At 38.5% G+C, this 272,417-nt stretch overlaps 9 protein-coding genes across 14 annotated transcripts in view; 3 read left to right on the top strand and 6 right to left on the bottom strand.

The window, feature by feature from the left end:
- The first annotated feature begins 1,495 nt into the window (after window positions 1–1,495).
- On the top strand, window positions 1,496–10,641 carry LOC311093888 (serine/threonine-protein kinase Sgk1). Of its 2 annotated transcripts, none has more exons than XR_014608500.1 (12): window positions 1,496–1,727; window positions 2,379–2,454; window positions 3,487–3,594; window positions 3,710–3,767; window positions 3,858–3,941; window positions 4,029–4,160; window positions 4,258–4,370; window positions 4,478–4,601; window positions 5,152–5,247; window positions 5,527–5,682; window positions 5,765–6,127; window positions 8,609–10,641. XR_014608500.1 is itself a non-coding variant. In XM_084131512.1 (12 exons), the coding sequence occupies exons 1-12, from the start codon at window positions 1,658–1,660 to the stop codon at window positions 9,086–9,088; spliced, it is 1,275 nt and encodes a 424-aa protein (XP_083987638.1). In that variant the 5' UTR covers window positions 1,496–1,657; the 3' UTR covers window positions 9,089–10,641. The 2 variants fall into 2 exon arrangements, 1 of the variants encoding a protein (XP_083987638.1); XM_084131512.1 differs by having other exon boundaries at window positions 5,765–5,854; window positions 8,921–10,641.
- A 4,514-nt stretch (window positions 10,642–15,155) lies between these two features.
- On the top strand, window positions 15,156–41,230 carry eya3 (EYA transcriptional coactivator and phosphatase 3). 3 transcript variants are annotated; one of them, XM_084130434.1, is made up of 19 exons: window positions 15,156–15,281; window positions 25,064–25,187; window positions 25,794–25,843; window positions 26,884–26,987; window positions 27,789–27,875; window positions 27,989–28,058; window positions 29,244–29,353; window positions 29,592–29,729; window positions 29,969–30,048; window positions 30,613–30,793; window positions 31,560–31,729; window positions 32,664–32,747; window positions 32,861–32,950; window positions 33,031–33,089; window positions 33,283–33,443; window positions 34,839–34,953; window positions 36,356–36,477; window positions 37,774–37,874; window positions 38,709–41,230. In XM_084130434.1, exons 2-19 carry the CDS (start codon window positions 25,155–25,157, stop codon window positions 38,787–38,789), a joined length of 1,836 nt encoding a protein of 611 aa, XP_083986560.1. In that variant the 5' UTR covers window positions 15,156–15,281; window positions 25,064–25,154; the 3' UTR covers window positions 38,790–41,230. The 3 variants fall into 3 exon arrangements, with proteins under 3 accessions (XP_083986560.1, XP_083986561.1, XP_083986562.1); XM_084130435.1 differs by having other exon boundaries at window positions 27,792–27,875; XM_084130436.1 differs by lacking the exon at window positions 29,592–29,729.
- Window positions 41,231–43,420: 2,190 nt separating this feature from the next.
- Window positions 43,421–55,383, bottom strand: LOC311093791 (XK-related protein 8-like; the record flags this gene model as incomplete). The annotated part of the gene is made up of 3 exons (XM_084131384.1): window positions 43,421–44,148; window positions 44,734–44,927; window positions 55,076–55,383. 3 exons carry the CDS (start codon window positions 55,381–55,383, stop codon window positions 43,421–43,423), a joined length of 1,230 nt encoding a protein of 409 aa, XP_083987510.1.
- A 2,437-nt stretch (window positions 55,384–57,820) lies between these two features.
- On the top strand, window positions 57,821–61,995 carry LOC311093219 (XK-related protein 8-like). The gene is made up of 3 exons (XM_084130442.1): window positions 57,821–58,335; window positions 59,473–59,666; window positions 60,890–61,995. Exons 1-3 carry the CDS (start codon window positions 57,920–57,922, stop codon window positions 61,615–61,617), a joined length of 1,338 nt encoding a protein of 445 aa, XP_083986568.1. The 5' UTR covers window positions 57,821–57,919; the 3' UTR covers window positions 61,618–61,995.
- A 52,016-nt stretch (window positions 61,996–114,011) lies between these two features.
- LOC311093218 (XK-related protein 8-like) lies at window positions 114,012–120,023 on the bottom strand. The gene is made up of 3 exons (XM_084130441.1): window positions 119,568–120,023; window positions 117,656–117,849; window positions 114,012–114,910 (listed from the first exon to the last, which is right to left on the bottom strand). Exons 1-3 carry the CDS (start codon window positions 119,891–119,893, stop codon window positions 114,180–114,182), a joined length of 1,251 nt encoding a protein of 416 aa, XP_083986567.1. The 5' UTR covers window positions 119,894–120,023; the 3' UTR covers window positions 114,012–114,179.
- A 6,331-nt stretch (window positions 120,024–126,354) lies between these two features.
- Window positions 126,355–134,397, bottom strand: xkr8.3 (XK related 8, tandem duplicate 3). The gene is made up of 3 exons (XM_084130221.1): window positions 131,740–134,397; window positions 130,223–130,410; window positions 126,355–129,442 (listed from the first exon to the last, which is right to left on the bottom strand). Exons 1-3 carry the CDS (start codon window positions 132,075–132,077, stop codon window positions 128,568–128,570), a joined length of 1,401 nt encoding a protein of 466 aa, XP_083986347.1. The 5' UTR covers window positions 132,078–134,397; the 3' UTR covers window positions 126,355–128,567.
- Window positions 134,398–134,893: 496 nt separating this feature from the next.
- On the bottom strand, window positions 134,894–166,100 carry ptp4a3a (protein tyrosine phosphatase 4A3a). 3 transcript variants are annotated; one of them, XM_084130222.1, is made up of 6 exons: window positions 166,001–166,100; window positions 144,335–144,805; window positions 143,777–143,869; window positions 138,695–138,825; window positions 136,310–136,384; window positions 134,894–135,937 (listed from the first exon to the last, which is right to left on the bottom strand). In XM_084130222.1, exons 2-6 carry the CDS (start codon window positions 144,437–144,439, stop codon window positions 135,820–135,822), a joined length of 522 nt encoding a protein of 173 aa, XP_083986348.1. In that variant the 5' UTR covers window positions 144,440–144,805; window positions 166,001–166,100; the 3' UTR covers window positions 134,894–135,819. The 3 variants fall into 3 exon arrangements, with proteins under 3 accessions (XP_083986348.1, XP_083986350.1, XP_083986349.1); XM_084130224.1 differs by lacking the exon at window positions 166,001–166,100 and adding an exon at window positions 150,007–150,245; XM_084130223.1 differs by lacking the exon at window positions 166,001–166,100 and adding an exon at window positions 145,365–145,545.
- Window positions 166,101–173,285: 7,185 nt separating this feature from the next.
- On the bottom strand, window positions 173,286–243,280 carry rims3 (regulating synaptic membrane exocytosis 3). Its single transcript, XM_084132079.1, has 7 exons — window positions 243,075–243,280; window positions 226,923–227,212; window positions 178,916–179,057; window positions 178,169–178,281; window positions 177,438–177,539; window positions 177,191–177,330; window positions 173,286–176,003 (listed from the first exon to the last, which is right to left on the bottom strand). Exons 2-7 carry the CDS (start codon window positions 227,170–227,172, stop codon window positions 175,791–175,793), a joined length of 960 nt encoding a protein of 319 aa, XP_083988205.1. The 5' UTR covers window positions 227,173–227,212; window positions 243,075–243,280; the 3' UTR covers window positions 173,286–175,790.
- Window positions 243,281–252,527: 9,247 nt separating this feature from the next.
- Window positions 252,528–272,417, bottom strand: part of glcci1a (glucocorticoid induced 1a) — a 35,364-nt gene continuing 15,474 nt past the window's right edge. Inside the window, exons 2-8 of the mRNA XM_084130063.1 lie at window positions 270,085–270,236; window positions 261,720–261,809; window positions 255,938–256,078; window positions 255,689–255,838; window positions 254,862–255,072; window positions 254,578–254,698; window positions 252,528–253,212 (exon numbers count right to left, since the gene is read on the bottom strand). Of these exons, the coding sequence (XP_083986189.1) occupies window positions 252,882–253,212; window positions 254,578–254,698; window positions 254,862–255,072; window positions 255,689–255,838; window positions 255,938–256,078; window positions 261,720–261,809; window positions 270,085–270,236 (1,196 nt within the window). The 3' untranslated portion in view covers window positions 252,528–252,881. The remainder of the gene's footprint in view (window positions 253,213–254,577; window positions 254,699–254,861; window positions 255,073–255,688; window positions 255,839–255,937; window positions 256,079–261,719; window positions 261,810–270,084; window positions 270,237–272,417) is intronic.

The raw sequence follows: 272,417 nt of genomic DNA on the forward strand, positions 1-272,417 counted from the left end.
AGAACTTGGCAAGGCTCCTCATCTACAGGTGATTTTAAAGCTCTCAAAAAGGACTTAACCTCTTTGTGTAAAATGAAAGGATACCAGAGGCATTATGTGTAGACTGGATTTACAGATAGAACAGGTTATACATTCCAGAAGAATGTCCCAAATGGTTCTATGGAAGTGGAAATGCAAATCATGTGCACCAGGGTTTATGTTTGTTAAAGCAACATTTCTCTTTTTTATTTAGTTTAACTTGATGTAGGCTTCTAAAATGACAAACAAATATTAAAAATTTATGAAAACTTTAGCCTATAGATACATATAAAAAAGACTGATAAAAATGACAGAATCTCACAACAAAATTATTCAACTTTAAAAAGAAAAAGAAAATGGAAAATATAAAAATAAACACAGAGATTTTAAACTGGGGTCCCAAGGGGCCGCGAGAGTATAAGGTGGTCTGCAGAAAAATGTATGTTTAAAGTGAAAATATCAATATATGTATAAATCTAACTGTATATAATACAAAAATAATATTTATTTAGTAATAATATATATTTATATAAATACACATACATACAGTTACATTATATTCACTGTAAACATGTATATAATACAAAAATAATATTTATTTAGTAATATATATTTATATACACATACATACACACACAGTTACATTATATATATATATATATATATATACACATATTCACTGTAAACATACACTTTTCTGCAGACCCCTTTATACTCTCTTGCGGCCCCCTGGGGCCCCTGCGACCCCAATTCGAAATCCCTGGGTTATACCTACTTGTCCTCGATGTCTAACCGGACAAATACTGTATTATAAGATCGAGGATGGCATCACTTATATAACTTACAGGGTCAGTGGACCACATGGAGAACGGGCTGAAAAATAAATGATGTGGCTCAGAGTATCGGTTTACGTAACCCTTGATAGCGCAGCCTCCTCACACCCTTGACCTGGTCGGATTGCTTGAACATGGTGGCTTGTTCACACAGATGAGAATCTGTTAAAACACAGGCTTTAACAGATTAACCTTGTGCGTCATTCTCAGTAATGTGGAGAATATTCTTTAGCACATCTGTTCAGCACAGGAATGTCTTCCATTAACAGAGAGAAACCATAATCTCATGTAGCCTAATGTGCATGATCCTACAGCCCTAATTTCACTGAATGCATTTCATTTCTCATTTTTTTACTGCGTCAATATTACTGATAAGGATTAGGAGTTAATATGTGAGTCACACTATGATGAGATGGTGAGCCAGCTGTGTAGCAATTTCAATTGTCGGAGCGTGTAATGTCGTTCACTTGAATGGAAGCGCTTCCGCCCCCCCTCCCCTTGCATCGCCCCCTACCGGTGAAACAGAGATTCGTGGGATCCCGTGACGTCACATTCCGCAAGTCTCCTCGGTTACTCAAGTGATGTCAGAGCCTCGCCTCCACAACCACGTGTTCCGTATAAAAATACGAGTCCAGCTCTGGCGGGGAAAGACAGTAGCGCTGTCCTTCCAACAGCCTGGCATCAAAACCCTGTAGTGCGCTTCGTCAAACTCAAACGGTCCGCTGCTGGAAGATCAGTGAGTTGCAATAAAAGGCTTCTAAAGGAATACATTCCTCCTGTGGATTTACTCTTACAAAATAATAGTGATGGCAGTTACTCAGGCTGGATGCGACTTGACATACTGCAAGATGAGGGGGATCGTGTCAGTTCTCACCGGTACGTCTCTCTCAACAGATTTGAGTTATTCGAGTTATTTTATTTTAGTTATGTCTATAAAAGACTTTGCTTATTTGATTATGCTTTAGAAAAAAAGAAAAGAAAAAAGGATGCAATATGTCAAAAATGCAATTAAACAACTGTAATGGGAGGAAAATGTCTTTATAGGTGATAGCCGTTTTTGTGTTTGTACAGTCTATTTTAATTAACGGTCTATAATTTATTATTATTTTTTGGTTAGTCGCATTTTTTCCCATAATTAAATCATAATTAAAATATATATTGCATTGCATTTTTCTTCGGGTTTAATTGTTTTTACATTGGTTAATTAAATTATGTGGTAGGTGTTTCATGAGGATGGGAAATGATGAGTATCGTTCGTGATGTTTACAGTTGATGCGGTCTGTTGTGTAACACTGATACGTTCTTGACATTAAACCACATTCACACGGATTCTGAATCACATCATGTAGGCTATAAAACATGATTTCTGGCATAGACCTGACGTGCAAATGATTACCGATAACCGTTAAGATTTGTTAAGGGTTTCCCTTCTCAAATGGTTGTCACTTCATTCAGTTCAAATGCAAGGTTTTAATGACGTCAGCTGTGGATTTCCTTCTGACGTAAATGGTTATTTTTCCATTTCAGCTTTTATTAAAGAAAGGAAGATGGGCTTAAACGACTTCATCCAGAAGCTTGTTTCCAACCCTCCCATTTGTCAACAGTAAGTATCCCAATATTTAATTATATGATGAATAAAATAAGAAAAATGCATGATGCTGCTTTTACAGTTAGCCTACATGTAGATTTGACGATGAACAAATAAGATCATAGATGATTTCTGTGTTTCAAAATCAGCAAGAAAGTGGTTCAGGAAATTTCCAGCATTCATTCGCCAAGGCAACACTGTAACCTCTGGTGTAACCTGTAATCCCATCATCGGACTTTAGATGTTCATTCTGCTAATTGTGTAGGTTAATCTGTACCGGCAGGATAAAGCCAAGCACAAGAATAGTGCTCTGTGAAAAGCAGCTGTCCAGGCCGCTGCTTGGCTGCAGTAAGCACCTTTGAGAAAATCCCTAATGTCCCCTAGACGAGGATAAGGGCCTAATTCAATTAAGTGCGGCCCATTTGGTCTTAGAGCCATTCAGGTCGGACCAGTGGAAAATTTCTCACCCCATCTCTACCCTCCATATGCTCCACATTCATGCTGGAAGATGCTGGGGGGTGTCCCTCAATTGACTAAAAGTCATCATTTTGGGCAGGAGGACTGATTTTATGAAGGCAAATGGTTTCAACGAAATATTATTTGATCTATTAATTGTAGATTTATGAATGTTCCAATACCAGATATAGCCCCACATAAACTTTAACAACACTGCCATCTATCGGTGTGCAAAGGCATTACAAGAAATAATTCATTTAAAGCAGTGGTTCTCAACCTTTTTGACTCACTGCCTAACACAATATTTTAAGGCCCTCTATATAATATAGTACTGTAACTATAATATAATATAACATATTATTAACAGAAACTGGGAGTGCCAATATAGGTAAAATTAATCACAAGTTTTAAATACGTGCTTTAATAAAAAACATTATTAAGGGAAGAAACATTTACATTTGGCCCCGTAGATTTCCATTGTAACTATCAAGTTACTATCAGTTTGTTTGTCTTTTGTGTTTACAAACCGTGGGTTTTGAACAAAGTTGATTATCTGAAGTAAACATTTTTAAATGTTTCTCTTTTCTCTAGTGATGAGGTTGGTTCATTCTTAAAAATCGATGAAAACCAGAATGAGGAGCTGGAAGAGAATCACCTGTGTTTGACCAATCCCAGGAGCTCTTTGGCTGAAGAAACTCAGTACGTAGTTACTCTTCCCATCTTCTGTTCTCAATCTTTTGTTTGGTTAATTGGATTTCAGTCAGTCAGGCCATTTGCTGTTTGCATTACTGATGTTATTTAATTTCCTTAACAGGATCAAACCTTCAGATTTTGACTACTTAAAGATCATTGGGAAGGGGAGCTTTGGAAAGGTGGGTAACATTTAATTTTTTATACAGTCAAGATGTAAACATTTATGTCATATTCTAAACTGAGAATGCTAACGGCGTCTTATTCCACAGGTTCTGCTCGCGCGGCACAAGGAAAGCGAACAATACTATGCTGTGAAGGTGCTACAGAAGAAAATCATTCTGAAAAAGAAAGAGGTAAGACCTAATGCATTATAATGTTCTCATTTAGATGTGAAAGCACTTCGCCACAATCATAACAATGACACTTCAAATGTTTTTCAGCAAAAGCATATAATGGCGGAAAGGAGTGTATTAATGAAAAATATCAAACATCCATTCCTGGTTGGGCTGCACTTCTCTTTCCAAACCACAGACAAACTGTACTTCGTGCTAGACTACGTCAATGGAGGCGAGGTTAGTAAACAATGCATTCATAGCCTGAAAGAGGCCACACCTCAGCTCATAATAGATGACTGAATTCATGAACTCTTGGTATGTTTTTCTCCTGCAGCTGTTCTACCACCTCCAGCGTGAGAGGGTGTTTCTGGAGCCCAGGGCTAGGTTTTATGCTGCTGAGATAGCTAGTGCTCTCGGTTATCTCCACTCACTGCACATAGTTTACAGGTATGTGAATGCATGCAGTGCCTTCTAGTGGAGAAGCAGTTGAACTGAGTTCTCGATTCTGTTCATTATGACCATGGGGTCTTACCTTTACCTGTCAATTTTCACAGAGACTTAAAGCCAGAGAACATCCTCTTGGACTGTCAGGGCCACATTGTGCTGACAGATTTCGGTCTGTGCAAAGAGGGACTGGAATCAAATGGCACAACCACAACGTTCTGTGGAACTCCTGAGGTGAGTCATTCATAAAATACTATCTTGTGAAAAAGAAGTGTGCCTAATTGTATTGAATGTGCACTTGCAGTGTACTTCAAACTTAAAAGTATATTTTAAAACAAAAACTGTTTTTGCAGATGATATTATAATAATGAAATAAAGGGCCACTTAAGTGTACTTAAAGAGAGTACACTTTCTTGACTGTTTAACACACCTAAGTACACTTTTAAAATGTCAAACTAAATGTTAAATGTTAAACAAATAAGTTTCAATAGAAATGAAATTAAAGTATATTTTAGTATGACCATAAATGTTTCAGTACATTCAGCAGTACAGATAACCATACTGTATTTACATTTTCATTTATTCCCGTGTCTGAAAACATTGTATTCAGTTCACACTTAAGTGTATTATTTTAAAGTATATTATTTCTGTAATAAGTGCTCTTTTTTAAAGGATCTTAAAGTGTACTTCTTTTCACAGGGGAATATAAGATAGTTTGTATTTAACAAGAAATTTGGATTTAAACAGTGTTTTGATTTCTTTCTTTCTTTTTTTCCCCCCACAGTACTTGGCACCTGAGGTCCTCCAGAAACAGGCCTATGATCGTACAGTAGACTGGTGGTGCCTGGGATCAGTACTGTTTGAGATGCTGTATGGACTGGTGAGAAGACCTTTTGCATGGAAAATGACTAGATCAGTTGTACACTGTAAAAAAAAAAAAAGTTATTTCAACTTAAGAAAGTAAGTGTTCATGCTGCCTTAAAATTGTAAGTTTAGTCAACTTGAACTAAGAGATAACTTGGATATTTAAGTTGACTAAACTTAACATTTTAAGGCAGCACGAACACTTACTTTTTTAAATTGAAACAACAATTTTTTTTACAGGGTAGCAAAGGATACATTTAGCAAACAATTAATCTCTCGCTCTTTGTTTTTCTAGCCTCCATTCTACAGTCGCAACACTGCCGAGATGTACAACAACATCCTTCACAAGCCTCTAGTCCTGAAGCCTAATGTGTCCAATTCTGGCCGTGACCTGCTGGAGGGTTTGCTGCACAAGGACCGTACCAAGAGACTGGGGTCCAAAGATGATTTTGTAAGTGGAAAAACACACCAGTGCTACTCACATATGGTTTATTTTCATGAGATTTGCGATTCTAATTTAAATTTATTTATAGCTGGAACTGAAGTTCCACAGCTTCTTCTCTCCCATCAACTGGGACGACCTCATGGCTAAAAAGATCATCCCTCCTTTCATTCCTTCAGTGGTAAGTTAATAATTTACCTGCATAGTAATCATTTGTAATAATTTTAGTACATTTTATATCAGTATGTTTTAATAATCTTTTGTTGAGCTTTAAAGAAGCACACTTATTTTGAAGTGTTGATGTGCATACTAAAGCACTTGTAAAGTACTGTGGTGTGTTATTCAATATTACATTTAAAGTTAATATATTTTTAAATAAACTTCATCATTACAAATGTGTAATTACAAAAATATTTTAAATACATGACATATAAGCAATGACATTAAAGGCAGGGTAGGTAGGACTATAAAAAAAAAAAAAGATCCAAATTTGTTAAAACTTTCTATATATATCAATACATAATTAAAATGTAAGTACTCTGAAAAAAAGAGTATAAAAATCAAGTGACTCTAGACCGTTTAATCTGTATTAAACACAGCTCATTATTTCGATTCGGGACGAATCAAAGGATTGGCTTAGGCGACTGTCACTCTCTCTCGCAACCATGGCAACAACCCTTTTGCCACGGGATCTGCCCACTTGCGCGCGGCCGCGCGCACGTTTGATTTGAGGAATTCGAGAGGCACTGAACCTAGGAATAGCAAAACAATGGCAGAGAAAGAGCAATCAAAATTCACATTACCGGCATGCAGTTAGTGAAGGCAAACAAGGCAAAAAAAAGAAGACAGTACAAGAAAAGGTAATGAACAAAAAGTCTTTGGATAAACAAAGAAATAAAACGCGTGTCAATATCAGCGTAGCTTTCCACCCCGTCCTCAGCCTCTACTTCCTCGGACCCTAGTTGCACGCCACGGCTTCTTGCACGACCTCCTCTGCTTCGCCCTAAAATTATTTTTATTTTACAAAAGGACATTTTACAAACCTACATTTTGCGCATGTGCTCCTGCATGCACTTTTCCAGTCACAACACAGCAATCAAAGGAGGACGCGCTGAAAACTGTAATGCTGTTCTCTTCCTTCGAATGTTTGAGTTGCAGAGGAATTTGTGACTGTTTCAGCTGTTCAACCACATCAAAGTTTCGTAATTAGTAAGTCCGTGCTTTTTCTCTTTTTGTTCTTATGTGCTGAAGGGCTGCTGTGCCTTGGTGAAACGGTGTTTGTACGTGAAGAGCTCTTTTCCAAAACGCCATAAACCTAAAAAGCTGCCTCAAAGAACCAGCAAAAGTAATGATTATGAATGTGTAAAATATTGCAATAAGACATTTTAATTGTTTATTAATTTCTGTGTCGGCTGCAAAGATGAAGTTGACGATATTTGACTCGCGATCTTCGCAGTAGGCTAGTGAACGCATGCACCGGAGAAATGCACATTTAGGCTACATAGTTTTATTTTGTTTTGGATGGTTTTGTTTAGAACCAGATTTCTGTAAATATATTCCACATTTTTTAGGCCTGTGAGGCGAGGCTACGGTTCGGTTCACGATGATATAATCTCCAGTTCAAGCACCTTATGTTGTGATTGATAGCCTATATTTACTTTATGTATTTAATGCAGGAATGAAAATATTAATGAATTAATGAAAAAAAAAAATATTAAAATTAAGATACAATTAATACAAAACGAAATTCGTTTTAAAGAAAGGCTTTGTGCTTTCTGTTTTGAGGTCTCTGTTAAAGTTTGAAAGTCTCAGTGCAGCTTTCAGAGCGCTCGCGTCCATAATGGAGAACTGTCAAGTAATATTGTTTTTTCCTCATAAATGCAAACACGAAAAATAAAAGACAAAAACTTTTTTAAAAAGACAAACCATAAATTTAGAAAAAAAAAAAAAAAAGATGGATTTATAGCGTTTTGGGGGAAAAATGAATGGATTTATACCGTTTTGAAAATGTTAATTTTTTTTTACTTTGAATTGATCATCAACAATATTGTTGTTTGATTTAATAATCACTGTTGCAAGAAGTGCCTAGTTAAGTTTTTTTTTTTTTTTTTTTTTTTTGTAAGTGGAAAAAGTAGGGGGTGCCACAGATTCTGTTTAGTTAGCTCCTTTATTGTTTTTTCTATAGCCTAGAATAATATAGGTCAAATGCAGCAAGTCAAAAGACCAACTGGACCTTCTTTGCCAGTTTGCTCACATTTCTTTGAAGGATGGCAAAAATATCGCCTGAATATCTATATCTAGATATTGGAAAAAAATATCGAGATATTCATTTTTGTCAATATCTCCCACCCCTACATGCAGAACACCATATATGTTATGAATCTTACACGAAATTCATCTTCATCACAATATAACTGATGGTAATGTAAAAAAGTGTATCAATGCAACCTGTTTTTAGCTTATATAACTAGCTCGTTAGCGAATCAAAAAATATATATTTTAAATTTACCAATATCAATATGCTAGCTTGATAGTGAGTACTAAAATACATCTTATTTGTTTATATTCATAAGCAATTAGCGTTAGATTTTTTTATTACATGTGATTCTGACATGATGTCACTACATGCACTGTGCTCCTTCCTCTCTGCTTGTCTCAGGTAAATAATGCGTCTTCAGCTCAGCGGTTGGAGTCGCGCGTTCATGTGTTTTGGGGGCGTGGCTTTGGAAGGAGCCCAGAAGGGAGGGGGTGGAGTGAATGGAAATAATGAACTGTCTTTAAAACAGTCCTGAGAGGTCTACAGACACTCGATTTTTATACTTTCTTTTTCAGAGTACTTACATTTTAATTATGTATTGATATGAACATAAAGTTTAAACAAATTTGAAAAAGAAGTTTTTTAGACCATTCCTACCTACCCTGCCTTTAAGGCAAGACACCACAGGTAAATAGAGTATGTTTGGTGTATGCAAGCCACTTAAGTTTTAGATTTTCTTTTATTAATTTTGAGAAATAGGCCTTTAAAGGTATGTATTATTTGAAATCTACAGATGCAAATACATAAAGAATAATAATAAACACCTTTCTTTCCAGTAGTCTACGTGTTATGGAAGCAAAATTGTAAAATTGACCAGTGCATGAAAAAATGGTTTTGCTTGTAGTGTCTTGCCTTAAAGTATATTTTAGTTTACCATAAATCCTTGTCTTTGCATAGAGATGTAATAAATTGTCTCTTTTAAATCTACAGAGTGGTCCCACTGACCTTCGGCACTTTGACCCAGAGTTCACACACTTACCTGTGTCGTCCTCCCTATGCAACACTGATAACCTGCACATGACCAGCAGCGTACGGGAGGCAGCTGGAGCATTCCCAGGTTTTTCTTATGGTCCACCGGCTGATCATGCCTTCCAGTAACAGCCTCCGTGACACCATCCAGTGTCCATTCCAGCATCGGGACAGAAGAAGGACCACAGGGTGGGACACTTAGCTCTTCCAATTTATTTGCAAGTACGACCTGGCAGCACAAAGGGACACTGATACAACCCGGATACTCGTGCATGCCCAGGAGGAACATGGGACGTTATAGGACTACAGTAACAACTTCCAGAAAAGATGAAATGTGTGCCAATGGTTGCAAAGAGGACCTGAGCTCCTAGAGAGAGAGAGCTTAGAAGTGCCTGAGAGTTTAACGTATGATCTGTGAGGGGAGGGAAACGGGCAAATTGACTTTGGCTTACCAGAGATGATGGCACCAGCTACTGGGCGAAACGCCTTCTGTGATCTTTTACATTTGATCAAAATGTCTTTGGATGATGTTTTATTTAATTGGATTTTTCATGCATCGTTGCACAGTGTGGAGGTAAAGGATCAAGAAATGTACAAAATATATGGATGGTATACATCAACCCCTACCAGTACAAGAGGATACACAGGCTGTACGACTCAAATATCAATAAATTTTTAATGAGTACATTTATTATATTCTTCCTATTGACAAATGTTAATTTAATAACTGCAATATTTATCATACTGCATTATTTTAGAGTGGTTTGGCTTAACTCTTTGGTCCTACTCAGATTTATATTAGAAGGGAAATTAGTTTAGATTACGAAGCCACAAGGCTTTTAGCTGTGATTATTTGTCTGATTGAGTAGAAGACATCCCGTGTTCCTCCAAAAATGAATATTTTGTCTTACAAGCACTTTCTTTCCTTTTTACTCCAATGCCAGCACTTTTACACAATATGCCAGACACTGTTTCTTGGGAAGGCAATTTTACTAGTCATACATCACATTCTTTTATCATACATTTAGTGAGATGGATGTATGTTTTAAACATCCATTTGTCATCACTATCTGAAGCGATCGATGTTTACCGAAAACACAGCATGTCGATTAGATTGCATTGAAACCACCTGCATCATGTATAGAAGTCATATGTACTAGCCCAAAAGGAACTGTGTCTTTTTTTGTTCAAATTGTGCCTGTTCAGCTAATTTATGTATGTTGTGATGCATTTCCACGTGTGTCTATCATTCCTGTCTGCATCGTTCTGGGTTGGACAGGGACATGGAATGCTGTGCAATAGAAATGGTGACTTGAAAGAGATGTGAACAATTTGTCATGCAAGACGTTGTTGAGACGATTGAGTGGCATCGACTTAATGAAGAAGAGGGGTTTGGATGCCCTCATGAAATGCATCCCTATTTTAATTGTAATATATTTCATATCATTGGACCAGTTATGTGCTATACGTTGTTTTTTAGATAACTACAAACATGGCAATATTGATAATGTTTATTTTCTTCCATTTTTGGAAGTTATTCATATATTGTTTTATATTTTTCCATGTATATTTATTTACATGTCACATATTTTACCTCTAATGATCAGAGTATTAAATTCTTAGATTGATGAAATGTTGGAGAATGATCTATTTGAATGCAAAATAAATATTTGAAAAATTGATCCATACATGTCTACTTATTCTTCACTTTTGTTTTGATGTTTAATTTGTTCACTTACATTTTTTTTTAATTGTTCAGTTTTGGGTTATGAATATTCTCATGTCATCCATCAAGGGTATTTCATTGCCCACGGCCTGAGATGATGGGATCACGGCATCTCCACAACCATAAGTGACATGGGAAATGGTTGAATAGTCATAAAAAAAAAAAACAAGTCTCTTGTGCTCACCAAGGCTGCATTTATTTGATCAAAATACAGTACAAACAGTAATATTGTGAAATATTATTAAGATTTGAAACAAGTTTTCTATTTGAATATATTTAAAAATAAAATGTATACCTGTGATGGATGGCAAAGCTGAATTTTCAGCAGCCATTACCGGATGAGACCGTCCGTCCTTCGGATGAGACGTAAAACCGAGGTCCTGACTCTTTGTGGTCATTAAAAATCCCATGGCACTTCTCGAGCGCAGTGGCGGCCTTGTACTGTGGCTGCCGTCGCATCATCCAAGTGGATGCTGCACACTGGTGGTGGTTGAGGAGAGATTCCCTGATATGAATGTAATACGATTTATAATAGTCCTTTACGATTGTTGCTTGTCAGACTGTACAAACATGAATCCAGCTGTAAGCCATGTCACACTGTGGGATATCAGTTGACTTTATGTCAGACTGTACAACAGTTAAGTGCTCTTTCTGACGTCCATTTAGTCTCACTATGGGAACGCCTCAGGCATGACCAACTGCGGAAGCACCAATTACACCGTCTGTCAGACTTACAGACCAATCGCCACAGCAATAAAGAAGCCCTGCCTCCCTTTCTTCCCCATGAAGATTGTGGAAGCTGTACTCATTGACACATTATTGTATTTCCTGCTGAACAGTTTACGGACAAAGATGGCTGATGACATCGCAAACACTGTAAATCTTATACTGTTTTTAGCTGGGTGCATTTTGCTAAAGTGGGAAAACGTCCACGTCAAGGTGAGTTTTTCCATTCCAAAGAGAATAAACAGCCTTATTTCCCGATCGAATACGATTTAGTTCATATTGAATACAGGGATATAAGAGTTTATTTTCAGAAATAATTCTGTATAGCACTGCTCCGGGGTAGTAAACCTACACGTCACGGTGAGAGTTTACTGAACAAAGAGAGTGAATAGAGTTATGGCCACTTCTAGAAGGGCAGAGCGTGGATGATGCTCCCTGCCACATGTGCTTGTGCGGTCGGGCTGCCACCTGGAAGCAGGCTCTCCTAACCAAGCTCTTTGGGTGGAGATTTGTGTGATAGCAGATCTGAATTTCCGGATGTCACATAGGGTGGTCAAGAGCTGCAGTAGGAGTATGGGGCTAACAGTGGTGGGAGAAAGAGCGCTATGGCTCAGACTCTCAGGCCTTTCTGAAAAAGTGGAGTTTCTTGATGACCCCATGGATCCCAAGGCACTGTTTGGCTTTACGGTCATGGCCATACACCAACAGTGTATTGGGGATGAATCAGGCTCGTTGGGTTTTCTACTCAACCGCCCTTGGAGTTCAACACTTTTCTTCCTTCCCCTGGCAAATGTTAATTGTAGATGGTCCCATTTCAAAAATTTGAAGGGCCAGTTCAGCAGGTTCACTTACCAATATAGGAGGGACAGTGGCACAAGTTCCCATGGTCCCCCTGCGACTATTCCCCTAACGCAATTGATCACACCTGAGGCATTCCCATAGTGAGATATCTCACTTCTGTTATCAGAGAACAGAGGCTATGCAAGTAATCTAATGTTTATTTAAAAACGGATGCACGTAAGAAGATTCGTCCAGAGTTTTAATCATCAATCCGTGACACGTTCGGTGACAGTGAGCTGCATTTAGATGCAGGATAGAAATGGTGGCTAGCAAACAAAAACAATCTCAAGCGTTAATTTTGATAATGGCTTGTCTTGAAAAGAAAATGGAACAAAACAAAGACGATGTGTGTGGAGCAGGTGGTTGGTTATTTTTGTCACACTTATTGCGTAACCAGATTCTGTGATCCTATTGGTTTTTGATTTGACAGTCGTCGTAGGAGAAGTCTAGCCTGGAAATCCATACCTAAATCTAAAAGATTAATGGTCTGGCGTTGACTAATGAAAATTGGCAAGCTCGAAGGGCGGCACCAAGCATGCATTTGAAAATCTCACTGCACGCAATTGGATAACGACCAATCACAACAAGTTATCGCTTAGCTAATAGCTACCAGCGGCGCTAACTGGTAGATTAGACTCTTACCGTATCCGGTCGGCAAAACAGCAAAAACGCCCTTCTTGCAAAGGAACGATTTGAGCGCCGTCTTCTGTTCCTCTTTTAGATAAAAAGTCTAAATCTTTCATTGTAGCGGCCAAAGCCGTTTCAAACAAATGGTGTTCATCCATAGCCATCTTGCAATGTTTACTAATGACTTCGACGTCGCAGCAGCGCTGTCGTCATCTCGCCTCTGGCCCGCCTATATCAGATAACCCGATGTGATTGGTGCAGCTCAGATAGAGGGGCATATTTAATGAGCATCATTACTCGACACCAGAGTAACTCGCTGAGCAAATTCAACTTGTGCTCTCGCGAGAACTCTGGATTACCAAGGTAGGAGAAGTCACACTGCAGGACTGTGCTGCGTCAGGACTGACACTGGCAGAATTTCATCAGAGGTCAAATTTGATCGCAATGGTCATTAATCGGCTATCGGCGAACATGTCAAACTAGCAATCAAAGACTACAGATTCTCCATTGTCTGTTCTCCATCATTGATTCTCCATTGTCAATTCTCCAATGTTTCTCCCCTGTGAATGAACCTGTACTGAATGTCAATTTACACAAATTTCCATGATCGATCGTCATTTAAATTAATGATCAATTAATCGATTAATCGTTAGTTAGCCTTAATATATATAGCCAACAGCATGACAAGTCTGCAATGCTGCTCAAAACGTTGTTCTTCACCAAATGAATGTGAAGGGTTTTTAGTCTAAATAAAGGGCTAGAAGGATTGTAAAATTAGTCGATGTGATTGATCCTTTAATTAAAATACTAATTTAATAATCAAATGACGACTAATACAACTGTCACCAACGCCACCTCAGATGCCTGCTAGTCAGAATGTGTAACTCCTGTTGTGGACGCGCTCCACGGCAACTAAACCCAATGAATTCACAACGATTTATTAAAACAGTGTTCTCATTATAATATAATGTAACATGATAGTCCCAATCATAGTTATTATAAGTCGTGCATTGCTGTTTGAGCTGTGCACGCTGAAACTGAAGTGGTAAATAAACACCGGTAAACTGAAGCCCTTTGCTAGTGGGTTATTTAAACGAAAACACGTCCTATATTTGATTAATCAGATATATACAAAATAAACACAATATTATAACTTTCATTTGCACAAAACAACAAGGCTGCGAATGCACAAGCAAACTTGTAGTCATGAAGTTGTAAAGGTGTATAGCCTTTTAAAGTAAAATGATCCCAAACATAACTCCAGCGAGTGTGTCGCGGTTGACCTTAATCGATGATCGATAAGTTTTATCGGTTAAATTATTATCGACAATTAATCGATCGTCGATTAATCGTTAGCACCCTAATTTCTACCACTCACCAACTTTTCAAAAAATCCTGCACATGAGTTCTTCTTCCGTCTTCCCGTGACAATAATATACATTTTAATAAAAAGTAGGCTACTGTCAATGGTTTTTAAGGGCTTACATGGACTCACACTAGACATGGACTTGCACTAGAGTATATTTCTGGCCTTTTACATCATTATCAAACTACTATCTGCTCAGAGTTTCCTTTTAATTGTCCTCAAGAAACATCTGAAATCCAAAGGAGATTGTGCCTTCGCTGTTGCAGCTCTGTGCCTCTAAAACAGCCTCCCTCTCCACATTAGATCTTGACACTTGTGCTTAACTTCTCATTTGAAGACTTTTCTCTACTCTGTTGCTTATAACTGTCATTGGACTTATATTGTATAATGTTATATTGTACTGTACATGTGTTATATTGTGTGTTTAAATGTGTCTGTATGGTAATTTTGGTAGTGTAAGGCTGATTAATATAAATAATTTATTATAACATTATAAATGTAATTACTGTCACTTTTACACTTTTACTGAATGAAAGTGTTTTTTGTTTTTTCAAAAAAATCTTACTGACCCCAAATGTTAGTAAGTTTGTTATATGCCAAGTTTGTTATTTGTACACACACGTACACACGTACACACACACACACACAAATAACAAACTTAGCTTGGCTTTCAGGATCTTTCTGTCATTTCCGTTCTCTCTTTTTTTTTACTATAACAAAAATACTTCTTTAATTAAACTGCATTTTAAATATATGATGTTCTGGGGGAGCTTACAAAGGTCTAACCCCCATCTCTATGGTAGTTTACGAATCAGTAGTAACAGAAATGCTTACCTCAGCACTCAGCAGTCATCACATTTTGCAAGGGTTTACCGTTTTGTGATTCGAAGGAGCGCTTGTCGTTTCTGCGCATGCGCGACGGGAATTTTAGCGACTTCCTGCCAAATAGTTGTCCCTAACACTACACGGCGCCCCACCGAGGGAATTTCAGTTCAAGGAAACATAAAGTTTCCTCGAAAGTAGCACTTGGTGAGATGGTAAGAGTTTCTTTCCCATTTGTGTGTCATGCACTGTGAATTTGAGTGCTTTAATGAGCGGTTTAGAGTGAAATGGTAAGGTCAGTGAGCCGCGAGCTAAATAACACACGTTGGCTAACTGCTCAAACTGTGCTTAACGCTAACGTTCCATGAACACAGCGACCACTGGAAAACAGTTTATATTTCTCCTCCTATAGTATGTGCACCAGCAGTGATAACGTTATGCGTGTTTCCGAACATGGTCACATTTAATGTGTGTGGTATGTGGACATCTCCGGTGAAATAGCCACCGTTTTGGAGAGAAACACTGGCTGTGTCTCAGATCCTTTTGATCTTCCTAGCGTTACCTAGGCAGCACTTTTCGGCGTCATGGGAGCAAAACGTTGTTTTTGTAACGAAATACTAAGTAAGATGTGAGATCCTCACATTCACTGATCAGCCGTACTTGAGTCAGTCCTGTTTAGTGTATGTTGAGGATGTCTTTAAACTTACATTACTTAAGCCTCCTGCCATTGTGATCCTTCTGCTATTGTTTTGTTTGATAGGTTTATGCTGTACTGTCAGCACACTTTTATGCCTACTGATCTACAGCTCATGCAGTCTAATACTTCTATCTGAACTGATCTAACGTTATATATTTATATCTGACATAGGTGTTTTTCAAACTAAAACTATATATAAAAGTAAAATAGGCCTACATAAAAACAAGATTCAAAAATACAAATTGCTTTTTGTCATAATTTCTATATGCAGGTGGAGTTTTAACATTTATTTATTTTTAATTTTTAAATTTAAGGTCAGTAAGATTTTTTTTAATTATTACTTTTGTTCCGCAAGGATGAAAAGAAACCGTAAAACCATTTATAATGTTACAAAAAATATATATATTTCAAATAAATACTTTTATTCACCAAAGAATCCTAAAATAAATGCGTCACGGTTCCCACAAAAATACTAAACAGCACAGCTGTTTTCAACATTGACAATTATAAGAAATGGGGCTGGGTGTCAAATCAGATGTCCCAATTCGATTTCGATTCCCTATTCGATTCTCAATTCGAATCAATGAATATAGATTTAATACAAATCTTATATTTATAAAAAAGAAGAGTGAACACAAGTTTACAAGTGGTTAATTAATAAAAAGAAATTAAGAGCCACAAACCTGTCTATTAAACTTTTTATTTTAGGTACACTTGGGTACATTAAAACTGAACCCAACTCAATATTTCAAATGCATACAATGAATCGACAGGATTTTGATGCAAGATGAAAATTTGATGCTGAAAATTGGACAAGTCAGAACAGTCGCATGCTTTGATCAAACAGGATCAGGTTATTTTATGTTTAAGATAACACAAACATAAATTCTCACAGCATTAGCTGTAACATGGAGGCTGCAAGCCTATGAACAGTGTAGGAAAACTAATACTGGCTTTTGGGTGATAGATAAATAAATGTGGAAAAAAATCGATTCACGGCCTTTGAGAATCGATTTTGAATCGACCACATTTTTTAAAAACGATTAATCGAAAAAGCGTTTTTTTTTTTTTTTGGCCCAGCCCTAATAAAAAATGTTTCTTGAGCAGCAAATCAGCATATTACAATGATTTCTGAAGGATCATGTGACACTAAAGACTAGAATAATGACTGCTAAAAATTTAGGAATAACTAATCACAGGAATATATTACTTTAAAAAATAAAATAAAATAGAAAATAAAAATTATATATATTTTTTTAATCAGATTTTTTCAGATTCTTGATCAAATAAATAACACATGACACACAAATGTTACTGATCTCAAAAGGTAGTGTAATGGACTACCTGCACAACTACTTTCGTGTTCTACTTATTAGGCCCTACCGGGAGTTTCCGGTTATGCTGGGTACACACCAAAAGATAATCGGGGCTGATTCTGGGCCGATTTCCCCCCTTCCGACAATCCTAGCTATGTCCCGATTATCTTGATGGTTCTACAGATTATTTTATCAGATTTTCCCTTGGTGTGAGGTGTGTTAAGAGTGTCCGAACCTGATCGGAAGAACGGCGGAGCCGCCCCGATCGCGAATCGTAAATAGTAGGGGTGTAACAATATATCGTGTGACAATATATCGCAATACAAAAATGCAACAATATGTATCGTGGATAGTGACAATATGTATCGTGGATTAGTTCACCCAAAATTAAAATTACCCTGTGAGAAAAACGTTTTCAGAGTCAGTACTACATTAAACTACAATATATTATGTTGAATATAATGTATAATAATGGGGGAATATTAGTGGGTCCTGATAATGCTTATGTTATAAATCTTATGTTACCAGTAAAAAGTGTCCTACATTATTTTAAATATATCTAGCCAGTGACAGAGTTCAAGCATATTTGTCTAAAATAATTCTGTATTTTACATTTTATTCAAAAATAAAAAAAATTCTTAACCTTTTATTATATGTCTTTGAGTATTGCAATAATATTGTATCGTGAGTTCAGTATCGTGATATGTATCGAATCGTGAAATTAGGGTATCGTTACACCCCTAGTAAATATTCAACATGTTTAATATTTACGATCAGAAATCCTGATGTGTGGGGGGAACCCCGAGGATAAACGCGTGCACGCTCTGGAGATTATCACGTGAAACGAAACAATATCCAATCAGAAAGCGAGATGATGGAAGACGGAAGCATAACAAACGCAGTCATGGCGCAACACAAAGTGAAATTGATGTGGACAGCAGAGATGGAGGATCAGCTTGTTGATTTGTGGCAACGGCACAAATGTTTATACAACGTGTCGTGTAAAACCTTTCCAAACACTATCATCGCAATTTCTCATAGACAGTGTATAAACTGGACACAGCGACCCCATTGGATTCAACGGAGACAAGTGAAGTCAATTAGAAGCACTCACTTCCTGATGGCTGACCATACTGCGCAGACTCAAACTGAGCTTGACGACGTAGATGTGACGTGAGCAACCCGTCTGTCTTCTAGTAGCTGTGCCAAGAGAAATCTGAATCATTCCCTTCCGAAACTTGCAGAGGCGGAGAGCGTGAGTAGGAGGTGTCCATGAGCTAGGAGCAGGAGAAACTTTTGCTAAGTATTCTGATTAATTATTTTGTAATTTTGCCTCCACGTCCCCTCGATTGCCCGCGAGCTTCTCCTCCTGTCCATACGGTAATCTCTACTGTGCGACAGAGAGTTGCGTGGTTATGACGCAATCGTTAGCCTATTTTTACAAAAACTGCTTCTACGGGGCCATAACGTAAGATACAAGGTAATGGAGCCTTTTATACATTTTCGTGTTTCTTTAGAAATGATGGACAAATGGAGTCTTTAAACGGCTCAGATGTAAAGTTATTCGCTGTCAAAGTGACGCCAAAATGAATGGGAGTCAATGGAATGCTAACAGCAGGTGATGGTCCGCTAATCAATGGCGGCGCCCGGGGAAGCTTCAATATTTTATGAAACACTGCCCCCCTGCAATTTCTTCCTGCATATCGTCCGCCATGCTTATTCTGAGGTCTCGCGAGATTTTGCGAGATTTCCTGTGTTCACAGTCGATACTCTGGTTGAAAATCTGTTAGTGTGTGGTGTGCTGTCTTTGTCACATCATGGCACACCACACACTATAGGAGCAAAACGGTTAAATCTAGGATTTTTTTGTCCTCATGTTTGTGGTCTATCACATTTTGAAAATCTTATAAGATGTAAAAAATCTTTTGGTGTGTACCCAGCATTAGCATTCAGCGCACATACATACATGAGAATGCAGATTATCACTACGTTTTATGGATGCCAATTGATTAAAACAATGAATAATGATCTCTGTATTAATTAAATCTTGAGCCTGCTGTAATGTTCCTATAAATATATTTTCTTTCCAACTGTGCATTCTGAATAATAAATAGGCTAAATATATTTATCCACTAACCTGCAGCCTATATGCTCGTCTTCTCATTAACAGTGTTTTTCTCTTACTGATATTTCATACCTGTTGAGTTTACATTTTTAAATGAATTTGACTAATATAAAGGATTGCTTGTGTGCGTTGGTGCTTTATTCCAGTCTTTTAAAATAGTTGAATGAATGAATGTTCGTGAGGTGCCTGTAAGTAACGATGTTAAATAGGCTATAGGCTATTTAATTAATCTTAAACAGTAACACACACAGCATAGAGGATAATGACAGTCAACTACTTTGAATGTTAATTAAGCATTTTGGGCATAAACATGTAAATAGTAAAAAGATTGACATTGAAAAATGACACAGAATGATAAAATGTTCGTGGTTCGTACTGATCTCGCACTTCAGCGGTCGCGGTCACTAGTTTAGATGAACACTGACTCCCTGTGGTGAAATAATGGCGTATTTTTAACAGCCGCAGATTTCTCAGATCGGCTTGGTTTGGATTAAAACTTTGGATTAATAATTCTGCACACAGTAAACATCAGAATATCCATTCTCCTGTTAATAAAAATGTCCAAATTTTTAAATCTTATTGCGGGCACTCGTTTGTTCAACTCATTTGACCACAGTACATTGAAAGTAAACATAACCGGAAATAAGTGAGATGTACTATTTCCAAACGGAAGTGCATTACGAAGTGGTCCATTATTTTCTATTTTAATTAAGTCATATTATGCCTTTGAAATAGGGTGGTGCAGGTGTGACATCACTTTGTAGGCCAAAACGCATTTAGCACTTCAGGACGGGTTCCATCGTCCCAAAGTCAATGGGTTTTTTGAATGGGGTTTTGGTTAAATGGCTGAAATAGTAAAGGTAAATGACAGAAATGTAAACTCAGTCCACTTTTACAGCATCGTTATGGTTATATTTGTGCTCTAGCAAACTATTCTAACTCAAACGTTCTGGGAAAATGTTTTTAGATAAAAACTGAAAGAGTTGTCTGAAGCTTCGTGATGGTTATGACGTTGAATTCATGGGACCATTGTGTAGTTCGTTTATAGCCTACCTTTAGCTTTTTACTTCTGGCGACTGCATTTAGGCTTCAAAATTCATAAAAGCTGTGTTCATCTGTGATAATTATCTTGATGGACAAAAACTTTTGTGATCACAGAGCTTGTTTTTTTTGATAATCCAAAAGCCTATAAGACAATCCTGTTTGGTTTTTGTCGAGGGGTCCAGGCTAGGGATGGACGATATGGCCAAAATGTATATCACGATATGTTTCTTAATTTCGGTCGATACGATATAATTCCGATATCGATATGAACAATATAAAAGCCTCAGAAAAACTGATGAACACAACGGATGTCTGTATCTACAAACTTCTGAAAAATTAATTTGCCAAGTCTATGAAACCTCCTCCAATAAAACTATATAATATTTTAGAAATAAACAGTACAAAATAAATGAATGTTCACCTTTTATTTGTATTTAGCCTTCATACAAACAAGAAATGTAAAATCATTGTCAAATAAACACAAGTCTCTCAACTTATTAATATCTTTAACTTTAAACTATAAAATAGGCTGATTATATTATTCTTATAGATTGAAACAAAAGTGCTTCAGCCAGGATAAAGATTATGAAAAGTGCTCAGAGTTGCATAAAAAAGAGTGATCAACAAAAGAACACATGTTGCTGGGGTAGGGACATAAGTTTACATGCACAACTTTTGTTTCAATCGGACTGAATTCATTCCAATTGATGAATCTGAATGTAGTGTTTATATGAACGCTAAACATGTGATCGGGTTGATGTGAAAAGCCTGACAATATCACTGTTAATACCTTAAGTATTGTGGTATTCCGCCATGTTTCTCAGTGAGACGCCCACAACTCGTAAAGATCGGAGCTCCCCACTGGTATTTACGATATTGTGGTGGCGTTCAAGTGCGTTCAACTCGTAAATACGATCTATACGAGATGACTTGAATGCACCAAAATTGAACTTGTTCAATGAATTAGTTATTTACTGAATTAATTGTAGATGGCAAACTATTTAAATTAAGGGGACTCCTGCGTCTGCATACATACATACATACATGCATACATAAGTAAGTAAATGTTTATGTGAACATTGACTTTGCTTGCAGATGTATTAAAAACTTTAACAATTTTAAAGGGTAACTTCATCCAAAATGTAAAATTCACAATGAAGATATTTTTAATGAAATCTGAGAGCTTTTTGTCCTTCTATTGACAGCCTATGAAACTACCACTTTCAAGCCCCAGAATAGTGGTAAAAAGACATTGATGTTAGAAGTAATAAAAAGACATTGACATTGATGAGAGCACCATGACACATGCGTGTTACTTCATAAAACTGAGGTTAAATAATCCAAGTGGTTTAACCTCAATTTTCTGAAGTGACACGAGTGCTTTGTTTGCAAAAAAAACCCACATAATTTGCCACTATTTACAAAATAATAATCTCCAACGCGCGTTCACACAACATCTGCTCATGACATGCATGTGCATGTGTTGTGCTCTCGTGAACGCGTCAACAATATTCTTTGTGTTTAATGATAATTATATAGAACATTTTTTATTTTACTAAACTGGAATTATTGCCAATTAAATTCAGAATGCTTAATACAAGTATTATAGAGTAAAATGTTGGTAAAAAATAAGCGTTTTCATACTTTTCACAAAATTAACACAAGGAAGGATTTAATCATGAAAAAACTGAATAAAATTTTAGTCAATTAATTGAAACCAATTCCCCCCTTATGCCATAAACATATAATGAAATATTTTGAAAAATGTATGTTTGTTTGTTTGTCTGTCACTGGTCCACTGTTGTTTTGGACATTGACTTTCATTGTATGAGTAATAACAGAATATTTTGGTCATAAGCAGGTTTGGAGTGACACTGGGTTGAGAAAATGATGACAGAATTTTCACTTTTGGGTAAACTATCACTTTATAGACCCCTTTTCAGTTAGTAAACATGGTGACATTTTTTGTGGGCGGAGCTTAGGTGGAGGCAGAACGATTCCTCTGAGTCTGGCCGCTTCACTTGCTAGTTAGCAAGTTTTGTTAGCTTGTTTTTTAACAATGACTAGAGAAAATCCGATTTTATCTTAATGTGTAAGGTAGAGCTGGGCGATTTTTTTCCCCTAAAAAAATCTGTGATTTTTTTTATTATAAAAAACTCGATTTACGATTCGATTCGATTTTCCCCCCCATTTAAAACAAAATAACTGTGAACTGTAAATATATTTTAAAAATATATATTTATTGTATTTAATTAAAGTGCATCAAGATAAACAAAATTGCAAAGGCAAACCCTTTTTCTAACTGAAAAGTCACTGTGCAGTGTGCAACAAAGATTGTTAAACATCCAAATTATTTATACTGTATTTGGATTGAGCTAATAAAACAACAAAAAATCCTGAGGTAACTCTTATGCCTGGTTCAGATTACACGATTTTTTTGTCTGTTACGATAGTCACTGTGTCAGATTACACGATTTTGACTCATAAAAATCTTGTCATGTCGTGGACAAGAAAACATTGTTGACAACGTTGTTTTCCGACCAGTCATCGCGAGCCGTCTCACACACTCACTCACTCGCACATATAAGCTCACTCACATAGCCTACACACACGCACACACACTCGCACATGCACATACAAACACACACACACACACATACACACTCACTCACATACACGCACTCTCGCTCACTCACTCTCCCTCACTCGTGCGCCGTCGTCGTGAGGGACCGTTAAAAAATTAAACATGCTAGCAGAGCCCGTCTACGGAGAGCCTGCCCACTCCCTATTAAGTCCTATTGTACCGAATTTTGGTTGTAGTTCCACCAGAGATCCACTGGGGGCGATCGCCCATGAGTGCAAAATGAATGGGAGTCTATGGGGCTAGACGGCTAAATGTGTCTCTTTCATCCGATTGCCCTTGAGAAATCTCAGATTTGATTCTAGGTTTTGCAAGTTCAACATGGGTTATAGGTCGAAAGTTGAATGAACGAGTACTTATGTCCTTTCGATTTCTTACAAGTTGAGTTGTTGTTGCCCATAACACGCTAGCATTCTGCTAATGAACGCTGATTGGTCAGTGAAGGACTGATTACGACCAGAGATGCCGCTTGATGGCATCGTGGCATCCGAAGCGGGACCAGAAACAAACAAAACAAAAACTCTTCTAGCACGTGTATTTACCTGTGTCAGCTGTGTTGTCGATGCCTCGAGTGAAAAGAAAGTGCAGAGCGCGAACGCACCAGAGTGACTGAAGGATTGCCGTAAAGCAGTATCTCTGGTCGTACGATGTGTATGACGTCATTGATACTTTAAAAGACTTTTTAAAGCAAATAAGTGACTCTAAAAAATCTAACACCCCGCAATGTGTAATTTCTTTGCATCTCCTTTCGAATACAACATTCAAATTACTAGACAAAAAATTATATCCTGAGAAAAGTGAATTTTGATGTGTGTAGCGCCATAGACCTTTATTCATTCTGCACTCGTCCTGTGAGCGCCCTCATATGGAATCAGAGTGGAACTGCAACCAGTTCAGAAGCCGGAAGTGTACTGAGAGTGAAACTTCTCGCCTTATTAGACATTCTCTGATGCTAGTCTTTTTGTCGTGAAGAAGCATCGAGGGCTGCGCCGCAGGGAGCGTGAATTTTTGAATTTTTGAAAATATGAATCGATTTGACCTACCAACTCGATTTTTAAATCAAATCGATTTTTTTCCCAGCCCTAGTGTAAGGTCACTCACTGTCCATTACAGTGCAATTTTAATGATGTGAATATTTTCTAGAAATAAAAATTCCAGATACAGCAAATTCATTTTTTAACTTTATGTATTTGATTATTCTTTCTTAACAGGTTCTTCAAAAAGTCTAGTCACAATCAATCACAACAAGGGAAAACAATCATAGATGATTCACAAATAATCAAAATAGTTTAGAAAACATTATGCAATAAAATTTCAAATTGGAGCCTTTACACCGTCGATTCATGCACCTAACAACACACGATTGTGACATTTTAAGCTCCTTATATAACTGAATCTGTGCTGGTTTGTATTGGCTGCCTCCAGTTTTCCCTTTGTTTTTGCCTCTGCCATGACGTAATTGTGACATCGGCGCAAAAAGGGTCTATAGATTGTCTGTGTAACTTTCTAAATATATTTTAAAGTTTTTTCCATTTCCATATCACTTTCCTGTGACATTGGGCTGTACGTTGCAAAAACATTGCTCAGGGCTTCACGTGTTTTACTAAACATCGTAGTCCCATATTTACATGAATGACGCTTTGGTAAGCATCTGCTAAACTGGCTCAAGTGTAAGTGAGCGTCTGACCTGCTTTTCCCTTTCCTGCTTCATATACCAATTAAATAAATGTAGTTTAAAGAAGGCATGAGGTGAATAAAATTAGGTTAGATCTTATCCTCGCCCACCCTTTGAATGTGACAGCTTGCGCAGAAACACCTAATGCCTTTTTGATATAATCAGGAAAGAATACAAGCTTCCTAGTTTTCACCAAATGTAGGTTAGTAAACATGTAAGGAGAGGCGGACATCTAACCCAGGCATGTGTGCTGAAGAGTGGGAGGGTACGGGGGAAACATCTGGTGCTTTTGTGGGGCACCTCACGTGCCGGTGCCGAGCTCACCTGCCACGAGGGTGAGAGTGGGATTAGGCCCCGCAAGCCCCACTTGTTCCCCTGACTTTCCCATGATACTCAGCACCGTGACCGCGCACACAGACAAATGACAAGGATCAACCCCAGTGAGGTGGAGGGCATATATAAAGATGTCTCACAGTGTTGGCTTATGTCTTTCACGCAGGGCCTTGGCCAAAGCAGAAGCAGCGGCAACTGCAGAGACTGACGGTACGGATTTACTTTGGCCGACGGTGAAGACGTCATCTTTCGCAGCCATGAACGAGTCGCAAGAGGTGCCTGAGCTACCTGTGAGTACACTGCACTGATATCTTTCATATTTGTCCATATGACTGAATTTGTTCAAAACACAAATTTCATCATTCATTTGAAAATCAATTTTTTCAAGCATGAAAGTTTTTAGAAAAAAAAATACATGTAAATATAGCTGTTTATTAATATGCATTGTTATATTGTTTCACTTAATCACACCAGTACAGGAATGAAGAAAGATTCATAAGTAGCTGACAAATAGAATGAATTTCTTCTTGTTCGGCATCAAGACATTTATTTTAGGTGCATTTTAATCGCCTTTTAGCTTTTGTATTTCATTCAAAAATAGCCCTGCTGTCTGACAAATGGGAAATTGATGAGGACTTTTCTTGAGTGAACTGCTAAAAAGACTTGACTAGTTGATTGCAAAATTTCTGTTTAACGTTAATGAAATCAGTCGTTGTGCACAACCCTAATTAGTAGTTTTAGATTATGTAAAGCATGTCACACTACCGGATGCTTCTGTCACTGCATGAAATGCTTCACATTATTATGTCAAATGCCATCAGCCACTGTAAATAAACGCGCTGAGAGACGTAATATATAAATGTATGCTCTTTTTCTCTGTTGTTTTGATTGAATAGACAAAGAAAGCTCGGCATGATCCAGAAGTGAATCAGGAGGGTGATTCACGGTAAGTTCATATGCATTTTCATTACAGTGTAAGGTTCATTACATATTTTCATATGCATTTTCATTATAGGGTGTGGTGTATTTCATATTTTTATGTGTAGCCTGCATATAGGCTATAGCATACTAGTTAAAGGGATAGTTAACCCAAAAATGAAAATTTGCTGTTAATTTACTCACCCTCAGGCCATCCAAGATGTAGGGGACTTTTTTTTTTTTCTTTCAGTAGAACAGTAAATAACATTTTTAGCTGAAACCATGGTCCTGCCCAATATTTAATGTTATGAGACAGCATTTTTTTATCAGGACAAACTTTAAAGGACTTATTTATGGATGCAGATTTTGCACAACTACATTTAAAGAATATTTTATAGAATTGTACTCATTTTGTACATGTACTTATTTTTGTGTTTTTGTTTTTTGTCTAAGTTTGTTTTCATTATTGTACTTATAATATTATGTTTAATATGTATCTGCCATGTAATAGCCGGTGATGCTGATATGGCAATAAACTCAAATATTATTACAACTATTGAAACCGTGGTCCTCTGTGATTCATATAATGCAAGTCAATAGGTGCCATCACTTTGAGATTCAAAAAAAACATATGCAGACAAAACAAAATTAATACCTGCGGTTCCTGACAATACAGTGAGGTCTTAAGAAGCGAAACAGTTGGTCTATGCAAGAAACTGAACATTATTTACAGCATTATTTTTTAAGGATTAGACTGCTTGGATGTGAACATGCTTTTCTAAGCAGTACAGATACCAGGAACTGGATATACGATCATAATCTTGCTCTATTACTGTTGTGCCCTTGAGCAATTAAGGGGAAAGAGAAAGAACAAAGAGTGTCTTGTCAGATTAAAGCATGATGTCATTTAGTATCAGAACAGCTAGCTACTCTTTTGGCCATTCATGCGAAATCTGGAAGCTGACAATTTTCAAACCAAAACTCAGAGGCTCATTTCATGTTTCATTGTTGTGTTGTTATACATTAAGAGAACAACAGGATACATTTCTAAAAATCATTCTTTTGCAGTGTGGTTGCTAATGACAGCAGTGACTCCCCAAACCGGGACAAATCAACAGCACAGTCAGAAGTCAATTCATATCCACCATCATCTGTTGCTCACTTGCACTTAAGTAAGTAGGTTTCTGCTTTAATTTTCATCATCTGAAATACTTGGTTTATTTTAGGGTGGTAAAAGGTGCATACGTGTTGAATTGGGCAGGGCAATTATATCAAATATATTTTGTTGACTGTTTATAGGGCTGTCTTGATAACCGCAATATTGTAATACTGCAATACTGACAAGCCAATAGCAGAGGAATGCAAGCAACCGCTGCAACCGTGATGTTCACGTTTTTTCATAATGCTATACCCTTCTTGTTTTACACTTCATGCGTGTGTATTGAATGTTAAATAAGTTAATAACAAGAGTGAAGAATGTAATTTTTTTTCTCCATCAACTGACCCTGTGTTTCAGTTGTTTTAGGTCGGTTCTTGTTTATGCATTTTGTGGTTTGCGTTATTCTCCTGTCTTTTCATTCAATGTTTGGATTTTTAATAAAGCCGGTTTTGTTTTTGAATCTGTCTTTGTGTCTGCTGACCACATCGTTGCACTTATTTATATAGCAAAAAAAGAAAAATAATCTTTAAATATGACGATAATATCATATATCACATATTATATACCTAATCATAAATAAAAACAGTGTTAAAACGTTTTTAAATTAAAACAGTTTAATTTTTACTGTTTTGCTTATATTACACATTTTAATATATTTTGTTGTTATAATTGCTTTATTGAATTGATGGTTCATCTGATTGAAACACTTAAGTTATTTTAGATAGATACTGAATATTGTTAAAAGACTGTAGTGCCCCACATGTATTTGTGTAAAAATATGTGTAAATATTATCCACCCCCTCAATGTCTCCAGCAGTGCCTGGGGGTCCAGAACAGTCAAATCAAGAGACAATATCAAGATCCCAGGGCTGTGTCACAGAAAATGCATATACTCACAATGGTAAGGCCCATTTACTATATCAGGACAAGAGATGTTGCTCAGACATTGATTTAAAGCATAATACCTAAAGCATAAATAAAGCATATTGTTCCAAAACTCCCTGTTTTTAACAGCAGTGACGTGCAAAGACCTCACCACAACCACAGCCACTGAATATACCTCACAGATCTACCAAGGAAGCAAGTAAGTACTGAAAGTTATCTTAAAACGGGTTAGTATTATTATTTTTTTTTAATACAATCAGTCATCTGTTTAATAAAACCTGAACTGAATAGTCTAGCATGTCATTTGGAATCAATATGGAATCATAATCGACCCTATTTGCTTGCTTAAGAAATTGACTTATTGTGCATGTACATAATACATCAATAAATGTTGTTGTATACAACACACACACACACACACACACACACACACACACACACACACACACATATATATATATATATATATATATATATATATATATATATATATATACACACATACATATAAGCAAAAAAAGGCCAGCTTATGAAAATTAGGTGAAAGTTATGACTAGGGGTGAAACGATACCTTCATTCACGATTCGCTACATATCCCGATACTGAACTAATGAAATGATATTATTGTGATAATCCAAGACATATGGTAAAAGGTTAACTTTTTTTTTTACTGTTGATTAAAGTGCTAAATTTGGTATTACATTGGGGGTGGAAATAAATAGGCTTGGACTTGGTGCTGGTAGCCCAATGCATAGGACAATGGTGACACCAGAATAAAAATATTCTTGATTCTGAAACTGAAAATACAGAATTATTTGAGAAGTATGTGCTTGCACTCTGTTGCTGACTAGATATATTTAAAATAATGTATGACACTTTTTACTGGTAACATAAGACATTTGGCACTATCAGGATCCACAAATATTCCCCCATTGTGCATTACTGTACAATATATTCAACATTATATATTGTAGTTTGTAGTACTGACACTAAAACTCTGTAAACTTAAAAAAATAATAATAATCTCACACAGTAATTTTTATTTTGGGTGAAGTATGCAGAAGACAGATTGTCACTTCCAATGACACATTTACATTTTTGTATTGCAATATATTGTTACACCCCTAGTTATGACGTTTTAATGAAAGTTTTTTCTTTGAAATAACATGCACAGATGAATTGTTCATAAGACCAGTAACATTATTAAGAAAGTAAATGGTGTCAGTTTTGAATACATGTTAACTAAGATCATACCACATATTGAACGGTTGGTTTAAGTCAAATTAAATATGTTGTCTACCCTGATTAAAGTCTATAGCAGCCTCCCTAAGTACTGTGGTGTTTTTGAATGTTCAGCTATTAACTCTCCTCCATTATTCTTCAGCACGGCTGTCACTGCATATGCCAGTCAAGTGGCTTTCCCCTCCCTGGGCCAGTCGACCGTATACAGCGGCTTTCCTCAGTCCGGCCAGACGTACGGACTGCCACCATTTGGTCTGTGCTTCACCCAGTTGCTGTCTGTGCTTTAATTCATCTGAACACTCATTCCACTTAAACTCACACCCACTTGCACCTCCACTTGCATTCACACTGTACGCTGGCAGTCAGATCAGTTCACGTCTACGTTACATCCAGTTCTTAACCTCCCTCTAATCACCACTTTCATCTCTGCATCCCTTTTCTCCTCCACTCTTTGCCCTCTCTTGCGCCATCTATCCATGCACGGCCTCAGGCTCCATGTGGCCGGGCTTAAAGACAGAGTCGCGGCTGCCCGAGGCGCCCTCTGTTGGCCAGACGGGGTTTCTCAGCTTCAGCTCAGCCTATACCTCAACCCAACCCAACCAGATCCACTACTCCTACCCCAGCCAAGGCAAGCCTGCTACTGCTCTCTGTGTGTCTCTACACGCTCTATGCACCTCACAGCCTTATCAATACAGGACCGCTGAGGACAAAGATCTGTCCAGTTCCATCCGCCAAAACCTTTTCATTAACACTCATACAGCATTTCATTCAGAAATATTTGTCATGATCGCCAATAATTTTTAGTACTGAGCTGTTCACTGCATGTATTTTTGGCATCCTTTATAATAATTATTCTTCCCCATTCAGGTTCCTGTTTCACTACATCCAGTGTGTACACTAATATCCCCCCAGGAACTGCCGTGACCACAGCCCCTGGCACACATCAGGTGAGTGTGGAGGAAGGAACTCAGTACTGGAAAGGACAGAGTAACTCATTTGAGGATGCTGTTGATGCTTCTTGGATTAGATGAACACTTTATTTGGCCTAATTTGAAGTTATATTTTGTTAAACAGGTTGTCTCACTTTAACTACAATTTCTGTAAGTCTGTAGATGCAATGCTCTGCTCGTATGTGGAGATGTCATGACTAAGACATTATACAGTGTAATACAAAGTTAAAAATGCAAAAACGTCATGTTCTTGATCATGATATGTTACAATATACATTTTTTTATGAAGTGATTCAAAAAATAGAAAAAGAAAAAATAGATTATTTTTCTGAGAATAGATTCAAACAGTTAATTATCATTTCAACCAGTAGATTTTGACAGACTTATTAGACTTAAGAAAAGTAGGTTGTTTAACATATGGAAATGAAAGCTTTAAACAATCAGTTTGCTTTGGTTACTTTTTGTTGAACAAACAATGAACAAGATTTTAATTTATATGAATGCTGCATATTGTTTCTTAAGAGTGGTCACATTTCTTATGTCCCCTTTTTATTTTTTTAGGAGTTTTCAAATTACAACTCTCTTGGCCAGAGTCAGTTCTCCCAGTACTACGTTCCTCCTCCCAGTTACCTGTCCGCTGGGCTGCCCAGCAATGATAGAGATGGAGCAGGTGTAGTGGCACCTGGATATCCAGCCATTAAGACAGAAGGCAGTGCCTCTGCAAACCTGCCCAACACAACAGGTGTGTTATAATCTTCTCTCTGTAATTTGCAGTAAACCTTTTCAATTATTTAAAACTTTCTATATACGAGTACTAGACTTTTTATTTTTTTATTTTTTATATAATTTATAATGGTGTCAGTATTTTTTTTTATTAAGAAAATATTTTTATTCAACATTGGCAGATTAAATTGATCATAAGTAAATAAACTTATAATGTTACAAAAGCTTTCTAATTCAAATAAATGCTGTTATTTTTTACTTTCTCATCATCAAAGAGTCTTGAAATAAAGATTTTCCACAAAAATATTAAGTAGCTGTAAACTTATAATTGTAAGAAATGTTTTTTGAACAGCAAATCAGCATATTAGAATGATTTCTGAAGGATCATGTGACACTGAAGATTTGTCACTACAGGATTAAACTAGATTTTAAAATTGTATTAAAATAGAAAACAGTTATTTAAATTCTAATATTTCACAATGTTATTGTTTGTACTATCTTTGATCAAGTAAATGCAGCCCTAGTGAGCTACAAAAGACGAGATGTTTAAAATAAAACATAAACTCCCAAACTTTAGTCAAAATGAATATTTTAAAAAAAATTAATAAATATATGAAGTCATTCATATAATAATTTTAATGTAAAAAATAAAAATAATTTCAATAGTAAATGCAAGCAAAAATGTTGCTCTGTACAGGTCCTGGTCTAGATCATGTTGTCATTGTGAATGCTCCTCATTCTTCTTTGGCTCTCACTGCAGTTCATATTTTTGCTTATTCCTCCAGATGCATCCCCAGGTGTGACGCTCCCAACTGGTGTGGCTCTGCCTGCTGGGATGGCCCTTCCCACAGGAGCACAAGACCAGGACGAGCCCAACCGCAAAAACCCTCCTAGCAAAGCTAAAGGCAAAGCAAAGAAACCAGATGGTTCCCAGTCCACAGACAATGACCTTGAGGTAATGCAGCAGCTTGCATAGTTTTAGAGACACATTCTAACCTCTAAAAAGCTATGCCCATGTGGAAACTAAATAGAAACCCCTTGCAACAGCACCAAAAAATTCACTTGTACTTGCATTGCATTCTGACACAGTAAAGGTATAGTTCACCCAAAAATTCTGTCATTTACTCACCCTCAGGTTTTTCCAAACCTGTATGAATTTCTTTCTTCTGCTGAACACTAAAGAATATATTTTGAAGAATATGGGAGTTATGACCTCTTGTGGTCTAGGGTTAAAAGAAGTAACATTGAGATTATGATTTGGAGTGATGGTGGTGGCAAGAGACAACACGAAACAAAGTAATGCAAAAGAAAAGTAATTTATTATACATAAGTGAAAAAAAAGTTAACTACAAAAAAAGTATAACTACAAAAAAAATTGGATAATAGTAATAATAACGAAAATGAAAATAAGCAAACTATTTACAGATCAAAGAAATATCAGATAAATAAGTAAACCCAAAAGAAACAGGGATGCAATTAGTGACACCAAAGAAAAGAACAATTTTTTTTTAAATAACTCAGTCTAACTTGTAATTTAACCTCTAACCAATCAATAGATGGGCCTCATTGACTAGCATAGTGTGGGGAAAAACAATCAATGTGTTCCATCAATTATTTGGTTACCGCCATTCTTCAAAATATATTCTTTCGTGTTCAGCAGAATAAATAAATTCATACAGGTTTGGAACAACATGAGGGTAAGTAAATGATGACAGATTTTTCATTTTTGGGTGAACCATCCCTTTAAATTGAGCTTGCTTAGCCAAACAGGATCAGCTTTACAATTTATTTATATTTGCTAAATGTACAAAATAAAGTGATTAATCATGAGATGAACATAGTATGTGTATTGTGCAGCAAACATGACACAAGTCTTTTTCTTTTATCAGCGTATCTTCTTGTGGGATCTGGATGAAACCATTATCATTTTCCACTCTCTTCTTACTGGTTCATTTGCACAGAAGTTTGGCAAGGTACAGCAAATTGCTTTTTTTGTAATCTGAAAGGTATTTTCAGTTGATTTGTTGATCTGTTATTTTCTCTTTTCACATTCTTGTTGTTTTCTGGGATGGTTTTATTTATTCAGGACCCAGCAACAGTTCTCAATCTGGGTCTTCAGATGGAGGAGTTGATCTTTGAGCTTGCAGACACGCATCTCTTTTTCAATGATCTGGAGGTAAGTGTAGTGGAACACAAGGGTCAGTTTACTGTCTGTTAGGTTCATGAAAATAGCATTTACCTCTGCTGTCAAAACAGGAATGTGATCAAGTCCATGTTGATGACGTTGCCTCAGATGACAATGGGCAGGATTTGAGGTAATGAAACTTGAGGTTGCTTTCCGGCAACTTATTACACCAGCAAATTGCTTTTCAATTGTGCTTTGCTTATATCCTCAAAACACACATATTGCTGTTATATTTATGGCAAAGGCTACGTGTGAAAGCTCTTTTTTTGTAATCGTTTTTTGATTAGTCTATATTGTATCTAATATTGATCATTCTGGCTTAGCAACTACAACTTCTCTAGCGATGGCTTTAGCGGGCCCAGTGCGGGCGGTGGTCCGGGTTCCACTGCAGCGGTACAGGGAGGAGTAGAGTGGATGCGTAAGCTGGCTTTCAGATATCGCCGTCTCAAAGAGATCTACAATGGATTCCAGGGGAATGTGGGAGGTGAGAGTGTGTCCCGTATCTCTATTTCAAACCCCGCTACACATTCACACAGGCAGGGTCCTCGCAGGTACTTAAAACATCTTAAATTAGGTTTTATCATTATCTTAAATATCTCTAAAGGGTATAATAAAAGTCTTAATTATCATTTCAAGAGGTCTTAAAGGTCCCCTATTATGCAAAATTCACTTTTGCATGCTGTTTGGACATAAATGTGTGTTGGCAGTGTGTGTACACAACCAGCCAATAGTGATAAAAATCCACTCACTCCTTTTTTATTAATCCCCATAAATCATCAGCAGTGTCTCCCAACAACCTGTTTTCAGAATGCTGTTTTAGTGACGTCACTAAGCACAGGCCCCGCCCACGAGTGTTGACAGACACTGCCGTTTCAACATAGACCCGCCCTGATCGAGTTCACAGCTGCTGCACTGACGAGAATGTCTCCCAAGAGTTGTAGGTGTTGTGTGGCTGGATGTATTAATCCACATAGCACTCTCTATTTACTCCCGAAATCTGAGGCAGCCGCTGAAGACGAGGTGGAATTATTTTGTTTTTAAAGAAAATGCTTCCTCAACTCTACCGAAATTCGTTTATGTACTTGCGCACTTCTTATAACTTACTGTGTTTACTCAGCTCTTATGGTGATTTTCTGAAGTAAAACTTGCGCTTCATCTTTTGTGTTATGTACAATAAACTTTATTAAACTCATCAGTATATGTTTGATCATCATTCGGACCTGGTCCGAAACAGCAGACTTGTAGGCTATTAATAATGGATACATACAAGCAGATGACAAATACGTTATAACCGTAATTAAACTAAACTATACCTGTTCCATCTCCATACAGCACTCTGACTCTGTAGGCATTATTGTCCGACTCGAAATGAACACCGTTACTGAGAGTTTCTGATATTATCATCATTCCGTGAGATGAAATTGTCCTGAGAAACTGAGCGTGAGCTCATGAAGCTCCGCCCCCTGTGCCATCCAGCAGCAGCTCATTTGCATTTAAAGGGCACACACTAAAACAGCGTGTTTTTCTGAGCCCCAAAAAATGACAATTTAAACATGCTGTAAAAAAATGATCTGTTGGGTATTTTGAACTGAAACTTCACATACACACTCTGGGGACATCAGAGACTTATTTTACATCTTGTGAAAAGGGGCATAATACGGGACCTTTAAACTTAAATCTAGTTGGCACTATCAACTTTTAGGACTAAGGAGTATACTAATCTAATTTTGATTTCTTATATTAGTTTTTTTTATTTCTCGACATGTGATATCATATTATTTTTCAAGACGTGATATATATTATACAAAGTCGTATCTTTACTGCATATTATATATATTATAATATAATTTGTTTTAATGTCAACATTGCTGTTTTTTAGGTCTGCTGAGCCCAATGAAGAGAGACCTACTGCTCAGGCTTCGCTCAGAGATTGAGACCGTTACAGATGCCTGGCGGAGCACTGCCCTCAAATCTCTCTTGCTCGTACAGTCAAGGTACGACTTACTAAACTGCATCTAGGGCTGGGCAAAAAAATTGATTTTTCAATTACCGTTTGTTCAGAATATACATTTTTCTTTTCTTAGAAATGCATCTGAAAAAATAGGGTTGTCTTATATTCAGGGTCTAGACTTTTACATGTCAATAATAGGGAGCGCAAGAAGTCAGGCAGGGGAACCAGCAACTAAGGAGAGGTTATGATGCAAACTTTAAAGGGGTGGTTGATTATGATTTTACTTTTTACTAGTTCCAATGCTCAGTTCAAAGCAAAGGAAGATATTTGCTTTTAAAGAAATTGCTTTTTTAAGGACTACAACAAACGGCTGGTAGGGACTACATGACATTCCCCCTGGGTTAGTGACATCACTAACCCTAAAATTGACATAAACCACGCCCCCGGGAACGTGATTTATAGATTATCATGACAGAATATGTTAATCAATGACTAGAAGATAAGTCCACATCAGCTGCATAAATTCTTCAACGAACTATTCAGAAATGTCCTGTTGCTTTCTACATGTTGTCACTTCTTCTTGAGTGTCTCCATCATTGTCTGACTCCGGTTTGAACATAAAAGGCTAAACGTTTTGAATTATCTTATATTTGGAACAATACGGTATTTTTTTTTTTAAATGGTTGATTCTATATCGATTCTCAAAAGCCATGAAATTGATCTTTTTCCATATTTATTTATGCAAACATTGAACATAAGATCTGCCTGACGTGAATTCTCCATTTTTTTATTTACCTTGTGAGATTTTACAATGTAAAGCCTGTCATTCATTTAGTGCTTAACATGGCTGATGCAAGTGTGCCTTTCAGCATTAAAGATGCTCAAACAAGACAGAAAAAATCACTCACTGCTCTTGACTAAATATAACATTTGTAACTTTAATAATAATAATAATTTGTTACATTTATATAGCGCTTTTCTGGGTACTCAAAGAGCTTTACATAGAAGGGGGGGGATCTCCTCAACCACCACCAATAAGGATTAATCTATATTTAATTTATACAGTAAAGACTATGCAGTGTTATTTTACATTTGATTACTTTATTCAATTTATGTAGGCCTACCTGAGTATTATTAGTATTTGTATTAAATCTATATTCATTGAATCTAATCGAGAACCACATCAATATTCGAAGACAAATAGAATTTAATTGATTGAACTTGAATTAAATTGAATCAGAACATATGTACCTATTACCCATCCCTACTGCATCTGTCTCTGTTCTCAGAGCATGCATGATTTACAGGAAATCATCAGATCTGCCTCTGGGCATTAAACACTGTGTGTGAAGTGCTAGAGCAACATGCTAAACAGGTTTCTCAGTGCGGATCCATCGGCTTAAATGTAGTGTACACGCTAACATTGGCTATTTGTTTGTTCACAGGGGCAGATGTATGAATATTCTGGTTACCACCACTCAGCTAGTTCCTGCTTTAGCTAAAGTGCTTCTCTATGGCCTGGGTGACGTCTTTCCCATTGAGAACATCTACAGTGCTACTAAAATAGGTAACAGTTTTGGCTTACCAAAAATTAAAAGGGGGGGGGGAGGTCGAGGTCGAGGTCAAGGTCAGCATTTATCCCCTATAAAGTTACCATAAACTTCGCAGCTTTAAAAAACAATCATCATTCCTAATGCCGAAACATGACAGCCAATACGAGTCAGAGTAACGTTAGGGCAGAAATGTTTTCAAAGTCTTTTACACCGTGAGTCTGACAACTGGACACACTGCCGAACAAAGTACCGCACGTCGGAAAGCAAGCCTGAGGTAAGTTAGCTTACAATGTTAACTGTCCTGTCAGATACAGACAGCGATGTTGCCAATGTCATTATTTTTAATTTTGACATAGAAGTGGGCGAGATAATATCACCTCATGTGGCTCGCCAAGCTTTAATTTGTGGCTCGCATGGCGATAAATAATACGGTGATATGATGCATTCACTAGAGATATTTCATAAAAACATTAATAACAAGTAGGGCTTTAACATAACACGTTAAAAACTCAAAGTGTCAGCTCTATTACAAATAATTTCGATCGGATTGAAAGGGGTGGTTTATCAAGAGAACGTGAAAAAACTTAAAGGACGACGTATGACGCGCTGAACGAGCTGTTCTCCTGATGAATAAAGTGTCATATAAATGAGTATCCTTTCATTCTATAATTCTCCTTTCACTCAGCATCTGTGAAGTGAAGCAGGACAACGGCCCACCAGTCCTTGTTTCAGATTATCATACAGACGACTGGTTTGGGGCATTTTTAATGCGTGATAAATAGTAGTAGTAAATAGTTTTTTTTCCTCTGACACCCGATGAAACACGTAGATCAGCGGCCCATTGGTTCTTTTCTTGATTGACACTGGGCTAGCCCAATCAAATCTTTAATGTGAAGTATAGAAATATACTCTTTCAAGTATAGAAATTAGTACAAAACTAATTATGAAAGTTTCCTTTATTTTTCAGTGCATTTGCCGCATCCTTCTCACCTTTTTTACCCCTGACCTGTTTTCATGCCTGAGACTTGGAATGAAGGCTTAGCTCATTTTAGCGCTTTCATCCACTTACATCATTATATAGAAGAGTAGTCACAATATTCTTTGAAAATTCACCTTTTGTTTCAGGGTATTAAAAGTTAAATGGTTTTGAACAACCATGAGGGTTAATACATGATTTCAGTATGTTCATTTTAAACATCCTCTCCTTTTAAATGCATTGGTATCAAACTGAAACTGAGCACAAGGGTGCATTTACACATGGTATAGCTAACATTTGTTAGAGTAACGCTGAATGACTCGTCTGTTAACAGGAAAAGAGAGTTGCTTTGAACGCATCATCGCTCGCTTTGGGAAGAAAGTGACCTATGTTGTTATAGGGGACGGCCGTGATGAAGAGTTTGCTGCAAAGCAGGTACAATACCAGCATTTGGACATACAGTATTACATAATCCTGTCAACTTTATCACATCACAATACAATACCTCATATTATGCAATTGCAAGAGATTTCTAATGATACTGCTATTCAGGGGTTTCCAAACTTTTTTTTTTTTCTTTCAAACTCTGATCTAATTATTTACTTAAAGTATACCCTGAGGTACACTACCGTTCAAATGTTTGGAGTCAGTAAGATGTTTTTGAAAAGTCCATTATGTTCACTGAAGCAGCATTTATTTGATTACAAAAAATCAGTAATAACAGTTGTATTGTGAAATATTATTACAATTTTAAAATAACTTTTTTCTCTTTTTATATATATTTTAAAATGTAATTTATTCGTGTGATGCCAAAGCTTAATTTTCAGCATCATTACTCCAGTCGTCAGTGTCACATGACCCTTCAGAAATTGTTCCAATATGCTAATTTGCTGCTCAAGAAACATTTCTTACTGTCATGGTTGAAACTCTTGTGCTGCTTCATATGTTTTTTGGAAACCGTGATACTTTTTTTTTTCCAGGATTCTGTTCAAAAGAACAGCATTTATTTGGAATAAAAAACTTTTGTAACATTATGAATGTCTTTAATGCCGTTTGATGCATCTGTGCTAAATGAAAGTATTATTTTTTTTCCCAAAAAAATCTTTCTGACCCCAAACTTTTGAATGCTAGTGAATTGGCCTGACACAAAGTTGACACAAAGTGTTGCTTTGTTGTATTGATTTTACATTTAATACATTTTATTGGGCAATTCTCTCAAATTTATTCTATGTATTTGTAATCTAACAAGTTTGCCCTATCACTGTTTAGCACAACATGCCATTTTGGCGAATCTCTTCTCATGGAGACCTGATTTCCCTTCACCAAGCTCTGGAACTGGACTTCTTATAGATTGAGTTGGAGCTAAGACAAGGATCTCTCCGTTTGCACCCATCAGCAATCCCATCCACCCATCCTTACCCGTCGAATCAGTGGAGCAGCTGAAGTAGAGTCTGGAATATTAGCGTTCATAGACAAGAACTCAAGAAGATCTGTGACACGACACGATCTCAAAAGCCCTCCACTCCCTCAATGGCAGCTATCCTCCCCCTAGGTTGAACCTTGCACTGGGACAACACCACCATACGTGCAGAAAAGAGGAAAACACTGTCTCCCATTCTCACTGCATCTTTCTCTTGGAAAAAGGATGTAGCTTTACCATCTTCAACGGAACTGGATTCACCAAAGGAAAAACCCATGACCAAAAGTCTGCACTGACACAGAAACTTAGGAGTGAACTTAGTTCTCTTTTCTTTTTTTCAAACTTTTTAAAGGGCTGAAAAGTAAGTTGGAGTCATTTTGATTTGCGCTCATTCCAAAGGTCAGGATATTGGTTCTTATGAGATGGCAGGTTACATGCTTTAGACGCCTCCAAGAAATGATGCATTTATTTCAGTTCTTAAAGCGGATCACAGACGTGTCCCGTTTAATATCTGTCTTCAGATGGTACCTACAGGGTTTAGCATAGATCATATTTCATTTTTACTGTATCTATATGAATTTTCCTCAGTTCCAGGGGTCTGCATGCATTTTTACCCTTTATACACACTTAATTTCTGCTTTAAATTTGGCAATATTACAAATTAGAGAGTGACAAAGGGAAACCTTATTTCTTTCAGTACATTTTGTCTTCTTTCTTGAAAGAATTAATAACACAAAAATGAGAATTGTCATCTTTTGCATTACTTTTGTTCCAAACCTGTTTGATTGACTTTCTTTCGTGAAGCACAGAAGGAGAATGTTTACGCTGCTCTTTTCTATACAATGAAATTTGAATGGAAATGGGGGCTTTCGAACTCCAAAAATCACCATAAAATAATTTTATTTTATTTTATGAATGACTTAAGTTATTCACAAACAGCCTTCCCCTTTGCTGTAGCTCTTAAGTCTATTTCAGTTATGAGACTGAATCAACTGACTGAACACAAATTCTTTTGAGAATTCAGAGCTATGACAGAGGGGAGGATTTTCAATGAATGGATTACTAAATTTGAGGCTGTTTTGATGACTTTTGGATTGCAGTAGACTCACTTTCTTAAATGGAAAAGAGCAGCTTAACACCTCCTGATTTGCGTTCCACAGAAGAAAGTTATATAGGTTTGAATCGACATGAGGGTAAGTAAATGATGAGAATTTTGTAAATGATGAGAGTTATTTCTTTAAAATCCATATAAAGGTGTTGTTTTGAGGGAAACTTAAGCTCCTGGAATTAAACGTCCCATTAGAAATTTATCTGTTAAATGTGTCTAATGCAATTAAGAGCCACATGAACTAACTGCATTATTGTCCCCTGAGGCAAGTCGTGTGGCTGAGTGGGATTTTGTAATATTACCTCTTGCATAAAGCCAAAATTACCCATGGATTTGAAGCTACGTGGCCCCAGCCTGTGACCTTTTTCTTTCGTTCATATGTGTTTGGAAGAAAAACTGTGTGATAGTGTGCAATACATTTCTGATCAGTGATAAATGATTGTTTCAATTATGGTTGAAGGTGGTTTTTACGAGCAGCTTGGGTCTAATATTCCCGGCTGCTGTGAGATGACTGAACATTACTGAGCCTGAAGAAAAAGCATTTTTACTCAAGCAGCTTTGACAATTAAGAATGTGTACTCTTCATTTGTTTGCGTAGATGTGCGTGTCTGTGTGTTTCTTTTCCTGTACATATTTATATTGTGCCTTTTAAATATAATCACCATTCAGTAAATGTATTATCTTAAAGGGAATTACTGAGATATGACAAACATATGCAATATGACAAACATATGTTTGTATTGTTTGTTTTGGTGAAGTGTTAACTTTGACTCAAAGGCCTATGCTGGTATCCGTCATTTTCTTTAAGTTTGGTACTTTTGATGTGCGCCGACTTCATCTCTGCATAAATAATTTTCCTCCATAACCCAGCCAATCAGATGCTGTTATTCTTTCACTTGAATCTCAAAAAAATGCTCTTCTGGTGCTTTTTTCTTCTATGTCCTACTTTGTTTCCTGCATTTTTCAGGAAAAACAAAACAATGATCTAGTCCCTGTATACTGTCTATTATCTACACCTAATTGAAGATGCATGACTGTATCATGAGATTTAGGGATTTGTTACTAATGCATAGACAATCAAGGGATGTAGTAGCTCTAGAGAAAAAGTGCTCGATCTAGCCCTGGAATTACGCTTGAGCTCTTAGGTTAGTTGGAGAACCTCTGGCATATTCAAACTGAAACTGGCTGGAGAATTAAATATCTGTACCTACACTGTTTCTGGTTTTGTGTAAGTGAAGTTCATTAAATACTTTGTGGCTGGCCTATACTCGCTTGGCTTGTTTATCTCTGACTCATAATTGTCTGACTCAAAATGTCTTTAGCATAGAGTACTTATTACAGAAATAATTTACTTTAAAGGGCACCTATTATTGCCCCTTTTCACAAGATGTAAAATAAGTCTCTGATGACCCCAAAGTGTGTATGTGAAGTTTTAGCTCAAAATACCCAACAGATAATTTTTTACAGCATGTTTAAATTGTCATTTTTTGGGGCTCAGAAAAACGCACCGTTTTAGTGTGTATCCCTTTAAATGCAAATGAGCTGCTGTTGCCGGGCAAAGGGCGTAGCCTCACGAGCTCGCGCTCAGAGCTAGGACAATCTCATCTGATAATATCAAAACAGAAACTCTCAGTAGTGGTGTTCATAGTTTAGTTTAATTACGGTTATAACTTATTTGTCATCTGCTTTTATTCACTATTAATACAAGCCTGCTGTAGCAAACCCCATTCGAATGATGACCAAAATATACTGAGGAGTTCAATGAAGTTTAATGTAGGCCTACATCACACAAAAGATGAAGTGTTAGTTTTACTCCAGAAAATCACTGTAAGAGCTGAATAAACACAGTATAAGAAGTGTGCATTAAAGTCTTATCCATAAACTCTCTCTCTCTCCCTTTCATTATAATGGAACATACGCAGCGAAGTACACAAAACACTCGTTACAACTAACAGTAAACAAATATACACACCTTTTCAGTGGGCGCTTAATAAACTGGTAAACTTTATATCCGTAAAACGACTCGATAAAGTGCGCGCTCTCACTTAAATATCTGCAGTGGTCAGTCACGTTAGGCCTGTCGCTCTGAAACTGTAAGCTTCACGAACAGTTGGTGCTGATCCATCCTCGAGTAACAATGAGAGTAAATGAAGACTGCTATGTTCATTCTTACATGCAACAACAAAACACCTCAATCGCTTAGGAGACATTCTTGTCTACAGCTGCTCCGGCGTCGAAACACTGGTGGACTGTGCCCAGCTCACTCAGGGCGTGTCTATGCTCAAACTGCAGTGTCAATCAACAGTCGTGGGCGGGGCCTGTGCAAAGTGACGTCACATTGCCCAGAATCTGAGAACGGCTTGTTCTGAGACAGTGCTTATGATTTATGGGGATTTAAAAAAAAGCATTGTGTGGATTTTCATCATTGTGAACACACACTGCCAACACACATTTATGTTCAAACACCATGTAAAAGTGAATTTTGCATAATAGGTGCCCTTTAAAAGAACAATAATGTTTTTGGATGCTTAATTGCATGTTAGTTGCAATTAAATGTAAATGTGTTATTGTTTAAATGTATATTAAATGCAGTTATCTGAACTTTAGGGTGCTTTTTGACCCACTTACTAAAGTACATGTAAATTCTTAATTACTGTTTTTGAAATAAGGATGAAAAGCACTATCAAATGTACATTTAAAATATATTACCTTTAAATGTAATAATGTGTAACACTAAAAATTATAATTTAGTTTACATGTTCTTTAGTATGTTAGTCAACACCTAAAAATAAGTACTTTAAAGCATGACAAAAAAATGTTAAAGCACTTTTGAAAAGTAAATGTGTATAAGTCTAGTCATGCAAGTGTAATAAAGTGGACTTTTATTTTTTCAATATCTGTATGTACAACGTTTTTTAAAATATACTTCTAGGATTTAAAGTACTCTAGAAGTGCACATTCAGTACAATTAACTGCACTTCTTTTTCACCAGGGATATTTCAAGAATGATTTAGTTTACATCCACAGTATCTGCGAAAAGAAAAGGTTAATAGTACATTTCTTTAATTAGCAGAGTTGGATTGAACAGAGCTAATAGAATACTTTATTCCAAGGTAGAAATAGTGTAACACTTTATTTTACAGTGTCCTTGTTACACATGTACTTACCATAGTAATAACAGTAAATTTTGCATAATTACATGCAACTAACCCTCAACCAAAACCTAATCCTACCCTAACCCTACACACCTTAAAATAAAGTGTAACCAAATAATGTAATGTTTCAAGGACTTTTTTCTCATAGCCACCAAAACAGACATGAAAATTTATGAAATTAACATTGTCTGGGTGTATGTTGTATAACTTTGCTCTCCAATAGTCATCCAGAATTAGTAGGTTGGTATATTAACATTGTATCAGTTATTATATATATATAGATATATTATATATAGAACTAGTAGTAGAAATTAGCAGCCATGGTCCTCCCCCTCTTCAGAACACCAGTGACACGCTGAGCAGGAGCTCTATCTTCAGATAAGGATTCCATGGAGCCTGTATTCATGCTAAAAAATCCTTCATTGTGTCTCATCTTCTGATGTTCACTGGGTTTAGCTATTTTCTGTTCATCACAGTTAGGATGAAACCATGTGTAGTATATAATTTTCACAAGAATTCCAACAACGTGCAAACCTACTAGTGTCGGTATCACTATGTAAGGATTTAAGGAGCTCCAACAACCTGTATACTCAAACACCTTCCAGCACCAGAAGCCCAGCAGCATCACTGTGTCCAACCCCATGACACAATTATAGAGAACAGCCTTTAATTTTATGCTTCCTGTTGATACGTTAAACCAGCTGAAGTACCAGATTATTCCAACAGTAGCTCTGAAGAGCCATTCCCAACCAGGACTTTCCATGTGATCTGTTTTTTGGCTCCAGACCCCTAAAACCAGCAGCATCCACAAAGACAGGAAGTGGGTGATGATGTAGTATGGCAATACACTGCAAAAGAGTGCCAGAGCGGTCACACGGGGAATGATCAGCAACAAGTTCCACAGAAAGTAGACGCCAGTGGGGATCCAGCTCATCTTGCGATTTTTGGGAAGAAAGGAACGCATGCTGCGGTGGTAGAAGGCTTCTGTACTGGCTATTGAAGCAGCTGATGAGAGGATTTTTAAACCTGAAACAAACAAAAAACATTGCATATTATTAAACAATATCACACAAGCAATAGTGTTCTTCTGAATATATGAATGAGATGTATATAATCACAGCCATGCTGATGCTGAGACTCATCAGCAACACACATTGAGTGCCAATTTCTGATTGCAATTGAGTTTCTTGCATGAAATGGCTTCTCGGACAAGAAAAAATATATATTGCGGCCCACTTGATTTTGTCCATCGGGTATTGATTGGATCGTTGAATCATTGTGGTTTGCTATTGCTGTGATCTCATGTGATTGACAGGTTGTCCCGCACCTCTGCCAGTAAACACATCATCAGAGAGAAGATGAGATGTTGTTGCAAGAGGGTGGGGAATGTATTTTGATTAAAGACTATGAGTGAATTATAATTATAAAAAATAATAATAACAATAATAATAATTTGCATGGATAAATCGTTTATAATAAATACGGCAATATTCTATAAAAAATAGGATTTGTCAAATTTGATTTCATAGTGGCTTTAAGTGGTTCAGAGACACATAAGAACTATACTCTGAAAGAAACAAAGATTTAAAGTGTTCTGGATTTGAGACAGACCTGTAATAAGCTCCAGTTCTCCTCTCTGTAAGATTCTACACATCATAAGTATGAGCTGTGGGGCACTTTCAGAAAATGCCTCAAAGAAATTAAGCATCTGAAGGTCCTGGTTCAGGAACACAACCACACCATTTCTGAATCTATTCGTTTTTTTAAGAAAAAGCATTGTGGAAATCTCTATCACCCCAGCATACCTGTGAACACAAGGTACATGGATTTACATCCCTGTAAAGTCAAAATTAAGTATGTGTTCTGAGTTTGTCACACCACAGAAAAATGTGTTATTAGCCACCCAGCCAAATTTGAATGATAAAAAAAGCCGGCAAGTACATAAAATAAGCTATCAAAATCTTGAAAAAATTAGCAGTAGTCTCTGCTCTCAAACGCTGGGGGCGTGTCCGCTGGCTGCGCTGAAACCACGCCCACTCGCGGGAAAGCTACCGTCGCCACACTCAACTGTCTGTCACCGCTACAGCCGGAATGGATGCTCCTAGCAGCTTAATTTGTTTTACAAAGCCATACATGTTCGAGCCTGGACTACCTACTATAATTATAACATAAGCACACAAGGCAACTTACACTCATTGGTGGGCACGCACTGCCGACGATGGCACCAGTTGTCGGCGCGACGGGAGGATGATCGCCGAGGCGGGAGATAGTCAGTTCGGCCCCATTCACCAGTAACAGCGGATTATCAGTGAATCCCAGTTGTCTCCGACGAAAGTTTATAAAACTATCCCGTGTAAAATGATCACTACAGAGGTGGGTTTTGGCGGTGATCCTCGACTCTCCATCAAGGTGGCTCTTCACAAAATTAATCCACCTCTTGTTGATATGATAGTTTTTCGGAAATTTAAATAAGGACACCGATCTGTTTTGTACGTGATCGCATCCAGGTAATATGCATTTCCGTGACGAAGGCATAGCTAGCTAGCAAACTGTAGGATGTAGTAACTAATAGTACTGACAGTAACTCGCGATCGGCAAACTGATGTGAATGTGCTATATTGTTAGGGGAGGGGCCAGCGTCAGGGGCTCCAGTGCGTCATCAAGTAGGGGCGTGTCCAGGAGCTCAGGGGCTCCAGTGCGTCATCGAGCCCCCGTTTTAGCCCCGCCCAAAAAATCCGGAACACAGCAATGGTGAAAAACTGTTTAACGGTCTAACTCCACAATTCAGTACTTCACAGTTCACAGTCTTTGTAATATGATTTAGCAATACATTTCTAACATTTATAATGTGTTTAGAATTTTTTTTTAGAATTGCCTTTACAGGGACTTTAAGCAACATTTACAACAACAAAACGTCTCGGTTACTAATGTAACCCTCGTTCCCTGAAGGAGGCGTGTCAATGTGACGACGTAATTGGGATCACTTCAGGGAGCCCTATCAACTTCGAGTGTCTACAGAACGAGTCAATGAACGTTGGTGTGCGTGAAACGCGCCATGCACCCGCCCCACAGCGCGGGTATAAACAGGAAGAGGGCGCACGCACATATAGTTTTTCGCCGAGGAGCCGAGATAGAGACGGCCATACAGCGATGGTCAGCAACAGTGGCGATGGGACGTTACATCTCCCGTTCCCTCCTTCAGGGAACGAAGGTTACATTAGTAACCGAGACGTTCCCTTTCAGTCGCTCACATTCAACGTAACGTCGATGTGGCGACGTAATTGGGATCCCTTGGAAAACGCCACGGTTGCTGCCACACCCAGCACCCTACATTGGCTGGGACAGAAGGCCTGCGTAGAGGGAGTTCAACTGCTGTTCCGTTATACCCCACACAGTGGAACTCTTGGATAACACTGGGAAAGCATGCCTTTCCAGGGGAGAGTGACGCTGCGGAAGCCACATCCTGCCCGAAGGGAGGTACCATGTGGAGAATACACATATGGACTGGCCGGATAGGGGCAGTGCAACAAATGCCGGTTGCCGGCTGAGTTGAATGACTTCTCTGGAGATTTTACTTTGTTATAGAAGTTACCAGTGTGATCACTGAAATGTTCTTTTCATGTATTCTTTAATGTCAGTATTTGATATATCTGAATGCAGTAACAGTGCTTGCTTATTTAGTCCGGCTTCCAGAAATGAAATAGGGACATGTTTTGTGTTTGAGAAAAGTCTTCAACATGTTAAAACATATAGGGGTCATTGAAGTCTATAGTTTAAGGGACCATTTCTCAGTTAAAGCCTATATTTTCCATTTAGACTAAAGTGTCCTATCCTTGAGAGAAAGAACTTTGTAACCAAGGTTACCAGGGAGTAACAGAGAAAAAAAAATATTGTAATCAATATAATAATAAACTAATGGGAGAATTATTGAAAACTATTCAATAGAAGTAACATCATAAAAGAAAAAAATATCAATTTCATACTAATGTATATTTTTCATTTGGGCATTACTGTGACCAATGGTGATGAGTTTTGAACTTGAGATGAGCCAATGCGAGCGCAGAATCTGGCGCAGCGGAAAAATTGATTTCCGGGTTTTGCACGAGGTTTATGCGTGAGGTTAGAGGCAGCTCTCTCTCTCGTGCACGGATGCCTGATGAGCGCGGTGTCACGACGCTCCGAGAAACAGAAAGAAAATTATCTTTTAGATGAGTTCTGTCGATGGATTGATGGTAAAGAGAACGATTTAAACGGGATGTGCTGTACCTGAACCACTCTGGAATTTTCTGTCAGGTTTTTTTTCTGTTGTTCTGTCCTTTTCGATTGATGTCCTCTGTCTGATGTGATGCTGTGTTGGTGCCTGTATTCTGGATTTGTTCCGGCCTTCCAGTGGTTTTGAGGAGGGTTTGGACTGGCGAGCCTCCCTTGAGTCAGTTCTTGGATCTTTCAGTTGAGGAAAGACAATTCTTTGCACTGATTTGAACTGCGACTGGTAGGAAAAAGAATAACTTTCCTCATCTTTTGTTTTTTTCTCGGATGAAGACCTTTTCCGTTATCAACAGATAAAGGACAACTAACTTTTTCTAAGGACTTTTCAAAGAACTCTTTTTCACAAAGACTGAACATTTTGATTCTATTCAATTGAAAAATCTTTGTTGTTAAATTGGGTGTATATTGTTTATTTGGGTTTTGATAATTGATACTGATTGCTTACCAAAGACACAAGTGTGTACAAGTACAATGAGTGAGTACATTTAACCTTTATTGAGTTAAGGGAACACTGCAGTAAGCGTAGTGAGCTGACTTTACCTCGTTGAAACCTAAAGAGAAAAATTGAGACCTAAAGAAACAAAGGAAATAACAGCAAGATTTGGGAAGTTACATTCTTGTGAAAAAAAAAATTCATATTCATTTTTTTTTTTTTTTTTTTTTATTTTATTTGTTTATCAATTAATGTAATTCACCTGTTGAGTTGTCATACTGAAAATACAGTGTGTTCAAACGAGTGTTCACTGTTGTTGTGGCATCTTTCTCAGCAGCAAATCTATTTCTTCTGAAACGCTGGTCCATAGATTGCATTAGGTTAATAGCCAGAGAGTAAGCGCTACAACTTGTTATCTTGATGTTTTGAGACAAGACTCCTGTTTATAGTTAGAGCCTGGCCAAATCCAACCTTGGAAAAGCTGTGTCGGTGTGTGTGTTAGTCTTCTTGGTTACAGGTTAAGGAACCACTGGCATTATTGGAGATTGACTGAGTTGTTGTTCGGGACATGCTGGCTCCCAGCAACCCAACGCTGCGACCTGGAAGGTCATGACGTGCCTAACTTCAGGGTCCGAGTGTCAGCTGCCTAATCGATGGAGATATGCTTACATACTATCTGTATATATGTGGAAATGTATATTTTGATCTATTTCTTAGCAAATGAGAATCATTCAACCTGTAAGCAATGACGTAGCTTAGACCTTGGTGTAGGGTATAACTGCTGTGATCTTTGTAACTGTAAGTGGGGCGGTCTACAAACTCCTGTGTGAGTCTTGAAGCTGACTTCTGCTGATGAAACTGCAAACTATCTTCAGTAAAACTTTTCTTCAATTTATTATAATTCTGACTCCGGGTCTTCTTTCAAACATCTGGTCCTTGGGTCCTAAACTGTTAACCCCTAACAACCCGAAGCCCTAAGTGGCTGAGGTGACTGAGCACCATGTCCCTGTGTTCGCACAACTGCTCTCACGACTGAGCGAGGATAAGCCAGTCGTCAAGGTACCACGCTCGCATATGGGAGCAATGCTCCCATTGCTCGCCTCCGCGACTTTCGTGAAAACACGGGGCGACAGGGCCAGCCCGAAGGGTAAGACTTTGTACTGATATGCCCGTCCTTCGAACGCAAAGCGAAGAAACGGTCTGTGTCGAGGGAGAATCGAGACATGAAAGGTCGATCAATGCAAACCAATCTTGGGGATGGATGCATTTGAAAACGCGTTTCTGCGTAAGCATCTTGAACGGCAGCCTGTGAAGTAACCGGTTCAGGACGCGCCGGTCCAAGATTGGTCGTAACCCACCGCCTTTCTTGGGTACAATGAAGTACGGGCTGTAGAAGCCGGTCTTCATATCGGCAGGAGGGACCGGCTCGATCGTGTCCTTGGCCAGTAGGACTGCAATCTCCACCCTGAGCACAGGGGCATTGTCCGCCAGAACACGGGTGAACAGAATACTGAACGCTGGGGGATGCCGGGCAAACTGAATCGCATAGCCGAGTCTGATAGTGCAGATGAGCCAGCGAGAGGGGCTGGGGAGCGCTAGCCAGGCTCCCAGACACCGTGCAAGCGGGACCAATGGCACCACAGACGTACCTGGGGTGGGGCAGCACGGCGGAATGCAGGAACCCGAATCGGACGGCATAGCGGCCCGGAGTGGGATCTGAGTGTGTGGTGCAACACGTACCTGCTTCCGTCGAGGGGCAGAGTGAGTATGCGGAGGTGACAGTGCGTCCGGGACACAGCCACTGCTGCTCGCTGGCGATGAAAGAGGGGCTTGAGGTTGACAAGGCATAGCGTCGTCGACCACCAAGCGTGCCCTCTTGGGACACAGAGGTTTCAGAAACTGCTCTTTTGTTGAAAATGTGGGGTGGAAAATGTGGGGCGGAACAGAAACAAAAGGAAACAAAAGATTCTCCGCCCGGCCCTCCACCGGGGGAAGGAGCGGCGCCTTCGCCACCTCCTGAAGAGCAGACTGATCCACCTCTGGGTCTCAGGGTCATTTGCACCTGCGCTTGCCTCCTGGTTTGGCAGCGGCCTACAGGGCTCCAGACTGCGACCAAATGGTCGCATTTTGCGACCAAAATTTGAGTGTGTGCGACTGAATTTTACATCCAGTCGCACATGTGCGACCAGTAAATTTCATCTCGTATAGTGTGATAGTGGGCGACAACCGACGTCGCGTACGATGCTTTACGACATCACGACAAAAAGACTAGCATGTTTAATTTTTTAACGGTCCTCCATGACGGGTTCCGTCAAGAGTGAATGAGTGTGTGTGTGCGCGCGCGCGCGAGTGAGTGAGTGAGCGAGCGAGAGTGAGTGAGAGAGTGTGTGCGCGAGTGAGTGTGTGTGTGTGTGTGTGTGCGTGCGCAAGCGAGAGTGAGTGTGTGTGTGTGTGTGTGAGTGAGTGAGAGCGTGTGTGTGTGTGTGTGTGAGTGCGTGTATGTGTGAGTGAGTGCGTGTACATGTGCGAGTGAATGTGTGTGTGAGACGGCTCGCGATGACTGGTCGTAAAGCAACGTGTAGTCTGACAATGTTTCTTTTCCAGGACATGACAAGATTTTTAGGAGTCAAAATCGTGTAATCTGACACAGTGACTATCATAACATACAAAAAAATTGTGTAATCTGAACCAGGCATAACTATAATGGTATACTGTGGTTATAAAAGTAGCCTACACATCTTTTTCCAGCACTTCAAAACTATATCATATTTAAATGTTATTTTTAATGTGTTGACCAAAACATTTTTGTTCATCCTTTAAAGATTGTCTCTATTTATAAAACTGAAAGTTTTAAGAAGTAGGAAAACACTTATTTTTAAAAAAAAGAAAGACTAAATTACCATTGTAAACATAGCTGCTGAGGGAGCTTATTGGCTATTTTCACTCCCTAATATCTGTTTTGTCACTCATTTTGCTTTTGAATTAATATTAAGACATTATGAATGATAATAATTAAAGTTAACTTTATCTATACACCTCAAATTAAGCTCAGTGCTTTGTCATCCCACAGTGCTACCAAACACTTTCTGTAGAACTTAGTGCCGCTGCCCTCAGATGTTAGTCTGGAGCCTGTGATCTTAAAATAAAACTGCACCATAATTTCTGTACGCTAAGTCTATTTATTATCAAAGCATTTGTCTGTAATAGTTATTTAGGGGGAAATGTGAAGGTGTGCCCCTAAATTTTCTGCTTGCGCTCCTAAAATGTTAAGTCAGGGGCTACAGCGCTCCTAATAAAAAAAGTTAGTCTGGAGCCCTGGGCCTGGACGGGCGAGGTCGACTTCCTGCGACTTGCTCCACGCTGAGCCTTAGGTGGTTGCTGCTGCTGGGGCTTAGCGGGGAGGATGCCGCAGGAGGTGGACCTCAGCAATGAGCAGACAAAGGCTCTGCGGCCGGCGAACGGTTGGGAGCAACAGCGGTCCACCAATGCAAATCAAATCAAATCAAATCAAGTATATTTGTATAGCGCTTTTCACAACACAGATTGTATCAAAGCAGCTTCACAGTATTAAATTAAAATAAAATAATACAACAAGGTTTGTTTCTAGTGGAATTGATTGATTGATCAAATAAAATTAAGTATCCCCAAAATATCCCCAACTGAGCAAGCCAAAGGCAACAGTGGCAAGGAACCGAAAAAACTCCATCAAGTGACCTAATGGTGTCCTAAAACTCCATCAGGTGACCTAATGGAGAAAAAAAAAACCTTGGGAGAACCCAGGCTTAGTCGGGGGCCAGTTCTCCTCTGGCATTTATGAACTAGAGGCCGGATTGTAGCTTGAACTGTAAGATTAAAAATATTATATGAATGCCTGGCCGAAAAGATGCGTCTTTAATCTAGTTTTAAACTGGGAGAGCGAGTCAGTATCAGGAAGACTATTCCAGAGTTTCGGAGCCAAATGTGAAAATGCTCTCCCTCCTTTGGTTGATCTGGATATCCTAGGTATGACCAAAAGCCTTGAATTTATTGATCTTAAAGAGCGCAATGGATTATAGGGCGATAGAAGATCCGTTAAATAGACTGGAGCTAAGCCGTTTAGGGCTTTATAAGTCAGTAGCAATACCTTACAATTAATACGGAACTTTATAGGTAGCCAATGTAGTGATGATAAAATCTGTGTTATATGATCATATTTTCTTGATCTAGTAAGAACTCTAGCAGCTGCATTTTGGACTAACTGTAGCTTGTTTATTGAGGATGCAGGACAACCAGCTAATAAAGCATTACAGTAATCTAGTCTCGAGGTCATGAATGCATGAACTAACTTTTCAGCATCAGAAACTGATAGCATATTACGTAGCTTAGCAATGTTTCTAAGGTGGAAAAAGGCTGTTTTTGTAACATACGAAATATGATTTTCAAAAGACAGGTTACAATCGAGTATAACACCCATGTCTTTTACTGTAGAGGATAAAGTAACAGGACATCCTACAATGTCAAAGTTGTATTGTGAGAGGTTCTGTGGGCGGTTTTTTGAACCGATGATTAGTACCTCTGTCTTGTCTGGATTTAATAAAAGAAAATTACGCGTCATCCAATCTTTTATATCTTTAACACACTCTGTCAATTTGGATAATTTAGCGTTTTCATCCGGCCGTGATGAAATATATATTTGAGTGTCATCAGCATAACAATGGAAACTAATTCCATGTTTCCTTATAATATTTCCAAGTGGCATCATATATATTGAGAATAATAGAAGGCCTAACACAGATCCCTGCGGCACTCCATAGTTTACTGGAGTTATGATCGATTTTTCTCCATTTAAATAGACAAAATGGTAGCGGTCAGATAAGTATGCTCTAAACCAGCTTAATGCTTGTCCTTGAACACCAGTATAATTTTGTAGTCGATCTAAGAGTATTGTGTGATCTATAGTATCGAACGCAGCACTTAGATCAAGTAAAACTAGTATTGAGATACAGCCTTGGTCAGAAGCCAAAAGTAAATCATTTGTGATTTTAACGAGCGCAGTTTCAGTTCTATGATGCGGCCTGAATCCTGACTGAAACTTTTCATAGATATCATTTTCTTGCAAGAAAGAGCCCAGTTGAGTGGACACAACTTTTTCTAGTATTTTAGACATAAATGGAAGATTTGAAATGGGTCTATAATTTGCTAGATTATTATGATCTAATTGTGGTTTCTTAATGAGAGGTTTTATAACTGCCAGTTTAAATGTTCTTGGAACATGACCTAAAGATAAAGATGAGTTAATAATATTGAGGAGAGGCTCTTCCACTACAGGTAACACTTCTTTCAGTAGTTTAGTTGGTATAGGATCTAATAAACATGTTGTTGTTTTAGATGAAGTGATAAGTTTATTTAACTCTTTTTGTTCTATAGTTGTAAAGCACTGTAATTGTTCTTGCGGGGTGATAATTGAGGCTGAATTATAAGGCGCGATTGAAGATCGAACGTTTACAATTGTGGTTCTGATGTTTTCTATTTTCTCAGTGAAGAAGTTAATGAAATCATTACTACTAAACTGTAACAGAATATTTTGTTCGGGTGACGTCTGTTTATTTGTTAGTCTAGCCACGGTGTTAAATAAAAACCTAGGATTGTTTTGGTTATTTTCTATTAGTTTGCGGAGGTGCTCAGCCCTGGCCGCTTTTAGGGCCTTTTTATAACGTGACATACTGTCTTTCCACGCGATTCTAAAGACCTCTAAATTAGTTTGTTTCCATTTACGCTCTAAATTACGGGTTTCTCTCTTTAGAACATGCGTAGTATTATTGTACCATGGTGCTTTAATTTTCTCTCTGACCTTTTTTAATTTAATGGGTGCAACAACATCCAATGTTCTAGAGAGAATGGTGCTCATAGTGCTAGTTAGTTCTTCTAGTTCATCTGTTTGTTTGGGTTCAGGCAGCAGCTGAGACAGATTAGATAAGCAATTTGAGAAATTATCTATGGTGGATGGAAGGATTGTTCTGCCTGGTCGATAACGCGGCGTTACCAAGTAATGGTCAGTGACATCATCACTTTGTGGAATGATATCTATATCGGTTGGATCGGTTCCATATGATATCATTAAATCGAGTGTATGATTAAGACGATGAGTTGGTCCGGTGACGTTTTGCTAAATGCAGGATGTGTCGGATTGCCTCCGTCTGCTTCTGGGCGGCTGAGTACTGTTGGGAAAAGCTCTCAACTGCTTCGCCAAGTAACCCAACCTGGGAAAGAGGGGCATCCAGGAACCAATATTTATCGGTGTCCCTCATGTCAGCCAGGTTGAGCCAAAGGTGGCGCTCCTGGACCACCAAGGTGGACATCACCTGACCAATAGAACGTGCGGTTTCCTTCAAAAGGCACCGGGGTGGCGCTCTGAGAACCTTGCCCTTGAGGTAAGCTAAAACATACCAAAATTTAATTTCAAAGTGAACTATCCCTTTAATGAAGAAATTGCTTGCATTTATGTTGCGATAAGTGCAAAACCACATCTTCCAGATTACAGTGTTTGTTAGAATATTAGTGCCTCACAGAAATTTTTGTCTGTACAGTATGTGTCAAATATAAAATTAAATAACTTGTATTACTTGTGAAAAACATGTTAACTCCTCAATAATTACTCAAGCGTTACCTTGTCATCCTGCAGGAACTTCTAGTGATGTGGCTGCATATACTTGTTAACTATGGACCATTATTCTAAAGTGTTACCTTATGTTTTAATAATGTTGTGTTGTGCTTTAAATAAGCACACTTTTTTGATTAACATTAAAGTTTACTGTAGTTTACCATAAATGCTTGTCAGTACATTCAGCAGTACACTTTAACCATATTTCAAAAAAGAATAAGTAAGGGATAATCCACGGCTAGCCATGCATTAAAGGATTTTAATGCACGACGTAGAGGCGAAGAACCACCCGACGAGAAGCGGATAATTTATAATAATAAATTATTAGTGTAATTGTAATAATTGTAATAATAATTATGAAATTACATACAAAGATGTATTTAAGTGGGTCAAAAAACAAACTATTTGCAAAATTAAACTATAATGCATTTTCATGTAATTGCAATTAACATACAGTGAAGCATCAAAAACATTACATTCAGTTTATTCTTATATTCTTTTAAAGTATATTATTTCCATAAAAGTATTCTTTTTAAATGTATGCTAAAGTGTAGGCTACTTTTTTTCCACAAGACTATTGGAGGAAATTGAGAAGTAAATCTGTCACAGACCTCAGGTAGAGTCCAAGCTGAAGGAAGTGGAGTGGTTTGATCAGTTTATGCCTGTTAGCAAATGTCTCCACCTTAGTCTCAAGCTCGTCCAGGGAATCTGAGTACCAGAGCCAGCTGAACACCTGTAACAATACTGAAGAGCCCAGCAGCAGAAAGATCATCACCGCCATATACACATAGTCCCCATCCTGATAAAATAACACAACAGTCCGAATGTCCAGCACTATATCCAGCAGGAAAAGTAACAATCCCCCCCAAGTAAACAGATATTCCAATAAAGAGTAAGGAAAAGGGAAGCTTTCCTCCATGATTGTGTCCATTTTGGATTTTAAAGTGCTCTATAAATAAAGTTTTGATTGATTGATTGATCCAGTGTGAGAAACCTTTACAGCATAACAAAGTAAATACAAAATCCTCCTTTTTACATGGACATACTGCTAAAAAGATCTGAAAGAGAAAGTAAACTTTACACCCAGACAGGGGCGGACTGGCCATCGGGAGCACCGGGACATTTCCCGGTGGCCTGACGGTCGTTCTGGCCTGCCGGCTGCCGCTGTGCAGACGATCAGCCTGGCATGTGATTGGCTGGTGTGCAACTACGAATTAATTTACGGATCTCTCAATCGACGAATCAGGCAATGGCGGAGTGAAAATGACACTCCCACCCAACGTCAGTGACGCACTGCCTAATATCTGGTATATCTGACTAAATCGGAGCGTAAACGCAAAGGAGGAGCAGAGAGGGAGCGTATAAAAAGGAAAAAAGCCCTGACCACAGACGCAGCAAGCTGCTGCAAAATCCCAGCTATGTTCGCCAGTAAGGGAACAGGTCGGTCAAGATTACATTTACATTATATTTATAATAATTTGGCAGACGAACGCTTTCATCCAAATCACTTAGATAATCACAATAGATAAAATTAAACCAACAAACGAGCAACAATATGTAAGTGCTGCTGTGCTGTGTCAAGTCTCGTTTCGTCTACATGTAGCATATTTTTTATATAATGAATAAAAAGTAGACAGAATAGTGTTAGTGCAGGGCTCGACATTAAGGCTTGTCTGCTTGTCCGGGACTGCTCGAATAGAAAATTAGTTGTCCCACTGGACAAGTTCAATTTCAAACAAAATAAAATGCCATGTTACTTCACGTTATGTGCCACTCATTACGTCTATAATTTTACATATTTAATTTTACCGATTTGAGACGTCGCATAACTGCCAGATTCAAACTGTGCTTTCGCGCGTTGGCTGGCGCTGAGCCAGAGTCGGACGCATACAGCGCTGTCATATATCACAACTAAGCAGTGTTTTCAACCTCATAATGTTTATTTTAGGTTTCAGATATTTAAATACACATAAGCACGAGTAAAACAATACATTTGGAGTTTGTAAAATACACACTGATGTCTGTGGAAGCAGCCATAACAATCTTTTCAAATATAATATCGCGTGACGCGTCGCTATGGAAACATTAAAGGGAACGTTCGCCTTGAAAAAACTCACTCTGGGGGTGGGGGTGTCAGTTAGAATATTTTAAACTTACGCGTGAAAGGGTTAAAGTCAAGAAAAGATCAAAAATAAATATTTGTGTGTGCTGTAAAGTGGTTAGAAAAAAAAAATCGGAATCGGCAGGTCAAACTCAATGAAAAACCGGAATCAGCCTAGAAAATTGTAATCGGTGCATCTCTATGTCTACAAAATTATTTTAGATATCGTTAGCCTCATAGCATAATTGCCTAAGTCATATTTCAATGTCTTTGGAAAACAAGAAGAAACAAAAAATGACTTAGGCAATTATGCTATAACCTGTTACATTAATAGGGTTAGCCTACAAGTATCAGTCCAGTAGATTACATGAATAGGGTGGTGGTGACTGCAGCAGCAGAGGTGGCCTGGCAGTGGAGTCAAATTCCCGGCCTGAATTATTGTCCCAGTCCGCCACTGCACCCAGACATAAACTCCTCCCATGTCATGTATTTGAATGATTAGTCATGTGTGAGATATGCATCAGATGTTGCAACGTTGAGGAAACACTTCTTAAAAATGAAATGATTCCTTTAAATCCAGTCATCAAATGGATTTAGGAATCTAATTGTGTAATTCTGATTACATGGAATCAGTTACTAGCACTAACTTGCACTGAACACACAGACATGCACTGAAAATTTCACTTCATGCAAGTTTTCATTTCAAAACTTTTAGCCTTTTATTTTCAAACCGGAGTCAGAAAGATGGAGATACTCAAGAAGAAGTTACAACATAGACAACATTTCTGAGTGGTTAGTTGATGAATATATGTAGCTTATGTGTAGTTATCTGCTAGTCATTGATTAGCATATTCTTTCTTGATAATCAATAAATCGTGTTCCCGGGGGGTGTGGTTTATGTACATTTTAGGTTTTGTGATGTCACTAACCTGTGAGGAATGCTACCAGGCGTTTGTTGTAGTCCTTAAAAAGCAATTTCTTTAAAAGAAAATATCTCCATTTGCTATGAACTTTGAGCATTGTAACTTTTCAGATGTTGTTTATGCTCAAACAGCAACATTACACACTAACTAAAGTTAGAAAAGTGAAATCATAATCAACCACCCCTTTAATTTGGAGGATTATATCAACTATTTGGCATTTCAATTTTGTGTGAGCCTGGTCACATTCTTAAGTGACTTCACTCACCATCTCACACATGACTAATCATTCAAATATTTGACATGGGAGGAGTTTATGTCTGAGTGTAAAGTTTACTTTCTCTTTCAGATCTTTTTAGCAGGATGTCCACGTAAAAATGATGTAGTTGTATTTACTTTGTCATGCTGTAAAGGTTTCTCACACTGGATCAATCATGGAGGAAAGCTTCCCTTTTCCTTACTCTTTATTGGAATATCTGTTTACTTGGGGGGGATTGTTACTTTTCCTGCTGGATATAGCGCTGGACATTTGGACTGTTGTGTCATTTTATCAGGATGGGGACTATGTGTATATGGCGGTGATGATCTTTCTGCTGCTGGGCTCTTCAGTATTGTTACAGGTGTTCAGCTGGCTCTGGTACTCAGATTCCCTGGATGAGCTTAAGATTAAGGTGGAGGAGACTAAGCTTGAGACTAAGGTGGAGGAGACTAAGCTTGAGACTAAGGTGGAGGAGACTAAACTTGAGATTAAGGTGGAGGAGACTAAGCTTGAGACTAAGGTGGAGACATTTGCTTACAGGCATAAACTGATCAAACCACTCCACTTCCTTCAGCTTGGACTCTACCTGAGGTCTGTGACAGATTTGCTTCTCAATTTTCCTTGAATAGTCTTGTGGAAAAAAAGTAGCCTACACTTTAGCATACATTTAAAAAGAGTACTTTTTATGGAAATAATATACTTTAAAAGAATATATGTGTGAACTGAATGGAATGTTTTTGATGCTTCACTGCATGTTAATTGCAATTACTGTACATGAAAATGCATTATAGTTGAATTATGCAAATAGTTTGTTTTTTGACCCACTTAAATAGGACTTAAATACATCTTTGTATGTAATTTCATAATTATTGTTATGTATTATTTTTTGAAATATGGTTAAAGTGTACTGCTGAATGTACTGACAAGCATTTATGGTAAACTACAGTAAACTTTAATGTAATTTCTATTGACTTAGATGTCATATTTTAATATATTTGTAATTACACATTTGTAATGATATAGTTTAAATTTAGAACATTTTGAAATATATTAACTTTAAATGAAATACTAAATAACACACTACAGTTACAATTATAATCAAGTACTTTACATGTTCTTTAGTATGTTAGTCAACATCAAAAAAGTGTGCTTATTTAAAGCACAACACAACATTATTAAAACATAATTATTCAATATGTAGGCTACTTTAAAGTAAAATGTTTAATATGACATTATTACAATGTGCACTTTTATTACAAGATGTTATTACAAAAAGTGTACTTAAATGTGTTTGAAAGTGTATAGCTTTACTTAAAGGGATGGTTCAGAGTAAAATCAACCTAGGGTCCTTTGCACCATGACCTCGAGCAAAACACCCCCCACAATAAGTTTCCACAATAATCAGCGAGGTTTGTTCTCGTGTCATTAGAAAAATCATCATTTGTGTTTCGAAGAACAGCATGAGGGTGAGTAAATGTTGACAGAAAGTCATTTTTGGGTGAACTAACCCTTTAAAAATCACCATTAAATCAAAAAACGAATCAGAGCTATTTCTTAATTCTTATTGAGATCAATTGATTTGGTCTGGAGTCAAACAGTTTACACATTTAAATAAAACAAGTACTTCATAATGGAGAACAAAATCCAAATTGTGGCTTCTGTTGGCTATTGTAAAGTTTTGTTGTATTAAGTGTTGCTTAAGTAAATGCATGTACCTTGTGTTCACAGGTATGCTGGGGTGATAGAGATTTCCACAATGCTTTTTCTTAAAAAAACAAATAGATTCAGAAATGGTGTGGTTGTGTTCCTGAACCAGGACCTTCAGATGCTTCGTCTATTTGAGGCATTTTCTGAAAGTGCCCCACAACTCATACTTATGATGTGTAGAATCTTACAGAGAGGAGAACTGGAGCTTATTACAGGTCTGTCTCAAATCCAGAACACTTTAAATCTTTGTTTCTTTCAGATTATAGTTCTTATGTGTCTCTGAACCACTTAAAGCCACTATGAAATCAAATTTGACAAATCTATTTTTTATAGAATATTGCCGTATTTATTATAAACGATTTATCCATGCAAATTATTATTATTGTTATTATTATTTTTTATAATTATAATTCACTCATAGTCTTTAATCAAAATACATTCCCCACCCTCTTGCAACAACATCTCATCTTCTCTCTGATGATGTGTTTACTGGCAGAGGTGCGGAACAACCTGTCAATCACATGAGATCACAGCAATAGCAAACCACAATGATTCAACGATCCAATCAATACCTGATGGACAAAATCAAGTGGGCCGCACTATATATTTTTTCTTGTCCGAGAAGCCATTTCACTCTGATATGTCAAAGGGAAAAAAGATGATTGCAACTTCCATTTAATGCAGACTTTATAGTGATATTTAAGCCAAAAACAAAAATGTTGTCATCATTTACCCACCCTCTTGTCATTCTGTTTTTTTTCTCTTTACACAAAAGATGATCTTTAGCAAAGACCTTTACCTTTTTTCATATAAAGAAAGTGGATTGTAACTGATGCTATCAAGCACCAAAAAAGCAAAAAGTACCTTTAATGTTGCATAAAACAAAAATTGTGATAGTCTTTTCGTCACTACTGTAATGTATGTCCGAGTGAAATCAGTGAGTTTCTCAAACAAGATAAAAAGTGTAGGGTGGGACTTGATTTTGTCCATCGGGAATTGATTGGATTGTTGGATGCTGCTTGCTTCAATTGTGTGTGAGTGACAAGTTATTTTTGATTAAAGATTACAAGGGAACATGAATTTAAAAATAAAAAAATATGTGCACGTATAAACCATTTACAGAAAACACTGCAATATTCCATAAAAAAATCTCAATCGTCAATTTTGATTTAATGGTGACTTATAATTTGAAGAACTGTGAGAACAAACCTAATTGGTTCTTGTGTGTCAAGCATGTTTACCATATTTGATGCGCTCTATGTCTGCGCTGATATGTGAATAAAAAACTGTTAATTCCAGACATAGCAGTGCCAATGTGTGTTTCTCAGAGTCTCAGCATCAGCATGGCTGTGATTATATGCATCTCAGTCATATATTCAGAAGAACACTATTGCTTGTGTGATATTGTTTAATAATATGTAATGTTTTTTTGTTTCAGTTTTAAAAATCCTCTCATCAGCTGCTTCAATAGCCAGTACAGAAGCCTTCTACCACCGCAGCATGCGTTCCTTTCTTCCCAAAAATCGCAAGATGAGCTGGATCCCCACTGGCGTCTACTTTCTGTGGAACTTGTTGCTGATCATTCCCCGTGTGACCGCTCTGGCACTCTTTTGCAGTGTATTGCCATACTACATCATCGCCCACTTCCTGTCTTTGTGGATGCTGCTGGTTTTAGGGGTCTGGAGCCAAAAAACAGATCACATGGAAAGTCCTGGTTGGGAATGGCTCTTCAGAGCTACTGTTGGAATAATCTGGTACTTCAGCTGGTTTAAAGTATCAACAGGAAGCATAAAATTAAAGGCTGTTCTCTATAATTGTGTCATGGGGTTGGACACAGCGATGCTGCTGGGCTTCTGGTGCTGGAAGGTGTTTGAGTATACAGGCTGTTGGAGCTCCTTAAATCCTTACATAGTGATCCCGACACTACTAGGTTTGCACGTTGTTGGAATTCTTGTGAAAATTATATACTACACATGGTTTCATCCTAACTGTGATGAACAGAAAATAGCTAAACCCAGTGAACATCAGAAGATGAGACACAATGAAGGATTTTATAGCATGAATACAGGCTCCATGGAATCCTTATCTGAAGATAGAGCTCCTGCTCAGCGTGTCACTGGTGTTCTGAAGAGGGGGAGGACCATGGCTGCTAATTTCTACTACTAGTTCTATATATAATTATATATAATAACTGATACAATGTTAATATGCCAACCTACTAATTCTGGATGACAATTGGAGAGCAAAGTTATACAACATACAAACAGACAATGTTAATTTCATAAATTTTAATTTGTCTGTTTTGCTGGCTAAGAGGAAAAAGTCCTTGAAACATTACATTATTTCTACCTTGGAATAAAGTATTCTATTAGCTCTGTTCAATCCAACTCTGCTAATTCAAGAAATGTACTATTGACCTTTTCTTTTCGCAGATACTGTGGATGTAAACTAAATTCTTGAAACATATCCCTTGTGAAAAAGAAGTGCAGTTAAATGTACTGAATGTGCACGTGAAAAAATAAAAGTCCACTTTATTACACTTTCATGACTAGACTTATACACATTTACTTTTCAAAAGTGCTTTAATATTTTTTTTCGTCATGCTTTAAAGTACTTATTTTTAGGTGTTGACTAACATACTAAAGAACATGTGAACTAATTTTTAGTGTTACACATTATTACATATAAAGGTAATATATTGTAAATGTACATTTGATAGTGCACTTCATCCTTATTTCAAAAACAATAATTAAGAATTTACATATATGTACTTTAGTAAGTGGGTCAAAAAGCACCCTAAAGTTCAGATAACTGCATTTAATATAAATTTAAACAATAATACATTTACATTTAATTGCAACTAACATGCAATTAAGTGTCCAAAAACATTATGTTCTTTTAAAGTATATTATTTCTGTTAAGTACTCTTTTTAAAAGTATGCTAAAGACATTTTGAGCCAGACAATTATGAGTCAGAGATTAACAAGCCAAGCGAGTAGGCCAGCCACAAAGTATTTAATGAACTTCACTTACACAAAACCAGAAACAGTGTAAAAAGTGAACGTGTAGTTGTTGCATCAAGGAGGTATTTCTACCTGATTCTACCTATAAATTATATGTTCTAATGTTGTTGTAACATACTTCAGTCAGTTTTATGTAACATAAAACAAGGGAATGCTGTTTTAACTTAACTGAGTTACATTGACTCAACATACAATTTCTAATAAAGCTCAAGATGGACATTTGACACACGCGTACCAGCTCGTTATTATATACATTATGTTGCATCAAAGTAAAAATCACACTTGACAGCACTACTCTTTAGCACAATGGTAACCACAACATTCAATGACAGAAACTCCTAAATGTTCAACATAACTGAACATTAAACATTAACATAAACTACCAACATCTTTTGCTTTTCTGAAAAACACTTAAACGCTAAATTTACTCTCCTAATGCAGTCCCCTGCAAAGCATGCTGGGAACTACAGATCCACTGCCCTGGGCTGTGTTTCCCAAAAGCATTGTGAGCTAAGTTGATCGTAGAGACCATTGGTGGCAAAGGCTCTACGATCTACTTAGGCTTGCGATGCTTCTGGGAAACCGAGATGGATTATGTTACGAACTACAATTGGTTTTCATGTTATTTGGAATCATTAACAGACTACATTTTGTAAGTAATCTAGCAAGTGTTTTTTTAATTTTTTATACAGTATAAATCTGTTTTATTTTTCGATCATCCATCCGGTGATATCATCATCTCCTCAATAAGCTGCACAATTTGAGGTCTCATTCATGAACAAACAAGTTATGTAACAAAGTTTAATACTTAAGGTTAATGTTTTGTTCAAATTTATAACCTTAAGTTGAACAACAGTAGTAATGCTTGCCTCAGCAAATACCACTAGTAATAAAAGTCAAGTCAAGTCACCTTTATTTATAAAGCGCTTTTTACAATGCAGATTGTTTCAAAGCAGCTTTACAGTGATAACAGGAAAATAATGCAATAAAGTTTGTAAGAGGCACATATTCTCTAAAGCTCAGTTGTCTAACAGAGGGAGGTAAAGGCATACCTGAATTAGCCATGATTTGAATTATTTAAAGCTTCAAGTCTACAGCAGGAAAATGCAGGTGCATATGAATCTTAGTCAATAAAGTCTGCTGTCATGCAACCAAACAGGCAGTACAAGCTAATAGTTACTCTGAAACAAATTATGCAAATAAACACAAGAACGCACAATAACCACAAATGAAAGACTAGTCTGGCTAGTTTGTTAAACAAAATATTCAATGGAGACCTGTAAAAAAAAAATATTTAAAAAAAAAGCTGAACAGAACTGAGACATATCATAACCCATGATGTATTAGCTTGCATGTCACACTCATGACAAGAGGACACATGTTTGAATGAACTAACAACTATTTAAACCTACAGGCTTTTCATGACATCCAATTCTAATGAAACCACAGACATAAAAACTAAAAACATGAACTTACAGTAGGGGATATTCCCAATTGAATACTAAGAACTTCTACAGTCAGACATTTGTTCTGACAAAAATGAGTCATTTAATGTATTGAAAAATATATTGAAAGTGTAGACCATAATCATTTGCAGTGCTGTTCAGATCAATCCATAGTGAAGGACAAGGTATATTTTCACAAGATATGTGACCCTGGATCTCAAAACTAGTCACAAGTAGAACTGGTATATTTGTGGCAATAGCCAACAATACATTGTATGTGTAATGAATTCACTGGAGGCAAGCTGGTAGAGAACCCAAATGCAACTTTACTTCAAAAACATAAACATAAAACAAGGGCATGGCAAGGCATGAAACTCAGAACTCAAAACAAGAACCTGGACAAACATTCAATACTCGACAAAGACACAGGGCAAACATATAATTACAAGACAAGGAACACCTGTGAATCAGACGATTAACCAATGACAAGACACATGGCAGGATCACATGACAAGACACAGAAACATGACAATGACAAGAACAAGAAACAAAACCCAAACCGTGACAGTATGGGTCAAAATTATCGATTTTTCTTTTATGCCAAAAATCAGAAAAGATCATGTTCCATGAAGATATTTTGTAAATTTCCTACCGTAAATATATAAAACATTTATTTTTGTGAATAAATGAGTGAATGCAGCACAATCACGAACATAAATGGACAACTTTAAAGGCGATTTTCTTAATGTTTTGATTTGCACCCTCAGATTCCAGACTTTCAAATAGTTGTATCTCGGCCAAAAATTATCAGATTCAGATCATAACAAACCATACAAGCGACCACACTCACACCTGTGAAACAGAAACATCAGTGTCACATTTCAGTGTCTTGTTCTTCCATTTACATCAGTGGTTTTCTACTGCTGGGTCATAGACAGGAAGGAAAAAACAATGCAAAATGCATTTAATAAAATCTAACTAACATGAATGTGCATAGCAATGTATTATTATAAACTAAATCCATTAAAAATAATTTTCGTGTTTTTTTTGGGTTTTTTTTTAAATAAAATAAAAATAAAACAAACTTAAACCTATTGGCAAATAACTCAAATAAAATAAGTTAAAGTACTAAAATCACTAAAATTAAAAGTGAAATAAATATTAAATAAAGCTTAACAGAATAAAAAAAAAGTTAAACAAAATAAAAGCACATATCGAAAATTCTAAAATTAAAAAACTAAAATAAAAAAACTAAAATAAAAAAAAATTCAACATTAATAAATACTGTAATGTACATAAAATATAATAAAATCGAGCCGCAGCATAAATGAATGTGCGTTCACTCACAAAGATGATGTTCAAACAAATATTTATTCAATTATGTATTTATTTATTACAAAATATAGTGAAAACTAGAAACAAAGGGATTAAATTCAGGAGTGGACAAGGCCAACAAACAAAAATAACTAGTTTTAGTACCCTCTAAATTCCCTGAAAGAAATAAAACACATCAAAATAAAAATACAACGCAACTTCCCTAACTCCTTAACCCAAAACATAGAATAAACATATGCAAAAGAAATGGCGTCTCACTCCCTACTTGCCTTAAACTGAGTATTTACAAATAATATTTACACAATATAACTGAAGGCCATTCAAAACCTAAGAGTTATAAATCGAATGAACAAAAGCAAGTTTTACAACATGCAACATTTTTCCAATGAGCCTGTGTTGCTTTTTTGTGTATTCTGTGGGCGGAATACTAACTAAAGTTGAAAAAGTGGAAAAGCATAATAGGACCCCTTTAAAGCTAAGGTGATTGTTAATGAGCTTGTGAAATTCTGCTCTACGTTTGGATTGCCTAATATAATCCAAACTGATAGAGGCACCAATTTTACTTCTAACGTGTTCATACAGGTATTAGAAGAACTGGGTGTGAAACACCAACTGTCAAGTGCTTCTCTCCCTTTGTTGCCTTTGGATTGCTTAGTTGGGGACACTTAATATTCAACAATATTATTGATCTGCCTGCATTGACACCATTATATGAGAACTGAACTGAGCTGGACGATGACAACACTGTTTTCTCCAGAGCGGCTAAATTAACTAAATTAATAACTTGTTGCAAAAGCACATCTTGTTAGAACCCAGACTAAAATGAAATCTCATTAACTTTCAGCCAGGTGATAAGGTGCTTGCCCTACTTCCTGTTCATGGCTCAGCTTTACAGGCTAAATTTTCGAGTGGTCTCTGCTCGTTACATTACTAAGCTCGATTTCTTAAAGGGGTATTGGCAGGTGCCTTTGAAATTACGGGCCTCTTAGATCTTTGAATTCGTCACCCCTGACAACTTCCTGCAATATTCTGAGATGAGAAATGCGCCTGCAACTTTCCAACGTCTAATGCAGAGGGTTTTGTCAGGAGTGACCAATTGTGAGGTATATCTGGATGACTTGGTGATTTATTCTATGTCATGGCAAGATCACTTAAGTAGCTTGGAACTAGTTTTCAAAAAATTGGCTGAGTCATCATTGATTTAAAACTTAGCAAAGTGTGAATTTGCTAAAGCTATGGTCACCAATCTCAGTAAAATTATTGGATAAGGGCAAGTCAGGCCTGTTGAGGCCAAAGTGAATGCCATTGTTAATTTTCCCAGCCCAACCAACAAGAGAGAGCTCAGACGATTCCTGGGGAAGACTGGTGGGTTCTGAAGGAACTTTTCATCGTATCCCCACTGACAGACCTACTTAGTACGTCCAGACACAATTTGTGTGGAGTCCTGAATGTAAACAGTCTTAATTCTGCAAAGACACTCCTTTGTAATGCACCAGTGCTGTCTGCTCTTAACTTTTCAATTCCTTTCAAGATACAAGTGGATTTCAGTGCTTGAGGAGCTGGAGCTGTATAGCTGCAGGATGATGACTCTGGTATTGAACACACCCTGTAGGTTACTTTTCTAAAAAGTTTACAAAGAGTCAAAGACAATATAAAGACAGTATATGTAGTACACATTGAAGTATATGTTGGGCAAAGTTGTAATCCCATTGTGGTGTATACAGACCACAATCCTTTGGGTTTTATTTATTCTTACTCAAACCAGTGCTTAATGAGGGGGTCGCTCATTATACAGGAGTTCAATCTTGACATTCATTATAAGAAAGGTGCTGAGAATGTTATTGCAGACACCCTGTCTCATGTTTATGATGGTGAAGTATTGGAGTACTGTGTTGTGTTGTATTGTATGGTATAGAAACCTCTGGTTTGTAATTTAAGGGTGGGGGTGTTACGTCCTAAGATGTAGTTTGCTTTTATTTTATATTTTTGAAAGCATCATGTCGTGTGTCAGTCCACTAGGTGGCAGTAGTATTAACTTTAATGTTGTTTCCCACAAGCGTGCCGCACAAGAGCTGAAAAGTGAAGCCAAAGCGTCTCGATCGCCCCCCGGTGGCTGGTCCCAGTATAGGTCATAAAGCCCGCCTCCCCATGAAGTCTACTGGACGCGATGGAAACTAAACAATCAAATTACACTTAAAATAAATTTTTTTCAAAGATGTTTTCTGTCATTTTAGATAGTTTTTATCACGCTGATTTAAGTTTAAGTCCAAAATGTCTTGGTATGCTGAAGCATTAAGAGTTCCTTTCACTGGAACAAATGGGCCAAGCCCAACCCCTGAAAAACAACCCCACACCATAGCGCCCCCCTCCACCAAACTTTAGGGGAGAGCCGAGAGTAACAAAGTAACGCTCAGTTAGTGTATTAATCTACTTAAGGTTCAGAGTATTTATTTTTCTCCAAATTAATTTCACACATGTCTAGTACAACAATTATGTGGTTTTGTTTTATTAATACAGTATATACTTTTTTCTTGATATACCCCGAAAGAATGGAAGTGAAATGTGACAACATGCCCCATAGGTGGGGTGTAACATGTGAGGGGTACATTGTAACATGACTATATGACAGCTTAAAATGCTATCTGATCTAATCAAACAAACATACAAGACAAACTAAAATATTTTCTCAATAAAATACAATTACTAACTTTTTCATATAAAATAATGCCATTTTTTAATAATTAAATATAAACTCATTTTTGAGTTTTGACTACAAACACAGGAAAACACAGCTATATAACATAGTTCAAAACATATTAATAATTAGTCATTTCTGAGCATTGACTCAGTCTTTAATCATCTTTTTCTCATGTTTTCTCAATATAATTTAAAAAAGTATAGAATAGAATAGCATATTTCTAATAGGGGCACATTGTAACGCAGTGTGACAACATGCCCCACCTGCACAACTGGGATTTAAACCCTGCTAGTGTCTTCTGCTAGTTAGCGAAACATTAAAGAACTATATCAACCATTAAATAACATATTGGAGATTAAAATAATATCAGATTTGTCTAAAAAAAATAGAGATGAAAAATTAACTTAAGTAAGAAATTTACTTTGGCTATGGTTGAATAAATGTCTATGGATATCTTCCAAAATAAATAAATAATTTTGGCGCAATTTTTTCTCTATATAGTGTTGATATGGCAACTAGTAAATACACCAAGTTTCGTCATGCAAGCATGTGTGGAAGCCCCTGCCTCCTTGACAGTCTGAAACTATAGACAAGATATATTAATGGAGATTCTTCAGACATTATATATAATGCAGCAGACAGACAAGAGAGTTCAGTTTTAAATGTAGATGCCTTCCCTTTTGTACATTATTCCAATACAATTTTTGATTTAACTCATTTTTTATAATTGATTTGAGTTCTGATTTACTATACATTATATGCATTTATATTTTCCTTTGCCATAACTTGTTTTGCTCATTTATTTGCTTCCTCATTCCCCAATACCACATTCTCAGGAACCCATTAATACAACCATATAGGAAGCGGAAGGAATTCAGGTGGCAGGAGGAAAGAAGATTGTATTTTATCTACACTCAGACTGGGACATACAGGACTTAACAATGTATATCATTTATAATGGGATTATGGAATTGGTGTTGAGTTAGAGAATCAGTGGAACATGTATTATTAATACAGTGTGAAAGATATACAGAGGGAAGAAATAAACTAACAGATTAATTACAGAAGAAAGGAGAACTGCAATTAACAGAAGCTTTTGAATCCAGTAAGGGGGGATAGTCTATTAACACAATCTCTGAAGCTGAACACGCAGCACCATCGGAAGCACGATTCCTGAATGGTCTGGGGGAGAGAAGGAAAAGAGTCTCTGATCTGTAACCTAGAGTATGGCATGTCGGTAATGTTCAATTTAAGAAGAAGACTGGGAAGAGAAGAGCTACAATAATGGCTGCATCTGAAAACTTAGACAGCTGACTTGTTTCCTCGCTGCCCTATCAGGTGTAACACTCAGAGCGGGTTGAGTAAGACCGGCTACAAAGGCAATGACTTACAAAACTGATTTCAGACAGACTTCTGAGGCAGCGTGACGGTTTAATGATCTGCAGCAAAATAGAGAGGGCTTTGGTGAAAACTTAAGCAAATATTTAATTACTACAATATTCCTTGCAAGAAATTACATCAAAAGTGTAAAACATTTACACACAAACTGACTAACCACAACTTTCAGACACCATCTTTATTTTTTAGCTCAACTGTTACAGAATTTATAGCACAGGATTGTGGGATATCAAATGCAGCGAAGGATACATCTATAGACCTTATTCAGAGCAAAGCCATGACGGGTCTGAAAGCGAGGCTGTGAGGGATAGACTTATCGTGTTTTGAATGGCATCCGCTGTAAAAAGCTGTATAAATCTCCCAGATTTCCATAGCTCATGTTTTCTACAGTTTTTTGTCTACTGAAATTTCTACCAGAAAGGCTCGGAAGACGAGATGATATCACAATGACATTTATTAATTAAAGGTGCAGTGTGTAATTTTTAGCGGCATCTAGTGGTGAGGTTTGCAAATTGCAAACAGCCAGTCACTCACGGCCTATCCCTCCCTTTGCAAACTCGAAGGAGAAGCTACGGTGGCCGATGTAGGATCGGAAGTCTGAGTCAGCAGAGAGTAGCAAGTGAAGCAATGAGGTTTCTTTATATTATATTTTATATTAAATTATATTTACTTAATTATTCAGTAAAACCACATGTTATTGTGATTGTTATTTTTACTTGTTCATCATTGTGTTAGTCTTTTATTCACTGACTTTACCATAGCTTGTTTCCATGCTAGTTAGAATAAGATAAGAGCTATGGATAAGAGCATCAAAGCAGCTAGGTAAGGGGAAATATAACGTTACGATGTCCAAGGCCTTTCATTTAAAACACAGGTGAAAAAGGTCATAAATAGAATCAAATTTAATTTGGCAAATTTCAGACACATTAGGAATAATTTAACTACAGAGGCCTCAAAGTTATACATTAATGCTATGATTTTATCATATGAATTACTGTCTTACCAGTTGGACACAGACAGGTCGAACCACATTACGACCAGTTGAAATACTTTATAAACGAGCCTTGAAAACGTTGGATAAAAAGATAAATTCATATCACCATTGTAAAATTTTAATTAAATATGATCTGTTAAATTGGGAAAACATGATTAAGTTTGCTGATATCTTACTTGTATATAAAATTTTTCATGGTATGCCCCCCCCTCCGCTCAATAAATTCATCCAACAAAATCTAAACGCATCCACTAGAGCGTCTACAAGAGGGGATTGTAAAATACCATGTAGAAAAAGTAGTTTTGGACAGTCAGCTTTCTCTTTTCGAGCAGCTCATACATGGAATACCATACCCACAGAACTAAGGAACAACACATCTATTAAATCATTCTCCAAATCCATAAAACATTGGTTATTGTCAAATCAAATATGCTGCCATAATACAGAATAATATATTTGCATTCATCATTATAGTGGTGTCTCTGTGTGTGCATATATGTTGTTGATGTATTTAAATGTGTGTCTATACACTTTGATCTGTGTCTACTGTGTATGATACTTGTCTTTGTTTTTTTTTTGTTTTTTTTTTTTTTGTTTTGTTTTTTTCTGTTTTTTGATTAACCTGCCAGTTGTCCAGATCGCGAATAGTAGTGTTATTCTTACTTATTTTTATCTAAGGCTTTCTTATTGATATGTATTTATTGTATTGTTGTAGTGTATTTATTGTTTTCTCTTAACCATCAACCTGCTAGGGACTGCAGATGAAAATTAGCCTGTATGGCTAAATCTGGCACATTTACATTTTGGACTTTGTCCTCATGTTGATTAATGTGCGTTGTCCCTTTTAAATAAATAAATAAATAAAAAATAAAAAAAAGGGGGGAGGGGATACACCGCTCTGAAAGTGATTGCAGTACCAGTTTTGGCCACAATCTTACATACGGCTCCTTTAACATTGTATCAGTTAATGAAGTATACTGTTTTTTTTGTCAAATCCATAAAACCTAAAATTAAGTTCTGCCAACCACAGCTGCTGGGTATTATATATATATAATGTGACGAGTTGCCAGCAGCTCATCAGGCGTCGCCCCTGCAACACACACAAACCAGCTGGGGAGTCTTAGAAAAGTTGAACCAAGAACTAGTAGAAGAAATTAGCAGCCATATTCCTCCCCCTCTTCAGAACACCAGTGACAGGTTGAGCAAGAGTTACAGCCACAGCTTCAGGTGAAGATTCCAGGGTGTCTGTCTCTATGTTATAATATGCTGCAGCTTGTCTTATCTTCTGTTGTTCAATGGGTTTAGCTATTTTCTGTTCATCACAGTTAGGATGAAACCATCTGTAGTATATCATTTTCAATAGAATTCCAACAAAGTACAAACCTAGTAGTGTCGGGATCACTATGTAAGGATTTAAGGAGCTCCAGCAGCCTGTATACTCAAACACCTTCCAGCACCAGAAGCCCAGCAGCATCACTGTGTCCAACCCCATGACAACATAATAGAGAATATTCTTTAATTTCATGTTTCCTGTACGTTAAACCAGCTGAAGTACCAGATGAGTCCAACAGTAGCTCTGTATAGCCATTCCCAACCAGGACTTTTCATGTGATCTGTTTTTTGGCTCCAGACCCCTAAAACCAGCAGCATCCACAAAGACAGGAAGTGGGCTATGATGTAGCATGGCAATACACTGCAAAAGAGTGCCAGAGCGGTCACACGGGGAATGATCAGCAACAAGTTCCACAGAAAGTAGACAATGGTAGAGATCCAGCTCATCTTGCGTTTTTCTTGAAGAAAGGAACGCATGCTGCGGTGGAACAAGGCTACGGTAAGGGCTATTGAAGCAGCTGATTTGAGGATTTTTAAACCTGAAATGAAAAACCATAAACAAGTAATAGTGTTCTTCTGAATATGCGAGTGATGCATATAATCACAGCCATACTGATGCTGAGCCTCTGAGAAACATACATTGGCACTGCTGAATGAATCAATAAATAATAATGTGAATAATTTTAACAAAATAAGAGGGATTATACAAAATGCAAAATGATTATTTCCCTGGTCACGTTCGACATTATGTCAGAAGTGAACCGACGAATGCGGGATCGCTTCAAGAGACCAATATACTTTGATATATATATATATATATATATATATATATATATATTGCTTTTAATTTATTTAGAATATAGTTATAAATTCTTATATATAGTTATATAACAATATAATCCAAATATAAATGAAAGTCAAAAGCACATTTTGAGTACATAGTCATACCTGGAAACAAATCCTGTTCAAATAGGCTATATGGACCATTCTAGTGAATTGGTTCAAAGTTAGAGTTGGAAACATCTTGATTTTTTTTTTTCACAAATTTTGTATCCATGCAAATTATATAATATCCAAGGTAAACATTTCTAGTCATTGTGCAGTTAATTCTCATACTGTATTTTCAGAAAGTTTTGGAATATTTATCCTCTCCCCAAATTTGTCACTAATAAAGCACAATAATAAATAATTTAATGAGAAGGCTTATATTGACCTATTAAGATTTTGTTCTGCTTTTATTAAATAGTTTTCACATGTAAATCAACATGTATCAACAATATTTTATCATACATATTTCAAAGTTAATGATTCATTAGTTTGAGTTGGAACAAATTCTATAATAACATCTTAGTTGATAATTAAATATACCTACTTTATTTTTGACAAAACATCCCATAATATGTATTTAACATATTAGCAGAAATTGGCGAACAAAAGCTTATTTTATGTGGCGGTAGTCTATTTTACTGTAAAAACTTTATAATCTTTTTAAAACTTGTTAAAGGAGCCGTATGTAAGATTGTGGCCAAAACTGGTACTGCAATCACTTTCAAATTACTGTAGAGCGGTGTATCCGCTATTGCCGCACATCACGATGCAGTTGACGGTAAATACTTAGGAAAGCACGACCTGATCATCAGGTTCCTGAGGGGTGCGAGAAGGTTACATCCTCCTCAACCTCACTCTCACTCTATAGCCTCTTGGGACTTATCTCTGGTGCTTATGGTATTGCAGAGGTCCCCCTTTGAACCTCTGCAGTCAGTGGAGCTGAAAATTCTGTCTATGAAGACAGTTCTGCCAGAAAGACTCGGGAGAATTAATGCTGTAGCATAGACATTTATTAATGAGCTCAGCAAGCAATCAAATTCTTTGGCGGAGGCCCCGTTCATGACTCGAATTCCAGGGGTATTGAATCAGCGACTGCTGACTGAAGATGAAGGCAGGGGCGCCGCTCACCCCCCGAGGCGATGAAGGGGGCCCTCTGGTGGTGGTGGGGTGGATGGAAGGGAGGGCGTCTTGAAGACTTCAGGTTGGAGAGAAGAGCCCATCTAGTGATATTAGGGATGGTGAAAGTGGACACCTGGGTGGTCGTGATGGGGGAGGATGGAGGAGAAGATCCGTCTTAGTGGTGGTGGGGAGGAAGGTGGTGGCTGGAACAACAGCATCTGCGGACTCAGATATGAGTAAGGGCTGCCCTTTTATACTACAGCAAGGAAATGATAGGGTAGTTGATAAGGCAATTAGTGACGTAAATGATTGAGTCTCCCTGGCAGAACTTGCGCTAGCTTTATTTCTCCTGGTTGCATTTGCTTCCATCAAGAGGGTCGGGACCTGCAAGCATTTTCGGATGACAAATCGTGTCTGGAGTTCGGCCCGGATATATGCCCAAGGTTCCCACCACTCCTTTCAGGGACCAGGTAACGAACCTCCTAGCGCTGCCTTGGAGGAGGCAGACCCAGCCCTACCTTTGCTCTGTCCCGTATGTCCCGTATCTTTGCGTCTGTACGTGGACCGAATGAAGAGCTTCAGGACCTCAGACCAGCTCTTTGTCTGTTACGGAGGCCAGCAGAAAGGAAAGGCTGTCTCCAAGCAGAGGAAGGCCCACTGGATAGTGGATGCTATTGCTTTGCCGTCTCAAACCCAAGGCGTGCCTTGCCCGCTCTGGTTGAGGGCGCACTCGACTAGAAGTGTTGCTTCCTCTAGGGCGTTGGTGCAAGGTGCCTCGCTGTCAGATATATGTAGAGCTGTGGGCTGGGTGACACCCAACACGTTATAGCCTTTGTGTAGAGTAGCCCCAAGTGGCCAGTAGCGCTAGGAACCCGTTCTGTGTTGGCTCGCTGCGCCATTCCCCTCCGGTGGACCGGATACACACGCTTATTTGCTCCAGTAGAGTTCCCCAGGTTGGCGAACCCTGTCGAGTTCCTCCACCACCCTCGGCAGTCAGATGTAGCAGAGCGACTGACGCTAGGCCTAATACTCGTCTGCATTGGTGGAACCTGTGTTAGGTTGGGTGTCCATATGTAGCGATCCCAGCGGCTGTCCGATATGTGTATTTATCCATGGTGCAGCTCCTCTCTTGGTCTTTCCCTCGACAGAGCTCGCTCTGCCGTCTCTGCCGGTGTGTCTTCCCCCTTACTAGGCTGGAGCAACACCAGGGACATTCCATATTTTGTACTGCCCTATTTCGCCAGTCCATTTGTGTAACTTCCACATGATACCTCCCTGCGGGCAGGATGTGGCTTTCGCAGTGTTCCTTTTCCATTAGAAAGGACACGCTTTCCCAGTGTTAACCAATAGTCTCATTGAGTGGGTCATGCGGAACAGCAGTGATTGACGTTCTCTGCATAAGCCCTTTCCAATCTTACACCCCAACAGGTGCAAGGAGAGTAGGGGGCTTATGCAGGGCGCTGGAAGGGCCAGCAACAGACTGATAGGGAGCGTCTCGGTTATGTATGTAACCCTCGTTCTCTGAAAGAGGGAACGGTGACATTATGTCCCGTTGCCACAGTTGCTGTTCCACCGCTAAGTGACTGGATCACCGGCTCGGATCCTCAGCAGAAACCAAATATGCGATGGATCCATTTCGAATTTATACCAGCGAGACAATTTCCTGCATCTTTTGCATATATGAACCCTTTCCAGCAGTGACTGTATGATTTTGAGATCTATCGTTTCACACTGAAGACAATTGAGGGACTCAAAAACAACTATTAAACATCCACTGATGCTCCAGAAGGAAACACAATGCATTAAGAACCGGGGGTGAAAACTTTTGTACAGGATGAAGATATCCAAATTGATCCAATAAAATAAAATATCCAATTTGTTTAAATCTAACTCATTTTCATTTAGTACTGCCCTTTGGAAGCCACAGAAGATATTTACATGTTTCTGGGAAGACAAATTAAGAACAATTTATTTTGATCTTCAAATTCAAAAAGTTTTCACCCCTTGACTCTATATGTATACTGTTTTCTTTCTGTAGCATCAGTGAATGTTTGAACCTTTAATGTTAGTTTAATAATAGTTGTGTTTGAGTCCCTCAGTTGTCCTCAATTACCCCTTTTCCACCAAGGCAGTGCTGGTGCCGGTTTGGAGCCGGTGCCTGCTCGCGAACCAGTTCTTTGTGTTTCGACAGCCAAAGAACCGGTTCTCGGCCAGGAAAATTGGTTCCAAAGCGGCACCAACTCTTTGCTGGACTAGAACCGTTCTTTTACCACGTCATGCTTACGTCGGGGGCTGGGGGCGGGGTTATTGTGACCAACAACTCGACGGGAAAGGTTGTGACCGCCATTGCTAAAAACACAGCGCTAGCTAGTAGAAAGAATGATTGAAGAAAGATGGACTCTGACCCCAATATAGGATCGCAAAGCAAGGAGAAACATTTGCAGAAAGACGATGTAGTCCGCCATTGTAATTGTTATGCTTGAAGTTGGTGCAAGCGTTTCTGGGAAAGCTAAGACGCATGTCAACATACACAGTGATATAACGACGTTGTTCGCTGGGCTGTCTAGTCAGTGGAAAAACAAACAGGTTCTGAGAAGGTTTACAAGTTGAACCAACTTTGAACCAGCACCAGTTCCGAACCAGTTATTTTTTGGTGGAAAAGGGGTAAATGTAAAAAGATAGATCTCAAAATCAAACAGTCACTGCTGGATAGGGTTCAAATATGTGAAAGATTCTGGAAAACTATAGAATTCGCAGGACCTGAAGGATTTCCTGAAGAACGTTGGGCAGTTTAACTGCTCAGGACAAATAAGGTGTAAGAGCCAATTTAATATGCTGTCATTTTATATTATTATTATTCTCAGCTTATTTCTGTTTTATGTGCAGTGCTGTATTATTTAAGAATTTATTTGAAGTTATCCTGTATAGAGTTTACTCACAGTTTTCCTTATAAAGAAATTACTTGAAGTTTCCTGGACTGCATTTACTTGAAGATGTCCTTGTATATTTTACTTTAAGTTTTCTTTGTATAATTTACTTGAAGTTAACTTTAAACCCACTCCTCCTTATATGTTCATACAAGTATATGTTGTTTTAGCTAAATGTATCAGGAGAGGAAGTAGGAGAAGAAGAAACCAGTTATCTTACCGTCTGGCTGTCAAAAACGAGGAAATTGTCTAAATCGGTATCTAAGGAAGATATTATACGGATTTAAGACATGTAAGATTTCAAAGGAATTGGAGCCATACTTGAGCGCTGTTTGGAAGTATTGGTTGAATGAATTTCAAGGTTTTTCAATGTTTTGCTTTTTTGTATTTGTAAAAATAAATGTGCAACACTTTAACGGACTGGCTGTGTGTTTTTGACGCGGAAGACACTTCAACTCCTCCTAATAGAAGAAAGAAAAAGGTGGCTTTGATCCTTCTATACAAGGGACTTAAAGAACAACCATGAAAACCCCCCCAAAAAAACAGTTCATCCAGGGAACGACACACAGTATTAAGAATCAAGGGTATGTAAACTTTTGAACGGGGTCATTTTTATAAAATCAGCTGTTTTTTTGTCTTGTGGACTATATGTAAACATCTTTAATGTAAAACTTAATCAGGACAGTACTAAATAAAAAATAACATGCATTTTTTATGATCCCTCTTATTTCGTTCAAATTATTCACATTTTCACAGATTCTTCAAGGGGTATGTAAACTTTTGAGCACAACTGTAATTGATCAGCGCACAGACATAAAACACATTAAAAATGATAAACATGCTTGACACACAAGAACCAATTAGGTTTTTTCTCACAGTTCTTCAAATTTAAAGACCATTGAATCAAAATTGACAATTAATATTTTTTTAATTGAATCTTCCAGTGTTTTCTGTAAATGAGTTATACGTGCACATTATTATTATTATTATTATTAATTCATGTGCCCTTGTATTTTTTAATTAAAAACAACAACCTGTCTTCAACCAATCTTCAACCAAGATTGAAGCAATCAGCAAATGACAATGATCCAACAATCCAGTAAATTCCCGATGGTCAAAACCAAGTCCCACCCTACGTTTTTTTTATCTTCTTTAAGAAGCCATTTCACTCAGACATACATTACAGTAGTGACAAAAAGACTATCACAATTTCTGTTTCATGCAACTTTAAAGGTGCTTTTTGCTGCTTCTTTTTTTGGTGCTTGATAGCACCAGCTACTTTCTTTATACCTTATACCTTTATATAAAATATCCACCTCCACTCCATTTATTATCCTAAATTAGATGCACCTGTTTGAGGACGTTAGCTGCATAAAGACACCTGTCCACCCCATACAATCAGTAAGAATCCAACTACTAACATGGCCAAGACCAAAGAGCTGTCCAAAGACACTAGAGACAAAATTGTACACCTCCACAAGGCTGGAAAGGGCTACGGGGAAATTGCCAAGCAGCTTGGTGAAAAAAGGTCCACTGTTGGAGCAATCATTAGAAAATGGAAGAAGCTAAACAAAAACTGTCAATCTCCCTCGGACTGGGGCTCCATGCAAGATCTCACCTCGTGGGGTCTCAATGATCCTAAGAAAGGTGAGAAATCAGCCCAGAACTACACGGGAGGAGCTGGTCAATGACCTGAAAAGAGTTGGGACCACCGTTTCCAAGGTTACTGTTGGTAATACACTAAGACGTCATGGTTTGAAATCATGCATGGCACGGAAGTTTCCCCTGCTTAAACCAGCACATGTCAAGGCCCGTCTTAAGTTTGCCAATGACCATTTGGATGATCCAGAGGAGTCATGGGAGAAAGTCATGTGGTCAGATGAGACCAAAATAGAACTTTTTGGTCATAATTCCACTAAACGTGTTTGGAGGAAGAAGAATGATGAGTACCATCCCAAGAACACCATCCCTACTGTGAAGCATGGGGGTGGTAGTATCATGCTTTGGGGGTGTTTTTCTGCACATGGGACAGGGCGACTGCACTGTATTAAGGAGAGGATGACCGGGGCTATGTATTGCGAGATTTTGGGGAACAACCTCCTTCCCTCAGTTAAAGCATTGAAGATGGGTCGAGGCTGGGTCTTCCAACATGACAATGACCCGAAGCACACAGCCAGGATAACCAAGGAGTGGCTCTGTAAGAAGCATATCAAGGTTCTGGCGTGGCCTAGCCAGTCTCCAGACCTAAACCCAATAGAGAATCTTTGGAGGGAGCTCAAACTCCGTGTTTCTCAGCGACAGCCCAGAAACCTGACTGATCTAGAGAAGATCTGTGTGGAGGAGTGGGCCAAAATCCCTCCTGCAGTGTGTGCAAACCTGGTGAAAAACTACAGGAAACGTTTGACCTCTGTAATTGCAAACAAAGGCTACTGTACCAAATATTAACATTGATTTTCTCAGGTGTTCAAATACTTATTTGCAGCTGTATCATACAAAAAGTTAAAAAATCATACATTGTGATTTCGGGATTTTTTTTTTTTAGATTATGTCTCTCACAGTAGACATGCACCTACGATGACAATTTCAGACCCCTCCATGATTTCTAAGTGGGAGAACTTGCAAAATAGCAGGGTGTTCAAATACTTATTTTCCTCACTGTATGTATAATTGTATTTTTTCCATTTTTTTTCATTTATTTATTTATACATTTATTTAGTTCCACTTTTATTTATGTATACACATATTTATGTCTACATTTATTTCCACATTTATTTATTTATACATTTATTTGTCCGTATGGTAATGAAGGGGTCGTGTTTAACCTCAGACATAGCAATCGAGCTCATAGTGGCAGTGGTGAAGCTTTGAGGCCACAGTGACACTTTGTGATGAGAACAAAACGAAACACAAGAGGTTTGTGGACAAGCCTTCGCAAATCACATGGGGAATGAACGACTTAGAGATGGGCAATATTGCCAAAATCTTATATAATTTAATATCATCCCGGATATCATTAATATCATCCTGGACACGGCCATAAAAAAATCTTCCGGTTGGGATTTTTAAAATGTCTTGTCACACATTAACAGAGACCACTTCTTCATAAATACGTAGCTGACTCACATGTATCTTCCTCGGTAACACTTTAGAATACTGTTACTTACTGCATAACTAATAAAGAATTATTGAAGAACTAATAGGTAATTCTTCATTAACTACTTCACTACTGTTAACTACTAAGGAAGATGTGTTAACTAATCAGTATGTAATATAATTTTATGATTGTGTTAAGTAACAGTTAGTTAATCAACAATTAATTCTGTCATACCTCCTGAAGAACCACTATTAATTATCTACTAATTAAGGTTCAAGAAAAATAACTAAGAAGTAACTAATGAACAGTCATACAAAACATTGAGTTGTGACCTTCCTTATTTACTAATGTTATTAATAGAAGTAGTGTTATGAAAATATAATTTTAACAAATACATATAAATGTTAAAGAGGTTTTTGCCTGTGTGGTTTTGTGAGTGTGTTCTGTAAAAAAAAAAAAAAGGAACCCTCAAGTGCCTTGCCATAACTAACCTCAGATTAGTTTTTATATACTGTACTGTGTATGTCTGTCCTCAACATAGAATGCATTGAGTGAATAGGAACCCATTAGTAATTAATAAAGAATTATCAAAGAATTATCCAGGAATTAGGCTACTTATAACCTGAAAAAGTATTCTAAAGTGAAAATATAGGGAACTTAAATTATTAGATAATTCTTCAGGAGTTACTTAGAACCTGAAACAGTATTCTAAAGTGAAAATATAGGGAACCCATTAGTAATTAGTAAAGAATCTGACTCAAATCAAACTTACTGTAAAAAGAAAACAACGTAATCATCTAAACCTTTGTAAAATACACGACAATGACTCGTTTAGGCTCCATGATATCTTCCTTTATTTCAGATTAGAACATATTTTATTTCGTTTTAACATGTACAATACTGCCAAGTTCCAACATTTAAACTCATTTAACAAACATTTGAAAATCAAAAGTTAAAGATGCTGTTACTGACTCCATAACCTGCCCATAAACAAACAGTGCACAGCTCTAAGAACATATTTTAACATTTGATGTAAATACATTTAGTATCTTTAGAAATAAAATAATTTGTTTTATGCAAGGGATCAGGCCTTTCCATCACGCAAAAAAGACAGACTCTTAGCTATAGGTAGGCTAACTGACATTGCGTCTGTCAGGATTCCATCACCATCTCCTTCCACTCATTCCCTCACTCCGCCCACTCAGTCATTCACACGCTCATTGTCACCTGATTACTAATCACCGTCACCTGGACCTCATCATCAGTTCACCCATATACCTGCTACAAACATTCAGTCATTGTCTGATCTCGTCTATACATGACACAGACTCTCTGCCATACTTACCTGTATACCTACCTTCGATCCCGATCTTCTCAGCCAGTCACCATTCCGTCTTCTAAGGGACTCCTTCATCATCATCTGCAAGAGAAAGAGAGAGAGAGACTTTTTTCAAATTGTTTGTCGAGCACTTCGTAGAGAGAGTTTTTAGCATGACAAAACCCCCTTGCCTTTCCTGATAGTTATTTGTATGAAAGATACAGATTTTCCGCGGAAGCAATGTCTTATCTTTGCGAACTTCTCGAGCCGCACATAAAGAATTTAACACGTCGAATTTAACAAGAGAAAGAGAGAGAGACTTGGTTACACTTCAGTTAGCTATCATCTGAAATTCAACTTACTGTTTACTCACCTGTTTCGCTGTACCGATCCATTCTGCAAATTAAAGCATTTAACTTACCATTCTGTCTGCTTCGTCTATGCCAAACCTGACAGCGTCCTTGTATGTTGCCTTGCATAAAATAAAATGATTTACAGCACAGTAATGATTTTATAGATTAAATAAAACGTACACAAACCTGTATTTCGCCGAAGAAAAGCACCAAATCGGTGACGCTGAGAACTCTCCAAAAGAGGATGCAAATGCCCGCGCTCTTGCATCACCAAAATCAGTGTAAAATGTAGGGTACCGCGGTATTGCCTGAACTTGAATGGTGCAAAAAAAGTTTAAAATGTATAATGTGTATAAGGTGTAATGTACATTATGATAAGTTTTATAATGAAATAAAAAGTGTGCTTTTGAACTGTCTAAAAAAATAAATAATAATTGATCAGTGCTTTTTACTTTTTATTAAAAAATGTATTACCTTTGTACTTTTTACTAAGGTAATTTTGAAAATGAATAGGCCTAATTATAATTTTACTGTCAGAGTAATATTTTATTGGGGTACCTGTAGACTACTTTTAGGCTACTCAAGTAGGCTACTTGATTTGTGTAGCCTACTTCATCCACCACTCCACACCGGATTATTGTAGTGACTACTGTGTATGACAGTTCATTACTTTACTTCATAGTTATTTTTCTTGAACCTTAATTAGATAATTAATAGTAGTTTTCTAAAGTGTTATCACTCTAAAAACTGCTGGGTTGTGTTAACCCAATTTTGGGTCAAATATGGTCTCACCCAACGTTGGGTTAAAAATTAAATTTAAAAATGGACAAACCCAGCCGTTGGTTTACATTTTTAGTGTAACCAATGCAATTTGTCCATTTTTAAATTGCATTTTTGTCCATTTTTGATTTTGTCCAAAATGCAATTTGTCCATTTTTAAATTGCATTTTTTAACCCAACGTTGGGTGAGACCATATTTGACCCAAAATTGGGTTAACACAACCCAGCAGTTTTTAGACCTTTTCGTCTACAGTTTTTTTCTACATCTGGCCCCGCCCTACGTTCCCGTTCCCATTCCAATTCCCCAACCTGTCCAAAAATCGAGCTCTTCCCATCCAATGAAGAATCTTTCGTACTCGAGGAATCTTTGCCATAATCCTCTCGCCTAAGGAGCAATTCTCTTCCGCGTAACACCGCCGACGATCCCTCGGCGTTATCTGCCAGGTGTCAGCCCAAACAAACTGGTCTCCACACGCCGAGGCCTACGCGGGCGAAACATCTGCGAGAGAAATGGACAATAAGGCCCGTCAAGCACCAAGCTTGCGTCACGTGAAGGAAACATAGACAGTAAAAGAAAGGAAGGAACGGGCCTTCCTCTTGCATCGGGCTGCCGCAGCAGGCCCTCAGTAAGCCGCGCCGCAGATTCAGTCCCGGTCAGCATCCACTCTTCATCCCCGTCGGTTCAAACCTGTTAGAGCTAAGCTCAAATCGTTCTCGTTTTCTGTCCCTGGTTGAATTTCGCATCGCTTTCAGTCGCTAAACCACATGCACAGTTTCTATCTGGATACTCAATTTTGATCGGGGGAATACAAGTTTTTAACTTAAAAATACAACAACTACCACTTCAACAACACCAGTAAAAATTCATAAAAAACATACTTGACCTCCAACACATATTAGTGTTGCCTGAAGGGATTCTTTATAGTGCCAGCAACTGGCATTTACCAATTGTTTCCTGACAATCAGTTGTCATGGGAACATGTAATACTCAATTATTAGGTTCAGGTGTTACAACTCTTATCATGACAGCTGCCATTTCATTAAAGATAGTTGCTTTTTTATACTATATTTACTGGACAAAAAGACAGCACACAAATTACTTTTTGTGGATTAATTAAAATACTCAGTGAGAATACATTTAAGCATTTAAGGAAGCAGTAGTATGCTCATTGTTCAAAAGTCTTAGCATTGATTTGGTCAAGCAGCCGTATATATATTTTTATATTAAAATCTATTTCGTTCAATGATAACAGATGTTATAAATGTTTTTTTCTTGCAAATGTGTAGCCTACTTATGGCTTTATGTTGTGTTAACCAGTCAACAGATTTTTTTGAAGTATCTTTAGGAGTTGCTAAACTCATTATTATCTGCACTTCTCAAATGCGAAAATACAAATATTTCTTCGTCTTTATTGAAACTGTTTGAAAACTAGAGCACACTGGTCATTTTATTTCAGATTTGTTATGAGTAAATACATGCCAACATAAAAAAATCTGGCAGGACTATTCCTGTGAGCTTTCCTGTTGTGAAAGCTGTGTTCAGATGAGACCCTCATCAGGTTTTTATTTATTTTATTTAATTATTTATTTTTATTCAGCTGAATGGACATAACTTTATTTTTATAATAAAAAGACCAGGGGCCTATACCATGAAGCCGGTTTAGGTGGCTAGCCAGCTATTTTTCAATTTAGTTTCCGCCAGCCCTGGGTTTTAGGTACTATGAAAGTAGCTTGGCTTTAATCGGTGTTCGTCGCCATGGTATCTTACGCTGCACGGCTAACCTGCTCCGGGGCAGGTTATGTTCTGGATTCAAGATCTCAGACTGAAGTTTGACCAATCAGCTGAGAGCAAAGAAACATATAGGTGACGTAACTTATCCCCAGTGTCGCAATGACTTCACCTTTTCTTCCAAATCCGGTGGACATCTCAGCGCAAATTGTTTGACGAGCACTTCGTAGAGAAAGAGTTTTTAGCATGACATAACCCCCTTGCCTTTCCTGATAGTTATTTGTATGAAAGATAAAGATTTTCCGCGGAAGCAATGTCTTATCTTTGCGAACTTCTTGAGCCGCACATAAAGAATTTAACACGTCGAATTCATGCACTTACTGTAGCCTACCGCAAATATTGCGTTGCGTTTTTTTGCAAGTGGTACATTCTTGCACGATGACGCACAGAAGCTAGGGGAAAACACGGTTTGTCGAACCATTCGCAAGGTCGCTCTGCAGGAGTACATGAATAGTTTCATTAATAGTGTTCCCCGGACATTTATCGACCATGTCCATAAAAGAGGGCTTTTATAAAATTGCTGGTAAGATATATTGATAGGGTGACATCACATGAACATATATATATATATTTTTTTTTTTTCAAAAAGCAGATTTCACAAATGTACTATACAATATAATACATGTTAAGAATTATTTTAAATCTTTTTTATTATTATTCTGTTAATCTTATGATAGGATTCCCTAGAGTCATTGCAACATGTCTATTGCTAAGGTAAACAATGAGTCCGCACACCAGAGAATGCTCCTTAGCGATTTTAATGATTGCTCACCACGTGTAACGTTTCGGGCCCAAGCCCTTCATCAGACATGAAAAATGTGTCTTTTTCATGTCTGATTAAGGGCTTGGGCCCGAAACGTTACACGTGGTGAGCAATCATTAAAATCGCTAAGGAGCATTCTCTGGTGTGCGGACTCATTGTTTACCTTTGCAACTACTTGTCTGCCCAGCACCCAGTTTTATTGTTTTGGAAGTGTGTGATGTACCTTTGAACTCTATAACATATCTATTGCTCCAATCTCCACTGCTCTAGGGGAACATGAGGCAGATTATGAACAGGAAGTCCTATCACAGCCTTAATGTTCAGGTAGAGATGAGCAAACCCACACCAGCCCGCCGCCTCTTACCATGGGCAACTCCAGAGTGGTGAAGAGTCCATCCTCTCTCGAGGAGTGTGGTTCCAGAGCCCAAGCCGTGCGTAGAGGTGATCCCAACTATCTCTAGTCGGAATCTCTGAACCTCACGCACAACCTCAGGCTCCTTCCCTGCCAGAGAGGTGACGTTCCATGTCCCTAGAGCTAGATTCCGCGTCCAGGGATCGGGTTGTCTAGGCCTTCGACTGCCGCCCGATCCACTTAGCACCGGCCCCTTACGGTCCCTCCTGCAGGTGGTGGGTACACGGGAGGGTGGGTCCACGGGAGGGTGGCCCCACGTCGCTCCTTCGGGCTGAGCCCGGCCGGACCCCATGGGGGGAGGCCCGACCACCAGGCGCTCGCATACGAGACCCAACCCCGGGCCTGGCTCCAGGGTGGGGCCCCGGCTGCGCCATACCGGGCGACGTCACGGTCCTCTGTTTTTTTTGCATCATAAGGGTTTTTGAACCGCTCTTAGTCTGACCCGTCGCCTAGGACCTGTTTGCCTTGGGAGACCCTACCAGGGGCATATAGCCCCAGACAACATAGCTCCTAGGGTCATTCGGGTACTCAAACCCCTCCACCACGGTAAGGTGGCAGTTCAAGGAGGGGAATTTTCTGAATTTAACTCTTTATTTCTGTTTGCTGCAAACAAGTGTTTGTGATAAAATGTTCACAAAAATAATAAAAGGTTGTGGTAAATACTCACCACTTTGAATTATATTTTTATATTTTGTTGTTATCTGCTGCCAGGAACATTTGGAGTTGGGGTTGCATCTAAAAATAAATGAATATTAATCTGTACATACATGCACTTTTTCTATTATAAAAATAGGCTATAGGCTATATTACACATATAGGCTACACATACATATAATTTTACATAAATATAGAACGTATTTGTTTAACTTACACATTAACATTCAGCAATCTTTCTCCAACAGTCTTCTCTTGTTTTGGCAGCAGAGACCGTATTGTTTCGAGCTTGAAATACATATTTAAATTCATCGTAATTCTGAATGATTATCTCTTGCTCCTCCGCGGAAAAATATATCACTCTTGCTCTACCCACGTTTGGTTGTTCAGTGTCGACGTCACTCTTTTATGTGCACGCGCGCGTGGAGTAATCATAGCTTAAGGATCAAAGCCTGAGTTGACAGAGAAAGTTGATGAGCTGCATCATGGTACCAATAAAGCCTGATTGCATCGGTTTGGTTTTGTCAACTCAAAACTAATCCTGTAACCCCGAGTTTGTTCAGCTACCTCCATGGTACAGGCCCCAGGTCTTAAAAGGAAATATATAAACACACAGGGCTTAACACCAAGGAATTTATAAATAAATAAATAATATTTGAATAAGTAATGTTAAATAAAGACACTTATGAGCATATTACAAGTAATAGCACACATAAATACATTAGAACAAAGATACAAATGAAATAAACAGATTTCAGGTAGGCCTAACAGTATTTAGGTAAAAAATACTATAATGTATAAATTATATATATTAATCTTTACTAAAGCTAAATTAGTAGCAGATTTGAGCAGAGTTTTAGGCTACTTTCACTTTAAGACCAAATGCATGGATCTGATTTTCTCCCAACTGTTTACGTTAAGACTTTTTATTTTAACTCTGCGGGCTTAGGAGGATACTGCCATTTTGACATAATTTCGAGTGTATTCATCCGTGTAAGCATGACAAGACACAAAAGGGAGCTCAGTTCAGTAATGGTGCGCTGATGCACAGAAAACAGCGCGTGTACAAAATTGAGCTTCTTTCACATCTTCTTGCAGGTGAACGGTTTAAAATCCTTTGAATGTTTATGAAGACCACATTCATGTTCTAATACTGCTTTCTAGTTTCTAAATAAGTGGAATTTTGAAACCAACTGGCTGAAAACTATGATCTCCCTCAAAATCTGGAGTTGAATAAAACGCTCCAATTTTGCAGTCTGTCATTATTTGGCGTGAGGCCAGGGTGTAACCTTGAGCATCAAATTTTTTTTTTAAATTACTCTGAGGTCATTAGAGGACAAAAATGTCCCTTTCAAATACTGTCATAATGTTAAGCTTTGGAGCACAGACTTAAGTTTGGTCTCATTTTAAAGAACCTTGGCCAAAGTAAAAAGCAAAAGTTAAAGGTTTAAGATTATGAATATTATGAACATTTTATATAAAATATTTAATAAAACTGTGGGTAAGTTTCTTTAAAAAAAACAAAAAAAACATTTTAAACAAAAGCTGAGAAAATTACATTTGCCAAAGACAACATCTGGATCAGATTCAGAATGATCAAAACAGATGGAGTAGATTGAATCCATCAACACCCCTAAAGCTTCAGAGTCATTAACCCTTCCTGGGCCGACATTTCATCCAACTCATACAGGTTTGGAACAACTTGGGGGTAAGTGATGACAACATTATCATTTCTGGGTGACCTTTACATGCTATAGTGATGAAAACATGAAATTTTTGTAGACCAAACCCTGGAAATGGGTTTGCATTTTAGCACTTGATTCTGGTTCTAAAGTCTTTGAGTTTAAATGAGTTGTTTAAACAAAGATGGTCATGCTAATGCAATGCAAACAATACTAAGACTCCCAGTAGACACTTGAGGTAACATGTTTGTTTATTTTTTCAAAAACAAAGCAAACACTAAATGAAGAAAACAAGGCAAAGTATGCAGCTATGACTTCACTTGATGCAACAACCTCAATATGCCTGGAGATGAACGCTTATTTTGAGTAGTCTGAGAGTGCAGAGGTGCTGGATCTTGAAAGCCAGGCAGGACAGACTGCAAACTTATAGCTTGAAGCGGTATTTTACCGGGTTGCGCCAAAGGTTTGGAACCAAGACTGTAAAGAGACATGTAACTTGACTGCTCTGGCTTAGGAAAGACCTGGAATCTAGACTGCCGGGACACAGACTGGTAACTGGCTTGTGCTGATTGCAGACCGCTGGGCAAGGACAGAGACTGGTATCTGGCTTGGCCTGACTGCAGACCGCTTAGCTGGTCCACAGACTGGTAACGGGATTGTGCTGACTGCAGGCCACTGGGCTGGTCCACAGACTGGTAACGGGACTGTGCTGACTGCAGGCCGCTGGGCTGGTCCACAGACTGGTAACGGGATTGTGCTGATTGCAGACCGCTGGGCAAGGACAGAGACTGGTATCTGGCTTGGCCTGACTGCAGACCGCTTAGCTGGTCCACAGACTGGTAACGGGATTGTGCTGACTGTAGGCCGCTGGGCCGGTCCACAGACTGGTAACGGGCTTGTGCTGACTGCAGGCCGCTGGGCCGGAACGCAGACTGGTAGTGGGCTTGTGCTGACTGCAGGCCGCTGGGCTGGTCCACAGACTGGTAACGGGATTGTGCTGACTGCAGGCCGCTGGGCCGGAAAGCAGACTGGTAGTGGGCTTGGGCTTGTGCTGACTGCAGGCCGCTGGGCTGGTCCACAGACTGGTAACGGGATTGTGCTGACTGCAGGCCGCTGGGCCGGAACGCAGACTGGTAGTGGGCTTGTGCTGACTGCAGGCCGCTGGGCCGGAAAGCAGACTGGTAGTGGGCTTGGGCTGACTGCAGGCCGCTGGGCCGGAACGCAGACTGGTAACGGGATTGTGCTGACTGCAGGCCGCTGGGCCGGAACGCAGACTGGTAGTGGGCTTGTGCTGACTGCAGGCCGCTGGGCTGGTCCACAGACTGGTAACGGGATTGTGCTGACTGTAGGCCGCTGGGCTGGTCCACAGACTGGTAACGGGATTGTGCTGACTGCAGGCCGCTGGGCTGGGACACAGACTGGTAACGGGCTTGTGCTGACTGCAGGCCGCTGGGCTGGTTCACAGACTGGTAACGGGATTGTGCTGACTGCAGGCCGCTGGGCCGGAACGCAGACTGGTAGTGGGCTTGTGCTGACTGCAGGCCGCTGGGCTGGTCCACAGACTGGTAATGGGCTTGTGCTGACTGCAGGCTGCTGGGCTGGTTCACAGACTGGTAACGGGCTTGTGCTGACTGCAGGCCGCTGGGCCGGAACGCAGACTGGTAGTGGGCTTGTGCTGACTGCAGGCCGCTGGGCTGGGACACAGACTGGTAATGGGCTTGTGCTGACTGCAGGCTGCTGGGCTGGTTCACAGACTGGTAACGGGATTGTGCTGACTGCAGGCCGCTGGGCTGGTCCACAGACTGGTAACGGGACTGTGCTGACTGCAGGCCGCTGGGCTGGTCCACAGACTGGTAACGGGATTGTGCTGACTGCAGGCCGCTGGGCTGGTCCACAGACTGGTAACGGGATTGTGCTGATTGCAGGCCACCGGGCTGGTAACGGGCTTGTGCTGATTGCAGACCGCTGGGCCAGAACACAGACTGGTAGCTGGCTTGTGTTGATGGCAGGCCAGACTGAGAGCTGGCTTGGGCTGGTTGTTGGATGCCAGACTGGTCCACAGACTGCGAGCTGGCTTGGGCTGACAGCAGGCTACCTGATGGTTCCACAGACTGAGAGCTGGCTTGGGCTGGTTGTTGGATGCCAGACTGGTCCACAGACTGAGAGCTGGCTTGGGCTGACAGCAGGCTACCTGATGGTTCCACAGACTGAGAGCTGGCTTGGGCTGGTTGTTGGATGCCAGACTGGTCCACAGACTGAGAGCTGGCTTGGGCTGACAGCAGGCTACCTGATGGTTCCACAGACTGCGAGCTGGCTTGGGCTGACAGCAGGCTACCTGATGGTTCCACAGACTGAGAGCTGGCTTGGGCTGGTTGTTGGATGCCAGACTGGTCCACAGACTGAGAGCTGGCTTGGGCTGACAGCAGGCTACCTGATGGTTCCACAGACTGTGAGCTGGCTTGGGCTAACAAGCTACCTGATGGTTCCACAGACTGAGAGCTGGCTTGGGCTGACAGCAGGCTACCTGATGGTTCCACAGACTGAGAGCTGGCTTGGGCAGACAGCAGGCTACCTGATGGTTCCACAGACTGAGAGCTGGCTTGGGCTGGTTGTTGGATGCCAGACTGGTCCACAGACGGAGAGCTGGCTTGGGCTGACAGCAGGCTACCTGATGGTTCCACAGACTGAGAGCTGGCTTGGGCTGACAGCAGGCTACCTGATGGTTCCACAGACTGAGAGCTGGCTTGGGCTGATTGCAGGCCATTAGGCTGGGACACAGACTGGTAACGGGCTTGTGCTGATTGCAGACCGCTGGGCCGGAACACAGACTGGTAGCGGGCTTGTGCTGACTGCAGGCCACTGGGCTGGTCCACAGACTGGTAACGGGCTTGGGCTGACTGCAGACTGCTGGGCAAGGACAGAGACTGGTATCTGGCTTGGCCTGACTGCAGGCCGCTTAGCTGGTCCACAGACTCGTAGCTGGCTTGTGCTACCTGCAGACTGCTGGGCCGGAACACAGACTGGTAGCGGGCTTGTGGTGACTGCAGGCCGCTTTGCTGGGACACAGACTGGTAACGGGATTGTGCTGACTGCAGGCCACTGAGCTGGGACACAGACTGGTAACGGGATTGTGCTGACTGCAGGCCACTGAGCTGGGACACAGACTGGTAATGGGCTTGTGCTGACTGCGGGCCATTGGGCTGGGACACAGACTGAGAGCTGGTTTGCACTGACTGCAGTCCACCGGGCTGGTAACGGGCTTGTGCTGATTGCAGACCGCTGGGCCAGAACACAGACTGGTAGCTGGCTTGTGTTGATGGCAGGCCAGACTGAGAGCTGGCTTGGGCTGGTTGTTGGATGCCCGACTGGTCCACAGACTGCGAGCTGGCTTGGGCTGACAGCAGGCTACCTGATGGTTCCACAGACTGCGAGCTGGCTTGGGCTGACAGCAGGCTACCTGATGGTTCCACAGACTGCGAGCTGGCTTGGGCTGACAGCAGGCTACCTGATGGTTCCACAGACTGCGAGCTGGCTTGGGCTGACAGCAGGCTACCTGATGGTTCCACAGACTGAGAGCTGGCTTGGGCTGGTTGTTGGATGCCAGACTGGTCCACAGACTGAGAGCTGGCTTGGGCAGGTTGTTGGATGCCAGACTGGTCCACAGACTGAGAGCTGGCTTGGGCTGACAGCAGGCTACCTGATGGTTCCACAGACTGAGAGCTTGCTTGGGCTGATTGCAGGCCACTGGACTGGTCCACAGATTGCAAGACAGCTTGTTCAGAGTTCTGGCTGCTGGCTTGAGATGATTGTTGGAGGCTGGGCCGGGCCACAAGTTGGTATCTTGCCTGTGCTAGCTGCACACCACTAGGCTGAACTGTGGAACCATAGTGTGACTGCACTAGTTGCTGGCCACTCAGTAATGGCACAAGTCCATATCCAAAGCTGGCTTGCCCTAACTGATAGCTGGGTTGTGAGGACTCATTTCTCTGCTGCAAAGGCTTGACCAAAAAGGTAGAACTTGAAACCTGGACTGGCCTGTTACCAGAAAATAACTTGGAAACACCTTGAAGTCTATTTCTCTGAGGCTTGACAATGGGCTGTACTGCAGACTGGTAGCTGACTTCCACTATTTGGCCACTGGACTGAGAGCTGTTCTGCACTATTTGCTGGCTACTAGACACCACAGACTCATTACTAGACTGTACTACAGTTTCATAGTTGAGCTCTGTTGGCTCAGGTAGAGACTCAATGCGCATACTTGTACCCATTGCAGTGGTCACAGAACCAGAAACAAGACTGCCACTACCAGCTGAAGATGTCAGAGATCCTTGAAGTTGACTACTAGCATCAGAATCAGAACCAGGCTTATATACGTTAGTCACTGGTCCAAAACCAGAAGAGACATTTTGAGGACTATAGCTTATACTGCTATACACACCCTTAACTTGTGCAGCACTGTAAGTGTTACTCCTTGATCTCTGAGGACTGATGGGCATTGATACATCAGCGCCATACCAGCTGTAGGAACTTCGTGGCCTCACATCCTGCATGGGGAAACCAGCCTCATTGTATACAGGATAACCACTCCTGACAAAGCCACCAACTAGAAGAAAATAGAAAAGAAAGAATCAAACAGACATGCTAGCAAACATGAACTATAGGTCTTGCCTGGATAAACCTTACCACTTCCAAAATGGTCACAGACACAAAGACTGAGAAGTGCCAAAGAAAAACTGTAGATAAAAAAAACAAACAAAAAAAACATATTAGATGAGTGCCACTAGTTAACAAATGCCAAATACTACAATTTATCATCATACCTTAAGAGTCGGCTAGTGGTACCCTCCATGGCCAAACAAAAATACAACAACTACCACTTCAACAACACCAGTAAAAATTCATAAAAAACATACTTGACCTCCAACACATGTTAGTGTTGCCTGAAGAGATCTCTTTATAGTGCCAGCAACTGGCATTTACCAATTGTTTCCTGACAATCAGTTGTCATGGGAACATGTAATACTCAATTATTAGGTTCAGGTGTTACAACTCTTATCATGACAGCTGCCATTTCATTAAAGATAGTTGCTTTTTTATACTATATTTACTGGACAAAAAGACAGCACACACATTACTTTTTGTGGATTAATTAAAATACTTTATTTTTTATTCAGTGAGAATACATTTAAGCATTTAAGGAAGCAGTAGTATGCTCATTGTTCAAAAGTCTTAGCATTGATTTGGTCAAGCAGCCGTATATATATTTTTATATTAAAATCTATTTCGTTCAATGATAACAGATGTTATAAATGTTTTTTCTTGCAAATGTGTAGCCTACTTATGGCTTTATGTTGTGTTAACCAGTCAACAGATTTGTTTGAAGTATCTTTAGGAGTTGCTAAACTCATTATTATCTGCACTTCTCAAATGCGAAAATACAAATATTTCTTCGTCTTTATTGAAACTGTTTGAAAACTAGAGCACACTGGTCATTTTATTTCAGATTTGTTATGAGTAAATACATGCCAACATAAAAAAAATCTGGCAGGACTATTCCTGTGAGCTTTCCTGTTGTGAAAGCTGTGTTCAGATGAGACCCTCATCAGGTTTTTATTTATTTTATTTATTTATTTATTTATTTTTTATTCAGCTGAATGGACGGTTTAGGTGGCTAGCCAGCTATTTTTCAATTTAGTTTCCGCCAGCCCTGGGTTTTAGGTACTATGAAAGTAGCTTGGCTTTAATCGGTGTTCGTCGCCATGGTATCTTACGCTGCACGGCTAACCTGCTCCGGGGCAGGTTATGTTCTGGATTCAAGATCTCAGACTGAAGTTTGACCAATCAGCTGAGAGCAAAGAAACATATAGGTGACGTAACTTATCCCCAGTGTCGCAATGACTTCACCTTTTCTTCCAAATCCGGTGGACATCTCAGCGCAAATTGTTTGACGAGCACTTCGTAGAGAAAGAGTTTTTAGCATGACATAACCCCCTTGCCTTTCCTGATAGTTATTTGTATGAAAGATACAGATTTTCCGCGGAAGCAATGTCTTATCTTTGCGAACTTCTTGAGCCGCACATAAAGAATTTAACACGTCGAATTCATGCACTTACTGTAGCCTACCGCAAATATTGCGTTGCGTTTTTTTTTTGCAAGTGGTACATTCTTGCACGATGACGCACAGAAGCTATGGGAAAACACGGTTTGTCGAACCATTCGCAAGGTCGCTCTGCAGGAGTACATGAATAGTTTCATTAATAGTGTTCCCCGGACATTTATCGACCATGTCCATAAAAGAGGGCTTTTATAAAATTGCCGGTAAGATATATTGATAGGGTGACATCACATGAACATATATATATATTTTTTTTTTCTTTCAAAAAGCAGATTTCACAAATGTACTATACAATATAATACATGTTAAGAATTATTTTAAATCTTTTTTATTATTATTCTGTTAATCTTATGATAGGATTCCCTAGAGTCATTGCAACATGTCTATTGCTCCAATCAGTGGCGTCATGCCCATTCAAAGTGAGGGGGCACGTGCCCCCTCAGATTTTTCCTCCCTGATAATTTTTTTGTCACAACTTTATTCCTATTATGCTCCATAATATACCAGAGCCTATAACGACTCAAATGTATTCTTCTGGATGTGTAATAAATCGGTCAGCATCAGCCCGCCCCTTTTTCCTAATATGGTGTCTGTGTATATCAAATCTGCTGTGTATGTTCAAGCAACTCACTCGTCTCGCACGTTGAGCTGGCAATGTTTTACAGATGGTCTTGAAGTGGTAAGTGGGCAAAGCAACAAATCGGCATTGAATTAGTTATCGGATGATATTAAAAGGTAGTGGGATTATTTGTGGTTGACCTGGAAATTTTAACTTGATCAAAAAGTTATGGATTTGATATTAGCCATTTTCAAATAAACGGGGTAGTGTTAACCTTATTCAGCACTGAAATTTGTCAAACTTCTTTCAAAGTCCTTCATCACATATTAATATTAAAATAACTTAATTTCAGAACACCACAAAGTCAGACCTCAGCACCTTTATGTACCTTTAATGTAAGATCGTTCTTAGGTCACATACCAATTTAAAATCATAACATAAAAACTGCAATGGTACTGTTTTTAAAATCATGTGTAGTAGGCCTAAGTGTACAGTAAGTGTGTGTGTAAACATGCTTTAATGAAGTAGACTTCAAAAGCTTTTGAATTTGAGCTTACAGTTCTTTCATCAACCTGTCTTTTACATAAACTTACAAAATAGATACTTTAACTTTGTCATCAGATAGAGGAGGGTTGCTGCTAGCTCCGTTAAGGTATTTCTGTCCCTCCCAAACTGCATTGAAATGGTATGTTTAGCAGCCAGAATTTAAAAAATTTCAGGGGGAGAACCCCCCTGACCCCTCCTAACATGATCCATATCACCCGTCAGAAAACAATTGCAACGTCTCAGATTGTGCCCCCCCAGAATTTTGGCTTGCATGACGCCCCTGGCTCCAATCTCCACTGCTCTAGGGGAACATGAGGCAGATTATGAACAGGAAGTCCTATCACAGCCTTAATGTTCAGGTAGAGATGATGTGAATATGTGAGATGATTATTTTCTGTGAGATGAATCTTTAAATTAATAGTAACATTAACAGATATAACAATGATCTACTAAACATTTCATCTGCAGATGACTTGTCATGAATGTATGATCACAAGTTTGGATGCCAAATGGCCTGGCTCCAGTGCTTGTCTCACAAATTTTCTGTGAGTCTTTGTTGTGTCAGCGCTTTGAGGAAAGCAAGTTAAATTTGGTACAGTACAAAACACTGTTAATTTGAACTGAGATAGAAAAACCTACAAAATAACCCCCTATCATGACCCTCAGACAGGGCCACAGCACCGCTTCAATGTGGCCCTCAGTAAAACCAGAGTGAAGATAGAGGTGACCTTTGGCATCCTAAAGGCACATTTCAACTGTGTACGGCGCTTCAGAGTTACCAGAGCGGACCACCCGGTGCAGATGTAGATGCAATCACCATACAATATTACACTTAAAGCACATTGAAACTGCAGATAGGTCTCAAACTGTTTTATTGGTTTTGTGTGATGGGAGGGAGAAACAGAGCAAGACAAAGTTGCATTAATAAATATTCATACTAAAGTGTTACTTGGTTAAATAAGTTCACATACTGAGATCAGTTTTATCCAGCTGTTTGATATCCAATTTTTTTTTTTTTTTTTTTTTTTTGAGCCTCCTCAGCTCAGTCCAGCTCCTTTAGTGAACAGTCTAGTTCAAGTCTCCTTTAGTGTGCAGTCTAGTTCAAGACTCCTTTTGTACAGGGCCCTGACTGAGTCTGTTTCCACCTGAAACATAATTCCAGCACAAACATGATCATTACAAGTTTTCTGGAGGCTCATCAAATCACAAAAAGTTCCTTGACTTCCTACAAACACAGGACTGACTGTAATTTATGTCAAGGGTTTTAAATCCTTACACATTTCTTCTGAAGCCCATTGAGGTATAGAGGCCTCAGTTTCTGGGGCAGGTTGTGAAAAATCCTACAATAAAAGAGATGTGTAAGGGCCAGTCCCTTTTTTATGCCACACATTCAAATGTTTGCCATAATAAAAAGCCCAGTGCATTCACATCAGCAACTGTCTGAGAACACATAGACAGAGTGTCTTCATTTCCTCCACCCTAATAAATAAAAATAGGCCAATGTAAAGCATAACTGTTGTAAAGCAGGTTATGTTTGGTGTTCTGTCTGCTGTACTGACCTCTGTGTGGGAGTATGTGGTCAACAGGGACACTGTATTTCCCTCTACTGCAGAACATACAGTCAGCCATATTTAAAACTTAAAGTAGTAATGTATTGCACACGTACCCAGTGTTACTTGCTTAGAGGAGCCAGCACCAGGGTCAGATTGTACAACACCTGTAATCACATCCATAATCGGCCATCCCTTATTGCCTACTCAGAGCCAACTCCTCCGCCACAGTGTATTCTGGTTTTCTGAATTTAACTCTTTATTTCTGTTTGCTGCAAACAAGTGTTTGTGATAAAATGTTCACAAAAATAATAAAAGGTTGTGGTAAATACTCACCACTTTGAATTATATTTTTATATTTTGTCGTTATCTGCTGCCAAGAACATTTGGAGTTGGTGTTGCATCTAAAAATCAATGAATATTAATCTTAGTACATACATGCACATTTTCTATTATAAAAATAGGCTATAGGCTATATTACATATATAGGCTACACATACATATAATTTTACATAAATATAGAACGTATTTGTTTAACTTACACATTAACGATCAGCAATCTTTCTCCAACAGTCTTCTCTTGCTTTGGCAGCAGAGACCGTATTGTTTCGAGCTTGAAATACATATTTAAATTCATCGTAATTCTGAATGATTATCTCTTGCTCCTCCGTGGAAAAATATATCGCTCTTGCTCTACCCACGTTTGATTGTTCAGTGTCGACGTCACTCTTTTATGTGCAGGCGCGCATGGAGTAATCATAGCTTAAGGATCAAAGCCTGAGTTGACAGAGAAAGTTGATGAGCTGCATCATGGTACCAATAAAGCCTGATTGCATCGGTTTGGTTTTGTCAACTCAAAACTAATCCTGTAACCCCGAGTTTGTTCAGCTACCTTCATGGTACAGGCCCCAGGTCTTAAAAGGAAATATATAAACACACAGGGCTTAACACCAAGGAGTTTATAAATAAATAAATAATATTTGAATAAGTAATGTTAAATAAAGACACTTATGAGCATATTACAAGTAATAGCACACATAAATACATTAGAACAAAGATACAAATGAAATAAACAGATTTCAGGTAGGCCTAACAGTATTTAGGTAAAAAATACTATAATGTATAAATTATATATATTAATCTTTACTAAAGCTAAATTAGTAGCAGATTTGAGCAGAGTTTTAGGCTACTTTCACTTTAATACCAAATGCATGGATCTGATTTTCTCCCAACTGTTTACGTTAAGACTTTTTATTTTAACTCTGGGCTTAGGAGGATACTGCCATTTTGACATAATTTCGAGTGTATTCATCCGTGTAAGCATGACAAGACACAAAAGAGAGCTCAGTTACTAATGGTGCGCTGATGCACAGAAAAAAGTGCGTGTACAAAATTGAGCTTCTTTCACATCTTCTTGCAGGTGAACGGTTTAAAATCCTTTGAATGTTTATGAAGACCACATTCATGTTCTAATACTGCTTTCTAGTTTCTAAATAAGTGGAATTTTGAAACCAACTGGCTGAAAACTATGATCTCCCTCAAAATCTGGAGTTGAATAAAACGCTCCAATTTTGCAGTCTGTCATTATTTGGCGTGAGGCCAGGGTGTAACCTTGAGCAATTTTTTTTTTAAATTACTCTGAGGTCATTAGAGGACAAAAATGTCCCTTTCAAATACTGTCATAATGTTAAGCTTTGGAGCACAGACTTAAGTTTGGTCTCATTTTAAAGAACCTTGGCCAAAGTAAAAAGCAAAAGTTAAAGGTTTAAGATTATGAATATTATGTATGAACATTTTATATAAAATATTTAATAAAACTGTGGGTAAGTTTCTTTAAAAAAAACCAAAAACATCTTAAACAAAAAGCTGAGAAAATTACATTTGTCAAAGACAACATCTGGATCAGATTCAGAATGATGATCAAAACAGATGAGTAGATTGAGTCCATCAACACCCCCAAAGCTTCAGAGTCATTAACCCTTCCTGGGCCGACATTTCATCCAACTCATACAGGTTTGGAACAACTTGGGGGTAAGTGATGACAACATTATCATTTCTGGGTGACCTTTACATGCTATAGAGTGATGAAAGCTTGAAATTTTTGTAGACCAAACCCTGGAAATGGGTTTGCATTTTAGCACTTGATTCTGGTTCTAAAGTCTTTGAGTTTAAATGAGTTGTTTAAACAAAGATGGTCATGCTAATGCAATGCAAACAATACTAAGACTCCCAGTAGACACTTGAGGTAACATGTTTGTTTATTTTTTCAAAAACAAAGCAAACACTAAATGAAGAAAACAAGGCAAAGTATGCAGCTATGACTTCACTTGATGCAACAACCTCAATATGCCTGGAGATGAACGCTTATTTTGAGTAGTCTGAGAGTGCAGAGGTGCTGGATCTTGAAAGCCAGGCAGGACAGACTGCAAACTCATAGCTTGAAGCGGTATTTTACCAGGTTGCGCCAAAGGTTTGGAACCAAGACTGTAAAGAGACATGTAACTTGACTGCTCTGGCTTAGGAAAGACCTGGAATCTAGACTGCCGGGACACAGACTGGTAACTGGCTTGTGCTGATTGCAGACCGCTGGGCAAGGACAGAGACTGGTATCTGGCTTGGCCTGACTGCAGACCGCTTAGCTGGTCCACAGACTGGTAACGGGCTTGTGCTGACTGCAGGCCGCTGGGCTGGTCCACAGACTGAGAGCTAGTTTGCGCTGACTGCAGTCCACTGGGCCGGAACACAGACTGGTAGTGGGCTTGTGCTGACTGCAGGCCACTGAGCTGGGACACAGTCTGAGAGCTAGTTTGCGCTGACTGCAGTCCACTGGGCCGGAACACAGACTGGTAGTGGGCTTGTGCTGACTGCAGGCCACTGGGCCGGAACACAGACTGGTAGCGGGCTTGTGCTGACTGCAGGCCACTGAGCTGGTCCACAGACTGGTAACGGGATTGTGCTGACTGCAGGCCGCTGGGCTGGTCCACAGACTGGTAACGGGATTGTGCTGACTGCAAGCCGCTGGGCTGGGACACAGACTGGTAACGGGATTGTGCTGACTGCAGGCCACTGAGCTGGGACACAGACTGAGAGCTAGTTTGCGCTGACTGCAGTCCACTGGGCCGGAACACAGACTGGTAGCGGGCTTGTGCTGACTGCAGGCCACTTGGCTGGGACACAGATTGGTACCTGGCTTGTGCTGACTGCAGGCCGCTGGGCTGGTCCACAGACTGGTAACGGGATTGTGCTGACTGCAGGCCGCTGGGCTGGGACACAGACTGGTAACGGGATTGTGCTGACTGCAGGCCGCTGGGCTGGTCCACAGACTGGTAACGGGATTGTGCTGACTGCAGTCCACTGGGCCGGAACACAGACTGGTAGTGGGCTTGTGCTGACTGCAGGCCACTGGGCCGGAACACAGATTGGTACCTGGCTTGTGCTGACTGCAGGCCACCGGACTGCACCACAGACTGGTAGCGTGCCTGTCCTGGATGTTGGTCACTAGGCCAGACCACTGACTGGTATCTAGCTTGTGCTAACTGCAGGCCACTGGGCCAGTTCACTGATTGGGAGCCAGTTTGTGTATGTTTTTGGAAACCAAGCTGGGGCACAAACTGGTAGCTGGCTTGTGCTGACGGCAGTCTACTTGATGGTTCCACAGACTGAGAGCTAGCTTGGGCTGGTTGTTGGATGCCAGACTGGTCCACAGACTGCGAGCTGGCTTGGGCTGACAGCAGGCTACCTGATGGTTCCACAGACTGTGAGCTGGCTTGGGCTGACAGCAGGCTACCTGATGGTTCCACAGACTGAGAGCTGGCTTGGGCTGGTTGTTGGATGCCAGACTGGTCCACAGACTGCGAGCTGGCTTGGGCTGACAGCAGGCTACCTGATGGTTCCACAGACTGCGAGCTGGCTTGGGCTGACAGCAGGCTACCTGATGGTTCCACAGACTGAGAGCTAGCTTGGGCTGGCTGTTGGATGCCAGACTGGTCCACAGAGTGTGAGCTGGCTTGGGCAGGTTGTTGGATGCCAGACTGGTCCACAGACTGCGAGCTGGCTTGGGCTGATTGCAGGCTACCTGATGGTTCCACAGAGTGTGAGCTGGCTTGGGCAGGTTGTTGGATGCCAGACTGGTCCACAGACTGAGAGCTGGCTTGGGCTGATTGCAGGCCATTAGGCTGGGACACAGACTGGTAACGGGCTTGTGCTGATTGCAGACCGCTGGGCCGAAACACAGACTGGTAGTGGGATTGTGCTGACTGCAGGCCACTGGGCTGGTTCACAGACTGGTAACGGGCTTGTGCTACCTGCAGACTGCTGGGCCGGAACACAGACTGGTAGCGGGCTTGTGGTGACTGCAGGCCGCTGGGCTGGGACACAGACTGGTAACGGGATTGTGCTGACTGCAGGCCACTGAGCTGGGACACAGACTGGTAATGGGCTTGTGCTGACTGCGGGCCATTGGGCTGGGACACAGACTGAGAGCTGGTTTGCACTGACTGCAGTCCACCGGGCTGGTAACGGGCTTGTGCTGATTGCAGACCGCTGGGCCAGAACACAGACTGGTAGCTGGCTTGTGTTGATGGCAGGCCAGACTGAGAGCTGGCTTGGGCTGGTTGTTGGATGCCAGACTGGTCCACAGAGTGCGAGCTGGCTTGGGCAGATTGTTGGATGCCAGACTGGTCCACAGACTGAGAGCTGGCTTGGGCTGACAGCAGGCTACCTGATGGTTCCACAGACTGCGAGCTGGCTTGGGCAGGTTGTTGGATGCCAGACTGGTCCACAGACTGCGAGCTGGTTTGGGCTGACAGCAGGCTACCTGATGGTTCCACAGAGTGAGAGCTGGCTTGGGCTGGTTGTTGGATGCCAGACTGGTCCACAGACTGAGAGCTGGCTTGGGCTGATTGCAGGCCATTAGGCTGGGACACAGACTGGTAACGGGCTTGTGCTGATTGCAGACCGCTGGGCCGGAACACAGACTGGTAGCGGGATTGTGCTGACTGCAGGCCACTGGGCTGGTTCACAGACTGGTAACGGGCTTGGGCTGACTGCAGACTGCTGGGCAAGGACAGAGACTGGTATCTGGCTTGGCCTGACTGCAGGCCGCTTAGCTGGTCCACAGACTCGTAACTGGCTTGTGCTACCTGCAGACTGCTGGGCCGGAACACAGACTGGTAGCGGGCTTGTGGTGACTGCAGGCCGCTGGGCTGGGACACAGACTGGTAATGTGCTTGTGCTGACTGCGGGCCATTGGGCTGGGACACAGACTGAGAGCTGGTTTGCACTGACTGCAGTCCACCGGGCTGGTAACGGGCTTGTGCTGATTGCAGACCGCTGGGCCAGAACACAGACTGGTAGCTGGCTTGTGTTGATGGCAGGCCAGACTGAGAGCTGGCTTGGGCTGGTTGTTGGATGCCAGACTGGTCCACAGAGTGTGAGCTGGCTTGGGCAGGTTGTTGGATGCCAGACTGGTCCACAGACTGCGAGCTGGCTTGGGCTGACAGCAGGCTACCTGATGGTTCCACAGAGTGAGAGCTGGCTTGGGCTGGTTGTTGGATGCCAGACTGATCCACAGACTGAGAGCTGGCTTGGGCTGACAGCAGGCTACCTGATGGTTCCACAGAGTGAGAGCTGGCTTGGGCTGGTTGTTGGATGCCAGACTGGTCCACAGACTGAGAGCTGGCTTGGGCTGATTGCAGGCCATTAGGCTGGGACACAGACTGGTAACGGGCTTGTGCTGATTGCAGACCGCTGGGCCGGAACACAGACTGGTAGCGGGATTGTGCTGACTGCAGGCCACTGGGCTGGTTCACAGACTGGTAACGGGCTTGGGCTGACTGCAGACTGCTGGGCAAGGACAGAGACTGGTATCTGGCTTGGCCTGACTGCAGGCCGCTTAGCTGGTCCACAGACTCGTAGCTGGCTTGTGCTACCTGCAGACTGCTGGGCCGGAACACAGACTGGTAGCGGGCTTGTGGTGACTGCAGGCCGCTGGGCTGGGACACAGACTGGTAATGTGCTTGTGCTGACTGCGGGCCATTGGGCTGGGACACAGACTGAGAGCTGGTTTGCACTGACTGCAGTCCACCGGGCTGGTAACGGGCTTGTGCTGATTGCAGACCGCTGGGCCAGAACACAGACTGGTAGCTGGCTTGTGTTGATGGCAGGCCAGACTGAGAGCTGGCTTGGGCTGGTTGTTGGATGCCAGACTGGTCCACAGAGTGTGAGCTGGCTTGGGCAGGTTGTTGGATGCCAGACTGGTCCACAGACTGCGAGCTGGCTTGGGCTGACAGCAGGCTACCTGATGGTTCCACAGACTGAGAGCTGGCTTGGGCTGGTTGTTGGATGCCAGACTGATCCACAGACTGAGAGCTGGCTTGGGCTGACAGCAGGCTACCTGATGGTTCCACAGACTGCGAGCTGGCTTGGGCTGACAGCAGGCTACCTGATGGTTCCACAGACTGAGAGCTAGCTTGGGCTGGTTGTTGGATGCCAGACTGGTCCACAGACTGCGAGCTGGCTTGGGCAGGTTGTTGGATGCCAGACTGGTCCACAGACTGAGAGCTGGCTTGGGCTGACAGCAGGCTACCTGATGGTTCCACAGACTGCGAGCTGGCTTGGGCTGACAGCAGGCTACCTGATGGTTCCACAGACTGAGAGCTAGCTTGGGCTGGCTGTTGGAGGCCAGACTGGTCCACAGAGTGTGAGCTGGCTTGGGCTGACAGCAGGCTACCTGATGGTTCCACAGAGTGAGAGCTGGCTTGGGCTGGTTGTTGGATGCCAGACTGGTCCACAGACTGCGAGCTGGTTTGGGCTGACAGCAGGCTACCTGATGGTTCCACAGACTGAGAGCTAGCTTGGGCTGGCTGTTGGAGGCCAGACTGGTCCACAGAGTGTGAGCTGGCTTGGGCTGACAGCAGGCTACCTGATGGTTCCACAGAGTGAGAGCTGGCTTGGGCTGGTTGTTGGATGCCAGACTGGTCCACAGACTGAGAGCTGGCTTGGGCTGATTGCAGGCCATTAGGCTGGGACACAGACTGGTAACGGGCTTGTGCTGATTGCAGACCGCTGGGCCGGAACACAGACTGGTAGCGGGATTGTGCTGACTGCAGGCCACTGGGCTGGTTCACAGACTGGTAACGGGCTTGGGCTGACTGCAGACTGCTGGGCAAGGACAGAGACTGGTATCTGGCTTGGCCTGACTGCAGGCCGCTTAGCTGGTCCACAGACTCGTAGCTGGCTTGTGCTACCTGCAGACTGCTGGGCCGGAACACAGACTGGTAGCGGGCTTGTGGTGACTGCAGGCCGCTGGGCTGGGACACAGACTGGTAACGGGATTGTGCTGACTGCAGGCCACTGAGCTGGGACACAGACTGGTAATGGGCTTGTGCTGACTGCGGGCCATTGGGCTGGGACACAGACTGAGAGCTGGTTTGCACTGACTGCAGTCCACCGGGCTGGTAACGGGCTTGTGCTGATTGCAGACTGCTGGGCCAGAACACAGACTGGTAGCTGGCTTGTGTTGATGGCAGGCCAGACTGAGAGCTGGCTTGGGCTGGTTGTTGGATGCCAGACTGGTCCACAGAGTGTGAGCTGGCTTGGGCAGGTTGTTGGATGCCAGACTGGTCCACAGACTGCGAGCTGGCTTGGGCTGACAGCAGGCTACCTGATGGTTCCACAGACTGAGAGCTGGCTTGGGCTGGTTGTTGGATGCCAGACTGATCCACAGACTGAGAGCTGGCTTGGGCTGACAGCAGGCTACCTGATGGTTCCACAGACTGCGAGCTGGCTTGGGCTGACAGCAGGCTACCTGATGGTTCCACAGACTGAGAGCTAGCTTGGGCTGGTTGTTGGATGCCAGACTGGTCCACAGACTGCGAGCTGGCTTGGGCAGGTTGTTGGATGCCAGACTGGTCCACAGACTGCGAGCTGGTTTGGGCTGACAGCAGGCTACCTGATGGTTCCACAGAGTGAGAGCTGGCTTGGGCTGGTTGTTGGATGCCAGACTGGTCCACAGACTGAGAGCTGGCTTGGGCTGATTGCAGGCCACTGGACTGGTCCACAGATTGCAAGACAGCTTGTTCAGAGTTCTGGCTGCTGGCTTGAGATGATTGTTGGAGGCTGGGCCGGGCCACAAGTTGGTATCTTGCCTGTGCTAGCTGCACACCACTAGGCTGAACTGTGGAACCATAGTGTGACTGCACTAGTTGCTGGCCACTCAGTAATGGCACAAGTCCATATCCAAAGCTGGCTTGCCCTAACTGATAGCTGGGTTGTGAGGACTCATTTCTCTGCTGAAAAGGCTTGACCAAAAAGGTAGAACTTGAAACCTGGACTGGCCTGTTACCAGAAAATAACTTGGAAACACCTTGAAGTCTATTTCTCTGAGGCTTGACAATGGGCTGTACTGCAGACTGGTAGCTGACTTCCACTATTTGGCCACTGGACTGAGAGCTGTTCTGCACTATTTGCTGGCTACTAGACACCACAGACTCATTACTAGACTGTACTACAGTTTCATAGTTGAGCTGTGTTGGCTCAGGTAGAGACTCAATGCGCATACTTGTACCCATTGCAGTGGTCACAGAACCAGAAACAAGACTGCCACTACCAGCTGAAGATGTCAGAGATCCTTGAAGTTGACTACTAGCATCAGAGTCAGAACCAGGCTTATATACATTAGTCACTGGTCCAAAACCAGAAAAGACATTTTGAGGACTATAGCTTATACTGCTATACACACCCTTAACTTGTGCAGCACTGTAAGTGTTACTCCTTGATCTCTGAGGACTGATGGGCATTGATACATCAGCGCCATACCAGCTGTAGGAACTTCGTGGCCTCACATCCTGCATGGGGAAACCAGCCTCATTGTATACAGGATAACCACTCCTGACAAAGCCACCAACTAGAAGAAAATAGAAAAGGGAAAAGAAAGAATCAAACAGACATGCTAGCAAACATGAACTATAGAACTTGCCTGGATAAACCTTACCACTTCCAAAATGGTCACAGACACAAAGACTGAGAAGTGCCAAAGAAAAACTGTAGATGAAAAAAACAAAACAAACAAAACATATTAGATGAGTGCCATTGGTAAACAATACTACAATTTATCATCATACCTTAAGAGTCGGCTAGTGGTACCCTCCATGGCCAAACAAAAATACAACAACTACCACTTCAACAACACCAGTAAAAATTCATAAAAAACATACTTGACCTCCAACACATATTAGTGTTGCCTGAAGGGACTCTTTATAGTGCAAGCAACTGGCATTTACCAATTGTTTCCTGACAATCAGTTGTCATGGGAACATGTAATACTCAATTATTAGGTTCAGGTGTTACAACTCTTATCATGACAGCTGCCATTTCATTAAAGATAGTTGCTTTTTTATACTATGATTACTGGACAAAAAGACAGCACACAAATTACTTTTTGGGGATTAATTAAAATACTTTATTTTTTATTCAGTGAGAATACATTTAAGCATTTAAGGAAAATGGAAGAGGATTAGGGCCAGGCAATAATAAAAAAATAAAACCATCTCGATATTAAAGTCATTATAATGCGAGATTAAACTCGTTAAATTTCGAGAAAAAAAGTCGAAATACAATCTTGAGAATAAACTCATTAAATATCGAGAATAAAGTCGTTGTGTTTCGAGAAAAAACTCGTTAAATTTCGAGAAAAAAGTCGAAATACAATCTTGAGAATAAACTCATTACATTTCGAGAATAAAGTCGTTGTGTTTCGAGAAAAAACTCGTTAAATTTCGAGAAAAAAAACCTCGAAATACAATCTTGAGAATAAACTCATTAAATTTCGAGAATAAAGTCGTTGTGTTTCGAGAAAAACTCGTTAAATTTTGAGAAAAAAAGTCGAAGTAATCGTGAGAATAAACTCATTAAATTTCGAGAATAAAGTCATTGTGTTTCGAGAAAAAAAGTCGAAATGAAATGTAGAGAATAACGCATTCGATCAGTGTTCAGTGCATAGCCTACTGATATCAACCTCATCGAGGTTTCGTGGTTTCCCTGGATACCATAAGACGCATTATTAATCGTTGTTGCTGTTGGTTGTGTACGCCTCCATCCACAGAATGTAACGACTGTAACCATCTATACAGCCATTAATGGCAATGCCGTACGGTTTTAATTTATCATAGCTGTCCATATGCCAGAGTGCATTTGGGCCAGCGCAAGTGGTGTCTTCTCAAGCGTCTCCTTCGTCGAAATTCCACACCTTGAGGATCAACAAGTTTAATAATGCGTCTTATGGTATCCTGGGAAACCACGAAACCTCAATGAATTTTATGTTGGACAAAAGCGAGTACATCGCGCAAATTGGACTGATTTTTTCTTCTAAAAAGACCTAGCCGACCTAGACCTAAGAATGTTCTATTCTTTGTTACTGAAAGAAAGTCTAAAATATAGCTTGACTAAGTGATCCAACTCTGCCATGTCCTCTATCAGTATATGCAATGATCAAATGCGTTATTCTCTACATTTCATTTCGACTTTTTTTCTCGAAACACAACGACTTTATTCTCGAAATTTAATGAGTTTCTCATGATTACTTCGACTTTTTTTTTCTCGAAATTTAACACGTTTTTTCTCGAAACACAACGACTTTATTCTCGAAATTTAATGAGTTTATTCTCAAGATTGTATTTCGAGTTTTTTTCTCGAAATTTAACGAGTTTTTTCTCGAAACACAACGACTTTATTCTCGAAATGTAATGAGTTTATTCTCAAGATTGTATTTCGACTTTTTTCTCGAAATTTAACGAGTTTAATCTCGCATTATAATGACTTTAATCTCGAGATGGTTTTATTTTTTTTATTATTGCTTGGCCCTAATCCTCTTCCGTAAAAGAAGCAGTAGCCTAGTATGCTCATTGTTCAAAAGTCTTAGCATTGATTTGGTCAAGCAGCCGTATATATTTTTATATTAAAATCTATTTCGTTCAATGATAACAGATGTTATAAATGTTTTTTCTTGCAAATGTGTACTTATGGCTTTATGTTGTGTTAACCAGTCAACAGATTTGTTTGAAGTATCTTTAGGAGTTGCTAAACTCATTATTATCTGCACTTCTCAAATGCGAAAATATTTGCCGGTCTAAACTAATGCACTGCTTCCTTGTAGCTTAACATACACACATATGCAAACAGTAGCTCGCACATTATCGCACGCACGCACGCACGCACGTCACTGTCCTGTGATTCATCAACAAAATCGCCATCGAAACTGGAAGTTATAGCATGTATTTCTGTTTTAAAGTAATTTAAAGGGTTAGTTCACCCAAAAATGAAAATTCTGTCAGTAATTACTCACCCTCATGTTGTTCCAACTGCGTAAGACCTTCGTTCATCTTCGGAACACAAATTAAGATATTTTTGATGAAATCTGAGAGCTGATCACTTCTCCATAGGCTGCTAGGTGACCGAAACTTGCTGGCCCAGAAAAGTTATTAAAGAGATCGTTAATATAGTCCAAGTGACTACAGTGGCTCAATCTTAAGTATATCAAGCGACGAAAATACTTTTTGTGCGCAAAAACAAACAAAAATAACTACTTTATTCCACTATTCATTTCCTTCTCTCTGGGCCTCTAGTTGGTTCACGTAGTGTTTTTGCGCTGCGCGTCTGTGTTACACGTCACCACGTAGGCTCACTATTGGCCGACGCTGGTCATGTGTGTGATGCGTGATGACGTGTAACACAGACGCGCTGCGCAAAAACACTACGAGGCCCAGAGAGAAGGAAATGAATAGTGGAATAAAGTCGTTATTTTTGTTTGTTTGTGCGCACAAAAAGTATTCTCGTCGCTTGATATACTTAAGATTAAGCCACTGTAGTCACTTGGACTATATTAACGATCTCTTTAATAACTTTTCTGGGCCAGCAAGTTTCGGTCACCTAGCAGCCTCTGGACAAGTGATCCAGCACTCAGATTTCATCAAAAATATCTTAATTTATGTTCCGAAGATGAACGAAGGTCTTACGCGGTTGGAACAACATGAGGGTGAGTAATTACTGACAGAATTTTCATTTTTGGGTGAACTAACCCTTTAATCCCACTTCCCTATTGGCAAATAGACGCCACAGAGACTGGTAGGACAAATTCTTACACACAATTGTTCTCACTAATACATTCAAATAGCCTAGATGTAATCTTACCGTTCCACTTCATCTGTATTAGAACGAACAGAAACTGACAAGTAATGTAACGACCCATAACTGATGAAAATCAACTGTTATGTTGAGGGCTCCTAGAATTGAGTAATTTCCATGTCGGTATAAGTATGGAAAAAAGAAAACCAAAATTAAGACAAATAAAAGAGGAAAAAAAAGAACTTCTAAAAAAATACATTTATCATAAACAGTGTTTTCATGGCAAAAGTTTAGTGATCCTTTAGTGATTGTCATACACAATTGAATAAATTCAAGTTGCACATTTTTACTATGCAAAGCTCTTTGTCTTTTACCATAAGCTAGTCTCTTTTGAACTTCACTAAATCAATGCGTGTGTGCCACTCAAACCAGCAACAGATAAAGGAACAAACAGTACTTTGTTTGATCATCCAACATCAAACAACAATTACAGTATCAAACTGATGTGTCAGAGGTGAATATACGCAAAGCTTCTTCTCATCATGTAAGCGCATGTTATCACTTTGAGAAAAACAATGAAAAAAAAAATACAGAGAAAATACAAATATTTACAAAAACGTTTAATAATAATAATAATAATTCATTACATTTATATAGCGCTTTTCTCGGCACTCAAAGCGCTTAATCTCTCAGCCCCTCATGGTTTCCACTGAGCTTGGGATTCCAATCGCCCAGGATAAAACCATGGGTCCAGCCACGTACATTGAATTCTGGGCATTAATTGGGATACGGTTAATTTCAAGGCCTCACTGGACAAGGAAAAATCTATACAATATTTCTGGTCTCGTCCACCTTCCTAGACAGACCAAACTGTTCTAAATGTGAAATGTGACAATGCAGAACCAAATAGTCTCAAAGAGATCTACAACCGATTCCAGGGGAATGTGGGAGGTGAGAGTGTGTCTCGTATCTCTATTTCAAACCCCACTGCACGTTCACACAGGCAGGCTTAAGTTTAGTTTATCTTTATCTTAAATATCTTTAAATGGTATAAGAAAAGTCTTAATTATCATTTCAAGAGGTCTTAAATTGGGGCTGGAAAAACGGGAATTACCATATGGTTTAATGTGATTATTAAAGTTCAAAAGGTGATGATTTAATTAAATTTGATCGCTGCACATTTCAAAGTAAATGCATGACGCTGTTGCACGTTATACAGGCTCGTGATTTCAGAGCAGTTCACAATCAACAAAAAACGCAGCTTTATGCCAAGCTATTAGTGATTGCTAATGATCTACTGTTGCTGAATTAGTTGCTGAGTTTATGGTGTTTATATCATTGATCACTGATATATACATATCACCTGTTTATATCACCTGCAAACTCACCACCTTTTTTAGAAATTCTTCGTTCTAAGAAGTGCAGCTGCATAAGCGGCAGTAACTGTAAAAGAGTGAATTAGCATTTTCATTCAGCCCATCTGCTATCGTAAACAACTGCAAAAATCAACCCATATTTTTACACAGCAAGCACGCAGTATTGGGTGGATCGAAAAGGGGAATGAAAAGAAGCAAATGTGTGAAAAAATCTAAACATCTATTTTAGATAATCATTAATTTTCTCATCCCTTTTCTTAAAAACTGTTTTAAAGCTGAAATGTGACGTTTATCATTTTATAAAACTTTTTGTTTTTCACTTCATCATGATATCACAGTCTAATATGTTACCATAGACATTGCCCTACCCCGCACATACATTATTCATTTTATTTATGCAAGTCTTAAAAAAGGTCTTAAAAAGCATTTAAATGTGATTTTCAAAACCCTGCAGATACCCTGCACATGGTGGTGCTGTTACTTAGTTGAGTAGTAGTTCTCTGGCTTCCCTTGTTCCTCATATTTGGTTGATATCTAATCAAGAATATTGGAATGAAGTTCATGACAGTCTCATGTGTGCTGCCTGATTGAACTGACAGTGGTTCAATTGTGGAATAACTTGTTTACTGTTCCAGCATGCTATAGCTTGTACACAGAACACCTAATTATATTATACCAAGTCCAGATGTATCTTTAAATTATGCATATTATATATAATATATAATTTATTTTAAAGCGGTGGTATAATGCCCCTTTTAAGTCTCTGTTGTCCCCAGGGTGTGTATGTGAAGTTTTAGCTTGAAATACCCCACAGATAATTTTGTACAGCATGTTAAAGTTGTCCCTTTTTGAGGGTCAATAAAAACACGTCATTTCGTGTGTGTCCCTTTAAATGCAAATGAGCTGCTGCTCACGGCACAGAGGGCGGAGCTTCAAGAGCTCATGTGTGTTAGCAGCTCTGATTACCTCATGCAGACAAGCACTAAAATGTCAGAAACTTTTCTGCCTTTTATGTTTAAACTGGAGTCGGACAATGATGAAGAGACTCAAGAAGAAGTGACAACATGTAGAATGCAACAGGATGTTTCTGAATGGTTAGTTGATGAATTTATGTTGCTGATGTGGAGTTCTATATTCAATTAGCATATTCTGTCATGATAATCTATAAAATAGATAGTGTGGGAACTGTTGTAAGATGCCTACAGTGACATGCTAATGCATTTGTGTTAAGTACTGTATTGCATGTGAAAAGACGGATGCGACAGCTTGAGCAGACTCACAAATGTGCTCTACTACAACAACTCTTCCTCTTCTCAACATGGACTGCATGTTCCTGGGGGCGGGGTTTACTGTATGTACATTTTAGGGTTGATGATGTCTAACCCGGGAGGAATGTCATGTAGTCCCTACCAGCCATTTGTTGTAGTCCTTAAAAAACGATTTCTATAAAAGCAAATATCTTCCTTTGCTTTGAACTTCGAGCGTTGTAATTTTGCAGATGTTGTTTATGCTCAACAGCAACATTACACACTAACTAAAGTTAGAAGAGTGAAATTATAATCAACCACCCCTTTAATGTCAACATTGCTGTTTTTTAGGTCTGCTGAGCCCAATGAAGAGAGATCTACTGCTCAGGCTTTGCTCAGAGATTGAGACCGTTATAGATGCCTGGCGGAGCACTGCCCTCAAATCTCTCTTGCTTGTACAGTCAAGGTACAACAAGGTTTTTTTTTATTATTATTAATTTTTATAAATGATGCACCTCTGAGGAAAATAACATCACAACATTTATTTCCATCAAGAGGTGCATCAATTTTGGGTCAAGATCTCTGTAAAGTCTACTCTAGCACAACCCAAAGACTTTCAATGAATTTAAGGTATGGACTCAGAGGTGCCAAATCATGTGTGAAAATGATTCTTCTTTCTCTCTCCCAACCATTCTTTCACAATTTGATTGATGAGTCTTGACATTGTCATCCTGGAATATGGCCATGATGTGTCTTCTTACATGATTGTTTAAGAAATGAAAACCTATACAGCACACACTCCATCAATTAAGGTTAGAAGAATTGTTACCAAACATATAACATGCTAGAAACATAATAATCACTGCAACAATGATCCAATCATAGACTCTTAAGCATTTGTCTATTTTAATCCAAACAGTGACCTTGGCTGTGCAGTGTATATTCATTGATTTGAATTGAGAAACACATTAAGAATCAAATAGAATTGAACTGAGATCTTGTGAATTGGAATCAAATTTAATCAGGATCTGTACCGATACCCAGCCCAACTGCATATGTCTCTGTTCTCAGAGCATGCATGATTTACAGGAAATCATCAGATCTGTCTCTGGGCATTAAACACTTTGTGTGAAGTTTCTAGAGCAACATGCTAAACAGGTTTCTCAGTGCGGATCCATCGGCTTAAATGTAGTGTACACGCTAACATTGGCTAATTGTTTTGGTGTTTGTTCACAGGGGCAGATGTATGAATATTCTGGTTACCACCACTCAGCTAGTTCCTGCTTTAGCTAAAGTGCTTCTCTATGGCCTGGGTGACGTTTTTCCCCATCGAGAACATCTATAGTGCCATTAAAATAGGTAACAGGTTTGGTTTACCAAAAATTTTATTCAGACCCTCATGTCAGTCCAAAATAGGATTGCAAAGGGGCTGGAAATTTCCAAAGATTCCTGGAAGGTTCCCAAAAATTCCTGGAAAGTTTTAAAAAAAATTCTGGGAAGTTTCTGGAAACTTTTGAAACCCTGTTCCAAAGCCAGATGATCCAGACTTGCAGAACACAAGAGGATAATGTTAAAGAATAAAGAATGTTCAAACTGCTGTTTTTTCTATACAGTGACCGGGGGCTGTCAAGCTCCAAAAATGTAAATTAAACTACAGCCGTATAGACCTTTTTCCATTTCCATTTTTACCAAAAAAACAAACAAAAAAAAAACATTATCTGGAAACCGTGGGTTTCAGCAATAATACATCACCGTAGACCATAAGATGTTGTGTGTCTTACGTAGACTTGGAATGAAGGCTTAGCTCATTTTAGCGCTTTCATCCACTTACATCATTATATAGAAGAGTAGTCACAATATTCTTTGAAAATTCACCTTTTGTTTCAGGGTATTAAAAGTTACATGGTTTTGAACAACCGTGAGGCTTAATACATGATTTCAGTATGTTCATTTTAAACATCCTCTCCTTTTAAATGCATTGGTATCAAACTGAAACTGAGCACAAGGGTGCATTTACACATGGTATAGCTAACATTTGTTAGAGGAACGCTGAATGACTCGTCTGTTAACAGGAAAAGAGAGTTGCTTTGAACGCATCATCGCTCGCTTTGGGAAGAAAGTGACCTATGTTGTTATAGGGGACGGCCGTGATGAAGAGTTTGCTGCAAAGCAGGTACAATACCAGCATTTGGACATACAGTATTACATAATCCTGTCAACGTGATCACATCACAATACAGTACCTCATACTTTAATGATGCTGCTATTCAGGGGTTTACAAACTTGTTTTTTTTTTTTTTTTAACTCTGTGATCTAAATTATTTATGTAAAGCATACCCTGAGGTCAGTAAGATGTTTTTGAAAAGTCTATTATGTTCACCAAGGCAGCATTTATTGGATTTGATGTAAAAACAGTAATATTGTGAAACATTACAAAATAAAAATAACTGTTTTAATATATTTAAAAAACTGTGACAAGATGAATGACAGGCTAGTTTATGGTGACAGTATGCGTGTCAGGATGGGACAGAGAGCAAAGACGCAATTGTATGACATGATAATATGTTTGATTGTAAAGCTTGTCTACTCTTTTGCTATACACTCTAAAGTATGTACTTTTTCTTTTTTGGGCGTAGTATAAGTAGGGGAAATGTGATTGTAACGAGGTTACATGTTGTGGGAAGAAGGAGGCGGGAACCGGCGAACCTTCAAACACATTGTAATGCCAAAAATAAAACAAATACAAAACGAAAGTAAAAGACAGCCCCTCACGGATGACTACTGTCAAATAAAATCAGGCCTGGCCTCTCTCGATCAATCACACCACCGGCCTCGCGCCGTTCTCCCACGGCTCTCGGCCTCGTCCTGCTTGCCACAGGGATGTAGCAGTGACTGCATCCAAAATATTTCCCTACTATATAGTAGGTGAAAAACAGTATGTAACAAAAGAAGTATGTCCGAATTCACAGTAAAGAGTAGGCAAAAAGTAAACGGATGACCTACTACTTCCGGCGAGATTCTGTATACGATGAACACTTTACTATTTACCCATGAGGCCACAGGAGAGAATTTAAGAATGGCAGTGAAGCGACTGACGCTGGTTGACGGTATTTCATTCTTTATTATTCATTCAAAATAAAATTCTGAAAGATTAAATAAAAGTTTTTTTTTTTTTTTACAAAACAAGGTATTCTGTGTATAAATAATTTTGTTATAAATAAAACTTAAATTAGGCTTTAATAATTTAGTCTTAGAAAAGTTGAACCAAGAACTAGTTGTAGAAATTAGCAGCCATGTTCCTCCCCCTCTTCAGAACACCAGTGACAGGTTGAGCAAGAGTTACAGCCACAGCTTCAGGAGGAGAGTCCAGGGAGTCTGTCTCCATATAATATGCTGCAGCTTGACTTATCTTCTGTTGTTCAATGGGTTTAGCTATTTTCTGTTCATCACAGTTAGGATGAAACCATCCGTAGTATATAATTTTCAATAGAATTCCAACAATGTACAAACCTAGTAGTGTCGGTATCACTATGTAAGGATTTAAGGAGCTTCTACAGCCTGTATACTCAAACACCTTCCAGCACCAGAAGCCCAGCAGCATCACTGTGTCCAACACCATGACACCATAATAGAGAATATTCTTTAATTTCATGTTTCCTGTTGATACGTTAAACCAGCTGAAGTACCAGATGAGTCCAACAGTAGCTCTGTATAGCCATTCCCAACCAGGACTTTCCATGTGATCTGTTTTTTGGCTCCAGACCCCTAAAACCAGCAGCATCCACAAAGACAAGAAGTGGGCGATGATGTAGCATGGCAATACACTGAAAAAGAGTGCCAGAGCGGTCACACGGGGAATGATCAGCAACAAGTTCCACAGAAAGTAGACGCCAGTGGAGATCCAGCTCATCTTGCGTTTTTCTTGAAGAAAGGAACGCATGCTGCGGTGGTACAAGGCTACGGTAAAGGATATTGCAGCAGCTGATGAGAGGATTTTTAAACCTGAAATGAAAAACCATTACATATTATTAAACAATATCACACAAGCAATAGTGTTTTTCTGAATATGCAAGTGATGCATATAATCACAGCCATGCTGATGCTGAGACTCTTGAGAAACACACATTGGCACAGTTGAATGAATCGATGTTTGGAATTGAATGTTTTTTATTTGCATATAATTGATCAGTGCACAGGCATAGGTCCTGTCCCAAATGGCACCCTAGGCACTCGCGGTCTCCATACAAGTCTCACTTTCGTGACGTAATGCCGCTTTGACTGTCGGGAAGAAGTCTGCTGCTGAGCTCGCATCAGTGCGGGCTCGGCAAAAGTGAGCATCGAGGGCGCATATCGACCGCAAAGGGGGTGCTCGCAAGCACCGTTCTGAAACTTAAAATGACAAATGGGACACCCTACAGTTTCATGGACTTAATGGACACATGCACGCAGCATCAGCCATTGTAAGTCTACAAGAACGATAGTGCATATGAAGTGTGCCATTTGGGACAGGGCCATAGAGCACATAAAATATGGTAAACATGCCTGACACAAGAACCAGTAAAGTTTGTTCTCACAGTTATTCAAATTTAAAGTCACCATTAAATCAAAATTGACAATTTTTTTTATGGAATATTGCAGTGTTTTCTGTAAATGATTTATACAGCACATAATTATTATTACCATTTACATTTTTTTTTTTTTTAAAGGTCCCATGGCATGGATTATTTTATTATTTTATTATTTTATAATGTTTCCTGGGGTGCCTTATAATGTTAGTATGTTTTTTAGATCAAAACTTGTCATAATTTAGAAATAAAAGGCATTTTTCCTAGCCTGATTTTAGCCTCTGTTTTAAGGGGCGTGTCTGCTGTGAGACTTCAGTGTAAACCCTCACTGCTGTGATTGGCTGACAGGCTTCATATGAAATATTTAGCATTACATGTGGAACTCTCTCGAAAACTTTTACTATTACAGCTATTATACGTTTTTTACTATTACAGCTATCGAGATGAACAAATCGTGAGAAGATTTTAAAGTATTTAGATCTATTCCCATCACATAAAAAGTTGCAGTGATGAGCACTGAGCAGATGACAGTCTGTTGATTGCATGAATGAAGATCTTATCATTGCAACGCAGTTTCTGCACTCTCACTAATGCTTTCACCAATGCAAACATGATGTAAATACAGTAAGAGCTTCGTTGTGCAGTAACAGCGTCATTGATTTCATAACGAGTTTTGGCAAGTGTCCATAAACTCGCGCTGTGTGATTGACAGCTTGGGCCATTGGAAAGGGATTGTTCTTTGATTGCTTTCTGTATATATTTTAATCACAGTTTAAATACGATTATTTTCATCCTACTTAGAGAAACGATGTGAAGTTGACCGTTTAGTCACTGGCTTGATTTACTGATGCATAAACTTTGAATGATTTTGAGAGAAAGATTATCTGTATGAACTTGAACAATTACACATCAGAAATTTACATAACCCACTGGTTCTTCAGAGGCTCGGATGAAGGAACTAAAAAAATACTTTTGAGTTCATTTGTACATCCAAACACTGAGCAACTGCCATGCTTTGCTCGTTTGCAAGCCATGATGTCTCTCGAGGCAAAACCACGCGTAGCTCGCGTAGCTCATTTTCTCATGGGCGGGCCAAATTCTCTTTGCGGGCAAAGCAGAGAAAGGGGAGGTAACCTTTCCCCTTATGACGACATAAGGGGAAGATTCCAGATTCGCCCGTCTGAGCTTTCATTTTCTCAAAGGCGAAGCAGGATACCCAGGGTTTGGTTTACACCTATCACAATTTCTAGCCACTGGGGGACCATAGGCAGGCTAGGGGAACTCATATTAAAGTTAAAAAACCTCATAAAGTGAAATTTTCATGCCATGGGACCTTTAAATCATGTGCCCTCGTAATCTTTAATAAAAAAACAACAACCTGTCACTCACACAAGATGCAATCGACAATGATCCAACAATCTAATCAATTCCCAATGGACAATATCAAGTCCCGCCCTACATTTTTTGTCTTATTTGTGAAGCCGTTTTACTCAGATATGCATCACAGTAGAGAAGAAAAGACTATTACAAATTCCGTTTCATGCAACTTTAAAGGTACTTTTTGCTTTCTTTCTTTTTTTTGGTGCTTGATAGCATCAGTTACTTACAATTCACTTTCTTTATATAAAAAAGAGGTAAAGATATTAGATAAATCTTCTTTGCTAAATATCTCCTTTTGTGTTCCATGTAAATAGAAAAATCAGAACGATGAGGGTAGGTAAATGACATAATTTTTCTTTTTTGGGTTAATTATCACAATAAAGTGCATTAAATGGAAGTTGCAGTTGTCTTTTCTTTTTTGACATATCAGAGTGAAATTGCTTCTTGGGCAAGAAAAAAAATATAGGGTGGGACTTTATTTGATCATTGAATCGTTGTGGTTAGCTATTGCTGTAATCTCATGTGATTGACAGGCTGTCCCACCCTTGAGCCAGTAAACGCGTCATCAGAAAAGAGAAGAAGTGTCACTGCAAGAAGGAGGGGAAGTGATTTTGATTAAAGATTATGAGCATCATTATTTAAAATAATAATATAACTTCCATGGATAAATTGTTCATAATAAATATTGAAATTCTGCAAATTTGATTTCATAGTGACTTTAAGTGGTTCAGAGACACATAAGAACTATAATCTGAAATCTGAAAGTAACAAAGATTTAAAGTGTTCTGGATTTGAGACAGACCTGTAATAAGCTCCAGTTCTCCTCTCCGTAAGATTCTACACATTATAAGTATGAGTTGTGGGGCACTTTCAGAAAATGTCTCAAATAGACGAAGCATCTGAAGGTCATGGTTCAGGTACACAGCCACACCCTCTGTGTAACTATTAGTTTTTTGAAGAAAACGCGTTGTGGAAATCTCTATCACCCCAGCATACCTGTGAACACAAGATATTTACTTAAGCAACACTTGATACAACAAAACTTTACAACCCTTAGGAAAAAGAAGAAGCTATTAGTATACTTCTTTTAAACTAAAAATAGTCTACTAGTCTTTCAGTCTACTTTTTTATGTACCTCTCAGAAATATACTTAAAATTGCACTTAAGTATACTTGACTTGTACTGACTGAAAATAATATTTGGCCTGTACTTGTACTCAATCTTTTGATCGAGATATATTTAAAAGTATAATGAAGTATTCTAAATATATTTGGACTTGTATTATATAATTATATTTATATATTGACTTGTAGTTGTGTTTACTCTTTTGATAGAGTAGCCTAATTTTTTCACATAGTTTTACACACTTAAAATTTACATTGCTTAAAAAATATTGATTTATAAAGAAAACAGATATGATCATAATTCTGAGTATCTGACTTTTTGTGTTGACTATAGCCTAGTCCACTGGTAGTGTACATAGGAATTTACTTCAAATCTACTTCACTCTTTCCCCACCACTGACTGAATTTTACCAAGTAGGCTAGGTATAAATCTCCTAGGGTGTGAACTCCAAAAGTGGGCAGAACCTCAAAAAATGGGTCTCCACGTGCAGAGAAGTCTTTGACAAAATGCAATTTTCTCAGCTGTTTGTTTAATATGTTGCTTTTTTTCAATGAAACAAAAATAAAAAAGGATGCATTATGCTAGAATAAAATGATTTTTAAACAAAGACTTAAAGTACAAAAATGAAGACCTAAATAGGAACATAGCTTAGCTAGGCTACTAAGCCTATACTTAAAATGCAAAAATAGCCTAATATATAAATAATAAACTATAAGTATGATGTTAAGTTAACTTAAAGAAAACTTTCACGTATACTTGCTGTTGGTTTCTGGACTGTATTGACTGGTTCTGACTTAATTGGGATCATCACAGGGCATCAATGCACACAAAGTCCAAAAGTCCAATCACTGTTGTTTAATGATGTTCAAGAAATCAACATACTCAGTGCAGTGAATTAACAGATGTATGTGATATTAAGGTTGTGGTTGGTTGTGTGTGTGTGTGTGTGTGTGTGTGTGTGTGTGTGTGTGTGTGTGTGTGTGTGTGTGTGTGTGTGTGTGTGTGTGTGTGTGTGTGTGTGTGTGTTTCAAAGTTACCACACTCATCTATGGCTTGAATACACGTAAGCCCTCCACAGCATACTTACTAAGTATACTTAGAAATATACTTGAATTTTACTAAAGTATTCTTAATAAAATGAACTTGAAGTACACTTATTTTTCGTAAAAAAGACAAAGAAAAAATAATACGGTAGTAAAGTAAATAAATTACATACAAATGTATTGTACACTGTCAGAAAAAAAAGTACAAAACTGTACAAAAAAAGTACAAAAGTGGGGTGGTACCCTGAAGGGTACCCTTTTGTACCTTTAATGCGAGGTACAATTTTGTACCCCAAGGAACGATTGTGCTACTTAAATGGGTCAAAGACAAACTAATTGCATTTAATATAAATTTTAACTATAATGCATTTTCATTTAATTGCAATTAACATGCAGTGAAGTGTCTAAAATATTACATTCAGTTCACACTTCAGTATATTCTTTTAAAGTATATAAGAACTCTTTTTAAATGTATGCTAAAGTGTAGGCTACTTTTTTCCCCACAAGACTATTGAAGGAAAATTGAGAAGCAAATCTGTCACAGACCTGAGGTAGACTCCAAACTGAAGGACGTGGAGTGGTTTGATCAGTTTATGACTGTTAGCAAATTCCTCCACCTTAGTCTCAAGCTTAGTCTCCTCCACCTTAGTCTCCAGGGAATCTGAGTACCAGAGCCAGCTGAACACCTGTAACAATACTGAAGAGCCCAGCAGCAGAAAGATCATCACCGCCATATACACATAGTCCCCATGCTGATAAAATGACACAACAGTCCAAATGTCCAGCGCTATATCCAGCAGGAAAAGTAACAATCCCACCAATGTAAACAGATATTCCAATAACGAGTACTTGAAAGGGAAGCTTTCCTCCATGATTGATCCAGTGTGAGAAACCTTTACAGCATGACAAAGTAAATACAACTACCTCATTTTTACATGGATATATATACCGTTACAGAAATCTGAAAGAGAAACTAAACTTTACACCCAGACATAAACTCCTCCTCATGTCATGTTTTTGAATGATTAGTCATGTGTGACATAGTGAGTGAAGTCACTTAAGCATGTGACCAGACTCACACACAATTGGTCAAAGTGGGAAGCTATAATAACTTGTGAACTAGTGTTATGGTGACTTTGAAGACATAAATAAAATCATATTAATAATATTTTAACAGTAATTTTAATAAAACATTAACATTAGAATTTGTAACTCTGTATTTTAGCTTTGAAATGCAAGCACAAATTTCACAACCTGGCACTCAACTAATTCATGAGGTTCCTGCTGATATATTTCAAGACCTGATGTCCATTGCGATGGACATTATACTTAAAAAAAATATTGTGTTCTGCAACTCTGAAAAATCTTCAAAATAACTTTGAATATTATCCTATGATATTATCACTTGATATTAAGCTTATAATAGGTGCAAGTTGATGAGGCTACCATGAACATAAATCTTCATATAAAAAGTAAAAAAGGGGGCTTCCTCCTTCTCCTGTCTAGTTGATTAGCCATGCCTGTCTTTTGTGATGCCTGAGGCTCATCCAGATTAATTTATTGACCAGCCATTACTCATATTATAAAAACATAAAATTGTATTTGTTTAAACAAAAAAATCATGTGATGTCCATTCCAATGACCGCAGGGTCTTGAAAAGTTTAATATTTGTGTGTGTGTGTGTGTTAAGAGGTTTATTTTGATTAATTTATTTTATGATTTATTAATAACTTAATTAATAACATTGCACTCACAAACCCCCTGCCGTTCAATCACGAACCTCAATCTGGAAAACATATTTAATCCATGTTATGTTGTTGATAACAAAGAATGGAATATGTTTTCTTTCTTTTTGAATTTTTATACCAAAATGGTACAAGATTATCCTATTCAAATCAATGTGATAAACGAGTTAGGTCAAAAGTAACCTTAAGTAGTCGGATTACCTAAAATGTCTAATGTAATGGATTACGTTATAACTACAATTTTTATTATGTTATTTGGACTCAGTAACGGACTCTATTTTGAAAGGAATCTACTCAGCATATATATTTTTTTTTTTTTTTTTTTTTTACAGTGCACTGCTGGGTGTATTAGGTGGTGTGTTGCTAGGATGTTTTCAGTGGTTTGCAGCGTGCTGCTAAAATGTAAACTGAAAAATGCAACCGAACGGGATGTACAAGCTAATCGAAAACAAATGAATAAATACACAAGAATGAACAATAACCACACATGAAAGACATAGCCTTAATAGTCTGAGTTTATTTCATACATAGACAAAATATTCAATAGAGACCAGTCAAAAAAATAAAAACAGAACTGAGTCATAATATCATAACCCATGATATATTGCATTCCACATGGCATGACAAAGAGAACACGTTTGAAAGAGCTAACCATCTAAGCTTACAGGTTTGTCACGACATCCAATTCTATTGAAACTACAGCCATAAAAACCAAAAACAGGAACTCGCACTACTGAATAATGTTACAATACTACAAAACCTTCTACTTCTTCTAAATGAGTAATTTACTGTATTGAAAAATATATTGAAAGTGTAGACCATAATCATTAACAGTGCTGTTCAGACCAGTCCATAGTGAAAAATAAGATATAGGACAATATATATTTTTATAAAATATAATAAAATGAGACCAATAATAGAAGCTAGCAGGATGCTAGGATGATTTACGTACATTCAGATCCACGTCTCTGAGCATTTCCAGACAAGGTAAATAATTGTGTTTGGGTGTAGTCTTCAACAAGTACCAACATGCTTTTGTCAAGAAATCCTGAAGGACGGTTAATAGCATGTTGGTGACCACACCATTGAATTCTTAAATGGTCAAAAAAATACTGATAGCTTTCTCAAAATATCTTTTTTATTTCCACAGAGAAAACAATTCAGGATTGGCATGGCATGAGGGTGAGTAATGATGGTTTCATTTTAATTTTTATACAGTAGTCTTGCTTCTTAGAGGATTCTTGTTTGATCCCATTGATTGATTCTTAATTATGACAAAAAAATTCCATTAGCATTCTGTAAACACTTTTGACAATTTTATAGATAACAAAACTTATTACAACTGTACACACATATATACATGTACAAAAGATAGAAATAGTTTTGGCAAGATGACTAAGGATCAGTCTGTGCACATATTTCTATTCTTCATCAAAGAAATGAAAGAACATTCACTGTAGTGTTGTCACGGTACCAAAATTTCAGTATTCGGTACCGATACCAGTGAAAATCCACGGTTCTCAGTACCAATTTCGGTACCAAAGCTTAATTTAGATTAAATTTACATAATTATATTAAAGTGTATATCACAGTTACAAAGATGGAAACTGTAGTATTAAAAACACTTTACAATAAGATTCCATTTGTTAGATAACATTAGATAAAATGACCTAACAAAAAAACAATAGTTATATACTGTCGCAATTATTCTCCTTTAGGGGTTAATTTAAAAATACATTTTTAAAATCAAAAGTTAACATTATTTCTGTTAACATTATTTAATGCACAATGAATGAAGTGAACAAACATGATCAATCAAGTGTTTGTATTAAATAACATTCACAAACATTAATTAATGTTGTAAAAATATATTGTTCACTCAATGTGTTATGTTAGATAACGCATTAAGTGATGTTAATGAATGGTATCTTATTGTAGCATTACCAAACTATACAGGAGATAAAATATGTTTTATTTGACTTGACTATACTTTTATTTAATCCAAAACTGTATTCATATTTAACTTTAAAGGGGCTTTTTAAACCTGCTAAGAGTTATCCAGCCAAGAATAAGACTAGAACTGCTTTTCTGACGGACTGATATTAATGACGGCTTTTTATTTTCTCATCTCCATAAATATATTTAGTAGTAAAGCTAATGCAAGGGCTAGAAATCAATTAATAGGCCTATGTCACACTTCCTCGTCGTCATGGAGAGCGCAGTTCGCACAAGCCAGAGCCATGGAGAGAGAGAGTTGCGACAACTCCATTGACTACAATGGAACGCTTTTTTTACAGCAATGGCGGCTCGTGGAGCCTCTCAATAGTTCCCGGAAGTAGCAGCAGCGCGGTAGAACAGACCGTTAGTGATGGACTTTTATAAAAGGTAAGACGTTTAAAGAATACGATTGTATATTATCAGTGCATCTGAATCAAATGAACTTGTATTAAAGCATGCTAGTTGATTATTGCTCTCTAAATTAGTAGTTTTAGGGGACGTTATCCGATAAAGATAGGTCATTGGATAAAGTTAGTAGCGCATAAACCACGAACAGCCTATTAATGTTAAAACCGTTCTTTTAATGCAGTTTTATCCTTTGTTGTGTAATACTAAGAGGGAAAGGCTTCTAAACAGGGGTTAAATATAACATTGGGGAGTGTGATATGTGGAAGTGATAAAATGAGAATATCCGTTTCATTCCTCATTAAATGCGCAATAACAACAACAAAAAATCCTTATTTTAGATTGCATTTTTGAGTAACAAAAACGTATGGGCGGAGTTTTTTAGACATTGTGTTTCTGTTGACTATTAGGCTGTCTATATTATGTTTCAGCTCAGCTGATTTTTGGATTGAAAGGGAAATGGAAGTTTATTTGTGAGATTAAAAACAATGCTTAAAAGCAGCAAGCCATTTTAAAAAAACAAATCACACTAGATAAAATGGGGAATAATACTAAATACCACAACATGTAATATATACTACTGTATATAATTTGTCCCGTTTTTGTCTCCTTTATCTCTTTCAACACAAGAAGCTCAAAGGGATTCAGTGGATCATGAAGACTCCCTGCACTGACGCTGTACCCTCACCTTCAGTTTCAGCATATTTTCTCCTCTCTGTGTCAGACACCACAAGAACAACACAGAGGAAATGACAGACAACATGCTTGACGTGCAGTTTATTAGACATTTATAAATCCTATTGTGCTAAATCAATGCAAAAGTATATATATATATATATATATATATATATATATATATATATATATATATATATATTAAAACTGATGTAATGTATATTAAACATTTCTAGTGTTTAAATTCACCTGACATGGAAAGTGTACCAACTTACCCATACTCGAAAGCAGTTTTTACCAGTATTTGAGAGAGATCTACAACCCTTTTCACTCATCATTAAGGCTCCTCTGGACGATGCATTATTTATCATGTATAATGTAATTACTATAATAAAATAACCAAATAAATTATATTTTATAGATTAAAGAAATGTAGATCATGAATTTATCAAATTATGTTAAAAGTAAATAATGCACATGGACACTAATGAAATAATGTGTGTGTGTGTGTGTGTGTGTATAATCATGTTTTGTTTGAAAATGTAATATTATACATTAATATATTATGTATTAATTTATACAGAAATAAGTGCATGGGGTGCATAAGCATTGTAAACATTAAGATAATGAAATTTAATTGAATAAATTCTACATTTTACTTGTTTGCAATGGATTTAAGACAATCACCTGTTACCTGCAAGTCTCTGTCCTTGTGAAACCATAGTGAACATTACGTGATACCTTTAAATAACATTCAAGTTTAAAAACAAAAAATAGTCAAGTCAAGTCATCTTCATTTATATAGGCTACGTTAGCGCTTTTAACAATGTAGATTGTTTCAAAGCAGCTTAGAGATACACCGTATAATTTATGGTAACAGATATTGTTTTGGCTTTATAGCGGTTCTTTAATAAAGTTATTTTCCAGCTAAAGTTAATGTTCATTGATTCGCTTCCGTCGGAATGATCATTTGTTATTAAATTAGGGGCCGCTAAGACGACACCATTCTCTCTACACAGACTTTAAACCTATTTTTTACAATCTATGCTTTAAACGCGAACCTAAATGAAATACTTGAAATACTTCAAAACAACTGTAACACGGTCTTTAACCAAGGTAACGTTAGCCAGAAATATGTTAACACACGGTAGGCAACGCTGGTTGACCACAATAAACATTAAATACTAACAGATTTTTAACTTTTAAAAATAACATTACTATAACTACAAACACATACTACATTCACATGTCAGTGTATTATATACATATTGTAAATCAATTAATTTATTGACTACAAACTACCAAAAATCAAAGTTCTGCTCTCTAACTCCATCGATTTGAATTGGCGCTGAAGCACTTCCTGGAACTATCTGAGATCTACGCGAATCACGTGACAAGTAAGCATTTCGAACTTCCGTTGTCGCAACTCTCTCTCTCTACGGCTCTGGCACAAGCGTTTGTACTCCCGTGGCGTCTGTCGTTGCTATGCATCCATGAACGCGCATGGAAAAGCGAGCGCGCCGCTTCTATTATGAGCGCGCTTGCCGCGCGCCATTTGAAATAACGTATCTGCACGCGCAAAAACATCAGCACCACATCAGCAGCAGCACCGCCGATCGCCATCAGCGCTTTTATGAAGAGGACGCAACTGCACGCGCTTCGGGCATGCACGCGCATCAAGTACCGGGTTTGAGAAAACCTGGTACCGTGACTAGGGATGGGAATTGATAAGAATTTAACGATTCCGATTCCATTATCGATATTGCTTATCGATCCGATTCCTTAGCGATTCTCTTATCGATTCTTATTGGGTGAGGGAATAAGTACAAATTTGTTTGTATTAACTTTAATATCTGATCAGAAGACACAGCACAGAGTATACACAAATTATGTGTAGCAACCTCAGAACAAACCTAAAAGTAGGTGAGCTACTTCTCAAAGTAAAGTCCAGGGACCTATAGCCTAGGGCAGTAGCCGCGTTTCCATTACAGATTTGCGCAAATGTTTTGCGCTATTATCTAAATATCGATAAAAAACTATTGCGAAATGACGGTGTTTCCATTAACCGATGTTTTGCGACTAACGTCCTTTTTTCTCTCGCGATAAGTCATTCCAAAAATCACGGCAATGGACGTTGGTTTATATAATATCACAGCCACTGCATTAGACATTATTATTATCAATCGAAAGAGACGTGGCGTGTTATCCAAGCATTAATGGCAGGAAAGACCCTTATACTGCGAACGACACATAAAGCCTAAGCAGTTTCTGGGTGTTTCGCCCTCATTTCTGCTCCGATCTTTGATTGTGGCATTTATTTGAGATTTAGAATCCAGTATTCCTATAGGCTAATTATTGTTTCTTTTATTAATTTAATAAAGAACTCTGTCTCGTATTCTGTCCAAACGATCCATGTAGGCTACTTTTGTGTCACCAAAATTTTAATTTGAACTGGCTAGACCAACTGCTGCGCAAAAAAGTAAATATCGACGAATTTTCAGATTTTTTTTCAGTTTATGACTTTTTGCCCCTTTATTAAACATTTAAAATATTCACAAATTAATATGGAAAACATGTCGATTTTACTGGTTTTCTAAGGCCAAATTAGAACCTGGAATTTATGTTTTTCCCGCAGTGCTGAATGAGAAGAGCCATTAATATTATTAATAAACTATTGTTTTGGCTAAAATCACATCTCCATCTCCGCTGTTAAGCAGACGGATTACATAATCAGAAGGTATTAGCCTTCGATTCGAATTTGTTCGTTTTAAAGTGGACATTTCAAGCTTTAGCCTACATTTTGTTTCAGTTCTCGCGCTCCAGTTTACGGAGATCATGAAAGTGCGTCTGATTGTTTTCTTTTATTTTACAAAAGCACAACGTTTTCTTGTTATGGTGAGTTTACACAAATAAAAGTAGTTGAGAATAATGTATTATTATTTTCTGTATGACCAGAAATGATAGAGTATTTTAAGTTGTTTCCACTGTTGATAGGAAAATGCAAGTGTTCGCGCTCGCGCCTCCGTGTCATGCAGTGCGCGCTCCACACTCAGCTTCCTTTTTTGCATAAAAGCGTCTTCTAAATATAGCCTATTAAATGTTATAATAAAATAATATAAAATTATTCTTATTTGTGTAGCTATACATGGACCTCAAACACACCGCGTCTTCTAAGTCAGGTGACTGTAAATGCGCAAAAACTGTTTCCATTGCAGTTTTGCGAAATATTCCTTTTTCGAATTGCCTGAAAAACCACCTCATGAGAGCGTAAAAACTTTTTTGCGATAAACGGGAGTTTTTGCGAAATTGACGTGTTTCCATTGTGCGTATTTTCAATTCGCAATTTCAATTTGCGCAATTTCAATTTGCGCAATTTGAAGGGTAATGGAAACGCGGCTAGTGTTTCTCAACCAGTATGCCACGGCACGCTAGTGTGTGCCTTGAAAGATTATCAAGAAGAGTGCCTTAGGATCAGGAAATTGATAATTTTCACATTCATTGGTCCGGACAAAAAAATAAATAAAACTGCCATTTATGTGCCATAAAAACTAAGAACACAGACTGAAAACAGTTAAGGAAGAGCTTGTGCCTTTTGGAATATTAACAGTGCTCATTTGGATTAGGCTATTGAGTTACTAAAACAATCTTTGTCAAATAATACACGGGTTTTCTTCACATTTTGAACGTTTTTGTTTCCATTTGTTTAATTTCAAGATCTGATGGGACTTATCCATTGTTGTTTTTACAGCTACAAAGCTGGGAGCACTAAATGATATTCAGTCACATTATACACGCTTTTAACATTAAATAAAGCACAAAAATAGTACCTGATATTATCATTGCCACACTTTGAGATTGTTGTTCCAGCGCGACGTCGCAGTAAAATAGGATACGTTTCAAATAGAATCGTCGCGTGTCGCGGCTGGTTAAACTTTGATTAACATGGAAAATTATACTTTTTATCGCGTGTCGCGCCGTCGCGTCGCATGTAGTTAGGACGCGGTCAGAGCGCTTCTGTCTCGATGCCATGTTTGCTCATAGTGTTTGCTACGTTCTGAACCAAAACAACGCAGCACGTGTGTGATGTCGTGTCACATTTGAACGAGCGGAACCGATAAGCGGAATCGTTAAGGAGGCATGCTAACGGTTCCAAGGAATCGATTCACTGGGCACCGGTTATGAAGAAGAACCGGTTCTCGGTTCCCATCCCTAACCGTGACGTTTAAAAAAAAATTAGTACCGACTTGGTACCGAAGTACCGGGTATTTTGACAACACTAATTCACTGAATTAGTAGTTGTGCTTTATGTGAGTACTACAACTTGTGAAGAGTGAAGAACAACTTCAATTTGGGTCAGGTCCTCACACAAAGCCATAAACTTATAAAGTTCAAAGTTCATAAGTCGTAACAAACCACCTTAATGACTTAATTAAATAATTTTTGTAGCTTGTCAGCCACTCATCATCTTAAAGTCATGCGGTTGTGGAAAGTCATGAGGGTGAGTAAATTATGACAATTTTAGTTTTGGGTGAGCTATTCCTTCAATACAAACAACAAAAAGAAATGACTTCATTTCAGCTTTAACATCATCCAAAAACAATCATTTGTAACAACACTATGTACAGAGAACTTACAAATATAATAAAAAGTGTAACAGTCAAACAAGCTACATGCCATTCATTTTTACATTACCAATACATTATTTGCTTTACGTTCATTTGTTTTAATTTGCAGAGGATGTGTTTGTTGTGTAAAAGTTAGCAGCATGTTGGCTCATCCTCTTGTTAAATCTATGAAAAGAAGCACCACTGGCCTGAACAACGCTGCGTGGCTTCACTCCATCCGAATCTCCACTGGCCTGAACAACGCTGCGTGGCTTCACTCCATCCGAATCACCATCGGCCTGAAGAAAGCTGTCTATCTCCCCTCCATCAGAAGCACCACTGGCCTGAACAACGCTGCGTGGCTTCACTCCATCCGAATCACCATCGGCCTGAACAAAGATGTGTGGCTCCCCTCCATCTAAACATTTCTCCAAATCCGCTGGCCGCCACAATTTGGGGTGAAAACAGCAATAGTAGAGAACTTTTATCACTAAGCCCAAGACATAACAAAGTGGGATGGAGATAATCAGACTAATGGCGTACGACTGGGTCGTCTCTGCATCGCGGTAAAACCACCATGTGGCCAACAGGATGCCAGTGTCTGTGATGATAAATGTGTGGTAGATGCTACTCCTACTCCTGGTGTGTCCTTCAGCCACATTAAACCAGCTAAAGTACCAGATGAGACCTATGGTGGCCCGGTAGAGCCATTCCCCCCCTATGCTGTCCATGAAATCAGTGCCCTGCCTCCAGGCCCATATCACAAAGCAAGGCCACAAAAACATGACGTGAGCAACAATGTAGCAGGGCAACACAGAGGCAAAGAGAGCAACCGCAGCTACGCGTGGGCCAATTAGAAAGAGGTTCCAGAAGAAGTAGACCACAGAGGACAACCAACCCTGCTTGTCCTTGTCGGGCAGAAATGAACGGAGCGACCGATGATAGTCCACCACCATCCAGGCTATAGATGTAGTGGAGGCGACCACACTCACACCTGTGAAACAGAAACATCAGTGTCTTGTTCTTCCATTTACATCAGTGGTTTTCTACTGCTGGGTCACAGAAAGAAAGAAAAAAACAATGCGAAATGCATTTAATAAAATCTAACTAATATAATAGCAGTGTATTATTATTAACTAGAACCATTAAAAATTATTTTCATTAATTGAACTAAACCTGAAATAAAATAAAAATATTAGATGGAAATACTTTAGCTTAAATTAAATTTACAAATGCTGCCATGGGAACTAACTGAAATAAAATAAGTGCTAAAATCACTACAATTAAAAGTGAAATAAATATGAAATAAAGCTAAATAAAAATATATTTTAAAAAAATGACAAAAGCACATCAAAATGACTAAAAACTAAACTAAAATTAAAAACTGAAAAAAACAAAAAAAAAAAAAAATTTTTTTTTAAGAATTTCATTCTTTTATTGAGGCTTTTTTCATTAAGTTCGGTACTGTATTTAATGTCCAATGTAAAATCATAAACCTGTAGGAAGATCAGATTTCTGCATTTCCTCTTTAAGTCAATGCTCAAGTTTCTCAAATCAGACTGGATGAAAATGTGGAAATTCTTTTTACCACAAACTGACAAGAGGAAATCGAGCATAAATTGGAGGAAGTGTTGTTTGGAGGTTTAATGTAAATTACAGTATTTACTAATAATGGATGAATCTCACGCGATGATCATGCCTTGAGCTGATGTCATAAGTTTTATAGTGAAGTGGTTATAAGCATGATTAGAGTAGAAGGGAAATGGTTACCCACATTGTACCATCCTTGCGTGGTTGTTGCGTAGCATGATGTACATCATGAGGGTGAGCTGGGGAGCGCTCTCGCAGAACGTCTCAATGAGACGCAGCATGCTGAGGTCATGGGTCAGATAAACTGCAAACTCAGACCCACACCCCCCTTGTCTCCACACACGAAAGCCTTGCCAGATAGCTGATATGTGCCTATTGAAGAAAAAGAGAGTATATGAACTAAACATTATCAAAGTATGCTTAAAAAAAGGAGATTAACAACTTTTTGTACATGACCATTTTTTTTAACCATACAGTAGTGTTTTGTCTGACAAGTATCCAGCTGTCAGCTTACTTCCATTACTTCCAAAACACATTACAAAACTCTGAACATACAGCATCAACTACATTCAAATCCACACACACACCAAGTGCTGAACTACTACCTAATAAAACTGAATGTCACACATAAACAGTGAGTTATTAATCAGTAGTTCTGTCACACTGTCTTAAATGAGATGATCTGTCAGTGTGACATAAACAAAGCAACACAAGTATTAGGAAATCAGAGAAAATGTCAACATAACTCTGCAATCACTTGATTCTGGATGTGCTATGGTAATAGTTGTTTGTTTGTTTTTACACTGTCCATTTTAGTATCATATTTATATCATATGAAGGTCTATGGATAAATACCTATTCAGTTATCGTCATTAGTCATCATGACATTATCATCTAAATACAGGGATTTGCAAACTAGGGGTCCGGGGCACAAGGAGTGCAAGGTTTCTGTGGAATTGTTTAGTGAAAAACTGTAAAATAAATAAAATTAAATTAAAATTAAAGATTAAGTTAAATAAAAAAAGATTTAACTAAAAAAAAAAACTGATTAAATTACAAATTTGATATAAATGAATTAAAAAATAGAATCAAATGAACATTTGGTATTAATAAATGAATAAATACACAGTACAGTAAATAGTGAGTAGAAAACATAAGCAGCTAAATATTTTCCAAATAATACTTTACACATATCTAATTTATTTTGCAGTGTTTATAAATTAAAAATTCGAACCTTGTTATAAAATTCTAACCCTGATCTAGCCTAATACGTCACTGGATTTTGGTAATGCAACAATGTTTTTTTTTTTTTTTTTAGCAGATCAAGATCTAAGGTTTTGAATAAAAACTGTATTCAAAGTAAAGAAAGTCAACTCACTGACTAGGTTATATAACAAAAGTTACTATACACCACAAGCTGTTGCATGCCGTTATTAGATAGAAACGATTGCATGTCTACTACACAATCGGAATGTGACAGATTTTAGCGATAGAAAAAATGCACACATTTTACTTTAAATAAATATAAATAAACATAAAAGCGTTTGCAAGGTTTTTTATTAATAAGTCCTTTTTTTTATTGTTTAAGATGTTTCAATTTACGTTTTATTTAAAAGACTTGAAATAAATTGAAATGTTGAGCATCTGGAAAAAAATAATAATAATCTGCCACGCTCGTGATTGAAGTTGCTTCCGTCTCACCTGACGAGGTAGCCCATATGACACAAATGCAGGAGGAGCAACAGTTTGACTCTTTTCGCTTCACCGAAGAGAACGGTGTTCCCAGAGGACGCTTGAGACTCAAAGTTCTTCAAATGACGATCATACTGAAGCCAAAACCAGCTGAACAGCTGAACCACGACAGATGACATGAGCATGAAGCCCACCAAGACCCCGAACCACATGAAATCTCCATGTTTGTAGAACTCCTTCGCCACCCACAGATCCGAGCCCACGTCAAACAGAAATGTGCACACGCCGATCACAGTAAAAACTAAATCCAACCAGGAATACGTCGTGGGAAAAGTTGCGCTCTCCATGATGGGATGAGCTTCAAAACAGAAGCAGCTGATTGAAGTTCAGCCACAACATGCATTTAGCCGTGAACCGTTAGCATACAGGGCTAACGTTACAGGCAAAACACACACAAGTTCCGCGGCTTAAGAAGTTAATTCTCATTATTCACGTAAACGAGAAATCGGCGAACAAATACGTCTCCTCAGAGCTTCTACAGCAGCAGATATACGATGCCATTTTTGAACGTATGCAAGTTACCCAAACTTGCACTGGCATAACTTAAATCACGCCCACGTGACGTCACACTGCAACTTACGTGGTGAAAATTTCATTACAATGGTAACATGTTCACACACACACATTAGATCAAATGTTTTTGCATAGAATTGGGTTGGCTACATTTTAAATAAATGAAATGTATTCAATGCTTGGAAATAATTATGTATCAATTTAATTTCATGACTTTAATTCAGAAATGGCAAAGGAAAAAATATTGAAAATGCAATAATAATAATAATTAAAGCTGCAAGCAGCATTTATCGGGGTTCAAGCAGTTAAGGCATTTAAGCACAAAAGCATAAAAAATTATTAAGATTTATTTAGCAAGCATGTAACCACTTACATAATAGATGGAAAAGACCATTTACAGCCAATAAAGGCAGTTTTTTCCAACCTTGGTTTGGTTCCGATCGGGCGAAAAACCTAGGACTAGTTCGCAAAAGTAGGTTTTTAACAAAATTCAAAATGGCGGAAAAATTTGCATACCGGAAATCGGAGATATACATTTTGTTCTTTTGTTCTTCCAGCTTTCCAATGATATAAGACACTTGAGTCTACGACATACGGTCTAGGAGTTATGGACAGTTTTGCGCTTTTGGTTGCTATAGCGCCACCTATGGGCCAATCGAGGTCATAATTTGATAACCTCTCCTCGATTTTTGTACTACCATCTGGCAAAGTTTCAAAGCTCTAGCCCTTACGGTTTGGGCTGCACGATGCGTTTTAGCGGAGAAGAAAAATAATAAAAATTGGTACAATTACAATACATGTAATTATTATTAAATACAAGTCTGGATGTAGCAATTATTTTAGTAGTTACGTGAAACTAGTTTCAAGTTTTAATTAAATGTATATTTTTTTTGACCACCAGAGAGCAGTGTTGTACTGTAGCCCTTCATAATTGACTGATCAACAACACAAAAATAAATAAATAAGCAAGCGCATCATCACTAACCACTCGGTGAGTTGCAGTTTTGAAAATGAACGTTAAGGGTTGTTTTAAGGACATGTTCGTGCATGCCCGTAGCCAGCCACTCTGAAGCAGTCAAAGGCGATTCTAAACAAGTCAAAAAGTCGAGACAGGACCCATCTCAAATTTTCTGTGTCCACCACTCTAGTTCATCCAAAACAAACCAGAAAAGAGACTCAAAGTGGTAAATACCGTAATTATCCATTAATAGGAGTCGTAATTAAACTTTTTTTTCTTTTCTTTTTTTTTGTATTGAAACAATAAACTGTTACACTTGGATGGTAGAACAAGGTCAGAATCTTTTCTGTGGGTGATGTCTTCAGGTAAGAAAAAGTAAAAAAAAAAAAAGGTTTTACGCTGGGTGCACTTAATTATCAGATCTGGTATCATTAGCAGGGGGAAATAGCCGTTTCTTTGCCATTTCAAGTTTATTTCTTAATACTCTCATTGTAGAATGTCTTTTAATCCAATCAGCTACCATTTATCATGTTGTCATGACAAAAAAAAATGTGCTTGCTTCTGCGGCCCCTGTTTTTTTTTTCTCAGTAGAAATGACCAAACGACAATGAATTTTCAATCATAAATTTTAAAGTTCGTCGACCACGGAGGTGTTACAATAAACTGCAACACTTGGGTGAACGTTGGAGGAATGAGTTCTGAATCTTCCTTTTGATGATGTTCAGCTTCAGGTAAGAAAAAAGTATGGTTGATAGGTCTCATAATTAACACAAATTTTATAATGAAACAACATACTGCAACGAGTATTTGTTGTAGCTTGCATCGTAGTTGCAATCATAGCAACAAGTAGCTATGGTTACTTGCATATCCTGAAAGTTACTTCAGTTTTCTGGAACCGAAAGTTTTAGTTATCCATTTACTTATTTGTGAACTTACCACCATTCCAGGGTTCCCCAAAGAACCTTACAGTTCTTAAAATAACCTTTTTCTTAGTGTGAACAACATTAATAAACCGTTTGTGCAATGTAAAGGTTCCATGGATGTTTAAGGATCTCCATAGAACCATATATGCCAATAAAAAAAAAAAACTTTCTTTTTAAGACTGTATGACTTTAAGACCTTTATTTTTCAGGTCACCCATGTAAAAAAACAAAAAAACAAAAAACAAACATGGGTAGGAGAACATTTTCTGCAAGATCACTAGGTTAGGCCTACACCATTTCAATGGTCCACTTTAGACATTCTACAAACTATAATTAACTTAGCAACTCCATGTCAACTATCTCTCATTAGAGTAGTAGACTGGTACACTGTTCAGTTAGGTGTTAGGGCTCAGGTTAGAATAAGTTGACACGCAGTTGCAAGTTACTTATAGTGACTAGAATGTTGGAGGAGCATCAACATAAAGTTAACAGATATTAAGCAGACAGTCTACTAACAGTCTGATGAGAGTTAGTTGACATGTAGTTGCAAAGTTACTCACAGTTAGTAGAATGTCTAAAGTGGACAATCAAAATAAAGTGTTACCTACTAGTCTTTGCCCTGCAGAGGGCAGTATGGTTATATTTTGATGGGCAGTGAACTTGTTACACTTTATGAGGTCACCTCATGACAAAACACTCCCAGTCCTCATTCATGATTGCAACAGCCTTTATTTGTATTATGCAGCTGGAGGTGTGTTCTTAAAAAACAGAGAAAAACAACTTTAAACCACTGTCTTGTCTGGTAATTCATTTATATAGGGTCGTTTTTACCATCTGATCTCTGTTGAACTGAATGGACAAGTATCATAGACAGACCGCTTCCAGGGAGCCCTGAAGTCCTAACACAGTAAAATTACTCCAACAAACACAAGGTTTGATTTTAAGCACATAAACACGCATAAGCATTTTCGCAGTTAAATTCATTGACCTTCGCATGTAGCTTTCAGAAACCTTTAAGTGTCTGGCTCTGACCCTAATAGAAATAGCAAAGAGCTGCTTTATGAAACAGAAATATCTTTCACATAAGCCCTTCATTAATCCACTTTAACCGTTGTTTGCTCATAAAACAAAAAGCATCATGGTAAAGGTCACCAGTAAAAAGATTTGTGCTGAAAACTGAAAGTGTTAAAGGAACCGTAGTCGTCTAAAAATTGGACTCCTGGCGCGGGAAGAGAAGGAAAGCTGTAGAAAGAAAAATTAGTAGAGAGAGTAAGAAAGCACAAATTTTGTCCATGATTCACATTATCACACCACCTGGCTCTTTCAGACATTCACGATCATTTGAGGCATGATTAGGGTGTCAGTCGTGGTGCAGGGTCAAAGGTCAGAGGTTGCCTTCACCATATCTCATTAACCTCAGAGATGCGCAACCTTTAAGATCTCTGAGTCGTAAGTCTCGGAAAAGCCATGGCAGTATCCACACCACAATCAGAGTGAGGAGGATTTTAGGCACCAGCGGGGTTTTCATCCAGACCGAATCAGTTCCTATTTTTATAGCAAATCAGCAAAAGTGCATCAGTTGTGGCCCAGTCCATCAGGTTCAGCTCGGTTCAGAACAGTAGGGTGAGGGTGCAGTCACATGATGCAGCACTTGTTCTTGAAAATGTGCGGGTGCTTATAGCGCAGTCTCTGTTTGGGCCGATATTTCTCTAGATATGTCAACTGCTTGCTGTTTATTGCACCTCTGCGTTTCCTGTGAAGGCAAAAAACGTCCATTAGCATGTTAATTTACAATTTCATCGCGTTACAACTAAATTACTTCTTTCGAGAAAGACGGCAGATAAAAATGGCTTGCCAACTCATGTTTCACTCCAGCCCACATTGGACTGAAAATAGCATTGAAAACACAAGGAACAGTACCTGAGGGAGCGGGCTTAAAAAAAGATCAATTGCGAATCTTTTGCGTATTGAAAGCTTTAAGCTTGGCCTTGCTATCAAAAGGCACTCTGGCAAGCGTAGCAACTAAGAACTAGCTTTTATGATCCACTTGTATGTATATAGCAGTTGACGTCAAGAGCTCAAGGTCTGTTGTCCTTGAAAGAAGTCAAGAGAGAGATGTACGTACTGTCTGATGAACTGGATGGCATCTTCATACTTCATCCCACTTTCAATCAGTGCCACAGCCACAAGTACTGGAGCTCTAAAGAAAAAAAAAAAGAAAAACATTGAGAGAAATGGAACATTGAATACTTTTGCTTAAATACTGCAGAACTTCAAGGACTGAATTCTTAATTTGTACCTTTGTTCTATTTTTTTTATTTGTTGTTTGACTATCACCTGTAATTTGCTATGTTTTTTTGTGCTTTATTTTATTACTGACATTTTACTTGAATAATTACTTGAAAACAACATGCATTGTTTCACAGGTAGTAGATTTGACTGCTGAAATGTTGGTGTCGTAACCACTCTAACACACAACTTTATTGGCTCATTAGAGCAGCTCAATTGTTCCATGAGCTGTTCCTTAGATAGAAATGACTGTAGCTGTACAGTGCAAAACAGATGGAGCAATGCCACATTAAATGCAGTGGAAAAGAGGCATTACAAGAAGTTAATTCATCATACATTAATTAATGTTTCACAATCATCAAAGTCAAGATTCAGGCAAAGCAAGAAAAAACAACTTCCAGAAAAGGTGAGTGGTGGAAAACAACGGTTAATGCTGTTGCTAGGTGTTCTGGATGGTTGCTAGGTGGATACCTAATGGCCCAAGTCATATGCAAAGTCCAGAATATCGTAGAGACTTGGGGGTGGGTTCTTTTTATATCACTCGGGTCCCCTCTTTAATGTCTATGCGATCTTTCCACTCTCTCTCTATCGCCTGCCAAGCTGAAAATGTTAAATCTGATCTCTTTCAAAAGTAACAGCGACTGGGGTATCATTCATGCCTGCAGGGACAGCAAAGAAAAGTTTAATACTTAACCCTCAATGCTTCACTTTCAAACATACACTGTACAGTCAAGACAATTAAATCTTACGCCATAAACCCCAGTTCTAAACAGCGTTGCCATCTGAAAATAAACGAGTCAGGCCAAAAAAACATTGGCACTCTTTCAAGATTCGAGGCCGATTCCCTTTGGAAGTGGATGAAGTGCGTCAGAGATGAAGTTTTACCGCCCAAACGACGAGAGCAGCGAGGCCAGACTGCCTCCTCCTCCTCTTTTATAGTCGTCGTTTGGGGTGTTTTGTTGCACTGTACGTGTACCAACAGAGAGCATAAATACATCATCTGTAGGAGATACTTATAAGACATATACTGTTCAATATTTATAATTGCAATAGTTTCATCGTAACAACAATACTGCACAACATACTGCACTATGTACCTATAGTACACATATGTACCCATTTAACTTCTATGGTCAAAAACAGCTAAGGGAGTTCCCATTCATGAACAAAATTCATCCAAAAGGTAACTGGGAGCATCATGTATAGCTAAAAAATCCTAGCCATGTGGGATAGACTGTCTGGCATAAAGGTCATGGACGGAGCACACGTTTGAGGAGGACAGTAATAACAAATGGATAAAAAGCAACTTCCTGTTTTGTCTTCGGCCCTAACCCCAATGCCTCTTAAAACAGAGAGGGACTGCAGCAGAGTCAGTGCACTTTGGGGACTGTTGACTTTGGCGGAGCACTCGGTCCACTTTAAAGCCTCCGAAGAGGTACCTCTCGCTCACTATGTACGTAGTATGGTTTCAGTCCATTGGGGACTATCAACTTCATCTAGAGTTAATAGAGGAGACATGTCTCCTGGGAGACCAGAGGTGCATAATGTTCTATAGGGCACACAGTACACATTCCTTTCCAGATTAAGGTCTGGAACAGAGCACACAAGGTGGGCTTACTTATGGGACACCAGACGAGAAATGAACCCATTTGCCCCCAGAGTTCCCAGGCCTGAGCAAAACCCAGCTAGTTAGCAAGTTTCATGAAGCCTCATTGCGTCGTTACGCGCAGAAACATACACTTACGGCACGTGTCCAAACGCAAAACTGAACAGGCAGATGAAAACGAACAGTGCTGAAGTTGTCTTTCATGACATTTGAATTCTCCGCTTTAATGCGATCTCATGCGTAATAAATACAGCGCAGTGATTGGGGTAAAAGAGTTAATTCTCATAAATAATGTAGAGAAATGCTCAGAAACTGCTGACGTACTTTCGCATTGACCAGCCACAGCAGCCAATCACCACTGATAAAATTATACTCACTTTTCGTGACGTTGGTTCAACTTTGCTTTTTAAACCAGAAGAACGAAATAGCTCAGAAATAACTAAAAAATGGCTTTTCACTTCATCATAAACATAACAAGTGCTACTGTTGTTTTCAGTAACGTGTAACCTGTAGATATATGTTAATATCTCAAAAAATGGTTTTAGGGTTTCATGACCCTTTAAAGATGTGTTTAAATCTTTATTGGATTCTCTATCTGTAAGGACATTTACTGACCTTCCTAAACCGGCCACGCAGTGCACAGCCACGCAGCAACCGGGGTCATCTATGAAGCGTCTCTTCAGGAGACTCAACCAGTCCTCCACAACCTTAGTGGGAGGAGGAGCGCCGTCATCAAATGGCCAGTCCTAAGGAGAGAAGAAGCCCTTAACATGAGCACCCCTTAACATGAGCACATTATATGTCTGTTCACACTGAAAAACAAGCTTTGACTTTGAAACAATCCATTACTTCGGATTTCACGTGATAAACTATGTTCAAATTTGTTGCAACTAACTGTAGCTTTTAGTCATGTTGCCTCAAGTTGGTGATAATGAATAACATCCAGTCAGTTTGTTGCTGCAAATCGGTGCCTTTTAAGGAGTCAAAAGTCTAAGGTGTCTAATAGTATTTGGACAAATGTAGTCCACTTAAATGCATGAATGTTATTGCATTATACAACTAAATATCAAACCAAGTGGCATTTATTTAAATAAATAAATAATTTTATAATAATTAAATTATATTATTATATAAAAAAAAAAAGCAAAATATTTTCCAAAAAGAACTTCAAAATTAAAGTTCTGAAACACTTTGTGGTTGTCCAATGGTAGTGTTTCGTTCAAAGTTAATGTGATGAACTATACCTGTGGTTACTGTGAGTGGACACCTGTGTGAATTGCAAAAATGGTTCAGAAAGGGAAACAAGGAGAAGAGCTGGTGCAGCATTTGTTTACAGATGCCACCAGGTTTGCATTTAATGCAAATAAATTTTTTTTAAATGTGACTTAAGTGTCCAAATAATGGTTGGGGCCACTGCATCAGTTTTCTGCTGGCTTTTGCTAAATATTTCTACACTTGGTTTATTTGTGAAAGTGGGTTATCCAAATGGTGAAGGTGCTGAGGGATGTTAGACCTGCAACAGTACTGGGTTAGTGAGGATCATTCGGAAATAAACATCCACGGGTGCATATCCCATAGAAAGACGTAACTGGCTGCTGAAGTAATTTAGTCACAACTGTTTTTCTGAAACCATAGTAACTTTGACGCACATCAGTTGTTCAAGCAAAGTTGTTTCAACAATATAGAACTATTGCTAATGATGTCTCCACGCAGGTGGATAATAACTTCTGCTAATTAATCGGTTCAAGATCAGATTAATGTCAGATTATTGCTGTCCGAGGACTACTTCACTTTTTTGTTCTCCGTTGTTTTGTTGTATTTCCAGATGTTTGACTCAATCATGGGTTCCTTCTTATATCAAAGGTATTAAAGCACATTCGAGACTTCAAAAATGGCGGCTTTGTGATCTTGACAAACTAAGAAGAGTGAAATCTGCATATATACAGTATGTTTAATTTTGTGAGGCTGTCGGTGCAGATAGCCTCGTGGGCAGTGCGCCGACATATAGTGCCGTTGCACTTCGGGCGACCCGAGTTCGAGTCCCAGGTAGCGAACCTTTCCCAATCCCGTCCCCTTCTCTCTCTCCCACTTCGCTTTTTGTATATCATAATAAAGACAACGCCAACACCAAAAATAAATCTTAAAAAAACGTTTGTGAGACTCTATTAGTACCACAGTTCACTCGGACTTGCCAAAAAAAAGTTGTGAGAAATTAAGATTAACAAAGACACAACATGAAATACAATCCATGTACCTTATTCTCTGAGGTGAATATATCCATTGTGTTCGTCGTAACAAGAAGTTATCGCATTTACATCTGTCAACTGTCTTTCTGACTGTCATCAGACAAAAAAATTCAGATCGGGTTATATTTAACTCATGAAAGTACAATGATGCTTTTTTGGGATTTCTTTGCATTGTATTTTATGTCATATATTTATTCATCTTGATTTCTCACAACTTGTGTGATTTTTCTGGACGAGACGGAGTGAACTGTGGAGTCTCAAGAATGCACACATGTAGCCATGCACAAATTTGACCAACGGCCAAGGTCAGGATTTTCATTAAATAATAGGCCAACATTAAATTTCAGTTTGTTTTTCACAAAACTTTATTGTATACCCCCAGAACACATGGAATATACTAAATGTGTCGCATGGTATATCATTCTGTGATACTTTTGCATCTTTTTTAAAAAGCTTGGTGCTGGTCGCTATTCACTTCCATTATATGGATGAGCACAAACTGGAATGTTGTGAAAATGAACCATACGGCATTTGAACAACACCAGGGTGAGTAAATGATGACTATTTTCATTTTAGGGTGAACTATCCCTTTAAGTCCACATCGTTCGAACAAAAAAAAAAAGCCTCTAACTACAAGTCGAGAGCCATAGTTTTTTAACCCCATAACATTGTGACGCTGTTTGCAAATGTTCATTTGAACAATATTATAGGAAACACCAAAGTGTGGAATGTTGGAATATGTGAAGACAGTTGGCTAGCAATGCTTTTGGAAAACCAATTCCAGAACAAAAAATACAGAGTCTGAGATCAATGTTAAACACATATATGAAGCCAAGGAGTCTCCTATCAACTGAGACTGTTGGGTTTTTGGGACTTGTACAATATGGTTTGAGACTTTCAGACACCGCAATAAACCCTTCAGCTTACTAACAAATGTGTAAGTTCAGGGTTTGATATAAATATTAGTGATGCCACTAAAGTGGTGATGTACTGTCATCAATCCCTGCTACTGTTCTGGTGGTTTGTAAAAGTGGTTTGTGCATGCTTATGTGTCATTAAGGCAAAGCGCGAGGCCCGAGAGGCATGTGGAACACGACATAAATTTAGCATACGCGTGTATCTTTCCTGTGCTCTTGTGACCTCAAGGTGAGAGGTGAATCACAATCATGCTTCACAGGAGATCGGGGAAAATCCCACCCCTCCTCTTCCGTTTTCCCGCCTAAACCACCGCTGGGGGACTTTGATGTGGTTCAGCTGCTGAAGGACGTGGCTCACTTAGACCAGCATGCTAACTGGCAGCAGATGCCCACACAAACACGTACTCATGTGATCCAGAGAGGCTTGGCAGGGCAGGCCTTAATTATAAAGAGCTTTCTCACAGTACAGACACATAAGTCGGCATTCAGATGCCTCAAAATATCGCTTATCACATGGGACCGACGAGTGATATGCAGTCACACAACAGCTCCAGGGATAGGACACTCAACACTAGCAGGTGCGAGTCTTTTCAAGTAAACAAGTCAGACCAACAAGGCCATTAGGAGGCTGGCTTTACAGAAAAGCCTTTGAAGCATGAATGACGTGCGACAAACACTTCCTCTGCTTCCCTCCAGCCCATCCTATTGATTTCCTGGGCAAACACACCTCAGAAACCTTTCGGGAGCGGATGGAAGGCTACTGACGTAATGCAGGTTGGGTAAACAGTCGTGGCCTACTTTGGGAATCCAGAACTAGGTAGCGGGGTCACTTGCTCAAGCTTGCAGTCTCGCAGATCTCTTTACAGTTGTTCTGAGTGGGAAGGGTGCGGAATGGCACGTGTGTGCCTCCTGGGAGAACGCAGTTTACTCCCTTGTTGCAGGTGCTCGCACAAATACATGAGGCAAACAACACAGCTGATTGTTCCCACTAGGGTTTTGTGCTTCGCAAAGTTTCTCAGCAACTTGTGCTGCGGACATAAACAACAGACATATGTCTTAAGACTGTGTATGACACCAACGCAAGCCACTAATGTCCAATGCGTCACATGTAGCAGTCTTTTGAATGCGTCTTGAAACAGAAGTCTTTTTCACTGCAGGTGATCAACCTCATTCGAAAGACAAATTTAAAAAAACTTCATATTTGTGTGAATTTTCAGGTTTGGCTTATGTCTGCAGAAAGAAAGAGGTGTATCCAGCAGCCAGCATGTCCTTTATATTCACAGAAGTCAGTAAAAACAAGACTTATACAACAGTTTGCCTTGGACTCTTTTCTTTACAGTTTTGCTGTGAGAAAGTCAAGAAGAAAAAGTATAAAAGAAAGGTTGGGTGGGCGGGGACCGATTGGAGGCCACATGGAGAGACCAGGCTCTGCCGCTACCATAGCAACAGTGAAACGTTGACGTCGGTAATAAGAAACACGTGTGGCTGCTTGGAAGAGAACATTCTCTATAATGAATTTAGTGTGTGTGTGTGTTAGAGAGAGCGAGAGCGAACGAGTATACGAGGGTCAAGGGGGTCTGTGGGGAGCTGTTTCACTTTTCACTTCTAATGCAGAACACTTTCAATAACTGCCTACGTGCACCAGAAGCTCTTACCTCTCCATTGTTTTCACCATCTGGCCCTTTAAATGTGAAATAAACGATTTATTTACACAGCTTTAGAATAGTTGTTTCTGATTGGGTGATGGTTGCATTCTGGGGTCAAATATTTTTGTATATTGACCACTAAATTGTATATCCGAATATTGTCCTGGATAATCCATTTTCTAAATAGCAGTCCTAGGTTCATGTCACTCATATCACTCTGCTGTTTTTTGGGGGGGTTTTTTTCATATGATAAAAGGATTTCAAATCGTACCAATATTCTATGTCCATTTATGGACTATCTGGTAAGTAGCGATGCATACTGGAAAAATGGCTTCTTTGTGAATTTATAATTACTATATTATTACTTTTGTTTATGGTTTTCCATTTAAAATATCTAAAAATCCTTGAAACAAAACAAATTTACTTGAGAAGCAACACTGCATACGACTTAATGACTTCACATTTTGCAAAATCTTTTTTTTTCTGTATTTTGTCTTATTGCACAGGCAGATTTTTTTCTTGTTTTAACTTAAAAAATCTGCCAGTGCAATATAACAAAATATACTTGTATTTGAGATTCTTTAACAAGAATGTCAACAAGTCTTAATGTCTTATGCAGTTTCTCTTCTCAAGTAAATGTATCTCGTTTTAAGGATTTTTAGATATTATAACAGGAAAATTAAGACAAAAATACTTAAGAACACTTTTGCTGTGCATTAAGTGAGATATCCTATAGTCAGACGGTCAACATCGCAAAATAAACCCCTTCAGGATGACACAAAACCCTTCATGTTGGGGTTCTGATCACCCTGTTTTTTTTTTTTTTTTGTAATATCCAGCTGATAGTACATTATGGCTGACAAGGGCATCAAGAAGATATGCACTTACCACGACAGTTATCCCATCCTTCTCCAGTGGAGTTTTGTCGTAGGTTATCTCACAAACTCTGACCACCGTTGTGGCACCATACTTCTTAAGATCCTAAAGTTTGATGGGAATAGAAATGCAGATGATAAAAAAAACTCAATTCAGTAATAATAAAAAAAAAAAATTGTTCTGACAATTTTTCCACATTAAAATAAAAAACAATCATTTTAATGGCGTGAGAGGTAGGTAAGCTGTCCATGAACACGCTCTGTTCCTCATCCCTGCCATGTGACGGAGCACTGGGATGGGTTTCCATGGAAACGGAGGCTTTGTGGATGTGCTGTTATCATTAGAGCCTCTATGGTTCATGCACACTTTCCCAGCAAGATAAGAATGAGTGGGCCATGTGACGGTGGAGTTGTCTTAAGATAGACCATGTGAGCCGAAACGGGACGTGTTGCTAAAATGAGTACGTGTTCAAGCGAGGGATAAAAGTAGAAGCGGAGGGTGGGAGGAAACAGACGACAAATACACGCAGAGAGGGGGACACACAGGGTAAGATGGTGTACAAATGCTCACCTCTATGAAGCTGCTCAGAGTGGAGTTTGTTGGGTTGTGTGTGATTAAGAACCTCATGTTCTTGTAGCACACCTCCACAGGGGCCGGCCGGTTCATCCGAGCCATTGTGCTTCCTCCAACTCAGTGTCCAAACCGTTCACAAGCAAATTCACCAAAAGGACGCTCTTCACCGTTTTGTTCAGCCTCTGATCTTTGCAAAACTCCTCGATGTTCAAAGTCCCCAATATCTTGTATTCCCTCTCTAATGGCTTGCCGTAGCCAGAGAGGTAAGATCACCCCATTAGATTTGAGAGGAGTTTTGGGTTGCAGGACCACAAGTAGTAGAGGGAAGAACGTCTCAGTGCATCCAGAAATCAGTGAAAAGAGCGCAGCACATTCTCCCCGGGTTTAGACGTGTAGATGTTGAGCGTGGCAGTAGTCTCCAGTCCTCTGCAAGAACGCCATGGACAAAGCCACTACTGAAGGACAGAGCTGTTGGAAAGAGAATCGGAAAAAGAGATAAATGAGTTTTCTTCTGTGACATAACCTAACACGCAGGACCAGGGCAGTCCATTGAAGACAAACATGACGCACACATGACAGCGCAGCTCACGTTAACTATGAGTGTGTGACCGGAGATTACATACAGTGTCCCCGAACCCACCCACACACAATCCCACTCACACACACACACTCAAAACATTGCGCAACACAGAGGCTGATAGGGACTTGAGGTTTTACAGAAAGCAGATAATAAGAGTAAATACTTTTCCCAGGCTTTTTCCTTTTTTTCCCCAGACTTTTTTTAGATACAAAACTTTTTTTGTTTACATTATTCCATTTTGAAAAAGTGCTGAACTTTAATTTTTTTAATGCATTTAATGAATGCACTGCCTCTTTAAATGTTATATACATTTTTTATCTTAGTTAGCAACATTTTGTTACAAGATCACTCTAATTAGCATTGAAACAAATTTAAGGTATCGTACAGTGACATTCACAAAAATCACATCTGAATGCAGCTTTTCAGATAAAAAAGTCTGTTACTTACCTGCGCTATGTCTCTTAATAATATTTTTTGCGTTATTGATTACAATTCAAACTGGTCAGATGCACAGGCAAACTGTGAGAGATTCTGATGTATGAATGCTGCTCTCTTGCGCTCTACAGTTTTACTGAGCGCTCCCCGCAGACCTGCGTCTGCAGGGACTTACACGAGTGTCTTCAGCAGTGGCATCTACAGCAGTTAAAGGTACAGAGGTACAGTTTTCAGATTTGGTCGAAACTGGTTTGGAGTGCCGAAATCACTGACTGTTCAGACTAAAGCGGAAACACTTTGTTTCTAACACCTACTTGTCACAGAGAAGAAAACAATTCAAACTAAATTTACATTATTTCTAAAAGGCATTTAACACCAAATCCTTAAATACTTAATATTTATTTTTAAACATTTGTTTACATTAACACAGTTTTACATTTTAGCCTGGACTAACGCATACCAGCCTAGAAAAGATATCCAGATTACGGTTGAAAATATTCCGATTCTTGTTTTGCACTTAAATCTATTAAAACATTAGTTTACTTCATCATTTTTAAGTGTATCACTTCACTTTATTGTATTTAAATGTTGGTTATTAAAAAAGTGATTAAACTTACCATTAAAAGGACAATATTGAATACAATACTGTTTATTTATCTTTTAAATAAATTCAGCATTGTGATAATACTATGAAATGAAAATTGCATACTGTCAACATGGCTACTGTTGTCACTGGGAAAAATTGTGAAGACTCAATGTTTCTTATGTGTTTTGTTTTTGTGTGTGTGTGTGTGTGTGTGTGTGTGTGTGTGTGTGTGTGTTGATTTTGGCATTAAGCAGTATTCAATATTAAACCATATCAATAGCCAACTTTTTTTTAAAGTTTACTTAACATTTATATAAAAGTACAATGGCAAAATAAAAAATAAAATAATTAATATAGTAAAAGATGGGCATCTGAGTTTTGTGCTCCTGCAGTATTGAGTAAATGCTTCAAAATCAGGCACATAAAGACTTCATTTGGAAAGTTGTATTAGGCCTATAATTGCAATCCTAATTCGCCGTTTATGGCTGGTAATTCATTAAAACTTTAATACTAAGGCTTAACCTAATTTGCCATTTCCTCTCCTGAAAATTAACATACTTTTTCTAAACGTAATCCACACTTCCAAAATTTCTAGTTGCTTAGACCCAAACTAATCATTTCATTCACTAAGTGAAGCAACAAAAAGAACAAAACAATAACAACCAAACAACAAACAAACATGACCTATTTAATGTGGTTAATAAAAGCCTACTTTTGAACAACTTCACTGAGGAACAAAATGGAGGCTGGATTTTTCACTATATTAAGTTGTGTTTGCAAAGGTAAGCGTTACAAATTATTTTGCGCTTTTGTTAATATAACTTGTGGGTGGGCTCTTTTGACTTTAACTACCTAGCAACCACATAGCAAAGCCCTGGAAACCATCCAGAAAACCTTAGCAAAGACAGAAAACCACAACTCACATTTTTGTCATAAAAAGTACAAATTCAATTATATACCAATAATTGTATATCATAATATAATAATGAAATGATAAAATTATAACTATAAATTTAAACAATAAAATTAAAGGTGGGGTATGTGATTCTTTTTTTTGTCCATTTTTTCAAAATCACTTGAAATCCTATTCCTAACCCACTTACAGCCACTGAGTTAGAAGCACTGAAATGAAAATTAAGCAATTTAATCATCTGTGGAACGGGCAGGACTCAAAAAACTCCAGCCAATCATTTCCAAGACCACCTAGAATCACTAGACAGTAAGTTTGTCAATCAAACGGTCGTACCATACCCCCCTCCCCCATCCCCCTCCCTCCACATGAATGGGTGGAGTCAGGGCCAGCGTTGGAGGAAAGAAGGTAGGACCATTTGAGTTGTGTATTTTCAAAATCTGCCGGCCGTTTTGCAAATCCCATACCCTACCTTTAATACATTAATTAAATAAAATATGTATTTTTAATACAAATGTTTATTTAGTTTGGAAAATGTCACTGTCATTATTTCTTGCTTTTAAAAATGTAATTTCATATAATAAAATATGCTGATATACTTTGACTGGTTGGTGTTGCCACGCCAGCTTCCTGGTCTATTTTAATGACGAGTAACAAATTACTTATATTAGGTTTTTAAATTTTGCTTTAGAAAAAAACTCTAAAATGGATTCAGGTTTGACTGTTAAATTTCTTCTAAAGTGTTTGTGTGGTAACAAAACCAGCACAAATGAATATGCACTCTAGCATGAGGAAAACAACAGTGGATCTTCATTTGATATCAAGAACTTAAAAGTTCTGTGTTTCTAGTTCCGACCACATGGAAAAGATTTATCTGAGCTGAATATAAATCTACATCTGTGTGAAGCAATGAGCTATGAACTTCAACTGTTGAACAAAGATCAGCATGTAAAACAAACAGAGAGAAGAATACTCCTGACACCAAGTCCATCAGGGGTCCGACCCTGAGGTACGGTACTCGTTTACTCCATGCAGAGTAAGGTTAATTGGGTGGTTCTGAGCTATGTCAATAGCATACACACAGAGAGAATTGCGAAGATCAGTAAACAATTGCTGTCGAGGTAACAGCACCACCAGCATTTACTAGTAAACCCGCAGAAGTACCATTAACTTCAGCTCTGAGGGTAACCATGACAGTGTTGTGCTTGTCTTCACAGACCAATTACTGTACCAGCCCTTGTCCCTTAAGACTGCAAATACTGGTTAAATATTTGTGCTGACAATTTCAAAGTGCTGCTGTGGGCGTCTGGGACCTTTGTGTAGTGGCACTAACAAAAAATCTATGGCAAAACAGGACGGGGAAGAAAGGAGAAAGAAACTACACTTATGTTTGACAGCAAAAGAGGAAATTGTCGAGGATGAAAGGCCCCTAAAAGAGGCGACATTGGTTGGAAATAGATCAGGGACAAACTGGGCCCCTTTACACGTGGTCCTTGGTCACGTTGTTGACCCATAAGAAACAAAACACACAACAACTACTTAGATATTTATTTCTCCACACAAACTGATGTCATGATTCTTCATATGTTACCCAAACTGGCCCCTCAGAAGTTTCTTGGACTTGAATTACTATAGTGAGTCAGAATGCGCACGGGCTAATTTCGAGCTACAGGCAAAACAAGTGAAAAATTTGTTCGATTTTGAGGTTTTCACAACTATTTGTTGATTAAGCCCTCGTTTAACGATCCCAATGCTCCAAATAGTGATTAAGCATCTAAAAGCATCTTTATTTGTGCGTTTTCTAAAAGGTGAACCGTTCCTTTGTCCATGAAAAATGCTGTTTTTCTCTGCTCGCTTCTCGCGCTTCCTCTCAGCACAAGTTTTATATCATTGTAAAGCGCTGTATTCCAACTTTGTGAATATTCATAGCAAATTATCGATGGCATGAGTCTGAACCAATGACATGTAATTTTCAAACTCATGCTGATGTATGTAAACAAAACGATCTTACTCGCGCTGACTGACAGAGCTGAAGCGAAGCGTGCGCACAGACGCCTCGGATAGCGCGCCATCCCAATATACATACTGTAGAATTACAGTTTTTCAAAATATCGGTCTTGGCGAGTATTCATGCAAACATTATCTGTTAAGTCTTAAATAAACGTTTGGTTAACTGTTGGGGAAAATCATCTGATGTGTAACATTACATCCGTGCGGTACATTAGGTCTATATATGGTATAATGGGAAAAAAAGTATTTTTTTCCTATATATATTTGGTTTTGACTTTGTGTGTGTCAAATTTGGTGTTATTAGGGATTTTAAGGTATGGTTGCTTGCTAGGTGATTTTGTTTAGGAACCTTCAGAAAACTTGAACTAGATTTTTGTTCAAAATTTACTTTGCTGACTCTATCGTCTTCAAAAATGTGTAGCTCAGTATTTTTTTGTCTGATACATCATTTTGAAGGTTTTTTTAATAGAGAATGTGAAAATAACAATAACTCATTTTTGAAAATTTGCTCATTGCGACTCATTTTGCCTGCACGGGTCACATATTCAGTCACAGAGTGTATGGACAGTGCCAAAAAATGAATTTGCTTCAGTGCTTCTGAATGTCTTGCTGTAGACATGGGGACACCCATTGAAAAAGCGACATGGTGAATGACGTCAACTCAGGTGTATCTTTATTCTATTGTATTTATTTATGCTACTGCTTCAAATGTGTTTATTCATTCTTGTTTTATTACTGACTATTGCAACAAATGACCTCATAAAAACACAAATACTTTGAGTAAACAAACGTTTTGGTGAGCTAATTGTAATTTCTTTTTAAAAATATGTATAAAAACAATATTTGATATTGAGTATCGTGTACTTTTGGTAATCAGCACCGACTACTATAGATTTTGGTATCGTGACATCCCTAGTATAGTACGATATTGGATATGGGTAACTTATAAAAGAAGATAAGCTGGTCATCGGATATAGTCATCAAATCCATTAACCATCAAGACCTCCAGTGTAAATGCAGCCAAAGAGCCAAACCCTAAGGTCTGAATCTATAGACATGCAAGACAGGCTAATAGTACCTCACAAACAACTCTAAGGCCCTGTCCCAAATGGCACACTTCATATGCACTTTCGGTCTTGTGGACTTACAATGGCTGCCGCGTGCGAGTGTCCGTTAAGTCCGTGAGACCGTAGGGTGTCCCATTTGTCATTATAGGCCTCAGAAGGGTGCTCACGAGCACCCCCTTTGCGGTCGATATGCGCCCTCGATGCGCACTTTTGCCGAGCCCGCACTGATGCGAGCTCAGCAGCAGACTTCTTCCCAACAGTCAAAACGGCATTACGTCACGAAAGTGCGGACTCGTAGGAAGACCATGAGTGCTTAGGGTGCCAATTGGGACAGGGCCTATGTGATGATCAGAGTGACTGGCCCATGTGCTGCATGTCACCTGCATGTTATAAATAGGCCCAGCAGCTGTTTTCTGATGCATTTAGCCCTGACTGGGCTGGGCCATTGGATATGAGATAGCAGTAGGGGGTTTGTTTCCAACTCAGTCTAGCTTAGTGAACTTTGTTTGAGAGACCAACCTCCATCCTGAGCTATGGAAAATCTGTAATTAATTATGGATTCATTGGGCTGTTGAACTGGAAAAAACGGCATCATAAAGTTGTTGTGGTGGAAAGTACAAGATGAAGTTATCCAGGAAACATGAGATGAGATCAGAACAGAAACGCACAAGCTGACTTATTGAAATGTCCATTAGCTATTGCTGTGCTACTGAAATTGCTATCAAGAATTGTGAAATTTCCCTGGAATTGGCATTAACTACTGAAATGGGGTTGTGACAGATCCTATGATTTTCAGTGATGTGAAAACGGGGACAGAATCACAGAATCCAGTCATAAAATTTATATCATATAGAGTTTATATCACTGAATGTCACAGAATTTGGAAAAGAAATGGATGAATAATTCAAAAGTAGTGCTGTATACATCACAATATCGACTAGTATCTGTGAATATTAAGCGCAAAACACTGCTGCTTAAAACTATCATCAGAATCTAAAAAGGTCTTCATTACAACTTGCCAAAATAAAAGTTCGGTTTTACTTTTAAAATAATGACAGAAATAGGTATATTGCTATTGTACAGTAAAATGTAATAATAATAATAATAATAATTATAATAATAATAATATATTTTTAATACATTTAACACTGTTTAAAGCTGCAGTCCGTAACCTTTTTGGTTTAAAAATGATCCAAAATAAATTTGAGCAAGTACATAACCAGTCAGTGTTCAAAACTATCTGCTTGCTTTAGCTCGATTCAAAACTGTAAGCTTGTAATAATGTTTTTAATTTCAGTGGTACTGGTGGATTTTCGCGGGAAATTTGAGCATGTCTTTGCATCATCACGTCGTCACATCTGTACACATAAAGAAGGTGTCTCGACTAGCAGGCTATGTTGCGTGCGAGGATGTTGGAGGTCAAGATTTATAGCCTTTTCTCACAGCACTTGATATAATTAAACTTATCAATTTGATGGCAGATCCAGAAAGGTTCAAACCACAATCACCAGTGACAACTGGAGATTCACCAGTTGTAAAATGCAAAAGACTTCGGACTTCAGAGAGGCTACAGAAAAAAAGAGATTGCAACAGGGCCCATGCGAAAACAAGGATAAATATGTAGTCTCGCAATGCTGATGTTGTTAACATTAACAATTTGTGAAGAAAAGTATTGAGAACAAACACGGTTTGACGTGACATGATAAGCGATCGTTAGATTTAATAAGCGTGATTTACTGCAATGCTTTTTCCCCCCTTAGTTGGTCAGAACAAAAGTGGATGTTACTTACTTGTTCAGATGACATTTTCCAGTGAAAATTATTATGTTGGTCATACTTCCAAAAAGTAGAATCTGTGATTGCGAATGACAGTATCCACACCCCACAGTGATTGACAGCCGCACATTCTCCTCAAAACATTGGATTCATCCACGCTGCGCCGTGCCGAGGCACAACCCAAGTAAAGTTGATAATTCCACGAATAACTGCAATTGCAGATTTCGAACAGAGATGGCGACAAAGAGGAAAAACGATGGACTGCAGCTTTAAAGTCCGCGTGAACCGGAAGTTGCAAACGACTTTTCTCCAGTGCTGTGACGTATTTCCCAGTGAAAAGGAATATTGAACAGAGGGCAGGGCAGACTAACGGTTTGAGGGGAGTGGTTAAGCGTTTCCCAACCCAAGCCGTCAAATCTACATCATCAGAGAAGGAACGCCATTCCAGACCGGAAGTAACTTTTCAGACTTTGATTAAAGATTACGACGGCAAACAATTTTTTTCTGTGTATTAACTTGCATGGATTAATTTTTCACCACAAGACTAGTAATATGCGCTAACAAAGTAGGGTCAATTTTGATTTCAGTTGGACTTTAAGGAATATCACAAAAATAACTTCAAAACCCCAATCCGTGGTGATAAACAAATGAGATTTGGAGAAGACATTGTGTACTTGTGTTGCAGCAGGTGATGGGCCCTTAGGGGCAAATCTGCGCCTCTATGTCTATGTACACACAACTATGTGCTTCCCACAGGGATAGTGCAGTGCAGTTGATCTCCAATAATCTCAGAAGCATGGATCACCATGGCAGGAATTTGTACAGCTACGTGCAAGTCATGTTACACGAGTCAAGTTCACAATTATCAATACTTTAGAAAAAAACAATGCTATACTTAATGTAAGAAAAATGTCCTTAAAATAATTAGGCTACATAAGACAAGTAAACAGCCAGCCATACAATTAGAACAAAGAAACTAATTACACACAAAACAAATAAATACAACAGAACTAAAATACAAATGAAATAAACAGTGTTTTAAGTTTTTCAGGAAGACGTTCTGGTATTCAGATTAATAATAGCCTACAACAGAAAGTTCAAAATCGCATACTACCTGCTTAGATACTTCATTTGAGGAGGAATGAACTTCGTGAGCACTAAAATAAGTATGTTCTATATAGTATGAATGCTAGTATAGCATGCAGACAACATCATCCTGTCATTGCCATGTGACTTACAAGTCAGTTGTGTTGCTTCACATAGTATTCTTCACATACGGCTACTATATAGTAGAGAGGAAGGCATATTTAAACAAGGATTTAGAATTTTAACTACTGTTTTTTTTTTTTTTTTACATGCTTTTAACATTTTAACTGTGGCAATCGATAAACATTTTACAGATAATAGTGGATCTTAATTTGTTGGTTTGAGGGTTGGTTTGTAAAGGACTACACGCCTGCGCACATATCTATTCAAACGTGCATACCTATAGACTAAACACGTGATGCGGATGTGCACGCCGTCTGCGTTTTCGCGGGTTTGTGTTTTTGAGGTTTGCGCAGAGATAACCTTTTTTTCAAAATGTTTCAAGGCTTGCACCTTGGAATATTTTTCAGGGTTTGCGTTCTCAAGCCACCAGGCGCTGTTTTTGTGCAGATGAGCGGGCCGGAGCGCGTTGAGTAGGGGTGGGAATCTCTAGGCACATCACGATTCAATTCGATTATGATTCACATCTTTTTTTTGTGTGACTACTTGGTACTTTTAAAGCAAAGTATTTATGATGACCCATAAAGAATTTACTTCCAATACTTCCTATATTAATTGTATTAATAAAACAAATGGAAGTGATTTGGCAAGTTAACTGTAAGGTTACATTTGCCAGCATATGTCCCAACATTGCAAAGAACCAACAGGAAAATAAATGTGTGCCTGTACTAGCAGCATACTTGTAGTAAATGAATACAAACTTCAGCATGTTTTGAATCTCTAGAATTTAATCATAGACTTCTAACCAACATCCTCCTGTTATGTGCAATGAGCAATATAATCCTTCAGACAAAAAAACAAACAAACACTTTGCTGTAGCAAAATCACAAACAGCTTTCGTTCAAAAATATAGAATTATGTACCAGCAGCTCTCATACAAAAATAATGCTTGTGGACTTACTAATTCTGAATAATTAGTACATACAAAGCCGCTCTTATACACAACTAAATAATAAAGAGTTGCGACTTGAAATTTGAAAAACAGCTTATACAAAAAAGTGAACATCTGCAGAGAGCACAGTCAAAATGTAACTTTTTGTGACTGGCATTGCACTGATACACACTGTGACTGTGGAGTGCAGTACAGTAAACCTACGTATAACAGATCGGTTTACAGCACATTGATGTGTAAACTAAACAATACAGAAAGCAGCTCTCATACAAAAAATAGAAAATAGGTCACAACTGAAATTGCCAATTTTCCATACGTTAGCTTTTAACGAAGAGGGTGCCGTTCAAATTTTGCGCTCGACCATCATACGTCTCTTTTTCCCCCACCCCTAGCGCTGAGTGCTCTGCTTTCTGTTAGAACGGTGTCGTGTTAGCGGCCCCTAAGTTAATAACTAATGATCTCTGCAACGGAAGTGAATCAATCAATCAAAACTAACTTTAGCTGGACAATAGTTTTATTCCAGAGCTGCTGTAAAGCCAAAACAATCTCTGTTACTTCCTATTATCACTGTAAAGCTGCTTTGAAACAACCTATATTGTTAAAAGCGCTATATAAATGAAGGTGACTTGACTTGACTATTCTTAACAATATATTTTAAGTATCGTAAAATAAAGAGATAAGAAAGTATCATGAATTGACAACATTTTATTTATGTGCAACATGTTCCATTCCCTCTCTTAGAGGTGATTAGGAACAACTTAGAGCTTAACAAATACAGCATTCCTGTGAAAAAAAACAAAAAAAACAGAAGTCTTTATCAACAGAAAGTAGTCAAATGTAAAACAACATTGCTCTTTAGTTGATCTAGTAGGATTGATCTATATTTATTTATACTGTGAAGACTATGCAATGAGTTACTTTTATTATCTTTGTCTTTTCTTGTTTGATCAACATTACTTACACAGACAAGCAAGAATATTAGGCTGATGTCACTTTAAGACCTAATCATTAGACAAAATATATAAACATTTCTACCAAATTTGAATCAACCAAATTCGAATAAACATAATTTCACTTCAAAAACTTCACAATCCTCTGGGATCTTCTTTCACAAGAAGGTGGACAATTTGGCCTTCCTGTAAACCCCTAGGAGACCACCAGTGGTCTGGTCTGCAGGTCTGTCTGAATGCAGGACTCCAAATTCTCACAGAACTCTGAAAGGTCAGGACTGCCAAAATTTGCCAGAGCAGGGAAGGAGATCACAACACAGGAAATCCCTCATCCTGTCTCGCAAGTATCAATGAAACAAACACGCACACACACACACACTTTAGTGTGCAATGAACACTATTCAGCAAGAGGATGCCCCAGCACGCTAATGTGCCGTGAGAGGTTGTCAAATGACAAAAAATAAATGAATAAATGCTACAAATAAGGCTATATCGTCGTTATCAGGCGGAAACCTCACATCTTTTACAATTAACAATTAACTTAGGCTATAACCTGTAAGTTGATTAAAACGTAATGCTGAGACTGTCTCAGATGCGGCTGTTCCAGTGATGGACAAAACGCACATCTCTGTCAATCACTGGTCAAAAACCTCAGAACTCCATTTGAGCTTGATTTTCATTAAATGGTCATTTAATTTTAGTGACATGCATGACCATATAGAAAGTCACAATACCAACTTTGATGTTTAATTATTTAAAAAACACAAGATTTCTGCCCGTTTGCCGTGGGATTTTTTACTTATCAAAACTGTGCTGTGGCAAAAAGGTTGGGAAACACTCATAGTCAAAGTGGGTATTTTGGATGCTGCTTTTTTTTTTTTCATGGGACATTCCCTGTGTCTGCAGCTGTGTGTTTTCAAACAACACGCAAACTTATGCTGATGTCAGAGGGTTTCCTGTCTGAGAACTGCAGCTGGACCGTCAGTATTGTAAAAAAAAAGAAGACGACAAAGACAGGGGAGGCAAACACTTGTGTCTACCAACATGACACAAAGACTCAAAACGCTAAATAAAATTAACTGGAAACAATTTTGGCACTGCCCTACACATTTTCACACTGAATATCCTGTTTGACTTGGAAATACGTTACATTACAGATGTAAAATGGGCTGCGAATGCCATTTCATGTTGACTTTAAAACTGTAACTTTTGGCGCTCTAGCAGTTAACAAACAGAACTACATGCGTCTTGCGGAAGAACATTGTAGCCAGAGCTACTTCTCTCTGTTTATGTCTATGACGAGTCACGCATGTATTGGGTTACTCCGCAGGGGTATGACCCGTACCAGTCTAAGATAGTCTGAATATAAACACTAATTATAGGTGTGCACCGTAGTGATTGAAGATAAGACAAAAACACAGTTTGGAAAATGGATTCATGATGCACTCGCTTATAGGGCTGTCACTTTACGTTCGAAAATCGATTGCACAGTCAATCGGACCAACCAACGCAAGTTTCGAAAACGAAAATAGGGAATCGATTTTAACGGTCTTTTCTCGGAGCGCGTCCAGCTCGTCACGATACGCCCGCAGCGAACGCGCGTCACACAGCAACTGCAGGCTCTGACAAACACGCATAACAGCAAATTATACTTCTGCATAATGTGTCTCTTTTTACAACAAAACTGTGAATTCTGCCGGTATGCAGACAGTCTCATGCATACAGATACAGATTCGGGCTACAGTCTACAATCGCCTATGTAGGCGAAATTTGTTTGACATTTCTAATTGTAAACACAGCTATGTTGAAGCCTGCAGTAATGTTTTTCATTGATGTTATGGCAGTCCACTCTGCTTATTGTTTTGTTTTTAGAATGTTGTACTCCTGTTTGTCATTGTGCACGAAACTTCACACCAATAAATCATCAGGAATATTGCTGACTTGTGCGCGTCTCAAGCGCCCTCTTAACGTTCGTCCTAATGCCTGTTAGTTGTCCGTGGATTTGCCCATATTTGGCGTTTAAAATGGAAACGTCTTTAGACATGGAAAATCGATTTTACAATCGATTCAATGAACACTTGTGTCTCAAAAATCAAACAGGATTTTTTCACAAAAGTGACAGCCCTACTCGCTTAATATATAAATTTTGAAAATAAAAAAAGTTACGGACTGCAGCTTTAAAGACAAAATAAAACTGAAATTGATCTCATTTACTTTAGTACTAAACATTTCATCCACACATTAAAGAAACACCAAGCCTACCATGCAGTGTAATCCCAAAGGAAAATTACTTACGAAAGAATATTTTTTACTAATCTACACTTTCTGCACCTTTAAATGCAGTGCATGTGGCATGTGAGCTAGACTCTTCCATCATCCTCCATGAAGCAGAGGGGAAAAGAGTCTGGGAAGTCTGTTCAGTTGGCCAAAGCACAAATCCTAAATCTCCTTGAAGGAGACTGCTGCATCGCATCACACAAATCATATGGTGCAGGTCTTACAATTTAGTACCCGAATGTGACATTAACATTCAATTGTGTTTTCACCCCGAATTTATTTCAGTAGATATAAATGTTTAATCACAAATGGTGTGGTTTCAAACACAACTAAGGTCCAAATATGTTTCCCAAACACACTGCACATAAAACTGGGATATTATATATATAAAATATTTTGCCATTCAAAATGTTCACTTCGACTTTAAACACGGGCCTCACATTTTACATTATTGTATGGGATTAAATGCCGCCCAACGCCTATTTTAAATCTTTAATCTCGTAGCGTGATGTGAATAGTTTCCTGACTGAACACCAGAAGTTTTGCCATTTTTAACAGCCTGACATGGGGGGAATGAGTTTTCCCTCTTTTCCCACCCCATCTTCTCGTGATTAAATCCCAGTCTTGCGTCACAGCAGGCTCGGGCAGCCACCCATGGCCCTCCACTGGATTAATTAAAAGCATTTCTATTATAACCACTTCATGGGATGAGAACAATAAGCCACTGTAAAAGAGCAATACAACATCGGGAGGTAGATCTGTGCAGAGTGATTGCTTTCACCGGTGTTTCAAGTTAATGGATGTAAGACAATAAAAAAACACTGGTTACGTTCACCGTTGCATAACTTCCTGTTGAGATCACAGGCTTTTTAAGTAATGTGCGAATATATATCACCAATTAAAGGTGATTTCAGTTGGCCTTTTGTATTCTATATTAATTGCATGTTACACTGTTGGTTACTAGGGCTGGGCAATATACCGCATGGCATTGTTATGCGCATCTCGTCAGTAAAGCCGGTTCCTTGATTAGTAGTAAATCGCCATCACCTGCTTTCAGATGGAGCGGCATTTACTACACAGAGCCGTAGTTCACTGACAAGCTGAGCCATATCGCATTAATTATCATGGACGTATCGCCTGCGATAATTAATGCGATATGGCTCAGCTTGTCAGTGAACTACGGCTCTGTGTAGTAAATGCCGCTCCATCTGAAAGCAGGTGATGGCGATTTACTACTAATCAAGGAACCGGCTTTACTGACGAGATGTGCATAACAATGTCATGCGATATATCGCCCAGCCCTATTGGTTACTAGTTTTAACGTGTCTTACGTAGCCAGACCTTTGATTATCTGACTTGCAAAAAATCAACAATTAACCACAGTTCGCCTTTTATGATTATGAATTTTATTTTTGCTTTTGATTTGTTGTGATTCAGCGCTCATGGGCTCCAGACTGCAACCAAATGGTCGCAAACCTTTTTCCTGCCGGCGCAACTAGATTTTGTTAGACCACGTCGCCCAACTGATAAGAACTGCCATTTCTGTTGCATATGAGAAACATCATAAGGCAAACGAAATGAAAGCAGAACGAAATAAAACTAATAAATGGTCCACTCTGCATGGCTCAAACAAGAAGCATCTTGTTTGAGCCATGCAGAGTGGACCGTTTATTAGCTCGGAGCAATATTAGACATTAGCATCCAAATTCGGCGAAGAATTCTCTGTTACCATAGATACTGTATCAGATCAAACAGCGCTGACGTGGAAACCAAGAAAAACATTGTGCCATGAACGAACAAGTTATAGAAGGCTCTCCAGTCCACAAATCACTAACATTCACCATGGATTTAATGTAGTGACATTACCTGTAACCATGGTATTGTGGCAGAAATAGTTGAATATTTCAACCACTTTTTTAAAGGACTTTTTAAAGTACTTCACACTTTTCCAGCACTTCAAAGCTCTAAATATTACCTATCCAATTTTAATGTTGTTTAGGTACACATAAGGAAAGCCACTGCGCTTGAATCTGCAACACCAAGGCAATAAATTATATCAGATTGAATCGGTCAGACAAACTCACTTCCTGACTGACCCATCCAATTTTAATGTTGTTAATCAAATTTAAGGCTCTGATGTTTGCCTACAAGACAACCACTGCACCACTATACCTAAACTCACAACGTATGTGCCATACAGAAGCCTGCGTTCTGCAAGTGAATGGCGCCTTGTGGTGCCATCCAAAAGAGGCACAAAATGACTCTCATGGACCTTTTCCTCATCTGACTGTTCCCTGCTGGTGAAATGATCTGCCTAACTCAATCTGAGCAGCTATGGCTAAAGTGTTTTGTGAACACTTGACCCATTAATATTAGCACTTACTTGTTCTATTCTATTCTGTTTCTCTATTTAAAAAAAAAAAAAAAAACTTTGCTTGACTAACTGGGACTTGACTTGACTTACTACATAATGTTGCCCTCTTGTTGATTTGATTGCTTCTGTTGTTCTCATTTGTAAGTCGCTTTGGACAAAAGCTTCTGCTAAATGATTAAATGTAAATGATAAACTATTAATTAACTCCATCTCATCATCCTAACAAGCCTGAACCAGAGGAGCCTCTCGAGACATCTGTACAATGACGCAGTTGGTGCGAGTCAGAGGCTGTCATGAGAACTGTCATCTTGGATCCTGAATCAAATGTATGGAACAATGCCTTCTGGAAGACTACAGTTTGATATCTGATGTATGTTGGCTAAATATTACATTTAGTACACCTCAGTCCACAACCAATGAACTGAGCTTAATTAAAAGCAGATAAAAAGTTGAATTCCATCAGTGTTTCCGGAGTGCCACTGCGCTTGAATCTGCAACACCAAGGCAATAAATTATATCAGACTGAATCGGTCAGACAAACTCACTTCCTGACTGAATCATCTCAGATGCTCGCTTACTGAACCACAGTTCATTAGGTCCGACTCAAAATACTGCTATTAGTTAGCTACTGGGTTGAATAATACTGAAAAAAATATGATCTGTGATGACGTTTATTAATGCGATACGATAATGCTTTCAGTGTGTAAAATCTATTTAAATGATATTTAAAAAAATAAAAATATCCAGCAAACAATTGTCACAAGAAAGCATCCCTGCAACTAGGGATGCACCGAAATGAAAATTCTGGGCCGAAACCGAAAATTCTGGATGCACTTGGCCGAAAACCGAAACCGAAAATGACTGATGACCGAAAATGAAAAAAATCAAGCCAATAAAAAAAAAAACCAGACTTTTATTTCAAGTAACACAAAAATTGGACAGAAAACAGGCCTATATTAAAATAGTGGGGTAGGGCGGCATATTTTTGGTTACGACAGTCAACATGATGAAACTCTCCAAGATGATTCAATGTTCCTATTATACTGTAGATCTGTAGATAAAGGTCTGTAGATAAAGGCCTATGGTTTTGCATAAAAGGACTTAATCTGGCTGGAGTTTCACATGTTACTTTCTCCCGGGTGTCAGTTAGGCTAGATCACAACACTGGAGTAGAGAGCACTATAATTGTTCTTATAACACTATAACGTTCTATAACGCACACAGCAACTGAAATTTAAAACTTAGCAATGGTAATAAAATCTACTTACTGGCTGGTTAAATTACATTATGTTATAGAAAACCACATTGTGTTATTTATTAAAATGGCAATAAAAAGTTTTTGTTTAACATCCTTGTTTGTAAGCCAATTTCTGGGGAGGAGGATCATGTGGGAAACACTGACAAGTGCTACAAGTCACAAAGAGTTCTATTTCTCTGTACAGACAGAACACAATTAAGGTAGACAAGGAGTTGTCAGAGCAACACTAAACACTTCTAACACAAGTAAGAGCACATCAGTAGGAGCTCTGGAGCGTACGGCTTAATAACTCCCCTGCTGTGAAAAACGAAACCAAAGTTATGTTTACTTGGCAACAGCTGAAATGTTGTTTGGCAGCTGTATGTTGGAGAGTTTACAGTTAAAGATGTTTGTTACGTAAAGGGCATGGGAGGTTCTTACAATTGTCTAAGAAGAAACTGAATTGGGTTTGTGCACATCTTCTTCACACAGAAATAGTTGAAGGATGACAATATAAAACAGGCTGCATGAGTGGTCAGAAAATGATAATGAGGTTTGAATTGCAATATGATAGTATTAAACAATGAATGAATCATTTAATAAAGCATATTTCTGCTTTTCTTTAGGTCCTGGTGCTGCAACACTTAAGTCCTAACACAGGGTTCCTCAAATCCGGTCCTGGAGGGCCATTGACCTACAGAGTTTAGTTCCAAACCTAATCAAACATACCGGAACAAGCTAATCAGGGTCTTCAGAGTTACTAGATAATTTCAGTTAAAGGGGTGGTTGATTATGATTTCACTTTTCTAACTTTAGTTAGTGCGTTATGTTGCTGTTTGAGCATAAACAACATCTGCAAAGCTACAACGCTCAAAGTTCAAAGCAAAGGGAGATATTTTCTTTTACAGAAATCGATTTTTAAGGACTACAACAAACGCCAAACTGACTGATAGGGACTACACGAGCTTCCTCTCGGGTTAGTGACATCACAGACCCTAAAATTTACATAAACCCCGCCCCGGGAACGCATTTATAGATTATCATGACAGAATATGCTAATCAATGACTAGAAGATAGGCTAGTTAACTCCGCTACATCAATTCATCAACTAACCATTCAGAAATGTCCTGTTGCATACATGTTCACTTCTTCTTGAGTCTCTCCATCATTGTCCGACTCCAGTTTGAACATAAAAGGCAGAACAGTTTCTGACATTTCAGTGCGTGTCTGCGTGAGGTAATCGGAGCTGCTTTTGTAGCTCCGCCCTCTTCTTGAAAGGGAGCAGCAGCTCATTTGCATTTAAATGGACACACAAAACGACGCGTTTTGCTCACCCTCAAAAAGGGACGATTTTAACATGCTATAAAAAATTATCTGTGGGGTATTTTGAGCTAAAACTTCACATACACACTCTGAGGACATCAGAGACTTATTTTACATCTTGTGAAAAGGGGCATTATACCACCCCTTCAGTTAAGCGAGTTTGATCAGGGTTGAGATAAACCAAAGACTTTTGATATACAAAGACGGAGCACTCATATTACTATGAATGGGAAAGTGCAATGCGCAATATGGCGGAAGAAGTCCCGTCTTCTAAATAAAAGAGCCAAAGTCACTGCGTCACTGCAGCCGCCTTTAGAAGCTTTGGCAGCTATAGAAACAGTCAGTGTTCTGAGATATACGCATAATGACTGGTCTAGCCTGAGAAATGCAGGGTTTTTTGTCATGATCCGAGCTTTTAGAAACAAAATTTATTATACAGTTGTTGTCGGATTTCACTGGTGATTTAATCGTGGTGAACAGCTTTTGATAATTTGATGTTTCCCCGTTCAAAGAAAAAGGAGCTACTTGCATGATTGAAAGAGCCTGATTTGAGGAACCCATCCCTAAAATGTGGTCATTTATTACGGATGTGCAAGACTAGTCGACTAAACGGTATAGCTGCTACTTGTCGACACTGGAAACAACAGTCGATTACATAGAAAAAAATACAATTTCATTTAAAAAACGAATACTAGCCTAAAAAAACTCTCAAGCTTCCTGAAGACAAATAAACAGTGATTAAGAAAGACCAAAGAAAACCATAGAACCAAGACACAAATGAAATGGACCTACCTGAAAACCATCAAGCACTAGAAATAGCCTACTATTTATAGCCTAAAATGTATAATTAAATGTATAAAACATAAATAAAATAAATAAATTAAAATATAGCCTATTTATTATTATTAAAGTTACAAAAGTGATTCAGTCAAGAGCAGTGAGAGATTTCCTCTATTTTTAGTTGTTTGAATAACATTAATAATGACAGCAGGTAAATTTGGATGCTATCACTTTAAGACCGACTGCACGGATCCATTATACTCGTGCATTGTTCTTTCTCAACTGCTTACGTTTACATAAGACATGACTTCACTTTGACACATAGGTATGTGTATTTAACCATTCAAGCCCAATTATAGGCGCAAAAAGCACTTGAGTTCAGTTTTCACGCGCTCTATGAGCAAGGGCTTCATGTCGCGTGTCTTGCGTAGAGAGCACGCACATGTACTGAAAAAATTAGTTGTCTTTCGCAGCTTACTGCTACTGCGCAGCACAGCAACGTCACATGAGCGTAACCGCAATAGAGACGATAGTCAAAAATCTCTACAGGTTGACAAATTTCTATCGGTTAATCGTGTCTACCGTATATCGCCCACCCCTATTTCCTGAATGATAGTTTTCCATGACATGTTCTTTGTTTAAGGAATGTTAGCAGAAATCAATTCACTTCCAATTAGGCACACATTTTCATAACTGTTTTTTTTTTCTGGATGGGCAGATGATCAATAATTCACATTAAGCTCCCAATGGAATTCCATAATTTGACATGATGAATAAAGTTCCAGTCGGCTGGAGAGTGTTTCTGATTGATTTGCGGGATGTTATTTGTTTGAGTAAAATTGGATGTACCCACAGTTCAATACATCTGTGTGTGCTGCGCTCATGTGCACCTGCAAGAATATTTGCATCACTGAACTAAGAGAGTTCTCACACACAAATGAACAGCAGACAAACCACCTGGACCACCAATCCCACTTCAACTTTGAGTCAGCAACTAAACCTGAGAAAAACAGTGAAAACTTGTGAAGTCTTGTGCCTAAGCAAATATGTTCTTGTGCACAAGAATGCATGCATGCAATGACAATTTGAGTTAATATTAATAATGAAAATATTTCTAGTCTGTCCAATTTAAGCTAATAAACGCATGGAATTAAAAAAAATATCATATATTATTATGCACGTTAAATGCTCTGCACTGAAATTCGCCCCACAAACATGCACAAGTCGCATCTTATCAGCACATAGCCTAAATGACTAACATCTGGAACATAAATTAGCCTAAATCACCTGCGGCTAAGTGCAAGTTGGCATACACCCTGGCACACTGTGTGTGGCTAACAACTGTTTATCAAACAGATAATTGCATGACCCATATCCGGTTTGGGGTTAAGTGCTGACTGATGCTCACCAACTTTGGCACATACTTCAAAGCTGGAGATAGGAGCATGTTTATTCATTTTCATTCTGCAGGGGCTGGTAACTATCAAAGTAAACCCAGAGAGAATACACAACGATTTTTCGGATATGATTAGAATAAAGAGCTCCGTGACCCCTACCATGGACAAACACCACCTCTGGCATTTTAGGAAGGAGCTCCATGTGATTTTTCTTTCATGTAAGATGTTAGTGCCTGCCTGGTTATCCAGCTGGGCAGATGAGATCTACATTTCCCTGGCACCCTACAACCTCGCGATCAAGTTTTATAGACCACAGCTCAGGGCAAGTAAAATTCCCAAGGAACTGAACAAAAGAGGAGCTCCATATAGCTAAAACCGCACTGCAAAAAAAGAGCAGTCACTGACATCTCAAGGAATCCTGCACGTCACTGAGAGTGCAGAAACAGCTCTTTCTGGCACACGGACTGAAGGTCATGTGGAAGTATTTATTTGAGGATCGGGACCCTCTTGGGGAAAGCTCTGCAGAATTCTTGGTCCTGAGAATTTGCTGGTCTTTCTCTTACCACATAAGAAGTCCAATGTAGAGAATGAAAAACAATGTGCAAAGCAGACAAAAATACCACGGGCTTGGAGCGTAAATGTGATGCATTTCTGATGAAAACAGCTGACTTTCTCCGCTAAAACATTTTCTTCTGCAGAAAACAGCATTGCCTCTAGCCTTTAAGCAGACATTAGTTAAAACATGTGAGAGCGGGCAGTATGAATTAAAAACAACTCTACAAACAACATTTGTAATTGCAACACAGCAAACAAAGCTGACAACAAATAGGCCTAAAAAAAATGAAAATGTAGCCAAAGTGCAACCATAGCAGTCAAATGTGTAAGATAACTTGTAAAAGTCATCTGTAAATGTGAATTGTCAGTCTGAAAGGTGAATGACCTGTTGGGTGGGTGTCTTACTTTCTGCTATCATGACAGGTCTATGGAACACAAACACAATGCATACCACTAAAATGTCATCACTCAATAATAGAAGAAATTACCTTGTTCAGCATCCCTCTTACGTCAAAAGACTTATGAAACTGGCACAAATCCTGACTAAAATATGAATCTGTGATGTGGGTGACCTGGCTGAATTACTCCGGTTTCTAACCAGATGCTGCGATGGTATGGGTAGAAAGACATGTTTACTCTCCTATTGACAATAATGCTGAAATAGCCAAGGGTTCTTATCATGGAAAAAAAAAAAATTCAATAGGTCTATTTTTCCCCCACATAAGTAGCCTACTTCGTACATAGCTTTCAATTTGGAGCTTTAACGACACTGAGACGTGGACAGAAAAATGACAAGATGTCGCCCTAAACCGTTGAAACTGGCCTTTAGACTGACAATACAAAATTATTAAACCTCATTTTAAAACGAAAATCGTGTATAGTCTTTGTTATTTTACTAAAATCCTGTAACATTTAGTTTATGCTGGTCCCCCCCGGACATTTGTCTCGACATATCCCACAAAACAGCATGTTAAGGACATTAACACAGCTTTTTATGCAAAATGTTATTTACAGCTACTATAATTCAGGAAAAATAACCGAAAACTACACTGATAACTCTGCCAACCATGATTTCCGACAGAAAGCCGGTATTTGGGCAACACCCTCCTCAGCCACACAATTCGCTTAAATGCTCATCATACATGGCGCTCTGGTCGCTCATCAAGTCTATTTTCAACAGTCAGTTTTTAACATATAATACGCATTTATTAAGATAGATTGCGAAAGATTGTGCCTTCATTCTACTTACCGAAAGGTTCCAGCAAATAATCTACAATGTCTGAGTGACTCAAGCCTCGCCATGCGATCGTAGTGATGTCTGATTCGCGAGCCAATCGTTCTGTTCGAAGTTCTTTCTCGTGAATCAGAGGAACCGATTCGCAAAACCAAATGGTTCAACCAGATCAATTTGCCGGAGTTCTAACAAACCTTGATAACGTTTGATTCATCAAATGAATGGACAAATCAGTGTGACTAAAAAAAAATAGTTTTTTCAATTTGGACGAAAACAGCCACTGTTAATAATGGACGAACGAACAGCATAGGCTAGGCCTACTTAATGTGTGGCGTTTTATGCTTTCATTTGTTTGGACAAATATCCAGACATTTTATTTATTTATTTTTTAAATTGATTTCATTCCTAAGTGAGTTTTCGAATTTGAATGGGCTGTCATGTGCAATAGTATTAATTAAGCCTACAATTTTATTTAAAAAAAATAAATAATAGTTGTGTGTGGCTATAGGCTACTATAAATAGGGCAAATAAAAAAAAAAAAACATAATCAGTATATTAAACATATTATTATAATAATAATTATTAGGATATCACGTATTATTTAGATTGTTGTTAGTCTATCTAATTGTTAGGCTAGTAACAATTGTTAGGCTAGGCCTACTAACATGTTCCAAATTACCGTAATGGTAAACTGTGAATGTTGCACAATTAGTTTCAACACAATATAGCCATTGTTGGCCTAAATTACATCATATGCTAATCAACAATATGATTTAAAAAAAATAGAAAAAAAATAATATATATAGGCCTATATATATATATATATATATATATATATATATATATATATATATATATATATATATATATATAGGCCTATATATATATATATAGGCCTACGCCTATATATATATATATGCCTAATATAAAATTTAAAAATAATATTAAAAAAATCCAAATACAACTTGTGGGGATTCCCTTTCCCTAACATGCATCAGTGTTCTCAGTGAATCTTGAATCGGTTGTTGAATATGACTTATTAAAATGATGTGTTCAAAGGAATCGATTCTGTAAAATGAATTGAACTACCTAGCACGTTCTCGATTATTTGGTCCTCCCACACTCTCCATTGATTCTGCGTCACGACCAGCAACATGACGACAGCGCCAGATTAAAATCTAAAGCGCGATTTCAAATCTTTATGAGTCCGTGTTTGTTTGGAATTTTTAAATATTCATGCATTTATTAAATAGCCGTGCTAGTGGTTTAACAAGAAGTTTTATCTAAATGTCTGAATTAAGAAAACTGCCCTCATGGCATGAAAATGGTCGAAATTAAATTTAATACAGCTTTGATTAGGCTAACCCTTAACCCTTTAGTAGCCTATTAATGTAGCCAAGCTGTTGATACTATGGAATGTTTGGAATGCGATGTTTTGATCCAGATTGAATTGATCTGTGATTAGCCTATGCTACAAATCTTGTCGTCCTTATTAAAACCTTGAGTTGTATTTTTAGCAGGCTTATGGACCCCATTCTTATTTATTTATTCAGATAATATGATAAAAGATTATAGCCTAGACTACATTTTATAGCCTATTTATTGGTTTAAATAATAGGCCTAGGCCTATTAAAACAACCACCTAATTATTTAATAAAATGTGTATTTGGATGTTATTGGTAGGCTATATTTGGGAATTTTTACATGTATTCTCAATGTTCAAACTTAGGCTACAGTGTTGAATATGCCTATGTTACAATATTAACATACAGCTGTGATGCCAGCCCACGTGTTAACACATCCATCAATTAGATGAGATATCGTTATATTATGAGATAACGTTTCGGTTTTATTGTAGTCTACTACTACTTCGGCTTGGCTAATAATGTTTGTCCATTCGTTTTTGCAGGTGCCTATAAATCCGCAGTTCCCATGTAACTTAGCGCAACTTTTGTAAAGTGATATTAAAATCACCCCAAAGATAGCCTACTGCGACGACACTTCCGTGGTTTGTGTGACTTTTTTCCTGACCTTTATGGAAAACGTAGAAGCCCGTTTTCCATCGAGTCACTTTTGGAGCGGGAAAGCAGCGCCTCCGCGAGGCACAGACCTGTACTTTGTGTAACTTAAACGCGGTTCTACATTTAAGCAAAGAATAACTTTATAAATAAATAAGTTAAGAAAACATTTATTGTATTATCTGTTCATTTGTTTTGTATTTTAAATGCAGTTATCATTTAAAGAGGTTGTGAACAAGTCAGTTAAATGGACTCATTGTGAATTATTTCATTGGCACATGAATGTCACGTGTGAATTCATGTCTCATGACAAGAAACATTGGAATGTTGGGAATTCACATTTTGAATTAAATAAATTGGTTTACTTTTTTGTTTGCTAATAAGCTTGTATTGCTCTGTGATTACAAAGCAACTTTTGGTCCATTGTAGTTTTGATTATTATTTCTCCTAAAAAACAGAAAGGATTCAGAAAGGTGCTATAAATCATGGAGGAGCTCCATATCATCCATCACAGAGGAACAGGGCTATGTGAAAACATACTGTAACCATACTGAACCACTTAAACAATCCCATCATATAACATTAGGTTTGTTTTTACATTTATTTAATCTAAAAAAAATTACAAAATTTCATTATTTAATAAAATAGCCTATATATTCATTTGTTATGTTTTAAAATAGCCTAATATTAAGACAATTATAGCCTACATACAACGTGACTATTAATACAATGTTTGTATGTTTAGTTTAATTATTAAGATTTTATCTCTAAATTTGAGTTTATGTTTGACATTATTTCTTTATATTTTCAAACTCTTTATTTCAGGTGTGTGCATGTTACAATATTAAAACATTTGTACTGTAGCCAATAGACTGTGGTGGTCCAGGCATGCCCGCCCACGAATTAACACCTCCATCAATTATGTAAAAGAGACATTAATGAGGAATGCACATCTACATCTACTATAGCCGTCGTTCTTCATATATAGGCCGACAAACTCCACGACAAACACTCGTCATCACTAGCAGCTCACTTCAGATGTTCACAGAGATGCAGCGAGAGCGCGCAGACATGCTGGTGGTCAGAAGAAAATACAAGAGATACTCCAAACAGAAAATGACGTACCTGGGTCTGATCGCTTATGTCATTCAAAACGCACCTGAGAAAAGATTAACCTTTTACGAGGTAAGTTGTTGTAGCCTTGCGGCATCAATTATAAGCCTATGTCCATTTAACAATTTAATGTAAAAAGTAGCCTATATCTATTATGCTTATTCAACAATATGTAGCTACCCTCTCTGTCACTTATAGCCTAATTATACACAGCATGTTGTCTGGAGTTTTCTGTCAACTGAAGTTTCGTAGTACAGATATTTCGTCAGTGTTTTATTAGCAGAACAGTCCAAAAAACATTCAATTACAGTACAACCCACTGAAGAGATGTCCGCTTTCATTAGGCCTACCATTAAAATATGGCGCTGCTGCGAATAAGGTTTTATTTTGTCCTGGGTTCAATTTCTCATTTAGTGCAAACTTTTATTGAAAGTGGCTTAAAACAATAAGCCATTTTCCTAGGTTTCTTTATTTAAAAAAGCAAAATCAGAAACATATACAAATAGGCTATTGTTTTTATTTGATTTTAATTATAGAACTGTTTTTCCCCCATCAGTTAATGAATGCGGTGACGACATTTGTGGATGGGGATAGAAAAGGCATTGCGAATAATATCAGAGTCTGTTTATCATCAAACAACTGTTTTGTAAAGGTAGGTATTTTTTCCTTATTACTATTATTAGTAGTATTGGGCTATATTATTATTACTGAACTTTTATTAAGGATGTTTTCCCTTCACATTTCCAGGTGCCTATAAATCCGCAGTTCCCAAATGCAAAGCGCAACTTTTGGAAAGTGGATGATAGTAAAATCACCCCAAAGATACTGCGACGACACTTCCGTGGTTTGTGTGACGTTTTTCCTGACCTTTATGGAAACGTAGAAATTCCCTTTAAGAATGCGACTGAAAACAGGGCAACCTGCAAACGTCCTGAGGCAGAAAAGAAATTTACCAGCCCGTTTTCCATCGAGTCACTTCTGCAGCGGGAAAGCAGCGCCTCCGCGAGGCACAGACCTGTACTTTGTGCAACCAGGAACTTAGAAAACGTGTTTCTGGTCCGAGCAAACGGAGACCACGGTTCGGCATGCAAGAGGAAGACATGGGACTGGCCCAATCAAGCTGCGCAAGCCAATTTCAGTGGATCGTATTCACACTTTTGTTTTCCTACTTACAGTTTGGGCCAAATGAATGATGGATGCAGTCCCTCTAGTGGACCCTCAAAGAGTTCAGTTTCTGAACTGTCCTATGGTGCAGCACTCAAGAGTTTTAGACATTTCACTTCAGATGCTGTGAGATGGGCCTACATGTAAAACTGCACTTAACATAGCCTACACTTGACTTTCTTAGTGTACATATTCTTACTGATTTACTTTGCATTGCTGAAAATATCTGCCAGGTTCTCATTTGCCAAATAAAATTAGTGTTTTTAAAATGTAGCCTACATATGTTGGGAAAAAGCTGATATGGGAGACCAGGTTTTTATGGGAGACCTTTCTTTCTTTTTTGCCAAGTAGTAGGCCAATTTTAGCCCTATAGCTAAAGACTTACATTCAGACACACACAAAAAATGGATGATTCAAATCAAATTTATTGACCTCCAGCTTCCAGCAGTCAATATGCATGCAAATACAGGCTTCAGTCAAAATTATTATTTTTTTCAAAGTTTCCCATCCTTTTTTTTACAAAACTGCGTGCACCTTAAATAATTCTGCAGCGTACAAACCACAAAAATACCAGTTTTACATTATCAAATACTGCACATAGAAAACATTTACAAAGCACAAGTATAAAATTACAGCTTCCCCATACAGCTCTTTACCATTCTGTTATTCCTAAACAGCAGTGCACTGTCAGCTTGAATAATTTTTGGGGTCTACCTGTCTCTGATAAATCTTTGATCGTGCTCTCCCAAAGTGCAAGACTTAAACCGTAGTGGGTTAAATATAGGAGAGATGTATGGATGCAATGGGCATGGATTTCAAAGTAGCTACATTTCTCATGAAAGTTGAAAACCTCACTCTGCGAAGGTGAGCATGTCCTAACAGTGTCTTGTGCTGTTAACAATCCATGAATAATATGAATGGCTGGTTTATGGCAACAACAAAATAGCTGCTAACAGCTTTGCTACATGAATGAGAAAACAGACTACAAGTGACCATCTTCGCATAATAAATAAGTTGCCAATGACAGTCTTTTAAGTCTGACCCAAGATTACAATAAATTTAAGGTTGTAATCATATCATATAAATCAAATAAAATATATGTATATATATTTTTAATTCAATGTTTTAGTTAAGTGTGATCACAAACAAAAAGAGCCCATTTTTAAAGACACTGAATGGCTCTTTGAGAAAATACAATGCCGGCTTTCTTCATTTCATTTTACAAATCTCCAAAAAAGTAGGCCTAAACAAACATGCACTGAATGTCTCAACTGATATCTGATATCGATCTTATGTTTTTCCAAAAACCGAACAGCAATTAGATTAGTAAATAGACTGAATTAGATAACAGGGGCCTCATATATATATATATATATATATATATATATATATATATATATATATATATATATGTTTTCTAAGTGAAATGAACGTTGGTTCAAATCTGTGCGTATGCTAAAATCCACACCAATGTTCATATTTATAAAAATTTGATGTGGAAAATTGCTTAGCGCCGTCAGGGTCTAAGCAGACATATACACTTTTCCTTGTGGTAGAGAGTCGGAGTACTGCAAGTATTTGGAAATCTAAGCAATTCTTGCCTCTCGCCATTCTCAAGTAAAGGATTTGACTGGTGCTCTTTTATGTTAATGACATTAATTAGTTGGTGTTTACAAGGTGGAGATCTGAAACCATTCAGCTGCGCACAATTTGAAGATAATTTGCGATTTATAAATTTCACAATCACATCTGGAAGAGAGGCGTACAAAGTTTTTGGGCGTACGTTCGTAGGCTACGCACATTTGAGAAATTATCATAAGATCAAATGTAGGATGGTTTCTATGCAACATTTATAAAAGAGGCCCCCGGGTTCTTGTGCTCATGTAAGCCTTTAAACATCAACACATACCGGGAAATGATGTGTCATTGATGTACTGTGTCATTCAGACACTGTAAAACAAATAAAAACTGCAATACAATGAAATTAAATATATAATATGTACATTCAAGTTAGAGATACTTTAGTATAGTGATATCGAAGCAAAACACCCAAGGCTTTCAGTAACACATCTAAGCCTTATAATAATAACTCACAAGTAAGGCAATAAACAAGCCATCGCCTTTTATCCAGCAGACCACCCTTTAAAATAATTAATTTTACAAAAATAAGATAATTATAGCCTCAATAATCCTTATATTTGTTCACAAACGGACAAAAAACAGGGTTTCATAAAAAGACTTCACAAGGTTTTAAATGGCCCAGATAGTTGTAAAGGGAGATTACATTCCTTTTGGAAATTAAAGCAATCTCTCAACATTTATATCATTTATATACATCATACAGTACCTGACGAAGCAACATTTCATAAAAATGTTCAAAGTCACACATCATTCTCAGTTTTACAATCTACTGTATATTTCTGAATGCAAATAAGAAATGTAAGCATGAATACCAGGCAGACCTCCAACTGTATCGGCTATGATTGTTTAACATAACATAACATAACATAACATAACATAACATAACATAACATAACATAACATAACATAACATAACATAACATTGATATTGATCTGTATTCAGTGTATTAAGATCATTCCCCAGTCAGGCTGGTGTCACCTACTTACACACACATATAAACTGTGTATGCCATAAAACTGCCAAAAAAACACACAAAACAAACGAAAAAAATAATAATTTCCATGTATATGAACTGAAAAGATTGAAGTGGTCTCGCATATAAAAGCATCAAGTACTCTGATACAACACCAAGCGTTTAAACGAACCAGTTGCGAGTGGTATCTTATTCAGAAGTTACAACATCATACTCAAAGATTTGTATTTATAGATTATTAACAAACCACAGAAGCATTTGATAACTGTATCCTTTTACTGTCAGAACAAAACAGATCTGATCGTTCCCATTCCATGTTAAAATATCGAAACGCATCCAAACCACAGTAAGTTGGAAGCGGCAAATCTAGATTTTTTTTTGTTTTGTTTTGTCGATGTTGCATTTGGTTTAGCTATGGATTGCAACAAACTATATCCATCCACTACACCTGAAAAAATAGAGCAGTACAGTACAAATATTCATGCATTCAGACTCTTCATTTTGCAAAAATGCAAGATTTGTAACTACTTCATTGTACAGTAAAGGGACACATATAATCCCATATTCCAATGTACGTAAAATCACATAGAAAAAATATCAATATCTAATAGTCATTTCATAGTGTTTACCAAGGACAAACATTCAGCTGCAAATACCATTTGTTTTTAGTACAGTAAAACAATTTAATTTCATCTTTAGTTAGTACCTAATTTAATGTACAGACATGTGTCTGTTAGCGGAAAAGAGAAATGTGCAACACAATCAAACTTGTGCAAATACATAAGAAGCAAGAAATGCATGTGAGAATTAGCAGAGACTAATTTTGTATGTTTAAAGGCAAAACGTTTGAGCTTGAAGAACAACGACGGGCTGGAAAGTAAAATATTATAAAATGTCAAATCAGTCATGACTGGCATGGGTAAAATAGTTTCAACTTGAATGTACTACATTTACAACTTATGATGATAATAAGAATGAGCAAAGTATTGTATCAAAGTTTCAGTAGAGACGGCTGTACAGCAAAGCAAAATACTAAAATACTTCAAACGATTCAAAATGATAAATCAGATGAAACGGTTTGCTGATCTCATAGTCTGCCTTTAGAAGCAGATCATGCATATCATGATGCAAACCAGAAAATCAAACAACATTTAGACTTTGAACAGACTGAATTATAGAAGCGTCTTTAATGATTTGGCTAATGATCCATATGGGAACTTAGAAATGAATCATTTTTCTGGTTCTTATTGATAGTCACATATTAATCATTTTATAAGTGTTACCATCATCTCTGCAGAAGATGCAACTGAAAAACTGAAATCTGATGTACTGGTACAGAGATCCTATGATATATAAGGTACCGATCTGATATATTCAGAAAACAAATCTAGATGTGCAGAGGAGGCTGACAGGAGTGTGATGAACACTTTGTATTTTACCTACAGTGCTGTTTTCCTTCCAAATGTCTCCGTAACACCAACGACCGACTGAAGAAGCCATCTAGAGCCACCCAGCTAAAGAGGACTGCTGATTGGACAGGAATAGCCACAATGGCAAAGTTCATAGAGAAAAACAAAAGCGTCCAGGAGTTTACAGAATACCGTTTGTTCTGGGCTTCAAGATCCTGTTGAGCGAGCGACTCCATCACCAGTCCTCATATAGTCGTGTACTTGGTTTTTGTTCAGCGTGACCTCCTGAGTGTAACAGGAAACGGAAAAGACCTTTAACAGTTCAGATCCATATGCTGGTAGAACGAAACCCAAAACTACTTGAGGCGGTAAAGTAGGCTATAACGCGGCTCCAACTTTCCAGAAATCTTCGCTACTTGCTACAAGAAAAGTTTTCTTGCTTGCCAGCGGACAACGTTCGGCATATCCCACAATGCAGCAGCTGTGTATGAGGGTTGCTGGTTTAACAGGACAGTTGGTTCTCCTTCAGAGGGTTTCGATTCCCTCTGATTACGTCTGCAGCTCGGTGCAGATTGCGTTGTTCAGACAAAAAGTGAGATTAAAACATTAGCAAAATAAATAACCTACCATCTATAAGTCTACATCATTTTAAAGGCAAGCTTAAATAGCACTTTACATATTTTGCTGAACAAGGGTTGCGAGTTAACGTGCAGAATGCAGTCCATTAATACATAAACACAAATATCGATCTATATATTTATTTATTGAGCTCTCCGAAAAAAAAAAGAAAAAAGAAAAAAAAAAGAATACGCTACTTTATGCGACATGAACTGTGTGCATTTCTAATAAATAACCTGACCTGTGGAGTAAAGCCCTGCCCTTTAAGTTTAATTGTGTAGGCTATGTAGTCTAGTGAGTTTTTCTAACACGTTTTAGTTTTTTTTGCATCTCATCTAAGTCATTGACTCTGCTACATATCCATACTCTATAATATAACACTACAGATAATAAGAATTGCTTTGGTTTTTAAAAAATAAAACTTCGGGTTTGGCATAGAGAAATTATTGACCCTTGAGGATCTGGAACTGCTAGAACCCATTCTGCTCCCTGTGTGACATGACGTCAACACAAATGCTACATTGTCAGGAACATTTCTCAGCAGATTTATTAAATGCCCCTATTGATTGACCTGCGAACAATGGATCTGCATGTAACTAGCCATGACTGATTCCGGACGCCCCTACAACCGCATGTTGCTGGTTACATCCATATCCATCTGTGTATGTGTTAAATGTGTCATGCCTGATTTGTATCCAACTCTTAAAATCTGTGTCGGTAAAGAGGAGCGTTCCAGCCCCGGGCGAGTTGGCCGTATCTATCAGAGTGTGTGTTCATGCTTTTGGGGTCGGTGGCGGGGTATATTGAACGAAGATACACACGTAGAGATAGAGAACACAGGCATATTAAGATGGGGACGTGGATGTGTCTAGGTGCACGAGGGGCTGGTGGCGCTCTCGAGTGAGGACTGGGAGAGTCGGCGTGTCAGAGGGCCGATGCTGGGGTCCGCCAGAGAGGAGGTGGGGAAGAGCTTGTACCAGCCGCCCACCATTGATGACAGATCGAGATCATCCAGGAGGATCTGAGCCATTCCCATGAAACACTTGCTGTCCATGCGGCCGTAATCTCCCCACACGATCACCTGGAGAGGATAAATGGACACATTTAGAATGCAGCGGCCCAAAATATGGCATTTGCACGTGGTGTGAAAGTTTCTTATGTAATGACATTTATACATTTTTAAGTGTGTCTTATGCTCTGGATGCTTAAGAGACGCTTAAAAATGTGAATGTCTTAATGTACTTTTTGTCTCAGTTGTGAACATATATATATATTTAGTTATATAGTTTAAAGTCAGTAAGATTTTTTATTCAGCAAGGATGCATTAAATTAATCAAAAGTAACATTTATAACGTTATAAACGCTTTGTTTCAAATAAATGCTGTTTCTTTTAACTTTCTATTAATCAAAGAATTAAAAAAAACTATCATGGTTTCCATACAACTATTAAGCAGCATAACTGTTTTCAAAATTGGTAATAATAAGAAATGTTTCTTGAGCACCAAATCAACATATTAAAATGATTTCTGAAGACTGGAGTAATGGCTGCTGAAAATTCAGCTTTTTCCATCACAGGAAAAAAATACATTTTAAAATGTATTCAAAATAGACAACTATTGTTTAAAATATAATAATATTTACTCTATTTTGATAATAAATGCAGCCTTGGTGAACATAAAACATGTCTTTCAAAAGCATAAAACAATCTTACTGACCCCAAATGTTTGAATGGTGCATGTATTTAAAATAAATGCCCAAATCTAAGCATTTTATTGCAAATATTAAAAATATTTTAATAATTTTTCTAACCAAAAAAAGAAACGATATTAAATATCAAGGTTTTAACACCAAATCAATTACACTACATTCTGTGTAAATAGTAATTAGACTTAATTAGAATATATCACATATAAAAATAAATAATATAATTATTAATTATGACATTGCTATGATGATTATGAATATTAACTGATATATTACATGTAATTTGGCTAGCCACTGATGATATTCAATATAAATAATAATAATAACTATACTGCATAGACTATACAGAATATGAAGTGTAAAAACCACAAAATAAGCCCTTTGAACTTTAAACAGCGTCTCCTGTCTCTCCATCAACAAATTCAAGACTGATTCGAGATTTTTTAAAAACTTTTTATTCCATTAAATGCTTTTTTTGGGACCGCTGGATATTTAGATGTAATATGCTGTTTTCTGAAGAATGTGTTTGTGAAGGATAGCTGGAGTGATTTGGATTTGTAATACCTGTAGCACTTTCCCCTGCGGGCTCTCGTCAAACATCAGGGATTGCTGGAAGGTTGGATCCAGGGTTTTCTTCACCACTTTGGTTTTCTTCTTAGCGAGACACATTCCATTCTCCAGAACGTAAACCTTTATATATGTTGCTGATAGAAAAGGAATCATCCAATTATAAAACAGTGTTCTATGGCCTTACCAAACGAATCATGTGGATAAAAATGATACAACACAGTTATTTTTAATCGTGGGTTACCTGAAATGGTCTTTGAGCCTGGTTTAGGGGTCAGACCTCGGGCCTGCGTGATCTCAACCTCTAACTGACCCCCTCTATCCATCACACCAATGTAAACATCACCTACACAGAGAAAACCATATGGCTTATGATCAAAACTTTCATTTCTGTGCAGAAATCTTGCAATGGGATAATTCAACAGCAGGTGGAGACAAAGAACAACATATAACCTCCATTCCTGAGAGTTTCTGCCTTGATATTTGATTTGAAACAGAAATTAGATACAAAGGCTATTATTAAATCTATCAAGCCAGTAACTCCAGTCCAGTCAACATGGGCTCCTGCAAAGATTGACATTTATCAGATCTGCGTCAATTTGCAGACAAATTCATTGACAATCAGCTGAGTTCCACAGAATGCTAAAGGATAGCATAGTACCATTTCTACTGTATATACTATGTATACTATGCTCAGTATGAAAATTTACTGTACATACAAAATACCCTGGTGAAGCACACAACGTGAAAGACTGTTTTGCATGAAAGACACATTGCAATATACTCGACTTGACCTTCCATATGCAGTGTGACGAATAAAGCTAACGTTTTGCCACAATAATTCTTGACACATTAATTGATTGGACTGCCAAGAGTCAAGATGGTATAATATGATATTAGCATAAACTGAAATTTTTTTAACAAAATTTTAATTGCTGTATTCAGTGTATACTACCCAGTATGCAGCTGTCTTACCCATTGGCGGTGTGGCTAATGTCTGACGTCCCACTATCTGTGCGGGACCAAGGCCATCCAGGAAGTCACTGAACTGGCTCTCAGGGCCCAGGCGAGTGGTGGGGAAGATGAACCTAAAATACACCCGTTGAGATGTGTGAAATGTGTGATCTATCAAACTCATCTATACAAAACAGGGTTGTTTCCAAACAATGCAATACATAGTACTGAGAAGCCAACTACTTCATCATTTAATGTGAAAATACCTCACATTACACATAGATGTATGAAACTTGTCAAGATTTTATCATATTTAGAGCTGCAACTATTATTTTGATAACTGATTGATATGTTGATTTTATTTATTAATCAATTAATCAGATGAAAAATTAAATATTTGGTAATTATTCAAGTAATAAAAATGTAATCCATTATTTACATTTTTTTTTAACCAATTTTATCAATTGTTGCAGCTCTAATCATATTAAACCACATTTGAATTATTTTCATGACAATAAAGTACATTTCATCATCAAAATGTCATTAACGTAATGTGAAATAAAAATGTGTATTATTAAAATATTTTTTTCTTTTCATATTGTTTTTGTGAGATTCACTCAGATATAAATGCATTTGGATGCAGTGATTTGTGATCTCCAGGTTAAATGTCTGTGATGAGGAGTCTGTGTCAACGGACTGTTGTTTAAATAGTGATTAATAAATAAATAAAAGCAAAATACAAATACAATGAGACACCATGTCACTCACGTTCCATCAGAGCTGTTGCTGTTGGTGCTGCCATCTGTTGATTCTTTACTGCCCTGCCGTGTGACACGGTTCCTCATCTCCACAGCGATACCCGTCTCTGTGCTCCGCCGGATGGTGCTGCGTAGCTTCTTTGTTCCACCATCTACACAAAAAAGATGCATATGTAGCACTGGACACTTTCCATGAATAGACCACACACACGCACACACACACACATTCTTGTACATCTATCTTTATGAGGACATTCATTGACACAATGCAATCTCTAGCCGCTTACCCTAACCTTACCCATCACAACTAAGTGCCTAACCCGAACCCTTACCCTAAACCTACCCTTAACCTAATTATAACCTTATCCCTAAAACCAAGTCTTGACCCTCAAACAGGCCTTTAAAGGGGTCTCAGAAAGTGAGGACCGGCCAAAATGTCCTCACTTTACTCTCTTTGTCCTCACTCCAATGATCTAAAACTCAAACTGGTCCTCACAACGATAGTTGTACAGTACACACACACACACACACATAATAAATAAATATAAATAAATTGACAATTTTCCTAAAATAATGTGGGTAAAAGAGCAGGGTTAATATAAACTAAAACCATTTAAAACAATTGTTACTTCAAATAAACTGTAATCACACGATTACCACATGGCACAAGCTGATTGGCTGAACCTCTGCTGATCCTGTAGTCAATGAGATTGCTTGCTCAACATTAATGGTGTGGTTCATTGTCCACTGTAGGCTAGTCCTCCAGCACGTTATCAGAGTTCCTCTGAACCCCTCCACCTCCCCCAGCTCCACCTGCCTAGATCTGCTATAAGATTTATGTATGTCTATTTATGTAGCAGCAGCAGCATATCTTACATGCTTACAGCAGCATGTCTGTGTATCTATTAGCAGTAGCAAGTCCATACTTGTTCTGCAGCAGCAGCAGCAGTCTAGCAGATAGTCGGCCAAGACCAAATACACTAACATTGCCATATTCCATAACATCTCAGACAGTCGGCCCAGATCCAGCACACATTTGGTACACGTGGATTTCACACAGCCCAGATGTGGGCCGGATCTGGGCCAACACTATATTGCTGTCTGGGATGCTAAAACTATTCAGAGTGTTATTATTACTATTCATGATTGAAATAAAATAAATTGACAAAAACTTTAACTAAAATTAAAATGAAAACAGAAAATATAAAACAATTTTTTTTCTAAATATTAAAAACTATAATAGTATCTCAAATATACTAAAACAACACAACAGTAACATATTATTTACTTTTCTTCATGTGACACTCTAGAAAGGGTCTAAATGATGTTAAATAATGGTGCAACAATTTAAGCAATGTTACATTTTTGTAATGAAGGAAATAATATTGTAACCGGGTAGCTTGCAGAATGTGGGACATAAGTTGTTAGTTTAAATAAGTTATTAGTTTAAAAATACATATTTTTAATACAACTGATTGAATATTATTGCAGTCAATTATATCAAAATGATTACATATGATTACAAGACAGTCAGGAAGGTCAAGACCTTTATAACTTATATAGTTAAAAAAAGTCACAGGACATTGACGTGTAATGGAAAGTGGCACTGATATAAACTCCTCAAATGTAATGCCATGTAAAAACACAGCATGAACTGCTAAAGTGTTTATGAAAATGAAAGCTGAGCTTATATAGTCCAGTCATATTTCATACCAGGAGTCATTTACTTGGCTACTAATGTAAACTCATCTGTACCCTTACTCTGCATGACTTCCAGCTGTTTACAACTGCTGCATTTAGCTGACATACTTTTCTGACAAGCAATCAATCCAGGCAAAGCATAAAAGCTTGACAACTCAAATGCTTTTGCTTTTGTTCTCAAACACCAAATATGGAAATCAGAACAGTAAAACAAGAAGAAAGTGGTAGTTTAAATTTGTAACAGGGCTTGAAAACACAGTAGGTGATAATAAGCAATGCCAAATTATAACTTCCAAAATTAAAACTCTCATGTTTCATGAGCCCAGAGGCTATCGCCTCGAAGTCACCAAGGAGTTATAAAGTGCTACATCCATTAGCAAGTACACAGTGGTAAACCTCATGCTGATGAGCTCCAGAAAGGGCAAAAAAGCAAAACCATACTGACCATCTGATGCATATTGCACACAAAACTGGGAAGCACTTGTGATCGCAATCAGCCCACTCAGAAAATCGTGTTTACAGCGGGTTGATATTATGAGAGCTATTTACCAAGTTCTTGACTACAAAACTTCCAAAGATATTCAGTTTTATTTGAGGAACTTAGTAACAAGTTTACATGTCAAAGTGGATAGTTCTTGGCCAGAATATAGGGTTACAACGGGGCTAAAGGCGAAGACGAAACGTGGAAAAACTCACATCAGCACTCTCCTAAACAGTTGCGTTTCTCTATGCACATAGAAAAGTTGATTCTGTGCTAATTTGATCTACTGTTGGTGTAAAAGGCATTATTGACATGATAATAAATAGCTGGCTGATTTTTCCTTTTGTTGACATGGTTAGATTTAAATGATCAATATCATTTATTAAGTTGGGTGTCCACCTTATGCCGAGTACACACTGCATGATTTTCAAAGTCATTGGATTGCTGTTCATCTCACACTGATGACTGTCTCGGGTGCCAGTTGCTGTTGTGTGCATTTTCCATGATGGATCAGTGACAGGGGGTCAAACATTACACAACATTTAATAAGAAGAATTGCTGACAACTCTGTCTGGTCTACAAACCACATTTCACACAACCAAACACACGTAAGGATTGATAAAGCAAATAACGTACGATCACGAGTGAGACAGGAGCACTGTAAAAAAAGAAAAGTTGACTTAACTTAAAATTATAAGGCAACTTGCTGCACAGATTTTTTTGAGTTGACTCAACTAAACCACCTCTATAGTTGAGTTGACTCAACTATAACATCTCCAGTTGAGTAAACTCTGTTAGTTGAGTCAACTCAAAAAATCTGTGCAGCAAGTTGCCTTATAATTTTAAGTTAAGTCAACTTTCCTTTTTAATCAGTGAGTTCTCACGTGAGACTATTTCTTGTTAAAATGATGCATGCAAGAAGCTTGTGATAAAAGTTGTCTGTGTGTGCCGATTTTGCAGTGAAAAAGAAAAAGAGACAAGAATATGAAGGACAGAATAGTTGCTTGCAGAAGCAATGCTTGCTGTGTTTTGTGACTCCTCCCCCTGAACTTTCCTTTGCCCTGTATCTTTACCTCTCATTGGCTGTAGGTCGTCGCTGATGTAATTTCCAGTCAAAACGCATTTCACACTGCAGCACTCTGAGTCCCAGACAGGTCCAGATATTTAGCATGCTAAATATTTCACGGGCATCTGAGATACGTCTGCGCTTCTCTCATGGTCTTTCATCATCATGATTTTTGATCATACACAATACACATTTTCACCACGGCCAAAATATTTTTGGTGTTACAGTGCTTGAATTTGGCGTGGGATTGTGCGCATTGAGCATAATTTTACTCATTCCCGCAGATTTTCAGCTCACACCCAAAGCGCGCATCACATAAAGCCGCCTCTCAGTATTAAATAGAGGTTTTTCGCTGCTTATTGCGCTTAAACAGTCAAATACACACAAAATAACGTCTTGGCAGGTATTCACATAAACACAGTCAGTTATGTTTTAAGTGAACGTAAACAGTTGAGAAAGAAAACGCATGTGTAACAGAATAATGGACCTGTGCGTCAATTCTTAAAGTGACAGCAGCCTAATATGAGATAATATTAAAAATATCTATATGACAGTTTTTCCCCATGGTATCGATGTTAAAATTTTGGCCAGTGAAAATGCTGAGTGGCTAAATTTGGAAAACCACAAGCCATATTGGCTGGTGAGCAAAAAATTATTGTCAAGCCCTTATTGTCACTCATGTGATTTCGGAATTTGGGAATATATATTCCCAAACATATTTACAAATATGATATTGATCATATCATAAAATATAATTTATTCTAACCCTAACCCAAAGTATAGCCACATTAAATTAGTATGGGATCTCCTTCAAATCTTTTTAAAATATTTTTTTCTGTATTTTTAAAAAGACATATTTTAATAACAGTATATTTATTATTAAAAAAAACCAAAATATTTTATTTATCAAAATAAACTGAAAATAATACAAACTTCGCTGAAGTGATTTTTTTTAATGAGTATTAACTTACATATTATGCAAAACATTTGCATCAACACTGGGGTATTTTTGCCCCATGCTAGTGAGCCTTTTTCCCCGAGTGTGTGCCACCTCATATGTTTTATAAGATAAAAAAATAAAAAACCTTTTATAATTTATTTTCTCACAGAACATATTGATCCATCAATGTTCACTAAATAAAATATTTCTGCAATCATACACTATGGGAGCAGTGAAAAGCACATTTCCCATAAGGTGTGCTTATAGCCCTGTTGGACACATAAATCAAAGGTCTGGGTAGATGATGGCAGGCGACTCACAAACCTGGAAGATGCACAAGACAAGTGCACCCAGCAATCTGTTACAGCCAAGCATTGACGGCCAACCTGCTGACCTCACCATATAAAGTGAGAGAGGGGAAGGAAGAGAGAGAGACAAATAGGCTGCTGCTCAGCTGATGTTAAGAAAGAGATAAAGAGAAAAACATGCCGCTCTATTCTGTGCCAAAAGATGACATCTCAACAACAGAGAGTGATGACTTCATAATTACCTCCTGGATTAGATAGGAGCCGATAAGACCATGAGCCAAGAACTAACACTCTGATATATGAATACTGTTAGTGTTTAAAGGGATAGTTCACCCAAAATTAACTTTCTGTCACGGTAACACTTTTTAATAACTTTCATAAGTCATTAACAAACATTATATAACGCTTAACAGACCATTAGTTAATATTTATTAAAATAGCTAGAAATATGGGATAATATGCTTGTTAATGTTTACTAATGAACTTATTAAACATTTCATAATGATTAACAGATCATTATTTATTGTACATAGATATGCTTACAATATCATTAATCTTTAAATTCATATGATCATGCAATTCTAAAAAAATCTACAAATGATTTTAATAATTGTATAACATCTGTTAAAATATATATATTTTTAAATTAGATCATTAGATTTTTAAGTGCATGATCATATTAAATGAAAGTTTAATGACATTTGTAAGCATATCAATTTACATTAAATATCTGTTAATCATTATCTAATGTTTAATAATTTCAGTAAACATAGTAAACATCAACAAGCACATTATCCCATATTTCTAGCTGTGTGAATATATTAACTAATGATCTATTAAGCATTATATAATCTTTGTTAATAATTTATTAATGAAAGTTATTATGTTACCAAACATGGATAAAAATAATAAATATTTCTAAAGCACCAAATCAGCATATTAGAATGATTTCTGAAGGATCATGTGACAATGAAGACTGAAGTAATGGATAAAATGGAAGAAAATTTATGTTTGTTATTTAAAGAGATACTTCACCGATTTTTCATATTAAACTATGTTATTCCCTTAACTAAGACGAGTTGATGCATACCTCTCTCGTCTCAGTGCGTGCACTCAATCGCTCTGGCGCCGCGGCGACACTTTGATAGCACTTAGCTTAGCCCAGTTCATTCATTAGGATCAAGACAGAGGTGAAGCTAGAAGCGACCAAACAATTCCACGTTTTCACTATTTAAATACAGTTACACGAGTAGTTACACGACCAAGTATGGTGACACAAAATAAAACGTGGTGCTTTTCTAAGCAGGTAAAAAGGATAACTATAATGTATGTAATGACTTTTTACTGCGCCGCCGCCGAGTCGAAGTGCTCCCGAGTCCCAAGTGCTATTCCACCATGGAATAAAAATTTAGAATTATTTGTAATAAAAAAAAAAAAAAGCAATTGCACTGCAAATGACTCAATGACTCTATGTTCTAAACTGTTATGAATCACAATAGTGTCGTTTCTGCAGAAGAATATGTACAGACAGGCTGCAGAACTGCAAGTATTGCATTCCCAGCAGACACTTGCTTACTGTCATGGTGCTCATAGTCTTTAAAATAAAATAACTGCAAGAGCGAGTGCGAGACATAGAGAACCAGAACAGCTTTCTAAAAATACTGACAGAACATGAACAGTGTGGGCCACAGGAACACAGAGCAAGAAGATGCACGCAATTCACTGAGGTGTTCATTTAAAAATGAACAACATCTGATGTGGATAGACAGTTGATGCTAAAATACCACAGACATAATGGCAAGCAAATGCTTGGGAAATATTATATGTGACATTTTCAGAACAGTTACTTTGTGCAACAGAATAACTACATGTTGTCGTCTTATATAAACATGTTATTTTACAAGAATAACAGGCTGGCTCTGAGGTAGTGAAAGGGAACTGTACATTCACTGTATGTGACATGTTGTATCTATGTTTGTAGTAGAATAAATGGCCACATTTAAAGATGAAGTAAGTGATTAATTTCCACTAGTATGTCAAAATTATTTTTACAGGTTCCCCAAATACTCCTGATTTTGGTTATAATCTAAATAATCTGCCATTGGTTGACCAAAGAGTTAGTCCCACCCTAAACTCATGCCATTGATTGGTTGCTGTGTCATGCTGCTCAGATTGTGTTTGTTTAATTCCTCCGAAGTAATTTTAGAAAATGTAAAAATTACAGGGTCTTTTAAATTGACAGATATGTCTCGTCACAGGCCCCTGGGACAGTGTCCAGAGTTCTGTATCTTTGACCTCGTTTAGTACTTAATTGGCCCAAAAAGACACTCGGCCATGAACTGCCTGTGAAATGTCCATTCAATAAGTTGCCAGAGGGACGTCCAAAATACAGGGGTCAAAAGGTCGCAGGACCTCGAAATTCAGTACAGTCCACCATCAAGGGCCCTTGCGGCTCTAGATGTTTCCTGAGCCAATTAGCCCCTGCTGCACAAGACCTTTACAGGCACATGCTCCCATAGAGATATAAGTAAGACATCTTTTGACCTAGCCCTGTCGGTATGTCGTCAAGGGCCCTGTGATGCAACTTTCTGTGAAGTCTGGGGCTCCTCACAATCTTATATAAAATCTCACAATTTTGATTTATATCTCATGACTGCGATTTTAATTTGACTTGGAATTGCAACTTATAGGTAAGAATGTTACTTTAAATCTCACAATTGTGAATTCAAATCTTGTAATGCAACTTTATTTCTCACAATTGGATTTCATATCTCATTTAGGACTTTGGTTCTTGTAATTGTGACTTTCTATCTCAAAATTAGGATTTTAAATTTCAAAATGTGACTTTATATCTCACTATTTGACTTTGTATCTTGCAATTGCAACTTTACATCTCAAAAGGTGAAGTTAAAACTCATTGTGACCTTTTCTTGCACTTGCAACTTTATATCTCACAGTCTGATATTATTTTAACTTTTAAACTTTATTTCACAATTACTTTATTTAAAAATCTTTTACTCTGTGGAGGAAGCATTCTTCCATTCACAATCAAACATAGACCTCTGACTGAACCAACTAACTGAACCAAATAACATTATTCTAAACCTTTATGCATGTTATTCCTGGTAAATTTTCCTTTGCACTGAAAGCAACATGTTGAGGGGTAAAATCTTTCTCCAAGATGCTTATAAAACACATTTATCTTTCTATATACGGCTTCATCTCCTGTCTGTTTCTTCCTTTCTCAGTCCTTGTCATTCGACAGCTATTCCCTTGTATCCAAACGCCTACTCTGCCTGTTTCACCCAGAAGTATCTCGCTACTGATCCCCAGTAAATACCAGAACAGCGGGAGAGTCTGTCCTTTGGGACACTTTGATGAAATATTAAACAGTGCAGCTCAGAGAGAGAGAGAGTGAGGGAGGGATGGGGTTGACAGAATCAGGGCTGAGGGCAAGAGGTGCTAAAAAGATTCATCCAAGTCCACGTGACACTTTCCCGAGAACAACAGCAAAGCCCTCACATGCAGCCTGAAGAGCGATCCACCTGTTTAAATCAAAGCGCATGAGCATAGATGCACACAAACAAGCCATTTTCACCTTCACACAAAACCTGTTCCCACCTGCGGCTACGCTAAAAAAGCTCATCAACGTTGTCATGCACGCCACTGACTGCGTGTCTAAAAAAGGGAAGTGCCTTGTGTGCTGGAGACACATCCTTCTGTCTGGTATCTGTGGCAACAGCCTGCTCTCTCCAGACAGATATCATGGGGCACAGACATTTTAGATTAACTCGAGCTAAAAATACTGCCTTATCGCCCAACAGGACACAACTAATCAATGGCTGATATTTCAGGAAGATCTGTGTGTGGGTGGTCTGTGAAGGAGAATCTAATTAGGGGGCTTCCACAAAATAAACAGTTTATTCACAGACTAAATATGTAACAGGAAATATTTGACAGAAGCTTTTTCATAAGGGTAGACTGCTGAGAGAGTTATAGGTAGACTGATGATTTGCTCATCCGAGGTATATTGGGTATGTTCAGAACTGCATATTACCACACTGCTCACACTTTTTTGTAGTATGCAGTATAGGGGTGGGCCATATGATGTATATACTGTGCAGTTGCAGTACTGTGTCAACAGGTAGAGATTTTGCTATGCTGTTTTTCGCATGATAGATAAAGTCGTGGACAGGACTGCTTTATGTTATTTACAAATAGAATGCTTTTAGCGTGTAAGATATGCTGCATGAATAGACATAAATAAGTAGCAGATCTATAGGCAGGTGGAGCTGGGGGAGGTGGAAGGTTCCAGAGTAAATCTGATACCGCTCTGCAGGACTAGCCTGCAACAAACACTGAACCAGACTATTTGAATGTTGAGCAAGTAATCTCATTGGTTGCAGGATCAGCAGAGGCCAATCAGCTTGCGTCATGTGGTAATGTGACTGCTTGCAGATTGCATGCAAAGGACCTATCAGCCTGCAGCCTCTAGAGTTTCATGACTGTACTAGATATTTATTTCCAACATTCATTGTTGCATAATGTGTACTGTTTCACATTCTTTATTTACACTGCGCTGTATATTGTATGTTTTATGTGACAATACATTTTTCAAATAGTAACGCTACACTGTCAGAAAACTGCTTACTGCGTCCTATTTTTTATGAAATAATATATGAAACTATACATTTCCACAGCATGCAGTAAGAAGTATATTGGTATTGTAATATATTGACAATGTAATACACTGTACAATTGTTTTCTACTGCGCAGTATGCAGTTTGTTGGTATTCTTTTCTAACAACAATGTATCACACAGTTTCAATGTGTAGCATAATGTTTGAAACATTTTTCATTGTATACTATATAATATTTTGCAAGCTATTTATAAAAATAAGTAGTAAACAGTATAATATACTTCACAGAATCCAGTAAGCAGTATGCTAGTATTCCATTCCAAACATATCTAGAAAAGATCTTATATTTTTACACAAACTGTACAAAAAAAGTGATAAATATTTCTGAGATGATAACTGGATGCCACTCACTGAATTAAACATGCAAAAGTAAAGGTGTTATGTGCCAACAATGTAGCATAGGCCTACTATGTCTTGCATACTATAAACCAGCAAGGCAGTATGCGGTTAGCATTGCGCTAGTATTCCAAGCACAGCCATGGTCATTTGTCCATTTAATGACACTGTAGCATTTTCCATCAGGACTTAATGCATATGTTTCTCGACTGGCTTTGTGCCTCGTCGGCTTTCTTGACGCCTGCCTGAGAGACTCATTAGACCTCTCATCACAGCAGGAGGCACCCGTAACACATTATATACTGTTCCTCACATCTCCATGACGATGAGCAGCATCGCTGATGAGAGAGAGTGACTGATTAAGAAGTGGATGACAGCGAGGGACAGGGAACAAGAGAGTAAATAGAGAGAAAGAGAGATGGGGTGCAGAGGGTGCAGAGGATGAGTGGTAGGGTGGGGGTTCTATTTTTAAGTCTGTAGTCAGGAATATCTCTGCCGAGGGAAAGGGAACTGTGGAGCAGCAGACAACATGCTCAGGCAATAACCCACCACTGCCTCCTCGAAACTCAAAGCCTCACATAAATATCTTCAATCACCCTTAAATCTGATCATGTGAAACGCAAACCATCTCTACATTTTGCTGTGCAGTTAAAGTTTTATGAATCTCTGATCAAACATCAAGCCTAGAGTGTACTTCAGTTTTTATGCGTTCGCTAATGAATGCGTAAAGTGCGTGTGATGTAAATTTCATCATCAGAATGACATTTTTGCAGCCTGATTTTTCAAACCGTGCATACTCTGTATCCCTGCGGCACGTCCTGATTCCGAGTTAGACGTGTTCCTGGATCAACATATTTTGTTGATCCTGGAACAACATTCTGTCCAAAAATGTCCCTACCCCTAAACCTAACCCTGTAATCCCTAAAATCAGAGGGAAATAATAGGTGAATAACACTGATGTAGCAGCACCTTACCCTGGTTTTAATTCTAAACTTGACATAAACTGTAAACTTGTCCCTTAAATCTGATTGGTTGATTGGAATGTTGTTCTAGGATCAGTTGGTGAAATCAGGTTTTGCATGTCTGCGCCTTAAAATGTTTTGCAGTCCACAAGGTGCCCAACTATTTTTCACAGTCGAAAAAAAAAAACGCAGGAGAATGAACAACAACAAAATAAACACAACAACAGTCAGCCACTTTGACGAGCCCTTGTGTGAGGGCGCTAGAGATTCCAGCTTAAACAAGGACAAAGACATTTGAATTGGTCATAACTTCTGGAGAGAAACAGAGCAGACACTGAAGAAGAATGAAACTATATCTAGTGCGCATGTGCCGACTGCCAGTGTTTGCGCATGCTATCATATGAAGTATACTTTGGCCGTTTCCCAAATGGCACACTGCATATGCACTTACAGTCTTGTGGACTTATACTAGCCACTGGGTACATGTGATCGTGAAGAACATAGGGTGTCCCATTTGTCATTTTATAATAAAAAAAAGGTGTTTGCGAGTGCCCCCCTTTGCAGTAGATCTCGATATGCGTCCTCGATATGCACTCTTTCCGAGCACGTATTGAAGCGACTCATAGGAAGACCTTGAGTGTTTAGGGTGCGAGTTGGGACAGCTTTGAAAGTCTATGCATTCAGCTGTATGTTTACTTCAAAGCTGAAATATACTTTGGGCTTTACTCTAAGTTTATTCTTAATATATCAAACTCATCTTTACTGGGATTCCTGTGTTTATATTTATTCAACAAGGAATGTTACATCTGGCTTTATGTGTTTGTGACTGCAGTACGAAAAAAAAAAATTTTTTTACAGGACTTTGTCACAATCACAACCAGTTTGCTGATTGTTGAGAGTGTTCATAGAGGCAATAGAGAATTTTCTTTTTGACAGAAGCTGAATTCTGTCTGGTATTTAGCTGTGTTCTAAAATCTATTGCAGCCCATTTCAAATAGGGAATTCTTGTATTAAAAAATGGATGGAGCACAATGGAATGGAACAGAAGGCAAGAGGTTTTCCAAAGTTGGACTATCTTTAACTTAACAAAGCATCGTAAAAACATCCCGTTCATGTTCTGGGATGCAGAATAAACAGCAAGACGCAACGTTATGCAAGAACACAATCACGTGTTTGCCAATAACAGAGGTCTTAAAGGAACAGTACTATAACAACAGACATTATTTGACTAGCTTTAACTATGCATTAATGCACTTGTTTTGTCCAAAAACATATACACGAATGGGGATAAGAGTGTCCAGGTAGAGGTATAAAGGGAAAGGTTGTGGTATCCTGGTGTGGGAAGTGAAGGTCAGGCTGTGCAGATGGCCGGTGGGTCCAGAGGCTCAGGGCCAGGTGGTCATCATCTTGTCATGGACAGGCTACATCTCACCACTTCATCCGTTCATGGCCTATCCGATGCATATTGTACAATAAAAAAAATCTGGGAGTCAAGTGTTATCAGTTATTCAAGTTTGACAAAAAAAAGTTTGACTTGCGAGAAAGTTTTGATTGAGTGGATGGCTGAGGTAATACAGATTTGAATCTAAAGTGGTATTAGGGCAAAACATATAATTTTTCCTGAACAAACCTATTCCTTTCAGCCTCAACAAGTAAGGTTCTTTGAGGGAGAAAACAGTCATGTACCATCTTTCACTAGGACTCACAGCAAGTTTACTCATTGATTTACACTCTTACTTGTTCTGTTTGTCTTCAGACTCAAACATAGTATATATATACACATGACAGAGAATACTAGCCAACTGCCCTCATTGGACGCAACACAAACTTTTTGGCAGTGTACATAAGAGCTGATTTTTAACTGCCCACTCAAACTGTTTAGTCTGTCCCAGCTGAAAAGACCAGCTTAAACCAACCTAAGAAGGTTTGATGGTCTTAGTGGATTTAAAATGTTCTAACTCACCTCCCAGCTTGGTCAAACTGTCTAGCCTACTTAAGTACCCAAAACCCATCTAAAACAAGCCAACAGACCAGCCTAAGATAAGATAAGACCAGTTTAGGTTGGTTTGAGTCCCTTTTTGTCAGTTTGGCTAACAGGATCATGTTTAGCAGCTTTATTTTCTCACTAATGTGACGATGCAGCCATACAAATCTCCACCAGGAAGCTCCTCTAGTCTCCAGCTTTATCATATTAACCCCCAGCAGCCCAGTATGTACTAGCTTCACCCACTGCCTTCCTCTTCAAGCCAACACCTTCAGTCCATACACACCCACGACTGAGTACACAGGAAGCCTGGGAGCTCTGCAGTGACCCCATCCCTTCTTTTCTAATCCTCTAGCCTCTGATGCTCTCTTTCTCTCTCTCTCTCAAACACACACTCTTTCTCTCTCTCTCTCCCCCACCCCGTTTCCATGGTAATGCTGTCTGCAATGCACCAAGATCCCATTGTGTCATCACTGGGCCTCTCGCTCAGCTTGTTTGCTTCCGTTTTAACAATGTTCACCCATTAATCAGTCTTTTTTCTCTAACTCTTCCTGACTTGCTGCCGGGATAACGGGATAATGTTTATCGTTTATAAAAGTTGTAGACGAATCCTTCATTCTTCTATAACTCGATTATACTCTGAATCACAATATCTATCTATTTGTCTATCTATCCATCCATCCATCCATCGCTCCATTTCTTTCTCGTTTCACCATCCAACTTGTCAACTTGTTTGGTGTCTCTCCAGTTCTTCTTGTATCTGCACATAAGAATGAGGGTTTTTGGAGAATCTAGATTCACCAGAGCTTCTGTTATCTGCTATTTCATAAGGAAAAAGCTCAGAGGCATGCATGCTTTTGCATAAACGTAATCATGTAATTTTGAAACACTAAAACTCTTCTCAAAAAGGGATTTATTTCTTGATTTTCTGTCCAAGATTTATGATAACTGTAAACTGTTTTATCTGCCAGCAATAATGTTTATTGTCCTTAGAGTTCCTCACGGGAAGTGCATGAGACTCAAAATTGAGAGTTGGATGTTAGCATGTTGCTAAGCTAACACGCTACAATAAGCATCAAAATACTGACTATTTTGAATTGATACTTCAAGTAGCCATATTTGATTATTTTCTCTGAGCTTGTCACTATGCAAAGAGTTCAGATGCAAAAGCCGCTAAACGCCACCTCCGTCAAAAATGAGATAATGATATTGAGCGAATGTAGTATGCATTCATCAAATACTTTTGCTTCAAATCCACTAAATCCCAGCATCATCCAATTCAGAAATACTGGTTTCCTGGCGGAAAACGTTAATCATCACTTCCCCTTGTCAGCAAAATCCTCTAAGTCCACAGAAACCAATCAGAAGATGCAAATTGAATCATATAATTTCAACATGAATGACGGTGTGCGTATGAGACGGATTTCAATTGCAGAGCTGCAAGTTTTTATCACGTTTTGTCCAATCGTTACAGTGACAATGACAGGATTTAGCAAATAGCAAGTAAACACAACAATGTTCCTTGTGCTGCTGTAAATGGACGTGACAGTCACTTACATTACAGCTCCCCCTACTGTGTGGATCATTTTCTTCATTGTTAAATTTTTAATTCTGCTTTCATCATTTGCAATGTTTCCAGCTGCATCTTTAGGGATTTACAACTGTATACTATGTCTTATTGTCCAAAGAGGTTGACTTAGAGGTTTTTGCAGCAAAATACCAATGAATTGACTAAAGTGACACTTTTGAAAATAAGGCATTTCAACAACTGACTAATAACCTTTTCATTGCCATTAAAGTGAAATTACTGAACCTAACCATAGGAGCCTGATTATGATTTCACTTTTCTAACTTTAGTTAGTGTGTAATGTTGCTGTTTGAGTATAAACAACTTCTGCAAAGTTACAATGCTCAAAGTTCAAAGCAAATGGAGATATTTCGGACTGGTAGGGACTACACAAGCTTCCTCCCGGGTTAGTGACATCACAAACCCTAAAATGTACATAAACATACATAAAAGGCTAAAAGTTGTTGAAATTTTCAGTGCATGTCTGTGTGAGTGCAAGCTGTTGTAGCTCCGCCCTCTGTGCTGGGAGCAGCAGCTCATTTACATTTAAAGGGACAGACACAAAAACGGTGCGTGAAAAGTGGCAATTTTAACATGCTATATAAAAATATCTGTGGGGTGTTTTGAACTAAAACTTCACATACACACTCTGGGGACATCAAATACTTTTTACATCTTGTGAAAAGGGCATTATACCACCCCTTTAAAAGAAAACATGTCAGAGGTTTTTGCATTCTTTATCAATACTAGTACTGCTTTACAATACCTTTACAGCATTTATTAATTTAGCATTATAGCTTATGCATTATGTACAAACAAATTAACAATGAACAATAGTAAATGCTGTAAAAATTGTTGTTCATTCCTTCGGCAAACAATTCATCACCATAGTACGGTAAGACCTGTAAACCCGCCTTTGGTTAATACCTTATGGTATTTCTAGACCACTGAATTGACACCATCTCCGTTGAAGCACGCACACAGCAGGGTACTGACTCTATGTTATTACAATCATGAAGTTGTGTGGGTAAAATATCAGTATTATGTAACAGAGATCAGAGAGAGGTGCCATACCAAGCAGTATGAGATAGTGGTTTCTTTTCTATGGCATTTAGAGAGTGTTAATTAAAGCAATCTATCCATGATGCTCCACTGAGTAATAAAAGCCCTGGAGGACAGTAGAGAGGCTGAACAACGAGATATAGGGAGTGTGTATATTCAAGCCCTTGACTCAATGCTGACACTCACTGCACTGGATCATAACACTCTGGGAGATATATCACCAGGATTAAATCCTGTATGCCTTTATATGTCTGTGTGGGTAAAAATTACTCAGAGCAAATATGCAATAAATGCACATAAATGCACAATAAATGCAATAATACTGACATACATAAGCATGTCTATGAGTGGATGTTCACATGAGAGCATACATGTGATATAAATGAGAAAATGTGGTTGTGTTGACGTATGATTGCCTGTCTTGGTGTTCATTTCGTGGCATTGTGCATGCACATGCCTTTGAGAGATCTATACGTCATGGTATGCTGGAGTTATTTCAGGCATCTGCGCTGTTGGCTGGTTACATAAATCTCTGGGAGGTCTGATTCTTTCCACTTAAAATAAAGAATCTGAAAATGGGGAAGAGAGGAACAGAATGCAGACAGATACTGAGAGCGAATGAATGAGCTCGAAATAGAGACGTATTTGCTGAAATCAAGTGCATGCACATTGATAGTGTAACCTTAAAGGTAGGGTAAGCATTTTTTTCATAAAACCTTTTTTGTTATTCTGCTTGAAACTCTCATCACATCCTGATAGCAGTCAGTAATAGATGTGGTCTAAATATAAAAAAAAAATTACATTTGTGGCTAAATGCCACCTCCGTCAAAAATTAGACAACGATATTGAGCGAATGCTCTTTGCACATACTGTAGTATACATTCATCATCACTTCAAACCCGCTAAATCCCAGCCTCAGCCCATTCAGGAATACTGGTTCGTTGGAAGAAACCTCTAAACGCCACTTCCCTTTGCCAGAAAAAGCCTCTAAGTTCACAGAACCAATCAGAAGATGCAAATATGATGCAAATCATATGATTTCAAGATGAATGACGGTGTGCAAATGAGCCGGCTTTCAATTATCGAGCTGCAAGTTTTTATCCTGTTTCAAGAGATTTTTTAACTAAACAAGATGTTTAGAAGTTTAGAAGTTTATACTAGAAATTTACATTTTATGACAATGGGTTGACTAATCTCAGTTTAATATTTATTGACAATGCACTTCTTAATGAACAACTTAGTACACTTTTTATAGCTATTTATTTATTGTTTGTTTATTTTCGATACATCATGACTTTATATTTATTTTTTAATACAATATTGTATATAGGTTATTATATTTTAAGCATAGTCTAGTGTAGTATTTGAGCGTAGTGTATGGTGTAGTTATTGTATAAAGTCTTCTATTTGCCTTCTGTTTGTTGTTGTTATCCAGTAAAGTGTGCTGTAAAGTTTTTTACTATATTTTTGAGCCTTTTCCTTTATTCAGAAAGGACAGTGAAGAGGGAGAGAGATGGGGTGGGATCGGAAAACGACCGCAGGTCACATTCGAACCTGGGTCCCCGGTGAGCATTACATTACATTACATGTAATCATTTAGCAGATGCTTTTATGCAAAGCAACTTACAAATGAGGAAAGCAATAGAAGCCATCAAGCCAACAATAGGGCAACAATATGCAAGTGCTGTGACCAGTCCCAGTTAGTCCAGGCAGGTCATTCCACCAGCTTGGAACAGTCAAGGAAAAGGAGCACTTGGACCTGAATACATTACGAACATGGCAGTAGAGAATTTGCAACTGTTTACTATGTCTTGTCCAAAGAGGTGGACTTAGAGGATTTTTGCAAAAAAAAAGCACACATGGACTTAGGGTCCACTAAAGTGCCAACTTTTACAGTTCCTCCTGAACCAAAACAACGAGCTAATGCTGAGTTCATGCCATGTCTTAACTGCAATTCCGAGATTGCAGCATGTGACGTTGTACTCTACTAAAATGACTAAAACTATGTAAGGAATAACTGACGACGGTCCGTTGAATTATTAGAAGAATAATGCACACCCGAGGTGGTAATGCGGTCATGACTCGAAGCGGAGTTATCCACACCTCGGGTGTGCATTATTTTTCTAATAATTCAACGGCCCGGAGTCAAATATTGCGCTTATACTACGGTTACCATGCCTCAAACATTGTTCAGATGATGTATTTTAAGACGTTTGTCAAGTTTTTGTCATTAAAATGCTATTGTGTGTAGGAGTAATTTCTTACACATCTAATCCCAAGCCTCCGTTGCTAATTCCAAAACGTCATTTTAGATCTAGTAACAGAGGTTTGAGCCACTGATAGCAGACTAATGCAGTTATTAATGCAGTTATTAGAGAGAGAGAGAGAGAGAGAGAGAGAGAGAGAGAGAGAGAGAGAGAGAGATTGCAATAATGAAACAGAAACGCATGTGCGTCAATATTATTTAATTTATTTATTAATTCATTCGTTTTAATTAATTTGTTAATTCTTTTTTTTCTATTATTGACACGCTAATAAATTAATCACAAAGCCATTTTGACAAGTAGGCCTATCGTTATTTATTTATTTGTTATATTATCTGCAGATTCAAGCATTAAACAGCCCCGTAGTATAAAACTGAAATAAAAATTAAATAAGGCAAGCTTGACATTTGCTGAAGCGCATCTCTGTAGCCTTGGTATAGATTCCTGTTTTTAGAGCCTAGTGTGTCTCTGACTCCCTTATTGGCTGTAGCTGCAACAGCAACATTGCACTATCCATAGCAACAGTATCCATTAAGTTGTTGATGGAGATCTCTTTACAACACTCACCCAGAATAATTTCAAAGAAAGGTGGAGATATAAAAAACATCTGTCCTTTCTAAGAGACCATTAATTAGAGGCAGTTGGTCTGAGCGGGAACCAGCTGTTATGGTGTGTGAGTGTATTTGTACGTATGTGTGTGTTTATATGTTCCATGGGTAGCCGGCATATCGATTTATCCCCACTGTGCTTTTCATCATCAAAGATAAAGATGCAGTGAAGGTTTAGCTTTAGAAGGATTGGGTCTTGAGGCCATAAACAACTCAAAAATCATTGTTTGCATTCTCAAGGGCATCATGCACCTATTTTTTTATTTTTTTGGAAAGAAAAGAAAGATTTTTTAACATACATATATGCCATTTGCATCCAGTGTGCAAGGAGGAAGGTGCTCAAGTCATGACTACATATAAAATGTTTCTTAATTAACCAAAAAATTGCATTTCCCAGCATGTGATCAGCACGTATTTATCTTGAATGGAAAAGAGCAACTTTTTTATTTTAATGGCGGGACACATGCTTCACCAAGAAATGTAGCAAAATATGCAGTTTGTTGTTCCCAGTGCTGCGTGTTTGAAATCGAACAGCATGTTGAACAGTAAGCATCAGGAAACAGTTTCCTTGAACGTTGGAAAATCATCTGAACAAATACTAACACTGGATAAACAACTAATAGTAAATATTGAGGATGACCTCTCTCTACTTTCATACACGCTCACATGATACAATCCAAATATCTTTTTGAATCCAATACACACACCCTGAGTATTCACAATTTGTCTTGTTTTTAACCTGTGAACGTATGTTCTGTACCAAATGCTGTGTTTTGATACCCCTCCAGCCTGGCACTGACCAGTCCACCCACTCACCACCTCCTGTCCATCTGGGTATTTTCTGGCAGTGTTGCACCATTACAGTACCACGGCAGGCCAGTTGACACTTGGCATTTTGAGTTAGTGCTGCATTGTCTCTTATTTTATGTTTGGTGATTATGTACATGTGTCATTATGGCTCAAAACATTTGGGGCCAGATTTTTTAATGGCTTGCGCTACTGTCAGATAGACTTAAAGGATAATTCCGGTATTTAGCACTTTGAGTCTCTTTTCTGGTTTGTTTTGGATGAACTAGAGTGGTGGACACAGAAATTTTGACGATGGGTCCTGTCTCGACTTCTTGACTCGTTTAGAATCGCCTTTGACGGCTTCAGAGTGGCTGGCTACGGGCATGCACGAACATGTCCTTAAAACAACTCTTAACGTTCGTTTTCAAAACTGTGCAACTCACCGAGTGGTTAGTGATGTTCGTTGATGTTCCAAAACAAGTAGCGTAGCGAAATACAGTTTCTGTCGTGTTTTATTTGGCATTTTGTAAAATCCTATTGATTTCTGTTGGAGGACTCATTGCTCGTTGATATTACTGCGCTTCATACTCAAATATCGAGCAGAAGTTTATACGCGGTTGTGAGGTATCTGAAAAAATAGTTCCACTATAGCAAATAACACGGATTGAAATCATACATTGCACTGATATATTTGTTTTTAATCATCAACGAACACCACTCAGTGAGCTGCACAGTTTTGAAAACGAACGTTAAGGGTTGTTTTAAGGACATGTTCGAGCATGCCCGTAGCCAGCCACTCTGAAGCAGTCAAAGGCGATTCTATAGTCGAAAAGTCGAGACAGGACCCATCATCAAAATTTATGTGTCCACCACTCTAGTTCATCCAAAACAAACCAGAAAAGAGACTCAAAGTGCTAAATACCAGAATTATCCTTTAAACTCAGTAGTCATTGCATTAGCAGTGAAAAATTAGCGCTAAAAAGGCATGCACTGGGTTATTTTTGCGGCTGGCCTTATTGCATACGCATTTGTAGGAGTTTCCCTTTCAGATGCAAAATTCATGGGAGGAGAGTATTTAAATTAATCATGCAAGGTGATTTACTATGGTTTGTGTAGAAAGTGTTCCCCTTTGGCACATGGACTTTCCCAGTCACCCCTGTCATTCAGTGAGAAATGGACTATTCCAAACTTTCCACCGGAGTTCGCAAAGTGAGTGACGGAGAACAAAGTTGACGGATGATAACGGGAAAAGGAGATCGGCTGAATACTGTATATAGTTTGTAGAGTGGAATATAGGGTATTTGCCCAAATCAGGTAAGTTTTATGCATCACACTAATCTATGCACCTTTAATAAAACAACGATTTGGAATATAAACTGAGTGAGACATCATTGTTCTGACCGGACAAACTGTAGCCTTCAGCCAAACCTGAACTAGCAATTAGAGTGAATACTCACAAGATTTTCAGTTTGCGCTCGTCAATTTACTGGTATTTGCGCCATTATTTACCACCCCAAAAAAAAGCATGTCTTAAACCAGACGCTAATTTGCGTTGCTCTTGGTAGATTGCATCTTAGGCTGTGTCTGTGTTTTGTAATTATGTAAAAACTTTCCACTCCCATCTGAGCTTTTTTGGATTTGCTCTCCCATGCTAATTTGCCCAGTTTAGTAAATCTGGCCCCAAGTGTTCTGTGATGCTCATTCAATTGTGTCACCAAGGTTAAGTTATCTTGGGCTGACAGATGACATTTTCTGGATTTTGCAAGGAAAACTTGTGGAGAATCAGTGGAGAATCAAAATGGGTTACAAATGATGAACAAATCAATCATGCTTTGCACAATTTTCACAACAGTATAAACTTGCGACAACACCGTTATTACCGTTAACACTCTTTTAAATGCGCACTTGCTTTTCACTTTCACTTTTAAATTCGTAAGCATGCATACTCTGTGTAAATAGGCATATAATTTGAGGGGAACAGGAAGCCACTATCAATATGCAGGGTATTTAAATTGCTTTTTAAGTTTGCTCGCTTTCTAATTCGCGATCACATGTAGGCTAATCTGTGTATAGGGAGCGGCGGTACTGACCATACATTTTATAAGATAAGATATTTGTCTTCTTTCTCAAAAGCAGGGCACAATTTGGTACCCACACCCAGACCTCTGGAACCTCCACGTCTGGCCCCTGGACGGTATCACCAGTGGTGATAAACACTATCACTCAAGCCAGGGCCCCCTCTAGGAGGTTGCTGTATGCTCTGAAGGGGCGTCTGTTCACAAACTGGACTGCCCACTGGATTATGGATGCCATTTTCCTGGCACACCAAACCCAGGATGTGTTATGTCTCCTGGGAGTGTGAGGACACTCCACCAGGAGTGTTGCATCCTCCTGGGCACTTGCGAACGGCGACTCTCTGACATACATATGTAGAGCAGTAGGTTGGTCTACACCCAATACCTTCGCAAGATTTAACAATCTCCAGGTTGAGCTGGTTTCATCCCAAGTATTTTCAGGTACAAACAGGTAGACTTCAGCCAATCGGTTGGATATATCGCTTGCACACAGCACTGTTCCCTCCCAGAGGTGGTAACACAACCTTTTTTCAAGAGTTCCCCTTGTCCGTGAACCTTTCTATATTATGTAGAATTTGGAAGAATGAGAGATTTCACTAGCTGTTAACAGTTCAATTCTCACAGCTATTGATTATTAATTCTCACCAATGTATTGATCTGATCACTAATGGTGACCAGACCTAAATTTTATAAATCAGACCATTTGATGGAATATTCTCTCCAAATAAGAGATCTTTGTTGCATAATGTTAATAACTTTCAATCATCAAGCAAGGTCCCCATTACGAGCAACATCTGATCTGGCATTTGGACAGTGTAAATCTTGTTGTTCCACTGATATAAAATGCACCATTGAGCAACCTTTTGTTGCGCAGTGGTCAGTAGCTAAATGTCAGCCGGTGTTTGGGTAACCTTTCGGGCGTGTGTGATGGAGTGCAGGTTGTGGGCGGGAAAGGGTGGAGATAGGGACATCACAATATATGACTGAGAAACAGAGGATAATTACTTTGGGGTTAATTAAAGAAGGGGGAGGGCGAATCATCCATCTGTGCACGTTGGAGGAACTGTAACATTCAGCCATGTTTCTGGGCTACACCATCTTAACATAAGCCCATCCAACATCCCCTGCCAACATATCTAATCACATTGATGTTTGCTGTAGAAACTAAATAATTCTGCATATCATTTTACCCCAAATGGTTCTTGTTGTGAACATGATATACTCTATGGATGAAAAAAGGTGTAAGATTTCAGGTAGTGAGCCATAATCATGTGAGATTTAGTTGGGAATGAGAAAGAGAGAGTATGAGGTGAAATGGATCTTCTTCTTGGCAGCGTGATCCCTTGTCACATATGTCAACTGGCCGTGGACATATTTTCCAGGATTTAGCATGTGAGCGCGTGTGTTTGTGCTGAAGGGTGTCTCACTATGGGAGTGAGCTGCTGTTCCCATTGTTTTTGAACATGTTCCAGGAGGACGCTTCATTTTAGCGAGTGTACATGTTGCATCTCTGCAGTGAGGAGTGTGTGCATTGCCAGGCCCATATCAGCCCCCTGTCCCCTCACACCAAACACACCACAGAGCTGCTGCTCTCATCAGTTTTCTGAAGCGCATGGCAATAGAGCTGGGAATCGTAAGGAATTTAGCGATTCTGGTTCCAATTCTAGTTCATCGCCAATTCTTTCAGCATTTTGGAGGAAGAATGAAACATATTTGAAATACAAAAATAAAATAAAAATCACAGTTACTGCTCTCAGCAGCCTTTTGTCAAATGATTTCGGTAGTGCTAACAAATCAGAAATAAACTGTATTATATAACTAAATGTATAAATTCTTTGAAAGAGATGAGAGTGGTGCTTGATCGTGCAAAACTCACCGGCACAGGGGTGTTGTGGTTTTTAGTGTGTTGGGATGTTATGGATGATTACTATAATGATAACCATATTAGTGTCCACACCAATGGAAGATAACTATATTAGCATCCACTCTAACAGACGATTACTATAACTATAACTATATTAGTGTCCACACAACAGACGATAACTATAACTATAACTATATTAGCGTCCACACAACAGACGATAACTATAATAATAACTATATTAGTGTCCACAGCAATGGACGATAACGATAAATAAATTAGGGTCCACACCAGTGGATGCTAACGATAACTATATTATGTCCACACTAATAGACAATAACTTTAACGATAACTATGGGGGGGGTTGGGGGGGTTGCGACGTTCGTCTGTTATAGGACAACTTAGTTTGAATAAAATTAATATTTGTGTAGTGTTCAATGTTGTTATCAATAGTAGAGATACGCGGATGGGGTATATTAGTTCCGCATCACAAAACTCATCATCTGCACCAACGTTTTTGGACCAGATTTCAAAGCCGCACCCGCCTGCCATCCGCTGATTGTTTTGCGGTCTATGGACGATGCGATGTTCTGCTGATGCGAGCCGCAAGAAAGCCCTTGTCTGTTCTAGAAAGGATGCAGCAGCAAAGATATTTAATGCTAATGTATGAGGCATAGGCCTACGCTGAGTTTCATTCATTTACGATGAGATGCGCTCTAGTTCAACTTCACAATGCAATGCAAGTGAACGCGGCGCATCGGAGCCTCGATGTCACGGTTATTATATTGTCTCCTATATTTGCTTTTTTATTTATTAAATACATGCAATTGGTTGATGAAACATTTATTAAAATTAAGATACAATTTGTACAAAACGAAATTCGCTTTAAAGAAAGGCTTTCTACAAAGCAAAACTTAATGAAGTGGTAAAAATCATGTCTGACGATTTACAAAACAAAACTTCATTAAGTGGTAAAAACCATGTCTCCCGATTGCAAATGTTCATTGCTAATGTTTATTATTGCAAATGTTTTTCATTTGTTTAATAAATCTCATAATGATGGCACATCACTATATCATAGCTTTTATATATCTCAAATGATTGGCGGTCGGTCAAGGGGTACTTGGCAAAGAATCAAATACAGTTGGAAACGACGTAGACCATTAATAACACAGACTGTTAACAATTGTTTTTAATTAGTTTTTAAACATTCTCTATGATAAAAAATGTTTGTAAAAAATATTTTAATAACACGGTTTTGGTGGTTATAGCGTTCTAATGACGGTGTTCAACTATAACCGTCGGTCTCACGGTTATATACTAACCGTCACACCCCTAGATAACGATAACTATATTAGCGTACCCACCAAAAGACAATAACTATAATGATAAATATATTAGCATCCACACCAGCGGAAAATAACGATAACTATAGCATCCCTACCAAAAGACAATAGCTATATTAGCGTCCCCACCAGTGACTGATAATGATAACTATATTAACGTCCCCATCAAAAGACAATAACTATATTAGCGTCCACACCAGCGGACGGTAATGATAACTACTGTATATTAGCGTCCAGACCATCGGACATTAACTATAATGATATTTATATTAGCGTCCACACCTATGGACAATAATGTTAACGATAACTATTTTAGCGTCTACACCAATGTTTGATTACTATAATTATAACTATAGTAGCCACATCAACAGACGATTACTATAACGATAACTATTTTAGCTTCCTCACCAAAAGACGATAACTATATTACACTGTCAGAAATAGGGGTACAGTAGGAGTCCATTTCTGTCCCCCAAGGTACAATCTACACTAATGTACCCCATAGGGCTTAATATTGGACCTCAAGGTACATATATGTACCTTTTTGAGGGTCAAAAAGCATTAAAAGGTACATATATGTACCGTTTCTTTTAAAGGTTAAGGTACAATATTGTACCCTTGAGGGTACAGCCCCAGTAACAAGCCATTGTACCCCTAAAGGTACAATTATGTACTTTATTTTCTGAGAGTGTAACATCCACACCAGTGGATAACTATAACAATAGCTATATGATTCCAACAATATTGCTCCTCTGTGTCAATGTAGCTGAAGCTGTGGTGTAGATGTTGTTATTCTCATAGAGTTATAACAATTACTAAAACTTTGAACTTTAAAAAGTTATAGTTATAAAAGTAATTGCTTTTGGTGTGAACGGGCCTTAAATCAAAGGAATTTATAAAAGTTATTTTATTTTATCGTCCACCATTACCTGTTCATATTATATTGCATCAAGCAACAAGGCTGTCTTTCATGTGTTTTACTTCTTATGCACAGTAGAACGCATTTATTACATGTATTTTACTAAATACATTTTCACCATTAGGTCTACATGGTGATCATTTCCACAATTTTTTTTTTTTTTCCAAAACTCATTATGACAGATTCACAAAACAATGAACTGAAATGTACTACAGAAACTGTTCAGATCAGATTGAAAGGATCAGGGCAATTGTTAAAAATAAACTTCTAACACAGATATGCAGAGCGGCACATGCCACAAACAAGCAGAAACAGATCAAACCTTGGCAAACTTTCATTACATTTTATCTTTAGTTCTTCTGGTGTTTAGGAATAATACTATCCATCTGGCTTTCTGCTCAATACCTTACAGTGCTATAACTCAGTGAGGGTGCAGCTATTTTATAACAGTAGCTTAATTTCTGCCAAAAATCATAGTGCTGCATCAGCATTTAGCAGATAGATCCATTCCTAATAAAGCTATGCTGTCATTATCATTTAGACTCATTTGTTAATTTATTAAGGTAACTTAAGGTTCTTTCTCAGAGTGAAAAGTGAACGCAGAAATAACCTAAGCATGAAATATAGAAAAGTTATAAACAAATATCTCTATAATGTTCTAATTTACTAGAAATTATTTTCAGAAACTCAAAGACTGTAATGCAAGCTGACTCTACTGGACATTTTTCCAAATCTGGTTACACAAAGGGTGTTTTAAGAAAATGTCACAAATGATTCAGCATCGTCTGAGTCACCAGCCTCTTGTGTGTAAAAGCACAGAGTACAGGATGTTATTTTTGAAACGAGGTCAAAGTCAATTTCAGGCGTATTTACATGTACTGTCAGCCGAAGAGATAAGAAATCATTTTCTCCAACTCTGTGTCTGTTCATATCTCTAAAATCAATAGCCTATTATAACTCACATTTGTGGCATGACAACCCCTCATTGTGAGCTCAATTTCATCAGATCTTACACAAACCCACATGTAAAAAAGTATACTTTTAAATCAAACACTTATTATGGAAATAATATACTAAATAACATACTTAAGTGAGATCTGATGTAATGTTTTCAGACACTTGCATGTTATTCACAATTAAATTAAAATGTAATGCAATTAGTTGCACTTAAGAGCTTTTTTGACCCACTTAAGTAGGACTTAAGTTTCTTCTTAAATGATATAGTTACTTTAGTATTCCATAGTCCACTTTATAGTTACTATCTTTGAAATACTGATAAAGTGTACTGCATCTACTAACAAGCATTTATGGTAAACTAAATATACTTAAATGTCGTTTCTAATGAAACCTTTATGTCCTGTATTTAAAAATAGTTGCAATTACACATTTGTAACTATGAAGTTGCAGTTTAGTGCATTTAAAATATATTAACTTTAAATGTAATATCGAATAACACACTATAGTTAAAATTATTAAGTACTTTATATGAACTTACAGTACACATTTTTATGTAAAGTACACTTAAGTTGCTTAAAGTACACTTAAGTTAATATTATCTGCCAGTATAATAACAGTTTCTTAAAAAATATACTTTTAAGATTTGAAGTATGCTTCAAGAGCACTTTCAAAACAATTAATTGCACTTTTTTTTCACAAGGGCTCACCCAACAAAACATCTGTCTTAGGTCCTGTTTATACATTAAGATGCGTTTTGGTCGATCGGATCACAAGTGGACGACGCTAAAGGTGTAAACGAGGTCTAAAACATTTTGAGGTTGTCCACTTTTGATCACTTCCAGAGGTAGTCGAAAATGCATTAGACCGGATTGCTTTCGTAGTGTTTGAATGCGTTCGGAGATCCACAAATGACCACCTATTCTCAGACTACTGACTTAATGCGTAAACCAGAGTCCTGCACGGGTCCATTTTTGGAGACCCGCCCCCGCCCGTACCCGCAAAGTTCAGCACCAGATCCGACCCGTCACCCGTGATAATATCAAAATTAAATCCGCACCCGCCCAGACCCGTTAATATTCGGCCCGTTACCCGACCCGTGCCCGCGATAAATCACACACAAGCTAAAATCTATTGAGCGGTGGGGACGCGTTCATAGGGTGCGCTGCCAATAACGCACCTAAAAGCTGTCACAAAGAACTGGGAAAAGTAATGATTATTAATATGTCAAATATATCAAGGATACATTTCAATTGTTTATTAATAAACAAGTGTTTTCTGTGTCAAAGTTGAAGTTGACGATGCTGACTGACTCGCGATCTTCGCAGTAGTGAGCGCGCCAGAGAGAAAATCACATTACGGATTGCATAAGCAGAGAGCAGTCTGCTTTCTTTTTCTTTTATTTTTTTTTATTGTTTTGTTTAAAAGTAGACATTTCATGATTTCTATTTCTCAGGTCTGTGAGGCAAGTAGCTTATACGCTGAGTTTCGGTTTATTTAAGAGACGAGCCTCAAGTTCACGCGCCCGCGCCACCGTGTCGTGATTATTGCCTGCTATAGCCTATTTACCTCCTATTTATTGAATCCAATAAATTGGTTGATGAAACATTGATTAAAATTAAGATACAATTAATACGAAACGAAATTCACTTTAAAGAAAGGTTTTCTACATAAACTTAATGAAATGTTCAAAATCATGTCTGCCCACTGCATTTGTCTCCCGATATTCGGGATCATCTTATCTTATTCATGCTTTTCACTTTTCATATAATCAACATGAAATTTAAAAAAATATATTATTTTATTTAAACATGAATATGAAACTAAATCGTTTTTAATGACAGGGCTACAACACATACAGTACAGAGAAATTTAATGTCGGAGCATTGCCGGTGAGCATTGTGGAGGGGGAGATAGGCTACGATTTTCGATCATTTATCAATATTATTTTGCTTGATATGCCAATTCTTAATATTTGGTGTTTTTAATGTTTGTTTGAGATCTCTGTGAAAGTTTTAATTGTAGGTTCGTGGCCCTGAGTGTCGCGATTTCGGTTTCATTTCGCATATAGCCTACAGCCCTTATAATCATAGATGACGCCACCGGTTTTTATTTAAAAGAAAGACATATGTATATATGTTTGTATGTAGGCCTATATATGGGCAATTTATATACACAATACTTACTAAAATATAATTAATATCATTTTATTGCATTTGTATTAGTTGTTTGAAGAGTAAAAAAAAAATCGGTAGGTCTTAACACAAGTTCACTACCGGCAAGTCGGTCGGACTAAAAAGGGTAAAAAAAATAATTGGGTTGGTCCTAAATTGACAGGGTCGGTCGGGTTACTGCAAACAAGAATATTTTTAAGGACGGCCTGACTAAAACACATATTTGCGTATGTGTAATGGTAATTTAGACATACAAATATTGCACATATTTTTCATCCGTTACCCGCCCGCAAGGAGTTCATTATCCGCCCGCATCCCCGCCCGTGAATTTTAGGAATGTCACAATCCACCCGTTTTAGCCACTTTTATGCGGGTACCCGCGGGTACCCGCGGGTACCCGACCTGTTGCAGGACTCTGGCGTAAACATTATGGGAAGCATGCTAGCCAGACGGGATTTACACTTTGTCGACTGAAGACTCAAGTTTGGTTTGAAGATGAAAAACCAACCTGTGTTTTTCCATCATCTCTGGTCGCGTTCATATGTAAATTGCGTGGGATCCTTTTGTCCATTAGAATGAAAGATCTGAAAGATCTGAAACATTTATACTGAAAAATTGTATTGATACTCGTTAGCAATTACATGACTGCCTAAATGATTCATTAATGTCAGTGAGTAATATCTCGAGTCAGCAATATGTTTTCATTTGAGACAAAGTGGCGCATTACACCAGTAGCATGACCAGTGGAGCGTGACCAGCCAGTAAACATAAACTACAGCTGGCGAACAAGTATGTGCATGAATTTATGATAAACAAGGAAGGTGCATTCACAACAAACTGTCTTCATGTCCTAAATCCAATCCATCAATTATTTTGCACGGTTGCCTTGTAGGGGAAAGAGAAAATAGGATGAAGGTGTTATGAGAGAATGATGTACTAGATAAATTGATGGGAAATAAAACACAGAGACCATCAGTATTGAAGGAACTTTGGCAAAACAGTTTCTACACATGTGTGATGCCTTGAGTAGTCACAGATGCTACAGTAAATTTGAATCTGGTCAAGCAGTTTTCTTTAGTGCTTTAGTGCACAAGCTGTCCGGTGTTACCCTTGAATTGCGACAGAGCAAAGGGGCACAGGAGGACAACAAGATAATGGCAACTTGGTACTTGGTACAATGGTACAAAGTATATTTTTAAAATCCTCTTCTCCATGAGCTTTGTCCTACATGTAACGTGACAATAATATTACAGTATATCCACATCAGTTATTTTTTTGCTAGGTATGTACCAAGTAAGCCTACTAAGAAAATGATGCATAACAGGCAAGCAAATGCACCAGAATATGAATGGTGCGTGCTAAATTGCACGTTAAGCATTTTCACAGGGATTCATTTCAAAATTAATTGGGTAACTCTTTATTTTAAAGTGACATAATTACATGTAACTACATGTGCTTACTATAGTAATCACAGTAAATTATGCATAATTACATGTAACTAACCCTAAATCAAACCTAACGTAACTCTATAGTAAGTACATGTTATTTAATATTACTCAGTTATTTGAATAAGTACACAAGTACTTGACGGTCTTTTGTCTGTTAGTCAACACACCAAGATAAGTGAATTTAAAGGGATGGTTCGGAGTAAAATCAACCTAGGGTCCTTTGCACCATGAAAGCACGTAAACGTAAAAGTCCTGGCAGAAAGCGATGGATAAGGATGTAGTGTAACGACAAATTATTATTTTTTCTGAAGTGTTAACAACTAAGTGTTAACTAATAATTGTTGCAAACTGGTACTACCAACAAAATATTAGTGCATTCCTGGAACTTAGTTGCCTCTTTTTTACCAGTTGCCTCTTTTTTACCAGGGACAGTTGTCAGATGTTGAGAAGAGTAATTGTGTATGTTGTCTGTGACTTGTAAAGTAAAAGAGCCCATTCATTCACATGATTGAGTAACATTCACACCAGCACCTGCCGTGTTTACATGCCCCCTACAACCACTGAAGTGAAGGAAAGGGGGTAGTTTAGCCACAACAGCAGCATAATATGATTGAAAAGCCTGTTATTTTCCCCCATTAGAGTCCTCTCTCTTGCCTCACATATGGTCAGGCAGTCCAGTTGCACGCACCACTGCTGTACCTCTGAGATGACCAAGCAAAACAGGTAAGCACTGTTATTATTGAGCACACAAAGAGAGTCACGAAAAATAGAAAACTGGGATTCAATAAAGAACAGCAAATATAATACGCAGTCAACAGGCAACACTGGTGGCATGCTGGGATTGGTCGTATATCGTTTATCAGATTTCTTTTTTTAGAAAGTTTATACAACCCTCTAATTCTCCTAGCTTTTTTCTGGCTCTCAGCATTGCACTATTTTCCAGCCATAGTTTCAATTTCTCATCATTAAAGAAAGAAATGATGCTTATCATGTTATATTAGTCAGCGCCCTCAGTTGTCATGAGCAGATCTGCTAATGTGATCACAGTCGTATGGAGCCATTCCTGCCCGCCAGACAGACTGCTGGTTTGCAGTGATTCATTCTGTTTGGCGGATCTCTTGCTCGTTGTCACTTGTGTCGCTATATTTAGCACCTGCAAGCGCTTTTGTGTACGGTTGTGGCATTGTTCTTGAGTCAATTCCCAGATCTCTGCTTCACTGTGTTAGAGAGCAGACTCAACCAGCCACATTTTCTATTGGGCCTGCAATGTTTTTTTTATTATTCTTAACACTAACACTTACTAGACGTCTACATTTAATCACAATGCTACCTTTCAAAAATTTGGGATGGGTTTTTTATTTGCTTTTAAAAGAAGTCTCTTATGCTCACCAAGGCATTTACTTGATCAAAATTACAATACAACAGTAATATTGTGAAATATTATTTCAAATTAAAATATGTGTTTCTATTTGAATATATTTTAAAATGTATGTTTTTTTCCTGTAATGTCAAAGTAGAATTTTCAGCAGCCATTACTCCAGTCTTCAGTGTCACATGATCCTTCTGAAATCAATCTAATATGCTCATTTGTTTCTCAAGAAACATTTTGTATTATTATCACAGTTGAAAACAGTTGTCCTGTGTTATACATATTTTTTAGAAACTGTGATGCATTCTTTCAGGATCATTTGATAAATAGAAAGTTCAAAGAACGACAGGAGCAACATCTATGGCTTGACCTGGCTGAGATGAGGGAAGCAGACAAAGTTTGCTTTCTTGACTCCCCCATCTCCCAGGCTGGCCTCTTCAGCTTTGCCCAGCAGTTCTCGGTGGTACAGAAGCAGGCGGAGGCAATAGCCCACATCCTGCCAAGGCAGGCCGCTGCAGGCCCTCCACCTGCTCGTCTCGTGGAGCAGGCCACAGGAAGGTGGCGCCACCCACCTCAGGCCCTGCCAGACCCTCCATGCCTCAGGGGAAGCGGCGTTCCTGAGATGGGCGACCTAGAGATGTGGAGACCTGGTCTTTGGGAGACAGTGAAGGCACTGCTTCCTCCTTCGCCCGTGTCTTTACCTTGGCAGAGCGTGTTAGTGTTGTCTCCACCCTGGCTAGGTTGGATCCTCCCTACTGCGGGCAGCGTCTCCATAGCGTCCCTTTCCGGTTGGAATAGGCACGTTTTCCCAGTATTATCAAGTATTATTCTCACTGTTTGGGTAAGTAGGAACAGCAGTGATTGACTTGTTCTTTGTAAAGCCCTGTCCTTCTTCCACCCCAGGGGTGTGGGGGGATCAGGCGGCTTGCACAGGGCACTGGAAGGTGCAGCGATTGTGGCAATTTCTTGGAAGGTGCCAATTCGCCAGTCACTGACATAACGCATAGTGAATGACTGAATGGGAATGTCTAGGTTACCTATTATAACCCAGGGAACGGAGACGTTACGTCCAGTCGCCACAATCCCTGGGCGACCGGGCACTGCTGGGCTCCTCAGCGAAAACTTAGTGAGTGTCTCTCTGCACGCTCCTATATACCCGCAGCACGGGGCATGGTTTGTGATGCAAATCTCACTCGCCAATAATAATAATAATAATAATAATACGTTTTATTTATATAGCGTCTTTCCAGGGCTCAAGGACGCTTTACAATGAACAAGCGACAATAATGGCAATGGACATTGAAAACAAACAAAACAACAGTAGGTAGATGAGAGTAAAAATACAGTAAAGGAGAATTATGTAGACGGGGCAGCATACAGCAGAATACAATCAGACACAATAAAATGTAATACAACTTAAGAATGGTGACAATGTCCATTGGCTGTTTCTGTTAACACTCGAAGGTGATAAGGCTCTCGGGGATGATCCTAATTCGTCAGTCACTGACTTCACGTCTCCGTTCCCTGAGTTACAATAGGTAACCTAGACGTTCTTTATCCTGTTTGCTACCTCAATTCAAATGGGAATTTAAAAGGCATTTTCAATCCAATTCCTACCCAACCCTATTTTGGAAAACATCGGATCATTAGGTAACATCTAATGAAATCTGACTAGGTATCATCAAAGAAAGACCCAATAGAGTTGTATATGCATAATCAATATGTTTTCCAGAGCTTGTACTGTATGCTTGTGAACAAAAGGTTCTTTATATCAAAGTGTGTATGTGTGTGTTCAGCATTAATGTGCAATGCATCTCCTTACTGTTTGTCAATATTAATTTGAGTGACACCTTTAAATGCACTTCCTGTGGCTAATCTACTCACTGAAAGCCTTGCTGCCCATGGTACACGCCTTTCCAGGAATAGATGAGTAAAAGTAGAGGAGTAAAGAATGCCAGAAGGGAGATTAAACATTACAACATGAGAGGACAAGAAGAAAGACCTATCTATGGTTTGGGAAAAGGAGGGCCAAGTACACAGCAAAAAAAGAAAGAGAAATCAATGATAGATGAGAGAGGAAGTGAAAGAGGCAGCGACAGGAAGCAAGAGCACAGAACACTAAAGTCCACATCACCCTTGAGAAGATTAAAAAGCTAGAGCCGGACACAGATATTAAGTGTGTCGGGAACTCATAAATGTATCATCTAGGGATTTCAGAAGTGCCAGTACTTCAGTAGTCGATACTAAACTAAAAAATGTACTGTAATATCAGTCTTCCAACAGTATTGGTAGCACTGTGTACTGACTCAAAATGCTACTGGAAAACACTTCTTGAACCCTGTTCCATACTGTGTACTTAATGTGCACTTGTGATGTGTTACTTGTGATGTTATAGTAATATAACATGCAACTAACCCTAAACTAAACCCTAATCCTAATCCCGATCCTATAGTAAGCATTATGTAGTCAGTTAATATTACTCAGTACTTAAAAGTATAATTACACTGTAACAAGGACACCTTAAAATAAAATGCAATATTGCCCAGTCCTACTTCACTTGCATACTAAATACTTGAAAAATACTTGAAGGCTACATGACATTGTTCTAATTTAATCTGTTAATATATGTTTAATCTTTTAAATAAAGAAGTGTGTTCATCAGAGTTTTTACTGTGGTGTTGAAGCTGGTATATCAAGAAATGTGAAATTCCATTGGTATCAACTTCTGGAAATGCATCATTATGACAACCCTTGTGTCAACATATATTGGGAACAGTAAAAGATGGAGGGTTAAAAGAGGATGGAGAGGAGATGAATAATCGCTCCAGAACAGCTTCCAAAATCATCACAGCGATTCTGAGACTGCAGACAAAAAGAGATGCCAGTGAAAACAGCGCTCTCATCACAGGGGCCTTACAAGGAGAGTGCAACTCATCAAGATGACAACTAAAAATATGCCACTGAAAGCTAACACACGACACACATAATCGGACTGAATTTCAGCTCTTCAGACTGCAAACACTTCTAACAATGTGTTGAGCCCTGTGTCAAATGAATGTGGAACAACGCTTAATGACTCTCTACAACAATAAGCAATGATCCGTTGATTGAACACGGCAAAAATTATTTTTTACACTTTTTAAAGTTGCAGATGCATTGCGTAATCAGTTTAACACATTGCCTTTTTTTTTTACAGCTCTTAAACTGTATTACACTGATCAATGTATGTAATTATCCTATTTAGGACAGCACTGAGTTATAACTATAATGGGTATTGCTCCAGACTTACAATAGTCTAGCAGTCTAGTTTACCATTGGGCTAAAATAATACACTCAACTTTGAGCTCTCAACTGCTGTTTTAACAGCAACAAAGTAATTGTTTGTTTGTGTGTTGATGGTTGGTTGAGGGCAAGAAAGTGAGTGCTTTACTGTCTCAGTTCGCTGAGATAGTGTTGCCGCGGTCATTCCCTGTGTGCTCCAGCACTGCTGACGGGTCCCATTTCTAAAAGAGCAACACGGGTGTGAGTGCGTCTTTTTCAAGATGCCATTCCATCCGTGTGTTTCTGGGTGCGGTAAGGCTCTGTCCCCTTCTGACGGTCACGAAAGCTGTATCATGTGTCTGGGCTTACAGCACGCTGAGGCAGCTTTGGTGGATGACTCATGTTCCCATTGCGGGGATATGACCATCTCGGCGTTGAGGTCGAGACTCGCCTTCGTTCGCGAAGGTGCAGTCCCCATCCCCAGGCCCCGCTCTAGTGTTGCTTCTGGGTTACCTTCCCAGAGGAAACCTTGAGTGCCGTCTGGATTGGGTGACCTGAGGATTACGGTGAGGGGTAATCCGCCTGGCAAAGCCCCGTGGATCCCTCCCACCTCTCTCCCGCCACAGCCGGTGGAGGCCTCCGAAGAGCGCGTTGGTCCCTCTGTAGTGGACCGACCAGCCGTCTCTTTCGGTGCCCCTCCAGAGGACAGGATGTCTGTCGCACCATTGGAAGGGGAGCTGGCCTCTGGAGATGACAACCTGGCTGTGCTGCCTCCCTCTGGGAGACCAGCGTTGCCCGAGCCGGATCCAGAGATGTCAGCTATGCTGAAAAAGTCCGCCGAGGCGGTAGGGCTTGAGTGGAATGAACCACCGTGTCCCGAGCCGTCTCGGTTGGATGATTGGTTTCTCAGAGCGGGCCGGGCTGGTTCTCAGCCTGCCGCTCCAGTACCATTCTTTCCTGAAGTGCATGAGGAGTTGACGAAGGCATGGATGACACCTTTCTCTGCCAGAAACCGCCTGAGTAGCTCCTCCCCCCTCACTACCCTTGATGGAGGAGCGGCTAAAGGATATGAGGTGATCCCTCCGGTGGAGCGGTCAGTCGCGATGCAGCTGTGTCCGGCGACCGCTGCCTCTTGGAAGGGGAATCCTCGTCTCCCCTCTAAGGCCTGTAAGTTCTCGTCCGCTCTGACGGGCAAGGCTTACAGAGCCTGTGGGCAAGCTGCTTCTTCTCTGCATGCCATGGCGCTCCTGCAGGTCCATCAGGCCCAGGCGCTAATGAACATGCACAAGGGTAGTCCAGACCGTGAGCTCATGGGTGAGCTCCGCACTGCTACCGATCTTGCCCTCCGGGGTACGAAGGTTGCAGCTAGCGCGATCGGTCTGGCGATGTCCACCCTGGTGGTCCAGGAACGCCATCTCTGGCTCAACCTGGCGGACATGAGAGAGGCAGACAAGGTTCGGTTCCTGGACGCTCACATTACCCAGGTTAGGCTATTCGGCGACGCGGTAGAGAGCTTCGCCCAGCAGTTCTCTGCTGCCCAGAAGCAGACGGAGGCCATCCGGCACATCCTACCCCGACGGCCCACTGCTGCCTCCACCTGCTCGTCGGTGGTAGATCCTCCGCCTGCTCGTCGCCGACGGCGTCCACCTGCAGCCACTCCCGCTGGACCACCGCAGCAGCCTCCACCCAGGTCTCAGCGTGGAGCCGGCCGCAGAAGGGGCGCCCCGTCCGCTTCAGGTGCTACCAAGCCAGGTGGCAAGCGACAGCGGAAACGCTGACCTGAGCGGACCACCCAGGGATGGAGGATTGCTCTGGGAGATGGTCATCGGTTCGTCCGGTGGAGGGCCGGGTGAAGCTTTTTTTGTTTTATGTGTGTGTCTGTTCCGCACTCTGTTCCGGTACCCACATTTTCAAAGAAAAAGCAATTCTCTATTCCTGGGCTCTAAGAGGACTAGTCTGATGGTGTGTGACCCTGTAAAGCCTTACACCCCTCAGCCCCCTCCTCTTCGCCAGCTGGCAGCTGGGTGCGTTTGAGGACCCGGTCATCCGCCTCCTCACGCTTCTCCTGACACCCAGTGGAGTCAGGTAAGTGCTGCACCGCACACTCAGATCCCGCTTCCGGCCGCCTTCGGGCCTCTCGAGCCAGATCCCTGTCCTCCACTTCGCTGCCCCACCTCGGGTACGTCTGTGGTTCCTGGCCCCTGGTCCGGTTTTGTTGAAGTCTAAGACGCTTACAACCGATGCCCAGCCGGGCCCCACGGTACCTTCAGACCCGGCTTGCGATTCACTTCGCTTGGCTTCCACCAGGCTCAGTGATGTTCATCATACCTAGGTATTGAGCAGAAATGCCCCTAAAAGAGAATTTTTAGTGAGATTCGTCATACCTAGGTGTTAAACAGAGCTCCTCTCCTGTGTGTGTGCCCCGCAGTCCTACTGGCGAAGGACCTACTGCTAGCCTTTCCCTCCAGCCGGTATGGAGTCTGGCTTCACAGCCTGTACTTCATTGTACCCTTACTATGTGGTGGGTTATGACCTTCTTGGTTCTGTGTCAGCTAAAACTGCCCTTTTTCAAAAGCTTCCGTTCACCTGTAAACACAGACCTGCATTTTCTATGCCCATTCCAAGCTTGGTCTGCAGCGTTTGACCTGAAAGACGTGTACTTCAGATCTCTATCCTTCCGCTCCACAGGCTTACTGTGTTCTTGCATTTGAAGGCACGAAGTATCAGTACATGGTCCTACCCTTCGAGTGCTCAATAGCCAGTTGGGTCTTCAGGTCAATTGGGAAAGAGCTCGCCCCAGTTCCGAGTTTCTCTTTTCTAGTTTGGAGGTGGTCTTGGTCTAGCACATCTCTCAAAAGAGATGTGCCAGCTTAGTGCTGTGTAGAAGTGAGAAAGGGTCCTACTGAAACTGTCAGAGGCTCCTGGGGCATATGGCAGATGCAGCCGCACGGCTTCCTCCGTATGAGACCGCTTCAGCACTAGCTCAATGACCGAGTCCCTAAGGTGGCCGTGGCACAGTGACACACTTCACTGGCCTGTCGCCAATCCCTCAGCCCATAGCCAAGGCATTGCTGAGGGGCCACGTATGAAGGCATGCAGTAACAGAACTCTGGGCGCTTCTGACTGCATGGGCATTCATTGCCTCGAGTTGCGTTCAGTCCCTCGCTTCGAGATACCGCTGCTCAGCGAGCTTGTACTGTTCTAACAACATTGCGACTGTCGAGCCTCGCTCCCCTCGCATGTTGCAACTCGCCTGCCACCTCCTCCCTGGTGTCAGAAGCTTCTAAGGTCGAAGCATTTGCAGCTGTATCATACAAATAAATAGTTAAAAAATCATATATTGTGATTTCTGGATTTTATTTTTTAGATTATGTCTCTCACAGTGGACATGCACCTACGATGACAATTTCAGACCCCTCCATGATTTCCAAGTGGGAGAACTTGCAAAATAGCAGGGTGTTCAAATACTTATTTTCCTCACTGTATATATATATAAAAAAATAACTTGATTGGTAACCAAACACACACATACACCTGCATAAGCCAGGGATTTGAGAGTGCTGTTTACACACGTATAAACAACCTAGATGTATGCATCTTGCCTTTCTGATAAAAAGTACAAGAACCCTCTTTTGAAGAAGATGATTCTCCTGCCTGTGGTCTGCTGTGTTTGTTTGTATTTTCTAAGTGCATGACTTTTTAGTTAATGCACATTAATAGCAGGGCCGAAGGCACTCTCCACTGAGTCTGTGTCTGAGTTGTTTTTGGGAGTGCAGGGCATGCCAGGAGAGCAGGGTTAGAGCTGTGGAAGGATGACTCAGAGCTCACAGGGTCGGAGACGCTCTTTCCAACTCACTATGCACACTTGCACCATCTTATACATGCTAAGAATAGCAGTGGATAAAGGCGAGCTCCAAAGAGGAAATGTTACCCAACACCAATGCACCTGTTACTCAAGTGGAAATAACAAAGTGCACAGAAATGAAAGGAATAGTTAATTAAAAAAATGAACCACTGTGCCTGTTTGTCACGTCTGTTCTGGGTTTGAGTTTTGTTTGAGTTATTCTTGTTTGATTTGCACAGTTTTAAGTTCAGTTTCCAGTGTTTCCTTTGTCTTAGTTTATTAGTTGAGATGGTTTTTGATTTCCCTCATGTGTTATACCTGTGTCTAGTTAATTATCTTGTTTAATCTCTCTCTCTATATAGCCCTCATTTTCAGTTGTTCTTTGTCAGATCTCACCATTGATAAGTGTTTTGATTTGTTCACCGTGTCTTTGTTCCCTGGTATCCTGTGTATTTTCTGAGTTTTGTTTTAATTAAAACTGCTTGCCAATACATCCAGCTCTTTTATTTCCATCTTTGTTTTTTTTGTTAAAAAAAAAGTAATATTTGGAACAACATGATGGTGAGTAAATGATGACAGTATTCTTTGTCTTGCATGATATACTGTGTCATTGTTATGCATCCCATACTTCTGTTAATCTGATGTTCTTGATCAGCCATTTTCAAAAGGAGGAAAGGAGCTATGAGAGCATTAAACATTCAATTCATGCTCCTAATGGATGCAGGCCAAGCACAATTACAAATCCAATGAATGAGAGTCCAAGAGCTGTTTAATGCCATTTTCTTAATGTCACTCTGCTGGCAGGAATGGAGGCTGTTCACCCCTGTGAAGTTGTCCTGCTGGGCTCATTGTGAAAGAGATGTCTATCAGGAGAGAAATGTAAGACACCACACGGAAAACAACACCTGCTTTCACCCTCTTGATCAATATATCGATCAGTGTGTCATCTGGAGTGTGTAACAGCAGTCCAAATTGATTTTAATGACACATCTTGACCGAAGGCCATGAAACCGAGCAGAACCAAGTGGGAGTTTTATTGCGTAAACACCTTAAGCCACATAAATGAAACAAAACATGTTATTTGCTAATTGCAGCTTGATAATATAAAACTAAAAAAAACGACATGTCCACTGACCTAAAAACCTACGAGCTATTATCTAGCTTCCACTGCTGCAGTAATGGAGCACAATGCATTACTTCAATTATGAATAAAACAAGACTGAGATATTAATGGCGCAGGGCAACACAAGTATATGCATAAGTAGGGCGTGTGAGGTGCAAAGTCTGCATACATTTCTACTGTGCAAACATTTACTTGGAATTAAATGAGAGCCGGGTGAATCTCTGAATTACAACATTCAGAACTCAGAAACATTCAGAAATTGAAAATTATGAAATTTTTACAGGACCAAATGTAATAATTAGGGTAGGGATGGACTGAGATTAAAATTCTGGCCAATACAATATTGATCATTATTTTCATGTTATGGCAGATAACTGATAAATGGCCAATATTAAAATTTTACACTATTTTGTCTAAATCAATGACAAAAATTAAACAATAAAAAACTAAAATACATTTTTAAATGCAACAAGTGAATTTAGGCATCACAATATTATAATTTACAGCATGAAAAAAATATATTGATTAATGATTAAAATTTAAGTGATTGTAAGATGACAAAATAGGAATACAAAATGGAAAAATGTACTTAAATGAGGGGCAGAAATGTAAGTTTATTTAATAACAAATAAAAAAAAAATTGATGGAGACCAGTTTATTCACTTATATCCTTAAGACATGTAAAACATCCGCGTTTGCACATCGACTCTACAGGGTTCATTTGCAAAACGTAAATGTAAGAAACTTATCCAAGATGATTATGACGATGATTACTATTATTTAACTTAAGTTATGATTACAAATGCCTTTATTTGAATGTATTTTTATCCGCCGGGATGATCGAATTGATGTCATTATGTGAGGACATAAAAGTGAACTGGTAAACCATTTTTTTGAACCGGTTCATTGAAACGAACTGTCCGAAAGAACCGGTTTGCGGAAAAGAACCAGACTTTCCATCACTATTGTCTCCAGCTGCTCCGGCGTGGAAACAATGGCGGACTGTGTTTAGCTCACTCAGGGCGGGTCTTCGCTAAAACTGCAGTGTCAGTCAACAGTCATAGGAGGGGCTTGTGCAAAAGTACGTCACATTGCCCCGAATCTGAGAACGGGTTGTTCTGAGACAGTGCTTATGATTTATGGTGATTTTTTTTTTTTAAAACACACTTTTTTATCATTATAGGGTGGTTGTGTACACACACTGCCAACACACATGTATGTTCAAACACCATGTAAAAGTGAATTTTGCATAATAGGTGCACACAATCAAGAAACACAATCATGGAAGTGTACTCTAAGATCCCTCAAGTGACCTTTTATGGCATGAATATTATCTGCAAGTACAGTTTTTTTTTTAAATAAATGTTTATGATTTGAAGTACACAACAACCCGTTCTTAGTTCCATCTGTGATATTTTCTTAATTGTTGGTCCATGTACACATGCAGACTGTCCTGCGGAGAAAACCATGTATTTAAAATCCCTTAACTATCTAGGACAGAGTGAACTCTGAAGGCAGAGATCTGTGAGATCTTTTCTTTCTCTCAGTGATATCTAAATATAGGTCCACTCTATTCATTAGCATGACCCTCAGTTCAAAGGCCCCACAGCAAATAGATTGACAGCTCATTTTGAAACAAGTGTTGTCAGATGTGCTTTAATAAAAACAGAGTGCCGGGTGAGTGGCGTGAAGCCGCCTCACTGTCTCCATGGAGATGGAATGGCTGCCAGTGATGCCTGCCTGCCAGAGCCATTCAGTCCTGCTGGAATGTGAAGGTGCCATGTTGTACCATGGCAGTAACTCACCCATATGGTCTAAATGAACCGTTTGCAAATACATGTCAGATGGAAATGACGTAAGCTGCTCGCTTTCATTTCAAATCAACTCGCCTATGCCGAGGATTAATATAAAGCTTATTAAGAGGTATTCAGCCTTGATCACATTCTTCAAGGTTGGCTTACTTGGTTAGCAGAATAAGCTGTAGAATAACTGAATCTGGCATAAATCTGGGATATAAGCAGTTCACCTATTGTTTAACTGTTAGCAAGCATGCTAAAGCACGGTATACTATCAGCATGCTAAAACCTAAAACTGAAAGAAAATTAGGAAAAAAGAGATATACTTACAAGTTACTTGTCTAGTTAAACTAGTTTACTTGTTTTTAGATACACTTACCAATTGACTTGTTTGTTGGATGACTAGTTGAACATCCTGATCCATCTCTAATTGCTGTGCTAACAGAGCTAACTACACTTTCAAACATGTGAGGAATGGGAAATCTTTGTTCATGCCACTGTGATTTTAGCTTATACTTCTAAACAGAGTATTAGGTAACACTTTATAGTCTCCATCTAACCGTCAAACAAATTCTAATCCTATCCTAACCCTAGTAAGTACATTGTTAATTAATATCACTCAGTACTTAAATACATAATTACACAGTAACAGTGACACCTTTAAATAAAGTGTAACCGAGTAATATTACAGAAATAATATACTTAAAAAAATACTTAAGTGTGAGCAGAATAATGTTTTCAGACTATTAAATGCATGTTAATTGCGATTAAATGAAAATGTATTAGATTAAATTTATATTAAAGGCAATTAGCTGAACATTAGAGTGCATTTGACCCACTTAAGTAGGAATTAAGTAAATCTGTATATTTAAATTCATAATTACTTCTAATGTTTTTGAAATGTGGTTAAAGTGTACTGACATGTATTGACATGAATTTATGGTAAACTAAAATATACTTTAATGTAATTTCTATTGAAACTTGTTTGTCATATATATATATATATATATATATATATATATATATATATATATATATATATATATATATATATATATATATATATATATAATATTGCACGTTTGTAATGATGAAGTTGCAGTTTAGTACATTTAAAATATATTCACTATAATATGGAATAATAAACTGCAGTTACAATTAGTTTTAGTGTGTGTCAACGCATCAAAATAAGTGTACTTCTTTAAAGCACGACAAAATGTTATTAATACAATTATTTATTATGTACTTTAAAATAAAGCTTTTAAATTGACATTTTTTTAAAGTGCATTAAGAAACAGCCATTAAAGTGTACTTAAGTGGCTTTTAATTTCATTCATATATATTATCTGCAAGTACCATTTTTAAAAAATATACTTTTAAGATTTGACATTTACTACATGCATGTGCACATTCAATACAATTAAGCGCACTTTTTTATATCACAAGGGTAACCACATCTGCAGATCAGGACCCTGGCCTGTACTCAAATATAAATGAAAAAAATTAAACACTTACACAGTAGGAATATTATCTTATTGTTGTCTTCCCAATCAATCACCCATTCGATTCTCCTTTATCACAAAATTTCTCTTTCGTCTCCCTGATTTATTGCATCACTGACTCAGAGCTGAATAAGACCTACAACACAGTATCGCATTAAATTGCTTGGCTGGAATCTATGGTGCGTGGAAGTGGATAGGGGATAAGGGCAGACGGGTGCTGAGGTGCTGGCCCTGATGCCCCAGACAGGTGAACCCTGGAGCCAAACTGCCCCCCTCCCCCTCCAAACCTTCAACACTCCCAGCCCTTGAGACTCATCAGCCCTGCTGGGAGAAGGCAGCACACTGAAAAGGTCATCCTTTATAAAGCACACCATACCTACCAACATAAGCTACTGAGAGAATAACAGAGAAAAATATAATGAGAATTGACTCTTTGCTAAAGCCGCACCTTAAAAACTTTTCCGAACAACCCTATCTGTCCATAGTGACACAAGGTACTTAAAAGGAACAGTTCACTACAAAATGGCATTATTTACTCACCCTCATATCATTCCAAACATTCATGACTTTATTTTCTTCTGCAGACCACAGAAGAAGATATTTGGAAGAATGTTGGTAACCAAACCATTTTGGTGTCCATTGACTTCTATTGTATGGGCAAAAAACCCTGAGACATATCTCTTTATGTTCCATGGATTCCATCATTAGGGTTTGGAAAGACAAGAGGTAAATGATGACAGAATTTTTGGGAGAACAATTTTTGGGAGTTTTTCCTTTTCCAAACATTTAAATTAATCTTGCAAAATATAATTGGTTAAACAGTTTGTCTTTCCCAAATGACATGTAGAACATCAGTAAGAACACATTTTCCCTACATTTCTAAAGGTCACTTAATTTATGTGTTGATTCAGGTCATCGTAGTTTACCATGGTGAATGCGTTGTAGAAACGTTATTCTAATGTTATCATTTATACTTGCTTTTCCCATTTCAGTGACTTTGAAGTGCATTTTTTTACTCGATTCTGATTCCATGTTACTGTGTAATTTAACAATTTCTTTAAAAGAAATACAGTAAATACTGCATGGTCTGAATTTGTTCCAGTTCACGTAAGAATAATATCCATTCGATTCTTACCACTTTATGTGACTTTTTATTTTTTTTCATTGTTCACATAAATGCATTTCTATAGGATGTTTTTCACAAACTTTAGTTTCACTTAAGTTCACAAAGTTCGAATGCAATAGGGGGACAAACCGAATACTGAGACATTCTCAAATTCATGTCAATTTTTCAGTTTAGCTTTTTACTCAAAGTATTTTGCTGATAATATAATTTGTAATGAAAATGTTTTCACTGTAGACTTTATATATACCCTGTTTATTTCATTATATGCAATTATATTAATAATAATAATAATAATAATAATAAGTTTTATTTATATAGCGCCTTTCCAGAGCTCAAGGACACTTTACAATAAACAAACAACAATAAAGGCAGTTGACAAAGACAGCAGACAGAACAACAGTAGGCAGTTGAGAGTGCAAGTACAGTAAGTGAAAAATGGGTAGATGGGGCGGCAACCAGCAGAAAACAAACAGATATAACTTTGAGAAAAAATAAATAAAAATAATAATAATAATTAAGAATTATAACATTCAGAAAATAGGTGAGTTTTGAGCATGGATTTGAATTCAGAGATAGTGTCAACAGAACAGAGTGATCGGGGGAGAGAGTTCCACATTTTGGGCGCAACAACACTGAATGATCTGCCCCCCATTGAAGCAAGGCGATGCCGAGGGACGACGAGAAGGCTAGAATCAGCGGATCGTAAAGAGCGAGTCGGGGTGTAGGGGAGAAGCAGGTTACAGAGATAGGGGGGAGCCAGGCCGTGCAGAGACTTAAAAGTGAGAAGGAGAATTTTGAATTTGATACGGTAAGCCACAGGAAGCCAGTGTAGATCATGCAGAATTGGGGAAATATGTGCAGAACGCTTGGTGTGGGTGAGTAGTCTGGCAGCAGAGTTTTGAATGTATTGTAATTTGGAAATGGAGCTAGCTGATAGGCCAATGAAAAGTGCATTGCAGTAATCGAGACGTGAGGTGACAAATGCATGGATGACAGTTTCAGCATCTGAGATACTGATAAAGGGACGGAGCTGAGCGATACGACGTAGATGAAAGAATGCCAATTTAGTGATAGAATTAATGTGAGAGTGGAAAGATAGAGTGGAATCGAAAATTACACCAAGATTTTTAATAGTACTAGATGGTTTGATAAGAGAGCCAGCGATCTCACAGGTGAAGTTGGTAGGAATTTTATTATTGAGTGACGGAGGTCCAGTGAAAATAATCTCAGTTTTGTCCATGTCATTTACACTTTACAATTTATTTACATTTCTATACAATTTACATTAACAACCTATTGTTGCTCATGGTGGATGACAACATCACTGTCCAGAATGCTCTAATATATATCAAAGTAAAGGAAGTGTTTTGACAGTCCAGAATTTGGTACAAAATGTATAATCAGTTGTGAAAATATATATTATTCATATAAGCACATAACAGACATGTAATTTTGCATGTTTTGTCACAAAACTTGTGTTGGACTAATGAAATCGCTCCCTTGTGGGACTGTGTCTTCATTGCAATTTAAATTCCCATTCAACATCCTGTGGTTCATGGCCAGTTCAATTCAAACTTAAACTCATAAACTGAAAATGAGCCAGTTCTTAAAATCTGATTTTTTCTGAACCCTGCAAGAGATGGAAAAATAAAAATATTTAGCACCATGTGCTCATTACAAGAGTCATTACAAACTGGCAGTTTGATTTGTCTGACAGGTTCTTCTTTGTTAGCCAAGACCACTCACATGGCCACACTGCAGCTATCGCTTTTTGGACAGTGTTAACACTTGTGGGCTGCTGTTGACCCTTATAGAGAGAGAGAGTTACATGACAATTCCTCCTGGGCACAGAGTCTGTAATTACCCCACAGGGGTACAATTACACCGGAGGATAGGAAAAATAAGAGGGTATAAAAAGAAAGAAAGAGCAGTGGGCTGCGGACAACAGAAACAACCTCAGATTCTAAGGTTGGTGAAATACACAGCTTGACTCACTCTTTTTCTAAAAAAAACCAAACAGAATTGAGATGCAGGTTTATTCCTGGGAGAAGCCAAGGTTATGCTGTATTACTCAGCCACACATCCAGTCATCTGTGAGTCATACAGGGTGATGGGAAGGTTAGCCTGTTCAGTGCTTGACTAAGAGCAGGGTATGATCTTCACATGCTCTGCTGACTAACACGCAGCTTTAATATACAGCCACAAATAAACACACACAAAGACCAGATAAGGCAAAGCAAATGAAAGGGCTTCCCTGTATACCAGCACCTATTAAAACAAATTGATGACTAAATTCATATACTTCCTGAAGAAAACGTGAATGGTGCACCACTGTTCTGAAAAGCATCTACTATGCACTTGCTAGTGTATTCTGGATGGTTACTGGGGTGTTTCTAGTAGGGTTGCACCATTAATTGAAATAAAACTGAAACTGTGATATGGATTGGTGTGAATGCAATTTAATTAAATAAATGAGAAAGAGAAGCTTTAAAGTCGGCATGAAATCAAAATGGACAAATCTTTTTTCTTTTCTTTTTTCAGAATGTTGCAGTGATTATTATAGATGATTTATCCTTGCACATCATTATTTTTATTTTAAAATTCATATGCCCTCGTAATCTTTAATCAAAAATGTTAACATCTCCTTCAAAGCGACGTCTAGTCTCTTCATGACTCATGTCTCGCCGGAGGCTGGGACTAAATATCCTCGAAAACTTGCTTCAAACTGGCATTCAGATCTGCATCCATATATTTAGCAACACCAAACTTTCTGTTCATCCAGTCAATTCCGAAAGACGAAATCAAATCCCACCCCTACATTTTTCTAATTACAGAAGCCATTTCACTCGGATATACATCACAACAGAGAAGAAAATCACAACTTCCGTTTAATGCCGACTTTAACTGTCCTCACCATTGACGGAATTTTCCGTCCTTTATGACACAGCGCTTCCTTGCCATAGACAGAATATTTTGGCAATCCATGTTTTCACTGTTATATGATAACACTGCTATTTTGCATCTTCTGAAAGAGTACAGAATCTCTGGATCCAAAAACTAAGAAAAATAAGAAACAAGAGATGGAAGCATTGCTTATGCCTGTAAGGTTTCAACAGCACATAAATCAAAACTGCCTAATGTTACTGAATGAAATGTAAACTCTGGAAGAGATATAGGACTGGGAAGTTTTGGGGTGTTGATGGACTCGATCTACTCTGTCTATGTTTTGATTATTATATTACATAGCCATGTTGATATATTATCACAAAATTTTGGCCAAATTGTGCAGCCCTACGCTAAATAAGCACAGGAAACATGGATTTTTTTCCAAGTATCATTCTATATTATAATTAAATCACTGTGGAACACAATGAAGCTAGTCAGTTGAAACACACAAAATGCGACAGAAAGCAAAACCAGGTGACCAACATAACATCTTGCATCATTCATAAAATAGGTAACATACAACAGAAAGAAGAATAAGTTGTGCAAGAACAGTTTGAAGTCATGGTGACCAGAACATGAAAAAAGAACTGAGAAGAAAAAAAATACGAAGAGATGTGCACAAAGATATATTGAGGACCGAAGGCGCTGTTATGAAGGGTGCAGAGTATGAAAGGCATATGGGCCCTTCAGGATGCTAGAGTGACTCAAATTACTATTGAAAATAATTTGAAATGGATTTTTTTTTTCTTACTTTTTAAAAATGCACACTATACACACTGCCTAGAAGTGTAAAAGTGAAAAACATAAAAAGTAGGAATGAAGACCAAGTTCTTTTTTTGCGATCCTGGTCTAGCATAACACTGGTTAAAATAGCAGCCCTCCATCAATAAGTTTTCCATTTGTGCATTTAGAAGCTTGTTGTGGTGTTCAGTCGCTTTGATATGTTTAATATTTATTTATTTATACTTTATTCCTGAATGTAATGTCTTCCTGAAAATAGGAAGGACATTTGTTAAGTATACATTTTTTGTAATGGTTGGAACATTTACTCTTGATAAAAAGACAATGAATGATACTGTTGTGTGAGACTCTCTATTCACATCAATGCAATATCAAGTAGCCTATTGTTTTATAAGAACAATGAATCTAATTTCTCTAAATTATTTTATTTTATTATAAAAATCCTCAAGTCAGAAAATCTGAAAGTTTAGGGCCAGTAATTCCGCTTTGCATACCCTTAAAACTGTTGAGGACTGTGATACTGACAGGACTTGGTAACCTTGTGAAACTTGGTGAAACTGGAAAGTCAACTAAGAATAAGAAAGTTGAGCGGAGGTGAAGGAAAGCAGAAAGAAAAGAAATGAGGTGAGAAACAAAACTACACTCTATGCAGGAATGACAAATTGCTCAGGCTGTGACATGAGAGCCAACAGAGGCAAGGGAAACAACAAGCATACTATCTGACAGAGAACATCAGGGAAGTTGGAGTATTCAAAGCTGCCCACCTTGCTGGTTAAGCTGCAGTGTGCTCTTGCTCCACTGTGACAGACCCACGATGGCCACCATCTTGGCTCCCAGACTGGAGCGACGCTTCTTGTTTCCGACCAGGCCTGTGGCATCAGGCCCCGTGCTGCTGGGGCTTTTCTCCAAGTTGTACATGGCCCCACTGATGCTGGAACTGCGGATTACATTTCGGGCCGCCACCGCGCTCATCCCTCCTGGGCTGGGTACATCCACTGAGCTGCTGAGCATCATGATCCCACACAAGCCTCTGGGCACAGGGCTGGACTGAGATCTGTGAGGAAGACAGAGGGAGAAAAGTTATCAGAACAATTCAATTAATAATTGTGTTTAAAAAAAAAACTGTTTTGACATCAGTGACATCAAACATCAAATCTTAATATCAAAATTTACTCTGCCTATTTTCTGTGGCTGTGTACCGTTCAAAAGTTAAATGTCGTTAAGACTTATGCTCACCAAGGCTGCTTTATTTGATATAAAAATATAGTAAAAACAGTAATGTTGTGAAATATTATTACAATTTGATATATTTTAAAATGTTATTTATTCTTGTGATGGCAAAGCTGAATTTTCAGCAGTCATTACTCCAGTCATCAGTGTCACATGATCCTTCAGAAATGATTATAATATGCTGATTTGCTGCTCAAAAAACAATTATTATTATTATTATCAATGATGAAAACAGTGGAAACCATGATACTTTTTTTTTTTACAGGCTTCTTTGATGAATCGAAATATTGTGTATTCACTGTTGGTTACTTTAATGCATCCTTGCCTAATTATTGATTGATTTCTTTCTAAATAAAAAAAATCTAAATGACTAATTCTATAGCACTTTCCTTTTTGCTGAATTAAATCACTAAATGCATAGCCGTTTCATTTTCAATTTAATGTTTTAATAATGCACCAAATTATAGGTTTTAGGTATCAGTGTATTGTGCACAGTTTTTCAGTAGAATCTCCAGTGCAACTACAACAGAAATCTTTTTTTTCCTGAGTTGTGAATATGAGTTTCCTGTCTGTATTGAATGTAATGAAATAAAAAAAAAGGCAATGTGCCGTGAAATAATGGCAAGAAACGTCTTTCTGTGGAGTTCACTTCATGAGCTGCATGCAAAAACAAACAGTCTAATAAATGACTATGAGTCAGTGAATGAAAAACATACGTGGCTATGTAGCCCAATTCCTAAACCAATTGATTCTTATGAATCAATGAATCAAAAACAGAATAAATTTGTTTCCCTATTTCCTCAATAGTTATTGTTTTGCTAAGTGCCCAAAAATGTAATTAAAATAAAAAATACTGGTAAAACTTCACAATAAGGTCTCATTTATTACCATTAATTAATGTATTAATTAACATGAACTAACAATGAGCAATGGCCTACATTTGTTACAGTATTTATTAATCTTTGATAACATTAGTTAATAAAAATCCAGCAGTTCATTGTTTGTTCATGTTAGTTCACAGTGTATTATCTAATGTTAACAAATCCAATTTTTGTTTTTAAATATGTACTAGCAAATGTTGAAAATTAACATTAAAATGCTGTAGACACATTGTTCATTCTTAGTTGATGTTAACTAATGTAGTTAACCAATGTTAACTAATGAAACCATATTGTAAAGTGTTACCAAAATATACAGTGTGTTTGTAACTACATCATTTTAAAGTGAGTAACTTGAAATATAATAAATGCGTTTAAATCAACATGAAGATTTGCATTTTAAACAACAGAAATTATTAAAATTGGCACACATTTTTCTCAAATGGCTTGGCTCTGTATATAAGGCCATGGAATGCTCTGACGCACATGTGCAGAATGATGCTGGCCTGATAAATGATTTAGAACAAGGTCTGGGATGACATCTAAAATCAGTCTACTCCAGGAGAAAAGGCCATTCCCACAATGCAGTGCGACACAGGTTTCGCCCTTAAGTTGGCGAATTAGATCTGTGAATGAAAAAAAAGTGCAGGCTAATTTATGTGCAATCTTCTCTGTGAACAGCCTGCATGTTTGTTTTCTGTGCTCCCATTCTCTTTCTCTCACTCCCCTTCCCCCTGTTCTGCACTTGCCGCTTTGATCTGTGTTTCCTCATATCAGCTGAAGTGTTTCTGGGTCTGTGGCAGTAGTCCCTCTTGGAAATGAATCAGCCTGCCTCCCTGAGTGATAATAATCATAATTTAGAGCTGGATCTGGACTAACACTCCTTTGAAATGAAAATGAAATGAAAAGAAAGCAGGGTACGTCTTTATCATAGTAATCAGATTGATTTAGGTGTGTGTACATGGGGTCTGATTGGCAATGGGAGAGATGAGCGAAGAACAATGGTCTGAAATGTGGCAGCACAGCCGATCAAAGAGACCCGTGGCCCTTAGCTGCTTTGTTCGGCATCGTGACCTGAGCTCTAAACTGTGGGCGCTGATAAGTACAGACAGATTAAGAGGGCACCTTTTATCAAACGTCTTACTGCACAGACAGTAGCAAGACATCACCCATGCCGACCTGCGCCTTGCAGACAATGCGTGACTCTTTTGGGGTCAACTAGAGGTGATTGAAGTGGGTCCCATTTATTTACAGTGTCCTGACAGGGCTTAATAGAGCAGGAACTTGTGGGTCGCTGTACTCTCTCAACCACAGACACACTGCCAATGCTGGTGCCAGACCCAATGGCTAATTTGGCCTAGTTCCATGTGTTGCCAACAAAGAAAAGGGAGAAAATAGCCCTTAAACCCCTTAAACTTGCTGGTTTTCAAACCAGGAACAATGACATAAGAGGTAAAAAGTGTTAAGTGTGAAGTCACAAAACAAAACTAGATCGCAAAAAGCTAGATTAATATTAGAATCTACACTAGAAGTGCACAACAACCACTTTCAATTTTTTGTTGTGCTGCAAAGTTAGCTCTAAAGCTACCTTACAAATAATATGTATCTCAATTAATGGTAAGTATTTTCAGTTGTTACATAGTTTATTTAACAGCCATAAAGTTGCTGAATTAAGACTCTAAAACAGGTTGTCAAAACTAGTAGTAAAACTTGTAAACACAGACCATGATGCACCATGTGTGTATATGTTTGGTAGCAGCCTAATCAATCATGTCATCGAGGCTCTCAAATGTGCATTTAAAAACCAGAATGTAAAAACTGGGGCATCTCTCAACATTTTTTTACTGAGGCACAGGTAAAAGAACACAGGTCTCATGATGCGGTTTTAAAAGTTGAACTTCTTTTAAAGGCATGATATGTACGATTTTTGAATTAAAATATCCAAAAACCACTAGCACATTTTTATAAATTTTGTTGAAGTGTGAACTTACATTATACCAAATGTTTCCAACAATGTTTAAATCCAGAGAAATCAGCTATTTTAACCAGTGTAATCATGTCACCTGTCAAATACATAATATCCACCAATGATATCATATTTGTCAAATAAAGCAACCTGTATGAGTATCAATTCAGCATTTGCAGCTATTCCATAGAAAAAAATAAAAATAATGTGAATTTAATTGACTGTACGTAACTACGTAAGTGACAAACGTAACTGTAACAGAGTTTAAGTTCAGGGAGGAAAGAGGCGGAACCGGCAAATGTTAAATGTAACTTTAATCGTAATAGACATAAACAACAAAACAAAAGGAGAGGCAGCAGCCAACTGTGGCATATTAGCATAATTAAAACAGCAAGGTAAAATACCCCAGGCCTGGGGTGCATTTCCTAAAAGCATAGTTAGCCAACTATGGTCGCACGTTCCGTTAAATTGTGCTGGTGAAGACGGAACTTGCGACCATAGTTGGCTTCGGGAAACGCACCCCTGGTCCTCTCTCGCCCTTCACTGTCGTCTTTCCATGGGACTTGAGACCGGTGTGTCGTGGAGGTGTCTCTCATTAAAGAGACACCTACCTATCACTCACTTCACCGGCCTCATTCCGTTCCCACGGCTCTTGGCCCTGCCCTGTTTCAGGCTATAGTAACATTAATAAAACTTAAATACATTAGCTCATCCATGATTTCTGCCTTGAGTCCTGTTAGATTGCTTTCCATCGGCTGGCTGTGAAGGGGAAGACAACACCTCCCATGATTCCACTGTTGGAAACTTATTTTCCTTCATCAAAGCAAGACCAGGAGATGTTGGGATCACATTCAAACAGAAGTTATTCTTTATTGAGAACTTCGCTGTACGTTGCTGCAGTCATCCAACAAATCTGACTAACGTAACTTTACATGGTATCTTATAGGCATTCAGTGGGCAGTCCTTAAAGGTGCTGACCTTACACACAGCCTTAGGGAAGACCACTAAATCTAATCATCTAAAGACAATAGAGGCAATTACCCCCAACTGAGATAATGGTACCCCCCAAATTGTATAAACAACACATGGTCACGAGAACTAAGACTAGGTAAACATTCACACAGTTCAACTCTCAGTAGGAAGATCAAAGACTAACAAAACCCCTTCAAAGGAAACTATGTTAAATCTAATCAGTAAATGGATGCCCTCATGTTCACCTTGAATGCCCAATACAGTATAGTTCACCTTAGTTTTTTATGTGATGTTATGTAAGGAAGTAGGATCAGCAGATCTAAAACATATTCTTAAATTTGTAATCCTACACCACGCTCATTCACGGCATCATCAAGCTACACCTTTGTTATTGTTTTGAATAAGCAGCCTCTAGTGGTGAAATTTTCATACTGTGCCTTTAACTTGACAGGGTGTCATTGTGTGAAAAAGTAGAACACAAAAATATGTTCTGTATGAAGTCAGGGAAAATGTGAAATATACACTGGTACCATTTCAGTCAAAACATATATTGTAGCAAATCAAAAACCAATAGGGGCACAGAACCTGATGATACAATTAGTGCGACAACAAACCACCACTTGCTCCACACACATCGTCTAGGTTTTTTTTTTTTTTTTTTTTTTTTTTTTAAGACAAGCCACAATCAAAATTAATGCTATAGATTATTTTTGTTTGCTAGCAACCATTTCAATCCTGCATCTAAATGCAGCTCACTGTCACCGAACGTGTCACGGATTGATAATGTAAAACTCTGGACGAGTCTTCTTGCGTGCATCTGTTTTGAATTAATATTGAATGTCATACAGTCTGACATGGCTTATAGCGGTGATCATGTTCGTACAGTCTGACAAGCAACAATCATAAAGGACTGTTATAAATCATATAATGTGCACCCGGCTTAGTGTATTGAATCAGATTTAGTGAATTGTTCAGGCTTGTTACTTAACTGACTCCCTCACTGAACCACTAAGTGATTTTTTGGCTAATTGTGAAGTATTGACCTAAACCATTCTGACATAAACCAACTTGGAAATCCATGCCGGTGTCAGATAATTTTTTCAATAGAGTGTTTTAACAATTTTGTAGACTTCTGCAGTCCTTTAGAAGATTCAGAAGTAGTTCAAAGGTGAAGCTACTTTGTTGGCTCACAAAGATGACCCTCTCCAGGCAAGCTCAATCCTTCTCACCACAGCAGAGGAACCCAAATCTCAGAAAAGTGAAGAGGTCGTCATTAGTCACCGGAGAAAATGGGCCGGCCCATCCATCACTGGCCCGTTAACCCACTTCTCTATTCAGGAATTTCTTAATTTGGACCTGTGCTCAACACAATATATCCTTACTGTTCTTTTTATGGGTTGGATAGATAAGATGAATTATATGAGGTGAAGTTGACAAAAATTTCAGCCATCTGGGCTTCTCTTGATTTAAAACCAAGACACTTCTGTCTTCACTGGAGAAGCAAAGATCATGATTTCAGATGTTTTAGCTAAAGCTTTGTTTGGTCATTGAGTCCTTACCAACTGCATTTCACTGAGCTGCCAGGCTAAGCATGGAACACATTAGTAACCAATTAATCAAATTACAGTTAATAGAGTTGAAATCATAATTGCTTTTGGCCTTGTCAATTTCTGGGCAATGGGCACATGTAATTACTGTTATTAACCAGTCCACTGGATGAGGGAAAATTTTACTTATTTTATTGAAAACAAAGGATACGTTTTAAGGTTTGACAGCACAAGGAATGGTCTTTGGAGCTGTCACCAAAACATTTCACCATTTACACACACTAGAGCTTGCCAATATGATGGTATCATGTCATGAGACGGTAGATATATGTAAATCAAGTTCAAGTTCACTTTATTTGTATAGAACATTTACAACAGCCACTAGGCTGACCAAAGTACTTTACAGAACAACCAGATTCAAATATAGTAAGACCTAACAACACATAAAACACAAATAAGAGCAGCAAAGCTAAGCAAAACCTTAAAACCGGAGTGACAAAACAGTATCAGACTCAAATATAAAATAGTAAAATCAGTAGATTCTGCCATACCATTTATATGACACATATCAATTATAATGTTTTTTTTTTCTTTTAAAATTATTTACACACGAAAGCAACAAAGAAAAATGGCTGAGTGTTAAAATACAGAGGCTCCGTCCGAACCCTTAGGCAGAAGATTTGTTGCCCTGATGCCCAACCAGGCAATGACTTTGCAGGCAGTGTTTGCGCACAAAGGTACCTTACGAAACTGATTTTGGCTAGGTGCATGTACTTCTGAAGCAGCATAAAGGTTTAATGATCTACTTTGGTGAATTATTTAATTACTACACAATATAAAATATTAAAAAAGTGGAAAAAGTTGGATTTACACACAAACATAACCGTAACTTTCAGAGGCTATTATATTTTAGCACAGCCTGGATTGTGGAATATCATTGGCAGTGAAGGATGCTTCTATGCTGCCTTCAAAAATCAATCAGATGAAGGCAGCAAAGTAGACAGGATGTTGTATGAGCATTGGATTCGGACGTGCCTTGTTGCTTTCCTTTCTGCCGAGGCAGCATTTTCTCTGTTCATTATATGTTCTCATTTATGTTTATGTGGTTTTCTAGTTTCCTATGTTTTCCCTTATTGCCCCAGAGTGTTAAGAATCTAGAATAAAGACTATTTTGTTTTTTACGCCATATTGTAATGCGTGCTGAAGACCATGCGTTACAATTTAAAGTGGAACAAGTAATTAATTTGTAATGTTATTTTACATCATTTTATAATGTTATTTCATTTGATTTAATTTTGTTATTAGTCTTTTGTTTTTGTTATAAAATGTGAGATAGTTCATTTGTTATGAACAATCAACATTTTGCTTTGTGTCCATCAAGCAAAATGATCCAATATGAAAACAAATCTACAAAGTATTTAATTAATCTGATTTTCCAAAAACTGTTTTTACAACATGCAACAGTCTTTGCCACACGGTTATTTACTATATTAAATATTGGGTTTCATTTCCAGACAAAAATAACATTATGTCTATTGACTATAAGTAATGTTGCAACTACATGTTAACTAACTCTCATTAGAGTATTAGTACACTGTTAGAATGTCAAAAGGGGACCATCAAAATAAAGTTACCAAAATCATGCTGTGATTTTGTTTGAATCCACCACTAATGAGAAGAGAGAGGCAGAGGATGTGTGAACACCAAATTCAAACACACAGTCCTCTATATGCTGTCTGTAGGGTTTCTATCATAGCACGAGCTATGCTGTGTCACGGCATGAGTAATGCTACAGTCATGCTGACTTACACACACACACACACACAAAGCCTGGACTGCAGCAACCCTCAACACACCATTAGATGTGTTTGTGAGAGAGAATCAAAAAGAGTTAGGACTACAAATCTAGATGATACTGGATGCTTGCTAATTCTGTACCAACATTTAAACATTTTAAATATAGTCACATGAAATATTACACACTCAGTTAAGGCTTTAATAGAGGACTAAGTCAGTTTCCCCTTACTGTAAAGTTTAAACATTAAAGAAATCATTTTATATATATTTTATAATTTATTTTAAATGGTAGGGGTCATTGCATGGAGGCGATATACTGAAATCACATGACCAGCCAAATATTACTTGCTATATGTGAAAATTATGTTCACTTTTTCATAAAAGCATGGAACTTGGTACACTTGTATAATTTCAGGAATAGAGCCATTGCAAAAACGGCTTGTGGTGGCCATTTTGCTTTCCGCCATAACGGAATTATGTATTTTGTATGATATCTCCTGAACCAAACATGATAACACAGAAAATTGTATGTCTACCCCTATGTTTTGATGGTCAAGGATTACAACGATACCATATATAACATCATAAACTGTTCAGGTGAATAGTTAATGATGAATTCAGTGACATTATGAGAAGGATTACAATGAAATCGCAGTCTCTGAGAAGATGCAGAATTAAATGTCAAGCATATTTTATGTACTCTTAATTTACATTCACTCTCTGGGGCCAGAGTTGTCTATTATTATCCCTGCGTGAGGCTGACTTCAGTCTCTGTGTGGATAGCATGACAAAGCTTGTCCCATGGTGCTTCAGCCTTAACCACACAAATTATTCATGCGGTGGATAATGCGGAGCGGTGGAGCTGGAGCGATTGAACAGCAGGTGGGACGGAGAGCTCGCTGCCGTGCTCCTGGGTCGAGGAGGGGTGGCTGCCGTGCAGGAGGGAGCAGAAGACTCCCGTTCGCCATGATGGGGGTGGAGCAGGGAGCGGGGGACTCACTGTCGGCTGCCCTCAACCGGAGGAGCCATCGCCATCTGCCAGGCGGAGGAGCGTTGAGCCGTCCCCCAACGGATGTCCAGTACAATTGCATGGCACTACGAGTGAGTCTCTCAGCTTGTTGAGGACAGAGCGGCAACCTTCTGAAGCTGGACCCAAGAGAATTAGCAGACCAAGCTGTTGTGGATGCTTTTCGGGTAGCAGAGAGGATGGGCCAAGAGCAGTACAAACTCTTTGTTTCAGAGAGGATGCAGGGCACGAAACCCATCACCGCCCCTTTGAAGAGGATCAAGCTCTCTCTTATTAAAACAGCTCCAATAAGAGGACAGTCCAAGACAAAACTCACTGAAAAATCACTGAAAAATTACTGCGCACTGTTTTCCAGACTCTACATCGCCTTTCAGACCCTGATGGGAATCTAGAAAACTTCTCGCTCACATGCAGAATTGAGACTGAATGCCAAGAAGAGTGTGCTTTCTCCATTACAGAGGACCACCTTTCTTGGTGTGGTGTGGGATTCAGTGATGATGTGGGCCATCCTATTGCCCGCTCATGTTGCTGCTATCCTCACAGTTGTAAAAAAAATAAAGCTAGGTCAGTCACTTACTGTGAAACAGTTTCAGAGACTGTTGGGTCTGATGACAGCTGCATCCAACGTGATACCTTTTGGCCTGCTGTACATGAGACCCTTGCAGTGGTGGCTCAGGACCAAGGGGAACTCACTTCGTATGATCAGGATCACGCAGCGGTGTCTCCGCGCCTTGGTTCCTGTCCCAGGGTCCTGTGTTGTGAGCTCATTGTCATCGAGTCACTCTCACGACAGACGCCTCTCTCATAGGCTGGGGAGCGGAAATGGAAGGCCGTTCAGCTCAGCTCCTTCTGTAGAGGAGTCATCATCTTTCGTGGCACATAAATTGCCTAAAGATGATGGAGGTCTTCATGGCATTGAAGCACTTCCTGTCAGACCTAAAAGGCCATCATGTGCTTGTCTGCACAGACAACACATTGGTGGTCTCTTACATAAATCACCCAGGGGGTCTGCGTTCGCATCCACTATTCAAACTGGCGCACCAGATCCTCCTGTGGTCCTCAGGGAAGATGCTCTCCTTGAGACAAGATCTTAGGAGCAGACATCCTGTTTAGGCAGGGACTGAGGTCAGGGGAATGTAGATGTCACCCTGAGGTGGTGAAGCATATATGGGAGTTGTACAGCCAAGCGGAAGAGGATCTGTTTGCGTCTCGGGATATGACGCACTGTCCACTTTGGTTCTCCCTCACACATCCTGACAAACAGATTGAAATGTAAAAATTCAATTCACTGCAATTGCAATAAAGAGCAAAATAACGTCTCAGGTACAGACATGGCCGAGGCTACGTCTGTATGCTTTTCCCCCTATTGCTCTGCTTCCAGAAGTTCTGGAGAAGGTCCGCCGGGACGGAATAAGTCTACTGCTAGTAGCGCCGTACTGGCCGAGCCGAATATGGTTTCGGACCTAATGTCCCTCCTCTATGGCTCTCCCTTGGAAATTCCAGTCAGGAGGGACCTTCTGTCTCAGGCGGGAGGCATGATCTTTCACCCCAGCCCAGAGATATGGAACCTGTGGGTTTGGCCTCTGAAGGGGCCCAACTCATAGATTCTGGTCTCTCAACCAAGGTTGTAGAGACCATACTTCACTCCAGAGCTCTGTCCAAGAGGACACTTTACGCCCTAAAGTGGAAATTTTTCACTTCTTGGTGCAGTATGCGACAGTGGGATCCAGTTAACTGCCCAGTTCCTTGGGAAGGAAACCTCTAATAACACATTTCCTTCGTGGCACTCTGAGGCCTGCAATTCTTACCAGGGTTACGGCGTGGGACCTGGCTACTGTTTTAGAAGGCTTATCCGTGGCTCCCTTCGAGCCCCTTAAAACTGTTTTAGAGAAGTTTCTGACATTAAAAACTGTTTTCCTTCTAGCCATTCATTCTCTGAAAAGAGATCTTCAGGCCTTATCTGTATCCTCCACTTGCCTTGAGTTCTCACCGGGGATGGTCAAGGCATTCTTTTACCCTAAACAGGGCTATGTCCTTAAGATGCCGACCAACTTACCGCAGCCTATCGCTTTGCAAGCCTTCTGCCCTCCTCCTTTCAAAGATCATGACCAGGAAAAGCTGAACCTTCTCTGTCCAGTAGGAGTGCTAGATACATATGTCCACAGAGCTGCCCTGTGGAGGAAATCTGATCAGCTGTTTGTCTGTTTTGGATTGCCTAAAAAGGTCTTCCTGTTTCAAAGCAGACAGTCAGCAAGTGGATAGTCGAGGCTATCTCTTTTGCTTATGAGGTCTCTGGTCAGCCTTCACCTTTGGCTATCAGAGCTAACTCTATCAGAAGTATGGCAGCCTCCAAGGCCTTAATTTCATGTGTATCCCTTCAAGAAGTTTGTGATGCGACAGGTTGGTCTTCTTCACTTACATTCGTATGGTTGGCTGCCCCAGGTTCTCAGGTGCTTATGTCTTAGTTGTGCCACAGTTTCACATGGACAGGCACCTGTAAGTACGGCGTTTGGGCATTATCGTTCCCAAAGCGTCATCGACGCAGCGTGAGTTCCCTTGAAAGGGAACGTTTCAGGTTACGACTGTAACCATAGTTCCCTGAGAAGGGAACGAGAAGCTGCATTGCACTGCCATACATTATCCCTGTGATTGATTTACTTCGGTTAATTGAAGCTAGTGCTGGTCATTCCAGATGTGCTTTTATCCTTTCCTGGTTGTGACGTCACCCGCCCGTGACGTTCCGTCTTGGCATTGACACACATCCTTCAGACGCAATCACGCAAAAGCATTCCCAAAGCATCACTGACGCAGCGTCTCGTTCCCTTCTCACTATGGAACTATGGTTACAGTCGTAACCTGAGACGTTATTCTGCTCTTTGATGCAATTACAGTGAATTAAATTTTTACATTTCAATCTGTTTGTCACGCAAAGCTATCCCCTTGTAAAAAAGAAATGCAATTAATTATATTGATTGTGCACTTGTACTGTACTTCAAACCCTAAAAGTGTAATTTTAAAAAGCTGTTCTTGCATTTAATGTAATGCATTTAACGAAAGAACACTTCCATGACTGTTTCTTAAGACATGTACACTTTTAAAAATTTAAATTCAATTCCAATACGTAAGAACGCAACTAAAGAGGATGCATCGAATGCAGACTTGAGAGATTTGAACAGTTAGAAATCCCAGAAGACGTTGCGGGTGGACAACGTATGGTAGCCTGTAAGCTTTAAACTTCTCGTTCTCACTTAAGAGAGTCCCACTGCAAGCTTGCAAATATGTGATGGCTTGTCAAAGTAAACATTTGTTGTTTTGTTTTGCCTAATTTTAATAAAGTGATAAAGACCTGGAGAAAGCCTTCAGTATTTTATTTGCCATATTAAAGAGAATCTTAACATTGACAAAGCATAAGTAACATTTAACATCTTTTTCACAAGTACACGTTGAAAAATGATATAAAATACTGAAAATAATGTCTATAATAATATGAAATAAATGTTTTAATAGGTTATGACTTTTTTTTGTAATGCTATGTTGTATTTATTGTGTACTGGCCACTTCTTATAATATGCTGGGATGGTCAGTTGAGTAAGAAGGTCACAGCGCATCTCAATTATTACAAAGATGCGTTCTGTGTCTTCGCCTTCGTTTTTAAGGTAGCCTGGCAAGACCAGTCTCCACGAGAGGGCAAGTCCGTTCTTTACGTTCTTGGAATTGAGAAACAGCCTGTTTCTATTGCCATCTTGTTTGTTTTTATAGCTACCCTTGTTAATCTCCATGACAACAAATCACCTTCACCTGTCCCTCATTAGCCCATTGTCATCTAGTGTATTTAAACCCTCAGTTATCCTTGTCTTGTGTTAACGTTTCATGATGGTGTTTATCTTTGATGATTCCTGGTGTTTATTAAATGTGAGTTCATTGTTCTTCTGCGTCAAGCCTCTCTGTTTGGATTATCACATCAAATCAGGGTGTGACAATTACACTGTTTGGATAGTTTGATTGTAAATTATATATGGAACTATAGACTATATAGATCTGGCTATGTCAGACTACTTTGAATTAATCCCTTTTCTTTGCATGACACATTGACATTACAGTACAGAATGGCTCTTTTGGCATTATACTGAATATTGTATAAGCATTCATTTCATGTGTCACTGAACGGAAGAAAGACTCTTGGGAGTGTACATAAACGTCACTCACATCCTTTTGATTTTCCTGGTAAAAACTTCCTGAGTCCTTCACATAAAAGTCAGTCAACAGGCTTTCATAGACAACCTAGCAAGTCGTTTCATTACAAGCTGTTCACACATTAAAACGATTAATACATGAAAAATCTTACATATAGCCCCTTTAATAATGGTAAATGAAAACCATAATAATTTATTCATTTTCCTCCCTCATCCTCTTCTCCATCTAATTTTTTTTTTTTGCCTGTTTTCGCAGTGAGTGATGAAGTGAATTCTCTTGGTGAGTGTGAACTCTTCTTTTGGGTGAGGGTGGGGGAACACTGATTCATGTAAGTGCACAGCAGATTTACTCTGATTTACACTTGTCTATCTCTCACACTCTCACCTTCACACTCTCTTCTTGCTCTCCATGTTTTATTATAAGACTTTGTACGTCACTCCATCTAATCCATCTAAATTCACCCTGCAAATGCATGAGTAAGGAAATGATAGTGGGGTAGAGAGGGATGCAGACAAAAAAAAAAGTGTGGCAGCACTCAGCAAAAGGGTTGCAGTCAACCGCAGAGTAGCTGCATATTTAATGTGCCCTTTGGTTGTGAGTTTAATCTTAGCGTTATGATTCTGCAATTATTAGAGAAATATAGGGGCATGTTTACCTTTTACAGTAAGGAAACAAAGACATGATTTATATTCATTGTGCACCAAAGCCTTCTGCACTCTTAGAAATTAAGATTCTTTATTATCATCATTGGTTCTTTGAAGAACCTTCATCACCCATGGAACATTTCTTTTGAACAAAAGGTTTTTTATACTTTCTTCAGACTATTAAAATGTTCTTCACACACTAAGAAAAAAATATTGTTCTTTTAAGAACTGTTCACTGAAAGGTTATTTTGCGAACACAAAATGGTTATTCTATGGCATCGCTGTGAAAACCATTTTTGGTTCTTCAAATAATCTTTCAGTTCTTAACCTCTTAAAAGAACCACTTTCTTTCTTAATGTGAAGAACATTTTTATAATCAAGAAACTTTTTGCAATAAAGAACCACTTGTGGAATGAAAAGGTTCCATTGATGTTAACGGCACTTCATGGAACCATCAATGCCATAAATTAACCTTTACTTTTAATAGTGTATGTCATTTATAAAAGATGTATTGCAATTATATAATCTCTATTCAATTGTCTCTAAATACACTCATTGTTAAGTAACTAATAGTCAATGTCCAAACTATAGATGCATTGGTCACAAGAACAACACATTAAACGTCTCAAAAGCGTTTGCCAAACATGAACAAGTGCACTCGCAGAGAAGAGCAGAATTTGAACATCACGGCTCATTGACAAGAACAGAAAGACACTTAACGAAATGGTTACTAAACGCCACAGAAGTACAGCCTCAAAAAATACCAAAGAATCTAATCAGCACCTCTTTGAACCAAGCTCAACAAAAACTGTAAATCACAGATTTACTGCCATCAGGAGCCCGCTTGTTTCCAGGCCCAGCACACAAATAACTATAACCTGGTATAAGAAGCACAAAATCTGGGCCCAGGAGCACCGAACGAAAAAGAATGGTTTTGTTTTCACTCTATTTCATCCTAGAGGTTCAGAAAAGGGCATGGGATCTTCACCACTGAATGCTTTTAGCTAGCTGTTGTACATGATGCATTATTTATTTGAGTTATTTTCACATCCTGCACATAACAAAACATATAAAACATGTGCTCTACTTCAAAATATGGATTAGAATTACAAAAACTAACATCTCTGACTTCACTAAAAAATGCCCATGAACCATAACAATTCCTAAATTCTTCACCCTCCTGTGTAAAAAATTACATGATCAATAATGACAACATATGTTTTTACATTGCTTTAACTCAAGTTAAGCCATTTTCAACTTTTTTATAAGTTATACAAGATTCAAATCATTTTTTAAGTCAGTTCAATGTAATTTAAGTTGAAATGACTTAAACATTCAAGTTGATTGTACTTCTTAATTTAAGACAGCAACTTTTTACAGTATACCTGCCTTTACCATAGAATTCGAATGGCACTTCTCAGTGTTTTGATTTATTAGAGCACCACGTAACCGCTTGTGATCCCATTTACTGGGAAATGCCTCGCATTTCTTGATAGAGCCATGATGATAGAGCCATCCCATTAAACTCAACACCGCCTTTGACCTAACATCAGCATGTAGGCACCAAATAGTCTGGCAGCTGTGAACAAACCTATAAATTGGATACTTTTACTGCCCTCCCGCAGCTCTCTCAAATGGATGATGTACTTAAATCAGTGAAAGGTGTAATCGCCCCTTTTCCTGTCCTTACGACTTCAGACACTTTATAGATTTAACAGTATCGACTTAAACATATCTCAGGGATCACTGCTCCAGTGATATACATATAGATACAGACAGCTTAAACAACAACTTGAACTGATTCGCTGTCTATTGAGTTTTACGATCTGAACAATCAACAGATCCAGCGTACATCAATCCCATTTATCAGTTATAAGCTGTGAATGATCGACCACTGAGGAACAGATTCCTGTAGCTAAATGTCAATGCTGGAATTCTGTTGATCTTTCATAAAAGGAAAGTAATATTTGTACTGATTTAGTGTTGTAAATATTTATTTAGAGCATGCCACAATTCCAGTACCTCCATGTAAAACTCTCAAGGATCCTGCATGTCGTCTGTAAACATCTATATAAACATTGAATTGTCTATTTATTAAATAATGTATTTAAACTAAATATATATATTACTGGCTGAATGAAGAATAAAAGGTTCGTGCAAGGTTTTCAATGAACCATTTTGACTGATATTGGACATATATTATCATATTTTGAAGGTAGCATGCAATGTTTCTTCTATAAAGTATTATTATAAAGTAGCCTATGCAGTGGAGGCTAATACACGCATAACCTCTCATAAAACTATATCTAATATATCTAATTCAAACTAAAAATATATGTGCTTAATAATAACTAAAAATAAAAATAAAAAGGCATGCAGCAAAGGCATAATATAAATAATAGACCATAGAGGCCGGAGTGAAAATAAATGCAGCAAAAGACGTTTTGCAATATACATGCAATGCACAGAATATCTCTGCTTCACAAATTCAGTTTGCAATACAATTGTTCGAACAAATGCATTTAAAAAAAAACATAAACGATTCATGCATAATAGCTGACAATGATGCACTCGTTGCCTTTGCAATGCAGCTTTACCCTAATAATAATAATTCAATGCATCATGTCATCTGTGCTCGCGCGAATATATTCAAACACTTACCGGTAAACAGCGAGTAGAAAGAGGCACGGGATTGTTTCGGGCAGTCAGATAATGGTGTGTTTCTGTCGTGTCGTTGCAGATAATGTCATTGTTTAGTTTGTTTTATGTTCGCGTGCCAGTGTCTGGACGGTTCTTGCATCCACAGAAGAGCGCGACAGAGCAACTGACGAGAGAGCGGCGCGCTGCTGATCCAGCCTTCTCACAGCGAGCGCGTCTCCATGGTTACACACCTGATCCGCTGGTCCCTATTGGGGCAGGTGTGTAACCATGGAGACGCGCTAGCGGTGATGAGACTGGATAAAACTCTAGTCCCCAGACACGAGTTACACAGCATAATCAGAAGCGGTTATTAGAATTTTTAATGAACTTACTTCTCATCAACATCAGCCCATACATCCTGACCAGACACACACAATTCCAGTAGGTTATTCTTGTTTATCTTATTTATCCTTTTCTTTTTCTTTTCTTTTTTTTTACTGAAAAGGGGAACATGTAGGTTAGTCCACAATACTGGACCATAAAGAAATCTCAATTGGGGAAAAAATAGAAAAAATAAAAAAAGATTAACGATTTTGCCTGTCTCACCTCAAAGTCTTCTCTATGGCCCTGTCCCAAATGGCACACTTCATGTGTACGGTCGGGTTTTGTGAACTTACAATGGCCACCGCGTGCATGTGTCTGTTAAAGCCCAAAGTAAACACCGTCTGCGTGACGTTATTTTCGCCATCAGGAGGGTCCGCGGATGTCCGCACACCCCGTCCACGTGCAGCCCAATTTTTGTGAGCTTACAACAGCACATGTGCGAGTGACTTGAGCGCTTGAAAACAAAATCCTCTAGATAGTGCGCATGCGCCGAATGCGTCTTTCCACGCTCACGGCCAAAGGAACGTGGAAAATGAAGCATACCCGGGCCTTAAAGGTGCTGTTTGTAACTTTTTCACTCTACTAAAGCACAAACATACCATAATATGTTTGCAGATATTTAGGAAACATGCTGAGTTTACATACTCGTTTCTCTGAAAAACACTTCTACAGCCAGTTATTTTACTTTGAAATGTGCGTTCCGTTGAATGTCTGTTTTTGTTTTGTCTGTGTGATCTCGTCCACTGTCAGTTCACCCAATAGTATTTCGACACCCGTGATGCCAGAAACAAACTGGGTCAGAGATTGCAGATTCTACCCAAACTAAAAAGCCTCGGTATCCATCTAAAAATCTCTATGAACGAGAGCATATTAAAACACGGATGAATCAACTCATCAACTTACTCCTCGTAAGTCTCCTCGGCTTTCATTGTCAATCGTGCTCGTTCATCGAGTCTGAGCAGAAGGGGGCTGGGGAAACAACGATCTCTGATATTTTGAATTTGGGCTGCAGTACCTATTTCGACCACTAGCTGTAATTCTTACAGACTGCACCTTTAAGACCACAAGACCGTAGGCTTGGGCTGCATCTGAAATCGCATACTTCCATGCTATATAGTAGGCAAAAAACAGTATGTAACAAAAGAAGTATGTCCGAAATTCACAGTATACCCGTAAAAGCTAAAGCTAAAAACTTTACATATTTAAAATAGAAACTAATAAACCTTACAAACAAAATTACCAAAACTTTAACTAAAAAACAGAAAATATGTTTAATAGTAAATTATATTGAATAACTAACTAAAATAATTCAAGCTCAACCATTCAACCCTGTTACCCAAATTATTGTACAAATTTACAATGATTTTTCTTTCATTTATGGGATTGTTCATTTATGTGTTTAAGATCACAAGAAAAACACATTCTTATATTTACATGGAGTCTCCTTACCTGGAGTGTTCTCTCTGTGCACGATACAGTGTGGGATATGTCATGATGCTGGTACACAATTGGATTAAGAGGTTTATGGATTATAAAGATCTAAATGGGCTGACAAGGCAGTGATAGTCACCTGGAAAGTGAGTACTATTGGATTAATGGTGGCCCAGACACTAACCTGTCAGAGAGAATTAAAGCAACAGCCTCTCTGCCGCGGTTCAGCCATGTTTGTCTTTGCTCCTGGACATGAGGAATCGTTGCTGATGCTAACGTTCACTCGTGGAGAGGGAACAATTCCTAATTTTGATCCTGCCACTTATTAACCACTACTCTGGCTTTTATAAAGGTTTTCATTATATATTATTTTTGCGACTGCCAGGAAAAACAATAAATCCAAATACCAGAATGACTGATATAGTATTCCCAGTCCCACACTTTCAAAGCAAGCATCTTCTCAGCACAACTGCATATCCAGAAATAAATGTTGCAAAATCCAGGACAGAAGGGAAGTCTTTATGACACTGATAAATAGTTTAGGCATTAGACTACCAGCCTAATTGTTTTACCAGCAGTAGGTAAACATTGAGGAAAATAAGTATTTTAAAGGACCCTAAACATTAAAATGCATTTTTATGAAGCAGTTTAAGAAACTTTTTTTATTTTTTTATCCACAAGTAAATATTATGTTCAGTTCAAATAGTCATGGAGATATTCAGATTTATTTGCATGTTTAATATGAATAGAACATTGAGAATAAATAGTTTTTATCATGACTTTTGCATACTGTACTGAATTAATGATCTCTGATGTGGTTTTACCAGAATACCCGTCGCAGATCTGTTTATGGAAATAGGATTAGGTAGGAAACAGTGATCGTTTCCTTGTTGCAGACCCTCTTTAAAAAGGGGCATCTGGTTGTATCATGATGAAATTCATGTTATAATTGTGCAGCTGTGTTGTTTTGAGTCATCTTCATAATGGCTCTGTTTTGTTGTTGATAAATCAGAAAGCTGTGAACAAAAGTTTTTGTTTGTTTTGTTTTTTGAGAAATCTGTTGCATGTAAACAAATTTGGTCTTTGTTTTGGATAAATCAGAATACTGTGAACAAACGTTTTTGTTTTGCTTTTGATAAATCAAATGCTGTTGACATGTTTGTTTTGCTTGAATTGGCTTTGTTTTTTGTTTAGTTTTGTTTTGTTTGTTGTTTTTTAGAAATATGTTATGAGAAATCAGAATCATGTAAACAAAAGCGTTTTTGTTTGTTTTACTTTGCTTTGCTTTCTTTTGCTTTGATCTGCTATGATTTGCTTTGCTTTGCTTTTCTTTGCTTGGGTTTCTCTTCATTTTGTTTTTAAAAACTAACCAGAGCTAACTGACATCATAATCAGTTATGGGATAATTAAACAAAATCCCTTGTGGCCTTGTTAAGAGTCATATTTGCTCTTTAATAACAGAATCACAGCACACATGTGACAGCCTAATGTCTCATTAAGGTCATGTTTTTGCATCATAGTGTTTTTGTTTTTGCATGTTGATTGCACTCCATGTCAGATAAAGACTGCAATGCATCAAACAGTCAAATAAAACCTTCCAGGCAAAACTGTTTGGATATCTTGTAACATGATTTTACAAAATTAGGTCAAATGTCTGCGGTGACTGCATTCTGAAAGTCTCACAGTGCAACCCAGTCGTTAAACACTATTTTTATACTGATGATTGACTATTCTGGAGGCAAACGCTTTAGAGAGACTTGCAGTGTTTGCTGGTAAGACTTATGACTATGTAGTTTGTTAGTGGTGAATGTTGCTGAATAGACCTGAATGTTGCATCTGCAGCATAAATGTAAGGTCAGCTAAATTTCACCCCCCTTCAGCAGAAGTTCATCTTAAGCTGCTGTACAAACAGTAAGATATCTGAGCCAGACGCCACATATACCTCCTACACACAATCAATATAGCAATTATGAGATGACAGGACCAGATTCAATATACACTAACACAGCATCTTTGTTAACAACCCTTCTGAACTGATTCAGCACCCTGCTCATCACAGCCAAAGCATCTCTTTCATTGGGGTCCATCTGGTTTTCGTGAAATAGCGCCCTCAACTGTCCATACACCATTATGAGTCAAATTACCTTTTTGTATTCAAATAATTGTTTGGTAAATAGCTTAAATCTTTGACATTACTATTATTCTTACAATTTATTTTAAAAACTTTGACATACATTCATCGCTCACAACCGTATTTGGTTCATCCATTCAGTTCTTTTAATCATTTTGGCCATTTTACCTTATTTACCAGTGTCAGATTGAGCTTTTTACTTAAAACTCTGCCTAAAAGACCAGCATCTCAGTCTCCTCTTCACTGTTGTTGCGGATAAAGTCGTTGTTTATTGTGTACTGTTCAAAACAATTAGATACCCTGATCTTCTTGTCCTCAAGTTGTTGTGCATCTGTGCTGTCCTCTTGTCTCTCTATCCTGATGAGATTCTGTTGGCTGGCTTCTTTTAAGGCAGCTTTTGAATTCATTTTGAAACCAAAATTCATAAAATACACTGTAACATTGCACTGCAATTGTCAGTCTTGTTTCAAATTTGCACACCAAAATGATTTCCTAGTGATAGAAGATTTTTAAAGATTAATCTCTTATGCTCATTTGATCAAAAATACAGTAAAACGGCAAAATTGTGAAATATTGTAACAATTTAAAATAACTGTTTTCTTGTTTATTATATTTTATAAATCAATTTAATCCTGTGGATATACTGAATTTTCAGCATCCATTAATTAATTTATTTTCATATTTTAATTTTAATACTTTTGTGGAAACTTATACTTTTTAAGAATTCTTTGATAAAGACAAAGTTCAAATCCAATGATGAATCCAAATATGTTGTTTTGCTAGCTATAGCGGCGAGCAAATGGCAACCCAAAGAGCTGTGCATCTCCCCACAAGAATGAAAAAGAGACCGATTGTGACAGAACTGATATAGCTTCTGACACGTCATCGGTCAGTCACGAGTGAGTGAATTAATACGTGATTCTTAATGTGATGTGTGAGATGCGACTCCTTCCACCATGTACTGACCATCTCTGTCGGTCTGGAACTGTGAAGAACTGTACTTTAACTCAAGTATGTTTCCAGGAACTCTTTACACCTCTGCTTTACTGTCACTTTTGATCAATTTAATGCAGCCTTGACATTATCCTAATTATATGGTCTATGACTGTCCACTTTTGGTCTAGATATCAAAGCTTTTACAAAACCTTATAATGTAAAATTATCATTCAATCCCCAACAATGCATCCGATCAGTTTGTTCTCATTACAGACTGTGACCTTCACGCAGTCAGCAAGAGCTTCTGTCATGCAGAGTTATGTCTTTAAGTGTCTTCTAAAGTCAAACAGGCCCAGAAGCTGTGAATAATTTGTCTTGCAGAGAAGGTGAGACGTGTGCCTTTGAAAGCCCTCAGGGCTTGTAGAGACTGAATCCTGACAACTGAACTTCCTCAACCCTCTTCATAAGTCCTGACATGTGACACCCACAGTTTCACCGTTCAAGACCTGTAAACAGTTCAGAGCTCTGTAAAACATTAAGGGATAGTTAACCCACAAATGAAAGTTCTGTCATCATTTACTGACCCTCATGTCACTCCAAGCCTCAGTTACTTGCTTTGATGCTTTGATGCTTTGAATAACTTTCAGTCTTCTGAAGTTAAAAGTTTCAGTGAATAATGAGCTTTTTTTTATTTATTATTAATTCAAGCAACTTGGAATACACTCTTATTGGCATTGATGGTTCCATGAAGAAACATCCATAGAACCTTTCAATCACACGAAACCTTTCCATTGCCCATATTCTTTATAGTGGAAAATGTTTTCTTAAATTATTAAAATGATTCTTTAATGACATTGCTGTGAAAAGCCCCTTTTTATTTTTAAGAGTGTAGAGTGCACAATTCATATGAACCACCTGTACATTTGCTGCTTTTTTTTGGTGCTTACAAGCCTCTGGTCACTATCATGCTTTCATTGCATGGAAAATATTTGCATGAACATTCTTCAAACTTTCTCATTTTTTGTTTCACAGAAAAAGTAAGGTTTCGTAATGACATGAAGTTGTGGTCACATTTAAAACGACAGAGAAATATAAAAGTATTGATTTAAATATTTTTAATATGTATATAGAAACAACATGTTATGTTTATTGCATAATATGCATACTGCAACATTTAAGTAGTTTAAGAGGGAGACTTACTCTTAATTGGAGTGGGAAATATAGTTATAGCTCCCCGCAAGTCCTCATGGCCGTTATTTCTTTACAGCATCATGGGTAATGTAGTTTTCCACCAGGAATTCTGGTATTAAATGATTACTTAAAAAATAAGTTTAAATAATGCAAGTTGATGGCTTAAGCAGAAGCGTACACTATCGAACAGCCTCATAGCTCACAACAGGTCTGTCTTTAAAGTGTTAAGTTATTGTTAAAATATCTCATTTTCTATGGATAAAATTAAAGGATTTTATTTTACTCCCGGAACCAACCATTGCACTATATTGACATTTTTAGAAAATTTTCTTGGGTGAACGTTTTGATATTTCAAAAGGTCCCAAAACTATTTTGCTTTATATGAAATTTTCTTTTAAACTACAAAAAGAAGCATAAACTAGAATCATTATCTTATATCTAAGGAAAAATAGTGAGGAGACTGGGTTTTAATTCTGATTATTTTATTTTATTAAGACACAAGATTCCTATTACTGAAATAAAGAAACAATTAGCCACTTAAGGCTAAAAGTTGAAGAAAGTGTAAAGTGTGGTTTTTGATACTGTCATTTTGTATACAGACACAGACAACGGGCATACTGTATTACCTTATGCAAGCTCAGCAGCCTGTGCCAAGCACTTTGGCAAGACCACAGGAAAACAATCAAAGCTACAAGGCTTTAAAAATCATTTTCTTGACATTAGAATTGGTGATAGGCAAAGAGTAATCGCCATGTGGGTGAAGTGCTTCCAAAACAGTTTTCTTCCTTTGTCCTCAGTCAATATTTTTCTCCTTCAAAACAAATTATGCCCTCCATCCACACACATATCTGGTTTGTACAGTCACAACAACAAAATGGTTTATTGCCATTGTGTGTAAACAGACAGCAGGTCAGCCTGACATATTGACCTGATCTACAAACACATCTCCCAGGCCAGCAATGTGCTCTTAAACTGCCAGTGCTGGTTTTAATAGCAGTCGATGGCTTTATCAACAGGCTGTGCTAATTTGGCTTCAGATTTAGGGGCCGTTCACACAGAACGCGTGCGCTAGACGGACGTCTTTAACCGTTGCGCTCCCGTCTTTTGCAGCGTCTCGTGCACGACACGGCATTTTAAAAACGTGACGCTCAAGTTAAAATAAGTTGAGTTTTTAAAAACGTGTCTCTAGATATTGCGCCGTTTTTCGTTCTGCGTTCTGTGTGAACCGGCCCTTACTCATGTATGGAATGGTGATTAAATGATGCACTATTCAAGCATTTAAAAACAAAACTGCATTATTGCAAACCCTTCACTTACCAAAAATTAGTTTAATCATTTTATAAACTACTTGGTCTATTGATATAAGGTGCAGCATAAAAGGTTGCATTGTTACTTTTAAAGCCTTTTGTATTGATCATGTAATATTATGTGGGCTGTCAATGGTTGGTCTTATGAGATGGATGCATTAATTTGATTCTATTGATTGCAACCGCACAATACAATATTGTTTGACCTTGGTTCATATAAAAATTCTGCTTAAAGACAAGAAAACCCTTTTCTGATAAACCATGCTTGCCTGTCACTTGTTCCTGGACAAAAAGCTGATTATTATTCACAATCGGTGAAAATTATAAACACGTACTTATGTTGTCACAACGGTAAAGTGAACGGATAGATGCTCTTAAAATAAAATTGTGGACAAAACATTTAGGCTTGGTATTCTATGACTAAAATGTATCCTGCTTATATAAAGCCGAGCTTTTAGGTGAATCTCATGAAATCAGTCAATTTCACATTAGTCCATAAAATCCAAAGAAAAAAATTGCTTAAATAAAATGAAGATTGCTTTTAGGTCCATTATGATATTTTGCAGCGTGACATTCTTTGAGAATTAAGCTCATTTATCTTAAAATTTTCATTACCATGATGTGAAAAAAGAAGAAGTTATTTTCATAAAAGTATTAAAACATTGTTTAGTTAGTGCATTTGTTGTAATTATTTTAAATTATGCTTATTTTAATGAACAGTTTTTTTGTCATTAAAAAAATGTCACAATGCCAAAAGAAGTTAATGGTCCTAAAGTAGTAATATATGTATATTTTAGCCAGAATTGTGCGTGTGTGTGTGTGTGTTGTGTGAGATTCACCTTTTTATTTTAGACTAATTATCAGCAGCATATCGTAGTGGCATGTTAAAATTGTAAAAAAAAAATGAAGATTTTGAGAATAAAGTTGTAAACGTTACAAGATGTTATGAGATCAATGTTGTAATGTTACATTAATAAAGTATAAAACTTCAAAAATGAAGTGTAATGGTAACAGGTGTAAAGTAACAGGATTTACCAACTAAGAAATTCTTGCTCTTTTGCCGCAATTTCATCTCGTAACTATACAGTTTATTCTTGAAACTTGTCGTCTTTATTAATGTAAAAGGCTTATTATGATATCCTCCCCAATTTTTATTATCAAAATCTGTTGTTGTTTTTTTCAACATGCCACTTAAACATTATTAATATAGACAGAGAAAAATCTTCTACATCTCAGACCTGGGATCTGGGCAGTAGTTTGTCTTACTAAATGATAATATATGTCATATAGCGACTGTGAGGGTGTGAGTCTGATCCATGAGGGTTGTACGATCTGTCTAATGGTTTTAACGCACAGTATGTCCGACCCAATCAAATTCTCTCCGCCATGTCATCCTGACAGCACCTCCCAACATGGAATGTCATGGAATGCAAAGAATGATGAGACGGATCTGAATGTGAATTTTTTTCCTGAGTTTAAACAGCAAGTGATGCACCTGAAGCGAGGCCGCAGGCGGACACTGTGCAACAAAGTGTGAAAACAAGAACCTTATTCTGTGTTTTTCTCTTTCTGCAATATCATCAGAGGGTAGGAAACCTGGATAGTCGTCAACCCGTGGAGTACAGCTCATTTCCCATTATGTACATAACACAGCGATACACGGTTTTAAATTCAAACAAGCTTTTTTCTTTATATATAGATTTTCTCATATATAGATATATTGATAGAGAGAGAGCTTATTCATACTGTGGATGTTGAAAGAGAACACGACACATAATTTAATGTTAAACATACGATCAGTTTCAAATGCATGCCCCTGACACTATTAAGACCTTGCTGAAAGCTTCAGTCGTCTTTCTCCTCATGAATCGGCGGTGAATTCGAAGGCGACACCTCGCTGTGCGCTGTCTGATTATAGTGTTCATACAAAAGCCACTTTGCTTAAATTTTAAGCACACACGAAAGCAAAGCTGCGTTTGAAAACAGCTGTGCAGTTGCTCGAGATGAATGCGGAATCAAATCAGATGGACAAGTACCTGTGAACGCATCCACATCCGTATATATGACACTAAAAAAAAAAGCAAAACGGGAATATCTGGAATGTGATCGAACTAATCAATAAGCAAATTTAATAAATTAGATTTCCGTATGAGACTCTCACTCATTTATCAAGATAACAGTGAAGCCATTAGAATTTTTGATTTGCATATTCTAAGGTCCTTTTCCCAAAATGCATCCTTCAGTCCGACACCAAAGCGTGGCATTGCCACATACTCGAACCCTTCGGCTGCATTTACATTTGCTATTCTCGTTCGGGCCACAGTTGCGATGCCATGCAGATAGTAAAGATTCAGCACAAAGGTGGGGTCCATCAGAGAGAGAAGAAGAAGTTTGGGGTGGGCGAAACGTGTGTGGCGGGGGGCGCGACGGAGACCGGCTCTGCGCGCTTTAGCTGACTTCAAAGTTCTGAGGCTGCGAGGCCGATTCCGAGGGCGCCTCCTGCTGCTGGGAGGGAGAGATGGCCAGCGCTTCCGGGGGGTCGTCTGTGCTCGTGCTGGTGGAGACCTGAGTGGGCATGTGATGGTGTTGGGCGAGGGGGCATGACCCGCTGGGGCCGGCCTGTGTTTCCTCTTTCTCCTCGTCTTCCTGTTGGGAGCTGGAGTGCTGGAGCAGGGATCCCGGGAGCTTGACGGGGCAGAACGCAGAGCCGGTGGGGATGAAGTTGACCTTGTTTTTGTCAGGGCAGGAGAAAAGGGGGACGGTGGCTGACTGTCTGGATCTGAGAAAGAGAGAAAAGAGAATGTTCCAAATGGAATACTAATGTATCGCCTACTAAATGTGTATCACCTGATAGGAGTTTGGGTTCCTTTGCAACTGTCGCCTTTGGCTTGCTTAGTTCGGGACAGTTAATATTCAGTAATATTATTGTTTTGACTGCACTGACAGTATCGGATGAGAACACAACTGAATTGATTTGGATGATGATATCGCTGATTTCTGCAGAGCTGCTTTATAACTGATTCAACTTTGTTATTGAACTGAATGGAATCAAAAGAACTGACGCAAAGTGAAAAACGACACTACCGTCTTCTGTGGAGCTGCTTATGGCTGAACTGAACTAATTTCATAATTGATGAACTTTACACAGAACTGAACAGAATCAACACTGAACTCACTTCAACTGAATATTGACACTATTTTCTTTTTTAGAGCAGCTTTACAGCAGAATTCAATTATTTTTCCATCATTGATCATTATTTTGATGTTTTGTGTTCAAGTCCTTCATTGCTGAGTGCTTTTTGTCCTGCATCATGGCTGATTTGTAGATTGTAAAAAAAACAAAAACAACATTCTGTATTTTTGTATTTCCCATTCATTTTCTAAGGCGATAGTACTAGTGTAACAATGTCAATTTTTATGTGTGTGTGTGTGTGTGTGTTCACATAGCTACAAAAGTGCCACAAAAGTCACATTTTGTAACTTTCCGATAAAGTAAAATCCTTTTAAAAATCAAAACATCATTTTTTTTAGTCAAAAGTGGCCAAGGAGCACCTGAAGGTTAATATGATTTTAATTTAATATGAATTTAATATGAGTGTTCCACACAGTCAGACGGTGAAATAACGAAATGCAAAACCTAGCTGAATCGTTGTCATTTAGGTTGGCAGGGCATGTAAAGAGCTAAACAACTGGCCTGACGGTGTCAATAAAAAATTAAATAAAAACATTTTTGTTGAGCCCTGCATGCTATTTCTTAACAAATAGTCTGTGAAACCATATGCAACAATAAACGTGCTTCACTGATGTTTTACATTAGCATTAACATTTCAGAAATAACTAAATTCATTCATGCATTAATGTTTTGCATTTTAAATCCAATTTCCTGAAATTATACATTACAGAAAGAGATGATGTTTGATATTCTGGTTTATTCATCACTCTTAAAATGGATGATCGAAATGAATGCATTGTATTGTAAGACACTATGTACTATACTCTGGTTGGATACTGAATATTTTAGCAAATGTTGTAGGTCAACAGAATATTCCATGCATAAGGAACATTTGCATACTGTGTACATTATACATTCTGCGTGCTGGTATGCTATTTTAGGCTCACTACAGAAAAAAATAATTCTACTCACGTCATCTCTTCAAACACTTTGATCTTTTCACAGCCCTCTGGAGGCTCCCGTTTGAACATGTAGCTGTTGTTGGGTTTTGGAGACGAGGTGAACTTAGGCAGAGGAGAACTGCTGCCGCTGTCTGCAGGAAGAAATTACAAATCTCAAATGACTCTCTGGATTATTATCAGAGCTGAGAATCTGATGATCTCATGATATAATACAGCAAACTATCAAATACAATATGAACTTGATATAGCTCATTGACCAACAATCTGGCTTAATCACAAGTCTGTAGGTTTGACCTTTGTCTCTGTCGTCCAGCATCTCGTCAGTGGAGTATGGGCTGCCGTCGTGTGAGCGGGGTGGGCATGCGGGTGAGGGGCAGGGCGACAGGCTAGAGCAGCTACTGGAGCGCCCGGGCACTGATGGCGTCTGAGTGTCTATACCGCGACTACTGCTGCTGCGCTGCTGGGGCTGAAATGGAGCCCTCCGTCCATCAGGAACCTCCAGCGCCTGAGTGCCAGTCAAAGAGAGAGTCTTTTAACAAGTGTGCTCTGTGATCAGTCTACTGTACAACAGTAGAATAAAATAGAGCAGATTTGTCCCATTTGTTCACATTAGTTAATGTTAGTTCATGGTGGATAAACTAATGTTAACAGATATAACATTTGATTTTAATATATGTATCAGTAAAGTTAGAAATGAATATTAACTAAGGATAATAAAGCAGAATAGAACAAAAGTATTATTCATTGTTATTTCATCGTAACTAATGTAGTTAATTAAAAATAACAAATGGAATCTTATTATAAAGTGTAACTGAGTTTATAGTTCAGTTATAACTATACAGGAGATACAGTATAGTTATAACTATACTGTAGTACAGGAGTTTATAGTTCAGTTATAAACACTGATGTCTATGGTAGTTATTATCAAAACAGAGCAAAACCTTTTGAAAGTAACTGGAAGCTCAAAATAAAGATTGTAGAAATTACATTGTTACACCAGTAAAACAAAAAAAAGTATGTGTCATTGAATCATTCAATTCAAGAGATTCGCTCAATAACGCTGATTCATCCAGTAATGAAACAAGTACTTAGTGAGTATGCCTTCAGGAGTGTGTGTGTACCTTTAGCTCCTCTTTCTCTCCGTTGTCTTTGATGAAGACTTTCTCCAGCTCATGGTTGATGCCTTCCATGCTGCTGGGAACCCTGGAGATGGAGGGCTTTGGCACTGTGATGTTGGACAGTGGCATCTGTGCTGACTTCGACATGGACGACTGTACAGTGAGATGGTACAAATGTGCATTTCACAAACTATTCAGAAATTGCTGGATGTATTTACTAAATACACAGTATGTGTGTGAGCGTGTGCGGACCGGAGCTTGGCTGGCTGTGCTGATGGTGGTGGTGGTGGTGCTGGTACAGCAGTGGAGGGGGGAAAGACGCTCTTTACTGTCTTTACACTGCCGGCCTCCGCCCTGTTTACTGCGCTGCAGCTGGAGCCTGAGCTTAGCAATCTGAAAGTCACAGAAAAATAAATAAATTATAAAGGACAGAGGAGACAACAAAGTTATTTTATCATCTACAAGGCTGGTAAATAAAAATAAATAAATAAAAGCTGGGACTCGAACTCTGGCCGCCTGAGGCGCAGCTGTGCTAAATGTGAGAGTGCTGCCCATAAGGCTATGGCTCCGATAAAATACCTTAAATTGACCTGAGTGCTTGCTGTAACTCAGAACGGCCACAAGAGGTCAATACAAAACAGGCAGCTATGTGACAAGGCTCACCCTTTAAATCCTTTACCAAAACACACACACACACACAAAAAAAGGTAAATGTCTTTCCTGGTCTATCAATAATTGCTACCCGTAGTAGGAGGAACAACAACAAATAAATAATATTGTAGACACTATTCAAGATACAACTGAAAACCCATCTCTTTTGTGAAACCTTAACTGCATCCTACATATTCTATGCTTTTACCATTTCTTAAACCCTCCCTGTTCTAGCTGATACTATTCTGAACAATGTTTGAAATTGTGTAGGGATAGCACATCTTGCGTTATTGCCTCCTTAAAGTCTATTGCTTGTTATATTACTCATTTGTTACTTTAGATAGAAGCGTCTACTAAATTAATAAAATGTAAATATTGTAAATAATGAATCTACAACAAAAATTGGAAATTGATATTTAACCCTCATGGCCCAGGTCTCAATGTGACCCACTCCGCCTTTTCAAACTGGCTTGATCACTCATAGTTTAATTTTATTGTCTATATGTCCTGAGACAACAGAACAAGTCTAGACTTGTGCGTTCCTACTGAAAATACAATTGGCTTTCTGTACATGGATGTTTGTCTTGTTAATGTTACAAAATATTAAAGTCACCATGAAATCAAAATTGACAATTCTATTTATGAATTTTTACCCTACATTTTTTCTTGTTCGAGAAGCCGTTTCACTAGGATATATGTCACAATAGGGAAGAAAAAACTATCATAACTTCCGTTTTGTGCTGACTTTAAACTACAGCCGGTACTACACCTCAACAAGAGGCAGCATTTCAGAAAAATGCTGTTTGAAAATTACAGTGAAAAATGTTTTCTAGAGGTGCTGGGCATTGCATTACCTGAATTACACAGTATGTGTTCAGTTGTAACAAGGGGAAATCCTGAATGTGCTCTCTTATAAAGCCCTGCTAAGTATGTCAATATACACAACCTAAATCCACTTAAGAGGTGTAAGGGGTTATAAGCCACTAAGCGAAAGCACTTGAGATGAACCTGGATAAAAATGTGGATAACGAGGACATGAACTTTCCATATGCAGGGAAGGAAAGAAGGCCTAAACAGACTTTTCTTGGAAAATCTCCCAAATGGGAAACAGTGAGATTATTCAGGCCTTGCAGAATGAGCTCGCTGTGATGAACTCCTAAGAAGCCTCTATTACTTGTGTGTTCATGAATATGGACACAATCCTGTGCCTGGAAATACAGCAGGAATTGTGTGCAAGCAGCCAAAATAACAGATTCACATAAGAATTTAGAAAAGAAAGAAAAGACAAGGCTGAAAATACCACAAAATGGTTACTTTGGTGTCTCAAAAACAAATCTTATGCTTTTAGTTGTGATACCTATTAAATATGTTTAATGCATATATATATATTTTTTTAACATAAAATTAAGTTAGCATGAAAACTAGCTAGATTAAATGCATCCAATGTATGTATTACACAGCAGAGGTCTCAACTGTATATAATACACAGACACACACACACACACATACATATATATACATACATACAAACATACATACATACATATATACATATATACATACATACACATACATACACACACATACACACATCACAGTTCGGTGCATAAATTTACATGGAGAATACACGGTATAAAAATAAATAAAACTCGCGTGCAAATTAATTAATGCAATGCGGAACTACTGTTAGATACGCTGGTTCTTTAGGGACACCTAATCTGTAGCCCCGCCTTAGCTCTGAAGCAGGCTGCGATGTAAAGATTGCAATGCTGGAATATGTTGTGTGTGTGTGTGTGTGAGTGTGTGAGAGAGAAAGAGAGAGACAGAGAGAGAGAGAGAGAGAGAGAGAGAGAGAGAGAGAGAGAGAGAGAGAGAGAGAGAGAGAGAGAGAGAGAGAGAGAGAGAGAGTGAGGCGCAGGCGCGATCGAAAAGTCGCAAAGTGTTTACTTATATTTGTGTGCGTGTGTGTGTGAGGCGCGGGCGTGATCGAACAGTTGAAACATAAAAACATACTCCTTTTTGTTTATACAGGACATCATTCAAACTGCAAAGTCTTTAAGTTACTGTTAATTAAAATTAAGGAAAACAAATATATACTCCGAAATTAGGGCTGAACGATATATCGTTATCGTATCTATATCTAGATATGAACTTTCAAGATATTACTATCGAAAAAAGCAACGATATAGACGATATAGATTTCCCCTCTCCGCGCTCGCCCTGTATACAACTCTGGCAGTCACAACAAACATCAGTTTTACGAGTGCCCTTGAATGCACCGCTAAAGCCAGCGCGCACACACTACCAGGGACGTGGGAACTATATTGTGAGAGGGGGGGCGGCGTTTCCATGGTGACGCGTCATTGCTTGTCACGTGACACACCGCAGCAGCAAACAGCGCTGAATGAATGATGATCTGCTTTTATGTCATTTTTCCTTTTTTATTCAGAATATTCACAAATGTGTTAGCTATGGCATGAAATATCTGATATTCCGATTGTCAAATACATGCAAGTGGAAGTATATTGTTGTTTAAACACCTTTATAACGATCGCGTTAGTTGAGCTGTATGCGCGATGGGCGCCGCCGTGTTAGTTTGTGCCGCAGACGCAGTTCAGAGAATCGGATCTGTTGGATTTACAACCTCTATGTTTACAACACGTGAATTCATCCACTTCTCCCGAAATACTTAAAAGTAAGTGGCTGGTGAACTGGGAATAGAATAGAGTAAACATTGAAGTTACTTACACAGTGTGTATCTGATATGAATAAAACGTGTCGAATTATAATGGAAAGGATTATTATTACCTCTTCCATAGACATCAATGTGTATTTTACAAACTCTAAATGTATTGTTTTTTTAGTACTTATGTGAGTTTATATGTCTGAAACCTAAAATAAACATTATGTGGTTGAAAACACTGAAAAGTTGTGATATATGACAGCTCTGAGCGCGCCTGTCTCTGGCTAAATTCAACATTTGAATTTAGCAGTTGATCATGTGATGCAATTGATCGTACGCTCCAGGGACCAGCCTAGACTGATTACACCTGTGTGATCGTACGTGCGAAAGGCTTAAAAACAATACATTTTCTGACACAAAATTTTGAAATGTAGGCTTAAATCAAACACATTTTAATTCAGATTCTGTATTTATATATATATATATATATATATATCTATATCGTATTGTATCGATATCGAGATATCTGGCATGAAAATCGAGATATGAAATTTTGTCCATATCGTTCAGCCCTATCTGAAATGTAGCAAATTAATTTTCAATTAATTCAGGTACAATTACCAAATATATCTCAAGGTCTTTTTGTCTTTTATTCATTTAATTAATAAACTAATTATATATAAAACTATTGTCAGTGCACTACAAATAAACAGGTTCTATGCCTTTACTTTATTAATAAAACTTATTTAAAAAATACAAGGCTTAAGTAATTTATTTTCCTTTGGTGGTACAGCCTGAGACATGCACAAGCCTTCTGCATTTTTGTTGTGCTTTTCCCTCCATTGTACAGAACTCGTACCGAACCGTGATGTCTGAACCAAGGTTTGAAACGAACTGTGACTTCTGTGTACCGTTCCACCCCTAATGTGTGTGTGTGTGTGTATGTGTGTGTATATATATATATATATATATATATATATATATATATATATATATATATATATATATATATACACACACACACACACACATACATATATATACATACATACATAAATATGGTAACACTTTACAACAAAGTGCAGTAGTTAACATTAGTTAACTACCTTAGCTAACATGAACTAAGAATGAACAATAGCTCTTCAGCATTTATTAATCTTAGTTATTATTAATACGTTATTAAAATCAAATGTTGTATTTGTTAACATTAGTTAATGCACTGTGAACTAACATGAACAAACAATGAACAGCTGTATTTGTATTAACTGATGTTGTCAAAGATTAATAAATACTGTAACAAATGTATTGCTCTTTATTAGTTCATGTTAGTTAATACATTAACTAATGTTTACTAATGAACCTTATTGTAAAGTGTTACCAAGTGTTTCTCCTTGATTAAAAAAAAAAAAAAATGCAACTCCTAAATTCCTCAGAATTGTGACAACCACAAGATGGCATTTTTTTAGATGTTTTCTACTGCATGACAGGAAGTAAATGTTCTAATTCCATTTTCTAAATGTTTATGCAAATTGTAGTTTTGACTGCGTTAATCAAGCTCAATCATTCAACCCTGTCACCCAAGGAATTGTAAGAAAACAATCAAACAAATATCTGTCTTTAATTTATGGGGAATATAAGTTGATTACCCTCTATTACCCATTCTGACATTAAAAATCATTTTGATGTTTATTAAATGTTTATAAAAAGCTATAAAAAGTTTTGGTAGAAAGTTTTAAACCATATTTGACAGCTCATAACTTCTGGTAAAAGGGTTGGAAAAAAATGGCAAAGCCCATAGAAAATGATCTGTGAATAAAGCGGCTCATTTTCTGAGGGTTAAGCCCAGTGTCATCAGTTCTTTTTCCCAGCAAAAAATAATACAAATAATAACAATTCTGAGCAGACACTTGTTTGAGGGTTTGCACAGGAAATGAATTACTTTTGCACCTGCACGTTGCTTATGCAAGAGAGGACTATAAGGCCTTTGTAAATTAGACAGGTTTGTGCACATCAACGATTAGGGCTTTCCATCAACATATTGTCTAATTGATAAAAATGTGACTTCAGTGCGAAAGGACACACAACATGACTTTGCACATATTACTTGCTCTAAAACCCACACGCCCGTATTGTTCCAAAAGCTTGGAGGTGATGGGAAAGCCATAAATTGGCAGGAGGGGGATAATGGTTGTTGCCGAGAGGGGAAGTTGATTGTTAAAGGGGGAGATAGTCTTATCTCACTGTTCCCTGAATCGTCAGGGAGGGGCTGAGCGTCCGTGATAAGGCTGACTTTGCTGCGGCTAGCGCTAGCAATAACACGACGTGCAGCGCCGGAAGTCTGAAGCCACACAGGAAGTTATATATAGCAGCGGGTGCAGGAGGAGACGGATGGGTCGTCGTGACTGGCAGTCTTGTATAGAGCTGTGTAACGGGGGTTTTATTTCCATCGCCTGGCTACTTCGCTGGCCACACAGGATGAGATCATCGCAAATGCAGAAGTGCAATGCTCATCAGTTTCAGGACAGTGAGAGCTCTGTTAATAGCTGTTAGTGTGATTGCACTTTCTTGTTCTCCAAACCCAAGGGGAAAAACTACACAGCTGCGTGCGCAAGACACACATAGTATTTCACTGTTAAAAGGGTGTGTGTTTTGCGCTACTGATGTAAGTGCATGTGTGTGTGTGTGTGTGTGTGTGTGTACCTCTTTAAGATGGTCAGAGCTGCCCCAGGATGCTGAGCGCTGGTGTGTGCTCTTTTTCTCTTCGGTCTCGTCACTCCAACATCCAGGAGTCTGAAACACAAAATGCACTTTTGTCTTTTGACTATGGTGAGGATTTTACATTGTTTTTATATAAAGCTAGTTCTAATTAATACGGACTAACTTCATATTTTTATATATATATATATATATATATATATATATATATATATATATATATATATATATATATACATATATACATATATATATACATATATATATATATACATATACAGTGCAATGCATAAGTGAATACACCCATGCTAAAGTTGATTAAAAAGAGGAATAAAAAATCATATTTTGGAAATTGAACTTAATGCCTTAATTTAAAAAATTAGGAAAAATCCAACCTTTAAGGACACCAATTTTCTTTGTGAATGAATAATGTATCGTAAATAAATAAATGTTCTTCCTTAAAATACATGGTGCATAAGTGAGTACACCCCTATGTTAAATTCCCATAGAGGCAGGCAGATTTTTATTTTTAAGTATTTTTTTTTATTTATTTTTTAGGATACTATGCATCCTGATAAAGTTCCCTTGGCCTTTGGAATTAAAATAGCCCCACATCATCACATAGCCTTCACCATACCTAGAGATTGGCATGATTTTATTTCAGTTAGCCTAAAAGCTAGTTTGATTTGCATTGAGAGATGATCTTATGGAAAGTACCCCATGCCAATCTCTAGGTATGGTGAAGGCTATGTGATGATGTGGGGCTATTTTAATTCCAAAGGCCTAAGGAACTTTATCAGGATGCATAGTATCCTAAAAAAAAAATTAAAAAAAAAAAAATCTGCCTGCCTCTATGGGAATTTAACATAGGGGTGTACTCACTTATGCACCATGTATTTTAAGGAAGAACATTTATTTATTTACGATACATTATTCGTTCACAAAGAAAATTGGTGTCCTTAAAGGTTGGATTTTTCCTAATTTTTTAAATTAAGGCATTAAGTTCAATTTCCAAAATATGATTTTTTATTCCTCTTTTTAGTCAACTTTACTATGGGTGTATTCACTTATGCATTGCACTGTATATATATATATATATATTCATATCTTACAAATGCATATTGATATATAATATACAAAATCATTCAAAAGTTTGGTGTTGGTATTTATTATTTTTTGAAAGTCTCTTATGCTCCCCAAGGCTGCATAAAAAAAAAAAAAAATACCATTACTCCAGTCTTCACGTGTCACATGATCCTTCAAAAATCATTCTAATATGCTGCTTTCGCTTCTCAAGAAACATTTCTTACTATTATCAATGTTGACAAAATAGTTGTGCTGCTTTAGCCTATATAAAGTGCGATAATTTTTTTCAGGATTTCACACTTTACAGCATTTATTTGAAATAGAAATCTTTTGTAAATTTATAAATGTGTTTGATGTCCCTTTTGACCAATTAAATGCTGTTTTTGTTTCTTTCAAAATAAAATCTTGACTTTTAGTGACAGCGTACAGTGTACACTTTACTTACTTACTTTATAAATAATTTTTACCTTTAGCGGTCCCATAGAAAAGTTTTGAAAGATTTAGTTAACTTCTGGGGACAATTTCCCCCCAAAATTGTATCCAAGTAAACACACTCACACACCGATAAATCACATTCCCATGCTTCATCCTCCTGACCCACTATTTCACACCAAAATCACAAAAGGCAGCATTGTTCCTGCAACCGGTTCCTCAATAAACGGTCACCTACATTCCTTTCAAAAACAACATTTTCTGTTACTATAGGAAAGTCTGCAGGCACACGTGGATGTGATGTGTGCACTCAGGTATGTTATTTGTTTAGTCAGCCCACCATGCAGCACACACACTGTAAAATGTGAAGAGCACATAAATGAGGCCCTGAAGTGTCAATCCAATGTGATTAACAGCATATTATACAAAAAAAGTCATAAGCTGATGTCCACTGATATTTTCCTATTTTTACCTCAAATGTTGACTGTACAATTGAACTTTTGTAAAGTTCGTCGGGCAACGTCGGGCCATTTTTGAGCGTCGGTCGTTGGCTCTAGACGGACGCCGTCTGGTTTTTTGGGACGATTTAACATGTAGAATCGGTGTCGGGCCGTCGGTGAGAGAGAGAACATCTTACCTGAGCATTCCACTGCATGAACATTTTCATAATAGGGAGTGGAATAAAGAATGTGATCAGCGTGACTGATATTCAAAACTGTAAGCACGCGCCACTTCGTTTGTGGTTTGTGTACCTGCAGTCTTAATTTCGCTTTCCCTTTTTGAATGACGAAAATAGACGAATACAGCTGCTTAAATAAGAAAACACCAACCACAATTTTTAATACACTACTAGTTTTCAAATACACTACTACTCACAATTTTGTGGTCAGTAAGATTTTTTCCATCAAAGAATACTTGGAAAAAAAGATCCACAAACTTTTAAATGGTAGTATATACACAGAATATCAATCACAATTCATTATGCAATGGAGTCATCGCTGTCAGTTACAACTTGCTTAAAAAAAAAGAAGCAAAACAAGATTAAAAATCTCAATAGCTCTGTTAAACAGCATGACTATCTTCATGATACTTTTGGGGGGTTTTAAGGGCTTCCTGTGGACCAATAGATGTGGTGGAAATGTGTATGTGTACCTTGTGAAAAACAGATGAAATATATTTTCTAGTGAAAGATGAAAATGCCTCTCTTGAGCATGCATTGCCTCTATGGGACTGCCTGGAGCTGCTGCTGTGGAGAGAGGCAGATTCAAGCCCAGTAAAACCCCTGTGTTCATCAGCCAAACAGACGTCACACTTCAAAGCCTGACCTTTGGAAACAGATCGACACTAGAAGGCCAAAAGGAACAGAGGCTTTGAAAGCCTCGTCTTTTCTTTCTGTTATTCAAATTCTTTTAAAGGATTAACAATTTTTTTTTTTTACTACCTTTTTTCTGTGAAACACAAAATGGTATATTTTTTATTTAGCTATTTATTTATTATTATTGTCTGTTATTATTATTTGTGGGATACTACTTTTAAGGTACTTCTTGTTCTTTTTGAAGTTTGACAGCTCCTGGGCACACATTATTTTTTACATACTTTACATTATTGCAGCACCTCTATTCCTAGTCTGTCTGAAATGTTCTGATTGTCCAGCTGACCCTGTGGCGTGGGTCACCTCAAGCGTGTGTCGGAAATGTAACAACCCTTACCAATATCGTGAGTATCAGCTTCCAAGGCTTCTAAAGCAATTGCAAACACAAAAAAATATGAGCAAAGTTGGAACTGCCCCATTTTTTCAAGAGTAGTCTTTGTATATAGCCGGCATTGTACTCTCCCAGGTTCAGGAAGCTGTCCTCCGTAAAATGCACTGTACACAAGCAAACAGCATTATGAATAAATCTTACCCATGACTCCTAATTTCATAACTTTTTTCTTTGTGTATGCGTTTGGATGGGCATTATGCTAATATTTCAAATTGTGGCATAAATGTTTGCAGAAGTAATATCGGGACTTTGATCGAGGAGTTTTAGGCAGGTATGGAGCAATGATCTCTGTTAGAAAGACTATGAGTTTTGTAACTTTGCAGATCTTATATAAGCACAAACAGATATTTAATTGTATGGAAAAGAACAGTGCAAATATGCAACAAATCCTCTCCTTGTTTCAGGATAGAAAGAAAGTCATAAGGGTTTGGAGTAACATGATGGTGGTGTAAATAATGATAGAGTTTTCTTCTTTTTTTGGGCGAACTATCCCTTTAAGAAAAGGGATGCAGGCTTTTGGTTATTCCGAGAGTAGAACATCCCAAAGTCACCGCTGTTCACCTGATCTGACTGTGTTACTGCAGAGGAAAGCAGCACTGAATCACTGTAACAAAGGGGACGAGGGGTTAAACCCAAGACACGGTTCAATAATGGAGTGGAAAAAAATCTGAATCCCAACAGAGCTGCCGCACTAATCTATACAGCTTTTGTCATTGCATCAAACTTTAAAGACAAGCTAACATGAGAGTTGTTTGTAGTTCTTTGACACCGGTGAGTAATAAAGGGTGAGACTTGAGATGTCCTATCCTGGTAACACCCAGGCTTTGGCAAGTGAACATAATTATTGCACGTTTTTAAACCGACTGGTTATACAAAGAATATATAAAGAACTTCTTGCATGAAATTTCACACCAAGAAAATACAGTAGGCACAAAAATAATTCAGTATCTCGGTGTCAGTAAGCAGAGCAGAGCCGCAGAGAGTGTGCGGCCTCCGTTGCCATGCAGCAGTGAAAACAGGATGCGGGGGGGTCATGTGACGCGCTGCAACTCCTCCGCTGCTCTCACAAGTCCAAATGGACCACAACACCTGACCTCTGACCCTTCATTCACTCACTGCATGTGTATAAGGGGCCATATTTGGTTCTTTTGTAGCATTATAGTCCTCTTATAATGTTACTCAAGGCTTGCTCAAGAAACAGTCGTAATAGTTTACATAATCATTTTCCACCCTTTGTTACTTTTTTAGAGTCAGGAGACTGAAGGCTAAACAAGAAGTTTTTGCTTCTGCATCTTTAAGCTCCTATTTGTAAATGACCTCTGTTATGATTCGCTCTGTGAAATGAATATCAGCACTCTGTCACTCATGTTGCCTTCAAATTGCCAATTCTCATTAAAAATGAATGCATTTTGGTCAATTTGTTGCTGCAAATTGTTGCCCTTTAAAGTTACATCACAGCTGTGTTATTTTAGGATTATTTACATTACTATAATTAGCTTTTATTTTTGTTTTCAGCTTTCATTTAAATTTTAGTAATTTTGCTATGTGCTTTTTGTCATTTTTATTTATTTTTAAATATTTTTTAAATTATTTTTAGATTAATTTTTATTTAAGCTTTAGTAATTTATTACTTTAACCTATTTTATTTCAGTTAGTTGTAAAGACAACATTTCTAATTTTTGGTGAACACTATGGTGTTCTTTTTGGAGCTTGGTAGTACATGAGAACTACATGAGATTGAACATTGACCCAGAAATGAAATTTACTCAAAGCACAAATAAAGTTCCAACAGAATTACAGAATAGCGTCTGGTTTACACAAAACGTGTTTTTGCTTTGAAAAACACAAGATGCGGGTAGTGGAATGGATAAAAACTGCATGGTCTCAAGACGCGTTTTTTTTAAAGTTGAACTTCTTTTAACTCGAGCGGCACGCTTTTAGAATGCTGTGTCATGCGCGAGCTGCTGCAAAATACGCGAAACATGAGCGCAACGGTTAAAGATGTCCATCTATCGCGTGTTTACATTGAAAATCAGTCGAAAAGTAGCGCAGTAGAATGAAAAAAAAATCGTTCTGTGTGAACATATCTAAGAACATATTGAACAGATGTACAATGTAGTTGTCTTTCAAAAACTAAGGGTTAACAGTGGAGGCCGTTAACACTGGGAACGGCATTCTTGCGGTCTCGTCTTTCTGAACGGTTATATGACACTCGGTGCATGCTGAAGCACACAATAAGAGGCACGGCAGAGTCATTACCTTTAGACACACTGCACTCCCGGAGGTGCCAAATCTCACCTTCAGTGTAGCAGCAGATGGTGGGTGGAACTGTGGGATTGTGGTGATTGTGTTCCGCCTGATACACCTGCTGACATTTGAGGGTAAATCAGCACCCTGACCATAAGACAGGTGTGCGTGAGGTACGTTGTTCTCTCTATAGGGACGTGCCATAGTAATCGACTAGTCAAAGAGGTTACTTGCTCTGTAACTAACACCTCAAATTGACTGATTACGCTTGACCTGCAACTAACCTCAACCACAGGGCTTGACTATAAGGACTGTCTGATGACAGTGTGAAAGACACTCAGGACAGTTGACAAAATGGTTGATCAGTCAACGCTGCTTCGTCACGAAATTTTATCATTTGCATGTTTTTATGTCAATTTAAAACTTCAAGAGATGTTCAAGAAGTTACAAGAATTCAGTTCAGTATTCTTTTAGCGCACATAAAGCACGCAAATACTGAATTGAGTTCTTTGAAAAATTATGTCAAAATGCAGACCTACCTGAAAAACTGAAAAGCACTGTTTATTTCATTTGTATCACTCTTCTATTTTATTTATTTGTGCTATTGCTTGTAATGTGTTTATTTATTCTTATTTTATTCTGACTGTTTGCTTGTCTTTAATTGTTAAACTTTATATTAGTTAGGCTAGTAGTTTTTGTCGCTGAATCGAGAATTTCGAAATATTTGTTATCATAACCTTATTTATTAGAATACAGGGTTACATGGGTAAAAAAAAACAATGAAAGCAATAACTGCTTTATTTATTCTTAGTGAAAATTTTGACAGGGCGAATAAAAATGTGAACCCCTGGCCTGACCGGGCCAGTCGAAAAAAATCCTTAGCGTTGAGCCCTGGCACATTAGAAAAACAGAGAAGATCTGTTTGCATGCAATCCCAGAATGCATAGTAATGAGCTGGGTGAAAAGGTATCACTAAAAAAAGTTTATTAGATTATCATGTTGTTAGCTTGGCAAAAGGGTTGCCCCATTCACCATTTTCCTGTGAAATCAGGCTGCTTTTAAACTGTGCCACTGGTAGATTTATTTTTATTTTTTTTCCCCGGCAGGTTTTGACATTGCTCTGACAAAATGCTTGTATCAAATTATTTCACTCTACCTAATTAATCGTCTAATAATGATAGAACTGTGCTAGATAATGAGAGAGAGTAAGGAGATTTTTGTGAGCGAGGGCACCGGCATGTCTGTCCGGCTATTAACACTTCCAAGGAAACAGATTGGTGTGCGTTCCTATTCTATGGCACATGATACATCAAGACCTGTCAATCTGAGCAATCAAACCAATCCAAGCTTGCTCCAGCTGTACAACAGTGTCCGATTGGTCTCTACACATCGTCCCTACCCACTAAACCAACTCATCACACCGGAGATCCAGTTTCCATTTGCTGAACTTTCAAATGACGTTGGAAAACACTGCGTCATGATCGCATTCATCGCAAAGCGATCGGATTCCTAAAGTCTTACAGCTTTAGCCAAGCAGCATGTCATGTCACTGTGATCTGTGCATTGACTTATGTTGTGTTTGGGCTCATTCGAGGCCACCTGCTCTAAATAAAGATATGTGATCTACTATGGTTTACTAATGTATTGCGAAGTTACAAACAACAACGCGCCGCAAAAGCATCATGAGTATACGGTTTACACGTGTGTCGGTGACGCTTTTTCATACAAATACTTGGTATAGTTTGGTAGTTGAGACCTTTTCAATGATTTATAACAAGTCTATCTGTTATGTTCAATGATTTTACAGATCTCATTTTCATGTAAAGCAGTTATTTTTACAACGTACATAGCTAATGTCATTTTTACATTACTGAAACAAATATGCTTATATTCTGCTAGTTGAGACCTTTTCAATGATTTATGACACAACTCTATCTGTTATGTTTGATGATTTTACAGATCTCATTTTCATGTAAAACAGTTAGTTTTTCATGTTATGAAAATAGATCACTTCTGATATGTCAGCAAATTTAAAAGCACGTGTTAAGTGATGGTCATATTCCATATATTATCTGTAAAGCCAAGCTTCAAAGCTTTAAAACAACACTTATTTTGTATTAGTTAAGCAAGTATTTGTTAAGTAAAGTAATAACATAGTAGCGCCCACTGTTTCGGATTAATGAGGTTAAGGTTGACGATTAATCGATTAATTGATCGTTAATTTAAACAATGATCGATTATGGGAATTTATGTAAATTGACATCCCAAGTAGGTAGTAGATGGCAAGGCTGCCCATGTTCATTAATAAACCTCTGAATACTCAAACTCCACTACAGTCACAACTGGTGATCATTACAGCCTCTGATAAAGTATCACAGTCTCTGAGTGATTTCTGCAATTCAGCTGTCTAATACAAACCCATGTGTAAGCTGCGAAAGTCTTGGTTCCCTGTCTGTGGTTAATGGTTTATTTGATGCCAATAACACTTTCAAGCCAAATGCTAAAGGTAACTACAGTTTACAACCCAGTAGTTCTTTTAAAGTTTCCACGCATTTTGACTGATGAAGGATTTAAAAATAATTTATATATAATGTGAATATTATGTTAAAAAACAGTTAGTGTTTACACTTATTGAGAATCATCAGTTGGTTTCAGCTCACAGAAATCCCAGAAAATAGTCCAAAGTAACACAGCAAACATGCAAAAACCCAGAAGAACGATGGACCTGTAAAAGCTGTCAACCTAACGTTTGCAAACACACCTGAACACACAGGCTTTGGAGCCAGAGTTAGATTTGGAGCACAGTGGGTGAAAGTGCCTACCTGCGTGGACTTATCTTTCATGCAAGAGGGGTTGTGCAGGTGGGATTCACGTGGCCACTGCCCTATCAGGTAGGGCCCGGTGATAGCACCCAAAGAGGAAGTCCGTCTGATAGAACCTGTGCTCCACACCTGTTGCGACTTTGACCTCTCAACTGCCATAAGGAACAAACAGAAAGAGAAACAGATGGGTGATGAGCAGACGGACTGGGGTTGCAGCAGCTCTAAAGTTATTTCCCAACAAACTGCTACCTGTTCACTAGGGCTGCAACTAATGATTATTTTGATAATCGATTAATCTGATGAAAAAAAAAAAAAAAAAACCTATACATTAAAAAAATATATTTAAAAAAAAAAAAAATTTATTTTAAATTAAAGATTTTAATCCATTATTTTAAACAATATTATTCCACATCCTACCCAATGCTGTCTTCAAAACGATGTGTAATATTAAGCCTATGAAAACAAATATAGTGAATGTATTTATGTAGGCTATGCTGTACATTATAAGCAAAAAAGGGTTAATAAACAATCTAAACCTAAAAGCAACTGATTGCTTACTATTAGCAGAAATTAAAACAACTAAATTAAAAATGATAATAACCAAAAACAAAAGGCATGAAAAACACATTCACAAATCACTCAGACATAGTATTTATATTACATTAATGGGCTATTCCAACAATAGTGCCATCAAATTTTCATTTTCGGGTGAACTATCCCTTTACAAAGCTGCATAATTATACTACCTAGATTTTGGGAAAATATCTTATCAGTCCATTCTGCTCATATCCCATCTACCGTAGATGTAGACCGGGGCTCAGAAGCAGGTTAACTTGTTTGCATTTAAGCAGAACATCAATCCTTAATGCATTTGATAAAAATACCTCATACAAATCCCTCATCCCACAAAGTTGGAGGGGAACTGGGTCAAGGGCACATGAACTTTTCTAATCAGCGATAGTCAGAGCGTGACATCTTCCTACAGCAGAGATGACAATATTTACTCCTCTCAGTGGCACTATGAATACATCATCAGATCCATGGATCATCTTTATGGCTTTCAGAGGACTAACTCACTCAGGTATCTGTGTACACAAGGCAGTTGTAGGCAAACTGCTCTCACGTCTTTATGAAAAGCAGAGCCATGGGAAGTAAATGCAATGCCCTGGTGTTGAGTTCAAGTCAAGATTATTAACATTCACCAATAAACTCAATAGTTGATTTCCCTAAAAGTGGTTGGATGACTAGTTGACCATCAAGACCAATCCCTGGCAACCAGAATTGATGGTCAACAGCATGGCTATGCTGGTCCACCAGCTAGACTAACACTAACCAGCATAATCCCCCACCTGGACAAGCATGAATCCAGACCAACTGGTAAACGTTGTGTCATTGACCTGTTGGTCAGCAACTTCTAGGGCCCTATCTTGCACCCAGCGCAATTGACTTTGTACACCGACGCATGTATCATTCCTATTTTGCAACCGTGCAAAGCGCGCTTTTCCCTCCACAAAAGCACGTCGCTAAACTAGGGAATGAACTTGCGCTCCCTGGGCGGTTCAGCGCAAAAAAGGAGGCGTGTTCCGGCGCAAACGTTCCTTCATGCTATTTTGCAGGTTTAGAAAACAATTGCGCCACTAACCAGGAAAAAATAGTTTAAAGTCAGTGGCGCGTTGCGCATGTTATTCATATGCTATTTTAAGGGCGCATGCTTGGCCATAATCAATGTAGCGTGTGCACAACGCGCATACACTTTGATTCTCTCATCTACACAGAAGCAGCAGTTTTCATTTTTGCAAATCATATATTATTACGATAGATAGATAGATAGATAGATAGATAGATAGATAGATAGATAGACAATTTGTTATAAAAGCATACATCTAGCTTACACATTTACCCAAATTATCATACGCCTTTTTAACCGAAGTTAATTTGGGTGGGTTTCTCCATCCCCAACGTCCCTGACGAGAGCGTTGCTCTCCTCGGCTGTGAACCGCTCCTGGCGCGCGCCTGGCAAATCCGCCGTTATAATAGGAATCCGCTTTAGAACAAAGCGCGCCTGCTCTTAAAGGGAATGTGAGATGTCGCTCTGATTGGTTTATTTCACGATACGCCCAAACCACACCTATGAATAATGAAGCTACTTCAGACCAACCCATTTTAGATTTGCGCCTGGCGCAAGAGTCATTTATCCCGCTGGGAAAATAGCAACAGCGCCAAGACCCACCCACAAAGTTACTTGCGCTTTGCGCTTTGACACTTGCGTTTCAGATCGTTAAAATAGGGCCCCTAGTCTGATGAATCATTTAAAAAGCAATTTTGCATTTTAT

The sequence above is a fragment of the Abramis brama genome, assembly GCF_963993115.1.
Source record: "Abramis brama genome assembly, chromosome: 12".
NCBI classification, from domain to species: Eukaryota; Metazoa; Chordata; class Actinopteri; order Cypriniformes; family Leuciscidae; genus Abramis; species Abramis brama.

Coding starts and splice junctions, on each gene's coding strand:
- LOC311093888 (XM_084131512.1), top strand. CDS start 1,658: ATGGCAGTTACTCAGGCTGGATGCGACTTGACATACTGCAAGATGAGG. Junction 4,371..4,477: donor TCACTGCACATAGTTTACAG/GTATGTGAATGC, acceptor CAATTTTCACAG/AGACTTAAAGCCAGAGAACA. Junction 5,248..5,526: donor TTGAGATGCTGTATGGACTG/GTGAGAAGACCT, acceptor TTGTTTTTCTAG/CCTCCATTCTACAGTCGCAA.
- eya3 (XM_084130434.1), top strand. CDS start 25,155: ATGAACGAGTCGCAAGAGGTGCCTGAGCTACCT. Junction 28,059..29,243: donor CAGATCTACCAAGGAAGCAA/GTAAGTACTGAA, acceptor ATTATTCTTCAG/CACGGCTGTCACTGCATATG. Junction 29,354..29,591: donor GTACGGACTGCCACCATTTG/GTCTGTGCTTCA, acceptor GCACGGCCTCAG/GCTCCATGTGGCCGGGCTTA.
- LOC311093219 (XM_084130442.1), top strand. CDS start 57,920: ATGGAGGAAAGCTTCCCTTTTCCTTACTCTTTATTGGAATATCTGTTT. Junction 58,336..59,472: donor CAGCTTGGACTCTACCTGAG/GTCTGTGACAGA, acceptor TTGTGTTCACAG/GTATGCTGGGGTGATAGAGA. Junction 59,667..60,889: donor AGAACTGGAGCTTATTACAG/GTCTGTCTCAAA, acceptor TTTTTGTTTCAG/TTTTAAAAATCCTCTCATCA.
- LOC311093218 (XM_084130441.1), bottom strand. CDS start 119,893: ATGGAGGAAAGCTTCCCTTTCAAGTACTCGTTATTGGAATATCTGTTT. Junction 117,850..119,567: donor CAGTTTGGAGTCTACCTCAG/GTCTGTGACAGA, acceptor TTGTGTTCACAG/GTATGCTGGGGTGATAGAGA. Junction 114,911..117,655: donor AGAACTGGAGCTTATTACAG/GTCTGTCTCAAA, acceptor TTTTCATTTCAG/GTTTAAAAATCCTCTCATCA.
- xkr8.3 (XM_084130221.1), bottom strand. CDS start 132,077: ATGGAGAGCGCAACTTTTCCCACGACGTATTCCTGGTTGGATTTAGTT. Junction 130,411..131,739: donor CATATGGGCTACCTCGTCAG/GTGAGACGGAAG, acceptor TTTCTTCAATAG/GCACATATCAGCTATCTGGC. Junction 129,443..130,222: donor CCACGCAAGGATGGTACAAT/GTGGGTAACCAT, acceptor TCTGTTTCACAG/GTGTGAGTGTGGTCGCCTCC.
- ptp4a3a (XM_084130222.1), bottom strand. CDS start 144,439: ATGGCTCGGATGAACCGGCCGGCCCCTGTGGAGGTGTGCTACAAGAAC. Junction 138,826..143,776: donor AGGATGGGATAACTGTCGTG/GTAAGTGCATAT, acceptor TTCTCTCCTTAG/GACTGGCCATTTGATGACGG. Junction 135,938..136,309: donor GCCATCCAGTTCATCAGACA/GTACGTACATCT, acceptor TTGCCTTCACAG/GAAACGCAGAGGTGCAATAA.
- rims3 (XM_084132079.1), bottom strand. CDS start 227,172: ATGATGCTCAGCAGCTCAGTGGATGTACCCAGCCCAGGAGGGATGAGC. Junction 179,058..226,922: donor ACTGCAGCTTAACCAGCAAG/GTGGGCAGCTTT, acceptor TTTTTTGTGTAG/ATGGTGGAACAAAGAAGCTA. Junction 178,282..178,915: donor AGCAACAGCTCTGATGGAAC/GTGAGTGACATG, acceptor GGTGTATTTTAG/GTTCATCTTCCCCACCACTC.